This window comes from Ovis aries, chromosome 5, assembly GCF_016772045.2.
Source record: "Ovis aries strain OAR_USU_Benz2616 breed Rambouillet chromosome 5, ARS-UI_Ramb_v3.0, whole genome shotgun sequence".
In the NCBI taxonomy this organism is placed as follows: Eukaryota; Metazoa; Chordata; class Mammalia; order Artiodactyla; family Bovidae; genus Ovis; species Ovis aries.
In genome coordinates, this window is record NC_056058.1 from 60,699,512 (window position 1) to 60,987,869 (window position 288,358).

The 288,358-nt window shown below is 42.7% G+C and overlaps 4 protein-coding genes and 1 long non-coding RNA gene across 9 annotated transcripts; 2 read left to right on the forward strand and 3 right to left on the reverse strand.

Annotated features, from left to right (window-relative positions):
• Positions 1-10,398: 10,398 nt before the first annotated feature.
• ATOX1 (antioxidant 1 copper chaperone) lies at positions 10,399-34,590 on the reverse strand. 3 transcript variants are annotated; one of them, XM_027969197.3, is made up of 4 exons: positions 34,522-34,590; positions 24,301-24,376; positions 19,981-20,149; positions 10,399-11,633 (listed from the first exon to the last, which is right to left on the reverse strand). In XM_027969197.3, exons 1-3 carry the CDS (start codon positions 34,525-34,527, stop codon positions 20,025-20,027), a joined length of 207 nt encoding a protein of 68 aa, XP_027824998.1. In that variant the 5' UTR covers positions 34,528-34,590; the 3' UTR covers positions 10,399-11,633; positions 19,981-20,024.
• Positions 34,591-34,873: 283 nt separating this feature from the next.
• On the reverse strand, positions 34,874-51,779 carry LOC132659832 (uncharacterized). 2 transcript variants are annotated; one of them, XR_009600706.1, is made up of 2 exons: positions 51,539-51,779; positions 34,874-43,730 (listed from the first exon to the last, which is right to left on the reverse strand). It is a non-coding gene; the product is annotated as an uncharacterized LOC132659832 (long non-coding RNA). The 2 variants fall into 2 exon arrangements; XR_009600705.1 differs by lacking the exon at positions 34,874-43,730 and adding an exon at positions 44,401-50,256.
• Positions 51,504-85,673, forward strand: G3BP1 (G3BP stress granule assembly factor 1). Of its 2 annotated transcripts, none has more exons than XM_004008992.6 (12): positions 51,504-51,590; positions 64,004-64,116; positions 66,347-66,428; positions 66,880-67,053; positions 70,322-70,412; positions 71,193-71,286; positions 72,267-72,468; positions 73,690-73,791; positions 74,292-74,403; positions 74,619-74,747; positions 75,555-75,664; positions 78,724-85,673. In XM_004008992.6, the coding sequence occupies exons 2-12, from the start codon at positions 64,022-64,024 to the stop codon at positions 78,928-78,930; spliced, it is 1,398 nt and encodes a 465-aa protein (XP_004009041.1). In that variant the 5' UTR covers positions 51,504-51,590; positions 64,004-64,021; the 3' UTR covers positions 78,931-85,673. The 2 variants fall into 2 exon arrangements, with proteins under 2 accessions (XP_004009041.1, XP_012034216.1); XM_012178826.5 differs by lacking the exon at positions 51,504-51,590 and adding an exon at positions 51,832-52,252.
• Positions 80,043-186,772, reverse strand: GLRA1 (glycine receptor alpha 1). Its single transcript, XM_060415937.1, has 9 exons — positions 185,853-186,772; positions 147,175-147,302; positions 141,578-141,645; positions 119,544-119,767; positions 116,783-116,865; positions 115,327-115,464; positions 113,064-113,278; positions 105,394-105,540; positions 80,043-99,218 (listed from the first exon to the last, which is right to left on the reverse strand). The coding sequence occupies exons 1-9, from the start codon at positions 185,906-185,908 to the stop codon at positions 98,928-98,930; spliced, it is 1,350 nt and encodes a 449-aa protein (XP_060271920.1). The 5' UTR covers positions 185,909-186,772; the 3' UTR covers positions 80,043-98,927.
• Positions 186,773-272,520: 85,748 nt separating this feature from the next.
• On the forward strand, positions 272,521-273,264 carry LOC105615377 (profilin-1-like). The gene has a single exon (XM_042250655.2). The coding sequence runs from the start codon at positions 272,649-272,651 to the stop codon at positions 273,000-273,002; it is 354 nt and encodes a 117-aa protein (XP_042106589.1). The 5' UTR covers positions 272,521-272,648; the 3' UTR covers positions 273,003-273,264.
• Positions 273,265-288,358: the final 15,094 nt, after the last annotated feature.

Genomic DNA, 288,358 nt, shown 5'->3' on the forward strand with positions numbered 1-288,358 from the left:
GCGTGCTGCGATTCATGGGGTCACAAAGAGTCGGACTCGACTGAGCGACTGAACTGGACTGAATTGATCTAAAATATGAAATTTCAATCAAATATTTGGGGAAGCTGGACATACCTTCAGTGACTGAAGAATCTCAACTGGATGACGCCTAAGGTTCAGCAGTAGACAGTTGCTGGGGTCTGGGGGCTACCAGCACCCACTGTCCTTTCTTTGGCACCACGCCTTGATTTCCCTCTTGGGCAATGACACCCTCTCCTGCATTCTCAGTCCATTTTAGAGAAAGAGGGTGTGACTAGGCTAATTCCCAACAGTCGGACAGTAGGAATGAGGAGAGGAGAGAATCTGATGGGGACAGGAATGGTTTAGTTACTTAAGTTACTTAGCATTCCAGGCTCCGTGATAATAGTGACTGTTTCACGGAGGAACACGAGGTGGAAGGCAGGTCTGTAGCAAAGGATCTGGTGTTTTCCTCCTGGGCTGGACTAGCAGTGCATGTGAGATCCAGAGTAGAAACAGCCTCTCCAAGATCACCCTGGGAGGCCCATATGAACAGGAAGCCAACGTGAGAGAGACGGAGACCCATCCTGGGACACTGGTCTGAGTCCCTAAACCAGCCCAGGGCAGCCATTGCTATCTGTCTGCTCTTCTGCTTAATCTGAAGACCCTCTGTTTAGCTCGGGGAGCTCTCTGTCCATGTCCAGCCAACACACCAAGCTTCCTAGACCTCCTTACAATGAAGAGAGAGGGCATGTGACCCAGGGCTGGTCAATGACTTGTAGGCAGGTCTGTGCCCGGAAGCTTCTGGGGAAACTTGTGATAGGAAGGAGCCTTTGCTCTTTGTCCCTGTCTTCTCAGATTGCAGGCATGAGAGATTAGAAGGGGAGCAGCAGGGGAGCGAGAGGCACCAGGAAGGCTGCCAGATGGAACGGCTTGCTTTACAGAGTGAGGCAGACGTGTTTGGATGCAAACATCTGTGACACCCAGCCGCCTGCGATCCCTTCAGGGTAGACAGCCCTGCTCCTGGCCTTTTGTTTACAGGAGCCCATCGAGTCCCTTTGGGGCTTATGCTGCTTCAGCTTGGGGGCTCTGTCCCTTTCAGGAGAAAAAGTCAGATTTCTGGCTCTGAGGAGATCTTGTGTTTACTCAAGCGGGTGGCTAACCTCTTCTACAACGTGAGCCCCAGTCGTAGCTTTAAGACAAGAGGAGATGATATTTGTTACGTGGCAGAGGAGAATCACCCTGTGGTTTCAGAGGAACAGTGGAGCAGGGGGGTGAGAGAGGAAGAAAGTCCCGGGAGAGGGCAAAGAGCAACCTGAAGGAGAGCAGAAAACGTGTCCCAGCTTTGGAAAGGAACTGAAACAGTGTCTGGGGCCACTGTCTGGGTCATGCACATAATTCTGATGACTCTACAGCCAAGCTATGTAGGGGAGGCTCCTCCAACTTTTAGCAAACTGCAGTTGGCCCTCACACTCCTGAGACATGTGAAGAACTGCCTTCTTTGGGGGCTGGGCCTCTCTGTTCTGGACTTTTCCTCTTTCCTGGGGAGGGTCAGGGAGAAGTCGGAGGGAGAACAAGACTTCATGTGAGCACATGCCAACTTTACAGTCAGAAAATCTGAATCGAAGTCCTGATTATCTGCACCAAATTGCTGGGGATCTTGAGCATTGCATTTCATTTCTGGAGACTCAGTTTCTTCCTGTGTAAAATGATCATTGTAAGAGTCATCTCTTAGAGTTGTTGCAAGGGTTAGATGAGCTGGGAAGATGTAACATGGAAGTGCTACATAAGGAGTAACCACTGGGGGAACCTGATAGAGAGGATAGGGACCTCTGAGTATTCTTGCTACTACCTTTGCAGCTTTTTATGAATCTATGATTATTTCAAAGTTAAAAGTTCTACAAAAAGTTCTTCTTTTTTTCATTAATAGGAAAAAAGAGACAAAAACTTACAAGGCCAGGTGCAGGGTTTTGTATTTTCCTAGCAGTCGAGCAGTAGGAGTGAGAAGATGAGAGAATTTGAAGGGGACAGGAATGGATTGGTTAATTAGATTAATTAACTAGATCCTTTATAATGCTCTTAGAGATATAAAAGTAAAGATTATAGAGCTTTTAAATGACTGGTGATGGTGGGACTTTGTTTTCTTCGAACGTGGCTCTGTCCAGACTAGGCTGCTCGAAGCTTTGGAATTTTCCAGGGTTATGCTCTCACAGAGGCAGGTCAGCTATGTTGATCCCCTTTCATTGCTCCAGCCCCACCACCCTCGCAACAGGCTGCCCAGCCGTCCCAAACCCCACAACATTCCTCTCAGAAATGTGGTCAGAATCAGGAAATAATACCTTGGCCTCTGGGTCTTTCTAGAAGCTTCTCTAAGATACCAAGTCTTTCAGGCCCATGACCTCATCCCTTCCCTCCTGTGTCTCAGGAATGTATTAAAAGCCTCTGGTGCTGGAGGGCATTATATTAGCAAGTAATGTGCTTAGCTCAGAGCCTGGCACATAGAAAGTGTACATTAAATTCAAGCTATCACAGTTGATGGAAAGCATCAGGACAAGTCAGTATGTGACCCAGCCCTGCTATCAAGTTGCTGATGACTTTCAATAAATCTCTCAGCCTCTCTGGATCAGTTCTTCCTTCTCTGAAATAATAAAAGAGCTGAACCAAAAAATAGGTCCCTCTACTCTAAAGATCTCTGAAACTCTTGACGGAAAGTCTGAGCCATTCCCTGCTAAGAAACTGCCCTGGCTTTGAAACACTGAGTTATCAATGCCTCAGTAAACTCCACCTCCTCTAGGGAACTCCCAGCCCAAAAGGGAAGGCTACTGAATGACAGAGAGCTTTTCAAGATATTTGGCCGGGGCCATGCTGACTCAGAAGAAACAAGCAGTACAATTCTCAGTCCTGAAGGTAACAAGAAGTCCCCTGCCAGTCCCCAGAGAGAAAGCCCACTGTTAGCCCATGGAACGGGCAGGGCTTTCATAGAATTCTAGAATGTCAGTGCTGGAAAATCTCTTAGGGAGTTTCTAGTTCAGGGGTTTTTAAGCCACGTTCTGTGGGTGCTTCCACAGTTCCACAAACTGTTAATATTCATCTCCTTTTGTATACCTCAAGCTGTATTTAAAACTGTGACTGAAAAACAACGAAGACACCAATATTGGTCACCTGTAACTTTCAACACATCAGAAATGAAAATTCATTAGTATGTTGTGGCAGAGTCCACTGATACTGTCCCCTAAATCTACCCTTCCTTCTTCTGTCTGTTGTGGAAACTACAGTTGGTGTGGGGGGTGGGGTGGGGCGGGGGGTTGGTCCATGGCCCCCTAGGTTAAACACCACATTTCCCAGCCTCCCTTGTAGCTAGGTAAGGCCATGTAATGAAGTTTTGGTTACTGGGATATAAGTAATGGTTGTGAGCGCTACTTCTGGATGATTTTTTAAAGTGAGGGTCTATGCTCTTTTTCTTCCCTTTTCTCACTGGCTGTAATGTGGACATGATGCTGAAGCTCGGTCGGCTACCTTGGACTTAGAAGTCTCATGTTGAAGATAATGGGCAAAAACAGCGGAAGGATCTTGGGTCTTTGATGGTCATTTCATTTACCTGCCTGTTTGTGGCTCAGATGGTAAAGAATCTGCCTGCAATGCAGGAGATCTGGGTTCAGTCCCTGGGTCGGGAAGGTCCCCCGGAGAAGGGAATGACAACCCATTCCAATATTCTTGTCTGGAGAATTCCATGGACGGAGGAGCCTGGTGGGCTACAGTTCATGGGGTTGCAAAGAGTCATCCATGATGATCATTTAGTTCTAACTTGATTATATTGAGTTCCTGGACTGTCTATCTCCAGACTTCATTTATACGAAAGAGACATAAACCTCTGCCATATTTAAAGTGAAGTCACTCAGTCACGTCTGACTCTGCGACCCCATGGACTGCATCCTCCATCCATGGGATTCTCCAGGCAAGAGTACTGGAGTGGGGTGCCATTTCCTTCTCCAGGGGATCTTCCTGACCCAGGTATTGAACCTGGGTCTACCAGCATTATAGGCAGATGCTTTATCCTGTCATATTTAAGCCACTTTTATTTTCTTATTGTTGTCGTTGTTGACTTTTGACTTTTTGGTGCTTGGCTGGTGGGATCTTAGTTCCCCAACCAGGGATTGAACCCAGGTCCTTGGCAATGAAAGCACTGGACTGCCAGGAAATTCCCAAGCCACTTTTATTTTGGAGTTAGTGCTTGTTTAGTCTCTAAGTCATGTCCAACTCTTCTGTGACCCCATGGACTGTAGCTTGCAGGCTCCTCTGTCCATGGGATTTCCCAGGTAAGAATATTGGAGTGGGTTGCCATTTCCTTCTCCAAGGAAACCACCAGTTGTAACTACCACTCAGGTCAGGAAATAGAATTTTGCAGTCATACAGAAGAACTCCACATGCTCTGACTCAATCACAGCAACCTCTTTGCTCCTAAAAGCACAATATCCATAAGATGTTATGGAAAAATCCAAATGAACTTTCAGGCCAACCCAATATACAGGATAAAGTTTAAGACTTTGTTTGACCAAAGTCTTCCTCTGGTCAAAAGTTAGAAAATAATGGAAATAGTGTGACCACCTCGTTTTACAGAGGGAGAACGTGAGGTTCAGAGAGGGGAAAGGATTTTCTAATATCAATCAGCAAATTAGTGGCAGAGAAACAGACTTTCCCTGACACCTTAGCATTTCATTTGCTAATTCTTTCTAAGGGAAGGGACCCTCGATACAAGGTATCTGCCTTACCTAGTTACTCAAGGATAGGAAAGATTTGCAAATACAGCCTGTTTAGTACAGGGCATTTCATCCTTGACCAGCACCAAACCTGGCTCTTTCCACTCAGATCTCAGGGCAGAGAGGCCGCCAGTGGTTCTCCCCAGATGGCTTTGCATTTTAACCTTGGAGGAGGCATCAGCAAAGGTGGAGTCACAGACACAGAGCCATGCAGTGGGGATGCTAACTGGATGAAGTGATCTCAGCATTTCTCAGAATCCAGCATAGGGCCTCTCTCCTATGGTTCTGTGTGCTCCCACTCTGATACACAAAGGTCCTCAGAGAGCACTGTGGTATTGCTGAGTCTCTAGGACCAATAGGAGTGAGATGCAGGCTGGAGCAAACCAGAGCTCTTCTGCCATAATCAGTCAAATGTTGCGACCTGCATGGGGCTACTCCCAAGTCAGAATTCCAGGGAATCCCTTGCGCTCATGAAAGTCAATTATGTTACACTGTGAAAAGTGCCCCTCATGCTTTCTTGTAGGGCCTGACAGCATCCCATATTGCCCAGGCTCCACAGTTCTCTCTCTCCTAGATTTTTGGATGTTTAAGGCTAGGCTTATTGGCTTCTGCCTTATCCTACAGATTAAAATTAGCAATCAACGTTTAGCAAAGATGTTATTATATGTTCTGTGTTTGGGGGTAGAGTTGTGTTCTGAGGACTCCAAGTTTTGGAAACAACACAATCTCTCCTTTTGGAAAATCCATGAATTATGGCATTAGTATATTGAAGGCTCTGTGAATTCCCAGACTAGAGAATTTTGCTTGATTTTGACTGATCTAGCATTTCCCAGACTTTTTTGACTTCGGCTCTTGTGTTTCACTAACACCATGGCAAATGATGCTGAGCCCCTTTGAGGGATAAAGGATGCATTAATACACATGGATCTCACATACAACATGGCTAGAAATGCACCCTTCTGGCCCATGTTGCTCATCTTTCTGGAAAAGTACAGAAATATTCCATATTCTGTAAAAACTCATTTCTAACAGAGGCAGTTGTGGAACTGACCTCAACCTGCCTAGTCTGGGGTGGGTTCCCACTGCCTTGGCCTCAATGCCTGGCACCTGGCTTGTTGTGCCAAGATCCCTGGCCAGCCGGCAGCCACCCAGTGTGTGTCTGGGCTTGTTTTTCCTTCCTTTCCCTGCTCTTTTTAGAACACGGCTGAATGGCTCCAGTCTCCCGGCCCTTCTCCCAGCCAACACTGGACCCTCCAAGTCTGGCCAGCTCCTCTCCCACCCGCCTTGATAAACACCAGCTCCAAGCTGGGAACCACAGTGCTGGGCTGTTTTCCTCCTTCCTACCCCACCAGGAAGCCTTCCCTGTGCCTGGGCTTCCTTCCTGGGGTCTTGGCTGCCCACCCATTTTTAACTCATCGTGAGCACAGTCACCTGAAAAAAAAGAGACTCTCAGGAGACCCAAGATGAAAGAGTCTTTAATCCTGTGGCTTTTGTTTTCAGCAGGAAAACCTTATTTTCAAAACAAATTATTGTGAAGAATTTACCAGTTTATAGAACAGGTAAATAAGGACATTTATGGCAGGCTTGTTTATTCCGGCAAAGCACTGGAAAGAAGTGAAATGACCATTGGGAGGGAATGGGTTTAATAAAATTATGGTGAAGTCATTCAGTGGAATATTATGCAGCCCCCTAATGACATGAGGCAGTTCCCAACAATAATGACAAAAGTACTAGGAAAATCCTTCCTCCATATGGAAAACGTTTGGTTGATAATTTAATTTGGGGGCAAAAATGAAGATTACCGCTCACATTGCTATAATGGACCAATTCCTATTCAAACTTGTCTGATATTTTTATGGTACTTAAATATGATGATCAAACATCCCAGTTCACCCAGAACTGAGGGGTTTCCCAGGACACAGGATGTTAAGTAGTAAAACTAAAAAAATCTCAGGCAAGGAGATGAAGTCATTCTCCTATACTCAGCAAGTTAAGACTGTTTTAGAAAGAATAAGATCTTTACTAATTTTAGCCCCCAGTATATTAACAAATAAAATTGAACCAATATTTGTTTTATAAATAGAAGGGCAAAACTATGTGGATTAATATGAAATGTGGAATCAGTGTAAGATGCTGTGAAATGCAAAAAAAAGCCAAAGTACAGAACATTGTGCTAAGTATGTTCCCATTTTATATGTTTTCTCTCTTTTTCTCTTTTGTTTTTCCTAAAGTTCAGGGTCAGAGAGCAGTAAAGGATTTATCTGTATAATATAAAAATGAAGTTTATGACTTCTTGTCTATTTGTGTACCCCATTGTAAAATGGCTGGACTGATTCTTACCAAGTTTTGAGAATATATTTGGGAGGGTCTGACTTAAAATATAGGCTTCCCGGGTGACTTAAAATACAGGTTGCTTGGCATACAAAATTTTCATTCTAGGGGTCCTTGGTGGTTTGGTGGTTGTCACTAAGTTGTGTCCAACTCTTGTGACCCCATGGACTGTAGCCCACCAGGCTCCTCTGCCAATGGGATTCTCCAGGCAAAAATACTGGAGTGGGTTGCCATGCCCTCCTCCAGGGGATCTTCTGACCCAAGGATTGAACCTGCATCTCCTGCATTGCAGGTGGTCTCCTGCGCTGCAGGCAGATTCTTTACCAATAGCCACCAGCGAAGCCCCAGGGGTCCTTGGGGGGGATGTCACAGAGACAAGCAGTCTCCAGAGAAGCTGACTCTGGTTAACAAGAGAGGCCCACAAAGTCACTAATTGGAAAAGATGCACCAGATGGGTTCAGATCCACTGACAGAGAGAACGAAAAGTGGCTTCCAGTCAATGTCCAAAGTAAAGAGCCACAAGGTAGACTCTCCACGTGGAAGGCCGTGGTGTGCAGGCTGCTTCCCATATAAGGAATGGGATCAGATGTCCATGCATGTAAGGATGATTGTTCCCAGTGGAGTTACTCTTTTGGATCTTAAAGCCTGCATTTGCAGACTACTCCTGAAAGACGCTTATGAAATTGGTGGTGATCAGTGTCCCCAAGGAAGAGAACCACAGATTTAAGATGAACTGGATGCTCATTTTTCATTGTATATCCTGTTGAACTGTTGGCAGTGTTTTCCATGTTTATATATCATCTTTTTTCTTTTAATTTATGAGCTATTACAAGCACACAAAGAAAGTTTAGAGAATAGTAAATCAACATCTTTGTAGGTACCTGCTGGCTTTAACAAATTTAATGTTTTGCCATATATGGTTGTATAGAAAAGCTTATAGTTTTCTTCCTGTGTCTTTCTCCTTTACTGTCACACAGAACACTTTCTTTTTTTTTTGCCAATTTATGTTTGAAATATAATTGATTTACGATGTTGTGTTAGTTTCAAGTCCACAGCAAAGTGATTCAGTTATATAGATATATATATTCTTTTCCAGGCTCTTTCCCACTATAGGTTATTACAAGATATTATTGAGTATATTTCCCTGTGCTATACAGTCAGTCCTCGTTGTTTACCTATTTTTTTCTATGTATAGCGGTTTGCATCTGCTAATCCCAAACTCCCAATCCCTCATTCCCACACCTACCCTCACCCTTGGCAACCGCATATCTGTTGTATATGTCTGCGATTATGTTTCTACTTCATAGATATGTTCATTTGATATTCATTTTATTCGTATATATTGTTCATTTCAGATTCCACATGTAAGTGATAGCATATGGCGTTTGTCTTTCTCTTTCTGATTTTGCTCAGTATGATAATCTCTTGATTCCTTTATGCTGCTGCAAATGGCGTTATTTCATTTCTTTTTATGGCTGAGTAATTTTCTGTTGTGTATATATTCCTCATCTTCTTCATCCATTCATCTGTCTATGGACATTTAGATTGTTTGAATATGTCTTGGCTATGACTTGTGAATAATACTGCTATGAACATAAGGGAACATGTATCTTTTTGAATTATAGTTTTGTCTGGGTATATGCTCAGGCGTGGGATTGCTGAACCATATGGCAACTCTGATTTTTTGAAGAACCTCCATGCTTTCTCCAGAGCTACACGAATTTACATTTCCACCAACAGTGTAGGAGGGTTCCATTTTCTCCACACTCTCTCTAGCATTTGTATGCTTTTTAAAAATAATATTTATTTATTTATGGCTGCATTGGATCTTTGTTTCTGCACGTGGGCTGCTCTCTAGTTGCCATGTGCAGGCTTCTCATTGCAGTGGGTTCTCTTGTGGAGCATGGGCTCCAGGGCTTCAGTATTTGTGGTTTGCAGGCTCTGGGGCAGAGGCTCAATGGTGTGGTGCATGGACTCAGTTGCCCCATGGCATGTGAGTTCCTAGTCTGGGACCAAGGATTGAACCTGTGTCCCCCGCATTGGTAGGCAAACACTGGACCACCGGGGAAACCTCTGTACTGTAGACTTTTTAATGATGGCCAATCTGACTGGTGTGAGGTGGTTAATCTTAACAAATAAGAGGATCAGTCATTTTTTATTTTATTCTTTCGTTTCATTGTAGCATGTGGGAACTCAGTTCCCTAACTAGGGATTGAATCCATGCTTCCTGCAGTGTAAGCATGGAGTCTTAACCACTGGACTGCCAGGGAATTCCCGAGAGAATCAATCTTGATAGAAAAGTGCTGGGGGCCTGGACCCTCACCATCTATTTCTCTTTCCCCTGAAGCACCTGTAGGAACCTTGGGTTTCCATAGAGCACAGTGTGAAATTACTGATCTAGTCCATGGACTGATAAAATTTCTCTGCAAAGGGAAAGATAGTAAGCATTTTAGACTTTGTGACAATCTCTGTTGCAACTATCCAACTCAGCCATTGTAGTGAAGAAGCAGCCACAGATAATACATCCAAGATGAAAATGTGTCCATGGAAACTACTTAGTGAAAGAAGCAGGTTACAAAACATCAGCACCAATAAAGTTATTAAAATGATTATTGAGGGCTTCCCTGGTGGCTCAGTGGTAAAGAATCCCCTTGCCAGTGCAGGGGACATGGGCTTGATCCCTGATCCGGGAAGATCCCACATGCAGCAGGGCAACTAAGCCCGTGTGCTGAAATTACTGAGCCTGTGCTCTAGAGCCCAGGAGCTGCAACTACTGAGCCCACAGCGTCCCAGAGCCCACGCCCTGCAACAAGGGAAGCCACTGCAATGAGAAACCTGTGCACTGCAACTAGAGAGGGTTAAATAAATAAACTAGTGGGTTAAATAATTTGCCAGTAAGATATGGAGCTGGGATTTAAACGCACACAGTCTAATTCCAGAGCCTGAGTTTTGAAACACTACAGTATATTGCCTTTTATGTTTACATATATATGTATATGTTTATGGGGCTTCCCTGGTAGCTCAGTGGTAAAGAATCTGCCTGCAATGCAGGAGATGCATCAGATGTGGGTTCGATCCCTGTGTTGGAAGGATCCACTGGAGGAGGATTTGGAAACCCACTCCATTATTCTTGCTTGGAGAATCCTGTGGACTGAGGAGCTTGGTGGGCTACAGTTGCAAAGGGCTGGACATACTGAGCAATTGAGCATGCATGCACATAAATATTTACATAAGCACCAAGAAGATGTAGAAAGAAATACACCAAAACATTACACAGACTTTCTTCATCATGTAGAGATTATAATGCAGGGAGTGATTTATGAATAAGATGGTTTTATTTCTGTATCATCATCATAACTTAGATATTTCCATTATGAGGCAGTAGGAGTTTTTCTTTCTAAAGAGCTGTCCAGTTCTAACATTCTAGAATTCCTCAAGGCCTCTGCTACCTCTGGAGTTTGGTGTGTGGAGGAGGCAGAGGCAGGAGGTGGTGATGGAAGGGTCTGGGGAGCTTGTCTCACAGCGCTGGAGGGCATTTGAAGCTCTTAGAGGTTCTGGGCTGCTTCCCCAGCCTCTAACCTTCCACCTCTCCTTCTAGCCCTTCCTACCATCTCAGTGGCTTTTCTGGCCTCTCTAATTGCCAGGAACACAGAGGGAACCACAGCTTCTGTTTAGACCAGAAAAAAAAAAAAAAAAAGGAGTTAGATACCCACCAGTGGCTGCTTAAGGGAGGATGGTTTCCAAACTGGGCCCTGGGAGTGGCAGTGACTGAGCAGGGGAGGGGTCAGGTCTGAGATGGGCAGCGGCTTGACCAGGTAGCCTCAGGCCTGTTATGGAGCCATAGGATTCAGGAACCCACTCCCCAAAATGTCAAGTGGAGTGGGGTAGGGGATCCGCTTCCACATGTGCCGGGTGCCAGGAACCGTATGGGTGGGCCTAGGAGCAGTGGGGGCCCAGGGCTGCTTGGCCCTCTTGTGTTTTCTGTGCTTCCACTATCAAAAGGGCATCAACAAGGACTTCCCTGGAAGTTCAGTGGTTAAGACTCCATGCTTCCACTGTAGGGGGTGCAAGTTGGATCCCTTGTCAGGGAACTAAGATCCTACCTGCCCTGAGGTACAGCTAAAAAAAAAGGGGGGGGGCATTAACAAGGAGGCTGGTGACCAGGTGGTCTGATGACTCCAGCTGTGTTCCGGAGGAAGAGCTGAGGGGGTGGGCCAGGTGCCACCATGGGGGTGCTGGACTGACGCCTGAGTATCATGATAAACCTAGCCTCCATTGTGAGAAGTGCCAGGGAGGTGCATGTGGGCTCAACACCAGAATTTCCCCGCCGCCCAGAGCTGTCCAGAGTTGAGCCAGTTGCTTGTAGAGCTCTCTCTCAGGGCTGGTGTGCAGGCCAAGACTTGGGGGCCCACCACTGGGGGGAGGCAGGGTAGGGGGTTGTGTGGATATTGGACTGGACAACCAGCCATCTTCTTCCCCCAAACCCTGCAGTGATGATAACAGTAGCCAGGCTCAGCACCCACTGTGTGCGTGCATCACCTCATTTCACTGTGAAAAAAGGCATAGTTATTATTTTACAGATGAGAAAACTGAGATCCCGAGGACAGTTAAGCAACCTGCCCAAGCCCATGCCATCAGGAAACAGCCAGGCTGGCACTGAACCCATCTGTTTGTCTGCAGAGCCTGCATTCTCATCTAAGATCCAGCTGGCTTCTAGCTGTCTGGGGATTTTTAGTCCTAAAAGGACTAGGATGCTAGGAGCCCAGGATGAGCAGACCAGTGGGGGATAACATCCTTGTTTCCAGAGGCTTTGATATTCTCTTTCAAAGTTCTGACTGGCAGTCATGAGACCTGCAGACCTTTCCCTTCCTGGGGAGCAGATAAGCACTCTCTCATCCACGTAAACGAAGTGACCACAGCCCCGAAAGACATGGAAATCTAAAAGCAGCTCTGCGGGACACTCCCCAGAAATTATAGGCTTGTGTTTTTGAAGAGACCATCCCTAATTAAAGGAGAATGCCACGGAGAGGGCTGTGACCTGAACAACCACCGCTCTCCTCCTACTCAGCGCAATGCTTGAGGGTCCATTTTTCCTTCTCGTAGTCTGCAGGGTTGAAAGGACCCAGATCTGTAGGTCTGCAAATTCTAGTTTTCAAACTTCAAATTGTATAATGGTGAAACTTTTTGTTCAAAAGACTTGATTTGTGGAATGCCACCATCAAGTATTAGGCATTCTTATTTCAGTCTCAGAATCTTACGTAAGCCACCTTATATAATCTCACAATAGCCAGCTGAGGTAGATATATCATGATCCCCATTCTACAGATGAGGAAGTGAGTTGCACAAAAGAATCCGTTACTTTCCCCTCAAGGCCATGCAGTTAGTACGCAGTGGAGGTAGAATTTTAACCCAGATCTGCTCAAGTCCTGAGTGCGGCTCAATACCTTGGCTGTAGGAGGGAGCTGGGTAGGTAAAACTATGTCAAGCTGCCTTGGTTTGGCATCTGCCTTGGTTTGACATCTGCCTTGGTTTGCACACTCCTGCGTCCTGTGGAGCCGCTGTGGAACCTGGCCAGCACCAGAGAGTAGTTTAAAAAACTGGAAACAAGTCCAGTGTCCATCAGCGTTGAATGAATAATACTTTGTGGTATGGCCATACAACGGCATACTACTCAGTGATAGGAAGAAATAAACTATTGAGACCTCAATAACATGAGTGAATTTCAAAGTTACTGTGGTGAGCGGGAAAAGCCAGACAGAAATGAGTCTATTCTGTATGACTGTATTTATATAAAAGTCTAGGAACTGAAAACTGATTGATAGTGGCAGAAAGCTGATTGGTGGTTACTTGCGGGTGGAGGGAGGGGTGGAAGGATTACCAAGGAGTCTGATGAGTGTTTCCCAGGTGATAAACATCACTCTCTTGATTGTGGTGATAGGTTCATGAGTGTGTCTACATATCCTTCAACAGTACATATAGGCTTAAGTTGTGTGCCATTTATCAAATGAAGTTATACCTCATTAAAGTTGTTTTAAAAAAAAAGTCAAAAACTTGTATTTAACAGGAGACATGGATAGGAGATGACTTGTTCAAGCTCGCTCAGAGTCGAGGGGCTCCCTCTGTGGACTCTCTGCTGCCCTCTCCCAAGTCCAGCCACTGGACTCTGCTGGGGCTCTGCCTCCAGCACCATAGGGCCTGTGTGGCTTCTCTCCAGCCCTGGGGATGTCAGCACTGGAAAAGGTAAGGCTTTGGCCATGGAGGACATGGGGGGAAGGTGCACAGAGGCAAAGGTGATGGGAGCCTGGAATAGTGAGCCCCAAGAGGGGCTCCAGACTGCTGTATTCACACAGGGACCTTTTACAAAAATATAAACCTGCTAAAAGGATCAGATCAGGTAATTTCTGCCTCCGTAAGATTAACTCAAAGAATGCCTCCCACACATCTACCATGTCTGAGTCGAGTCTGTCCTGGTCCACTGTCTTACAGGGACCAGATAAAAATGAATGTCATATTATTAGAGACATGCAAATCAAAACTACAATGAAATATCACCTCACGCCAGTCAGAACGGCCATCATCAAAAAGTCAACAAGCAATAAATGCTGGAGAGGGTGTGGCGAAAAGGGGAATTTCTTGCACCATTGGTGCAAATGTGTATTGATACAGCCACTGTGGAAGACGGTATGGAGATTCCTTAAAAAACTAGGAATAAAACCACCATATGACCCAGCAATACCACTCCTAGGCATATACCCTGAGGAAACCAAAACTGAAAAAGACACATGTACCCCAAAGTTTATTGTAGTACTGTTTACAATAGCTGGAACATGGAAGCAACCTAGATGTCCACTGACAGATGAATGGATAAAGAAGCTGTGGGATATATTCACAATGGAAGATTACTCAGCCATAGAAAGGAATGCATTTGAGTCAGTTCTGATGAGGTGGATGAACCTAGAGACTATCATGCAGAGTGAAGTAAGTCGGAAAGAGGAAGATAAATATCATAAACGAACACATGTATATGGAATCTAGAAAGACGGTACAGATGAATCTATTTACAGGGCAGCAGTGGAGACACAGAGAACAGTCTTATGGACACGGGGAGAGGGGATGGGAGGGAGAGGTGTATGGAGAGAGTAACATGGAAACTTACATTACCGTATGCAAAATAGATAGCCAATGGGAATTTACTGTACCGCTCAGGAAACTCAAACAGGGGCTCTGTATTGACCTAGAGGGGTGGGATGGGATGGGAGATGGGTGGGAGGTTCAAAAGGGAGGGGACATAAGTACATCTATGACTGATTCAAGCTAATGTTTGACAGAAAGCAACAAAATTCTGTAAAGCAATTATCCTTCAATTAAAAGATAAATTTAAAAAAAAATGAATGACATAAACATAAGGGCAGGATGCACAATAAACGGCCCTCAAATAGCAGCCATTACACATCCAATCAAATATCCCCACTGTGCCTGCTTTCTGCACTGAGGGAACAGATGTGTGGCCTGATTGTTGAGGACAGGAAAGACACGTGGATGAAAAGCTTTGCCTCAGCCCTGAAGCTAGGAGGATAAATGCTGGGAGGGCCAAGAGGAGAGATAAATTACTTCCAGTTGTGGAGGTTTCCTGGAGGCTGTGGTATGCAAGGGAGGGAAAGGAATTTGTACGTGGAGACAGGCAGCAGGGGGAGGCGGGCGAGATCATTCCATCTGGAGGCAGTGTGAACAAAAGCAAGGCAGCTGGGAGATGCAGCTGGCTGCAGAGAGGGCTGGGAAGCCTGGGCAGGTGGGCTGGGGTCAGGCACTGGGGCAAGCACGGGGTGACATGTGGACACATTTGCTCCCCACCCCCCAACACACACACACACCCTGCTGTGAAATCTCATTGGCTCCCGCTGCTTGCGGTGTTTAAGAGCAAAACCTAGGGTCTCAGCTGGAAACCTGGATTCCAGCAGGGAGTGATAGGGTGGAGAAGAATCAAAGGAAAGGAACTCCTCCAAGGACCACTCGCCCCAAGAGGCACCAATGTCTCCATCCTTGGGCGTTCCCAGTGGGCCAGCCAGCATCAACCAGGTCTCCTGGGAAGCTGTGAAAATGGAAAAACTCAAGTTTGTACTCCCAGAGTCCACAGAAATGGTCTTCATCTCCATGGATGGTCAAAGCCAATGAAGAGCGCCATCTTGTGGCCAAGACACCTAGATACCTTGAAGGCTGGGAGAGGCCCTGTGCCCCTAAGGGACCACAGAGGCAGAAATGGATGAGACTTGTTTTAAAACTCTCATAATGGGGCCAGAATTACACCAGCACACAGTTTAGAGCTGGCAGAGTTTTACTTAAGGCCCCTGAGGTGCAGATATTGTGCACTGCACGGACGAGGAAACTGCTTCTGGGAGAGATGAGGTGACTGGTCCAAGGTCACAGGTGGCTGAAGGCAGAGCCAGGTCTCATCCCAGGTCACTGATCAAAGCAGTGATGTGGTTCCCAAGACTTTTCAGTAGGAATGCCAGGTCAAAACTGCTCCCACCAGATGCCTTTTTTTTCTTTCTCTTACAATCACGCAGTGAAGTTTCCAGGATCTAAAGGCTGTGCGATGACCTCATCTCGCCCCAATGGCTCATGGGAGATGTGCTTATGTATTCTTGCGTTTCAAACATTTGTTTTAATTTCTAACATGGCATAACCCACATAACCATAAACTCTTTGAGACACTCAGAAATGTTCAAGCATGTAAAAGGGTCCTGAGATCAAATAGTCTGAGAGCTGCCGCTTTAAAGTATTTTTAAAAAGTAAATAAAGCTATACAAATGAAAACATCCCCTTTGTTTTGATATAACTGAATCAACTCCGTGAGGCATTAACTTTTAGGTCGACTGGGATTCTAGTTGCCATCTCTATAGATATTTGATTAATTAAATACACACCAAAAAAATGTACGTGAATAGAGAATGTTTACTGAGTGATTTCTAACTGGCAAGCACTCTCTAAGTGATTTACATGAGTCATTTAATCCCCACAACCACCATTTGCAAGAGATGCTGTTACATTTTATGCCTGTGGACATCAAGAGATTACTGGGAGATGTGGAGCTTAGACTCTATCCCAGACAGTCTCTCTCTTCCCATTATTATGATACACAAGCACATCTTCCCATTATTATTCCCACTACCATACAATTTTACGTCCCTTAAATGCATTCACTTGACAGACAAAAGTTTTTCAACATATGGAGTCTAAGAAAGTAGTGAAAAGAAACAGGATCACCAACCTAACCCAACACCTTCACTTACAGATGAGGAAAAGTGAGGCCCAGAGAGGGTAAGTGATCTGCAAAAGCTCACACAGCCAAGATTCAGGATCCACTGGACCTGGGAGCTGTCAGAACGCCAACCCGAGGAAGCACTGTAGTTATTTCCTTCACAGCAACATGTGAGCGGCACAGCACAGCACGTAAGCAAGTGACAAGACCAGGCGAGAGACAGTATCGCCAGCAAAATCGGCTTGACTTTATTGCAGGGAAGCTACAGAGGAGCAGGGCAAGTGACGGTCTCCGCAGGAACTACCATTGCTGAGCGGGATTGCCAGGTCCTAGGTCTGTCTGGAAGGCAGGAGAGGATCAGCGTCCTGGAAGAAATGAGACGTGAGGTGGAACACTGGTGCCATCTGCTGTGCACATGGAGACACTACAGAAGCAGTAAAGATTCACTAAGAGGCAGTTGCAGGGCGGGAAGTGGGAAACCCATGTGCTGAGTAGGACTAAGAACCCCATGTCCAGGCCTGCACACCGCTCCTACAAGAATGCCTTGACCTTGCTAAGCCGATCACTGCTGAAGCCCTCTTCCAGGCTCTCCCAGGGCTGCTGGAGCTCTTCCTCTGTCTTGTTTCAACTTATACTGGGATGGCAACAGAAAAAAGCCATGAGCAAACAAATCTGCTAAGAGCCAGATGATCAAGGAGACCTCATAACCAATAAACATTCATCGTCTGGTTCCTGAACCTGGCTTCGAATCAGTCACTGGGGAGCCTCTTAAAACAGATTCAGGGACAGATGCTGCCTGGTGTGTGGGAGTAAAACTGGCTTGATCAGTGATCCTCACCCAGCACTGTGGCATGAACCTCCAGGAGCCCCTTCATACTACACATCGTTACTGACAGGTGTGCAGACCAAACTCTATGATGCCTGAATTTGCTGTGAATACAGGGGTGGTGAGAGTGGGCCATGGATGAAATGATGCCAATGACTCGATAACTGATCTGGGAGGTGGGCATGTGGAGATTCATTTTACGACTCTACTTGTATAGTTTTGACAGTTCCTATAATTTTAAAAAAAAAGCTAAAATAGATAAATTAGTGAAAACTACTATGAGAACTATCTAGTCATTGAAAGGAATGAAGTACTTATACATGCTAAGCTTGAGTGAATCCTGAAAACATTATGCTGAGTGAAAGAAGCCAGACACAAAAGGTCACGTAATGTTTCCTTTTATAGGAAACATCCAGAATAGGTGAGTCCAGAAGGGCAGAAAGCAGACTTGTGGTTGCCAGGGGACGGAGAGAGGAGGCAGTGGGGAATGAGTGTGAGCTTAAATGGGTACAGGGAGTCTTCCCAGTGGGATGAAAGTTTTGAAATTAGAGTGGCGGTACAACACTCTGGACACACTGTAAAGGCCCATGAGTGGCACATATGACAATGGTCAGCTGAACGTTATGAGAATTTAATCTCAATTTAAACAGAAGAGCCTACTATGAGAAAAAACACACATTAAGCTATACATGGTTTACAACTGGCAGGTATTTTTATTTATTCGTTTGGCTGTGTTGGGCTGTCTTGGTTGCAGCATGAGGGATCTAGTTCCCTGACCAGGGACTGAACTTGGGCCCCCTGCATTGGGCATGCAGACTGTTAGCCACTGAACCACTGGACCATCAGGGAAGTCTAGGTATTAATTTTTTAGTTAAAATTTACATGCTCAAGTCAGGAGTTTCCAATTCAGTGTGTCTACACTGGGGCTCCCCCATGTGTGGAGCCACTGAGTAACTTTTCCCTTCCTCCATCCATCCTTGTCATAGAGACTTTTATAAACACAATCTTATACCCAATATAAAATAGGGCTACTTAGGTTAGATGGAGGGGCCCAGGGTCCCACCCTCCCTCCCAAAACCGCAGGGACACAGGAACCCCCATGATGAACACTGGTATGGTGGAAACATTGCTCTCCCTTTAAAAAGCATCCTTCATATTCAGAGGGACGTCATAGCAACCCCCACAAGGCAGGAAAGCAAGGTAGAGGTTACAGCCCCATTTTACAGGAGGGAAGACTAGGTCTCAGGAATAAAAGAAAAATGTCCAAAGTCAGAGTGTGAACTGAGGGCAGAGCTAAAACCAGACTCCTGGAATACCGATTATTCACCCTGGGCTCATTCCTGAACATGGCTGTATCTGTGGGCAGAAAGGGGAAGAGGAGACAGGCACACCTGGCATCTTGTGATCTGCGTGTGATGTCACCAGACACACAGGACATCGCCACGGCGCAGATTCCAACACCTACCCTTAAGAAGGAGGCTGCGGCTGAAGGTCACTGCCCTGGCCCGCCAGGCAGTTGGACACCTGACTTGCAGCCTGCTCCTGGCACTCATCTGCGTGAAGCTTTGGTCAAGTCACTTCCCTTCTCCAGGCCTCGTGTTTCCTGATTACAGTGAGAGCCCTGGCCGACATTAGGGATGTCGTGATTGTTGTCATCCACGCGTTAGAGATACTCAGGGCCGGTGAGCCCTAGGAGGGCTGTGCTCTGAAGGGTTCTGAGGCTGGGACTGGGCACAGAGGGAAGGAACGCCGCACGGATGACTGAAGTCTGCCCTGGCTCCACAGTGAAGAGTGCTGGCACAGTGCCACCGGCCTTTCTGGATCGTGTAAAATCAAAGGGAACAGCCAGCTTAAACACGCTGCTGTGGTTTTTGTTTTCACCTTGACAGCTTTATTGGGGGTACACTGTCATGTTATACACATATTTTAGTGTACAATGTGATGACCTGTAACATATCAGATGAATACACCCACATGGAGAAGGAAATGGCAACCCACTCCGGTATTCTTGCCTGGAGAATCCCACGGACAAAGGAGCCTGGTGGGCTACAGTCCATGGGGTCGCAAAGAGTCGGACATGACTGAGCGACTAACACACACACACCCACATACCCTCACCAGACTAGTTTTCATTTTTCTAGAATTTCCATAAATGAAAGCATACAGTATGTTTCCTTTCCTTGGCTTCTTTCACTCACTCCTTTTATATGTGAGATTCACTGGAGTTGTTGCGTGGACAATAGTATTCAATTATATGGCTATACCACAGTTTGTTTACCCCCCTAGTGATGGACACTGGGTTGTTTCCAGCTCTGGGCTATTACAAGTCAAGCCACTACCAGTATTTACAAGTCTTTGTAAGGACAGTGCTTCCCATTTCTCTTATGTAAATAGTAGGCAAGGAATGGCTGGGTCATATGGTAGGCTTTAAGAAGCTACCAAACTGATAACACTGTTTTTGCACCAGTCTGGGCAAAGGGCATGTTTGGGAAGCCGACAACAGTTCCAAGTGGGGTTGGAAGCCAAGGTGAATTCACTTACCTGGTCAGTGAACAAAGCTTAGGGAGTATGTGAAGTATAACACCTCTGAAGGGACCATTATATGACCAAAGTAAAAGACACACTGCCCAGGCCCAGATGCTTACACTTAAACCCTGTTGATCACAAACTATGGCCCAAAGTCACAGTGGGGTCCCTGGGATACATCGAGCAGCGCTCGGTCTGCTCATGGGAGACTGGAAGGAGTCCCTGAGCTTGTGGTTTGCATTGGGTAATGACATATTTGGTGGCCATGTCGGGGCCTCACCCACCTGCCCATGCTGGTCCATCCTGCAGGCTGCTGGACGGGGCCTCTCTACTTGGGGCCAAGGTAGGAGACAGCCTTTCCTGTTTTCCCCAGGGTCTCCAGCAAAGTGTCCACGCTGTGCTCAGAGTTGATGCAGACCTTTTTGTTGGGCAGGTCAATGTCAAATTGAACTCCTGCAGGAAGTAGGGTGGGGAGGACAGACATGTACCCAGTCAGGCTCTTAAACTGTTCACCCCATTCTTTCCCTCTCCTCTAGACCAGGGATTGGCAAACTTCTGTAAAGGGCCAGAGAGCCCGTGGTTTAGGAACTGTGAGCTGCACAGACTCTGCCCCATCGTCTTCTGTAGATTGTTTGGTGGTGTTGTGGCTTCCCTGCTGGCTCAGGGGGCAGGGAATCTACCTGCAATGTGGAAGACCTGGGTCTGATTCCTGGGTTGGGAAGATCCTCTGGAGAAGGGAAAGGCTACCCGTATTCTGGCCTGGAGAATTCCATGAATTGTATAGTCCAGGGGCTCACAGAGTTGGACATGACTGAGCGACTTTCGCTTTTGTGTCTGACTCTTTTGCGAATGCATGTATTGCAGCCTGCCAGGCTCCTCTGCCCATGGGATTTCCCAGGCAAGAATCTAGAGTGGGTTGCCATTTCCTTCTCCAGGGGATCTTTCCGACCCAGGGATCAAACCCATTTCTCTTGTGGTTCCTGAATTGGTAGGCAGATCTTTACCACTTGAGCCACCTGGGAAGCCCCCCATATTGTTTTACAAGCCTGAAAAAGTGTAAAAACCATTCTCAGCTATGCAATAACAGACTGTGGGCCCAAAGGCTATAATTTGTCCATCTCTCCTCTAAATAAGGGCTGTAAAAATGTTTTTTCTTCTTAATTGCAAAAGTAATACAGACATACCTTTTTTTTTTTTTTTTTTTTTGCCACATTCTGTGGTTTGTGGGATCTTAGTTCCCTGACCAGGGATCGAATCTGTGCCCCTGCAGTGGAAGCATGAAGTCTTAACCACTGGACTGCCTGGGAAGTCCCTAGATACACCATTAAAAAAAAAAAAAGACAAGCATTTTTGAATATAATTTGAAATTGTAAGGGCTCCTACTATTTCCTGCCTCTAAGAATCACTGAACAATAGGACCCATCCAGTGTTTCTCCTAATGGACAAATGAAAAGTCATTTTCCAAAGTGGCATCATACTCTGTAAACAAGTTACTTATATGTCACTTTCCAGTGTCCAGGACACCTTGCCATATAGAGACGTACTTCATTCTTTTTGACAGCCACACCATAGCCCACAGTGTTACTGTATCACAGGGCTTCCCAGGTGGCCCAGTGGTAAAGAATCTGCCTGTCACTGCCGGAGATACAAGAGACTTGGGTTTGATCCCTGAATCAGGAAGGTCCCCTGGAGGAGAGAATGGCAACCCTCTCTGGTATTCTTCCCTTGAGAATCTTATGGACTGAGGAACCTGTAGGGCTACGGGCCATGGGATCACAAAGAGTTGGACACAGCTGAGCAACTGTGCACACACACCATCCGTCTACTCAGTCCCCCTCTAAGAGACACTGAGGTTGCTTCCAATTTTTCACTATGATCAAAACAATGTAGACATACTTGAACATATCTTATAAAACTTGCGAAAATATTTCTATAACATGAATTCATAAAATGGAAAGTGTGGGGCAAAATACTGGTGTACTTTAAATGTTCACAGATATTGCAGAACTGCCCTCCTAAAGAGCTGTGTCCATTTAAGGACCCTTGCTGGCATATGTGAGTAGGTACAAACGGGTCTTGTTGAAATAACAAAGGCAGAGTCCCAGGCTTGGCTTCACCACTGATCGGCTGGTCCTGCCCATCACAGGCCCCAGTCTCCCCATTGGAACATGAAGGAGTTGGGGCCCTTGTGGGCACTCCAGGTCAAGTATGCCACTGATCTGTGATTCCTCACGCCCAGCACTGCTCATCTGTGGCCTGACTGACTCAGAAAACCCTTCTGACTCTTAAGTGGCCACCCAAGTGGGAACAGTAGTGAAAGGTGGGAGACACCTGCCCAAGCTCAGAGGCAGGTCCTCAAGCACCAGTGAAGGGGCCTCAAAAAGCACATGGCACAGGATTCAGTCCTAACCTCTAACTCTGGACCTACTGGTCACCAGGGGCTGAGGGCAGTGCATCCTGGCTACACTCTGGGTTTTGTCTTTTGCTTCAAAAGGGCCTCCCTCCTCTTTAGAGAAAATATTCTGGTGGCATCATAGAGCTGGAAAACACTCGGATCATCCGACCCAGTGGATTTCAAAGCTGTGTTTCTGGCAGCCCAGGTCCCCAGGCAGGTGTTCTGGAGCTGGCAAGAGTGAAAGCAGGCCGGCCCTCACTTCATCCAGACCTGCAGCTTGTATACAGGGGCTTCCGAGCAGGGTTTCACTCTTTTAAAAAAGAAAAAAAAATATTTATTTTTGGCTGCGCTGGAACTCCGTTGCTGTGCACGCTTTTCTCCAGCTGTGGTGAGTGTGGGCCACTCTCCAGTCGCGGCGCCCAGGCTTCTCACTGCAGTGGCTTCTCTTGTTGCGGAGCACAGACTGTAGGGCACATGGGCCTCAGGAGTTGCGGCACATGGGCTCAGGCATTGCAGTTTTCGGGTTTTAGAACACAGGCTCAGCAGTGCACGAGCTTAGCTGCTCAGTGGCACGTAGGACCTTCCCAGCCCAGCCCAGGGATTAAACCCATGTCTCCTGCACTGGCAGGCAGAGTCTTTACCCCTGAGCCACCAGGGAAGCCGTGGAGTTTCACCTTAAAGCATCCAGAGCAAAGCTAAGAGACTGACATTGCCATACCACAGCTGGGGAAAGCCAGGCCCCAGAAGAGGAGGCCATGGTCCCACAGGAAGTTAGTGGTCAAGTTCTTTCCATTGTTTCAGATTTTTTCAAGTTCAGGTTCCAGTTTACAGTCCAGAAATTGCAGAAATTAGCCGTGGACTCACTATGAGACTCTGGGCAAGTCACTTCCCCCTCTGGGGCCTGGTGTCAACATCCCCATTCCACAGATGGAAAGTATAGCTAAGAGGACTGTTTTAAGTGCTAACAAGATGACAACCCCATGAGAGCCCTTGGAAAACTGGGTGTTATTGTTGTGGGAGGTCTGATTCAATGGACATGAACTTGGGCAGGCTCCCCGAGATGGTGAGTGACAGGAAGGCCTGGTGTGCTACAGTCCATTGGGTTGAGAAGAGTCAGACATGACTTGATGACTGAACAGCAATAGTGGGAGTTGGGAGGAAAGTTTAAGAAGGAGGAGCCATATGAATACCTGTGACCAGTTTATGTTGATGTATGGCAGAAACCAACAAAATATTATAAAGCAATTATCCTTCAATTAAAAATAAATTAAAAAAGAAAGAAAACTGGGTGTTTTATTATCCAGGGTTTTAGAAATGAAAATCTTAAAAGACAGATTGCCCCCAGGACCCTGATCACAACTCTGTCGTTATCTCATGGAACCCCAGGACCAGACCCTAGCCCACTCTGGGCCTCAGTTTCCGCAGATGAGAATTGAGGGGACTGGAGAATGGTTTTCTAAATAGACCCAAAAGGGGTGCTTTAGAAGTTCTGCCTGGAAAATCCCATGGACGGAGGAGCCTGGTAGGCTGCAGTCCATGGGGTCACTGAGGGTCATACACGACTGAGCGACTTCACTTTCACTTTTCACTTTCATGCATTGGAGAAGGAAATGGCAACCCACTCCAGTGTTCTTGCCTGGAGAATCCCAGGGACGGGGGAGCCTGATGGGCTGCCGTCTATGGGGTTGCACAGAGTCGGACACGACTGAAGCGACTTAGCAGCAGCAGCAGCAGCAGTTCTGCCAGCATGACTGATTGAAAGTTTGTTTCTTAGAATGTTACAACTTTTAAAATCTTAATAGAAGATGACACTCCAATGTATCACATAACAAAAATTACCACAGTGGAGATGAATGTAACATAGTAACTAGTCCTGCAAGGGCGCCTCCAGGCCAGATTTACTGGCTGAGTCATTTACTGGCTGTGTGATACCAACAGATCATTCAACCTCTTTGAACTTCAGTTCCCTCCTGCTGGCAACAGAGATGGTCAAAGAAACTACCTGAAGTTGTTGTGGTGAGGATTAAATGACATGATCCACAGAGGCCATGAGGCAGAGTACCTGGCACATGCTAAGTAACTCAGTATGTTTTGGTTTCACTGTTATTATCAGCTTAAACTCAAGATTCTCCTGCTCCATGCCTGCATTCATTTAATATAAGTGTACCAGTCTCCCCACCCCACCCCCAACCCAGGGCCACTCACTCACCTCCTAGCTTGTTGAGGACTCGAGTGACTGCGTTAGAGCAGCCTTCACAGGTCATATCCACGGAGAACTCGTGCTTCTGAAACAGACAAAGGGGACCATGAGCCAGGTCCTGCAGAGGGACCCCCACACCCACTAGCATGCAGGCCCATTCAGGGCCCCAAGACAGAGGGCAGAGAGAAAGGCAAGATCGGGCTGTCATCAGACTCATCAGGAGCCTGAGTCTCACTCTACTAAATTGTATAGTGGAGTAACTCAGGGTCTCTGTATCTCAGAGGTGGTTGTGTTAAAGGACAGAATCCCTAGAAAATTTTTAGCAGTATCTGGCACACAAGTATCAAATCACCTGGGAAGGAAGTTGAAAATGCTGGTTTCTAGTCTCACCTTCAACATCCTGATTTTTCAGTTATGCGGTTGCCTCAGGATCACTAGTAACTCTGGTCGGGGGCGAGGGGCATGCTCTGAGCAGTGCTGATTATCACTCTCTGCGTTAGAATCACCTGGGAGCTTATTAAAAACTAGAGGTTCTGGTCAGCAATCCAGAGGGCTGAGGTGTCTATTACCGCCAATAAGCTTCCATGGTGATTCTGAAGTACAGAGACCATTGTCACATTCCAAGTGCCTCAGAGGCAGCGCCTAAGCCCTAGAAAGGGAGAGAATCTGCCTGGGTTCCCAGTGAGCTAAAGCTGGGCCAGTAGAAGAACTCAGGTTTCTGGACTCTCCATGTGGGCTCAGTCATGGCTACAGTCACCATCTGCAGTGATTTTGAAGCCCTCCAAAATAAAGTCTGTCACTGTTTCCCCATCTATTTGGCATGAAGTGATGGCACCAGATGCCATGATCTTAGTTTTCTGAATGTTGAGTTTTAAGACAACTTTTTCACTCTCTTCTTTTGCTTTCATCAAGAGGTTCTTTAGTTCCTCTTCGCTTTCTGCCATAAGAGTGGTGTCATCTGCATATCTGAGGTTATTGATATTTCTCCTGGCAATCAGGATTCCAGCTTGTGCTTCTTCCAGCCCAGCATTTCTCATGATGTACTTTTCATATAAGTTAAATAAGCAGGGTGACAGTAAACAGCCTTGATGTACTCCTTTCTCTATTTGGAACCAGTCTGTGGTTCCATGTCCAGTTCTAACTGTTGCTTCCTGACCTGCATACAGATTTCTCAGGAGACAGGTCAGGTGATCTGGTATTCCCATCTCATTAAGAATTTTTCACAGTTTGTGGTGATCCACACAGTCAAAGGCTTTGGCATAGTCAATAAAGCAGTAGATGTCTTTTCTGGAACCCTCTTGCTTTTTTGATGATCCAATGGATGTTGACAATTTGTTCTCTGGTTCCTTTGCCTTTTCTAAATCCAGCTTAAACATCTGGAAGTTCACGGTTCACGTACTACTGAAGCCTGGCTTGGAGAATTTTGAGCATTACTTTACTAGCGTGTGAGATGAGTGCAGCTGTGCAGTAGTTTGAGCATTCTTTGGAACTGCCTTTCTTCAGGATTGGAATGAAAACTGAGCCTTTCCAGTCCTGAGGCCACTGCTAAGTTCTCCAAATTTGCTGGCATATAGAGTGCCACACGTTCACAGTGTTAGCTTTTAGGATTTGAAATAGCCCAACTGGAATTCCATCACCTCCACTAGCTTTGTTTGTAATGATGCTTCCTAAGACCCACTTGACTTTGCATTCCAGGATGTCTGGCTCTAGATGAGTGATCATATCATCATGATTATCTGGGTCATGAAGATCTTTTTTGTACAGTTCTTCTGTGTATTCTTGCCACCTCTTCTTAATATCTTCCGCTTCTGTTAGGTCCATACCATTTCTGTCCTTTATTATGCCCATCTTTGCATGAAATGTTCTCTGGGTATCTCCAATTTTCTTGAAGAGATCTCGTCTTTCCCATTCTATTGTTTTTCTCTATTTCTTGACACTGAGCACTGAAGAAGGCTTTCTTATCTCTCTTTGCTATTCTTTGGAACTCTGCATTCAAATGGGCATATGTTTCCTTTTCTCCTTTGCCTTTTGCTTCTCTTCTATGATCTCTGCCTCTTGGTATTTATGCCCTTGAGTAGTCTCATCCCACAATGTCTCAGGGTTAGCCTGTATGTCTTGTAGAACATGGCTGAAGTGATGTTAGGGAACCTTGGAGGCTAACTCATAAAAGACATGTGTTGTCTGCCTTACTCTCTCTAGGATCATTCACTCCAGAGGAAACTGAGCCCTTCAGCCAACAGCCATGTGAGGGAGCCCTCTTGGAAGCTGATCCTCCTTCAGAGGGCCACAGCCCTGGACAATACGGTTACTGCACCTCCCAAGAGACCTTGAGCCAGAAACACCAGTAAACTGCTTCCAGAGTCCTGACTCTCACAAACTGTAAGTTAATGAATATTTGTTGCCTTAAACCACTAAGTTTGGGGGGTAATTAATCAGGACTGATAGATAACTAGTATGTTAGGTAAAGAGATTGAAGCCTAGTAGTAGGTTCCACTGGGGTAAAAAGTTAGCTATCAGGGACTTTCTTGGTGACCCAGTGGCTAAGACTCTGCAGTTTCACTGCCAAAGGCTGGGGTTCAATCCCCAGTTGGGGAACTAAACTCTGTGGTGTGGCCAGAAAAAAAATAAAAAAAGAAAGTTAGCTATTCTGATTATTATTGTTATTACTTTATTCCACTTCCCTCTTTTCTATCCCTTAAAAAGAAGAAAAAAACAAAAAACTATGGCTACATTTTTCATGGAGTATTTCAAATCTGTTACCTTAATAGGAATTCTGGGCATAGCACTGTATCTTACTGGAAGACCTCAGGCAAAATCCTTGCCCTTAAGGGCCCCAGTTCCCTTATCTAAACCATTAACCAATTAAGTTTTCTCAGCCTCAGTGCACATAAGAATCACTTCGGGCCTTGGGGACCAGGCAGGTCTGCAGGCTGCCTCAGTGGGCACTGTGGCTCTGGGTGGGCCCTGGGACCCTCCATTTTTAACCCACTGAGGAGAGACAGACAGAATGTGGTCCACTGGAGAAGGGAATGGCAAACCACTTCAGTATTCTTGCCTTGAGAACCCCATGAACAGTATGAAAAGGCAAAATGATATGATACCGAAAGAGGAACTCCCCAGGTCAGTAGGTGCCCAATATGCTACTGGAGATCAGTGGAGAAATAACTCCAGAAAGAATGAAGGGATGAAACCAAAGCAAAACGAATACCCAGCTGTGGATGTGACTGGTGACAGAAGCAAGATCCGATGCTGTAAAGAGCAATATTGCATAGGAACCTGGAATGTCAGGTCCATGAATCAAGGCAAATTGGAAGTGGTCAAACAAGAGATGGCAAGGGTGAACGTTGACATTCTAGGAATCAGCGAACTAAAATGGACTGGAATGGGTGAATTTAACTCAGATGACCATTATATCTACTACTGTGGGCCAGGAATCCCTCAGAAGAAATGGAGTAGCCATCATGGTCAACAAAAGAGTCCAAAATGCAGTACTTGGATGCAATCTCAAAAACGACAGAATGATCTCTGTCTCCAAAGCAAACAATTCAATATCACAGTTATCCAAATCTATGCCCCAAACAGTAACACTGAAGAAGCTGAATGGTGCTATGAAGGCCTACAAGACCTTTTAGAACTAACACCCAAAAAAAGATGTCCTTTTCATTATAGGGGACTGGAATGCAAAAGTAGGAAGGCAAGAAACACCTGGAGTAATAGGCAAATTTGGCCTTGGAATGCATAATGAAGCAGCGCAAAAACTAATAGAGTTTTGCCAAGAAAATGCACTGGTCATAGCAAACACCCTCTTCCAACAACACAAGAGAAGACTCTACACATGGACATCACCAGATGGTCAACACCGAAATCAGATTGATCATATTCTTTGCAGCCAAAGATGGGGAAGCTCTATATAGTCAACAAAAACAAGACCAGGAGCTGACTGTGGCTCAGATCATGAACTCCTTATTGCCAAATTCAGACTCAAATTGAAGAAAGTAGGGAAAACCGCTAGACCATTAAGGTATGAACTAAATCAAATCCCTTATGATTATACAGCGGAAGTGAGAAATAGATTTAAGGGCCTAGATCTGATAGATAGAGTGCTTGATGAACTATGGAATGAGGTTCGTGACATTGTACAGGAGAGTGGGATCAAGACCATCCCCATGGACAAGAAATGCAAAAAAGCAAAATGGCTGTCTGAGGAGGACTTACAAATAGCTATGAAAAGAAGAGAGGCGAAAAGCAAAGGAGAAAAGGAAAGATATAAGCATCTGAATGCAGAGTTCCAGAGAATAGCAAGTAGAGATAAGAAAGCCTTCTTCAGCGATCAATGCAAAGAAACGGAGGAAAACAACAGACTGGGAAAGACTAGAGATCTCTTCAAGAAAATTAGAGATACCAGGGGAATATTTCATGCAAAGATGGGCTTGATAAAGGACAGAAATGGTATGGACCTAACAGAAGTGGAAGATATTAAGAAGAGGTGGCAAGAATACACGGAAGAACCATACAAAAAAGATCTTCAAGACCCAGATAATCACGATGGTGTGATCACTCATCTAGAGCCAGACATCCTGGAATGTGAAGTCAAGTGGGCTTTGGAAAGCATCACTACAAACAAAGCTAGTGGAGGTGATGGAATTCCAGTTGAACTGTTTCAAATCCTGAAAGATGATGTTGTGAAAGTGCTGCACTCCATATGCCACCAAATTTGGAAAACTCAGCAGTGGCCACAGGACTGGAAAAGGTCAGTTTTCATTCCAATCCCAAAGAAAGGCAATGCCAAAGAATGCTCAAACTACTGCACAATTGCACTCATCTCACACGCTAGTAAAGTAATGCTCAAAATTCTCCAAGCAAGGCTTCAGCAATACATGAACCGTGAACTTCCAGATGTTCAAGCTGGTTTTAGAAAAGGCACAGGAACCAGAGATCAAATTGTCAACATCCTCTGGATCATGGAAAAGGCAAAAGAGTTCCAGAAAAACATCTATTTCTGCTTTATTGACTATGCCAAAGCCTTTGACTGTGCGGATCACAATAAACTGTGGAAAATTCTGAGAGAGATGGGAATACCAGATCACCTGACCTGCCTCTTGAGAAATCTGTATGCAGGTCAGGAAGCAACAGTTAGAACTGGACATGGAACAACAGACTGGTTCCAAATAGAGAAAGGAGTGTTTCAAGGCTGTATATTGTCACCCTGCTTATTTAACTTATATGAAAAGTACATCATGAGAAATACTGGACTGGAAGAAACACAAGCTGGAATCCTGATTACCGGTAGAAATATCAATAACCTCAGATATGCAGATGACACCACCCTTATGGCAGAAAGTGAAGAGGAACTAAAAAGCTCCTTCATGAAAGTGAAAGCGGAGAGTGAAAAAGTTGGCCTAAAGCTCAACATTCAGAAAAAGAAGATCATGGCATCCAGTCCCATTACTTCATGGGAAATAGATGGGGAAACAGTGGAAACAGTGTCAGACTTTATTTTTTTGGGCTCCAAAATCACTGCAGATGGTGAATGCAGCCATGAAATGAAAAGACGCTTATTCCTTGGAAGGAAAGTTATGACCAACCTAGATAGTATATTCAAAAGCAGAGACATTACTTTGCCGACTAAGGTCCGTCTAGTCAAGGCTATGGTTTTTCCTGTGGTCATGTATGGATGTGAGAGTTGGACTGTGAAGGCTAAGCGCTGAAGAATTGATGCTTTTGAACTGTGGTGTTGGAGAAGACTCTTGAGAGTCCCTTGGACTGCAAGGAGATCCAACCAGTCCATTCTGAAAGAGATCAGCCCTGGGTGTTCTTTGGAAGGAATGATGCTAAAGCTGAAACTCCAGTACTTTGGCCACCTCATGCGAAGAGTTGACTCATTGGAAAAGACTCTGATGCTGGGAGGGATTGGGGGCAGGAGGAGAAGGGGACGACAGAGGATGAGACGGCTGGATGGCATCACTGACTTGATGGACGTGAGTCTGAGTGAACTCTGGGAGTTGGTGATGGACAGGGAGGCCTGGCATGCTGCAATTCATGGGGTCACAAAGAGTCGGACACGACTGAGCGACTGAACTGAACTGAGGAGAGACAGAAGGGTAAGGCCACACACCTGAGAAAAACTGGTCTAAGTGGCTTCTCAGGCTCTCTCCAAGTCTCAAACCATCTTGGGTCTGGATTATCATCATGCTGTACAAGGGAAACTGAGGCCAAGAGTGAAGTACTTCGGTTTTTCAGTGCTGAGTTATATAATCATCATTTGCACCATCATTACACAACCAGCAAACCACTATTTTACTGAGGCCAAATCTGCAAAACTTGCCTTAAAGAAATAGTCTTCCTTTTCTTCTAGTTAAACACATTTGATTCTTTCAGCTAATTTTGTGACCATTCAGCAACAACCACAACAAATTCTGGAAATAAGGATTTCTAGTGGGGACTCCAAAATCTTGCCTTTAACAGGTGGCTTTCAGTATCAGCATCATCTGGGAACATGCCAGAAATGCAGACTCTCAGGTCCTACCCTCAGGCCTCCTGAATCAGAATCCTCGGTTTTTAACAAGACACCCAGCTCATTCCTGCCCACATAATAGTTTAAGATGCTGCTCCAGCACACAAACTGGCAAACTACAGCCTGCCTGCAACCTGGCTTTGTAAAGTTTTACTGAAACACAGCTAAGCTCATTCATTTACTTTCACACTAGAATGGCCGAGTTGAGGACTTGTAACAGACCATATGGTTCATGAAGACTTAGGTATTTACTGTCTGGCCCTTTAAGAAAGTTTGCTGACTCCTGCTCTAGAGTACGGAGAAGGCAATGGCACCCCACTCCAGTGCTCTTGCCTGGAAAATCCCATGGACAGAGGAGCCCGGAAGGCTGCAGTCCATGGGGTCACTGAGGGTCAGACACGACTGAGCAACTTCACTTTCACTTTTCACTTTCCTGCATTGGAGAAGGAAATGGCACCCCACTCCAGTGCTCTTGCCTGGAAAATCCCATGGACAGAGGAGCCTGGTGGGCTGCAGTCCATGAGGTCACTGAGGGTCGGACACGACTGAGCAACTTCACTTTCACTTTTCACTTTCCTGCATTGGAGAAGGAAATGGCACCCCACTCCAGTGCTCTTGCCTGGAGGATCCCAGCGACAGGGGAGCCTGGTGGGCTGCCGTCTATGGGGTCGCACACAGTCGGAGACGACTGAAGTGACTTGGCAGCAGCAGCAGCAGCAGCTCTAGAGTAACTGGTAATCAAGATTAGTCGGTGGGGGTGGGGGTTTCCCTGGTAGTCCAGTGGTTAAGACTTAGCCTTCTAATGAAGAGGTTGCAGATTCGATCCCTGGTTGGGGAGCTAAGATCCCACATACCTTACAGCCAAAAAACCAAAACATAAAGCAGAAGCAATATTGTAACAAATTCAATAAAGAGTTTTAAAATGGTCCACGACAACAACAACAACAACAACAAAAGATTGGTCAATAGCTTGCATCTGTATACCAATCCAAAGCTTTAATGGGTTTGCAAGACCAACATAAAACCTAAATCTGTTGAGTACCCACTACGTGAAATGCTCTTTATATAGTATCTAAGTCAGTCCCCACCCAGCTTGGAAAGGGAGCTAGTCACCCTACTATACTTAGGAGAAAACTGAGGTTCCAGGGGTTAACTAAGCTACCCAGTCACGTGGTGGGTATATATGGAGGTTGGGACGTGAATCCAGGTTTTCCTGGCTCCAGGGACACCTTGCTGGTTCTGGACCAGCAAATGGGGCTGCAGAAACCCTCAGATGGGGACACTTTGGGAAGAAGCACAAGGTTTTTGCTGCCCGAGGACCTAAAGTCAATAGATCTCTAGAGCTTTCTTTTGTTGGCTATGAAGGACAGGTCTCTTTCCATCCTGCACAGTACAGAGGTCAGAAGCCAGCAGACAGGCAATCGTTATTCAGGGCTCTCTTCCAGTACCTCTGAGTTGCAAAAGTAAATATGGGGGTTGTGGAAAGACTCCTTAATGAGTAGAGTAATCCATTCTTTACAGAGAATCCCAGGACTGGCCCCACCACTGAATGCTTGACTTTGCAGAGTCAGCCCCTCAGCGCCTCTGCTCTGCCACCTATAAAACAGTTTCTGTAAAGAAGATGAAAAAGCCCAGTCATCTGTGCAATCCTTTAATAGAATCTCAGAACTGGAAGGGCGGGAATGGAATGGAGTAATACTATCCAGATGCCTCCCAGAGGCGAAATGCTTTCTCAAATATCCAGAACATTCAGTCTTTGAACACCTTGATGATTGGGAATTTACTAAGATAAGAGTGCCTACTATGTGCCAGGCATTGTCCATGCATGTCTTTGTTTAATCATCACAACAACCCCACAAGATAGGCCTTAGTATTATCACTTCTTGACAGCTGAGGTTAGGTCACTCACTCAGGGTGACAGAGAACAGCCACTGTGGTGGTCCTTGTTAACACAGGGTTGAAACTTGCCTGCTGTAGTTCTACCCAGTTTGTTCTAGGTCTACACAAGAGCTACCATTGCTTCAGGACTATGTCAGTGGCTGAGCTACGAATTTAACTGGCACTTTTCCTGTTACTACTAATGATAGTCCTGTGAGGTTGCAGTTTTTATCCCCATTGTATGCTGAGGAAATCAAGGGACAGAGAGGTAAAGCAGTGTGTCTAAAGTCACCAGCTGGCAAGGGTGGGGGTTGGGGCACAGCTTTTTCAAAGAAGTTTCGGAGATTCCAAGTGTTTGTGTGAGAAGCCTCTCAGGTGACTCATTGTTCCCTTTCCAGCTTTGGTGTGAGTCCCTTGATTAATACCCTTCTTCCTTCAGTTGTTCATCTCGTGATAATACTGCCAAGTGCCCTCTTCATTCTGATCATCCACTCTGGTCTTTCGTCAAAATCCCCAGAGGTATAAAAAATAAATTCCCAGAAGTGAACCTAGAATAGAGCCACCCTCGAACTGGCTTTTCCCTCATGCCACCCAGCCACCAAAACCTGGTAGCCTCCACTATCCCAGACCCAGAGTGATTAGTGCTGTTCTCTGACACTGTCACAGGCAGATTTGCTCAACCGGGAGGGCTGGTTCTGTCAGGTTCTTTGTTCATACTTAGAGTTGTCTGAGGATTTGTCTCAAGGTGCCTGGCAAGACCCAAGGGGAATGACACTTGAGATGTTTGTGACCTGGCCCGGAGGAGTCTCTAGCTCACCTGTCAGCTCCCCAAAGCTAGGCTGCTAAGACACAGGGCATCTGTGGGATACCTCTGGGTACCTACTTGGAGCAGAGCCATAAAACCAGGCAACCCTGGGGAAAAGTGTTAAGCACCACAAGACACCAGCCAGAAGCCCCGAGATCAGATCAGGAACAGAACTTCCTCCCAAGCCAGCATGACTACTTTTATTGAGCAATTATCATGTGAGACCAGGAGAGACTTGGACCCTGAAGATAAGGGGCTTAATCTGAGCGCACCCATTTCTCAACACCACCCTGAATAAACCAGTGGACCTTTTTTTGTAATTTGAAAAAGGCCTTAAATTTTTACCTACAAAATGAGACTATGAGACTGAGTCAGTTGCAAAGGTGCCCTAAGACCTGCTCTGCCCATCCCAAACTCTGCCACTGAGCAACTGGTGACTTTGGGCAGGACCCTGAACCTCTCTGGAGCCCATGGGTTCAGGTTCATAAAGTGACCGGTAGGAAAGGGTGAAAGCACTCTTTCCATTCATTATGGCTCAACCTGAAACTCAAAAGTGGCCAGGGGAAGCGAAGAAAAACACAGATCTCTGAACGCCTGTCCTATATGGGAGGCAAAAGCCACCGCAAACCCCTCTTTCAGGCCAGCTCTGCCAGAAGAGACATCCAGGTGGGACACGCAGAGACCAGCCATCCCCGTTCCTGATAGCCACCTGTGTGATCTCTGCGACTCCCTGCCCCTGTTGGGGTGGTCTCAGTTTCCCCGTCTATGCATGAAAGGTTCAGGCTTGTAATCGCATGAAGGTTAGGCGCTTCCATATGCTGAAGCCTGACTCCCAGATAAAATTCTTTTGGGGATCCGATTTTCTGGAGGGTCGCAGAAGCTGTGGGGAGCTAGGTGGGAGGGGCAAGAAGTGAGGCGACAGTTCCGGCCGCTGCCAGGCCCATTGAAGAGGGACGTCTGACCCAACGGCGGTGCAGCCGAGCAAGCCGGAGGCCGCGGGTCTGCGCGGGGCGGGGACGGCGCGACCACTTACCGGCATGATTGAGGAGGAGGTGGTGGCTGCGGCGGTGACTACGCCTCCACCGGCTCTGAGCGCTGACGCGGCCGCGCTTCCGGGTGTGCACGCCACAGGAGCCGCCCTCTGGTCCCGGCCCCGCCCCCTCCGGTCCTGGCCCCGCCCCCTCCGGCCTTGTGGGCTGGCAGCCACCTGAAGGCCATTGGCCTCTTCGCTGACTTCCGCCCAGGACGGGGTCCTTGGACGCCAGCCACGTCTGCGCTAGGCGGTGGGAGGGACAGCTCGGCTAGCTTGCCTTGCTGGTTGGTCATTTTTAGAACGCCTGCTCAGTGTCAGGCTGATATTAGGGGCTGGGAAGACTGGGCCTCCCGCTGTGAGCAGGCCAGACACAGCCTCCACCCCACCCCCGTCCCTCCCTAGAGGGACAATCTCAGTTACTTACTTAGTATTTGCTGATTGCCAACCGTGGGGCGGCACTAAGCTAGGCATCCAAGATGCAGTAATGGAAAAAGACAGCCTAGCAGGGAGCCAGGGAAGCAAGAGGATGATGCAGGACAATACAAGTGTTAAAGGAGCTTGTGCCTTTGGAGCCATGAAAGGATCTCTCGCTCAGACGGGAGGGGATGGGGACGGTTCATGAAGAGAGGAGGTTTGCAGAGGAGGAAGTCTTGCTTCATCTCAAGATGGAAGATGGACCCACTGGGGAGGAAGGAGACAGAACAGCATGTGAAAGTTGAAAGGGGGACGTCCCTGGTGGTCCAGTGGTTAAGAACCTGCTTTGCAAGGAGAGGATGTGTGCGCTCAGTCCTGTCTAACCTCTTTGCAACCCATGGACTGTAAGTCCACCAAGCGTAAGTGTCCACAGTCAAATAAGTATTAAAGTTGAAAGGTGTTAGAGGGCATGCTTTGGGAGGCCGAGATATTTAGACTGAGAGGCAGGCACAGAAAGAGATGGGGAAACAAGCTACAAAGACATGATACCCATATCCATGAGTGAAGACACACAGAGGCAAAGCAGTTCTAGTATCTTACAAAGAGGTGTGCCAAGACCCAGGACTTCACACACACACACACACAGTACCAGGCTGGTTCTATCCTTGTAATATCCAAGGGGCTCCACCGTCCAAGTTAGTAGTGTCAAAGTTCTCTCATCAGTCAAGCTGCTTGGAGAGCTTATTAAAAACTCAGATTTCTAGCCCTTCCCTTAGATATACTGTCCCTTAGTTTCCAGGTGTACTTATAGTCTCCTTCCTCCTTCTGGTTTTGGGGAACCACGCTGAACAAACTATAGACATTTTCTGTTTTTTCTGCTATGCTGCACAGCATTCAGGATCTTAGTTTTCTGACCAGGGATCGAATCTGTGCCCCCTGCAGTGGAACCACAGAGTCTTAGAAACTGGACTGCCAGAGAAGTACCAAACTATAGTTTCAGTACATACATGAAACCCTTTTGAGAAAGTGCTGGTTGTTGATTTATTGTCTCAGTTCCAATTCAACCTTTTTGCCTGCTTGTGAAAATCTGAACCATTTAAACATTGTTTTATTGCCTAATGGCATGATATTAAGCATTGCCAATAAAGACCCTGGAAAGACAGTGGAGGAGAAAAGGTTTTCCTTTCTGATTCTGGTGTGCTCCTTCTCCAGGCTCTTGCAGAATGAGACGGTAATTGGTCTCTGTTTAGCTTCTGAGGATGACTTCCCCAGCACCAGGCTCCTGCTGTGTAAGGGACCAACAGGACCTAGCAGCTAGCAGCTTCCCCCAGGACCTACCCTGCTTATGTGCTTTCATACAGTAACTGGGGTGAGATGATTTTCTATGAATAGCTTTCTCCAGCATCCTAGTGGATAGTTTTCCAGCCTATAGGGTGAATTTCTAACAAATTCCACCAGCATGGTACCATAGCCACTCCTCTGCCATTCACAAGGGCTGGATCTTAGCCTGGGTGTGTGGGGTGCAGGATTCTTCATTGGGCACAACCATTGTACTATTTTAGCCCTATGGCTAGTGGCTGTGCCCCAAATCTGCTACTCCTTTATTCTTTCAAGTTCTCTTTACTTCTCAGTGGCCAGTTCCTCTTTACTCATGTTAGTTGCTCAATCATGTCTGACTCTGAAATCCCAGGCTCCTGTCATGAAATTCTCCAGGCAAGAATGCTGGAATGGTCAGCCATTTCTCTGAAAATATTTTATCAATTGCAGAAAAAATAAGAATAGGAGCATCTTGGATGATGTCATTAATGATTTAAATAGATTTCTATTTACATTAATTTATATTGATCTTATATCCCACACAAATATATTCAAAATTTTGTTATCTCATACATTGTTATTAGATATCCATTGCCGGGGGCCAGTGTGAGGAACTCCGCCCACGGCAAAGGTCATGAGGAAGGAGGCTTGGCATACGCAAAGGCGTGATCAAGCCTCAGGAAACCCCCTGTTCCCGAGCATCTAACCCCAAAACCAGAGTCTGTTTTATGCTCTCACCTACACCTCTGACTTTACAGGGGGCTCTCCCCCATAACCGTTTCTCTTGGAGAAGGAGTAAACGTGCAGCTCCAAGGCAATAAAAATTCCTGGGCGTGACAAGAGTGTTTCAGCTTACGGACTCCTCTGAAGGTTATCTAGCCCACCTGTATAGGTTCGTCTGGCCACATGTGATTGTTTACAGCCTCCCAACCTGAGAGGCACGAGATGTTTTAGACTTACTAAAGGCAAAATCTTTTGGGGAGTTGGAAATTATTAGTATAATGGGTTGGTTAGGAATTATATTGGTGAAGGGTTCTTCATTTGTTGTGTCAATAATTGCTGCTAATTCCCTGCTCTGGGTGGGACAAGGGTGTCTCAGGTCAAACCTCTCTGCTGACAGACTAGCTTGTGTGACAGGATTATCCATACTCCTGCCACATGATTGTTTACTACCTCTTAACCATAAACAGCAGAGTTTTGGAGTATTTTGAGAGTCTTAATTAGCATAGGGCTTTTTCTTCTTGTTGAGTCAATGATTGCCCCCAGGCCTCCATATCCTTAGGCACCTGGGAATATATTAATCAATGTATTTGGAATATAGCAAAGGAAATACAGTAGTTTTTGATGTTAGCAATACTAGACTTTTTGTTAATGGATTTTTCTCTTTTGTAATAGATCACTGTACTTTGTTATAAATCACTGTGTCCTTGCTATGTAAAAATGTTACTTTATCATATCTTAAGACTAAATAGATCTTAAGGGGAACATTGGTGAAAGGATTTTCATTTGTTGGGCTGATGTTTGCTGCTAAATCTCCATGTTCCCTACCCTTATAATGAATATAACTAACATATAGGAGAAATAAGTATTAACCTTTAAGCATATAGGAGAAATAAGTATTAACCTTTAAGATTAATCATGTTAACCTTGGGTTAAATAAATTCCTTTCTTGATTGTAACTCACTACACCCTCACCCTATAGGAATGTAACTTTATTTGGAGGGTGGTGCCTGGTTTAAGAAAAAACACCCTTGGAAGAAATAAGTTTTTTGGTTATCAGAAAGAAAGGATCATAAAATGTCAGCAGGTCTCACTCATGGCCAGAAGATGATGTAATATCCCTAAGACCTTTTTTTATACATTTATGTGAAGCACCTGATTTTGATAAAGGTCAGGACTGCTGACCCCCGCGTGACTCTGTATTCATCCCTATGTGTAACAAAAGGTATATAAGCAAACCCCAAAATAAAGAAATTGGATCAGTTTCCGGAAAGACTGATTCCCCCATGTCGCTTCTTTCTTGCTCCCGTTTTTCTGGCTGAATTCCCATCTGGACCATGGATGCTATTCCACGTAATCCAAGTTATTCAGCCTCTTTTTCTCCACTAATCTTCCTACTACACTATCCATTTCTAATCTCTCTATATCTGTGATTAAATATGTATTTTTCCAAAGACGCCGACTCTGTCCCCACCTTCGAATCACCCTGGATCCACCGGGGCTAGACCCCGGCAATCTATCAGTTCAGTTCATTTCAGTTCAGTTACTCAGTCGTGTCCGACTTTTTGCGACCCCATGAATTGCAGCACGCCAGGCCTCCCTGTCCATCACCAACTCCCAGAGTTCACTCAAACTCACATCCATCGAGTCAGTGATGCCATCCAGCCATCTCATCCTCTGTTGTCCCCTTCTCCTCCTGCCCCCAATCACTTCCAGCATCAGAATGTTTTCCAGTGAGTCAACTCTTCGCATGACATGGCCAAAGTACTGGAGTTTCAGCTTCAGCATCATTCCTTCCAAAAAACACCCAGGACTGATCTCCTTTAGGATGGACTGGTTGGATCTCCTTGCAGTCCAAGGGACTCTCAAGAGTCTTCTCCAATACCATAGTTCAAAAGCATCAGTTCTTCAGTGCTCAGGTTTTTCACAGTCCAACTCTCACATCCATACACGACCACTGGAAAAACAATAGCCTTGACTAGACGGGGACCTTTGTTGGCAGAGTAATGTCTCTGCTTTTGAATATGCTGTCTAGGTTGGTCTTAACTTTCCTTCCAAGGAGTGAGCGCCTTTTAATTTCATGGCTGCAGTCACCATCTCCAGTGATTTTGGAGCCCAACAAAAATAAAGTCAGCCACTGTTTCCACTATTTCCCCATCTATTTCCCATGAAGTGATGGGACCAGATGCCGTGATCTTAGTTTTCTGAATGTTGAGCTTTAAGCCAACTTTTTCACTTTCCTCTTTTACTTTCATCAAGAGGCTTTTTAGTTCCTCTTCACTTTCTGCCATAAGGGTGGTGTCATCTGCATATCTGAGGTTATTGATATTTCTCCCGGCAATCTTTGATTCCAGCTTGTGCTTCTTCCAGCCCAGCGTTTCTCATGATGTACTCTGTATATAAGTTAAATAAGCAGGGTGACAATATACAGCCTTGACTTACTCCTTTTCCTATTTGTCTATAGGACATTAGAGAAACTGGTAAAAAGATATTACTAAATTTCAAAAAGTAGAATTCTTTTTTTGTGTGATTCAGTGATATTCTGTGTATCATTCTTATCCTTTCCAATATTATGGGCGATTTTAATTTCCTTTTTGAAACTTCCTTTTGTCACATTTTAATTTTTAAAATTTTTCTTGGTTTTGGCTGTGCTGGGTCTTTGCTGCCTGGGCTTTCTCTAGTTGCAGCAAGTGGAGGCTACTCTAGTGGTGTTATGCAGGCTTCTCACTGGGGTGGCTTAAGTTGGTGTGGCTCACAGGCTCTAGAGCTCGGGCTCAGTAGTTGTGTGTATAGACTTAGTTGCCCTGCAGCATGCGGAATCTTCCAGGACCAGGGATCAAACCTTGTCCCCTCCGTTGGCAGGCAAATTCTTAACCTGTGGACCACCAGGGAAGCCCTTGCTATATTTTCTACAAGGAAAATGTATTAAAAGATCACAGGGAAAAATATTTTTAAAAAGCAGACTTCAGGACTGCCCAGTAATCTCATTACTAGCCTTGTCACCTTGGGTAAGTCACTTCATCACAAGCCAGTGAGCCTGGGAAGTGGGCCCTTTCTGACTGTTGCGAGGATAGGAATGTATAGACTATAGTCACGTGTAGTGGTGAGTGGAATCAAGATTGCCAAGATTTCAAGGAGAAATATCAATAACCTCAGATATGCAGATGACACCACCCTTATGTCTTAAAGTGAAGAAGAACTAAAGAGCCTCTTAATGAAAGTGAAAGAGGAGAGTGAAATAGTTGGCTTAAAACTCAACATTCAGAAAACTAAGATCACGGCATCCGGTCCCATCACTTTATGGCAAATAGATGGGGAAATAGTGGAAACAGTGGCTGACTTTATTTTTCTGGGCTCCAAAATAACTGCAGGTGGTGACTGTAGCCATGAAATTAAAAGACGTTTATTCCTTGGAAGGAAAGTTATGACCAATCTAGACAGCATATTAAAAAGCAGAGACATTACTTTGTTAACAAAGGTCCGTCTAGTTAAGGCTATGATTTTTCCAGTGGTCGTGTACGGATGTGAGAGTTTGACTATAAAGAATGCTGAGCACCGAAGAATTGATGCTTTTGAACTGTGGTGTTGGAGAGACTCTTGAGAGTCCCTTGGACTGCTAGGAGATCCAACCAGTCCATCTTAAAGGAGATCAGTCCTGGGTGTTCATTGGAAGGACTGATGTTGAAGCTGAAACTCCAACACTTTAGCCACCTGATACGAACTGACTCACTAGAAAAGACTCTGATGCTCGGGAGGATTGAAGGTGGGAGGAGAAGGGGACGACAGAGGCTGGATGGCAGCATTGACTCAATGGACATAAGTTTGGGTGGACTCTGGGAGCTGGTGATGGACAGGGAAGCCTGGCATGCTATAGTTCATGGGGTCACAGAGTTGGACACAACTGAGCGACTGAACTGAACTGAGTGGAGGGTGGGTTCTCAGACATTAATTGGTGCTTTCTTCCAGGAATACCCTACCTCTAAACTCCACTTACTTGTAGTGACCCTATGGCAGATGCTGGGGTTTGTCTGTGTCTGTTAAAGTTGCTCAGTTGTATCCAACTCTTTGCCCACCAGTCTACAGGCCGGAATACTAGAGTGGGTAGCCTTTCCCTTTTCCAGGGGATCTTCCCAATCCAGGGATAGAACTGGGGTCTCCTGCATTGCAGGCAGATTCTTGACCAGCTGAGCTACCAGGGAAGCCCTATGCTGTGGGTTAAGCTTTGCAAAGAGAGACTTTTGTAGCTGCTGTTTACTCCCTCTATTAGACCAAGTGTCTATTTTCTGTGTTATAATAAAGGTATGCACTAGCTGCTTCATTGCTTTATCTACTGAGGAACACTTAGCCTAGATTCAAAGGTTCTGAGCTGAAAGGGCCTGCAGAGAAGCCCAGGCGTGAGAAGAGAGGGGGTACAAAGCCAAGGCAGCTTGGGCTGCAGGCTTGGGAGGGGGAGCCTAGCATCTGGCAAAGTTTCAAACTGACTCAATCTGGCCTGTAGACATATTTTATTCAGTTCCAAAAGTGTTCAAAACATTTTTGGAGTAGCTGACCACATTTAAGAACACTGAGTGTGATGGAACAACTTTGTGAATGTGCTTCATGCTACTGGATTACAACTTTTAAAATGGTCATATTGGTAAATTTTATGTTCTGTGTATTTTACCACAATTAAAAACAAATCTACTTAAAAAAAAATCTACTTGTAGAATGGCATGTAAAATTAGTTGCTTCTTTGTTACGAGCACTGAGAAGCATTTTTTCTTTTTTTTGGGGGGGGGTGGGGTGCTGTGCTAGGTCTTTGTTACTGTGTGTGGGCTTTCTTCAGTTGCAGTGAGCAGGGGCTACTCTCTGATTGTGGTGCGAGAGCTTCTCATGGCAGTTGCTCCTCTTGTTGCAGACAGGCTCTGGGTGCTTGGGCTCAGTAGTTGTGGCACATGAGCTTAGTTGCTCTGCCACATATGGGATCTTAGTTCCCAGGTCAGAGATGGAACCCATGTCCCCTACATTGGCAGGTGGATTCTTAACCACTGGACCACCAGGGAAGCCCAAGGGACACATTTTAAAACAACTAAAATTCCAAAAAAAGTTTTAAAAAAGAATAAATTAAGTTATAGTCCTAGAATATTTCACTGCATTTTTTAAAGTGAGAGCAAAACAGTTGTATACCATTAATAAAGCATTAAGAAAAAAAAAAAAGAACAGAGTGATGTCATATGATGACCCAGATTTGAGTATCTCCTGAAAAACTGGAAGATCTGGAAACCTATCTGTAATTGGCAGGATAGGCCAGGTAATGCTGTGGTATTAATAATAACAAACATTCCCCAAACCTCAAAGGCTTGAAGCACAGATTTCTTTCTTGCTCATGCATTTTGCCCATCAGAGATTGGGAACCTTGGAGGAATGGCTCTGTGCCAATTGTTGTTGCCCAGAGATCGAGGTCGATGGGGATTATCCATATGGGACAGCATTGAATACTGGGATGAGTGTGGGTAGGGAAGACCTTGGCAAACGATCACCAGCTCCAAAGACTTCATTCCAAACGGAATGGCTACCCACTCCAGTATTACCAAGTACCAAAGGGTACTTTGAATGAATGAAAACTAAGCCTTTCTCCCACCTGGCCCAATTTCATCACCCTGATGACTGCTAACTCCAAAATCACTGCAGATGGTGACTGCAGCCATGAAATTAAAAGACGCTTGCTCCTTGGAAGAAAAGTTATGACCAAACCTAGACAGCATATTCGAAAGCAGAGACATTACTTTGTCAACAAAGGTCCATCTAGTCAAAGCTATGGTTTATCCAGTAGTCATGTATGGATGTGAGAGCTGGACTATAAAGAAACCTGAGCACCGAAGAATTGATTGTTTTGAACTGTAGTGTTGGAGAAGACTCTTGAGAGTCCCTTGGACTGCAAGGAGATCCAACCAGTCCATCCTAAAGGAGATCAGTCCCGGGTATTCATTGGAAGGACTGATGTTAAAGCTGAAACTCCAATACTTTGGCCGCCTGATGGGAAGAACTGACTCATTTGAAAAGACCCTGATGCTGGGAAAGATTGAAGGTAGGAGGAGAAGGGGATTCCAGAGGATGAGATGGTTGGATGGCATCACCAACTCAATGGACATGAGTTTGAGTAAACTCTGGGAGTTGGCGATGGACAGGGAGGCCTGGTGTGCTGCAGTCCACAGGGTCACAAAGAGTCGGACACAATTGAGCAACTGAATTGAACTGAACTGATGACTGCTGGGGACTCTTTAGACAAGGAACAAACTCTTTGGGCCACCACAGTCCCCAGCATGCTTGAGTGGACTCCGAGCACTGTGGCCAAAAGTAAAGAGGATGTGTCAGACACCCTCCCTTTGTCCCTTTGTTGTTGTTGTTGTTCAGTCCCTCAGTCGTGTATGACTCTTTGTGACCCCATGGACTGCAGCACGCCAGGCTTCGCTGTCCTTCACCATCTTCCGGAGCTTGGTCAAACTCATGTCCATAAAGTCAGTGACGCCATCCAAGCATCTCATCCTCTGTCATGCTCTTCTCCTGCCTTCAATATTTCCCAGCATCAGGGTCTTTTCTAATGAGTTGGCTCTTCGCATCAGGTGGCCAAAGTATAGGAGCTTGTTCCTTTACTCTCTGCCAAACTACTGTAGGCTTCTAGGATTTAAAGCTGTGTTCCATGAGACAGTCCAGACAAACCTGTGTTCAATTCCTGGCTGTTTTGGACAATTAACCTCTCCAAATCTCAGTTTCTTTTCCTGTAAAATAAAGATAATATTAATAATTTGACCTGTATTCATAGTGCTGTTGTGAGAAAAAAGACAGGGCTCATAAAATGATCAGTTTAGTGCCTGGTACATAAAAGCACTCAAAACCTCCTCTTGGAGTTATGACAAGCTAATTTTAAAATTACATATTATAGGAAAAGTTTCTTAATGTAAAAAAAATTGAAAAATAATACAGATAAAGTGAAAGTCTCCTTCAAATTCTTAGGTCACTGTTCTCCATAGAGTTAGTAACTGATCAGATTGCTGCACATCTTTCCAGATAGTTTCCTATGCATTTACAAACACTGATAAACACATGCAAATAATAGTCATTGTTATTTTGTTTATTTATGGCTGCGCTGAGTCTTTGTGGCAGTGCGTGGGCTCTTTGTTGCTGTGCGTGGGCTTTCTCTAGTTGCAAAGAGTAGGGACTACTCATTGCTGTGGCTTCTCTTGTTGCAGACCACAGGTTCTAGAGTGCACAGGCTTCAGTAGTTGTGGTGCATGGGCTTAGCTGCCGTGCAGCATGTGGGATCTTAGTTCCCAGACCGGGGATCAAACCTATGTTCTGTGAGCTGGCAGATGGATTCTTAACCACTGGAACACCAGGGAAGCTGTAAGTTTTGGTATTTTTTAAGCATACACGACATACTATACATAATTTGTGAGACGCTCTTTTTTTATTAATATCCTCTTGAGATTTATGCTATATAGTATTGTAGCATATACTTAAAATATGAATATTATGAATACAAATGCACATATATACATAAACTAGCTCAATCTTTAAAATCACTGCATAAAATCCTTTAGTATGTATTTATTATTATAAATTTAGATATTCTCTTATTGAGAGATGTCTAGATTATTTTTCAGTATTACAAACAATACTGTAATGAACATCTTTGCTCACTGTATACATGTGGTAGTGTTTCTTCAGAGTAGGTGTAGAAGAGTAGAAGTTCTGAGTTATAGGGCTATGAATTAAAAAAAAATTTATTTTATGCAGTATAGCTAATTTACAATTAGTTTATGGTACAGCAAAGTGACTCAGTTGTACATACTTAATAGTTTGCATTTGCTAATCTCAGACTTCCAATCCATCCCTACCCCATCCCCGGTGGATTTTAACAGTTGCTTTGAAATAGCCCTCAGAATGGTTACGCTACCTTATATTTCTACTAATAGTATATGAAAGTAACTCTTTTCCCACACCCTGGTCAACATTTTTAGAAAGTATTTATTTATTTATGGCTGTGATGGGTCTTAGTTGTGGCATACGGGCGCTTTAGTGTTGGCTTGTGGCCTTAGTTGTTCTGCGGGATGTGGGATCTCAGTTTCCTAACCAAGGACTCAACACTTGTCCGCTGACTTGGAAGGTGATTTCTTAACACCTTTGTGAGGAGCAACTCAAACATGGTGCCTAGAGCACCATGCCTATCACACAGTAGGTGCTGGATACATGCTATGTTATTTGCATTTCCAAGATTTGGTCCCTCTTTGAAGCCACAGGAAGCAAGGACATGGAAGTCTATAGATGGTACCAGAGTGTGCTCTTTTTGCAAAAAGCTTTGGCTGTAGCTTACAGGGATTTGCTGTGGATTCAACTCTGTCTACACAGCAATACCTGGTGCCTTGCCTGAGAAAAGGAAAGAAAATCCCAGCCTCTCAGGGGTTTTTGAGGAGGTCCTGCCTCCTTTCTCTACCTGTGGCTGCTGTATTGTCCTTCCCTGGGCAGTACTCACAAGTGGGTAAAAGAACATGGACTTGAAGTCAGAGAGTCCTAGTTTCTAGACTTCGGTGTGACCTTGGGCCAGTTGCTTACTCTCACTGAGCCTGTTTCTGAGATAGGGTTGTTGTGACTACTAAATGAGATGATTTTTATAGAGAACATTAGCAGGATGCCTGGCTCATGGTCACAATCTGAAGATGTGATGTGTCTGCACACAGTCAGTAACAAAAGAGACAGGGATTCAGTTAGGCATGCATTTTTAAGCTAGTGAAGGGTCTTTGGGATCTTTGTATGATTTTTGTAAGGTAAGGGGGAAAAGGAAAAGAGGTTAGCAATCTGTGAGAGAGGCAGATTAAAACTTTAGTGTCTCATTTCCAAAACACCTTGTATACCTAAAGGGGTAGAGTATTCCATCCTGTTTGTTTTAAAGATCAAAGTTTTCATATGTGTAGTTCCTCATATCACTGTTATGAGGTTCCTCATATCAATGTTAAGTAAAATCCATACTTAACATTGAATTTTTGAAAAATACATGCACATGTTTTAAAAAAAATTAGGGCTTTCCTGGTGCCTCAGATGTAAAGAATCCACCTGGAATGCAGGCGACCTGGGTTCAATCCCTGAGACAGGAAGATCCTCTGGAGAAGAGAATGGCTACCCACTCCAGTATTATAAAGTACCAAAGGGTACTTTGAATGAATGAAAACTAAGCCTTTCTCCCACCCTGGCCCAATTTCATCTCCCTGTTAGCAACCATTAACAGTTTCTTATGACTCCACCTTCAAGATATTACCTGTGCATGTACAGCAAAACCATTCAGGATCGTGCATGGATAACTATAGCAATACAGAATATCTTAATAGAAATAATTGTCCCCTTAATAATGGTCCCCTGCCGCCCTTTTCCTGTCTTCACTTACATCTCTTGGAGATCTTTATAACCATATACATAGATCTGCTTCATTTTCTCTATGGCTGCTGGACAGTCCACTGTAAGAGTGCATCGTATGGTTGTATTTTATCCACCTAGTCTCATAAATTCCATATTTAGGTGTTTCCTATTTCTACTGCAAGTAGTTAATCACCGTTTCTGAGTAATTAGCTATGTTTGGGAAATGCTGATTCAGTTTTTTAAAAACATTGCACCAGGTCTTAGTTGCAATACACTTCAGTCTTTGTTGTGACATGCAGGATCTCTAGTGTGGCCTGCAGATTTTTAGCTGTGTCATGTGCCCAGGCCCCCTGCATTGGGAGCTCAGAGCCATAGCCACTGGACCACAAGTCTTGGACATACTCATTCTGATGATATTCTTAGGAGCATTCCTTACCTAATACACCACCCTTCCATTCTCTCCACAAAACTGTACTCTCTGGGGTCTTGACCATGCATCTTTCTGTTACTCTTAATAAATAGAAGTTCATGTGCCAGATGCACAGTGAGGCTAATCAATCTGAAATGTTGAAGTTTGGAGCAGTTCAGTTCAGTTCAATCGCTTAGTCGTGTCTGACTGACTCTTTGCGACCCCATGAATCGTAGCACGCCAGGCCTCCATGACCATCATCATCTCCCGGCGTTCACTCAGATTCAAGTCCATTGAGTCCGTGATGCCATCCAGCCATCTCATCCTCTATCGTCCCCTTCTCCTCCTGCCCTCAACCCCTCCCAGCATCAGAGTCTTTTCCAATGAGTCAACTCTTCGCATGAGGTGGCCAAAGTACTGGAGTTTCAGCTTCAGCATCATTCCTTCCAAAGAAATCCCAGGGCTGATCTCCTTCAGAATGGACTGGTTGGATCTCCTTGCAGTCCAAGGGACTCTCAAGAGTCTTCTCCAACACCACAGTTCAAAAGCATCAATTCTTCGGTGCTCAGCCTTCTTCACAGTCCAACTCTGACATCCTTACATGACCACAGGAAAAACCATAGCCTTGACTAGATGGACCTTAGTCGGCAAAATAATGTCTCTGCTTTTCAATATACTATCTAGGTTGGTCATAACTTTTCCTCTAAGGAGTAAGTGTCTTTTAATTTCATGGCTGCAATCACCATCTGCAGTGATTTTGGAGCCCCCCCCAAAATAAAGTCTGACACTGTTTCCACTGTTTCCCCATCTATTACCCATGAAGTGATGGGACTGGATGTCATGATCTTCGTTTTCTGAATGTTGAGCTTTAAGCCAACTTTTTCGCTCTCCTCTTTCACTTTCATCAGAGGGCCATGCATGGGGAATGGGTGAGTCAGGTTAAAAAAAAAACCCAAACTCCCTGACTGTTTTCAGTGTGAGGTTTTAACTGGTAAAATTTGGGGTGAGGGTGAAACTGTTTACCTCAGCTTGGGACTTGAATCCAGCCAAAACCCATGGTACCTGGTTTTAGGACCTAATGAAGCTCAGGTTCTTGAAGTCTCATTGCAGAAAGAATCCAGTGAGAGATAAAGTGATAGGTAACAAGTGGATTTATTCAGATTCAGAGAGAAGCACACTCCAGAGACAGTGTGGGCCATTGTAGTGGGTGAGTATTGGCTTGAAATGTGGCATGGATAGTTTTTATAGGCTGGGTAATTTCATATGCTAGTGAGTGGGAGGATTATTCCATCTATTTTGGAGAAGGATGGAGATTTTCAGGAGTTGGGCCATGCCTACTCCTTGGTCTTTTGAACTGTCATGGCGCCTCTGGGTGTGTCATTTCATTTGCTGATTGAGGATCAAGGTCTAGTCTTGTCTGCCATCTAGGTCTCATTTGGCCACCCTCCCCCAACCCCGTGACTTTCTTCTGACTGGTTGGTGGTGAGGTAATGGGATGGTTCTAGGGATTTTGACTCTCAGCCTTAAGTCACCATCCTCCTCCTGGGTGGGGCCCTTAGTTCCTGCAGAACTCAAAAGATATTGTTATGCATATTTCTTAAGGAGGAACCGGGACCCTACCCACAGGCTGCACTATCCTTTCTTGATTGCTCCTCCTTTGTCTCTGCATCTTCTCCCTTCCCTGACTAGCAACAATTTGAATCAGCCCTTTGGAACTCAAGGAGGGTCAAGGAGGCTGAAGTCTTTTTCCGCCCAAAAATATGAAATAGGCCATAGAACGGATATGTACCTGAAGAGTCCCACAGGATCTTGCTCTGTTTCCTTTCCACCCTGTTTCTCAGAGCTTTGGGGAGAACTGGCAGAAAAAACAGGGTGAAGTCATGTTCTGAGGGGTTTGCACAATTTGCTTACCAGTGGAAAGACTAGGAGGAGGGTGGGTACTCTCCCTTAGATGATTAGATCAGAGTTTCTCACCTGGGCACTATTAATTCGGCCGCCTTCATCAAAGGGCTCTCCTGGGCTTCCCTGCCTTGCACCCGTTAGATGCCAGTAGCCCCTCTATGTAGTTGTGAAAAGATCATGTCTCCTGAGGGCAAAATCTCCCGCATCTTGAGAACCAGCACTCCAGACACTTTCAGGGTGGTAAATTATTCGCTGAACATTTACTAAGTATCCAGCATCTGCCTCCTGAGGGTTTATGATTCCAGTACAGAAATGACCACAGGAAGATGCCAACTTGCTCTCTCCTGTGGAATATAGTCACAGCCACCTGAGGGGTCTTATCCACATTCTCTCTCTGGTAATCTATTTCCCCTTCCTTTCTTCCTATAGACATATTAGACAAAACCATAGGGCAAAACAGTAACACTTCCAAGTAACATTATCCTTGCCACTCCCAACCTAGGGGAATGACTTGTTTTAAATCCCCTCCCCCCTTCCTCCACACTTACATACCTATTTAAACACAGGGAAATCAAGAGTTCTGGTTTTTCATTTTTAACATAAATTGGAACTCATTGTATATTTTGCTCAACTTGGTTTTTGTCAGTTAATCCAATTAACAACTGCAGATCAGCTCATATCAGTATAGTTTGACCTCATTCTCTTCTAGTTTTTTCTCATTCTCTTTTAAACTGCTGTACAGTAGTCTATATTATGGGTGTATTACCGGTTAGTCCGTTTGCAAATTCATGAGTAGTTATGTTTTCAGTTTTTAAATATCATAACAAAGTGGACAGTGCTGTAATGAACACCAAGTACATGCCTCTTGGTAAAGCCACATGGCTTTCAAGCAAGAAGGGAAATAAACACAATTTTAACAGACTGCCAAAAGTCCTACAAAAAGAACAGTCTATATCACTTAAAATTCGCTCCAAATGTGATCAAGAATAGCCTGGACTCCCCATCTCAGGCCAACTGGGTTAAATTACCAATCTGTGAATTTTAAGGGTTGCCAACCAGCTCTCATTAGCTTTTCAATTTGGAAAGTTGTCTTGCAAAATGCAAAATTCTTAGTCCACCCTCTTAAGAAACCTTTCGGGGGCTCTCCACCGCTCTCAGAATAAAGCTCAAATTTCTTAGCAAGGTTAACACGATCCTGTAGGTTCCTTACTCCAGAAAACCTTTAGCAGCTTCTGCCTGAGCCGAGTTCCCTCAGGTGCCTCCAGAGCCCCACACACCGGTTCCCCAGTTTGGGGAGCTCTCGGCGCGGCGTCGGGGCTTGTTGAATGGATGACAGCCAGCAGGGACAGCGTCTCGATCGTCTCTGATCCCAGACGCTGAAGCCCAATAAATGCTGAATGAGCCAAGTCGATGCTAGATGGGGCTTAGGGAGCCAAAGGGATGCTCCCGCTTCGCTCCTGGGGCCGCACCTCCGACTTCACCGGCTGCTGTCCGCGCCCCCTTGTCTCCAGTAGAGAGGCTCCACGTGCTTCATTTCCAAATTTGCAAAACTTAACGCGAGCCCCTACTGCAGGGTCACATGCCTGGAAGGAGAACGGGACCGAGGCGTGACCCTGTGTTTCCATATAAAACCGCTCATGGTGACCAATAGAGGGCCCAACAAATCAGTAAGAGACGTGGACAGGACCAGTCTGGTGCACCACTTAGCGCCTGAAGTGTTTCGCGAAAGCTTCGGGGTGTTCACAAAGGAGTTTGACAAGCTACCTTGTCAAGACATAACGACCCGAAGAAATAAACCCCCACAGCCACAGCACTGGAAATCTGAATGACAATGGTGTTGCAGGAAGGCCCAAGCCGTTAGGAGAATTTACAGACTCCGGTTTCTGGATGGACGCGCACGAGTGACCTGCAGCAGCACTTGCAGAGAACCGCGGGGTGGAAATATGTCTTTAAACTCAATGCTCTTCACGTGAGACTTTTTTTTTTTAAAAAGAATAGGATCTTAGGTACACAATGTGAGTTACTTTCCCCTCTGGTTTCCCTGAATAGTTGTCCAATAGTGCTGACTAATGGTGGGAGCCACCAAGTGCCCTTAGGCGGCCACATGGAAATAAAGTTGGTATAAGAAAGAAACAAAACAACCAAACAACGGGAAACTTTATCACCTGGTTCCCCTGGTATCAAACTGTGCGGAAAAGGTGGGATCAGGGGTCTCAGGGATCGCACCCAATGAGTCAAAAAAGGAAAGGAAAAAGGAGACAGAAGCAGGGACCAGTAGAGCCTCAGAACCGCCCCAAAGGGCACGGCGACCCGGGGCTCGGTCTCCTCGGTGCTGTCCAACCCCCGCGTCAATCAGCTCCTTCCCGCGCTGCGATTGGCCAGGAGCTTCCTTGGCCATCCTGGCGCCCACCTCCTAGTTGCTTGGGGTTTACTTCCCCAAAGTACACGGGCCCCACCTTGTGGAGCAACCGCTCCTGCAGGGAGAACTGATCTCCGCCCAGGGGAAGACGTTTTAACGAATGGGAACGGCCCCACATATTTATTGGCTACAATGGACATCGATCAAGTAATTTCCCTCCCTCCTTCACACCGTACCCTTCACTTATTGGCCTCTCTCAGTGCCAATTCGTTACTAGGGAAACGAGCTCCTCACAGTCTCATAGGCATGAGTTAAAGCCAATCAAGAGCCACGCCTTCATCCTGAGTCAGTACCCAATTGCTGCTCGAAGAGCTCAGAGGACGCAGTCGGGATTGGCCACCAGCCTGGCCGACCTGGCCGCAACAAGTTAGGCTGAGTCACCGTTATATAGCCCGGCGACGGAGCACGCGTGTGTGCGGACGCAGTTGCGTGAGGGGTTTTTTTACCTTTTGCCGTGCCGTGGAGCAGAGCTTGTTCCTCTCCCGCTCAGCCGCGCAGGTAAGCTGGAGCGTGGGCGGGGCTGGGCGGCCCCAGGACGCGGACTAACTGGGGCTCTGATGGGAGGGAGGAGAAGTCCGAACGGCGACCGCGCCAGGCGCGCCCACCGTCCCCCCCCTTCCCCAACGGCCGCAGGCGCGCGCGGCGGGCGCCCGGGCGCGCGGCGACTCTCCGCCTCCCGCCCCCACTGGCCCGGCGCGCGTGGCCGTGTCCGCGTCCGCCGCGTGCGCGTGCCGCGCCCAACGGCCACGCGGGGCGAGAGCGAGCCGCGGCCGCCGCCCGGGCCCCAGGGTGATCTTGGGGGCCTGGGGCCCCGCGCGGCCGGATCGTCAGCTTTTCCCGCTCGCTTTCCCCGCGCGCTAGCGAGGCCTTCCTCCTTTGGTGGGGGCTCCTCCTAGACCAGAGGAGGCTTTTCTTTGATGGTGGTGGTGGTGCGGGAGGGGGAAGGTGAGGCACGAAAGTGCGGTGAGAATTTTTCGACACTGGAAGCCGAAATGCTGCTCCTAGGTTTTCGAATTTTTTTACAGGGAGTAAAGGGGCAGCGAGTTTATGGGTATTGAGTGATGATAATAACTAACATTTTTCTAAGCCCTCACTATGTGCCAGGCACTGTGCGGAGCAACTTGTGTGTTTCTTCTTTACTCCTGAAACGCCCTGATGAGGTAGGTACGGTGATTTTCCTATTTTTACAGCCAACTCGAAGGCCCAGAGGTGGAGTGACACGGTCAGAGGCACACAGGCCATGAGGGGCAGGTATTTGTTTGAACCCAGGCCTTCTGACTCCTAGTCCCCGAACCTGCCTCATTCTTTGTTCCAGCGCTCTGTGCGGCCACAGGGTATCTTTGCCCCCAGAGCTCTAGTCCCTGGGGACAACCGCAGCCTCGGAAGACCGACTGCAGAGGCATTTATTTGTACTTGAGCCACTTGCAGGGTTTCCAGGGAGAAGAGGGTTGGACGTGGGATTATGACAAAGGGTAAAGGGTTCCTTTCTGCACATCTTCCTACAGGTTTGCTGCCCTAAATGCTTTTGGGGAAAGTGTAGAATAAAATCAATACGTCCAGGTGATCCTGGACAGTGTTCCTCCTCGGATTTGATCCTTATAGCCTGAGGATGGGAAGTTATCACCAGCAGGAAGTTAGGCTCTGATATTAGATTTTTTTTTTTTTTTTGATATTAGATCTTGAATCTTTTTTTTCCCTCCATTTTTTAATTGGAGCAAGGTTTTGAGAAAGACCTTCCACAAGATTAACTTCCTCGTTTTATGTAGTTGAAAAAAATGAGGTTGCAGGGCGATGAGGTTCAGGTCTGGCCAGCATGTGTAAGTGAAATTTTGAAATTGGAGTGGAAAGCTTGGTGCCCACTTACAGTACAGGCTTGACCCTCTGTGGAGCCTAAGCTGGATGAATTAGGGGTGATTGCGGTAAACTTCTATGGGTGAAAAGCTTTTGTCTTAATACATTTATTTAGTATTCTGTAGACGCTCCCGTTATATGCAAAGAAGACACCTTCAAAAACTTGAGTGTAAATTTTTCTAGTAGAGTTACATTTGAGATTTTTCAAAGCTAGTTTATTCCTTGGCTTAATGAAATAATAAATATTCCTGTGTTGCAGGTCTGAATCATTACTTGGCATCACAAATGTCTCTACTTGAGCTAAAGCTGCAATGAGTTTTGGAGCTAACTGTTCTGATTTAATTTTCATTGAAATGACTGTCAACCTTTTCCTTTCTCTTTTTAAAATCTATTTTGTGTGTGCAGACACTTTTTAGAATTGACCTTTATATAAGAATTTTTTTGCTGCTAAGTGAAGTGAAAGTCGCTCAGTCATGTCCGACTCTTTGCGACCCCATGGTCTGCCAGGCTCTTCTGTCCATGGAATTCTGCAGGCCAGACAATTGGATTGGTAGCTGTTCCCTTTTCCAGGGGATCTTCCCAACCCAAACCCAGGTCTTGCACATTCAGACATTCTTTACTGTCTGAGCCACTAGGGAAGCTCTTATTTTGCCACTAAAGGGAGCACATGATTCACATCTTTAGAAGTAAATTAAAAAGCTTTGAAACACTTTTGTGTTTCCATTTACCCAGTAATTTCCATATTTCTTAACCGAAAGTAGCAGTAAATACAGGATCAAAATATCTTATGAATAGATTGTTAACCTTTGTTGGTGTATTTTCCTTGGAACTTGACTGTTTTTAAAATTTATATATTGAAATTTTTTTTTGCCTGTGCTGGCTTAGTTGAGGCATGTGGGATCTAGTTCCCTGAGGAGGGAGTGAACCTGGGCCCCCTACATTGGGATCTTGGAGTCCTAACCACTGGACCACCAGGAAAGTTCTGGAACCTGCTTTCTTGTAACAATTACAGTTACCTGCATTTAGACACCAGTTAATTAGTAACATTTTAAGTTATCGAATGTTGAGACACTAATGACCAACATTTAAACTGTTAGAGTCCACTAATTGTTACTTGAGGTAAATATCAGACTGAAAGTTTGTGCATTAAATGAGGGAAATTTTTGCTAGTTTCCCCTTTAGATATTTTTAAAAAATCTCTTGACTTCAGGCAAATGGGTTCCAGTGGGTAGGAATATGAAAATGTATTTCACAGATTGGTAGCCTCGTTGATGACTTGTGCTTTCATTTATCTGGAGCAAATTGCAAATTAATTGAAGCAAATTGTGATAATATAAGACTTGTCTGCCTTCCAGTCTCTCATCCAAACTAGAGATTACTCTTGTTGTTAAATCCTTTTAATATAAGCTTTTGTACCTCTTCTAACTGGTAGAAAAGTAGGTAGTTCTTTGTTCTTTTATTCAACTCAAGTTTGCTGTTCTCAGCTGACAGTGTTAAGGGAACGTTAGATTTGGTAATGTTTCTTGGTGACCTACTTCACAGCAGTTTTTGGTAATTTACATTTTAAATAATTTGTTTTAGTATTTTGCCTAGAAAGTAAAGGGCAGAAGTTAGTTTTAAGTTTTTATAGGTTTGTGAACTGTCTATACTTAAGATGGATGGGACAGTGTTAAAAGATGAAATTTGGTATAAAGCCTGCATGGGTGCCCTAAACCAGTTTTTCTTTTTGCCAGTTTATAACATTAGTCCCTTGATCACTCAACAGTTTGCAGTTAGATTTGTTTTTTAAAATATTTCAAAATTCAAGTATAAATTGTATATTCATTTAATTGTGCTTTAAGACTGCCTTGGCAAGGTTTATTGATTTTAAAAAGGAAGATGATTGTTAAAGTAGGTAGGTAAGAAAAGCTTTTTTTCCCACCTCTGGCTAGTCAGTTTTTAACAGCTATAGGACATTTAGTACAATACTGTCCTTCCAGCCATGGAGTTAAATTTCAGGTTCAGCAACTATAATCACTTGTAGTTGGTGAGCATTCTGTGGTGAACAACTACATTTATGTTTTTAAATCTCAAAAAATCAGCATTCTGTTTATTTTTTTAGTATCCTTAGTCAGGCCATCTGGCTTTGGTTGGGAAAACTTAATTGCAAACCTGATGATTAGATGAAGAGGGTGAGGAGTTAGGAAAAATTTGCACTTGAAGACTGGGAAGAGGAAGCTTTACAGAGCAGAAAGTAATTAAAAGTTCTCTTGAAGACTGTGGTCTTTGTAAATAAAATCAAGGCTTTAGATGACATGAAGTGATAGGTTTCCACGTCTGACCACTGGCCAGTCTTTTATGTCATATTGCTTAGCTGTTTAGCCTGTGTGATGTATTTCAGATAGTTAATAAAAAGCAAATACTAGAGATAGTTCATAGAAAAAACTGGCTTCTTGCATGGGACCCACTTTGACTTGGTAGGAATGTCATCCTTAAGTGGCTGTGTGGCAGCATCGTTGCTTGTTTGTATGACCCTTTATGTATTTTTGAAGTTGTTTCACACATTTTTAGGTGTTCTCATGTGTTTGCATGTAAGACCTAGAGCCCTGTAACCCAAGTAATTGTCTTAAACTATTTTGTAAAGCTTGTGGTATACCTAGTAGAGATATGTGCTAGATATATTTCCTTATTTAAAATTTCAAGGTTTTAGAATCTTGGAAGGCATCAGTGGCACCTGCCTTTTTTAGTTTTTTTTTTAACCTGCCTCAAGTATACCCCATGTTTATCAACTGTCTTAAGCTTACTCCTGGCTTACATCCACCTTTTATGAGATCTAAAGCATAGGAAATTCATGTTTAAGGAATTTGATAGACGAAGTATTATAAAGGTATTTTTTCATCTTAGGCCAGATTTTTGCTTAATTGTAAATCTAGTTGACTGGGTTTTACTGCTGGATTGTGGGAGGGATATTAAAAACCAAGAAAAGTTAGTGAATTAAATTTCCCAATTCTTAAGTTTTTTTCTCTTGGGGGTAACTTGTTTTTGAGGTAATTTTAGATTTACAGGAGAGTTGGAATACAGACGTGTCTTGTATACCCTTCACTCATCTTGCTTGTTAGCATCATACCTAATCATGATGCATTTATTGACAGTAAGGAATTGATGTTGCTAAAGTCCTGTTAACTAAAGGACTGACCTTACTTGCATTTCCTTAGTTTTTCCACTGGTGTCCTTTTTTCTGTTTCAGAACCCAGTCCAAGTTACCACATTGCAGTTAGTTCTCCAGTCTCCCTGGTTTCGCTCCTCTGATCTGTGCCAGTTTGTTGTATTTTCTTTGTGTTGAATGACTTTGACACTTGATCTCAATTTGAGTGTACTTGGTGTTGGGTAGACTAAGGTTATAGATTTTGGAGAAAATACCAGAGGTGATTTAGCCTTCTCACCACGTCCCAGGGCACATAATATCAATTCTGGTTGACTTTAACCTTGATCACTACCTGGTGGCTACCAGGTAGTATTTCTTTCCTTTGCATTATTTTCATTAGAAGCTAGTCACTAAGGAAGGAGAGCCTTAGAATTTGTGAACATGTATTAAAGCTGCCACTGTAGGTAACTGAACATTTTTTGGGGAAAACACTTAAGCAGATACTCTGTTTCTCTAGTTTCCCTGCTAAATTTTTTCATTTTTTAGTAGACGTTGCCTGCAGCTCTTGAGGTGTTCTCATGGTGATTCTATATTTCCCTTGTTTTTTCTACATTTAAAATTCTTTTGTAAGAAAAGTGTCTATTCTCATTTTAAAAAATTACTTATTTGGCTGTGCAGGGTCTTTACACAGGATCTTTAGTTGTGGCTCTGAACTCTTCATTACGGCATGTGGGATCTAATTCCCTGACTAGGGATTGAACCCACGTTCCCTGCATTGAGAGCACAGTTTTAACTGGTGGAGCACCAGAGAAGTCCTGCTGTATTTTTTAAGAATGTCATTTTCCCATTTTTTAAACACTTTACCCATTAATTTTTAGATTTTTAGTTATTTTAGGGGGTTGTAATCCAGTGTTCTTCTAACTTATTTTTGCTTCTTATTACTTTATTGCTTCAGTTGTTCTAGTTTTGACTTGTGTCCTTTTGATTGCCTTTTTTTTTTTTTTTTTTTAAGCGTTTCCTTTGTCAGGTACTTCAGACTCACCTTGTATTTTTGCCTGTCCCATTTCTCTAGTGAGTTGTCAGGAAGAGCTTAAGAAGGAGGGTAACAGGTGGTGAATGTGAGGAGTTTGGAAAGTAGATTGAACAGTAGTAAGTCCAGTGATGGTTATGCTGCTCTTGCTGTGAGCTAGAGTAGCTTGGTTTCTGCAGTAGTTTCTCTGGTTCCTGGAAAGCATTTTTATTTCTCATGGTTAAGCCAGATTTCATGTGTTTGAATACATAGCATAGCCTTGCAGCAAACTTCACAATAGTTTAGTACACTTACGTTAGTAGACAGAAACCCTCATTGTTTATTTCTTCTTAGTGTTTTTGATAGGTATTACAATAGAGTAAAAAAATTCCTTAAATGTCTCCATCTCAGAATTGACAGTTAATATTTTGCATCACTTTTTAAAATTTGCTGACTTTCCTATGTAGGTTCCCATTCTGCTCTCTTCTTGTGAGACAATCTTTGGTCTTTCCAAGCTGTTATATTAGTGGGTTAAAAAATAGCTTTATTGAGGTATGATTGACATACAGTAAACTGCACATACTTCAAGTGTAGAATCTGACAGCTTTTGGTGTTGTTTATACCCATGAAACCATCACCACAGCCAAGACCGCAGTGAAAATAGCACTTATCCCCCAGAGTGGCTCGTGTGCCTTTGCCTTCTCTCTCTCTCTCGTCCACTCCCCCTCCTCCTCTGCCCGCAGGGATCCCTTACCTGCTTTCTGTCACTGAAGATCAGTTTATACTTTCTAGAATTTTTATATAAATGGAATCATACAATATGTGCTTCTTTTTTTTTTTTTAATTGCTGACTAAGGCACAGAGGAGCCTGGTGGGCTGCCGTCTCTGGGGTTGCGGAGAGTCAGACACGACTGAAGCAACTTAGCAGCATTGACTGTTCTGGTCTGTAAATATACAACAATTTGTTTATCCATTCACCTGCTGGTAGAAATTGGTTTGTTTCCAGCTTTTGGCTATTACAAACAGAGCTTCTTAAGAAACTGCCTAACTTTTCCAAAGTGGTTGTACTGTTTTACATTCCTGCCAGTAGTATTTGAGTGTTCCTTTTCCTCAGTATCCTGGCCAACACTGTATGCTGCTGCTGCTGCCAAGTTGCTTCAGTGGTGTCCGACTCTGTGCGACCCCATAGACAGCAGCCCACCAGGCTGCTCTGTCCCTGGGATTCTCCAGGCAAGAACACTGGAGTGGGCTGCCTTTCCTACTCTGCAACACTGTATAGTCAGCCTTTGAAGTTGTCACCCTGACAGATATGTCAGTGGTACTTTACTGTGGTTTTATTTTGCATTTCTGTAATTACTGATAATATTGATGGTCAGCATTTTTCATAATTTCTTTGATGAATTGTCTTTAGGTCTTACACTAATTTTTTATCAGGTTATTCAGCTTTGAGAGTTCTTTATATATTCTGGATACAAGTTGCTTTCCAGATATTTACTGCAAGCCTTTGCCTTTTCATTCCCTTAATAGTCTCTCTTGCAAAGTGAAAACTTTTTTGGCCGCATCACCCAGTGTACAAAATTCCAGCTTCCTGACCAGGGATCAGACCTGCACCCCCTGCATTGGAAGCAGTGAGTCTTAACCACTGGACCTCTAGATAAGTCCCTGAAAGGTTTTAATTTTAATGGGAGTTCACATTATCAATCTGTCTTATTATAGAATACATTTTTGTTATATCCAAAAATGACCCGAGGTCATTAAGATTCTCTTTAGAATTTTTATAGTTTTTTAGGTTTCATCTAAAACTATTGAGTTAAATTTTAATATACTGTGAAGCTTGAATTGAGGTTGTCTCTGTATATATGGATATACAGTTATTCCAGCACGATTTGTTGTAAAGAATACCCTTTTTCTACTGAATTGTCTGCCCTTTTGGAAATCATTGTCTATTTATGTGTGAGTATATTTCTTTATTCTGTTTGGTGGGTCTATTTGTCTATTTTTATTTCCAGACTATTTAGAAAATATATTTACCTGTGTATCTGAACAATGTACTATTTTACATATACTGAATACACTTAAATGTTTCAGGGCTATCATATAAGTATGTATTTGGCAAGTGACTGTGTTTCTTAGATATAGTTCTTACTGACTTAATATGACTGCTGTAAATAGGGTGACTTTATATTGTAGTTTCCCAGAAATATCAATTGTGTCACTTTTTAATCTTTTAAGTGCCTATGTGACTATCTTGGGGCTTCCCAGAACCTGCCTTCCAGTGCAGGAGACACAGGTTGGATCCCTGGATTGGGAAGATCCCCTGGAGTAGGAAATGGCAACCGACTCCAGTAATTCATGCCAGGAAAATCCCGTGCATAGAGGAACCTGGCAGGCTATAGTCCATGGATACAGTCCATGGGGTGGCAAAGAGTTGGGCATGACTGAGCCACTGAGCAAAAATACACATGATGCTTTGTTTATATTTTTTAAAGAGTAGAAATTTTTACACTTAACATAGTGTGAACACACTAAAATCATTTTATCTTCACGATGTATGTTTTAAAAATTAAGATAACTAAGACGTGCACTTGATTTGGTTTTACAGTTTAATTGGACCAGTTACATTCTGTGGGCATACAGGCGAGTCTTCCTATGTGGCATTCATGAGTGGAACAGTGTTGTCATCAAGTCAACCTAGAAGTTCAGTAAAACATAGTTTTATATTAGGTGCTTGGGCTTTTTGTAGTCCAAGGGTATTCTACAAAATTATTCTTAAAGGAGATAATCCTGTTTTTATTTTGCTAGCAAAATGGTTAAGGAAATAGTCTTCCGGGTGACAGAAAATGGTGGAATGTAGAAATGTTTTCTTTTGTTACAGTTTATAGTTACAATATCAATATATTGTAACAGTTAATATTAAGTGCTTACTACCATACACTTAGTTCTTGCAGTTATGATTTTAATTTTATGTATTTATTTTTATTTTTTTTATGATTTTAATTTTAGAGATGAAAGAACTGAGGGGCACTAGAGAAATTGTTTCTAGCTCAGGGATACAGTAGTGGATATATTTCTAAGTGGCCACGTTTTCCTTTACTTCTTTAGAACAAGAACTGTTCTGTAATTCCTCTTTCTCTAACCTAGGACCTTTAATGTATTTCTTGAAAAAGTAAGAGAAAGTATAATTTTTAAAATACGTTTTTCTTATCGCCTATACCCCTTTTGGCTTATTATGACATATGACAGTCACAACATTACAAAGTTGGATATAAAATTAGTGGAATGTAAACTTGAATGGAAGTGAGTGATTTCTTCCCTTTCCCTTTATTTTTGCCAGGTCCTGTTTCTTTCATCACTGATCTTTCTAGACTACATTGATTTCCGAGTGATTTGTAATATATGCTCCCAAAAGTTTATCCTTTAGATCTGAAAGCAGTGTTAAAAGAGAGTGATCTCCAAATTAGATATGTTTGGGATGTTCAGCAGACTGACTTATTTAGTCTTGGGAGAGTGGCATGTTATATTTTAGGAAGTCTCCCAGTCTTCACATCAGCAGGAGGCAGGAGGATTTGCTGTTGATAATTAACAAGGATAAGACTGTCTAGTTTAACAATTTCTGATTGTGGTACATGCTTCATAGTCCAACCAGTAATGTATCCATTGGCTTGTGCTGTTATATAGGTAACAACCAGAATCCATAATCTTAATTTGCAAAAGCTCTTCTAAAAGGACATAGTGTTTCAGGAGTGTTTAATAAATAAGGGAGGATCTTGAGAAATTTTTAGCCTATATTTTCATTGGTATGCATAGTTTCTAATTATAATAGATCAGGAACTGATAAAACATTAATTTTTCTGAGAAAATGCAATTTGATTTTGTTTGCTTTCATTATTTTAGATAGAATTTCAAAGAACTGAGAGTTCTAATGAACCAGGGTGAGACTATTCTCAGAAGGTACGATGTTAACATATTCCTTATAGCTTCTGTTTTATGTTTGAACTATAAATGAAGATGGAGATTTCAGAGAGCTAATTTACCAAATAAAATTTTTCTGATGAGAATTGATTGAGTCTCATATAGACTAAATCTTTTGGGTTCAAATGCCAAAGTTTTCTTTTTTAAGTTTATTTTCAGCTGGGCTGGCTCTTCTTGCTGCATGTGAGCTTTCTCTAGTTGCAGTGGCTTCTCTTGTTGTGGAGCACAGGCCCTAGTGCATGCAGGCTCAGTAGTTGTTGGCTCGCAGTCTCTGGAGTGTGGGACCAGTACTTGGGCCCCACGGGCTTAGTTGCTCCTCAGGATGTGGAATCTTCCTGGATCAGGGATCGACCCCGCATCCCCAGCATTGGCAGGCAGATTCTTAACCTCTCTACCACCAGGGAAGTCCTACAGTTTGTTTTTTACTGGAAATGCTGACATTATTCACAAAACTTGCAGAGTATGGTCTTAGATTACTGAAGAACTTCCCCAAACATTTTGTAGTCATTGGTGCTGTTGGGTGTTCAGTATTCTTAATTACTCTACAACATTTTATCCTTTCAAGATTTTTTTTTTTAATGTGAAAACATTTTTATTTAAACTTTTGAGGCATAATTTCCAAACCACAAAATTATAGAATTTAAAAGTTCAATTTGAAAAGATTTTTAGTTTTGTACAATAAGCCATCACTCAAATGCGTCGAGTCCTCTCATCCCGGGCAGTTCCCCTCAGGTCCTTCCCAGTCTGTTCCCTCTCAGGCAGCTTAGATTTTTTTTTCCCTAAGCATCTTTGCTTAGTTTTCTCTTTGACTTTTTCTTAATCATTGAAAAAAAAATGTATCTGCTGTCATAATCTGAATTCTGGACAACCTTGACAGTTCAGCCTGACAAATGGATGATCAAAAATCTGCTTTGCTTGTATAAAATTCTAACTAAAAAGAAAAAAAGAAGATAAAACTCTTTTGTGATGAAAATGATGAATGAAAGAAAGCTTTTTATTCATGAGTGTGTCAGATACAGTTTTGGAGCTAGAAAGTTACCTAAGAAATAGTCTCTTAAGAAACTTAACTCTTAAAGGAAGCTTGCAGCCTTCTTGCAAATGTGTTTATCTGACCATGACTTATGTAGAATTCTTGAAGCCATTTGCTATTTTAAGAATCAGTCCCCCCTCTTTATTTTAAGCATTGAAGCAATATAGTTTCTTAGCACTAAAATAATGTGTATTGTTACTTTTTCTTTTTTCTCAATTATTGAGATACAATTGACAGAAGTATTATTTTTAAGTACTGCTACCTTTTCGCTTGAACGGATTGGTTAATATTTATTATAGATGAGCTTAAAGGAGAAACTTGAGCTGTAGTTTCCGATTTAATGGAACCATATAGTGCTTATAGTGTGAATATCATCTTTGGGAGTCTGCAAGACTATGTGAGGTAATCCTGAAATAAAGTATCATCTATTTGAAACATTTAAAAATGCTAATTGAGCCCTAGTTTGCCAGATACTCAATTCTATAAACTGTTAACTAATAAGAAACTTGGTGAATAATAGAGATTTTTCTGAGAAGCTTCAGAATTATAATAGTTGAAGGAAAAATAAGTCACAAATGAAGTTAAGATCAATTTGCTATATAAATATGAATATGTTTCCCTTTCTTGGTTTTATGGCAGTGACCTAAGATAAAACATTGATGATAATGGTGTAATCAAGCTGATGGAGTTATTATTATTTTTTTCAATTTGACTTATCTAGATAATCTCAAAGGGAAAGGAGAAGTTGTAGATGTGGTCTGTAAGTTTTTCTTTTTCTTAATCTTTAATTTTGTAACCTGGAGGATTTTCATCATTTTGCGTGAGAAGATTGAATGTGGTAAGCAGTATTTGATAAAGTATTATTTAGAAATTTATAATGAAACTACTTAGTATCAAAGGATACAGTTAGATTGATGTTATTAGTCTAGTTTCGTAGAGTTTGGTGAAACAAGTAATAAAGGGTACATGTAATTTAAGAATAATGCTGTCATAGACTAGTGAAGGATAGACATCTCCACATCCTGCTTGTGCAAGAACCAAATTCAATCCATTTTGCCCATTCTTTAAGAAAACTGTAATGCAATTTCTCTCATTTCTTCTTTATGCTGTAGTTAATTATACATACCTCTCGTTGCCTTTATGTTTATAAAGTTCGGGGTGATTTTATGTCCTCAAATGAAAAATTGGGTGATCTCATGCCAGATACTTTTTTGAAAGGGTTTTTAAAAGTAGTGAGCGACAGTATTTGAAAACTTACCATGCCAGGTGCCTTTTAAAGTATTCCAGTGCACTCACTTAAAGTCTTAATTTTGAGATGGCAGGGATTATTTTGTTGAATAAAAACGTCTTGCTTGTTACTTTTTGCCTGTTTTCATTTTTTGATCTTGTTATAAAATAAACTAAGCAAGTTAGAATTTTTTAAAGGTAGTAAAATCTCTGATTTAGACTAAAAATGTGATATTGTGTATCTGTATTGTCACACTTGAACTTAATACTGTCACAGTAGTATGTTGTAATGTTACAGGTGGAACACTTTTTTTCCGAAGTGGAACCCTCTTAACTGAGTTTACTAGCTTGGGAAAGTTGAAATGCATGTTGCAAATATGTACCTTTGACGTTGTTATGTTCAGTTTACAAAAACTGAATATTGGGAATAATGCTGAGTTAATTCTTCATAGGGATATTTTTTTTCCTCATAGCATTTATCTGATTACAGTAAATTTGAACCAATAAAATCTCACTGGTCTGTGTGGGTTTGCTTTGTTTCTTATAATGTTTATTCCTTTTAAAATCCAAGAATTGCTGAAGTGATCGTTTTGGTCTATTGAATCAGTCTCAGCTAAATGATTCAGTCTTCGCCCCTGCTCCTTTCTCCCTATAGTTGATCTATCAGGTAGAACATACTTGATTTTTTATTTTCCCAGGTTGAATTGACCAAAGCAATGGTTATGGAGAAGCCTAGTCCCCTGCTGGTCGGGCGGGAATTTGTGAGACAGTATTATACACTGTTGAACCAGGCCCCAGACATGCTACACAGGTAAAATTTTTTTTCCCTGAGTATCACCTAACTGTGTGTTTTAATGAGTATTTAAGATGCTCTTATTCCCTCAAGAGGGAGGAGACATATGTATACCTATGGCTGATTCATGTTGATATATTACAGAAACCAACACAATATTGTAATTAACCTTCAGTTGAAAATAAAAAGATTCTCTGATTTATTATGTGCTTTCTAGGGTTGTTGCATAAAAATGCTTTGTAAGTACCAAAAAGTGATGGGTATTCAAATTGTATAATAGTAGAATATGTAAATATTTGAAAATTAGACCAAGTTTCCTATATATTTTCAGAAGAATAATGCTTTAAATATAAATGTATTTGTACTTTTGATTTATTTATTTTTTGCTTATTTTCCTCTTGGTGAACCATGAATTATTTAGTTAAGAATGTATTGAAGGTATAAGACTTTGTTTTCTGACATATTTTTGTGTTAATATGCTTTAAAAAATTAGGATGTACTTTTTTTGTGGAAACGATTTGTTGTAAATTAAAACAAATGTATGAAATAAACATGGGAGTCTTTAGAAAAACAATGCTAATTTTTCTGTGTAGATGCAAATATTTTTATTATGCTGTGTGTTAGCTATAATGTTATCTTACAAGGATAGTATATGTATCATTAATTTTAATATCCATGAAATTTTTACTTTCTAAAAAAATTGTTGTGTTACTCCACTAATGATGAATATATAAGTTGCTTCCAGTATTTCTTCCTATAAACAATGCTGCAGTGTAGAAAACTCCTCAGTCTATTTCTGTGGAATTATTAGACTACTTTTTAGAACTTTCAAAATGTATGTGTAGTTGTTGGACCAGAACTAATTTTTCTCCTTTACCTTTCTTGATCTTTAAAAAAAAAGCAGCTCTTAGTGTAAGGTCTTGGGGAATAATTACCTTCATTTCACAGGTAAAGACACTAAGGGCTTAAAAACTTGCTGGTATTTACAGGACTATTGAGTGAAAGAGTAAGTCTTTAAACCATAAATATCCCCCTTTTTTGTTATTTTTTGGTCAATTGTATTCTTTGCTTTTAGTAGTTAGATACATTTAGAATTTAAAATGGAGTAGGAGTTGAAACTAACTAACCAAATATATTTCTTGTCACTGTTGTTACTTATTGATTCTAACACATGTATTTTTTCACATTTAATCTCTGAGGTACATTTTAGATACAACAAAAAGTGGATTAGCCAGCAGTGAACTAAGTGGCTGGCTGATGTGGAGCCTTTTAATAACTTAAAAAGTTGAGAGGTAGTTTGGGTATCCCTAAGGGCCCAGATCTGTCCCTTTTTTGGGGAGCAGGGGGGAAACAGTCAGGATAGAGAAAAATATGGGTTGGTTTGTGAAAGATTGTTTGTCTAGAATACAGGTGCCAAGAAATCCTAATAGTGGTTATCCCCGAGTTAAGGCATTGCGTGTGTGTGTGTGTTGGCAGGGCTGGGGCGGAAGTTGTTGGCACCTTCCTAATTCAGTATTGATGTAATGAAAACAAAACAGTTGAAGAAATAGGTGAATTAAAGGTATGGAGAATTAATTAAGTCTGAAGCTCCTAATGCATCAGCAAAAATAGAACTCCTTAAACCCTTCTGCCTGAGTTACTGGGTTTTAATGGGAATTCATCACATGCATTCTCATACAGAAAAGGATTCTCCAAGACTACGGAGAGAATAGCTGTTTAGTCTTGTCCAGATCTTGCGACCCTTTGGATTGTAGCCCACCAGGCTTCTCTGTCCATGGAATTCTCCAGCCAAGAATGCTATAGTGGGTTGCCATTTCCTTCTCCAGGGGACCTTCCCCACCCAGGGATGGAACCTGAGTCTCCTGCATTGGCAGGTGGATTCTTTACCACTGAGCCACCAGGGAAGTCCATAGATGTCCTTATCTATATCAAGACTACCTCTCTTCTCCATGAGTGAAAACAGGAACTTGAGTGTTATGTGGCCTTCCTGAGGTGCACTACAAGATCCCTTCCAACACAATCATTCTTTCTTGAGACCTGGAACTTGTGACTTGCAAAAATTCCTTGATCAAATTCATTCCCATTCAGCAAATGTTATGAATGTAGGGGGTGGATGCATACAAAGATGAGAAAGAAAACACATTCGTGCCTCCAAGAATGTACTAGTGAAGCAGATGGGTTCAAACATGAACAGTAAATAGCTGGTCTTAGGATGCTTACAGATGACAAGTATCTTTCTGTTTTACAGGTTTTATGGAAAGAACTCTTCTTATGTCCATGGGGGATTGGATTCAAATGGAAAGCCAGCAGATGCCGTCTATGGACAGAAAGTAAGCATAACAAGCTTTATGTAGGCTGTTGATCAGCTAGGAAATAACCCATAGAATTGAGGTGGATACATGCTTAATGTTTGTTGATATTTGAAAATTAAAATTGTCAACTTCTGTTTGGAAATTTAGATCTTCAGTAACTACTTGATTTATTAGTTATTGAAAATTTTTTTGTTCATTTGGTGTGATATATTCTGAAGTTTTTTTATGTTTGAAGATAATTGGTTTTAGCATGGAGATCACCTATTGTAAACATGTTTAGATATGTTAATTAAAGACAATAATTTTAAAAAGTCAGGGTGTCACTGGAAATGTAGTGTACGAAGACAAATTACAGTGGGGTCTCTGTAGTTTGTAATTCAGATGTGCACAGATAAATGCTCTTTGTTGTGTTAGAAAGTTTTTGGTTATTCTTGGAGATTCTGCATTATCTCTTGCCTTGATTCCTTAGGAAATCCATAGGAAAGTGATGTCACAAAACTTCACCAATTGCCACACTAAGATCCGCCACGTTGATGCTCATGCTACTCTGAATGACGGTGTGGTGGTCCAGGTGATGGGCTTGCTCTCTAATAACAACCAGGCTTTAAGGAGATTCATGCAGACCTTTGTCCTTGCTCCTGAGGTATGAAAAAAAAATTACAAAAATTTGTACATGTCTTTCTAAAGACTAATTTTTGAAATTTTAAATTTACAGAAATAGTACAGTAGTAACTCCTACATGTTATCTTACCCAGAGCCACATTTGTCCACATATTTATAGTTCTATTTTTTGATATAATTCTATTTACCTTGTGTTTTAATTCTAAACTGTTTGAAAAGTAAATTGGAGACATTATGGCTAGTCATCTTCAGATACTGAAGTGAACATTTCTTAAGAATGAGCACTTCATTTTTTAATCAAAGTCAGGAGGTATTTATGGGATTTCCTGGTGGTCCAGTAATTAAGACTTCCCTCCCTCCCAGTGTAGGGGGCCCAAGTTTGATTCTTGAAGGTCTCCTGGAGAAGGACGTGGCATCCCCCTCCAATATTCTTGCCTGGAGAATTCCATGGACAGAGGAGCCTGGCAGCTACAATCCATAGGGTTACAAAGAGTCAGACATGACTGAGCGACTAAGCAGCAGTAGGGAACTAGATCCCGTGTGCCACAACTAAGACCCGTGTGCCACAACTAAGACCTGGCACAGCCAAATAGATAAATAAATACAGTATTAAAGAAAATTGTGATACAGCTATTCATCTATAGTCCATATTTAGATTTTGATTACTGTTCCAGTGATACAAAGAATAGTATTTTTTTTTCCTTATCCAAGATTCAGCTCATTATGACACATTGTGTTTAGCTGTTATGTCTTTTTAGGCTCCTTTAATCTGCTGTAATTCGTTAATCTTTTGTTTATCAAGATGTAGACTTAGCAGCAGCAGCAGTAGACATTTTTAAAGAGGACAATCAAGTTACCCTGTAGAATGTGTCAGTTTAAATTGTCTGGTAGTTCCTTATTAGTTTTAGGTTATATGTGTCTTTCAGCATTTGTTATCATTTAGTCCTGTTATTACCAGAGAAGGCAGTGGCAACCCACTCCAGTACTCTTGCCTGGAAAATCCCATGGATGGAGGAGCCTGGTGGGCTGCAGTCCATGGGTTTGCAGAGTGGGCACAACTGAGAGACTAACATTTACACTCAGTCCTATTGTTAGTATTACTTAGCTAAGGTGATGGCCACCAGGTTGACATGTAAAGTTAATGTTCTGAATTTTATCATCAGAATGTAAATAGTGCCTGCTTCTTTTTTATTTATTCTATTTCTGGCTGCGCTGAGTCTTTGTTGCTGTCTACCTGTGGGCGAGCTGGAGCTACTCTATTACAGTGGCTTCTCTTGCTGTGGACTTAGGCTCTTGGTGCGTGGGCTTCAGTAGTTGTGGCTCACGGGCTCAGTTGCTCCAGGGCTTGTGGCCTCTTCCCAGACCTGCATTGGCTCGATGGGTTCTTACCCACTGCACCACCAGGGGATTCCTTGTGGGCTTCTTTGAGACTGTGCATGTACTTATGTTCTTCATCAAACTTGTTAGGTATTAGTTTTAAGCATTCATGAATTCTTGCTACTCTGATGGGTGCAAATGGTGATCATCTACATTTTTTTTTGTCTATTCGTTGGCATTCTACTGTAAGTAGCTTTACCTTTTCTCCTATCTATCATGGGATCTTTGTTTAATAGACTTAATTAATAACTTTTATCGATTTCTAAAATGTCCCAGATCTGCTAAGTGTGAACCCTTTTGAGTGGGTTTGGTTTTTTTGTTTTTTCTGGGGGTTTTTTGGGAACTGGGCACTCCATGGCACAGGAGGTTTCAGGATCACCTTGCATTTTCCCTGCTCTATCCTCCACTCCAGTTTTGGAATCAACTGTTTCTTCAAGGAGTCCTGTTTTTTTTTTTTTTTTGTAGTTATCATGAAAGGACCACAGGTTTATGTTAAGTAATTTGCATTTGAAGTTTCTTCTCGCCTGGTCCAAAATGAGCAAAGTTAGGAATCCTGTCTGTGATCTGTGTGAGCATGTGGAAGGGGCTCATGATGACTTGCTCGCTGAAAGTTTTCTCTAGCATTACCCTTAAGATAATTTTCTGTTGAAGGACAGTGAATCTAAAAATCCCCCTGTCATTTTACTGTTTAAATATAAAATAACTCAGTTTGTTTGAAAAATCATGTGAAATCAGTTTTGTCATGATTTCTTGAGAAGGCTTAGATTATCTGTAGTGTTAAAATTGTTGATTGACTTAAATATGCAAGAAATCATGGGATATTAATAAATTTACGTCTTATCTTTCAAGAGGAAGATTTCAATATTACCTTAGTATAATGGATTGTTTCATAAACTGTCTCATTTAATAATCAAAACTCTAGTATGAGTTCGTATCCCTCATTTTACAGGTGAAGAAACAGTCTTAAAAATCGAATGACTAGTAAATGACATAGATTTCAGCATAAGTGTGTCTTATACCTAGGGTAGGCAAACCTTTTTAGCTATACCACATTTGAGAGCTTGTGTTAGTATTCTTGGATACAGATTTAGGGGATTTTAAACTACATAGTTGGTAATAATGTATTTATTGTTCAAGAAATGATTTGAGATTTCGGCTTTGGCAGATTAAATAATTGGTCAATTTTTAGATATTCATCTGGTGGTATTTTAAGCACTCGGTATATATGAGTGCTTCTTAACAAACATGTTAAGTCTTAAAATCTTGGAGATTTTAACCTATTTGAGGGTAGAGCAAGGATCTTTTCCACCTTGACTTAAAATTTGAGCCTGGATAATTTTGTTGTCAGGGCTATCCAGTGTAATGTAGGATGTTTAGCGACATCCCTGCCCTCCACTCAGTAATTTTCAGTTCTGCTCCTTGGTGGGAGAGCTGAAATGTCTCCAGAAGTTGCCAAATGTCTGTTGGGATGGGCAATACTGCCATTAGTTGAGAACTTATAAGTCCCTTGGACTGCAAGGAGATCCAACCAGTCCATTCTGAAGGAGATCAGCCCTGGGATTTCTTTGGAAGAAATGATGCTAAAGCTGAAACTCCAGTACTTTGGCCACCTCATGCGAAGAGTTGACTCATTGGAATGGACTCTGATGCTGGGAGGGATTGGGGGCAGGAGGAGAAGGGGACGACAGAGGATGAGATGGCTTGATGGCATCACTGACTCGATGGATGTGAGTCTGAGTGAACTCTGGGAGTTGGTGATGGACAGGAAGGCCTGGCGTGCTGCAGTTCATGGGGTCGCAAAGAGTCGGACACGACTGAGCAACTGAACTGAATGGCCCAGGGTAATTTGGTGTAGGGTAATTTGGAGTTTGAAAAGCCTGCTGATAAGTGAAAACTTTTTGTTGGTATTACAGGGCTCTGTTGCAAATAAGTTCTATGTTCACAATGATATCTTCAGATACCAAGATGAAGTCTTTGGTGGCTTCATCACTGAACCTCAGGAGGGTAAGTTACTTGTCTAAATTTTTTTTTGGATGGCAACAGTTTGACTTGGAGAGAGTGTAAGTTTCTTGAATGTTTTCATAATTCTCTGTATTTTTCATTAGTAACTTTTAGTTGTTAAGATATAAGAAATCTCAGCAATTTTAATCTACTTGAGGCTAACCACGTAGTCTACGCCACCGGTATTGATGGGACGCATCGAACTCCTAAGTTAGTAGACAAGTTATGGCAGCAGTAGTAGCATCTTGGTCACAGTTTGTGTAGGACTCTGCAGAAGTTTAGATGGTACCTCCACCGCAGTGGGGTGTTACTAGAGTGGAACCCTAAGTTTTAGGAATTGAAACCTTGTAATGGTCAGCATATATAAGATGCTCTGGAGAGAGACTGTATTTTAGTGTTTTCTATATGACTGAGAATTCTAAGTACTTTGTATTTATTTAAGGCTGTAATACAACAACCTTACAGATAAGTACGTTACGTATTGTTGTTCCCTTTTAATAAACTAGGGCACAGGAGTCATTTGCCTGATGTCATATAACTAGTTAGGTGGTAGACCATTTGTTGGATTACCTCAGATTCCATGCTTGTAATCCAGACATTAAAATAGCCTTAATTCTGTCCTTAAATCCTGTCTCATGATTTTATCCAGTTGCCCTATTTTCTTTATCTTTTATGTGTATGTACTCGTATCATTGCCTTTTTTTGTCATGATGAACATTGTGAAAGTGAATATATTTGAATTAAGTGAACCACAAAGATGTTAAATTTTTTTTTCTCATTTAGAATCTGAAGAAGAAGTAGAGGAGCCTGAAGAAAGACAGCAGACACCTGAGGTGGTACCTGATGATTCTGGAACTTTTTATGATCAAACTGTCAGGTAAGGAAAACTTTGTTCATTTGTCCAGAGCTGCATGAAAACTTGGGTTGTGTAGTCTTGTTTGCTGGAGGGCAGCCATAATGCTCAGAGTTGTCTCAGTGATAATTTCCCAGAAGAAAGGTTTTGCTTTTGGTGTCTAACATAAATATATAAAGCATGTTTAATATAGATTGCACTCTGGGGCCTACTTATAGTATCCATAAGTAGCTTTTTGGTTCAGTTTTTTTTCTTCACCGTAAGTGGAAATAGATTTGGGATTTATCAAGTGTTAATACATAAAGGCATAGCATTAAGTGCTTTGAGAGAACTAGAAGGTGTGACGGGACTGACTTTACTCACCTGGGTTGCTGGTTGAAAATGAAGATTCATTATCCTGACACAAGCCTACCAAATTAGAAGTTCAGGAGGAAAGCATATGCAGTTTTAAAAAACTGTTCCTATGACTATGTGGAAGTTTAAGAACTATTTTGAATTACAGCTGATTTTTTTTTTCCTCCAAAATTTCCTTGTGTTTTTGGCGTGAGAAAATGTTTGCTTGTAAAAACCACATGACATTTTAACCATTTTCAAGTGTACTTTATAGTAGTGTGAAGTATATGCACACAGTTGTGCAACAGATATCTAGAACTTCTTATCTTACAAAACTGAAACCATACCTATTAAGCAGCTCCCTTTCCCCCCTGCCCACCGCCTGTTAAGAGTTTTGTGATATGTGATAGGTAAATTGTGATAATTTGAGATTTTGAGAAACAGTGGTCTAGTTCCTTTTGATATGGTTGATGCATTTACTTAATCAGAATCTAGCAAATCTGACTTGCTCATCGAGGGCTTTTCTGAAAAGTTCTCATGTTTAATACTCAAATACATAATTTGTAGATATCTGTGGGAGGAGGGAGCTATTTTTAGGTTCAGGTCTCTGTAGGAATTTCTTGCTAAATCAATGGAAGCAGAATGATATTTCTCAAATTTTACTGTGAAAGCAATGACTTAGAAGAACATTTAGAAGAAGCTGTTGCTGAACCAGAGCCTGAACCGGAACCAGAACCAGAGCAGGAACCTGTATCTGAAGTCCAGGAGGAAAAGTCTGAGCCAGTATTGGAAGAAACTGCTCCTGAGGATGTTCAGAAGAGTTCTTCTCCAGCACCAGCAGACATAGCCCAGACAGTGCAGGAGGACTTGAGAGTATGCAGCATGTCTTCAGTTTTATTCTGCTTCTTTCTGTTGTAAAAAATCTCTCTTCTCCTTTTTTGTTGCTAGGATGACTTTTGTAGGTGAATTTTTGTATTCATTTGGGGAAATTCTTCCATACTGAGCCATACCTTAGATAAGATGCATATTGCTTTATAAAGTCAAAAGTAGTTTTTTTCTTTCCTCTAAGGAAATTTGAACACTTTCAGACAAGAAGTTTTGGGTGCTATATTGTTGCCATATCAACAAACTCTTTTTAATACTACATTCAAATTGCATGTTACTCTGTGCTTGTTACACAAAAAAATGATAGTGTATCTTCAAAAAAATAACATGGCACAGCAGACTTTTCCTGCCCTTTTCTGTGAAATCTAATTGAGGACAACTTTACAGTAGAAGTAGAAACTAATTGTAATACGTTCTAATTAGAATAACTGATTTCAGCAGTTTGAAGCTTCTCAGTTACCTCTCATGAGTCACACCAGAATGACACTGGCTGAACTCACAGAGCCTTTACAGCTGATGCTCTGTGAGGAGTGTGTTAGTGCTGTATTTATGCGGCCAGGGTTCTTAAACTGTTATTTGTCTAATTAAGTGTCTTGAAATTTTCTGGGCATTATTCTATGGGAACTGTCAGTAACCTCCCTGGTTTGTAGTTTGCTGCTCTGTATAAAATAGGTGTGTAGGTGAGTAGTAAAGAGGAATGGTGACATGACTGTAGCTTGCAGGTGGAAAATGTTTATTGGAGTGAGAGTAGATGACAAGTTAGGTGATTTAACTGTAGTAGTCCTGGAAGAGGTAATGACATCTTGGATTAGGGTCATGGCAGTGAAGATGGAGAGATAAGAGGTAAATAAGATCTGGTGATTTTGGTACTGATTGAAATTTAATTCAAGAAAATTCTAAAGGTGGTATAATTGGATCACAGAGTGAGAAAATCAAAGGAGGAAGAGCTGGCTTTGGAGGGAGAATTTTCTTGGATTCACAAACTTGAAATTGAGTGGAAGTAGCTGCTCATATTTTGCTGATGCTTGATAAGTCCTAAGGAATTTTAGTACTAAATTTTAAGTGGTGGGGCAAGGAATCTCAAGTTACTTATAAACCATCTTGCCTCTTGAGAATGTGATGCACATATAATGTACAAGAAATCAAAAGCCGAGAACTTTTATATTGTTTTGCTAAGTATTATAACAATTCATGGTGGTGTTCCCTTAGACCTTTTCTTGGGCATCTGTGACCAGTAAGAACCTTCCACCCAGTGGAGCTGTTCCAGTTACTGGGATACCCCCACATGTTGTTAAAGTACCAGCTTCACAGGTGAGTTTATAATTAAATTTGCATGTTAGGCAAATTTACTTATATTTTCACGTAATGTGAATTTAGAGAGGTTTAACAGATAAGACAGGGTTCCCTGGTGGCTCAGTGATAAAGAATCCACCTGCCAGTGCAGGAGACACAGGTTCGATCCCTGGGTCGGGAAGATCCCCTGGAGAAGGAAATGGCCACCCACTCCAGTATGCTTGCCTGGAGAATTCCATGGACAGAGGAGCCTGGCAGGCTGCAGTCCTTGGGATCTTGAAAGAGTCGGACATGACTTGGCAACTAAAGAACAGCCACAGCAACAGATAAGGCAGAGGAGAATGGGTACAAGGTGATTTTTAATGTGTTTTTATTTTTGTTTGTTTGGGTTTTTTGGGGGGAATGGCGAGAGAACTCAAGAATTGTCGTTTTCTAGTTCTAAACCTTATTGTTCGTTAGAACACTTAAAAAGGAAAAAAAGATAAACTTGCTTTAATTTTGATGCATATATTTTTCAGCCTCGCCCGGAGTCTAAGCCTGAATCTCAGATTCCACTTCAGAGGCCTCAGAGGGATCAGAGGGTGCGAGAACAGCGAATAAATGTTCCTCCCCAGAGGGGACCCAGACCAGGTGAGAGCTCAGAAGGGCTTCTCTCCGCTGCACATGTTGAGGATGAGAGCTTGTTTTGTGAGGGCAGTTGATATTTGTGGGTACTTAGATTTAAAAATACACTGCAGAGTGAATTGAATTATCTGTGTTTAGGGGTAGAGAGAAAACTGCTGAATGGGACAGTTACTGCAGGGTGTCTTCTTTCTCATTCTTTGCTGGTTTTGTTTCCTCTTCAGTCCGTGAGGCTGGTGAGCAAGGCGATGTGGAACCCCGGAGAATTGTGAGACATCCTGACAGTCACCAGCTCTTCATTGGCAACCTGCCTCATGAGGTGGACAAGTCAGAGCTTAAAGACTTTTTTCAAAGTAGGTTATTAAGGGTTTTTTCCCATCTTTGTTTAAGACTTAGTTTTAACTGGAAGATAATTGCTTTACAATGTTGTGTTGGTTTCTGCCATGCAACAGTGTGAATCACCCCTCGTATACATAGGCAGCCTCCCTCTTGAGCCTCCCTCCCACTCCATGTTGAGTTTTCAACACTAGATTCATCTGCTCTCCAATAGAAATAGAAGATAGCCACACATGTAATTTTAAGTTTTCTAGTAACACTTTTTTTTTGGATCTATTGATCTATTTGACTGCGTTGGGTCTTTGTTGCTGCACTTGGGCTTTCTCTAGTCGTGGTGCACGAGCTTCTCTGCAGTGGCTTATTGCGGAGCACCAGCTCTAGGGTGCTCGGGCTGCAGTGGTTGTGGCACACAGGCTTAGCTGCTCTGCGGCACGTGGGATCGTCCCGGACCAGGGGTCAAACCCGTCACCTGCACTGGCAGGCAGATTCCCAACCACTAGATCACCCTGTAGTTACACTTTCAGTTCAGTTGCTCAGTCGTGCCTGGACTCTTAGAACTGGACAATTAAATTAGTATTTCACTTAACCCAGTGTGTCTAAGACATCATCTGAATATACATAAACATGAGATATTTTCCATGATCCTATTGTAAGTCTTTGAAATCCTGTGTGTGTGTTGGCAGACAGGGCATGTCTTCTTTTAGAGTAGCCACAGTTCACATTCCCCATAGCCACACGTGCCTAGTGGCTGTTGGTGGACAGTGTGCATGTAATATTTTTTAAAAGTGTTCTAACTTATTTGAGAATCTGTGTTTCACTTGCAGATTATGGGAATGTGGTAGAACTGCGTATTAACAGTGGTGGGAAATTACCCAATTTTGGGTTTGTTGTGTTTGATGATTCTGAGCCTGTTCAGAAGGTGCTTAGCAACAGGGTAAGCAATTTTTCATCTTGTATTTTTTTTTAATCTTAATGTATTCATCCATCATTAAAACTGTCTTACATGTAAAGTACAATTTATTCCAACCTGTCTGAGTAATATTTTTCATCATGTTTAACCATTAGTAAAAGAACTGCCCGGGAACTTAGCAAAACAAAACTATCATATAAATAGTTTTTGCCTAAGTTGTGTGATGGAGAGTGAAGTGATTGTGGTTACCAGTACACTGAGATTTATGCAGTTCCTTTATTCGTTGTAAGAGATGAAGCACTATGTTACTTTTAGCTAAGAACTTAGAATCAGTTTGTTTATCAGGTATACTTGCAATTTTCCTATATAACTGTTTGGGTATAACTATGAGGAGCATCTCCTTTTGTTCTTTAACTTTTCTGGATTTGGAGTCAGTCTCCCTTCTCCAATAGTAGAGGAATTTGTAGAATTGGAGTCTTGTTTCTGTGTCCTTACAGAGTCCTTCCCCCACATCTTTCATTAGCAAAAAAGCTCTGTAGTAGTAGTCGTTGTAGAGAAAAACAAAGATATAAATACTGTTAATTTACTGAGATGGGTGTGGGAATTTTAAGACCTCACTTTTTTTCTTCCTTTATTTATTTATTTATTTTTTAGTTTTTTTATTTTTTTAAATTTAAAATCTTTAATTCTTACATGTGTTCCCAAGCATGAACCCCCTCCCACCTCCCTCCCCTCACTTTTTTTCAATTGAAGTGAAATTCACATAACAAAATTAAACATTTTAAAGGGTACAATTCAGTGACATTTAATACACATTGTTGTGCAACCATCACCTGTCTAGTTGCAAACAGTTTCATCAAGAGTAAGTCCCTTACCCGTTAAGCAGTCTCTGCCCATATCCTCTCTCCCCAGCCCCTGGCAACCACTAGTCTGTTTTGAGTGTCTGCCAGTTAAAGGGTATACATTTTATTAACCATGTTAGTTAGAAATGGTGCAGATCTTTATTTTCCAGTGGTTCTCCAGAATGTCTGATATTCTCCAGAATGTTAGTGGATATATACTAAAAGTTGAATGCTGTGGTTATGTTAGCCTTCATTTGGAAATGTGCATTATCTATCAAACTGTTTGACCACTATTTTTGTGAAGCATCTCCTCCAAAACACTGAGAAATGTGGAGAAAATAATGGCTTATCTCACCCAGGACACAGGAATACTGAACCCAGAAATGTCCTGTTGGCCTTAATGGTTGTAAATTCACCATTAAGCATGTGATAGTTCAGTGGTCATACTTTTTGGTTCGGCCTTGAATTTGTATTTTCTTCAATGGTGTGATAATCCCAGTGGGGCCAAACAAGGTCAGACCTGATTGCTTCCTAGTTAATTATCCAAGAGGAGGGCTTTGGTGTTTTGTTGACGGCATGTGGGTGAGTCATGGTATCTTTAGGCATAAGAATTGTTAAAGTTCCTCAGAAAGGGGTGTATGTCTGGTACCTTTTTTCATTCAGATTGCTTCTGTCCTTTTGATACCTCCTTAGAGATGTCTTCTATAACTACCTTTTAAAATATCTGCAGTCATAACCTCTTATCTTTCAGGCTTCAAATACTTCTGTTCACTGTATGTAGAACATTGCCAGGAATAGCACTTCATATTAATGTGTATGATTTATATAGTGTATATATAAAATATTTGTAATATTGGATGTGTTGATATTTATATATGTACAAATATATGTTTAATCAGAGTATAAAATTGAGATTAGAATCAGAGCTCAAAGGGGCTTCCCTGCCCAACCCCTGTGCAGGTTTCCTCACATGCACTTTCAGATCATGTCTGTGTACTTTGGGAGCTTCAAATGTAGCTTGCTTTAGGTGGCTCAGAGAGTAAAGAAACTGCCTGCTAGGTGGAAGATCCAGGTTCGATCCCTGGGTCAGGAAGATCCCCTGGAGAAGGGAATGGCAACCCACTCCAGTGTTCTTGCCTGGAGAATTCCATGGACAGAGGAGTCTGGTGGGCTACAGTCTGTGGGGTTGCAAAGAGCTGGGCATGACTGAACGACTAACACTTACTTACCCTTACCTCACTGTCTGGGTAGAAGTTTACCTTATTCCCTTCAGCAGTTTTTTGTGTACAGAAATAGCTTGTAGAATATAACTGGTGTCTGTCCATGCTGTGTAGATTGAGTGCTTTACTTTCCTGTCAGTATGCCTGGGTTTACATTTCTCTTCTGTCACTCACTAGACTTGTGACCTGTGTAGTATGTGTTCTTTAACCTCCCTAGTACCAGTTTGCTGGTCTGTATAAAATAGTTGTGATAATAACCCTTCAAGGGTTATTGTGAAGATTAAAAGAGATAATAAAAGTGAAGTATATAGACCACTTCTGCATAGTAAGAACTGTTCGGTATTTATTTTGAAAAAATACTTCCGTTGGAAAGCCACAGAATGCCAGCAAGGAACATAAATTGAGTTCATTGAAGTCTTGAGTAACCCTTTGTTTACTATTGTTCTTTTGGCAAGAAAGACCTAAGACTCTTCCCCTGCACTAAGATCTGATATTGTTATTTTAGTATTTTCCTGAATTCTGTTAAGGCAAATTACATTTTCTTAAGGTTATATTGAAATGAAATTCATGATGTTTTTGAGATGTACGTGTACTTTGCATAAACATGTACAGCAAAATCTTTCCACATTAAGTGATGATGGGATTTTATTCTAAGTCTCCCAGTCCCTGGAGAAGGTGACAATTTTTTATTTATATCCCACTTATATAATTCTATGAGAAGGTAAGGTTTACTTGAAGAAGAGTCACTTGTACTGCTGTGTACAAGTGGACTTTTAAACTTTTGAACTAACTTGAATACCTAATCGCTTTTTCATGTGTCTGTTAATGGAAAAATTATGTGTTCTGAGTTTGAGACAAAAAGTGAACTGTGAGAAGGCAGCTCATTTGTAAGCTCCTGGTTCTTGTTTTTCTTTTTTTTAGCTTTCTTTTATCTTTGAATGCTAGCTCATAAGCTCTTTTGCTGCTCTTTTGAGAGTAGTTCATAAGCACTCTATAAATCTGTTCACGTTGATTCCTACAGCCCATCATGTTCAGAGGAGAGGTCCGTCTGAATGTGGAAGAAAAGAAGACTCGAGCCGCCCGTGAAGGGGACCGCCGGGATAACCGCCTGCGGGGACCTGGAGGCCCTCGAGGTGGGCTGGGCGGTGGCATGAGAGGCCCACCTCGTGGAGGCATGGTGCAGAAACCAGGATTTGGAGTGGGCAGGAGCATTGCTCCAAGGCAGTGAAATACTCTTCACCAGTCTTCAGGCAGCAGTACAAACTAGCTCCCACAGAATGATGAATTTCTTCAGCCAACCTTGGTATCTTGGAATATGATCCTAGTCTGTCACAAACTGCTTAAGTTTGTACAATTTTACTTTTTGTGTTAATGGTGTGTGCTCCTTCTCTCCCCTGCTCCCCACCTTTTAGTCCTTCACTTCCAATTTTGTGGAATGATATTTTAGGAAAAATGGATTTTTAAAGAAGAAAAAAAAGACTGAATTTCTTTGCTTTATTTGCATATACAGACTGAATTTTTTTTTTTAACAGTTTCCCCAAAGGAATGTGTCTTGCTTCTTACTGACATTTGGTATGTTTCATTCATTGGACTATTTCTTACTTACTTTCTATGTGTTTCAAAAGCCTGTGAGAATTACAGGATTTGATAAACATTTTGAAGACCGGAGAAACCCAAATTGTTTTCCTCTTTGAGAGTCATGACTATCTTCTGGTGTGGAGAAATTGCCATTGGAAAAATTGACAATTTTGATTCTCATTGATGTGGTTAAAAACTGAATAAAAGGTGTTCGAGTTTTCTTTTAAAACATGATCACAAAACAATTCTAAAATCTACTGTTTTTGACATTGGAATTTAAATTGTGAGATAGATTTAAATGTCTAGAATGCAACTGATAAGCTTTTCTTGAACTGTTAGTTTTTTTTTGAAGTAGAGTTTTTTTCATGTTTAATTTGTATTTGTAAAAAAAGAAAAAAAGAACAAAAAAAATTTCCAAATCTAAGTAACACAAAACCAGAGCAAAACTGTTGTGCCTTCTATTTATCTTTGATTCCAGTCTTGGCAATTGTTTAAAGAAAATAATAAAAAAAAAAGACCCCTAGATTTGTTCTATCAGGTTCAGAGTATGTTGGGAATTATGACTCCCTTTTTTACCCTGTATGTCTTGTGTTCATTTGTTATGCCTTATCCTGAAATTGAGTTTCGAACTGGAATGCCTTTGAGTACAGATGCTTTTGTAGAGTCCTTTGACCTGAATAGTTCAGCATTTGTATTAAGTTTTATTTCAGTGTCTATTCAGAATCATAGCCCATAAGAAAGAATGTGACATTAATGTTGGACTTTGATGGTGTGCTTGAGTGAGTGCTAGGTTTTTTTTTTTTTCTTTTAATCATAGCCATATGGTAAATTTTCTGTTTTGTTATGGTTCCCTTTTACTGGTGGGCATGCAGTGGGTATTTCTTGGAAATGGCCAATTTTTATTAAAACGTTTCTGGAAGATCTGGCGATATAGACTAATACTCGTTTTGCATAGTATGTGTTGAGTGCTGTGTGTGAGATGGGTGAAGGTTTTGTTTACACATTTGTGTAGCAAGCCTTTGTGTGATAACTTGTCACTACCAATTGAAGGACAATGAGGTTGTCAACTTAAACTTTTTTTTTTTTAACAGTGTTCATCTTTAAGACTATTGTTTGAGGCTAGTATATTAGTAGGAATAGGAATGTTTTGCTGTTGCTGGGAAACTAGGTTTACTGAAGGGTGTAATCTTAAATGAAGTTTTTGATGTTATCAGTTGGTCCTTAGTACCTCAAATATTTGAAAATTGGCAACATCTCCTTCATATATAACAACATAAAAAAACTTATATAACTGAATCCCGTGGCTGGTTTTTGGGTCAGTTTAAACAACTAGTTGGTAACCACTTCATTTGGCCCAGAATTAGAAGACATTCAGCTTGTACTTTTGTAGCTTATATTAAGCTTGTAGTTGAAAGAAGAAAATTTAGCCTGAGTTATTCTTGAGGAAAAAAATTAAGTTGTAGTAACTATTAGGTGATAAAATATAGATAACCTAGGAATCATTTTTCATAAGTGAATACTAAACCATACATTTCTAAATGTTTTTCCTCCTCAGAGCAGAGCTTTAAGGGCACTAACTAAATACAGTGTTCCTCAACTTGGGGCTATTGTTACATCCTAGAGGACATGCAGAAATTTGTGGGTTCTTTTGGTGGGGAGGCGGGTGGAGGGAGATGCATGCCCTGCATCTGGTGTTTGCTGAATGGGGGCCAGTGATGCCAAAATGCTCTTGGAAAATGAAGCAGCCCCGCTGAGAACACAGGGAGTCCTTACTCCTGTAATTCATGGTGGGTAGAATGGTGGGATAGGACAACTGGAGTGAAGACTCATTCCTTTGAAATAGAGTCTCAGAAAAATAGCAACTAGAAATCTCTCAGGAATTATAGTAACAACTACTGTAAGTAATCCCAACTTTATTTGTACCAATTGTGTGTGTGTGTGTGTTTTAATTTGGAGAGGTAGCAATATACTATATGCTGCTTGTAATTTATTGCAGGGAATTCCTGCATAATTTCACAAAAGTTTGCTTCAGTAATTTCAAGTTACCATAATTGGGATATTATGGTGATTTGACTTGCATTGGACTTTATAAGTAGGATTCAGCATCATGGTTAACACTCTTTATTGCTGATGTAATAAACATGTTACCCTAGGTACACATCTATTCACATATTTCACAGTTAGTGAAAAGAAAATAGGTGAGGGCAAGATTTTCTGTAGGCAGTATCACCTCATCACATTCAACATAATTTTTTGTCTGTTGGAATGGCCCAACAGGTAGTTCTTTTCTCCTGAGCTTAAAACCCTTCACACATGAACATTTTAGCTAAGTTACACTAGTTTGGTTCAGTAGATTTCAGTCTTTTAAGATCTGTTGAAAATAAATAGACCTTTGACTGTACAAAAATAATTTTGTTTGCTTTTATATTGAGGTTCGTTTTGTGTTTTCCTGTGTTCTCAACATTTTGAGTTATTGCTGCAAAGTGGTGAAATGGATAATGCAAGAATAATTGTTTGGTTTTGGATCAGTAGGTTACTACCACCATGTTAGCTGAATTGCACTTTAGGTTGGACAACTAAATATTTCACAGCTATACGCTGTGACTTAGGTGTTATTCCCCCCTCAAAGTAGTAGGTGAAGAAAGTACATCACGAGCCTCCATGTAGTAGGAGCAGATTGGCCTCCAAAACTTGATGCTTTTTTTCTAGAACCATAGTGCCTACCTATATTTACATTTGAATACCATTAAGGGAATAGGGCATGAGATAACTACAGTGTAGAGACTTGAGTCTGCAAAACATTCAGGTCAAGACTAGCATTACCATTTTTTATTTCCTTGAAGGTAAAGTAGTTAAATATTAATTTTGTAGGACTTCTTTTGATTTGTAGACTTTATTGTGGCACAGTGCTATTGAATTACTAGATTATTTTCTCATCTGGTTTGAGAATACATTTAGTACAATTTAATCTGGATGTGAAAGACAATATTTTTAGCATCATCCAGGTTAGTTTAGTTGTGTTTCATGCTTGTAAACTGCCATCCTCTGATACTTCTCTTCATCCCTTTATTTGAGAACCCTGGTAGAGTTAGTGATTTAGTGGAGAACGTGGCACTTTATAGATACTGTTTGTCAGAATAAATGGAATTTCTTTCTATGGAATTTAAATTTGTAGTCCATTGTTTGTCTCGTGGCTTATTTTAGGGAAGTTGTTTGCATTTGTCAAACCTACTGATCTCTAAAAATAATTTTTATATTAAAGCTTTATTTTTGTGCTACTTAAAAGAATCTCTGTAGGAGCTGTATACAAATTAGACAGTTGTTGAACTTTTAGTTTAACAATTTTGAACCTTGTAAAAGAAGCAACTTCAACATTTATTTGAATATGGAGTTCTAGCTAAGTGCCTAATGTACCATAGATTGGCAGTGGACAATTAGAGGTAGTCTTTTGCAGATGTTTTAGAAACCTTAAAGAATGTGTTAGAAACTTATCAATATTTTATGTGGGATGGGGTTGTAGGTTAAAGTCACTTGTCATGTTGTACTAGGTCATTAAACGAAGACTTCTGGTTTTAGGGTGGTAATACCTTTTGGAATTTGTGTTTACTGTAATATCAAGGTTCTGGGGACCATAGATGGGCTTGTGAACTTACTAGACTGAATTAAAGACATGGTGGCACATGTGAGATAAAACTTAGTTTTATTACTTTTAGTGGATGTGTATCTAACTCTGGATGATGCTGAAATTAGATTGCTTTGCTCATGCTTTCATGAAGCAGTCTTTAATAATGGCCTGAATGAGTGAAAGGTTGATTAAAGGTGGCCTACAACCCTTAACCAGTTTTACTTTTGATCATGCTTATGTATTGGCTTATAATCAAAGTTGCTGTCTTTTGATTGCATGACTTTTGAAGTCTCTCCTCTTCAGTTTCCACTCAAACCTGGTAGCCCTGGGTGAGAAGAATATAGTATTGGAAATCAGTTCTCTTGTTACTTCTATAAACCATGTGACCTGGTCAGTTAGAGAAATCTACTGTGTGGTTATTACTTTGAAATGTGTCCAATGTCACAGATTCCTAAGGGACTTTCTTTTTTTAAGTAAGTGATGCTTACCCAAAAATTCACTATTGAAGTACTTTAGCAAGTATTTATTCTTCAGAAACCCACTTGTGGGAAGTTTGCCTGTATTTTTGGTAGTAATTAGAGGGATGATTATATCATTTAATATGGATATAGTTTTAACTATTGCTGTAATTAACCACTTTGGTTACTGATACTCTCCCTAAGTTTTGTTGTCACCTGTTTGGGTTTGGTTTAGATTCTTAAATGTTTTTATGAGGAGTGTGTGTACAATGATTTGGCCCTTTTAAATGAAGACATAAGGAATTAGCAAAGAAGGGACTTCCTTTAAAGATTCAGTATACAATGTAAGTAGATTATGTAGAACATACATTGTGTTAAAAATAAATTTGCATAGGTATCTACATTGGTTTTCAAGAAGAGTGGGATAGGGGTGGAATTTAGCTGATGGAATATGAATAATTTATGGTTTACATAAAAGAAAATCATAATTTTAAGTGAGAAACTATTTCTATAAATTCCGTGCCCGGCCCCCCCCCCCCGCCGTACTGATGGTTATCACAAGAAACAGGAGGAGACTCCTAGATTCCTTAAAGTATCAGTGCTGGAAAGGACTAAGGTGATTTGTATTACCCCTGCAGTTTTCAAAAAGTCGATGACTCAGATGACTAGTCCAGCACATTGAGGAATTGCCAATCCTGCCCTATGTTTGCTTTAGTAAGCCAAAGCTGTCAAAAGGTAGGATGTGGGGAGAAAAGGGAAGGAGCCACATTGTGTATGCTTATCCAGTTGCTTCATTAGCTCAGTTTTCATACGTTTTCTGTTTTCTTCCAACTGTTTTAATGCCCGTTCCAGGGCCTTTTGTCAATAAGGACATTAACTTGTGTTCCCCTCAGGGATGTGTTTACTACTAGCTGTCAGAAAGCTATTGGGTATCCTAATGTGTTAATAGCTGAAACTCAGCTGTAATTCTCTCCTAAATCTGTCAGCATTTTGCATTCTGTACATTGTGGTGCTTTCCCCACCTTGTATTGTTACAACTGTAAGCTCCTAAGGGGCAGCAATTTGGTCTTAGGCATATCCCCTGTTCAGTGCCTGGCAGCACCGTGTTTGAATCAGGGTCCTAATCTGCCTTTCCAGTGGTTTTTCCTATTCTTCATGGAAGGATGGTTATGGTTTGCTGACAGGCTAGGTGTTGCTGATTCCATGGCTTCAAGTGCCTTTACTTCCCTGAGGATAGACTTGCATCTGCATTCTCCCTGCCACCCCTCCTCCCGCCACCTCCAATCTCTAAACATCAAAACCTTTTTTTCCCAAGACCTCTATCAAGAGCTTTTTCTTTTCTCCCTAAGAGAAAAGATGTCTTAAGAGAGGTTACTTCATTACCCTGTGGGGGTTGGTCTGTCCAGAATTTGAAGTAAGGAGCAAATTTACTTTCATCTACTTATCTTCCACATTGTCCCTTTGTCCCTCCTTTTGGAAATTCTGTCCCAATCTTCATTTTAAAATGTTCCTAGAATATTTAATACCTTTCTCTTAGCTTATAACTTACCCCTTCAACCTAGAACTAGAACATACCATAACCTCCTGGAGGACAAGGACTGGAGGATTAATCCATTCCTCCTGGAGGTACATGAAAACACCCTTAAATGACGATTCACTCAGTTGAATAATGTATTCCTGTTTTCATGCTTATGAGGGAGGCATGCCTAGGGATTAGGCATAATTCAATAAATTATAGGCATCACGCATTTCATATCGGAGGGGATTGGTGTGAAATTTTGAGGGGTGGGCAGAAGAGGGAGAAGTCACTGGTCATTTTGGAGTACTTCCATCCCTGGTCTGGGCAATTAGCTGTTTTCTTTCTGATTGCGCCCAGTATATCCCGGGCATTTTGTGTTGACGCGCAGGAGCTGTATATGCCAAGTTTCGTTTGTTACCGTACACCTACTCCGTTCTCAGTTTGCCATCACCCATGCTACAAGTCAGTCACGCTAGTCACCTGCTTCCTGTCGCCTTACATCCTGTCTCCAGCTAATTCCTGTCATTTCTACCTCAGCAGTCTTTCACATCCTTCCTCCCCACTTCCTTTCAGTGGCCTCTCAGCTTTCTTTACCTCTTCTTTTCTTCCAGTCTACTTTCTACACGATATTAGATTCATCTTACTGAAACCTAGCTCTGACCATGTATCCCATGTATGTGTTCTGTCTTCCCTGCTAGACTGTAAGCTCCTTACGGGCAGGATCTGTGTTTCAGTCATCTTTGTATCCCATAGCACCTATCAATAAATACATCTTGAACGAACAGCATAAAGCCTTGTCTTAAGTGAAATGATGTTTTCCAGATGATACGTAGGTTTCTCTCGGGTAATTGCGAGATTTCAGAAGTTCTAATATCAAGTTGGTTAAGTAGTAACAACTATGAATTAACCACAGGGAAAATTTCAGAAAACTTTTAATTTTTTTCCATTGGAATCAGCATGGATGTGTGTATATGGATGGTTCAATAAATATATTTTTATATATACATGTATCACAGAAAGTTTACATTCCATCTTCAAACTGCAGAAATAGAGTTTTTTTTTTTTACAAGCCAAAAAATAACTGCCATAACATTTATGACTTCATGCAAAAGACAGGGTTGAATAAGGGACAAAGGGGAATTGGTTGTTCAAGGTTAAGAGCCTAGGGAGAAGTAAAAATATACAATAAGGAGGCAATTGCTTAACACGCTGCTTAAGGTGGTAGCCAAACAAATCCTTAACTGCAGCATTAAGGCCATACCAAGTTTATACATATATACAAAGAAATTTCCATATAAAAGACATACTATCACATTTTCTTCCAGGAAAGGATGAGGAGCTTTGTGAGTAATCCTGACCCAGTTTTCCAGGCCCATTCATTGTTTAAGATGTCCCCAGGCTACTGAGAAATGTCTTCTACTTTGGCTAGTTGTCAGTTACTGCTGTGTGGGCTTGTGACTCTTGCAGTCTCTTACAGGGAACTATGAATTATTTTGAACCTCTTCCATCATGGATGATGAAGCACTTACCAGCTTAGCTAACACTGCCCAATCCAGCATAATTTTTACATCTCCCCAAAAGTATGGTAATTACAGTCAGAATTGTAATTTGCATTTATCTTACCTGTAACAGACTCTACAGTCAGTGTTGGCATTATGACCTAAAGAACTACACAGTGCCTTTCTATTCTTTGGAGTTAAAAGAGAACTTTTTGAATAAAGTGTAATGACCAGAGTGTGAGGTTTCAGGTAAGAACCCCTAGAGTCACTGAAAGTTAATAACTTGGTTTTTTTTTGGCGCCACGAGGCAGACAGAAACTCATTTCCCGACCAGGGATCAAGCCCATGGCACCTGCAATGGAAGCACAGAGTCGATCACTGGACACCCTCCAGGGAAGTTCCCTTAGTAATCAACTTTTATCTCCACTGTATCACACATGTAAGTTGGCAGTTAGCTTTTTGGAAAAAAGGAAATGTAAAATTACTTGCAGAAGTATCATACATGGGATTTGCTCTTCTGCCTAAACATCAAGTCAGGCAACTTTTAAGACAAAGGGCAGATCTTTTGTGCAAATATCTACATGAGTTAAATGGGGAAAGCTTGAAGGGCAAGTCTTTTGGAGCTGACTTCAGTGATGCAGAAGTCATTTACTTTGGCAAGGTTGAGGGGAAATCTTGAGATTGGCCCATCTCAGTGAATTAATCTTGTCCCCCCCCCCGCCCCCCGCAAAAGAAAGTCTAAGATGAATTATGTAAATAAGGTACAGCAACTGAGCATTTATTTGATAATGTTACCACTCATTTTGGAATGTTGTATATTAATCTAACTGCTTTTTCATTAATGTTGATTTAGCTATGAATTGGCTATCAAATAGTCCTGTTCATCCCCAGTTGTCTGTGGGCCAGTTTCCAAGTAGGGCCTTAGGGCATTCACAACTTTGGTTGCAAGGTAATTCATCGTGTCCCATGTTCCCTGGATCAGTCAAGTTTGAGAATGAGGTCTCTGGAAATGGCTTGTCCTGGGAGAGGACAGATAATGTGTAGTTTGGAAGCACTTTAGTATGTCTGAACACTCAGAAAGTGAGCAGTCACTGTACTTTCCAAGTGCACTTCACTCAGAATGACACTGTTATTTACATTGCTTGCAGTGATTTGAATCATTCTAGATAAACGGAGTTTGGACTGATCCAGACAATGAGACAGGGATACACTTTGGCAACCTTACCTCCAGGCATAAAATCATTAAGGGTTTTGTCTTAGACACTTTGTGGTTCATGTTGTACATGTCAAGTCTAATTACAACAGTGAAGATGTGTATTGCATTGTTTTTCAAACTTATTTGCAGACTGCTGAAGTTGGTATGTTTGTCTTGAAAGTAGAACTTGGCTATTTAACTTGCTTGGAAAAAAAAAATTTTTTTTTTAAGAACATTGTACTTTTGTTTAATGTGTGCAGAAATCACATTGGGTAGGTATTTTATCTGTGTCCAATATACTAAGTAGCAAAGATGAACAATTTAGGATTTAATTTACTCATCTCATTTTAACTGTTGTTAGTGCTGAAAATATAATGGACCAAGTATGGGAAGATTGAACCATCAAAATATGAAATAGTCTGGATTTTAAAAATGCTCTGAAATGCATTGTGGTAATGTCCAATTTTTTTTTTTTCCTGTCTCTTACTAGTCTGGCTAAATGACATGTTGAGCATGGTACACCTTTCAATGACATAGAAATATATCTAATGTGGGAAAAACTGAGTTTAGCAAAGTGATTATTTGATATGTAAGCACCACTTCTAAAAAAGACTTGGGCCAGTCTTTCATTTACTAGGATAGGTAATACTAACCTTCTCTTTCCCCAAAATATTCTTTCTGAAGAAAGGTAAATCATTCGGAAAGAAACTTCTTTTTATATACTTCCATAGGCAATGACTTACTAAAAACCAGTACTTTTGTCTTTTTTTTTTTCCTATTCATATTTGATTTTTTCCCCGTCCATACACTTCTTCCTTTATAGTTGTGATTTTGTGCTTTGAATGGAGAGATGTTCTCTGGGTTGGGAGAATTATTTTAGTTAAAGCTGAAGGAAAAAAAAGGGTGTGCTAAACTGTACTTGTCTTCTAGGTCATCTCTGTTTAATATTTCAGATCAACAAAATGTAATAATATTAGGAGCACAGTCTCTCCTATACAAATACCTGCCTTGTACTAAGATTGGCTTGGCTTGATATTCGACAAAACTCTAAAAGTAACTTTCTCAGAATCACTGTAGAATAGCTAGCTGAATGTACCTTTATTGTCCTTTCTAGTGCCTACCTATCACAAACTAAATGCTTAATACTTGGCTTGAATTGATGTCCTTGATGTGAATTTCTAGTGGGTACTTAACTATATCTGCTGCTAAGATAAAGTTGAGTTTGCTGCAAGAAAGTACAGGTAAGTTTGAATTAGGTTGGAAGTATTAATATCAGCTAATGGCGAGGGGATAGAATGAACTGCTTTACAAACCATGAGGGGATACCCTTTTTTTTCTACTTGTAAGGTAGTCCTGATGTACTCCAAATCTGTCTTTCCAAACATGCCTACCATTCGTTAGACTTCAGCCAAATGGATAATCACAGTGCCTTATATTGTGCCCCTTGTTATTTACCTCCTTATTTTAACTCATATTCCTTGTGCCAGAATACTCTTCTCCCATCTGTCAAAATCTCGAATGTTCTTTAAGGGTACTACTTCTCAAATGGCCTGTCAGCCATGAAACATCCATGATTTATTTTCTGCACAGTCCCTGGCACCCTCCTTTCTCTCACATATTTCCGGCGTGCCACACTAGTAATTACTTCCGTACTTCTATTATCCCTTCCTATGTTGTAAGAAAGAAGCTCTGTTATACTCTGATACCCTGCTTTCATGGTAAACTGCCTTGATACAGTAGACTTAATAAATAGCCGGTAGATGAAGACAGGTGTAGGGAGTTGATAGGAAAACTGGAAACAATATGTAAACTCTAGTCCTGACTAGAACACTTTTTTTGAAACCTCCCCCTTGAGCTTCCAGCTCAAACCTTGAAGGGCTAAGCTGCTTTCTCTAGGCTGAGACATTTTGAAAAACCACCCAAAGGCAAGCACTCAACAGTTGCCCGGAGACCTGCTGAACCTGACTTGTGGTCACTAGATAGGGTCCATTCAGAGTGCCATTTTTGCTCACCAGCATCCAGACGGAGCTACACAGAAGTACGGCTCTGGCCTTCAGAGCAGTAGCCAAGATTTGCCTGGCATTGCTGCTTATAGCTCATGGTCCTGTTATGCCAAAGGCCAGACTTGTGGTTGCAACTGTAGAGTCATGGATGAGGCCAGAGGGGCCCTCAGAAATGTAAGAAGCCTACTCCCATGAACTGGTCTGGCTAGTTTGTACACATCAAGTTACCTAGGTGATTGTTTAGTCAGAAACATAAGGAGACAAGTAGTAGCTTGGAGACAAGTATTAGCTTATTAAAAATTTTTGGGAGTGGCGGTGGGTTACGTTCATATAGAGTTGCTCCCTCTTTACCTCCACAGCTACTTAAAGGAAGTGGTGATCTTGGGTTTAACACTTTGAAAGGTGATTTTAAAAGTAAACTGTTATGCAAATAGCAGTTTCTTGAGTCTGAGCCTAGATAGCCATCCTCCAAGAGACCTCTCCTGATTTCTCTGCCTCATCTGTTACCATATCTTTTGGGTTATTCATATCCATATCACATTTCACTTCATAAATTAAGTTCTGTAATTACTTTTGGTTCCTGTGCCTTGTTTGTAGTAGGTTCTTGGTTGAGTGTTTTAGAGGGACCTAGGAAAGACTTCCAGAAAAGGTCTAGTTCTTACCCATGAGTCCAGCCAAATCCAAGCCATTCCAGGTCACAGTGACCCCTCCTACAGGACTACAAACAAGGTGTTCTCATTGTCCTCCAAATGCTGTTTATTCCCACTCTGCCCTGCTGTCAACTGATTTTGCTCGCTTCCACAGTTCTATAGCCAGAAAATGGACCCATATCACTTCCAAATCCTTCATGTACCAAACACTGGATCAGTAGGCTCAGTCTTTAAAGGTGGGCTGGTTTATATTGTTTATTACCAAGAGGGAGGCCAAGGATTATTTTGGTTGGTTCTTATTTACACGATGCTTGATTTCCAGTCTAGTACAAAATGGTATGCCTTGGCATGTAATGTTACAGGAGGTTAAATTTATGTATATTGGGATGTACCTAGGCTAAAGGAACTGTGTGTGTTATCAGAAGATAACATTTTGAGTTAAACTATTGTCTCTTAGATATACTGTTTTTTAATGACAAACTACCACATCAATTGCTTGACTTTATACTCAACAATTTGGGAAGATAAGAGGTTTTTACAAGCAGGTAACTAAGATCACAGTGAAATAATTTGTTGAAGTCAAAAACAGGTGAGTGGAAGAGGTAAACATGTCATGCCTGTTTCAAAACTTGGCCTCCCATTGTCTGCAAAGATGTCAAGCTTGGGAAGGCTGGGACTTGGGCTCGTAATAGTAACATAAGTTTTCTGAGCCTCAGTTTCCTCATCTATAAAAGGAGAAATAAGATGAGGGCCATTGTGAGAATTAAGTTATAGACTGACATACAGTACTCTTTTAATAGTCTACATGTGACTGAGCGCTATTCACAGAGTTTACTAAATACGGTGCTTCTATTATATTTAGGTAGTACTCAAATGGTGCCTATGGAAAAAGGGATGCAGTGCTTGTTAAGTGGAATCAGAATTTAGGTTTCTTGGAATGTGTGTAGCCTCTGAAGTGAGCTCAGAGTAATTAACCAGTGAGAGAATGCCTGGGGCTAGGCATGAAATTTCCCAGCATGAATCAGCTGCTCTGGAGAGTGGGTGGGTTTGGCTGTTTGGGTACCAGCCTCAGTTGTGAAAGAAAGCTTTTTGGTGACCTCTTCTGGCAAACAGGAAGAAATAAGGAGTTTCAGAGAGGCTGAAATGATGAAAATGCTCTACAGTTTACAACAAGGGGGTGAAGTTAACATTATGTCATTTTATTGAGACAGTGGGTCTGTGATGTGGGTATTATCCCCAGATACAGAAAGAAGTTGAGAGTCAGAGGGGTGATGGTCTTGCTCAAGATCACTCACCTCCTTGCTTGTCAGCCTTCTAACTCGGAGCTTGTTTCTTTTCCTCTGTACTAGGAAAATCACGAGTGGGTTTAGAGAGGAAAGTTGAGAGAAGAGGAAGAGTAAGACCATCACAGAGTCTGGGGAAGTCCTTATTTTTTCTCTGCAACTAAAAGACAACTGGAGAAGTGGCCTTAAAAAAAATCAACAAGCTTTACAGCTAGGCAAACTTCATGCTCAACTAATTCAATACTCCTGTTTTAGAGACAGGGAAACTGAGGGGAAAATAGAACTTTACAGTGACTGTATGACTACTGTTTCACTATATATGTTTCGTCACGCATCTATCCATTCTAGAGGTCTTTTAAAATATGCCTGGGGGACAAAGGAGGAAGTGGTTATATGCTGATGGGGAGCTGGGATAGGAAGCAGTTGGTTTCCTAATGGAAGCATTATCATTTAAAAGTCTATTAATTTTTAAAAATTTGGAACCAGAAAAAAGTTCAGTCTGCAATATTCCCGTTAATTTTAGGGCCAGATGAAGGGAGGGAAGATTATTTGTCATGTCATCCTATAAGCATTTTGAAGAGATTCTATTGCTATAAAGCATAAATACATCCCTGGTGGGAAAGGCAGGAGCAGTGTTTTCTGATTATAAGCAGTGTTTTCTGATTATAAACAGTGTTTGGTGGAGCTACAGAAATGATTTCAGGAACATTGTTGCAAGGATGAGATTTGTTTGGGGGAGGGGAGGGCTTGCAGACAGCTGGCTCTAGTGCACCAAACTTGCTATAATAGTTCTTCTCTTTATTAGTATAACCTAGCCAGTGGTATGAATTTAGATGAACCTTCCCAATGGTATGAAGCATCTCCCCTCCCCTTTTATTTTCTGCCTGCAACTGCAGCTAGAGAGAGAGGGACAGAGGAAAATATTTCTAAGTCTTGCCCATTAAACGATGTGTGGTGACAAGCTAGGGGGAACTTGGAATTGCTGCAGTTATTTCCGCAGGGGTATTTCAAAAGTTCAGCTCTGACGCATTTCTCTGTGATTCTTCCAGAGTCTCTGGCATAGAGAATTCAAACAACTGCCCTGGGAAGTGGGGTACAGCCTTCACAGGACATACACGCTGAACTACAAGAGCGGAATGTTGTCCTTATGTTGGATGGCATTCTCAGGTGAGAAGTTAATTTTATCCGTACTGTGAAATATCTAAGACTTTCATGGCCATAAAATTAAGATGGTAATCTCCTTGAGGACCAAGACGCTCCACTTTCTTAATTTCTCCCTACCTGCCCACTGAAGGGCTGGGGTGGGGTCCCAAGCCTGACACTGAAATGGGGAAGCAACGGAACCATTTTAGAACACAGAGTATACTCTTGGTCAGCCCATCAAAGTATCCAGAATTTGGCTTTGATAAATCTCCTTCAACGCCCTGTTTACAGGGGGTGTTTGGGCAAAGAAAGGTGGAGTAGCTAGCTTACCTATATTTCCCTGGTGAGCCTGAGGTAGTGCCAGAATGAGGACCCACTTCCCATTGACCTCTGTCCACTTCACGAGACAGGTGTGTTTACACAGAACACTGAGTTTCTGGAGTTGCACGAGAAAACAGTTGAATCTGAAGAAAGGCAGGCCTAAAACAAGGCAACGCGAGGCAGTGGGAAGCAGAGCACTCGACCCATCGTGCTTGGAATCCTGTCACCAGTCGGTGTCTTTCACCCCCCAGGTCAGTGACCTGCTTCTGCCCTTTTGCTGGTTAATAGCCTTATGTAGAATATAATTTTTGTCATTGGGCTCTCTGAAGGGTATATTTTTGGCTTGCCATTCTCTATAGTCTGACTTACTGACTCAGTGTTCCAATGAACATTTTCCAGAGCATTGAATTCTCTAAAACTCAAGAGCTAGAGGAAGAATAGAAATCACAGCCTTAAAGCAAATGAGACAGGAGCTACTAATCCCTTCTAGTCCCCATGCCAGTACCCCATTCCCCACCCCTCAGGAATACATCCACATCTTCTGGCAGAGTTGGGTTTCAAAAACAAGGTGAGCAAACTGATGAAAAGAGGAGGTGGAGGGAGACAGTGGAATGAGGCAGACGTGGGATGGAGAGAGAAGAGGGAGAAGTAATGGTCTGGATCCTAGCTAAAGAAGCTTTAATGATCCCAGAAATTATTGGGCAATAATGTCTACTTCGGAACTCATTTCATTGTTTCAAAGAATGATAAAGCACCTTAATTATTGCTTTAAAGAACCACACGGCTCCATCAAAACAGCATGACATAGCACCCATATATGAGCAAACTTATCTCCTGCCATTGCTGTTTACAGCCTAAGAAATCCTTAAGGAAGCAACAGGGTAATAACTTGGTAGAGGTATCATCTAGTGTGGGCCCTCAAGATTCTAGATGCCTCAAGGATGGGGGAGATGTTGGCAGCTTGCCCTCATCCTCCTGGACATCCCGAGATCTTTAACTGGGACAGCCAGAAAGTAGTTGTTGCTTTCATTCTCTTACCCCATGGACTAGGATGGGAAGGGCAGCATTTGGCCTTTTTTTTTTCTTTTTTTTAATTCCTAATTATTATAGGGATTTCAACCTGTCCACAGAAGTTCCTCCTTTCCATTGGGATTTCATGATACTCTGAGACTGAAGCCTTTGCAACATATGCTTTTCCTTATAGTGTTACAAGTAGTTAAGAACAGCCCAGCTCAATCAAAACAAAGTATGTCTTTTACTCCTTCCTCTGGTCAGGATAAGCTTCTGGTTCCTAGAGCTGTAGGGAAATAGGAGGGTTCTTCATTCAAATTTCAGGAATTGGTTTCTGAGAGAAAGGTCTTAGTGGAAGAAGAACAATTCTATTTTAAGAATATCCTGCTTCTAGAATTTTTGGTCTGGTCGGTTTTATTAATCAGGGGGTAGTGATCCACTCATCCTTTCTCAACAGACCCTCAAAGTGCAAGCCTTGCAGTCAATCTGAGAATCATAACTCACAGAGGAAACCTGATTCTTGCCTGGTTCGTCAGAGCTGGCGTGGAGGGCAGCCTTTTAAGTGTGTAGAAGGTGCTCATTGAATAAGTCTGGTAGCTTTCAGAGTGGTGTTGATTGTCCCTGGGCTGGGCTTCCAGCCAGATGGGGGGATATCTGCACAGCTCAGATCTCCAGCCCAGTCCCAAAGCTGATACAAAGATTGTACCCGTGGCTCGCCAACTTCTCCTAAGGAGGCAGTTACTGCAGACATGATGATAACTCAGCGCCCTTCAATTTCAGTGTTGCAATTAACTAAGAAATCTAATTTTCATGGCTCTTACCACTGATGGTACTGGCTTAGCTGGGCCACTGATCTATTTTGCAATCTAATATGAAGCCTCACAAAACACCATCTCATCTCTTTTTAATGATGCTCATAAAAGTGCATATTTCTAATGAAAAGAACTGTCTCCTGTCATATTTATTTTCTCCCCAGTTTGAAAAAATAGCCTATGAAAGATACTGGTGAACTTCCTAGAGGAGTCCCTTTTTTAAAAATTTAATGACAGTTTAGAAGAAGAAGTAATTTGGATCAAATTACCTTTTTTGTTTTTGAAGACAAAATAAAAATAGAGTTAAGTTCAAGGTATCTCTCTCATACACACTTTTTCCTTTCAATTTGTGTCTATCCTTGGTCACTCCCTATAGCATTTGTCAAGAATGGGCTCCTGAATACTTGAAAGGACCAGAGGAGGGCAGAGCTGAGCTATTTATTTTGGCTGCTCTTGAAACAAATGAGGTCTATTGTAAACAAATAGGTGAGAAGTTGTCAGTATTATCTGCTTAATTGATATCTCCTAAATTTGACTCCTAGGAATAGCTGCAGTTTTGGAGGTGGGTGAAATCACCCACTATGCCAGTATCCATTCTCCTCCACGCATCAGTTCTGGTCTATACATGTAAAGGGTTTGAAAACCAGTAAACCACTTGTTTACTAAATCAGTTTCCTCCCCGACGTTAGCACTTGGCATGCATAGTCCCAAGGCATGATGTCCTTTGTGAGCAAATTGAAAGGAAATTAAGAAAATATTGCCCTGTTTATTGGAGCCATCTTAAAAAAATGGCCTAAATATTACCTACTTTGATTTTCTATAATGATGAGATCCATATAATTAATTGCCAAATCTTTACTACATTATACATTAATGATAATATCTTCTCCTTGAGCATGCTCCATTCCTAATTCATGATGGGATTTTTGACATTATAATGATTGCTGCCTTGTCCGTCACCACTGTTTACCTTTGATAACGTAGAGCAAAAGGAAAAAACAAATCTGCCAATTGTCCAAAGATGAAAGGCAACAAAATTGTGTGTCTATATACATGTGCATATGTATGCTCATGGCCACCTGGAGAGTTCAGAAATCAAAATGATATTAAACTTTCTGATGCGTGAAATTCCTACAGACCAGTTCAAACACATAGAACAGTCAGTGCTAGGAGGGAGTTAGATCACCTGTGACACTCTCCCCATTGTATAGTTTAAGAAACCAAAGCTTAGTGATTTACCCAAGGTCACCCAAGCATATTAGTGGCAAGACTAAAATTCGCATTCTTCTTTTCATTGCTATCATGCATCACCTCACATTTATTTTCTGTGAAGGGATACCATGTTTAGAATAGCCTGAGAAAAGATTTCGTCTCCTCTGTGTTTGAAATGATTCTGTTGTCTGGTGGATACTGTCAGCTAGGCCTGGCAGCACCCAGTGGGCACACAGATTCAATATTGTGTGAAGTTCAAGGATCCAGCAGAGGTTGGGCAGAATGCCCAGTGATTTCCACGTCTCAAAGAGATTCTGGACACCTCATCATGTAAGGAGACCAGTGTGATTTTGCTATTTGAGCAGAAACAGAATGTCTTAGAATAATTGGTACTGTCTTAGTTGCCCGATTCACCTAGATTTCAGACATGTTGAATTTAGTCTAACAATGAGTAAAATAGAGAGAAGGGGTTCTTTAGTTTTTTTTTAAAATTTAAAAATGATTTCTCCTTAAATAAAGTGAATGAAGTGCTAGTGAAAGGGACTGATAGCCTCTCCAGAGACCCATGTGCCACTTGGAAATCAAGTTTTTCCCCACCACCTCCCTTAAATAAAGTGAGTGTAGTGCTCATGAAAGGTGCTAATAGCAGTCCAAAGTCCGATATTCTAGTCTTGAATTGGTAGTGATTGTTCACATCCCTCTATTTAACTTTTCCCCCTTCAGACACCTGTTGCTACTGCTGCTGCTGCTAAGTCGCTTCAGTTGTGTCTGACTCCTAGCGACTCCATGGACTGCGGCCCACCAGGCTCCTCCATCCATGGGATTTTCTAGGCAAGAGTACTGGAGTGGGGTGCCACTGCCTTCTCCCAGACACCTGTTAATGGTGGGGAAATGAGCAGTCTTACATGAGAGACTCCTACTCACTCGGCTGCCATCCCTCAGTGCTTCTTAGAAAAAATGATTTCGGGATCCATCCCACACCCTCCAAAGCTAGAATACAGCTTTGTTTTCTGCTCTACACAGGCCAAGAGAAAGGAAGGCAATGATTTATTGACCTTGGAACTTGGTTGCAAACAACTTTTTCATTAAAGCCACAAAGCCAAATCCTTTTTTGGCTGCATAGTGCATTTTCTTGACCTGAATCACTTCTGGGTCCTTGTCTCGACCCACTTCTTTGGGCCTCTGTGGGAATTAGCTATTGCACCATGGGTAATGGGAGACATTTCCCCTGGGGAAGGTGCTTTAGGGTGGGGTTAGGTTCCAGTGTCTCACTTCTGTCCTGCCCTAAGTTAGGGATGCTCCAAAGACACAAGTGACCCCAAAGTCACAGTACAGACTGATTGTCAACTGCCTACCACTCTGATCCACAAAAGTGCAAAGAAAGAAATGTAATCCCAGTATTCTGGTTATAGGCCACAGCAGGAAGGATGCCACAAATAGTAGTGCCATTGTCCCCGGTGCAGTGGTGTGACAGCTGCCAGACACAGCTCCTTTCTAATCCCACGGCCCACCTTGCAGACTTCCTACCTGTCAACATCCGTGTCCTGGAGCAGGCTCTCCCGCTCCTGCGGTCCACTGCCCTCTCCCTCTTCTTTTCCCCCAGAGTACCTTAGCTATCTTGGGATAGTTCTGGCACTTCAGAGTTAGAAGGAAAGAGAATTTGTCTAACTTTCCTAAATGTTTAAGCTAAACAAAGCACCAAAAAGAAAAACAAAGATTTACAAAAATATAATGGGATCTTCCCCCCACCCCCCCGCCAAGCTCCCCACGTTTTTTGTGGCATATGAAATGTCAGAATACAACGAACAGACTTTATAAACATCACTGTTTCTTTCCACCCGTATCCATGTATTTAAGCGGCAGCAGCCTTACTACTGCCCTTTTACCTTGTACAACTCCACTCTGTAGAGCCACAATATAATACATCTGTTTCATCCTACAACCCCACCTTCCCAAACATACCCCCGCTTGCAATTCCAAAGACACTCTCCAAAAAAATAGACATCTGAAAAAGTGCGTCTGTTTATACTCAGTCTATCTGCATATTGTTTCTTGAGATTATTACTTTTTTTTTAAACTGTAAAAAGATTGCATATTAGCAATATGATGAGAAAAAACATGGGGGCCATTTCTGGGTGGTGGAGGGTAAGTGGGGTGGGTGGAGAAGCACAGAAATGAGAGGGCTGAGAGAGAGGTCCCCAGCCTGGAGGCGTGAAGATGACTCTCCATCCTTGGACCTCTGAATCGTCCCATCTCTTTAGTCACTCCCCTTCTTCTCTCCACCTTCCCCCATTTCCACCACCCATGCCTGGGCCGCACGACCCCTTTGAAGCAGGGGCAAAATGGCTTTTCAGCATGAGTCCACCTGGGCCAGTTTGAAGACAGGCATGGCGTTGGGAGGGGGTGTGATATGGGACAGACCAGAGCAAGCTTATTTGTGACTGTTTTCCACTCTGGGAAAAATTGTCCATCACTTCTGTGACTTTTAAAAATTTAAGCAGTTACTAGGCTGATAGGTTAAGAAACAAGTCTTTTTTCTTGTGGTTTGGCATTAATATTAAGCATGAATATATATCATATATATTACATGGCTTCGCTGCTGCTCTGGGGCAGACTGTATTCTCTTTCCAAACAGGAAAACTGCACAGCCCACAGACTCAAATTTTTGAAAGTGGTTTTTACCACTCCCCCGCCACTGCCCCCACCCCGAACCCTCCCCTTCCTCCCCGCCCCTCAGTTCCCATATTAGAAAAAGCCCTCCCTCCCCCTGCCGCCCCCACCCGAGGTTGAATAGATAGTGCCACGTTCTGAGCCATGCATCGCCGCAGTTGAGAGATGGCGCACGCGCACCTGGCTTCCCCTCCTCCTCCGGCCCTCCCACTCTGCCCACTCGCAGCGACCCCCAGCCCAGACCCGTCACTGGTTGTGGACGTCCTCCCTGCGGACGATCTTGTAGATGATCCAGTAGAACATGTTGAAGATGAGGAAGGCCATGGGGAAGCCGATGCGGGAGATCTTGTCGATCTTCTTGGCCCGCTGGATGAAGAGTTTTCGCATCTCCTCCGGGGACTTGGATGGCGCCGGAGCGGGGTTGGTCGTGTTGCTGTTGTTGGCGCCCTTGACTGAGATGCCGTCCTTGGCCTGAAGGCAGGCTGGGCCCATGCCGTAGGCCGAGAAGTTGAAGCGGCCCTCTCCAGCCTCATCCTCCTGGAACAGATTCAACATGGGGCTCTACTTAAAATAAGACAGGGGCTGGGCACCCTCCCTGCAGGCACTCCCCTGGGGGCCAGGCCGTGCCCATCTGGCACCACTCTAGGCCCCTGAAGGCTCTGTGGCTGGCTGGGGAGTTATGCCTTATAGAGGGGCGCCATCAAGTGCCGAAACAGATGCAAACCAGGGGATAGGTGTGTGGTGTGGAGTCTGAGACCTGCGCGACGACCTTGGCTCAAGTCACCTGTGGCTGTATGACCCTGGGCAGGTCACTTCCTCAGAAGACATCCTTCTGTGACTCTCAGGGTTTTAAATTTCATTTTCTCCCCTTAAGTGGTGATAAGATTCACTCCACTCCTTTAAGATGCTTTTCGATCATCAGAAGTTGTAGCTGAGCAGATGCTCTGAATGCCGTTTTGTTAGAAACCCAGAGGACAATTTGGAAAGATCCCCTGCTTTGCCTCTGTTGCCTCCTTGCCCTCTCCCCCACCCCATCCCCCAGGCTTCTGTGTGTGGGTTTGGGGAGGGAGTGAATGGATCAGGAGCGAGCAAGGGCTGCAAGCCCGGGGACCACAGCTGCCTCTTACCTCCGTGTTCCTGTATCCCTAGCAGGTGTGACCCCAGACAGGCTCTGGATTTTTATCAAGATTTTCATCTGGAGTTTCTCAAGCCCTTCATCATTTGGCTCCAACTTACCTTTCCAGACTCCCCGCCTCCCCTGCCTGTGCTCCGCACACCTGCCTGTTGTGTTGCACATTCTCAGCCATCCCTCGTGCGTCCCCACCTCCTGGCTGCATGCTCACTACCCAAGCGCCTGCTGCCTGACCTGCTCCACTTTCCCCTTTCCTCATCTGGATCGAGGAGACATTCTTGCCTGCTCTCATCACACCTGGCTTTGTGGTCCTTCTTTGTGAGCTCTGACGTGGTCCTCAGAGTCTCGCTGAGCTGCTGATTCCGTGTGTGGCTCTGGGGGGCTTTATCGGCTCACACTGCCAACTCGAGAGTGAGCACTTTGTGGGCAGCTGCTCTGTGTTCTGCTTGTTCCTGTGCAGGGCAGTCTGGGGGCCCTGGTGTCTGTCCAGCTCTGCCTGTGCCACCCCAGCCTGGGCCTTCATCTGGGCTTGTGATGACCTCCAGCCTTGTTTCCCTTTGGCCTTCCATCTCCCCCAGCCCTGCCACCCCTCTGGGTTGTTATGACATGGATCTTATCCATCATCCTTTGCTTAGAACTTTCTTAACAGGCTGCCACTGACTTGAGGATAATTAAAAGCTTTACATGATGACCTGGATTGCCCGTCTGTGGATGCTCCGTTTGACTTTCTGTGCCCTGTGGTGTTTCCATCTATTGGGAAGTGCCACACTCCTCTTGCACTCTGCTCAGGTCATTCTCTCTGCTGAGTCTGTCTCTCCCAACCCCACCCCTGCTTCCAGCTCCTTCTTTTCCCAAACTAATTCCTACTCAGATGCCTTCCCTGAACCTGAGTTTAGGCTCAGTGTCCCTGATGTGTGATCCATACATCAGGATTCTCGGCTTTTCCTTTTTTATTTTAAATCTCTTATCGTCTTGTTTTCCTTGATTAACGTCTGTCTGTCTCTCTCATTAGAGTGTAAGCTCTATGAAGGCAAAGGCAAAGCGCATCATGCTCACTGCACCCTCAACACTAGACATATGAATATATTTCCTGAGAAGGAGCTCAAAACTCTGCAAATGTTTGTTGACCAAATGGTTTACTTACATATCCAGTCTGTCCCAGCTTCCCTTTTTTTTTTTTAAAAATTAAATTAAAATGGTTGTATTCCTAGCACCTGGAGGATTTGACATATGAATGCTCAAGACATCTTTCACAAACGAGTGAATATGCTCCAACACCCTCATTGCAGGAAGTGAGGGTAAGAAGGTGGGCTCCAGTACCTGGCAGATGGGTGCTCAACCAGTATTTTTCTGTGGGAAGGACAACAATAGAGGGTTTGTGCCAGCACTGAGGAGAGGACTGGGGGAAGCTGGCCAAGTGACTGGACCCTGTGCCTGGGAGTGGGGCTGGGTCTGACAATCTCACTTATCGCTCACTGTAGCAATACGGTGGGGCGGGTGGAAGGTGGGTGTGCTTGAAAATGTTTTTTCGCTGGGCTCTAGTTATGCAGGCGGAGACTCAAAATTAACTCTCTGTGTTGCTTTGGGCAAATTATTTTCTGCCTTCTTCATCAGTTAAACATGAGGGGAGGGGATGGATGTGTGGAGACCTCATCTGGTTAAAAGGTGATCAATTTTACACTGTATCCAGGAGAAAGGAAATTCCCTAGAGATAACTGGACAAAGCCTGCTATTCCTATTCAAGCCAGCAGATGGCAGCCAATGAATGCCCAATTGCATCTGGAGCTGCGCGGGACTGGAACAGGGGAAATCCGATCGAAGCCAGGGAGGTTGGTAGTGTGCCTGCCCAATCGGGCTCACAGAGGTTTCCTAATAATCTGACTAATGAGGCTGGCTGGGGAATTTGAGGACCAGATGGTTTCTGCCCAGCAAATGAGGTAACATGGGAGGGTGGTGGGAGTCCAGGAGCCCGGCCAAGATCATGGGCTCAGAGAAACTCAGGCATGTGGCTAGTTCCTCTTCACTCACCCTCTGGGGCTTAAAACCCTCTCTGCAAACTGTCTGCTAAAAGGAGGTTTCTGCAGCCCAAGCTAATATATGGCCAGCCTGCAAGCCACATCCACAGGGCCTTATTCCAAAGGAAGCTGTTTTTTATGGTAAGCCTAATTCTGCGCCTTCAGTTTCTGACATCTGTGCCAAGTTCAGAGCCTGTGGGCACAAGGTCACACTAATTCAGATGCACACCAGGGGCCAGGCAGGAGAGACAGTGATGAAGTGAACTGGGGCCGTGGACTGCGTTCCTTACCTAAAGGCATTTGCAGTGAGCCTGTACCATGTGGGATGTGAATCCAGAGGGACCAGAGGCTGTGATGTTTTGAGTGAAGCTGGAAGTGTAATCACGGACACTTCATTGAATGTTGGCACTTCATTCCAGATTTTTAAGATACTGCTGGTGAATTTAAAGATATTTGCATGGCAAATCTGACCTTCTAGCTACTAGTTTTTGGCCTCTACCTTGGGGGTAAATCTTAGTTCCTATTTAAGATCTAATAAATGCAGGACTATTTTTATCTGCTTCAGGATGGAGGCACTGATAAACAGATAAGCACCTGGTGGTGTGTGGTCAGTGTTTTTTGAGATCAGCCGTGGGTCTCGGAAGGCCTCTGTGTCTTTCCCATCAGTGCCTCCAAGATCCTGGTCACTTTCCCCTCCTCTTTGTCATCATGTGTACAGGAGGAGTGGATGGGACCCTCTCTGAGAGCTCTTCCAGAACCAACATGCTGTGAGAGAATGAGGAAGGGACCCAGCAGAGGAATCTGATCAAATCTGCACGGTGGCCTTATTCACATTTTACCTGCCCAGAGACAAAGCTTTTGTTTCCTCTAATACGTAAAACTGGTGGGCATTTGGTAAGGATGGAGGCAGCCTTTGCAAACACTAGGTCCCCCAATGTTACATATCTGCAAGGGGCTCCATTCACATTTTAGTCCATGCACAGAATGCCTGTTGGAGCTATGCAGGGCACAGTCTAGTGACCTGGTACCAGTCAAGTATTTTGGACATAGTCTTCCCATGTAAGCATCTCTGTGATAAATTATTGACATTCTTTTTGCAGAGGGAAATGCAGAAAGCTGCTAGCCTCTGGTCGGGGAAAAGGGAAAATAGAAGTAAATCCCGGAGAAAGTTGTGTTTGGTCAGTTCCTTGCTTAGATTGTGTTAAGAATCAGAGGCTAGGTATCTGATGGACAGTAATGGAAAGACTAAAACCAGGATCTTTCAAGAAGTCCTGTCGGGCCAGCTGCACCCAAGAGGTTTGCTTCCCTCTTCCAGTGCAGCTTTTATCCTAACTCTCGTGGACAGCCTCTGTCTCGGAACGTCTGCCTGCCGCCTGCGGTAAACTGCTAGAAGTTAATTGAATCAGATTGCTGATGTTTAAGAAACATACTGAGGGAAATGTGTGCCTTTGGAATCGTTTTAATTCCTGGTACTTGTGTGGCAGGAACATAACTTAAAGCTATGTTGGGATCTGATTTCATCTTTCACCAGTCCCCCACTGTGCCCATTTTACAGATGCGGATGCTGGTCCCTAGAAGAGGCTAGCTGAAAATCACATAGCAAAGAAAACTCAAGGGCAGAGTCCTTTGTCCCAGCACTTGCGGCTGGGTAGACAGCTGCTCTCAGTAGGTCAGTGTAAAGCAGGTGGGGCCTAGGTGTGTGATGTGGCCAGTGTTTGAGTTCTTGGCTGCCCTCATCTATAGCTGGAAAAGCTCCCAGGCAGCCTCTCAGTCTGCAGCGTCTCCTTTTTTTATTCCATTAGTTTTTTTTTTTTTTTTTATCCCTTTGTCCATTTGTTCAGCAAATTTCTATTCCACGTTCACTATCTATCAGGCCTTGTGGTAAACACCAGGGCTGTATCAGTAGTACTGAGCAAGAGTAGATGTGGTCTCTGACCTGATGGAACTTACCATTCAATGGATGGTGTGCATGAAACAAACTCCTGATTGAATGTGCAATTATAACTCGTGTCTAGAAGGAAAGAAACTGAGTACTGTCTTGGCTGACATAAAGTGTCTTTGTGCATATCAGACGAGTGGTACCCCCCTGCTCTGGGTGTCTGAATTGGGATCACTTCCTCTCTCTGATACAGTCCACGCCAGGGCAGGACCTAAGAGAAGAGAGCTTCCTTGGCTGGGGGCCCTTGGATACAACCTGCATGATCACACTTAACAGCCTGGCATCAGCACCTCAGTACAGGGGCTGCACCTTGACTAGGGTATCAGGGAAAGATGCCATAGCTGAGAACTAGAAAATGAGCAGGTTCATACCAAGCAATGTGCACTGAAAGAGCAACCAGTCCACTGGAAGAGCAACCTGGGTGGAGAGATCAAGACACTTGAAGTCCTGTGTGTGTGTTTGAGGAACTATGAGAGAAGCCAGTGTGGATGGTGCTCAGAGAGCAAGGGGAAAAGTGACGTGGAGATGAGACTGGAGAGAAAAGCACGTCCTCCGATCCCTAGGAGAAAGGTCTCCTGGGGGAGTGGTCACAGACTTGGGTATGGAGCCACTTGGCTCCCACAGAGTTAACAGAGGCTGGTGACTTTTCAGACGCGGTCTGCCAGGTATGTGTGTTTTGTTTTGTTTTTTGCTTCACCACATGGCTTGCAGAATCGTAAGCATATGGGATTTTAGTTCCCTGACTGGGTATTGAACCCCAGCCCCCTGCAATAGAAGTATGGAGTCTTAGCCACTGGACTGCCAAGGAAGTCCCTGCCAAGTATTTTGTTTCCTTTTTTTTTTTTTTAACTGCCTTTCTTCATTAGGACTCAAACTTTTCAAGTATAGTAATGTACTATTTTCTTTTCATAACCCTAATGACAAGATACGGAGAAGGAAATGGCAACCCAGTCCAGTATTCTTGCCTGGAGAATCCCAGGGACAGAGAAGCCTGGTGGGCTGCCGTCTACGGGGTTGCACAGAGTCGGATGTGACTGAAGTGACTTAGAAGCAGCAGCAGCAATGACAAGATAAACTTGGTATTATTTGCATATTTTAAATGCCTACTTTAATATTTAATTTCAAAGTATTTTTTTATTCTGTCTCTCATAAGGGAAGAGAATTCACTCCAGGGGAAGACCTTGCAGCTTGCCTCTTCTTGAAAGTAGGAAACAAAGGCCCAGAAACTGGACATTCTACTCTAAGATCTCATGTTCTGTGATACCAATCGCTTCTGGAATCAGGCCCATTGAAACAGTGCAGCCCACTCTGTTAGAAAACACCAGCAAACATCCTGCAGCCTTCCATGCTTTGAGTTTATAGCTAGTTTCTATCTTGGCTCCATCAGTGTTTGCTCCATCAATTCTGTCTTCAAGTGTAACCTGATAATTAGTGTTAGAAGAATGAGTGCCCAGAAACCCAATCAGGGCTTTATTTATGGGAGGAGAAACTAGGACTTGTAGGACTTTGATCCGTATTTTGTGCATGCTTTATCCACTGAGAAGAATGATACAGGAAAACAAGTATCATAAGACAAGGTTGCCCAGAACTCTTCTGTTTACCATCAGCATTGAGCCAAAGCCCTACCTTGTGATGTCTTCGCTTCCTCCTGAATCGGAGCAGCTCTTTGTGCTGCCGAGACACAAAGTTGACGGCGGCGTACTCAAGCAGGGCTGAGAACACGAAGAGCAGGCACACGGCCATCCAGATGTCGATGGCTTTCACATATGATACCTGGGGTGGAGGTGGGGGGAAGAACACAGATGAGGAGAGAACAGGGTGACATGTTGAGTATGGCGGAATGTTTTCTGCTCTTTAGAAACCCCCTTCCCCATCATCTTTTGTTGTTTCCTCTCAGCTGGAATATTAGGATGGAGGGTACAGAAGGAAACAGATGAGAAATTCATCAAGAAGACTGGACAGAATATTGAGAAAAAAAGAGCATGGTGCCTAGAAGAGCCCTAAAGAGAAGGGGGACGGTGTGTCCATCATTCTGTCATTGATGGAATAGAATGTGGTGTTCAGACTGAAGGTGATCGGAGAATTTTTACCTAATGGTAAAAGTAAGTGGAGGATGTCAGTGAGAATGGCAGAGCAGGATCTTCAAAAACTCTCCCCCTGCAAAAAAGCAGTGAGGACTCTACAAAAAACGGTCAGAACCAACTTTTCTCCAAACTCTGTTAATGAATCAAAGTCTAACAGCAATCCTGTAAACATTTATTTGGGAAAATCAGTTGAATCCCAGTAAGAACAGCAGGCTTCATGGCATTAAAAATAACCCAGCTTTACTGAGATACAATTCATGTATCATACACATTTAAAGTATAGAAATCAATGATTTTATATCTTCACAATTATATACGATCATCATCATAGTCAATTTTAGAACATTTTCATTGCCTCAAAAAGGAACCTACTACCTTTTATCTGTTATTTCCTTATGCCCCCAATTCTCTTCCTCCAGTCATGGACATTTTATGTGAAAGGAATCATATAATATGTGGTCTTTTACTTAGCATAATGTTTTCAATATTCATCTATATCATAGTATATGTCAGTAGTTTATTTTTTATGGCCAAATAATAGTACTCTGTGTGGATATAACACATATCATTGATCCATTCATCAGTTAAGGACATCTGGATTGCTTCTACCTTTTGGCTCTTATTAGGAATAATGCTGCTATGAACTTCAGTTTTTCTGTGGATGTATGTTTTTATTTCCTTTGTGATGTTTTAAGTTGCCCTATTCCCATCATCTCATGTGTGGCTCTGTGCTAGTCTTGTAAAGCAACAGCCTGCAGGCGCAGTGAACACCAGTATCCTGATAGCCACTGGATGGGGCAGAAGAGAGTAGGAGCTTCTTTAAAGCTATGTTCTCAGGGAATTGTTAGGTGACCTGTTTTATGATTCTCTGAAAGAGACCACTCACAAGGCTGTCTTTATTTGACCTGACTTGGAGCTGTCACAATGTGAGCAGCTTTATCCTTGAGGGCATTTGTTGAAAACAATCATTGGCAAGTGCTGAACATTACATCAGCCTCAGGCAGTTGGTAACAGTTGAGGCAAACAATTGGTTGATCAGAAAGAATAAAAGGAAAATTTGGGGAATGAGCTGTCCGTAAAGCTATGATATATTCCTGGGAACCAATGTGCATTTTTAGGCCAAGTGCATGTCCAGAGTGACTTGAGAAGGCTCTTAGCTGTCAACTCTGAATAAGCAGAAAGTAAAGGCTACAGCAAAGTTTTAAACTCCTTGGCTCAGTGATATGCCACATTATATTATGTAAATATATGCTGCTGCTGCTGCTGCTAAGTCACTTCAGTCATGTCCGACTCTGTACGACCCCATAGACGGCAGCCCACCAGGTTCCACCTGGGATTCTCCAGGCAGGAACACTGGAGTGGGTTGCCATTTTCCTCTCCAATGCATGAAAGTGAAAAGTGAAAGTGAAGTCGCTCAGTTGTGTCTGACTCTTTGTGACCCCACGGACTGCAGCCTACTAGGCTTCTCTGTCCGTGGGATTATCCAGGCAAGAGTACTGGAGTGGGTTGCCATTGCCTTCTCCATGTAAATGTATCAGTTCAGTTCAGTCACTCAGTGTAAATGTATAATTTTTATCAAAAAGATTTAAGATATACAGAGAAATAATAAAGTATGGTGAATGCAATGTACTGAATGTTTATGTCCTCCCAAAAGTCATATGTTGAAATCTCATCCCAATATGATGGTATTTGGAGATGAGATCACTGGGAAGTAATTAGGTCATGAGAGTGGAGCCTTCATGAATGGAAGCAGTGCCTTTATAGAAAGCGTCCAGAGAGCTAGCTTACTCTCTTTCTGCCATGTGAGGATACAACAGTAAGCCAGCAGTTTGTAACTGGAAGGGGATCCTCACCAGAACCAGACTGCCCTGGCACCCTGGTCTCAGATTTCCAGCCTCCAGAACTGTGAGGCAAACTTACGCTGTTTGTAGGCCACCCAGTTTATGGTACTTTGTTATAGAAGCCTGGATTGATTAAGTCAGGCCCATACAAAGGAGAAAACTCAGTCAAAAAGAGTTGTGCCCAGATATTGGGCTTAATACACAAAGACTAAATCAGTTATATTTTTAATATGTTCAATGAACCAAAAAAACCTTGGCTACCCAGCTAAAGAAAAGTATGGGAACAAAGTCTCACTAAGTAGAGCATGAAAAGCTACGAAAAAAGAACCAAATAGAAATTCTAGAGTTAAGAAGTAAAATAATTAAACTGGAGCTTTCACTGGAGAGAATAAGGACAGAAGAAAGAATCAGTGAACTTGAGGTTATCCTGTCTCTGGAACAGAATGAAGAACAATGAACAGAGCCTCAGGAGCGTGTGGGGAGTCATCAAGGGCACTAACCTGTGTCTGATGGGTATTTCTGAAGAAGAGAGAGACAGAAAAAGGCAGAAAGGATATCTGAACAAATAATGGCCAATATTTCCCCAAATGTGATGAAAAACACTAATGTACACATCAAAGAAGCTAAATGTACCCCAAGCAAGATAAACGCAAACAGAGCTATACCTAGACACACCATAATCAAACTGTCTGAAGCCAAAAAACAAAACAAAACAAAACAAAAAACCACCAAGAATCTTAAGAGCAGAAAGAGGAATAATTCATCATGTACAAGGTATACTCAGTAAGATTAACAGCTGATTTCTCATTAGAAACCATGGGGTCTAGAAAGCAGTGGGATGAAATTAAAGATGATCTAAATGAATGGGAAGATATTCTGTGTTCATGGATTGGAAGACCTAATGTTGTTAAGATGTCAATACTCCCCAAGTTCCTATACAGACTCAATGCATTTAAAACTAAAATTTGTTTTTATTGTTGCTGTAGAAATTGACAAGCTGATCTTAAAATTTATATTCATGTTCATATGGAAATGCTTAGGAGCCAGAATGGGCAAAACTATCTTTAAAAAGAACAAAGGTGGAGGACTCACACTCCTCAACTTCCAAACTTACTATAAAGCTATGACACTCAAGAGTGTGATGCTGACATAAAGATAAATGTGTGTGTGTGTGTGTGTGTGTGTGTGTGTGTGTGTGTGTGTGTGTGTATCAATCGGATAGAATTGAGAGTCCAGAAGTAAACCCATATTTTGGGGTTTACTTAGTCAAAGCCTATGGCCAATTGACTTTTGAGAAGGATATGAATTCAATGGATGGAAAGAATAATCTTTTTAACAAACAGTGCTGGGATAACTGGATATCCACATACAAAAGAATGATATCCCTCCCTCATTTCATATGCAAAGCTAAACAAAATAGATTGAAACCCTATATTTAGAGGTAAACTATGTAACTCTCAGATGGTAAAGAACCTGCCTGCAATTTGGGAGACCTGGGTTCGATCCCTGGGTTGGGAAGAAATCCCTGGAGGAGGGCATGGCATCCCACTCCAGTATTCTCGCCTGGAGAAGTCCATGGACAGAGGAGCTTCCTGGCAGGCTGCAGTCCATGGGGTTGCAAAGAGCTGGACATGACTGAGCAACTAAGCACAGTGCATGAAATTCTTAGAAAAAATGTCCATGTAAATCTTTATGATTTTGGATTAGGCACTGGTTTCTTAAGTATGATACCAAAAGTACAAACTACAATAGAAAATTTAAATTAATTTCCTCAAAGTTAGAAACGTTTGTGCATAAGGAACATTTTCAATCAAGGGAAAACCTGTAGAATGGGAGAAAATATATGCAAATATTTCAATCTATTTTATTCTTGTTCATGTTCTTAAGAGTTTAAAATCGATAATACACAAAGATCTATTACAACAATAAAAAGAGAAATGCCCCAATTAAAAAATGGGTAAAAGATTTGAATAGATTCTCCATAGAAGATATAAAAATGGTCAATAAGCACATGAAAAGATGCTAAATATTATTAGTTATTAGGAAAATTCAAATCAAAACTATGATGAGATAGCACTTCACATCTATTGAGATATTTATAATCAAAGAGGCAAAATAACAAACATTAATGAGGATGTGGAGAAATTGGAATCTTGGCAGTATTGTAAAGTGGTATAGCCACTTTGGAAAATAATTTGGCATTCCTCAAAAAGTTGAGTATATAATATACCTATAACTTATATATAATATATAGTATATATTGATATAAGGACTATAATGTACCATATAATAATATATCTTTAAGAGTTAAAAATATATGTCCACACAAAAACTTATACACAGGAAATGCTTGTTCACAGCAGCATTATTTAAAACAGGCAGACATGGAAATAACCCAAATGTCCATCAACTGAGAAGCAGATAAACGAATTGTGATCTATACATGCAACAGAATATTACACAGCCATAAAAAGAAATGAAGTAGGGATACATTCTACAACATATGTAAGCCTTGAAAATATTATGCTAAGTGAAAGAAGCCAGTCATAGGAGTGCACATATTGTGTGATTCCTCTTAGGTGAAACATCCAGGATAGGCAAATTCATAGAGGTGGAAAGTATATGAGTGGTCGCCAGAGGCTGGGAGGAGGGGAGAACACGGAGTGACTGTTGGTGAATATGGGGATTTTCTGTGGGGTGATGAAAATGTTCTGGAATTAGACACTGCCGAGGGTATACAACTTTGTAAATATACTAAATGCCACTGAATTTTATGCTTTGAAAGAGGCAAGAATGTCAGGTTGAGTGTTATTAGCAATGGAGCCCACTCTCAAGGCCAGTGTTAACAATGGGTAGAACAGACTGTTGAGTCTAGAGTCAGTTATAAGTGAAGGGGACTGTGGCGTAGACTATTCATAGAGAGAGGAGCAGCATGTTGAGCCTAACATAAGGAGCAGGAAGCAAGATATTCCTCCTGCTGTTGCAAATGAACAGAGCAGAATGTGCTGTCAGCTGGTAACAGTAAACAGAGAGTTCGGTTTCAAGCTTTTATAGTAAACATAGCAGAATGCAAAGTCTAGTTTTAATGGTACAAAGGGCACATTGTTGAGTTTTCTTGTGAGGATGGATAGAGGAGAGAGTAGTGTCTAGCATAGATGACGACTGAAGTAGAATGTCATGTCTCACATTAAAAACGGAATAGTCAGTGTCATGAAAAACAAAAATACAGTGGGGAGACTCTTCCAGATTAAAAGAGTAAACTGTGTGCAATGTGGGATCCCTCACCATGTCTACTGATGACAGTTTTTGGACCATTGGGCAAATGTAAAGGTTCTTTAAATTTTGATGAAATTATGGAATTATTTCTAATTCAGTGATATTATTGTATTAATGTTAATTTTTTAGTTGTGGTAATATGTAATCACTAGTCCTTATTTAGAGGTGAATTGTCATGCTGTCTGTAACCTTCAAATGATTCAGTAAAAATTGCATCTATCTACCTGCTTACCTAGAGAGAGATAGACAATGTGGAAAATGATAACTGGAGTTGAGGTGAAGGCTACTAGGTATTCGTTGCTTATTCTTTCAACTTTTCTGCATCAGAACAGAATGTGAAGTGCCGTATTCCTTGCACATGGTGCAGAATGTTGCATTTAGCATAAGGCTGATGGGGGCAGAGTATGGCTGGTGTCTGGCATTAATAGCAGAGCACCATGTTGGGTCTTCCCTATAGCTCAAATAGTAAAGAATCTGCCTTCAACGCAGGAGACCAGAGTTCAGTCCCTGGTTCAGGAAGATCCTCTGGAAAAGGAAACAGCAATCCACTCCCGTATTCTTCCCTGGAGAATCCCATGGACAGTGAAGCCTGGGAGGCTACAGTCCACGGGGTCACAAAGAGTTGGACACGACTGAGCAACTTAACATGCACATATTGGGTCTGGTGTTGAGGAATGTGGAAAGTGGCTCCAACGACTGTGGCGAACGTAGTGGAAAACAGCACCTAGCGCTTGATACAGGAGAGTAAAGCAGATTGAGGCATCGGGCGCTCATAGTGAATGGAGCCGAGTGTTGTTACCTCAAGTGTGGGTGAGTGGAGGAGTGTGTGGCGTCTGGCATTAATAGTAAATGAAGCAGAACATTCTGTCTAGTGTTAAATGTGAATTGAACCGAATGTGAGGTCTAGTGTTAACAGTGAAAGGAACAGTGCTGCATTCATCGTCAAGTTGACTGGAGGAGGATTAGGGTCTGGCGTCGGTATGAATGCAGTGGGATGCTGTGTCTGGTGTGAGAAGAATGGAACAGAAAGCTGGGTCTAGCACGGAGTGCGTGGAGCAGAATGTGTATCTGGCATTAGCAGTGTGTGGAGTGAAATGTGCTGAGTGTTAATAGTGAACAGAGCAGAACATGGTTCAAGAGTTAATCGTGAATGTGGCAGAAGGTGGTGTTTAACAATAGAAATGTCAGAATCAGACTGAGGTACTGCAGAAAAGAGTATCACAGAGCAGGCACCGGACAGCTGTCTTATGAAGGACCTGCTGGCAAGGTTGGCCCTTGGTTGACATCTAGAACTTGGATTTTGGGCATATTCCCACTTTCCCTAACTGATAAACGTGCCCCACCATGTTTTGACCACTGGTATAAACAGTGTGGTTTAAGCTGAACACCTGCTTTCCTCTTTGGAGTCTGGGATTTGGGGATGTGATGGGCAGAGGGTACTTGTGTAACCAGCACCTAATAAAAACCTTTGATATTGAATCTTAAATGAATCTCAGAACAATTTCTCTCTTTCTCTGGGCAGAAACTTGTCACACATATAGCTGTATTTTTGTTGCTGGGGTGAGAGTGAGCTCTGTGTGGTCCCTCACAGGATGGAGAGAGTGAGGATGCTTGCACACGGATCCCTCTAGACTCTGCCTGTGTCTTTTTCTCTTATCATCTAGCTATGCATCCTTAATCTATGGATTAAGGATAATGTGTATCCTAATCACTCTAAGGAATCTTAGCTTTGAGTTCAACACTTTGTTGAGTCTCTGAGTCCTATGAATCTTTGTATATGGTGTGGTCTTGAAGACCCCAGATGCACAGTGCCATTGATGGTGAAAGGGGTGGAATATTGCCCTTAGCACTGCTGTGAAGCGGCTGGACTGAGTGGAGTTGAGTGTTAATAGCATTCCTCAACACCATGATGTTCTATATAGGAAATGTTCTGGAGGAAAGGTTTATGTAGATCTGAATGCTGGATCCTGCTGAGTTTAGAGGATCAAGAAATAGTGCCTAATTCCTTGTGCATGCCTGATCTCGGGCAGGGAAGGGAGACACGTGTCCTCCATGTCCATCCGGGTGTTCTGTGCTCTTGGGTGGTGGGACTTACCTTGGGCAGGGATGCTCGAGAGCCGGAGCTCTGGGTGGTCATGGTGAGCACAGTGGTGATGCCCAGGCCCACGCGGGCAGGGGCAGCATCCATGTTGATCCAGAAGGAGATCCACGAGAGGATGACAATGAGCAGGCTGGGGATGTACATCTGGATCAGGTAGTAGCCCATCTGTCGCTCCAGGTGGAACCGGGCCTCGATGCAGGTGAACTTGCCTGTGGGAAATTAGCATGGGAAGGCAAAGTGGCCTAGCGGATAGGAACAAGGCTCTGAGGCCAGAACAGCCTCGGCTGGAATCCTGGTCCAGCCCCACACTAGCCGTGACCTTGGATGAGCGTTCGAATCTTTCTGTGTCTCAGTTTCCTCATCTATGGCAAATCGGGGATGATGATGATGATAGTAAGTAATAATAGCACCAACCTCACATGGCTACTCGTGTTTACTGCAATGGTAAATGAGATGGTAAAGTGAGTAACGAACTTAGCATAGCCCTCACAAACCATTAGGGCTCAGAATATCATTCATCATCAGCCTCATCATGTGACTATGTGATACCTACAGGGGGAAGTTCAGCCTCTGTAGTCTGCCCTTCACAGTGCAGCCTGTCTCCACCCCATTTCCCTTCTTTCTTCACCTCACCCATGACCCCTACACTCCAGCCCTTGCCTTGAATATCCTCTGTACTTTCACACTTCTGAGTTTTTCAGCCTGATAATCCCTCTGCCTGGAATGCCCTTCTTCCACCCCACAACCTGCCAAGGAATTCTGCCTCTCCTGTATGGCAGTTTAATGGTGACGTCTCCCCCAGGCAGAGCGCTTCTTTTTTCCCCATGTCCCTTCAGCTCTGTTCACGTGAGCATCGGATCCTTTAAGGTGTAGTACACTGACTAGGCAAGTCAACCTTTCTCTCTCTTTCTCTGTCCTCTGCACCAGGCTGTGGACAGCTCATCTCCCAGTCTGTGTCCCTTGAATTGTGCTGGGCCGTCCCCTGGTGGGGTCTTGGCTCCAGTCCACTGACACACAGTTGCCAGGGGGATTTTGTACAGTTCCCTGGACTGCAGCTTCCATGTGGTCAGGGCCTTGCCAGTCTTTTCTCATTGAATCCACAGAACTAGCCTGGAACTCAGCTCTTACTTAAATGTGGGCAATGAAGGGCCACTGAGATGATGAATGAGAAAAATGCTGTGGTGTATGAGAGTCCGCTGTGATTATTTGATACCTTGGGACCCATTGGCTCTCCAGACCCATGGGGCTTGCATCCTCCGGTGAGGAGGGCTGACTGTGGCCTTGAGCATCCCCTGATATTGGTAATTTGAGGGGCCTGGAGCCCAGTTCCTTTGGGGACTGAGGGATGACTGGCCTGTTCTCTCTCTCTGTCTCAGCTTCCCAGGGATGAAGAGAGTATTTTTGAAGTTTCTAGGATGTCTATCTCCAAGGTCACTGGAAAGGGACACCTGTCCTAAACAGAGCAGAACCCAGGCTGCCTGCTCTTTTTCTGGGCCCTCCACTTGCATCAGGACGCACCCTCACCTCCCCGTCTCCTTGGCTCCTGTCACAGCCTGTCGTGTGCCTCCACTTCACTGGGCCGCGTTTGCACAGCCGGCCCCCCGCCCCCCACACACAGCTGGCGTACTGACTGGCTGCCTTTTGTCTGCAGTGTTCCATAAGCTCCTTCCCTGCCTGAAACAGGGCAGGCAAAGCCAGTCTTGGTCCTGCCCCAGTTCATTCCTGTGTTCATTCTTCCAGCAAAGCCCGGGCTAAGCATGGGAGGTTGTAGCTCACACTCTAGGGGACCTTTTCCAACTTTACTGATCCTCAGTGCTTACTAATCCTCAGTGCTGGCTTGCAGCTCCCTCCCGAGGCCTAGTGGGAACATCGCCTGCTCTTGCCCTCTGAGTGATGCCAGCCGCTCTGTGACACTGCTAGATGTCCTCCCTATGCTAGCTCTCCCTTCTGCCTTAGGTTCTACCCTGAGCTGAGCACGCTGCTACCTGGAAGAAAGACTGGACCTCCTAGTTCCCCTTGTTGTGAGCCGTGGTCCAAGCTCAAAGTTACTTGCCCCAGGACTTCAGGAGGAAACTGTGGGAGCCACTTTTGGTTTCAAGGGACATTCCCTTAACCCCTTGGTAATAAATGCAGAACTAGACCCACCATGGGTGCCTCATAAGACCCACTGAAACAGTGATGGCATGAAGGTTTGCAGTGACCTCTGGCCCTGGCTGCAGTAGGATGGGGCCCGAGGAGGGGGGCCCCTTGCGCCTACCTGTGTTGTAATGCTTGGTGCAATATCTCAAGTCCTTCTCCTCTTTCAGGATAAACTGGGGTAGAGTTAGTCCGTCTGCCACCTGCACAGCCCCCTGCTCCTGCCACTCAAAGATGAGGTCATTCATGGTGTATCCAACTGGGATGGGATCAGAAGAAGGAGAAGTCACCACCTGGAAGCCCTTATCTGAAGCATGTCAGGGGTGATTAGGGTTAGAGGTGAAGAGGCATCAGACGCTCAGTGGAACTCATGAGACTACATTGCTTTATTTCTCCTCCTCCCATGGGTGGTTAAAGCAGGTTTAATTGCTTGTGTTTACTTCACAACCCTGTTACCTTTGTTGCTTGTCCCAGCATCCCACCTTAGCATCCCAGCTCTCAGTTCTGTTGTCAAGTTCAGCTGACCTCTGCTATTTTTTGCCTGTGTACCATCCTTGCAAGCACATCCCCCTCCCCCCTCAACCCCTGAGGAATACCTGTATGGATTGCTGTCATGGTGGGGCTGTCAGTTGGGGGACAACGTCTGAGATGGTGACTCATTTAGGCCAATCAGACTTTCTGCCCCAGAACCTTGACTCTTGAGTAAAGTGACAGCTGGTTGGGAGCTAGCTGGTGCTGACTCTCCTCGGAGGTGGCGCTCCAGGGAATGGTCTGTTAGTTCCTGTTGCCTAAATGCTCTGCCCTGGGTCTTGTACATTAGCTTCTCCTCCAAATCTGTGAGGAGTTTGAACCCCTATGCCCTTCCACTTAATTCCAGTCTTTAAATCCATCAGATTGGTTTCTCTGTTTCCAATCAAGTAAGTGAGCTACCCAATTGGTTAAAATCTTGGTTCACCTGTGAACTCCTCCATAAAGCCTTCTCTGTATCCTGTCTCCTTCCCAATCAGAAGGAAGTGCCCTTTCTGCCTTGAGGCCACAGCGTTTTATACATCTAACCATACACTTACCACTTGCTGCTCTGTGCTAGAATATTTGTGTGGACAGACATCTCTCTCCCCTGCTGGAGTGAGCAACTCTGGGGGTTTAAGGACTCTGACTTATTTAAGCTATGACTTCTCTATTCCTGGTGAGCATGTTCACAGAGAACATGGAATAGTGCCTCTTTGGAGAATGCTCTAGAGCGGGACCCGAGTCAGACAGTGTAAGGGAAGTTACATTTCTAATGCACTTTCTAAGAGCAAAGGCCCTCATCTGGTATTTTGGACTGTTATAGTATGGCAACCCACTCCGGTATTCTTGCCTGGAGAGTCTCCATGGACAGAGGGGCCTGGTGGGCTACAGTCCATGGGGTTGCAAAGAGCTGGACACGACTGAGCAACTAAACACAGCACACAGCACAGTAATCTCTTGGGGTCCAGGGGTTAGGAGCAGATGTGTGGGAATTTCTGCTGGTCCCATGGGTAAAGGAGGATCTGATTTTTTTTTTTTTAAATAGAGGCCTCATGCAAGGGACTCACAGCTTTCCAGTTGCATAATGCACGTCTGGACATCCATGGGGAAGTTCTTCAAGTCCATGGGGCAGGCCAATGTCAGGGTGATTCTGGGAAGATAAAGAGTTGAATGATGCTGGATCCACAGACCAGGGAAGTTGTGCCTCCATGCTAGCTACTACCAGCAAATTAGTTATCTAGGAGAGGGCAAGGAGGTCAGGGAATTAGGCATTTACTAATATATGCACGTTTCCATATCAGAGAGAGAAAGGAGGTTGCCTCCAGTTACACAGAGTCTCTGGAACTTCTGGGCTTCTTTGGTGTCTGTCTGGCTTCTAGAAACCTGCCTTTAGCAAGATGCCTGAGGCCTGGAGGCCCGCATCCTTACTCTTTTGCAGAGCTCTTGGGCACGGACAGAGCCTGACTTTTAAACTGAGCACTACCAGGCCTTAGGCATCCCCAGGTGCATCTGGAGCAGGTGTGTAGGTGGTTCTTGTCTCCTCCCTTCACATACTCATCAAAGGTGGTTTCCAAGAGGCCCCCTGCCTTCTCAGTGTCCAAACACAGCTGATTCCCATCTGCGGGCTCCTGTTGGGCTCAGCTGGGAAGCAGTGGTTGCCCCAGGCTTTTGGGCTAGCTGTTGATTTTGGGTTGTTCAACCCTGGCAGAAGCTGCAGTCTCAAGCAGAGGGAGTCCCCTTAGCTGAATCCTAGGTCTGCAGCTCAGCTGAGATGCAAGGCTTCAGCTTGAAGGGCTCTGCCAACTCCCAAGCCCCTGCTTCAGGGAATGGAGAAGAAAGACCAGTGGAGGCCAAAGAGATTTCCGTTGACAGGCCAACTCCCGCATTTGACAGGTGAGAAAACCGGGGTGCAGAGGAGGCTAGGGAGGGGCGCATGTCAGTTCACAGCAAGCTGATGGCTCAGCCAGGACTCAAAACTGTCGCTCCTGGCCTCTGGATTTTGAACTCATGTATTTGCTGACGGGCTTTCTAGCATTGCTGTCCTGAAAAGCCAACCTCAATGCACAAAGACCCCTAACTGATGGTCATGTGGGGCTTAGCTGCCAGCACCTTGGCCCCACATGGTGAGGAACACAGCCCTGGGTGAATGCCCTCCTCCAGCTTTTACCCATGGCTGTGGATGTGGGCCCTTTAAGTACAAGGCAGAAGCAAGGGAGGGAAAGAAGAGGAAAAAGAGGGAGTGGGAGGAGGAGGGGGAAGGGAAAGGGCACGCCGTTGAATTTCTGCAGATAAAAGCTCTAAAGTGGGGCAACTGTCACACTGGGTTAATTTCCTGAAGTTGAATGACCTTGGAACATCACTTTCTGCTGATTTGTCCTTCTGTCATGCTGCACTGGGGCTTAGCTTCCTGGAGATGTGAAACTAGCCTGGCTGCAGCAAATCCCCAGCCAGCAGGGCCTTGGTGGCCATCCTGAGCCTGTCACTCTTCCAGTCTGGATGTGCATGGGGTGGGGTGGGCAGCAAGTGAGCAAGGCCATGTGGGCCCCTGATTTCTCCCAGTTTGCCCTCCTGCGGTGCCTCCTCTCCCTCCTGAGGTCCTTGAGTCCCCCTCCTACCCTGTCTGAGTCAAGTCACACTTGGGGATTAGGGCCGTTACGGCCTCTCCTATGGGCCTGGACACTTAAAGCTCATCTCCTAATAGAATTAAAAAGATACATTCCCCTGAGGAACTGGTGGAGACAGGGAGGCATTTAGGACCAGTGCCCCTTAAGCTCTTTGAAATAGAAATATGTTCATCCAATATTTGAGTGCCTGTTGAATGTTCTTCTAGGCTCAGAGTGGGCATTAGATCCATACTAACATAGTAGAATCTAGATTCTACTACTAAATAGCTGTGGGAACTCGGGCAAGTTGCTTAAACTTTCAGATCCTCACTTGTCTAATCTGCAAAATAGGCATAACAAAACCTGCTTCATAGAGTTGTTGGGAGGATTAGAAATCATACGTCTTAAGTCCCAGCCTAGTGGGTAAATTCTCAGGGAATAATGCATAGTAAGAATATTACATGGACATTGGTTCTTCACTCCATGCCTTGCAGGAGGAGACTGGGAATTAGGTGGGATGGGGGTTGCAGAGTGTGGCAGAAAATTCTGAAGGTTTGACCCCAAGTAGTGTCTGCAGGATCCCTCCTAGGAAAGAGGGTCCCAGGTTCTTAAAGTCAATACAAGGAATAGAGGGTAGAAAGGTTTTCTAATCAGGACGGAGCATCCCTGGTTTATACCTGTGAGCAGCACTGTCCACCCAGCAGGCCATTTGTGTTGAAGTTGCTGTGATTTTCCGGACTTCATGCCTTTGGTCCTACTATTTTTTTAAAAAATTATGGTAAAAAAGTGTAACATGAGATCTACCCTCTTAATACATGTTTTAGTGTACAGTCCAGTATTTCTGTCTACAGGCACACTGATATACAGCAGCTCTCTGGAACTTATTTATCTTGAGTAACCAAACATTCCTGGGGTGGGCATTGACTTCGAATACTCTTTTCCCATCTTGTTTTATTGAAATGCTGGGGAAGTGTGGGGGCCTAGTTTTAACCCTCTGTCTCTAGGCTGCTTCCTTATTCTCCCTGATTATAATGAGCCATGGACTTCCAGAAGCTCCCATGGTGTTTGATTCTTTCTTGCTGATTGTAAGTGGCAGAGCAGGCTCTGCCTGTTCTGCAAAGGCACTGGGTTGTCAGGTTCACCTCTGCTTGGCCCTCCTCTTAGGGTCTCCTCCCAGAAGGCGTGTTCTGAGGATTCAGGGGGTGATGAGCCTGACAGGACTCACCTGATGCTGTAGAGGACATTCCCGTTCCGGGAGATCCTCAGCAGTTTGTTGTCTGTGGTGATCTCGTGGAAGTGGGCCCCCTTCTCATTGGCAAAGAACAGGTCAGGTTTCCAGATGGAGTCTAACATGGATGGGTCCAAGTCCAACGAGTCATCAGGGTATTCGTTGTAGGCCAGCCGGGGGTCGTTCCACTGCTGCCGCAGGAAGATGTTGACCCTGTAGTCCTACAGCCAGGAGACAAAGAGGTGAACTCAGAGTTAGGCCCTGGATTGTCACGTGGAGGGCCTGGGTGCTTCCGGTCAGTGTTCCCCAAAGCCCATTCTGGAGGATGTTATCAGAGTGAGGGGTGAGGTGTCAAGTCTATGCATCAGGCAAAAATCAGGGGAGTCATAATTATCCCTGAAAATTCTCTGGATGCCCTATTAACTACATTCAACTCTGAACTGATATAATTTAGGTGTTTTGATAAGAGAAATAATACATCACAATACAGTCCTCCTTTGATTATTAACCCCATCAGTGCAGTAATTCTCTTGACCACTAAGCTTTGAGAGTCACTATTCTAGACAGATTGAAAGAACAAAAAGACTAAAAGCTAACGCCAGAGCAGTCACACTATTTCGCCCAGTTCCCAAGAAGTGAAGGAAGGTTGGGTGGAGGAATTTTATAGTGTTCTGCTGGTCTTAGAATTCATACCACTCTGTTTTAGTAGCCACCTTCTAGTACCTTTTGTAACATGTGTTGATTTGTTTGTTTGGGGCGGATTAATAGATGACACTCCTTACTGAGTTTTAAACCCAGTGCTAAGTAAAATGCTCTCTGATGGGACTGTAGTGTAGTTACTCCACTGAAAAAGATTACGATCAAACCAAGTAGGGAAATGTTTGATTAAACCAAATATATCAGATTTCTTTATTGGAGGACTTCTCAGAGACCTTAATATACTAAGGAGTTGTGTGTATCCCCAAGAAGGGACTAGACTATTCACTATTTCCCTGGTTCGTTTTGGCCACAGAACTCTTATTTTGTACACGCTACTTGTCTTCTACAGAATGTAGGTTAGAAACTGCTGTCCTAGTTAAAAACTACCTGCTTCTCCATCTTTATTTTTCTCTGGATGGGGAAACTGAAATCAAAAAATAATTGAGACTGGCCAGTGTCTCTCTGAAAAGGCAAAGCAGAGCCCATTTTGGAACCTGGGTGCCTTGACTACTATCTGAGGATTTGTTCGTTGGATCCTAGAGGAACTTAAAGAATCCGTTTAGTTTGTATTCACATCCTGAGAAGCAATTCATGGCATGGGCAGGTCTCCATGGTGGGAAATTGGGTAATGAAGTTAAGAAATATTTCCATTAAGAAAAGTTTTAAATTTTGTTAGAGAATCATTGTTGACTTGCAGCCCATGAATATTTCACCGCAAGTAGAAATTGGGGTGTATTTGTGTTGTCCTATGAAGAAGAGTCTAGCTCTCTCTGTTGGATTCCCAAGAGGGTTTATAGTTTCCTAGAATATTATAACCTCAGTTCAAGTCCAACGTTAAATGTTCTCCTTCAAGTAATAATCTCTACTCGTAAGCACCTGCTATTGCTTTTTCTCTGAAGGTGCAGGATAAGGGAGGCTGTGCTCTGCCTTCCTTTGGGGGGCTGCCTGTAAATCCTCATCACTCTTGGTCTGTCATTAGCACGAACGAACTGAAACAAACAGCCCTTCTTCCCGCCCTCACCTTCACCCCGCCACTTCCCCCCTCAGCTCATGCCTTATTCTGTTCTCCTATAGAAATATCAACAGCTTCATAAAATGTTCCAAGGTATTTTATAGGATTGTTCTATAATTTAATTGCAGCCTCTCCCTCCAGGCCCATAGAAAATGGCATTTGGTCTCATAACTTCATATCTTATAAGTCCCAGGGTGCAGGGAAAACTTCAGACCAGACTGGAAGTTGATGCTTTGTTTTTCCTACTGACGGTAATAGATAGCTCCCAATCTGGTTCCGTCTGATCAGGGATTAGAAATGGCCTCTTTTTGTCCTGTGGATTTTACATGAAGAGTGTGTGTGTGTGTGTGTGTGTGTGTGTGTGTGTGTGTGTGTGTGTGTCAGAGAGAGAGAGAGAGATGAAGCACGGGGCAATTCATGTCAGAGTAAACAGACTATGAATGGTTGGACAGAAAAAGCCTTCAGGTCCCCAAACCCCAGCTGCACTTCTGATGTTCTTGCCAGTGACATGTCAAATGGTTTATGTGTCGGGAAGAAGGAAAATAAAGTGGCATTTAAAATGGCCTGTTAGGCACCAGGCACTGTTCTAGATACCGTCACATACATTTAATCCTTACAAAACCCCTGCAAGCTAGACGTTCATATTCTCACAGTGAACTTAAGGAAACCGAGGTTTGGAAAGGTTGAGAGGCTTGTTCAAGGCCCAGAGCTAGCAAGCAGCAGAAAGTGTGAAAGTGAAAGCGTTAGTTGCTCAGTCATGTCCGACTCTTTGCAACCCCATGGACTATAGCACTCCAGGCTCCAACGTCCACGGGATTCTCCAGGCAAGAATACTGGAGTGGATAGCTATGCCCTTCTCCAGGGGATCTTCCCAACCCAGGGATAAAACCCACATCTCCTGCATTGCAGGCAGATTTCTTTTTACTGCCTCAGTCACCGGGGAAGCCCAGTAAGTGGCAGAGCTGGAGTCTGAATCCACATCAGCCCAGCCTCCTAGTGAGAACTTGTTGATTATGTCCCCTGGCAGTGGATGGCCAGTTCTTTGCTGGGGACCATTTTCTCTCATCCCTACAGCCTGCTCAGCCTAAGCCTTATCTCCGGTAGGGGCCTTAATGCCCACAGTCTTTCCTGACTGCTTCCTTTTCTGATCTTCTGATAAAACCAAATCACCAGGAATGTTTAATTTAGCACTTCCTCCCTGTGTCTTATCTCCTTAACTTGATGGGAAACAATTAGAGACAATGGACCTGACCTTGGAGTTCTCTTGTACCCTCCTGCCTACCCACCCAGTCTGTGTGCCTGGCGGGGGATGAGGAGGAACACAGCCAGAAAAAGTTGGAGTATGAAGAGCTTTCCCCATTTTATGGCTGGAGAGACTGAGACTCTTTTCTAAGTTCACACAACAGTTCACAGAAGACCTGGGATTAGAATCTGGATTTACTTCTCTGGGCCCCACTGTTAAAAGAAGGAGTTAGGAGGGGATTTCCTGGAAGTCCAGTGGTTTTGATTCCACACACTCACTACCGTGGCCTGGGTTCAATCCCTGGTTGAGAAACAGATCTCTCAAGCTGGGTGATGCAGCCACTCACAAAAGAAGTTAGGCTAGATGGTCTCTGAGTGAGTGAAGGTCACTCAGTCGTGTCTGAGTCTTTGTGACCCATGGACTGTAGCCCGCCAGGCTCCTCTGTCTATGGAATTCTTCAGGCAAGAATACAGGACTGGGTTGCTATTTCCTCCTCCAGGGGATCTTCCTGATCCAAGGAACGAACCCAGGTCTCCTGCATTGTAGGCAGATTCTTTACACTCTGAGCCACCAGGGGAGCTCCTAGATGGTCTCTAAGAACCCTTCCAAATCTCATAGGTAATGATTATTAATTTTATTTTTTCTGGTGATATTTAACTGAGAGTCTAAGTGCCAGGCACTGTTCTAGGAACTGGAAAATCCATTGAGAACAAGAAAGACATTTATGGTGTCCCAGAGCCTACTGTGTGGTGCTTACACCACATGGAGACAGGGCTCTGCTGAGGCTTAAAACAGGTCACTGGGAGATACAGAGTTCAGGCTCTCCATCTAGATTTGGATGTGGGGGTCGGGGAAGGTGCCAGGAAGATGTGATATTTAAAGTGGGACCAAATATGGCAGAGTTGAAAAGGAAAAGCATTTAGGGCAGTTGGAACTGCCCCTGTGATGGCCTGGAAGCAAAGCAAGAGCACGTGCCTTTGAAAGAATAGCAAGTGAATGTATCAGGGCAGGAGTGGGAGGAGGCACGCAGTGAGTGGAGTCTTCAGAGAATTCTAAGTAGGGAAGGACATTATTATAGTTGCATTTTATTACTGATATTTAAAATACTTTAGTTTTCTTATTACAGAAGTAATGCATGTTGACTATAAAAAATAGAAACATACATTACCTAAAAGAAGAAAAACAAAATAAAAACTGTAGGGTTTTATTATGAAATGCTTCATAAATAGTGAGGGTAAGAGATGCGGAGGCTGTGTCTGACACCCACAGGCAACTTGTCTCCTCCTCCCAGTGGCCTGGCTCCTCCCCTCTGCATCGATTGATTTTCTTGTCCCTGGTTGGTAAACAGCAGTGGGAAATGCCATTCAGAAGGAATCAATGTAATTGTAATCGACTGAGAGCTAAATGCTATCTCACTTACTTGGCCGTACACTCACGTTGGTTGGTATTCAACCCGCTGGGCATCCACGTTCAGGTTCATGGGCAGGAGGGGCAGCACTGGGGTTCTCTACCCGAGAATCTCAGGTCCTACCTCCTGTAGTTGGCTTCTAGTCCTCAGACCCTCAAGGTGGCCCATCTTCTAAGTCCCAGGGGGCGGGCCTGCCAGAGCTCTGGCTCAGCAGGCTCTAGCATCCACCCTCCAGTCTTGCCTCTGAGAGTCCCTGATGGCCTTATTTCTGAGACCGAGGTAGAGCATTCGTTCATCTGTTCTTTCATTCAACAAACATTTATTGAAGGCTTCCTGTGTGCCGCCCCTCTCCCCACCGCTGTTATGTCTAGTTTCGCACTCTAACCTCTCCCAGTTGCTGCTGCTGCTGCTAAGTTGCTTCAGTCGTGTCCGACTCTGTGCGACCCCAGAGATAGCAGCCCACCAGGCTCCCCTGTCCCTGGGATTCTCCAGGCAAGAACACTGGAGTGGGTTGCCATTTCCTTCTCTGATGCATGAAAGGGAAAAGTGAAAGTGAAGTTGCTCAGTGGTGTCTTACTCTAACCTCCTCTAAAACTGTAAATTGTGGTGAAATAGGAAGCATGAGTTGCTTTAGTGGGAAAGTGCTAAAAGCCTGGTGAGAGTGTTGGTGGGAAGGGGACATGGAGGGCAAGGTACGTGCCCACTGCAATCAGAACCCAGAGACATTACCCATGAGGAGAATGGAGAACCAGATTCTTATGTCTTCCTGCTCTCAAAGGAATGTCTCTTCTCTAAATGAGATGCAACCCAGTAAACACTTATGAGGCCCAGTAGGAAAACAATGAGTGTAGAGGCTCAGGCTTGTACCCTCATGGAGCTCAGATTACCTAGCCAGCCAGGAAAGGAATGGACACAAATCTAATGTACAAAACTGAATGTGATAACGGTCAGAAAAGGTTCTATTAGATATTGCTGCTATTAGATAAGCAGCTGTTAGTTATTGCTTTTAGGTTGTTAAGATTACTTCCGGGTGAATCTGGAAGTGATTTTTGGGGAGAAGGTAGCATTTGAAATGGCCCCTATCAGGTTGTTCCATCCTCCTGAAGTTAGCATCTCTAGATCTGATATTGTTCTGAAATAAGAGCAATACTTGATTTCTGCTGGAAAGGAGGCCAGTAATGTGTGAGGAAGAAGGACAGGGGTGAGGAGTACAGACACGAAGCATGGCTGGATGTGAGGGACTGAGGGCTGCGGTCTTGGTGTATATAGGATTATGGTTTGTAGAGTCGGAGCGTCAGAGGAATTTCACGTGGAAGGAATAGCATGAGCAAAGGTGTGTAGGCAGGGGCATTCACACAGTTCAGTTTAGCTCAACCATCAGCTGCAGAAGTAATGAAACGTCTCCCTTATTGAGGACCTACTATGTACCAGGTATTTTGCTAAGCATGCCACAAATTGCACCTCATTTTTATCTTTAAAACAATCCTATGATTATATGTATTTTCACCTTAATTTTATAGATGAAGGCTCAGGAAGATTAAGTATTTAGTCCAAATTCATGTAGCAAATAGTGAGGGTGAAATCTGGTCTGTCTGATTATATAAAGCACATTCTCTCAATCACTCTGCGGTGTTGAGGCTGTAGAACGGATTGATTTGAGACTGTAGGTATCCTTAACTACCAGACCAAAGTATTTGGATCTTATTTTGTAGCCGGTTGGGTGCTACTGAAGTTTTAAGCAGCGGAGCAATAGCACAGTGTGACTTCAGAAAGATCAGTGCGGCAGGCATGACCGTGCAGTGTTGAAGTGAGAGGAAACGGGTCCAGGGAGACCTGCTCTGAGGCCGCTGTGACAGTGCCGTGAAAGAGGGGGAGGAGCCAAACTAAGATAGCAGGGGTCGAGAGTGGGACACAGGAGAGAATCACTGCCGTCTGTTATTGTTCCCATCTCCTTCCTCAAATATTACAGGTAGACTTCTGTCTCAACTCCTTCACTTTACAGACTGCCCAGAGAGGCAAAGAGACTTTTCCTGGGCCACACAGCAATCCAGTGTGGGGCTTTAATACAGAAATTTTGCCCTACTCCGTTGCTTTTCCTAACCACTTGTAGAACTTTGAGGGCAGGAGGAGGAGAACCAAGGTGAATCGGCCATCAGGCAGGCTCTGCTCTCTTAGAAAAACTCTGAGACAGCTCTGACCGGGTTTGGGATAAGGTGCCTGAGAGCTGGACCTGTCTGTTAAGAGCTGGGGAACAGGGGCATTGAGAGAAAAGGGTCCAGGCCTCATTCATGAGCTGCTGCTGCTATTCAAGCTTTCCAGACCTCCGAGATGCACTGTGGAACTGGAGTTATAGACGTTGCCCCCAAACGTGAGGAGGGTCAGCCCCAGTCTCTTCCCAGTGCTGTGAGAGTGTGGAGCTGACTCACCAGCACGTGCAGAGTTTACTGAGTCCCGACTGAGTGCCAGGCACAGTGCCAAGTGCTTGAATGAACCCTCTCCCCAGATTCTCACAGGGACACTGTTTTATGGATAAATTGAGCCTGAGAATTCTTAATGCTTTGTCTAAAGTTAGTGACAGGCTTCTCTGGAGGCTCAGTGGTAAAGAATCTGCCTGCCAATGCAGGAGATGTGAGTTCGGTCTCTGGTTGGGAAGATTCCCTGGAGAAGAAAATGGCAACCCGCTCCAGTATTCTTGCCTGGGAAATCTCATGGACAAAGGAGCCTGGCAAGCTATAGTCCTTGGGGTCGCAAAAGAGTCGGACAAGACTGAGGGACTAAACAGCAAATGAAGGCACATAGAGGTTAAAGTGCTTTTCCTGACGTCACACAGCTAGTAAGTGGCAAAGCTGAAATTTGAACCCACGATGTTAATGCCAGAGCCCAAGCATTTAGCCACTAGATTATACCACCCAGGATCTCCCAGTTTTGTACTGAGCCACAGTTTTGTGATACCTCAGTGCCATCAGCAACTGCCTCTGGCTGTTGTTGTATACCTGTGGGTTTGTAGAGACCCCCAGGTAGCAGAAAGTATTGAAAAAGGGCAAAAGTCTAAACGCTTCTGCCCCAGGTCCAGCAGGCGGGCACTCCTGCCTTGTTCCTGGTTTGCCCCTTGGATTTGACCCTTGGTCTTGCTCTAAACTCAGGTTCACAGCTGGCAGAGTCCCTGTACCTGACACTGCCTCTTGGACTCCACGTGCCTACTCCTCCCTCTCCTAAGTCACTACCCTGCCTGGAAAATTCTCATTTGGATAACACACAATCAGGACTGCATTTGTTGTGAGGAGCTGTAGGTGGTTTGGACCAGTGGAGCGGAGCCTCTTTGTCTGTCTTTAGGGGATCACTAAAGCCCAGCATGAGTTTAATAATTACATAAAAATGCTAATAGCAGCTACTTGTATTGGGTGTCTAACATTTGCTAGAACTTTATATGCATTGTGTTTCTAAACTTTTTATCAGCCTAGAACACTGGATATTATTATACTCATTTCACAGGGGAGGACACTGAAATTCAGAGAGGTTAAACAGAGGTTAAGTCCAGAGTCCCATGGCTCGTAGGTGCTAGAGCAGGAATATGAATCCAGGAATGTCTGGCTCCCAATTCCATATTCTCTTGACAATTACATGGTGTCTCTCTATTTTCTTTCTTTTGGAAACCGAGTTCCTAGATAGGGAGGTGAAAGAAGCGTAGTAGACAGTGTACTGGGACCCCCTGAGCCCCTGTGACAGGTTCACTCATACGTATCCTCACGGTCAGTATCAGGTGGAGAACTTTGGATTGTAATACAGGCTGAGGTGGATTCGTAACTGGTTGCCAGAGGATGCAGACTGAAGGGTGACTATTCACTTGAAAAGAGGAAGGAGGACAATATTGCAGTTGTTGTTTTGTCGCTAAGTCGTGTCAGACTCTTTGTGACCCCATGGACTCCAGCACGCCAGGCTCCTTTGTTCATGGCATTGCCCAGGCAAGAATACTGTAGTGGGTTGCCATTTCCTTCTGCAGGGAATTTTCCTGACCCAGAGATCGAACCTGTGTCTCCTGCATTGACAGGCAGAGTCTTTACCACTGCGCCACCAGGGAAGCCCAATTTTGGCAGTACAGGGCATGAAAGTGAGCTGAACCACTAGAAAACTTGGAAATAGAGGAAATAAGGTTGACCTCTGAGAGTTAAACCGCAGAGATGAACATGCAGCAGAGAACTTCGGCTAGGCTCAGCACCATCACAAGGACCCGTGTGTAATCTCGGTGATTTATAAGAGGCCCCTGCTTGTAATTTAATCAATGGAACCCTAATTTATTGTATTATGTCTTGTTTAGAGAACTATTATATAAACATATTGAAGACATTCATTCAGTGGTACAAGTAAGGACAGTTTGAGGATCAGGGATTTGGTGATTAATAAATTAGCATCATCTGGAGGGTGGGGTCACCCTGCTTGGGGGAGCTCCAATTTTTTCATCACTAAAAATTTTTTTTTTTTAAGAAATACTTATTTATTTATTTGGTTGTGTCAGGTGTTAGTCGCAGAATGCGGAGTCTTTTGTCATAGTGCACGGCTTCTCTCTAGCTGTGGCATGTGGACTTAGTAGCTGTGGCGTGCAGACTCAGTAGCTGTGGCGTGCGGACTCAGTAGCTGTGGCGTGCGGACTCAGTAGCTGTGGTGTGCAGGCTTAGTTGCCCTAAGGCATGTGGGATCTCAGTTCCCTAACCAGGGATCAAACCCATGTCCCCTGCATTGAAAGGCAGGTTCTTAACCACTGGACCACCAGGGAAGTCCCTGAAAAGAGGGTTTCTATGCAGTGAGACAAGGATGGCATCTTAGACCTGTCTCTGGCCCAGATGAAATTTCCTCAAAACCTTCTTTTCCTCCAGTTCGGTATGTCAAAAGCAACTTTTCATATGCTCTCTTGGTACTGGGAGAGGGGTAAGAGAGTGCTTTCATGGAGGACACGTGCATGCTGTTTTGCAATGGGAAGTCCCATCATAAATTAAAATCACTTGGTGGTCTTATTTACCCACTTCAGTCTTTCATGGGTTTGGTTGTCATTAACCAGCCTTCCTGAATCTGACCTGATGGAGCACCAAACCTGTGCTGCTGTAAATTCAAGACTGTGATGCCTCCCTTGGTGGAGTCTTGGAGAGAGCCATCCAGCAGACCGTACCAAGGCTAGCCATAATCTGTTTTCTGCCTTGAACAGACTCTAAGACAAATGTGAGGCCTCTCTTCTTGGCTTCCTCTCAGTCATCAGTTTACCAAGGTTTTGTGGAGTGTTGAGCTATGTCTAACTGGATGACATTTACTAGACTTTTTCTTGGATTTCCTCAACTCCAGAGTGTAAGTGACCTAGCCTTAGCTGTGTAGACAGACTGAAAGTATGATGGAAAAAGCAACAAACGAGGATCTTATCCACAATGCTAACCAACCTCACACAATATTCAGAACTAACCTGACAAACGTGTGACTTGTGTGTATATATATAGAAGTTATACATATATATATGTGACAAAATGATTCTAAAACCTTACTGAGAGGCATAACGGAATATCTCTATAAATGGAGAGACATACCACATTCATACAGTATTGTTAAGACATCAGCTCTCTGCAAATGAATCTATACATTCATTGCAATCCCAATTAAACTCTGAGGCTATTTTCCTAGGATCAACAAACTGAATCTACAGTTCATAGAAAAAGAGAATAGACTAGAAATGACAATAAAACCTTATAAAGGAGGAACAACACAGGATTTTTTTCTCCTGGACACAGAATGCAGAGCGACGGGACAATAAACTGAGGCTATTTATACACTCAGCTGTTTCTGTAGCCCACCATGTATCTAGGCTTCCCAGTTGGCTCAGTGGGTAAAGAATCCACCTGCAGCTCAGGAGACACAGGAGGTGAGGGTTTGATCCCTGGGTCAGGAAGATCCCCTGGAGGAGGAAATGGCATTTAATGACAGCATTTCTAACCAGTGGAGAAATAATGGCTACTAAGAATAATGCCGGAAAATTATCTAATCAGAGAAAAATAGAGTTAAACCATCATCAGCTACTTTACAGCAGACTAAGCTCCAAATGGGTTATGGAGGGACGTATAAAAGAGGGAACTTATGATATTATTCAAATTGTGCATACGTGCTCAGTTGCTCAGTCATGTCCAACTCTTTGTGACCCAGTGGACTGTAGCCCACTAGGCTCCTCTGTCCATGGGATCCTTCAGGCAAGAATACTGGAATGGTTGCCATTCACTTCTCCAGGGGCTGATCTTCCCAACCCAGGGATCAAACCTGTGTCTCCTATGTCTCCTGCATTGGCAGGTGGATTCTTTACCACTGAGCCAACTGGGAAGCCCTTCCTTATTCAAATTGCCTGCTATGTAAAAACAGGCAAACAAACAAGCAAAGATACTCAAATTCACTAAGAATCTAGAGTGAAAATTAAAAATGACAATGAAATACCATTAAATCTCATTTGGTAAAATTTAAAAGCTTGGTAATATCTTGAGTTGGCAAGGATAAAAACACTGTTGTGGGGACAGTCAATTATTGAAGCTTCTTTGGAAGTGATCTGGGCAATAATATTTGTCACAATAGTGCAGGTCCTTTGATAAAGTAATTCCACTTCAGTGATATATCCTAAGGAAACATGCAGCAAGTCATGTCCAGGATTATTCACAGTGACACTTGTTTGTAGCAGTGAAAGCGTCATAAGCTTAGAGAAGAGTGGTTAAATAGCATGGAAAGATGTTATGTCCAGACAGTGGAATTTTATAGGTAGGCTGCAAGTCTGGAAATATTGATTGAAATCATTTTGTAATGTGTTGAATGTAAAAATAATAAACCATTGTAATGTTTCTAAATTTGAGGGTGGGTAGAGCGTTAAGAATGAGGTAGGCTATAGGTGGGCTTCCCAGGTGGCGCTAGTGGTAAAGAACTCTCCTGTCAATGCAGGAGACAAAGAGAGGCGAGCTCACTCAATCATGGCTGACTCTTTGCGACCCCATGAACTGTGGCCCGCAAGGCTCCTCTGTCCACGGGATTCTCCAGGCAAGAATACTGGAGTAAGTTGCCATTTCCTCCTCCAGGGGATCTTTCCGACCCAGGGATAGAACCCAGGTCTCCTGCATTGTAGGTGGATTCTTTACCACTGCACCGTATGGTTCTCTTCAATGTTCATCACAGCACTATTTACAATAGGCAGAACATGGAAGAAAGCTAAATGTCCACTGACAGACGAATGGATAAAGATGTGTTACACATACACAGGGGACTACTACTCAGCCATAAAAAGGAATGGAATTTGGTCATTTGTAGTGATCTGGATGAACCTAGAGTCTGTCACACAGAGTGAAGTCAGTCGGAAAGAGAAAAACTCATATTGCTTATTAACACATATATATGGAATTTAGAAAGATAGTACTAATGAACATATTTGCAGGGCAGGAACAGAGACTCAGATGTACAGAACGGACTTGCAAACATGGCAGGGAAAGGAGAGCGTGGGACAAATCGAGAGAGTAGCATTGACATATATACACTGCCATGTGTGAAACGGACAGCGAATGGGAGGCTGCTGTGTACTCAGCCGTGTTTCGTGATGACCTGCAGGGGTGGAATGGGTGGCGGGTGAGAGGGAGACTCAAGAGGGAGGGAATACATGTATGCATGGTATACAGAAGAAACTAACACAACATTGTAAACTATTATATACTTAAAAAAATAGATGTGGGGAAAAAAAGATTCAGCTTAAAAATGAACTGTGGTATGTAGCTGCTGTTAAAAACAATGCTTTGAGGCCCACTAAGCCAGAGTATGGAGGGGCATCGTCCCAGTGCACTCCACTCTGAGCACTCCTCGGGGCCTGGGTTCATTTCTTGGCCTTTTGGCTCAAGATAGAAATTGACCTGCTGGCTGTACTGGGAGAGCACCCTGGAGGCAGAGAGACCGAGAACTGGGGAGAATGGCCGAGGGAGCCGGGTGTGGGGAGGGAGTGGGCGGACTGACCTCAGGTTTTCAAAGTGCTGCAGGTGCATAGATTGGCTCTCTGTGGCCCCAGCATCAGAATGAAAGCCCTGGGCAAATGAAGATGTAAGAGGTGTCCCAAGATGAAACAGGCTGCCTTGGGAGGCGCAGGGGTTCCCATCACTGGACGTGTGCAAGCCGAAACCACAATGTTTGTGGCAGAGATTCTGACAACAGATGGGGGTTCAACTGGAGAAACTTCAAGGTTAATTCTCTCCGCAAATATTGACTGAGCTCCTCTGGTTCAGGCAACGTGTTGGGTACTGGAAATATAGGGATGATTGAGAGGGACAGGGTCCCCACTCTTACTAAGAAAGCAAACAAAATCACAAACTAGCAAGCAAACTGTTACTTTTTAGATATAACTGAAGATAATAGAACATGAAGTGACAGTGACTGGAATGGGGGACATTTTTAGATAGGGAGTTGGGAAGGACCTCTGAAAAGAAAGCTGAGATCTGAAAGAATGAGAGTCATTCATGCAAATATTTTTCTGGACAGAAGGAGCATAACGTAGTAAGAGGATTAAGAAGCTGTTGTAGAATTTGAAGCAGAGTGCTGTGATCTGATTTAGGGTTTAAAAGGCTCCCTCTTGGCGCTATGGGAAGTGGTGAGGATGGGAGGAAAGGAGGCAGGGAGGCCAGTTAAGAGGCCATTTTAGTCAAGCAGGAGAGGGATGGTGCCAAGTTGAACTAGAGTTGACAGCAGCAGAGTTGGAAAGAAGTAGATGGACTTAAGTTTCATCTTGTATGATTCAAAATCAATTCATTTAGTCAGCTGATCCCAATTCAATCCAATCAGTTGATTCAATTTAGTCAATCGATCCCAGAAGTAGGCTGGCATTGAGAAGTGACTGCTTCCTAAACAATGTGTTAACTTTTATGGTTAGACATAAGGACATTTAATCTCCTTACATGGAAGCTGTTTCCATACATCTTGAGCTCTCATTTCCAAGTATCCACAAGGATGGATGGCCAAGACCTTTTGAGATACCCATTCTGTTAGAATTGCACAAATCCTACTTGTTATCCAAATCTGAGTGAAGAAGACCAGGGCAAGGTCGTCTTCCCATGACCCTGCCTCCCTTTGGCACTGTAGCCTCTCCTCTTACCCCATAACTAGTGAGGATGTTTATTGGCTGGAAAAGCTTGGGTGAATTAAGCCTCTCTGAGCTTCAGTTTTGTCATCTATAAAATGGAATTGTTAGGTTATATGAAATAATCTCCATAATTTGCTAACCACTGATGCCTGAGTTTTAGAAAAATGCTCAATAAATGACCACCACCACCACCGCCTCACCTTTTTCCACAGCAAGCTTTGTGAAAGAATTATCTTCCCAGTGTCTTCTCATATTTCTGTCTTTTGCTTTCTTCATGTCCCTGAATTGCATTCCCTACCTTCATACATGCTTCTCTCCTCCCACATCCCATTGCCAAATCCACTGAATACAGTTCTCTTTTCTTAGTTGACATGTCTCCTCTTTTAACTCTGTTGAACACACACACCGGTTTTTAAGCCCCTTCTCTTTGGGTTATTCCACTAAGCCATTCTCTCCTGGAAGGTTTTAACATGGAGAGAACCATGATCAGACTTCTATTCAAAAAAAAAAAAAAGCTGCTCAAAACCACACCACAGCATTTGCATAGCACCTGGCATATCGTGCATGTTCAGTGAGCACGCCCTAACTTTGCTGCTGGTTGCGGCCATTCTCTGTGTTCCAGCATTGTCCTGTGCACACCTCTGTAATCTCACGCATCACACTGTGGTCTTGTCTCTGGTTTCCTTTCTCTAGGAGACTCCTTAAAAGCAAGGCCCTACTAGTCACAAATGTCTGGTGTCTCTTTCCGTATGGGAGGATTACAGTCTTTTTCAGATAGGGCCACGAGGCTTTCCTTGGTTAGTGGAGTGTGAGCAAAGGTGGTAGATGTCACTGCTGGGTGGAAAGCATTAACTTGCCAGTGTGCTACCATTTAATGCCTTCTTTGCACAGCAAGTATGAAACCATGTGTCAATGTGGAAATGCAAGGCTCAGCCATGACGTGGGGGACAGTAGTCCTGGAGGGTCCCCCAGATCTGTGGCAGACTTTAGAAGAGGGATATATCAGTCTTTGTGGTTTTAAGACTCTAGGGTTTGGGGTGGTGTTTGTTGGTACAGGAAAGCCTAGCCTATATCCCTTGAGCCTATGTAATGCTGCCTTCAGTACATTCAGTATAGGACCTTAAAAATGGGGGTGGAAACAATTAATGAATAAATAGGGAACAGAATGGAGAAAAAAACCCTTAGGCTTATGTATTGGTGACTGTGGCTGATTATTTTAGTAGTTAATAATCTGTTACATTTCTGCAGCATTCATAAAGGACTCTCATACCCATTTCTTGTGTATTCCTACACTGCATTCCTAGAGCCAGGTGCCAAGGGAGAAGTGAGTCTCAGTGGTATTAGACAGTGGCACAGCTAGAGCTCAAACCCTGGTCTCTTGTTTCCTGGTTCAGGGCTCTGTCCAATTCTCCCCTAATATCTACAAATAAGGCCAGGCATGTGGGCTCTAGTTGGCCAGGTTGTCACCTGTTGCCAGGGGTCCTGGCCGCAGTGTGCCGGTCTCTATGCCAGGCTAGCCCAACCCTTGGCAAGAGAGGCTGGAGCACACGTGCTTATCATGGAAATGCCAGGATTCGTGCCCAAAGGACGTCAGTAGCCACACACGCACATTTCGTCTCTCTCTCACATCTGCTGACATTGAGTTCCTCATGAGTTCCGGCTGTCTGTGTGTCCCCATGCGTGCACACTCACATGTACACCCGCACACTGTATGGTCATACTCATACCCACATGCTGATATACATTTAAATACTCTTTCATTTATTCACATCTTTTTGTATGTACATACATTCACACATGCATGCACACAGAATTCATATTTGAGTGATGGCCCAAATGCTGATACATCCTTAAATGTATGCACCAATATTCACAAATATCCACACACAGTTACATAACTGAAAATAATACCCTTCATGTGTTTTCACTCTTAACCACTTTCACATATTCTTACATGTACATGCACATCCCCATTACACACATTCACATGTGTGATTATAACCATAAAAGTATACCTACTTATGTTCATATCCATATGTGATCAGATACTTTTCTCTCTGAGGTTACCTGTGTATATGGGCTTTCTTGGTGGCTCAGACAGTAAAGAATCTGCCTGTAATGCAGGAGCCCTGGGTTCGATCCCTGGGTCAGGAAGATCCCCTGGAGAAAGAAATGGCAACCCACTCCAGTATTGTTGCCTGGAGAATTCTATTGACAGAGGAACCTGGCGGTCTACAGTTCACGGTGTTGAAAAGAGTCAGACATGACTGACGGACTAACACTACCTATCTAAATATATTCAAACTAGTGTGCACAGGTACACAGGCCTATGTGTGCATTTGCACAAACATATGGTCCCACAATATACACATGCATGCAGATCCTCCAATAATATATAGATGCCACAGAGCACACACTGATGCGCCCCCATAAGCATGTGTGGTCAGATAAGCTGGCTGGTCCTGTTGAGGTCCTAGGTCCACATTTTTGTCTTATAGAGTGCTGGAGGTACTGCTGTAGACCAGCACCTCCCCTCCCCTTCCCTTTCCTACTTTCCTGTCCCAACTTCTACTTTCGTCTTTTTGTACAGACTCAGAATCACTCCAAATGTCGAATGAAGGTCAGCCAGCCTCTGCGCTCTGCCCGTCAGGAATGGATGGAGACCCCTGTTGCTTTGTTGGCTGCCTGCCTACTCTCAGCTCTGGTGAACAAAGCTGGGCCCTGGGAAGCAGACAGTCAGGCCTGGGGACTCCAGCTGGTTATAGAGCTGCTCTGCACTCCTGCTGCTCTTAGAGAACAGGCACAGCCTGGAAAGTTTCTGACATTGGGACTGTGACCATATTACCATGGACCCAGGGTACACAACCAGCTCATTACGTGGTTGGTGAGGCTGAGCCCTGGGCTAGAAGTATGGGGGCCTAGGCATGTCTGTTCAGTGAAGTTCCCTTTCAGCTCTGACTTCCTTATGATAAAAACACACACACACACACACACACACACACAAAACAAGCAAGGGCTGGATAATCCCAACAAGAGTTTATATTTGGCTCAGGAGAACATGGGGTTTAGGGTGATACCTGATTTCAATTTCTACTTCTATCCCCGATTAGCTGTGTATCCTTATGCAAGGGACCTAACCTTTGTGAGCCTAAGTTTTCTTATCTGTAAAACTCAGCAGTGGCTACAGGACTGGAAAAGGTCAATTTTCATTCTAATCCCAAAGAAAGGCAATGTCAAAGAATGTTCAAACTACTGCACAATTGCACTCATTTCACATGCTAGCAAGGTTATGCTCAAAATCCTTCCAGCTAGTCTTCAGCAATACATGAACTGAGAACTTCCAGATGTACAAGTGGATTTAGAAAAGGCAGAGGAACCAAAGATCAAATTTCCAACATTTGTCGGATCATAGAGAAAACAAGGGAATTCCAGAAAAACATCTACTTCTGCTTTATTGATTACACTAAAGCCTTTGATTGTGTGGATCACAACAAACTGTGAAAAATTCTTAGAAAGATGGGAATACCAGACAACCTTATCTGCCCCCTGAGAAATCTGTAGAACCAGACATGGAACAACAGACTGGTTCAAAATTGGGAAAGGCTGTATATTGTCACCTTGCTTATTTAACTTCTGTGCCGAGTACATCGTGTGAAATGCCAGGCTGGATGAATCCCAAGCTGGAATCAAGACTGGTGGGAGAAATATCAACAACCTCAGATATGCAGATATGGGCTTCCCTAGTGGCTCAAATGGTGAAGAATCTACCTGCAATGCAGGAGACCTGGGTTTGATCCCTGGGTTGGGAAGATCCCCTGGAGAAGGAAATGGCTACCCACTCCAGTATTCTTCCCTGGCAGGCTACAGTCCGTGGGGTCGCAAAGAGTCAGGCACAACTGAGCGACTAACATTTTCAGATATGCAGATGATACCGCTCTAATGGCATGAAGTGAAGAGGAACTAAAGAGCATCTTGATGAAGGTGAAAGAGGAGAGTTAAAAAGCTGGCTTAAAACTCAAAATTAAAAAAACTAGGATCATAGCATCTGGTGCCATCACTTCATGGCAAATAGAAGGGGAAAAAGTAGAAGCAGTGACAGATTTTATTTTGTTGGGCTCCAGAGTCACTGCAGATGGTTGACTGCAGTCATTAAATTAAAAGATACCTGCTCCTTGGAAAGAAAACTATGGCAAACCTAGACAGCGTGATACAAAGCAGAGACATCACTTTGTCAACAAGGGTCCATATAGTCAAAGCTATAATTTTTCCAGTACTGATATATGGATGTGACAGTTGAATCATAAAGAAGGCTGAGTGCCAAAGAATTGATGCTTTTGAGTTGTGGTGCTGGAGAAGACTCTGGAGAGTCCCTTGGACTGCAAGAAGATCAAACCAGTCAATCCTAAGGAAATCAACCCTGAATATTGAAAGGATTGATGCTGAAGCGCCAATACTTTGGCCACCTGATGTGAAGAGCTGACCCATTGGAAAAGACCGTAATGCTGGGAAAGATTGAGGGTGGGAGGAAAAGGGAGCAGCAGAATATCAGATGGTTAGATAGCATCGCCAACTCAGTGGACATGAATTTGTGCAAACTCCAGGAGATAGTGGAGGACAGAGTAGCCTGGTGTGCTACAGACTATGAGATCACAGAGTTGGACATGACTTAGCGACTAAACAACAAAAATGGAGATAACACGTCCTGCCATGTGGGGGTTGTTGGGAGGCGCAAATAAGATGATACACATGGAAGTGCTCTGCATAATGCCTGACACACAGTAGCATTTAATGTGTGGTTGTTGCCCTTTTAATACAAGTCTGCATAGTCTTGCTTTTGGATGCAATGTTGTTTGCTAAGTGTATTCTGAGTGACAAGGAAATAGGCTTGAATGGGAAAGTGATCCAGAGGGTTTGGTTGGTGGGATCTAGGGGAGAAAGAAGCTGCAGGGGAGAGGAGCTCTTGGCCGTTGCAAGGAGGCCTGGACTGGGTTTCTGTCTCACCCAGTGTATGCTGTGTGACCTTGCTCAGTCGATGTCACCACTCTAGACACTGGACTCCCTTTCGGTAAAATAAAGACTGGCTTAGTTTCTTAGCAGTTTTTCTACCTCTGAGATTTTAGGTTTTCTCCTGAATTATCTGCAATGTAAATTAAACACATATTGATAATTAAGAACCCCGTAGGAAAAAAAAAAATCACAGTATTACTAAATGTGGAAGCCAGAAAATTACAACTCTACTTTGGATTAACTTTAGTTAATAAAGAGAAAATTGTGTCAGCTGTGGCCCATTCCCAGAGAAGTACCTCATTGCCAGTCCTTCATGTGCTGCTAAACATTATTTATCTCTGCCCCAGGCAGCCATCTCTCTGGGCTCTTCCCCTCGTTGGTTACCTCCATTTTCAGTACTATTGTCTCCTGAGCCATGCTGAGCCTGGCATGATTTGAGGTTGGGTTTCCACTTTGGATAACACTTAGGTTGTTGCTTAAGTGTGTTTGTGGTCCTGGGGTCCCTCAATTTCCCATGTCTGTGCTCTTCAGCCATTTTGCCTTTTTACATGTCTTTTTCTTGGGGATGGTTTCCTGGCAGTTATGAGAATTGGACCCTAATTCCTGCTCGGTCACTAAATAGTTCTGGGATGGGGGTGTCTCCAAATCCCCGTTTCCTCAGCCGTACCCGGGGGAGCATTGTGTCTGCCAAGTCTGCTTTATAGAGTGGTTTCCAGAGCAAGTATTTGGTGAAGGAATGAAGTGAGAGAACAAATGTGAAAGCTGTTCAAAATTACAAGTGGCATCTGAAAATAATAACTACCATCCATTGTGTGTGTACTGTTTCCAACCCTGTGCTCAGCACTTCCATGCCTTATCTCCCAGTCCTCACAACAGCCCCAGGTGGATGCTCTTGGTCCCCTGCTCTGCAAAGGAGGAGGCTGGCTTAGGCTACCTTGTGCATATCCACAGAGCTGAGTCTCAGATTTCATCTGGGCACGAAAGACTATGTCCTGATTGCTATACTGTTTCTGTAGAAAGCATATGTAGCAGGAATAAAGTCTGAGGAGGTAGACAGCATATACTGGAGAAGGGAAAACTAAGGCTCGGAGAACTCAAGGAATTGCTCAGGATCACACAACTAATCTGGGGTGACTTTGGGGCTTCAGTGTTCAGAGCCCCCATCATTGCCCCCATCATTCTCATCATCATCATTGGAAACAGTAAGAGCACTTACAAAGCATTTACTCTGAGAAACGCTTTCCTGCCTATAATTTCCATCCATAATAACTTCAGAAGGCAAAAGAAATTAACTTGGTGAAGTAGTATGATATTAATCACCCCTGGGATTTTACAGACAACGAAGTTGAGGCTTAAAGGTAACAAAGCAAATCAGCCTCTTACATAAAGTGAGTGAATCCAGGTTTCCTTCAGAGCCTCAGCTTTTAACCATCATGCAAAACAAGGGCAAACCACTACTCCATTAGTAATCTGTCATAAAGAAATAGATTTCTGTGCTACTGTTATAGCAAAGCAGGGATGGGGTTGGAGTGCAGATACGTACACCTGTCTCAATCAAGTTGCTTATGTAACGGGGTCATATGTAAACCATTACTTGGTTTGATAGCTCTTTACCATTTTGGAAGAAGAGTGGAAGTTTCAACATTTGCCACACGCACTATGAATGATGCAGATGTCTGTGCATGTCTGGTCTGGAGGGAGAAGAACAGCAGAGGGGTTCACTAGGAGCTCTGAGAAAGCATCCATTCACAGGGTGGAACGACTTGGCTTTTGGACCTGGAGGTCCAGTGAAAAGCAGCCATGCTTGTTTTAGTCGATAGACAGGACAATCTCCACATTGAGATTAAAGGCTTGTTAGTTTTAGGGACTTTGATTGCTTGATTTGACCATATTAATACAGACCTCTCTGCAAAAGGATAGATTTTGGACCATTTGACCCATGACATATGGAACTCAGCAATTTTTGCCAATCTGGGACTAAAAAGTTAGATCTAATTGGCATAAATATTTTAGACCAAATAATGGTTTGAATCAACAGACAATATATCAGATTTGGCTTACTTATTTAAAAAAAATTACTGAGTGCCTGTTATTAAATCACTGTGCCAGGTGCTGAGGTTACCACAGGAAATGAGACAAGATTCTGGCCCCTAGAGAACTGAACTACATTACAGTGAGAGGAGGGACACGTGGGCAGACTGTGAGAGTGTGAGAATGCACAGCCAGGGCATTCAATGGGGATTGTAGCACATGTCGTGAGAATGGGTAGAAGGAACCCATCCTAGCGTTAGGTCAAGCGCACATATGAACTTACACACGTGAACATGCGTGGTAGAGTGTGATGGCTTCTTGTGGAGGTCATCCTAAGCAGAAAGTTAAGGGAATCTGAGGGTTGGCAATGGCAAGGAAGCTGGAGTGGGGGCCCTGGGCGGAGGCCTCTGCAGCATCAAGAGAAGGCTGGAAACCAGAAAGCAAGCACCTCCCAGGTGGAGAAGGCTGAGCAATTCCACTCATCCAGAATGGGAAGTGAGAGGGAAGAGATGCAGCCAACCAGAATCAGAGGGGCCTTGCAAGCATGATGCTGAAGGTGAGGGGGCTCTGGGGGAGGTGTTAAAGCAGGGGACTGGTGTGGTTAGGTACGTATCTTAGAAAGACCACAGTGTGAGGAGGAATAGATTGGAGGGGACAAGATGCAAGCTGGGGACACTTTGCAATAATGTGAGCAAGGCACTGTGGCAGCCTGAGCTAGACTAGGGGCAGGTGGGCATCCAGGGATGGATGGTTTAGAGGATTTGAAGGCAGTAACATCTATAGGACTTGGTGATTGACTGACTGCTTCTCACTCTACTCATAAAGAGTTGATTTGAGGCCACTTTAATTATTTTCTCACAAGCTTTATTGAGCCCTTCAAAACAAGTACAATTGATTTTTTGTTTTCAAGAATTGAGAAAAATATTTTAAAGTAGCATTACATTTATTTATAATTACTAACATAAGATTTACTCCTTACAGAAATTAGATAAATATAAAAATACTGAAGAATATGAAATCCTCCGTAAGACTATGATTCAGGGATAATTGCTATTAACATTTTGGTTATTTTTCCTCCTAGAATTTTTCTACTATAACAGATTTATTTTAAAATTTTCACTGTGGCAATTTTTAAATATATACAAACATAGAATCAACCAAGTATACCCATCTCAACTTGTATAACCCATCTTTTGCTATTCTGAAGCTGAATTTTAAACTTATAAGCAGGTCTTTATATTTTCTTTTAATCTAAAACTTTCACCTCTTGGTAGAACTTTGCTTTTGTAATCCTGAGTGTTTAGCATGTGCTAGCCCCCTAGCTCCTTGGCTATTTTCAGATATATGTCTTCACTCAAAACATTGAACAGGAAGTAAAAAATGTCCAAATCCCATGAAGCCCAACACCAGATTTCCCACCTCCTTGAGCAAGACCAGTACAGAGGGTAAATATTTCAGAGGGAGATATCTTCCAGGCAGCAAGTAGCAGCCTGTGTTTTGACTCACTCACCATAGTTGTCTCAGCAATGGAACCGAAGCTGTTGATGAAAATGTTGCAGCTGACATTCACTGGGGGACCTGCCAATTAAAAGAGATTCCTGCTTAGCTCCAAGCCCATGAAAAAAATCCCCCGGACGAGACTCATTCATGAAATGCTGAATTTAGGGATAGATCCCCTCTGGTGGAGGAGACCCTTACTTGTCCTCCACCCTACTCTTAGGCAGCAGGGACTGGTAGCCACATCATTATACCAGATTCGCAGGCCCCCAGGTGAGCACCAGGTACAGAACACCAGCGGCTGAGATGTACTTTCATTAACACGGGATGATTCATCATCCTGCCATATGGTTGAAATGCCTTCCCCAAACCCCACCGGCTGCCTTCTAATTTGTGGCCGAAATGTATTTACAGCTACAACATTTGGAGGCCATCTTGGGAATTGCAAGAAACAGCAAGTTCCTTGCCTTGAACTTCTGAACCAAGAATGATTGTCTGAAAGGGCGTTGATGGGAATTACCAGTTGAGGAATCCAGAGGGAACCTCAAGGGAAGTCCATAAGTCTTTGGTAAATACTTTCCAAGCAAGCTTTTTGAATCCTACTGCAACGGTAGGAAAGAAAAGGAGGATTATTTGCCCTTTGGAATCTCTTTGCTAGCAGGACCTCTGTCCAACTGAAGCCCAGTCTCTTCATTTTGTACAGTTAGTTACCATTAACTGAGCAGGGTTTTCTGTTGCACTGAGAGTGTTTCTAATGTTATCTCATTCTATCCTCTTAGTAGCTCCATGAGAAGACACGGTTATTCCCATTATTTTACAGACGTGGAAGCAGTCTCAGAGAGACTGTTTGTCCACAGCCACACAGCTAGTAAATGGTCAAGCCTGAGTTCAGATTGGTCTAATTCTGAAGCTAGTGGTTTTAATGATTATACTTTTGGAGAGAGGTTCAGAGAAAGGAAGGGGCATGCTCAAGATCATAATGTGGCAAGATCCAGGATTTTAAGCACCAGGTTTCCACTCATGCTGGCAAGAGGGCCAGCATAAAATAACCAGGAAAGAATGTGAGGCCGTGGGTAAAAGTTATATAAACAGTAAGAGTCCAGGAGTGAGAAAGGTTATGAAGAGCGGGGCATTAGGGAAGCCCTTGTGAAGGTAATGATGACCTTGAGCTGATTTTGCAGGGGGTTCAGACTTGGATAATAGGTTATAATCCTTCACTTGAAAATGGCAACATGCCATTTGTGAATTTTTTCCAGGTCCACTTTCTAGTTGATCCCCATGAGGTCCTGAGGTAGGCAGGGCAAAATTATCGTTGCTAGGTCCCTCTAGCGATGAGATTCCCAGCTTCATCGTAGAGCACAGAGAACTTTAGTAGCTTACCTGGGTTTCTGTACCCAGCAAGTGGTGGAGCCAGGACTTGAATCCAAGTTTTCTTATACCCACTCCTCTCTGTTCATCTTGAAAAATTAGCCCAAGCATTTCACCCAAACTCAGCCAAGATTCTTTTCTTTTCAGAAATCCTGGGGGTATAGAAAGGGACTCAATCCTGCTGTGAGGATCCAGGCTTTCCTTCCAAGGGCTTGCCAGGATCCCTGTGTTTGAGACACAGCCCCAAACTCTCACTGGCTCTTTTCTCCAAGGCATGCCCCTTCCCTTTTCTGGGATGTGATTTCCCCATCAACTTGGGAGAGTAGATCTTGATCTGGGCAGTCATTCTCAGCTCCATGGGTTTGGAATTCCCTTAAGGAAGCTCCTCAGTTGAATTACAAGGTTACTGTATAGGATTGCAGGGCTGGAGTGTTTCTGAAAGATCACTTAACCAACTGTTTCTCAAACTGAGGTACAGATGTAGAATCACCTGGGGAACTTGTTAAACTACAGATTCCTCAGCCCAACCCCAGACCCAGTGAACCGAAATCTGTAGGGATTGGCCCAGAGTTTATTGTTTAATGAGTGGCCTGAATGATCTTCATGCAGAGCTGGGTTTAGGAACCACTGCTACTCATTCACGGAGAAGGCGATGGCACCCCACTCCGGTACTCTTGCCTGGAAAATCCCATGGACGAAGGAGCCTGGTGGCCTGCAGTCGGTGGGGTCGCGAAGAGTCGGACACAACTGAGCGACTTCACTTTCATTTTCACTTTCATGCATTGGAGAAGAAAATGGCAACCCACTCCAGTATTCTTGCCTGGAGAATCCCAGGGATGGGGGAGCCTGGTGGGCTGCCATCTATGGGGCTGCACAGAGTCGGACACGACTGAAATGACTTAGCAGCAGCAGCAGCTACTCATTCAGGGCTGAGCGCTTGATCACCTCTAGCAGTGGGGAACTCATTTCGTCTCGAGCAGCACTTTCCATAGTTGAATAGCTCTGTCTGCTGAAAATTTTTTCCTTATGCTGAGCAGAAATCTGCCTTCTTGGTCACTTTCACCAGAACAAAGGCCCATTAGGGTTTTTTTTTTCCTCCCCCCTCATTTAGACTCAGATCCAGGTTTCTCTTTTCATCTAGCCTCATACCATTAAGATGCCCCAAAGAGTTACTGCCTGTGCCTTGAAATGACGTGCGCAGAGTTCCCACCCAGGCCCTGCCAGTGTCTGGTGCTGTGACTCCCATTTAAATTAGATCCTGATTTATGTGTGCGAGAGGGCGCCAGCCGAAAGGACCTCATGGGGAGGTGTGGTTCATTGAAATAAATCTGAAATTAAATTATCCTCAAGAAAATTACAATCTGGCTGCCTTTGGCAGCAGTGTAATGTATATATTTCATTAAATATTAAAGTTTAATTTTGGTCTTGTGTGTATGTTTGCATTGGGCCATGCCCTCGATCCTGGGAGCCATTGTGATACAGAGTCTTAGTGAAGATACAGAATATCAAAGCTGGCAGGGCCTGGTTCTCCTGGATCATGTCACAGATGCAGGAACAGAGGCCCAGAAGTGTCAAGTGATTTACTCTGGGTCACAGACATCAGGTAAGTAGCAGGAGGGTTAGAATCCAGTTTTCGAGCTCTCTACTTCAGTGTTAGGATTTTCACTGTCACTGAATTCTGCAGAGCCCTCTCTCCCCACCACCCATATCTTCAGGCAAACCTGTTGAGTGATTCATCACTCTGTGGGGTCCTGAAACAAGGCAGGCCCCTTCCTGTCGTCTTGGGGATCATAGGGACCTACTCTGCCTGGACTTTACAGGAGCTCTGTAGTTTGTGGGGGGGCTTTGGGGACATGTGAAAGGGGTCATGGGGCTCAGAAGCAGGAGGTACCCTGCAATCAGTGTTTCAGCCCTCACCACAAGGGAGAGTAGAGATCTTGCTCCTCTTCACCTGGGGTGGGTTTCCAAGAAGATGCGCTTTGCTCAGAGCCCAAGTCAGAGGAGATTATAGCGGGTAGAGATAGTGCAGGGTTGGGAAAGGCCCAAGGGATTGTCTTGTCCTATATGTTTTGGGTCCGAGTGTTTGGAATAATATTTTCAGGGTGGGGAGGGGAAGGGCCCTGAATCAGTGGTTACGTTCACTGTTATGTAAGTAAGTAAATAAATAAATCAGGGAGTAAGCAACTAAATAAATCACTAGCATTAGACAGAATTGAGTCAGAGCAGCTAGCTGGGTTAAAGTCCCTAGTCTTGGCAGCAGGACTTGGGTAAGTCACTTAATTGTTCTAGCATATTTTTAGGGTCATTTGCTCATGTGTTCATTTATGATGGGTTTACTGTGGGCCTTCTATGTGCCAAGTACAGTGATATGCAGAAAGGATAACTAACGCATGAAACTTGGATGCCCCCATGTTCAGCAGATGGACAAGACCAAGGCACTTCTACTCAGCCTGGAGTTCTAAAGGAGCCCACGAGGGGGCGCCGGGGACGGAATTCCTGAAAACTGTGAAGCTGCAGATGCAAACTGGTGGTCAGTTTTCTCTGACTGTGTTTGATTTGGCCAATGGTGTTTCCCAATGATATGGTTTAGCTGCCAACTTGGAAGATTTCACATAACCCTGCCGATTTAAGTCTCACCTGGGAAGGCACGCCACCCAGAGCCTGCATTCCTACCTGGTGGGAAGGGAGACCTGGCTGCCTTTCGCGGAGCCTGTGCTTTCTGGTTCTGCTTACCCTCATCCTATTTCAGTTGTGCGTCGTACCTGCTGGGCTCCTCTGGGTGTTTGACACTGTGAATCTGGTGAAGGGCTTGTGTGCTGACTCACTGTCTTTGAGGGAAGAAAGGTGGTGCTAACAATCCTGGAAGAAAATGGCCTCAGGAGAGAGGTGCTGGGGAGCAAGAGCACCTTGAAATCAACAGGTGTGGGAACTGGGCCCCCAAACAAGCCTCAGTGCACCTCCCAGCCTGTTTTCCATTTGCAAAGCACTCTGAGAAGTAGACTTGGAGGGTGGGGGGTTGAGGGAGCCGATAGTAGGAAGCTGTTAGCAGCTGTCACATCTCTTGTTTGGTCTTGGAGTTGAGCCAATGGAACAGCAAGGAAGGGCATCCGGCATCAAGGATTGATCAGGGGATTGGCTGCGGGTCTTTGAAATAAGATTTTTGCAGGGGTGCTGGGAGGAAGGTCAGGGTGCACAGGCTCCCAAGGAGGTCCTCAAGTCTGCGCATGCAGAAACCTGCCCAGAAGTTCGAGATGGTTACAGTTTCCTGAGGCATCAGTGGATGACAGGAACTGGCCCCTCTTGTGAGACATAAGAGCTCAGAGGACTGTGAGCCAGAAGAAGCTTCTCAGATCACTTCATTTGTGGTTAATAAATGGGCTACCCATAGGGCATATCTGGCTCCCAAACATGTTTTGTTTGTATTTACATGTGTTAGGTTTCAGGAAGTTTCTCATAAATCTTGATTTGTGGCTTTCCTTGGACTTTTGGACGGTCTGGCAGCACAAGACCCGCAGTCCTGTTGGGTGACCAGGAACTGGGGGGACGGAAAGGCTGCCTGCTTTCCAGGGGCCTGCACCGCTATTTTTCCATATCTCTAGCACTCCCTATTATCTTACTAGGCATTCGAAATTGTGGCCCTTATTAGGCGAGAGAGTTCCAAAATTATTTGTTATTCCAGGGGAAGCTTTCAGTGGGTGAACTGTAGTTAGAAGCTTCTCATCTAAGACAAATAAAAGTACAGCTGCTTGGGGGAGAAGCAAGGTGGGGGACTCGCTCATCTTGTCCTCTGTTTCTCTTTTTTGGGACACAGGGAAGAAGTCCCAGGACTCCATGAGGCACAGTATAAAAACCACAGAGATAGCCCGCTCCATCCCTGCCCAGGCCAGGAGACTGAAACCCAGAGAAAGGAAGAGGCTTATCTAAGCTCAGAGGGTAAGTTTGTACCCGAAGCAAAACCTGAACCCATTTCTCTACATTCTTCGTTCATTGCTTGTCCATTAGTAAAGCTAGCAAGTGGGTTTAGTTCCCATACTGACACAGGCAACCAGAGATCCTGTTGAGTTGTACTTTCCGAGGCTTTGTTTGGCCTTGGGGAATTGACTAATAGTATCTGTCTTGAGGGTAGAGGAAAGAGTCATGGAATTCATACCGGTTATTTACCATCTGCATACAATTCAGTGGGCTTGCTGCCACAATCTGGGAAAGCAGATACCTGGGGCTCTGAAAGGCAAGTTTATCTACCTTTGAAATTGGGCCTGATCCTGGCGTCATATCCAGAGGTCCTCCCCATGAGTTTATCCAGGAAATCAGACGGCGACATGGGCTTGGAAGCAGACCGAGCAGCTTCAGCCTCCTTGGAAGCAGCAAGACTAAGAAAGGAGAGAGGAGGCAGATGGTTAATGAGGGCTTTTCTCACACTGAGATCAGATCCCAGCCTTGCTCAGCCCAGCTCTAAGAACCACTGGAGAAGTAGATAATATGGGTCCTTAATGAGGTAAGGCTCAGGCTACCTTGTTTACCCAGCCCAGGTATCAGCCTGTGTAGGATCCTGGCAGGCAGCAGAGAGTGTCTGATTGATGCTAAGAAACTGCTGATTCTTTTGAGGCTGCATCTCTAAGATTTTGGGCAATCACCCTTGACTGCTGGTTTCCCTGGGAGAGGAGACTGAAGGGTTAACTTCCCAATGAGGCCTGGCCCTGTGTTTTGGGTGCCTGTACTTCCAGAGGTTCAGTGCAGCCAGAAAAAAATCTTAGAGATCAAGTAGTCCAGCCTTTTTGGGCTTCCCTAGCTGCTCGGTGGTAGAGAATCCTCCTGCCAATGCAGGAGACATGGGTTTGGTCCCTGGGTTAGGAATATCCCCTGGAGGAGGAAATGGCCACCCACTCCAGTATTCTTGCCTGGGAAATCCCATGGACAGAGGAGCCTGGCAGGTTACAGTCCACGGGGCTGTAAAAGAGGCAGGCACGACTGGAGTGATTAAATGATGACAGTCCAGTCTTTCCCCAGAGTTTTTCTTCAGAATGAGCTACTAATTTTTTTTTAAAGAACATGCCCAAGTCAAATGCATTTGGGAACACAAATGGAACCAGGCGTCTTTACCTTGGGTCTTCTCAGAACCTTTGACAAACTTAGATGCTTATACTTATGGGACTCTCTCAAACACTTTCAAAAATGCTTTCTCAAAAACACTCTCAAAAAAGTTTCAAAATACTTTCAAAAAACAGACACAGCTAGTGAAGGAGATGTAGGTTCCATGTAAATCAGTGGTCATTTGCCTGGATGTAGCCAGAATTGGGGGATTTGAAATCAAATTGGGGATGCTTCACATGGTTTCTGTCACCCTGCCCCCGCAACAAAGTTGTTTTAGGTGTTGCTTTGTACCATAGTACATAGTACAAATGACCGAGGTCTAAGAACAGGGGCTCTTCCCCTGCCATACACTCTGAGGCATGCACATTTCTAGAACAGTCAGGATTGGAAGCTGAAGGGTTGACTATCAATTATTTCTGTTGCTTTGGGTGACTGAGCTTCCCTGACCTGAAATGATTATATCCAGGAGATAGCTGGAAGCTGGTGCTGCCCCACTGTGTGTGCTCTGGGGCTTGTATGCTGGAGGAGGTGCATGTGTAGAGATGCAAGTGTGTGTCGCAAAAAAATGAGAGCTTCTGTTACCTGGCCAAGTAGGACGTGGTGTTCCCCAAGGACTTGCGCTGCCTCTTGTGTCCTTTTCTGGTGTCAGAGTTGTCGCTGTCTAAGTGACCCCCTCTAATGGACGGCCCCCATAGCTCTGTCTCCACCCTGTCTTTTCCCACAGGCCCCCTTTCTTCATTTGCAGACACCTGGGCGCATGTCCATCTGGATGGCCTGCCAAGCCATGCCTCAAGTTCATTCCAAACCAGATGCTGCAGCTTCCTTCCCAAAGTTGCCCTGGTGGCACCAACGTCTTCCCGTTCTCTAGGACCAGATGCTTCAGGACTGTCTTGTCTCTGTGTCCCTTCTCCTGCCACGTCCCCTCACTCACTGGGGCCTTTCCAGTCATGCAGGTGTCATGATGGTGCTGTCTTGTTGGGAGTTACTCGTGTTTGTGTTCTGAGACCAGCAATTGTGGTGGGTTGCCTTGATTGTTTGATTATTTAATCTTCTACTGTGTCTACCATGGTGTGTCTCACACATACTTGGTGCTCAATAATTTCTGAATGCATGAAATAACATTTTAATTAATTAGTCAAATATCTTGGTTAGTAGGAAGTATTCAGAAATATTCATGTATGGATTAGCAATTTTAAAATAAGCAGACTATTATACTCACTAATGAAAACTAGTGAAAATAATCAGTTATTCCTTTGAAGTTTCAGAAAATTTTCTAGGATGGTTGCACTCATGCTTAGTAATCTGATGATTCCTTATTCATATCCTAAAGGGCTCTTTTTAAAAAATTTCTTAATTGAAGAAATAATTGTTTTACAGAATTTTGTGGTTTTCTGTCATACATCAGCAAGAATCAGCCATAGGTACACCCATGTGCCCTCCCTCCCAGACTTCCCTCCCATCTCCCTCCCCATCCCACTATTCAGCCTGTCACAGAGCCCCTGTTTGAGTTCCCTGAATTACACAGCAAATTCCCATCGTCTATCTATTTTATATATAGTTTTGTAAATTTCCATGTTACTCTCTCCATACATCTCCCCTTCTCCTTCCTCTCCCCCTGCCATGTACATAAGTCTGTTCTCTATGTCTGATTCTCCATTGCTGCCCTGAAAATAAATTCATCAGTGCCATCTCTTTAGATTCCATATATATGGGTCAGTATACGATATTTACATTTCTCTTTCTGACTTACTTCTTTCCATTTAATAGGCTCTAGCTTCTTCTACCTCATTAGAACAGATTCAGATGCTTTCCTTTTTATGGCTGAGTAGGAGATGCAAGATGGCAGGAGATGGCATGAGTGAATGTCGACATTCTAGGAATCAGCCAACTAAAATGGACTGGAATGGGTCAATTTAACTCAGATGACCATTATATTTACTACTGCGGGCAGGAATCCCTTAGAAGCAATGGAGTAGCCATCATGGTCAACAAAAGAGTTCGAAATGCAGTACTTGGATGCAGTCTCAAAAATGACAGAATGATCCCTGTTCGTTTCCAAGACAAACCATTCAATGTCACAGTAATCCAAGTCTATGCCCCAACCAGTAACACTGAAGAAGCTGAACTTGAACATTTCTATGAAGATGTACAAGACCTTTTAGAACTAACACCCCCAAAAGATGTCCTGTTCATTATAGGGGACTGGAATGCAAAAGTAGGAAGTTGAGAAACACCTGGAGTAACAGGCAAATTTGGCCTTGGAATATGGAATGAAGCAGGGCAAAGACTAATAGAGTTTTGGCAAAAAAATGCACTGGTCATAACAAACACCCTCTTCCAACAACACAAGAGAAGACTCTACACATGGACATCACCAGATGGTCAACACTGAAATCAGATTGATTATATTCTTTGCAGCCAAAGATGGAGAAGCTCTATACAATTGGCAAAAACAAGACCAGGAGCTGACTGTGGCTCAGATCATGAACTCCTTATTACCAAATTCAGATTTAAATTGAAGAAAGTAGGGAAAACCACTAGACCATTCAAGTATGTTCTAAGTCAAATCCCTTATGATTATACAGTGGAAGTGAGAAATAGATTTAAGGGACTAGATCTGATAGACAGAGTGCCTGATGAACTATGGACAGAGGTTCGTGACACTGTACAGGAGACAGGGATCAACCATCCCCACGGAAAAGAAATGCAAAAAAGTAAAATGGCTGTCTGGGGAGGACTTACAAATAGCTGTGAAAAGAAGAGAGGTGAAAAGCAAAGGAGAAAAGGAAAGATATATCCATTTGAATGCAGAGTTCCAAAGAATAGCAAGGAGAGATGAGAAAGCCTTCCTCAGTGATCAATGCAAAGAAATAGAGGAAAACAATAGAACGGGAAAGACTGGAGATCTCTTCAAGAAAATTAGAGATACCAAGGGAAATTTTCATGCATAGATGGGCTCAATAAAGGATAGAAATGGTATGGACCTAACAGAAGAAAAAATATTAAGAAGAGGTGGCAAGAATACACAGAAGAACTATACAAAAAAGATCTTCATGACCCAGATGACCACAATGGTGTGATCACTCACCTAGAGACAGACAGCCTGTAATGTGAAATTAAGTGGGCCTTAGAAAGCATCGCTATGAACAAAGCTAACAGAGGTGATGGAATTCCAGTTGAACTATTTCAAATCCTGAAAGATGATGCTGTGAAAGTGCTGTACTCAATATGCCAGCAAATTTGGAAAACCCAGCAGTGGCCACAGGACTGGAAAAGGTCAGTTTTCATTCCAATCCCAAAGAAAGGCAATGCCAAAGAATGCTCAAACTACCGCACAATTGCACTCATCTCACACGCTAGTAAAGTAATGCTCAAAATTCTCCAAGCCAGGCTTCAGCAATACGTGAACCATGAACTCCCTGATGTTCAAGCTGGTTTTAGAAAAGGCAGAGGAACCAGAGATCAAATTGCCAACATCCGCTGGATCATGGAAAAAGCAAGAGAGTTCCAGAAAAACATCTATTTCTGCTTTATTGACTATGCCAAAGCCTTTGACTATGTGGATCACAATAAACTGTGGAAAAGTCTTCAAGAGATGGGAATACCAGACCACTTGACCTGCCTCTTGAGAAACCTATATGCAGGTCAGGAAGCAACAGTTAGAACTGGACAAGGAACAACAGACTGGTTCCAAATAGGAAAAGGAGTATGTCAAAGCTGTATATTGTCACCCTGCTTATTGAACTGCTATGCAGAGTACATCATGAGAAACGCTGGGCTGGAAGACGCACAAGATGGGATCGAGATTGCCAGGAGAAATATCAATAACCTCAGATATGCAGATGACACCACCCTTATGGCAGAAAGTGAAGAGGAACTAAAAAGCCTCTTGATGAAAGTGAAAGAGGAGAGTGAAAAAGTTGGCTTAAAGCTCAACTTTTAGAAAACGAAGATCATGGCATCTGGTCCCATCACCTCATGGGAAATAGATGGGGAAACAGTGGAAACAGTGTCAGACTTTATCTTTTCGGGCTCCAAAATCACTGCAGATAGTGACCGTAGCCATGAAATTAAAAGATGCTTACTCCTTGAAAGGAAAGTTATGATCAACCTAGATAGCATATTGAAAAGCAGAGACATTACTTTGCCAACAAAGTCCATCTAGTCAAGGCTATGGTTTTCCAATGGTCATGTATGGATGTGAGAGTTGGACTGTGAAGAAAGCTGAGTATTGAAGAATTGATGCTTTTGAACTGGAGTGTTGGAGAAGACTCTTGAGAGTCCCTTGGACTGCAAGGAGATCAAACCAGTCCACCCTAAAGGAGATCAGTCTTGTATATTCATTGGAAGGACTGAGGTTGAAGCTGAAACTCCAATACTTTGGCCACCTGGTGTGAAGAACTGACTCACTGGAAAAGACCCTGATGCTGGGAAAGATTGAAGGAGGGAGGAGAAGGGAACGACAGAGGGTGAGATGGTTGGATGGCATCACTGACTCAATGGACACAAGTTTGAGTAAATTCTGGGAGTTGGTGATGGACAGGGTGGCCTGGCATGCTGCAGTCTATGGAGTCGCAAAGAGTCGGACACGACTGAGCAACTGAACTGAACTGTGTTACATAGATTTGGATATGCAAAAACATGAAGACCTATGTTCCTGTCAAAATGTGTTGTTAAGAGTGATATTTAGTATGGGCGTTTTTGTGTGTACATATAGCAACCCACTCCAGTATTCTTGCCTGGAGAATCCCATGGATAGAGGAGCCTGGTGGGCTATAGTCCACGGGGTCGCAAAGAGTCGGACACGACTGAGTGACTTAACTTTCACTTTCATGGCATGTATGTAGACATGGGGTACAGGGTGTGAAAATGTCAAATGCCTTTGTGGCTATACGTGTGTGGTATATATATTATATGTGTGTGTTACTGAAATGTACTGTCACATGTAATAGAGAATGGTTCATAAAGAGTGAAAAGAACAGATGATTTGGAATCAATCCTGTCTCAGTCATTTACTGGCTGTGTGACCGTGGGCACATGACCTAACTTCTCTGAACTGCAGTTGCCTGATACATCAAAAGAAGTGCTGCACAAGGAGTCACTGAGGTAGCCCAGGTAAGAAATGTCAAAGGTGGTTCTTGGTTCATAGCCGGCACTCCATCTACGGTCTTGCTTTTCCATTACCGTGTGTCTGTGTGTGTGTGTCTGTGTGTGTGTGTCTGTGTGTGTGTGTGTGTGTGTCTGTGTCTGTGTATGTCTCTGTGTCTGTGTCTGTGTCTGTGTCTGTGTGTCTGTGTTTCTGTGTGTCTGTGCATGTGGAAGCTGAGAGTCAGTCTGGAGTTTCTCCTGGTCTCTCTGCTGCCTTCAGCTGTACTGTAGCCCCTGCATGACTTGGAAGTCCTGCCAAACACCTTCCGTGGCCATACTTTACCACAGTCCCAGCCTTTTCTCCATTCAGCACCAGACCCATGGCTTCTGTGTGACTCTGGTGTGGCAAAGGGGACCACGGGCATGTAACCAGTGATTTATGACTTCATCGCTGCTATGATTCACTTCTGGAACCGCTCCAGGAGTGGCAGTTATGAAGCTTTCATAAGCTCCTATTCTCTCTCAGCCCCCGCCCCCCCTCAGATAATAAGGTTTGGGAACGTGGTCCTCTCTCCTAGCAGTTACTATAGCATAAGACTTCTCTTCCTATTAGGCAGTACAGTGAGAAAATGAATTTGCCCCCAAATATTCCCTACCATTCGCTGTTAGCAAAATATGCCATTTAATATCTGAATCCTCCCCAAGCTGAAGCATCTTCTGATTATCCTAGCTCACACGTCTGCAGCAAGGCGCCTAGTCTGGTCACCTGGCCATTGACTTACCAACAATCCTTGTATGGTGAACTGAACTGGTGGGAATCGAGACTCTGAGAAATTAACTGGCCTCACAACACACAGTACTTGAATAAGGGAAAAGATTAGAACTCACATTTTCAAGCCCTGCTTCTTCCAAATGCTACGATGTATAGGAAAAACTTTTGTAAACTACGAAGAATGTAAATCATGATAGTAGGTAGTTTTACTACTTGTTTTGAAGCTCTGTTGTATTGTTACAGCCAAGAAAATCCAAAGCTGTGTCTGACCCCTGGCAATCCCTGTACATACTCTGAATTTACCACACTTGAAACTGGGGAAGAAGTAGTGTGACTTAGCAAATGATTCTCTGTTTTGTCAGGTGACTCACAGTAGAATTCTTGGAAATTTTGAGATTCTTTAGTCCCTCCCATGTATCATGGTTTCTTGGAACATCGCCAATTTTTTCCGAGTTTTTTTTTTTTTTAATCATTTCTACTATTAGTCACTTTAAAGTTTTCATTGCATTGACATGTACGTTTTAAAGGTCTTATCTTATTTTCTGTGTATATTATTAATCATCTTGAAAATTCATAGTTTCGTCACAGTAATGTCAGATGTTGAAATATTTCTACTTATTTAAAAATGTTTTAAATATTTGTTATTTAGGGAAAAAAGTTCTCCTTGAATTATCTCACTTCTTTAAAAAGAAAAGTAACTTTATATTTCACTCTTCACAAATGAAAAACCAGTATTACTTGCCGTAACAGAGGACAACCATAGCAGTGAATACAATGGAAACAGAAAGAGAAGAGTTTAAACTCCTAGTTAAATTCTGTTGCTGGCTGACATCCCAAACCCGAGGCCTGACTTCAGTTCCAAAAGAAGATCAGCAAGTGCTGGAAAGCTGTTAGAGGCATGGTAACACCCAATGGAGACTTTCTTCCTGGGATAATGCAAATGACTGAAATGATGACTGTACATTATTATTATGTTTTGAACCGCCTAAAATCGTCTCCCATTCCTTACTGCCCTCGTCCAAAATTTCTCTAATTCTTTTTCTGATAAACCTTCCATTTGAATGTCAAATAGCCATGACTTTCCACTTGATGATCATTGTACATTTCTGGCTACATTTAGACAGCATATTTTGCGCAGAATTATTTCTAGGGCCCCCTTAAGTAAATCTGTGCTTTGCGCCTCTGTGCGGAGAAAATAGGTATCCAGGGGCCCTTCATGCACGTTTGCAGCCACTGCCTCTGGTGAGCTTAAGCCTTTGCTTATAGACAGTGAGGGACTGGACGCAGAGGCTGAGAGTGAGTCCGAGAAATGAAATACTTGATTGTTAGGATTTGCTGACCCTATGAAAGTATTTGGAAATGATGCAAATTGTTTCAGGGATTATTGAGATGTAATGTGGTGAATCAGGCTTGATTTAGACAGATTTGATTAATAGTCATTTTCAGAATGTCCGTAAGGTCTCCTGGGACCAAGGGTTCTGTCCCTTTTTGTGAAGGCTTATGGCGATGGCTGCACTAACTGGACCGAGCCTTGAACTGTCGAGTGCCTCTCAGGGCATTTGTTGCATTAGGAGGCTTTGGTACTTAAAGAACCTCAGTTATGACTCCTAATGACAGAGATTAAGCAAAAGTCCAGGAGTCTGTTCTACAGTGGCATTGGAGGGAGGGTGACGGAGTAAAGAGGGGGCTTTCTGACCTTTGACGAATCTCTTCCCTTGTGAGCTTTCAGTTTCCCAAGCTATAAAATGAGGGGATTAGAATAATCTCTAAGAGTCCTTCTGGTTCTAAACCATCATTTTAGTAATCTATAATATTCCCTCTTTTTAAACTTTTCTTCTTTACACATCTGGTCTTGGGACCTGAATTTATCTGGACCCCTCAGGGGAGTATGAGTGTGTTTGTCTTGCTGCCTTCCCATTCAGTCCCCTCATTTTTCTTCAGTGGAACAGCTCATTTCTCAGGGATTTGTTGGAAGCCTGGCCAGATCAATGCTCAGATTCTCATTCCCTAGTTGCAGCATCAATTGGAAATAGGGAATCAATGTGCAGTTGTCAGTCTGAATTTCAAATGAGTTGGGCTTGGCAGTTAGCCTGGGGAGAAACTGTTTCAATTAGACCCTTCAGGGTACCACATGCGCAAGGACCACGGTGGGTGGGGGTAGCAGTGGGAGGGTCCCTCCATCTTGACGCCAACAGAGTCCATGTCCTGAGTTCACCATGGGCAGGAAAATCAGGAGGTCAGGGATTGGGGGAAAAGGGAGGAAGGGCAAATTGAGGGGAAGAAGAATGATTCAGAGGCTGAGGACAGCCAAGGGAGGGATGCAGGGAGCCGGAGGAGGAAGCTGGAGACGCAGAGTGAGAAGAGAAGTGGGGGTGGGAGAGAGAGGAAGAGGAAAGTGGAGGTATCTGAGGTGTGGCCAGTGCTATAAACAAGGAAGTCAGTGAGCACAGAGGATGTGTACCCAACTGCACCTGGTGGGAGGAGGTGGCTTCCAAGAGGCTTTGTGGAGATAGTGTTTTTTACAGTAAAACATGAAGGTTGAGTATGGAATTGACCTGGAAGAAACAGAGAAGGAGAGTGTTTTGGGTCGAAGGAACAGTATGTGTAAAGTATAGAGGTGAGAGAGCACTTGGAGAATTAAAGAGAAGTTTAGTGAGCACGTGCGGGAGTGAAGGAGGGAAATGAAGCGGGGAGAGAGAGAGAGTGGGAGAAAAAGAGAAAGGATGAAGAATTGAGAATGGAGCACTGAGTCTTCAAGGTTGGAAGTAGCCAGGATTGTACCCCCTGTTCTGTGTCCTTGTGGTGGGTCTGGAAGTTAAGGAAGATTGTCCCTCCTCAGTGCCTTATTAGTACAAATAATCTATCTGGATTTCTCTTAAGTTGAATTGTAGCCTGGCCAAGCTTGGGAAATGCACTCTCCAAAAGACCCCTCCAAATGGTGGGTGTCCAACTTGGTTTCCAGGCAGATGTGTCCTCTGACTTGGGCCAGGACATCCCCTTTGCCTTGGCAGGGAGGTAATCTAATGAACTGGTGTTTATTCCTTGTAGAAAGTACCAAGTCAACTAGTCAGGTGTTGACAGAAGGTCTGTCCATGTTTCCACGAGCATTTAATTCATGTTGTTGCTTTTGTTCAGTCACTAAGTCATGTCTGACTTTTCGCAACCCCATGAATTGCAGCACGCCAGGCTTCCTGTTTTTCACTGTCTCCCAGAGTTTGCTCAAACTCATGTCCATTGAGTCAGTGATACCATCCAACCATCTCATTCTCTGTCACCCCCTTCTCCTCTTGCCCTCTCAATCTTTCCCAGCATCAGGGTCTTTTCCAATGAGTCAACTCTTCACATCAGGTGTCCAAAGTATTGGAGCGTCAGCTTCATCCTTCCAGTGAATATTCAGGGTTGATTTCCTTTAGGATTGACTAGTTTGATCTCCTTGCTGTCCAAGGGACTCTCAAGAGTCTTCTCCATCTCCACAGTTCAAAAGCATCAATTCTTCGGCACTCAACCTTCTTTATGGTCCAACTCTCACATCCATACATGACTACTGGAAAAACTGTAGTTTTGACTATATGGACCTTTGTCAACAAAGTGATGTCTCCACTTTTCAATACACTGTCTAGGTTTGTCATAGCTGTTCTTCCAAGGAGTAAGCATCTTTTTATTTTGTGGCTGCAGTCACCACCTGCATTGATTTTAGAGCCCAAGAAAATGAAATCTGACACTGTTTCTACTTTTTCCCTTTCCTTCATACACAATTATAAAAATCATTGTGGAATAGAGGGAGAAATATGAAGGTGGGGCTGGGAAACTGAGATATAGTTTTGGCTCTGTGTCTAAATTTCTCTTGGTCTAATTCTTTTTCTTAGATGGTCCCCAGTTTCTTCATCTGGGAAATGGAAGTTTTGGATTAGATCAGGCATGGTAAACACTTTACTTGGAGTAGCTGCTTGGAAGATGGGTCTGGATCCTGACCCAGCAGGAAAGGGGAACAGGGTGGATTATCAGTCTCTGTCAAGGGACTAGATTGCTGAGTGGGGGCTTGTCCTCTTGCCCTACAGTCCTCTGATCCTTCTAATTTATTAAGCACCTACTACATGAATAAGGTACTGTGGAGGAGAGGAGGATAAATATATTGCTGTCTACAGAAGAAGCCTTTTGTGTGGACTGAGTTTGTGTTTGTCTACAGTGTCTGACAGGTAGTAGCAATCAATGATCTTTTCTTTTTTTCTCTTGTCCACACCGCACAGCTTGTGGGATTTTAGTTCCCTGACCAGGGATTGAACCCAGCCCTCAGCCATGAAAGCACAGAGTCCTAACTACTGGACTGCCAGGGAATTTCCAATGATCATTCGTCGATGAATAGCTTTTACCCTCTTATTGTTTATAGTTCAGCAGATAGACTAGAGTAGGTACATATAAGCAACTATAAGAGGTTGCCCTCAGCCTAAGGAGCATAATTGGAGTGCTCTGGTGGTTCAGAGGAGGAAGGCAGTATTTGGAGGCAGATGGGAACAGAAATCAGAATTTTTCTGAGTTTTGTGAACTTTTGCCTCTGTACACCTTTGGGAAGACCTGACATTTGTCGATGTCCGTGTTGTATAGTTTTGGGGAGAAAGCTTTCTTCTGCCTGTGGGGCTGTCCTTAGAAAGGAATGGAGGGATGGTGTGAGGGGTAGGTATCCTAGGTCCTAGGAAGGGATGAGGCTGAGTAAGGCTGGCACTCTCTGACCTTGCGGGCCGAGCCGGTTTCCTGTCTGTGACTCTGACACCAGGGGCTGTGGGTTGTTGCACAGTATGAGCCTTGCGGGTCACTGTCAGCTTTGCCTGGGTTGCACCCTCAGGTCAACAGCTGGCTTGCTTTGGCCAGCTGTGCAATTCCAATTTTATTTGATTGCAGTAAGGGGCTTAGGTTGGCCTGGAGTGCCTGACATTTTATTAGTTTCACTTCATGATCTGCTAAGCACCCCTTAGGGAGCAGAATGGCGCAGTTGGCATGCCCTGAGCCCGCTTCTCCAGGTCTTATGGAGCAAGAATCCCTTCCCTTTCCTGTCTTACCCTCTACAGTTAGATCTGCCTCTTATAAGGAACCATTATCTGGATAAGAAGTGCAAGTGTTTGAACAGGGTTCTTGTCTGCAGTGAGATGAAATCTTGGGGGCGTGCCCAGTGGTCCAGTGGTTGAGACTCTGCCTTCCAATGCAAGGGATGGGGGTTCTATCACTGGTCAGGAAACTAAGGTCTCATGTGCTTCAGGGGTGCAGCCAAAGATTTAAAAAAAAGAAAAAGAGAAAAACCTTGGATCCTTGGAGCTGAACAGAACCTTGAGATTCCATCTGGTTCTTCCCCTGCCCTTAGGGAAGTCTGATTCTCTCGAGATGTCTCACATTCCTTATCATTGTTTCCAGTCTGTTCTTCGAGATAGCTTTCCCTCCACTAATTCTTCTGTTGCTTTTATTTAAGTATCCTCATGACGTAGGGTGAGAAGAATGAGGCGCCTGGCAAAATTCAAAGAGGCGCTTACTCTGAGGGCTGTGTAGGTACCAACCCTGCACGTGCAGAGCCCTGAAAGTGAGCGCCTCCTTAAAGTTTGTGCCCTCACTTGCTTTACCCCAGTCCTCGTCCTCCTAGAGCATCCTAGGTCCTCAAACCCAGTTGATCAAAGGTAGCGTTTCCTGTAGATAATCAAGCGTGGTCACCTAAAGACGGATGTCTGCTTCTCACAGCATCTCATTTCATTTTCAGAAAGCTTCATTTTAGTTTTTCTTGTTTGGTGGCAAAAAATCCCCTAACATTAAATATTTTGTCACAATTTATCCTTTAAACAACCTGAGAGGCAGGGATGTCTGCCCCCATTTTAAAGTAAGAAAATTAAGGCTTAAGGAGCTTGTGGCTTGATTGTCTAACTCTGGCATACCACACTGCATTTGCTTAAACCGTGCCAATGTTTTCTTTCTTCTCACCCCCCTTCTTCTTACCTCATGTGCTTGTTTCAGGACCAGAATCATGGCAGTCCTTGGTGTTTTCTGGCTCAAGCTCAACACCATGTCTCCAACCTTCCTTTTCCCCAAATTGGGACAGTTGTTATGTAGACAAGACCCCAAAAACATGACTTTGACAAACTTCTTCCATATGGTTTTCATGAAGTACAAAGCCTGGCACCTGGTCAGGGCTCAAGAGGTATTTGTTAAATGGCTTGTATACACCTGGTACTTCAGAGGAAGCAGAATGTAGCTGTGCAGGTACTTAGCATCAATGATGTGATTTGACTGGAGTCAAAAAGCCCTGAATTCTGGCCCTGATATCTTTAGTCGGTCTCTGGGGGAAAATATCTGATGTCCTCTGGGAAAATCCAAGGCAGGAAAATAAAAGGAGAAGCCATCCCTTTTTCTTTCAGGAGTATATATAGCCATCCTATAGAATGACTGAGATCAATGTCCTAGGTCAAACCTATGCCTTTCATTTCCCCCTCCTAGGTCATTGACTATAATTCCACAACCACTGTCTCACTTTACCGTGACTGTCCCTGTGTATCTCACTTAAGGAAGTTTTCCTGTGCCTCTGATCTTCAGTGTCATTCAGTGGTCTGGTTCCACAGAGAATTCTTGGCTTAAGCCTGTTAGCTTCAAGTAACCCCCTAGATGAGTCACAATGTTAGGAATTCGGGTGAGGGGCTATTCTTCAGAGGCTTGATTGCTGAACAGGCCTATGGGGGTTACTCTCCTTGAGTCAAAGCTCTTAGCAGGCCCTGTGTAATTAGCATGCATCCCACGAGTTGGACAGGAGAGCAAATGGCTCTCATTACCTTCAATGCAGTTTTCTTTTTAATCAGATAAATCCCACTGGAAAAGTATGTCTTTGTAGAGAATGCAGCTCAGGGATTCTAGACAAAAAGTTTCGGGAAAAAAAGACTGCATTGATCAGCAGGGAATGGTCATTTGATGTGGCAAAGTTCTGGGAGTATGAATATTGAGAAATAGTAATATGATGAAAACAGAAAGATGTGTTATTAGCTAATGATAGTAATAGCTACCATTCACTGAGTACTTACTATGTGCTGGGTACTTTCAATCCTATGATGATGACAGCATTACCTCCATTTTTTAGATGGGGAAACTGATGCTGGAACTTTCTGAAATTTAGCAGAGGTCATATAGCTTATAAGTGGCAGAACCCCACTTACAGTCAGTAGTCAGTTGGTCTCTGAAGCCCACACTATTTTCCTGACTATCCCAAGGGATAGAGATTTCCAGAGTCCCTCTGAGGTGCTGCTCTGGTTTATAACAGAAATGTTTGTATGACTCTTTGGAACTGTGAGTGAGAATTCATGGAGCTCTGAGAATTGGAAATTATGGGTTGAGAAGAATATGATGATCACTTTCACACAAATAACACTTTCGGTAGACTTGGCACTTCCAGTTCATTTGATCTTCCTGCCACCTGCATGACAGCATCTCCATGTACAGCTGATGACACTGAGGATCAACTGAAAGGTTAAGATCTCCTCTCAGCATCTCAGATGGCAGAGCCCTAACGTGACCAGGGTCTGGGGCATCTTCTGCTTGACTATTTGGCCAGACCCAACAGACAGGAAGGGAGTGAATAAATCCTTCTTAACTATTTATTAAATTGTTACTCAGAATTTCTCTGTAGTCAACTTGTCTTTCATTTTATTTTTCTCTGTCTCAGCTCACCCATCTTTGAAATACCACCTTCCTTTATCAACTTTAGGTTTGAGTGGTAAAAGGTCATGATGCTTAAAGATGCTGTAGGAATAAATTCCTTTCTTAGTCAACTTTTTGCATTCTCTAAGTACTTTGAGATCATTATCATCTCATTTGAGATGGCATTAGTTTATTACTTCACTTATTTTCTTATTTATCTAAAATAATTATGAAGTGCCTACTGTATGTCCAAGGTTGTACTGGGTGACTGAGCAGAATATAAATAATAAAAATATAACAGCCCTTATTGAGTGGTTATAAAGGACCAGGCCTTACACAAAGAGCTTTATTTATAGTAGTGAATCCTGAATCTAATCCTTTCAGTCAGTCAGTTCAGTAATAATCCTTTGGGTTGGATTAATTACCCCCACTTTACCTATGAGGAAACTGAGATTTATAGAGGTTAAATAAGTTATTTGTGCTAAGTCATTGCAGTCGGGTTTGATTCTTTGCCATGCTTTGGACCACAGCCTGCCAGGCTCTTCTGTCCATGGGATTCTCCAGGCAAGAATACTGGCGGGGGTTGACATGCCCTCCTCCAAAGGATCTTTCCAACCTAGGGATCTAATCCTTATCTCTTGTCTCCTGCATTGGCAGACAGGTTTTTTTTTTTTTTTTTTTTTTTTTTTAACCACTAGCAGCACCTGGGAAGCCCTATTTAGGTACACCTAACCCCAGAGTTTGTTGTGTCTTAAAGAGATGGGAATACCAGACCACCGGACCTTCCTCCTGAGAAACCTCTATGCAGGTCAAGAAGCAACAGTTAGAGCCAAACATGAAACAGACTGGTTCCAAATTGGGAAAGGAGTACGTCAAGGCTGTATGTTGTCACCCTGTTTATTTAACTTATATGCAGAGTATATCATGAGAAATGCTGAGCTAGATGAATCACAAGCTGGAATCAAGATTACTGGAAGAAATACCAATAACCTCAGATATGCAGATAACACCACCCTTATTGGCAGAAAGTGAAGAGGAACTAAAGAGCCTCTTGAAGAAAGTGAAAGAGGAGAGTGAAAAAGTTGGCTTAAAACTCAGCTTTCAAAAAACTAAGATCATGGCATCCAGTCCCATTACTTCATGGCATATGGATGGGGAAACAGTGGAAATCGTGACAAACTTTATTTTCTTGGGCTCCAAAATCACTGCGGTTAGCAACTTCAGTCATGAAATTAAAAGACACTTGCTCCTTGGAAGAAAAGCTATGACAAATCTAGACAGTATATTAAAAAGCAGAGACATTACTTTGCCAACAAAGATCTGTCCAGTCAAATCTATGGTTTTTCCAGTAGTCATGTATGGATGTGAGAGTTGGACCATAAAGAAGGCTGAGCACTGAAGAATTGGTGCTTTTGAATTATAGTGTTGGAGAAAGCTAGTGTGAGTCCCTTGGACAGCAAGGAGATCCAACCAGTCCATCCTAAAGGAAATCAGTCCTGAATATTCATTGGAAGGACTGATGCTGAAGATCCAATACTTTGGCCACCTGATGCAAAGAGCTAACTCATTGACAAAGACCCTGATGCTGGGAAAGATAGAAGGCAGGAGGAGAGGGGAATGACAGAGGCTGAGATGATTGGATGGCATCACTGACTCAATGGACATGAATTTGAGCAATCTCTGGGAGTTGGTGAAGGACAGGGAGGCCTGGCATGCTGCAGTCCATGGGATCCCAAATAGTTGGACATGACTGAGCTACTGAACAACAAAATCCAGAGACTTCTCTTTTAAATATCTTAATAATAGATATGCCATAGCTCTTGTATTCAAAGAACTCCCAAATTAATCGAGGGAAACCTGTGTGAAGACAAATTAGCGCTTGGATGTCTGACCCTATTAGAAAACCACATTACTTTCCCCTCCAAGATCTGTGCTGGTTCAGACCGAGTGTGGAAAATAAGCCAAGTTGCAATGAACCCCTAGGAAATGTATTGGCAAAATGGATCTGTTTGTTCCAGAGAAAACAGAGGTTTACCTAAGAGTGAATCTTAGATGTGTGTGGTCTTCAGGCATCCAAGAGACTATGATTCAAAGGAGGGTGTTGAGAAAATAATAAACAGTCTTCAGTGGGCACTGGGGAAGAAATGACCTTAAACTGTAGAAAAAGCAACTTGGATTCAAATCTGCATCTGCCAGTAATAAACTGAGTGAATGGTCTTCAGAAAGAGCATGCTTAACTGAGTTGAGAGGATTTAGTTGAAGTGGGTATTTGTATGTAAATACGGAGTTTTATTGATGCTCCCAATCTCTAATAAGGCTCTAAATAGCCCTCCTTGATTCCCCTGAATCCTCTAAGACAGAGAGCTGCAGCTATGCTTAGTGGAGTGGAACTTCTTTGTCTTACTTAACAGGTTCTAACGTCTTGGGGAAGAAGTGGGTAGAAGAGTCATAGAATTACGGAACTGGGACATCTTGTGTGTTAAAAAAAAAAAGACATTTTTTGAGCACCTTATATAAATGAATGATTGTATATTGTGACTGCAATGTCAGAAGGAATGTCATCTCCATTTATAGACAAGGAAATTGACTAAGAGATTAACTAACAAGAATTGCAATGGCTACCAATGATCAAACATTTTCTAATTGCTACCCACCTTGTTAAGAAGTTTCCCATACATGCTTTCTAATCCACTCAACCACTCAGTGAAGTGGGTACCATTTTCTTCTCTAGTTTTCACTTGAGGAAATGGAGACTTGGAAAGGTTAAATGACGTAATCAAGGTAATTTGGTGGCTGAGTTGATATGTGACTCTAATTGAGGTGGAATTTTGCCATATGTTTTGGAGCAGCTGTTCAAATGTGCTAATATAGCTCACTCAACTTGAATATGCATTGTTTTAAGTTCCTGCTCCTCTGCAGATTAGTACCAGCTTCTGCAAGTAATATTTACTGAGGAGTATTCAGAAGACGTGTCAGTGAAGCCTAAGGGACTCAATGAGCTGAAAGCAAGGTCGATGGACAATGATGCTAGATGGCTAGTGTCCCTTCCTGGTTTTAGGAGGAAGGAGGGCTAGTGGGGAAAGGGTGGCAAGGGTCATTGCTGAGACTGTCTTTTCCTTTTGAGGGTTTCCTCCCTTTTCACCCTATACCTTCAGGGTCCTCTGGCAGGGTCACCTCCCTCTGCTCCATAGGAGGACCAAATAGGGATCCAAATTCCACTGTCCTCTGCTTCTTGTTGCATGGCTCTGAGGCAAATGGAACAAACTGGGTGTAGGGTCAGAAGTCCTAAGTTTGACTACTACTCACTTCTGTTCTTTCTTCCGTGATCATGAATGCATCCTTTGTTATACTGAAGCATCACTTTCCTCATCCATAGAGTATAGATCCTTCCTGTCATAACTTATAAATCACTGCTAGTGGTCCAGTAGCTAAGAATCCAGGCTTCCACTGCAGGGGGCTTGGGTTTGATCCCTGGGCAGAGAACTGAGATCCCTCATGCTGCACAGTGTGGCCAAAAAAAAAAAAAAAAAAGAAAAGAAATCTTTCTGGGTGAAGTAAGATACTGCACTAACAAGAGCTCATTCATTTCTGGATTGAAACAGAAGCTGGTCCAGGATTAAGCACACAAATTCTGCTGTCAAATTCATGCTCTTCTGTTTACCAGCTGTGCGGCCTCGGACAAGTTACTTATCATTTTTGTTTCTGCATCTGTAAAATGGGTATCGTTGCCACTCACAGAGTTGTGACAAAGAGCAAATAGTTCTTCTTCAGTGCTTACTTTGGTACCCGGAACATCGTAAATGTTCAAGACAGTTTTTATTGATTTCAATTTTCATTGGTTGCTCTAGGCTGTACGATAAGGAATGAATATATGAACTTCTAGAGGCTTCTGTGCATTTTACACTTGAATCTGCAAGGACCACCTACATTCACACCTAGAGGAATACTGCAGCAGTCTCTGGTAATTCTTCTGCTCTGTTCTTAGTAATTTATCTCTTAAGTAGTAAATTAATAGAATTACTTTGGCATTTCAATCAATAGGATTAAGATGATCTGATGGTAACGGAGTAGTAATTGCTGCTGCACAGATGGAAACTGTCCAGTGGCAAAAACTGTTCTTCGCAAGCTGGCTGGCAGCCCTCAGACCAGATTCTTTCCATCCTTTAAAAAATGACATTCTCCTCTGATGATAAAAGCAATGCATGCATATTAGAAAAATACAACAGGGTTTAAAGGAAAAAAAAAAAAAACGACCTGGAAATCCTATTATCTAGATACGTACTGTTAACATATTAGTAAATTTCCTCTAGGTTTTTTTTTTTTCTCTATAGATTATAATCAGTTTTGTTTCCTGCTTTTTTACTGAAGGTTCTAAATGAGAATTTAATTTCTTCTTGTTATTAAACCTTTAGAAAGATAATTGTGAGTGACTGCATGAGCCAGTGTGTGACTATATCAGCATTCATTTAGCTGTCCCTCTCTGATGGCCATTTATATTATTTCCAATTTTGAACTATTATAATTTATGCTGTGAAAAGCCCGCCTACTCACAAACCTGTGTTCATGGCCTGGAAACAAAATTGCTGAGTCAAAGGGTATGAATGTTTCTAAGGCAGAAAGGCTCTAGCAGTGTCAAGGGACCCCTCCCTCCTTCAGGATCAGCAGCTTGGCTCCTCACTGAAGATGAATTCCTCATAAGGGGAAGTCTGCTAGTGGCCAGCGCTGAAGGCAATGGTGAGTAAGTGGAAGCTGAAGAAGAGAGGTGACCACTTCTTTTTCCTTTTTCTGTTTTAATGCATATTACCCAAGAAGCCCTAGGCACTGGGATGTGCTGGAGGGGAGAAGGAGAGATCTCTGTGACAGTGTGGTTTGGCAGTTCAGCATAGTTTGGTGCAATACATTTCATTTGCTATTAAACTGCCCTGCTTATGTCTTTTGCCTATGTCACATTCCATTTTTATCCCTGAAAATATTTGTATATAATCAGTTCAGTTGTTCAGTTGTGTCCGACTCTTTGCGACTCCATGAATCGCAGCACGCCAGGCCTCCCTGTCCATCACCAGCTCCCAGAGTTCACTCAGACTCACGTCCATCGAGTCAGTGATGCCATCCAGCCATCTCATCCTCTGTTGTCTCCTTCTCCTCCTGCCCCCAATCCCTCCCAGCATCAGAGTCTTTTCCAATGAGTCAACTCTGCGCATGAGGTGGCCAAAGTATTGGAGTTTCAGCTTCAGCATCATTCCTTCCAAAGAAATCCCAGGGCTGATCTCCTTCAGAGTGGACTGGTTGGATCTCCTTGCAGTCCAAGGGACTCTCAAGAGTCTTCTCCAACACCACAGTTCAAAAGCATCAATTCTTTGGCGCTCAGTCTTCTTCACAGTCCAGCTCTCACATCCATACATGACCAGTGGAAAAACCATAGCCTTGACTAGATGGACCTTTGTTGGCAAAGTAATGTCCCTGCTTTTGAATGTGCTATCTAGGTTGGTCATAACTTTTCTTCCAAGGAGTAAGCGTTTTTTAATTTCATGGTTACAGTCACCATCTGCAGTGATTTTGGAGCCCCCCCAAAATGAAGTCTGACACTATTTCCACTGTTTCCCCATCTATATGCCATGACGTGATGGGACCAGATGCCATGATCTTCGTTTTCTGAGTATACCATAAACACTTGCAATGGGAAGTAGGATATCATGGCGAACTCAAATCTGGTTCTACCATGTAGCTGTGTGATCTTGGGCAAGTTACTTAACCTCTTCAAATCTGTTTTTTAAATTTTTTGCCAGTACAATAGCGTTAATAATAGTGCTCCTAGGGTGGTTGTAATTAAAGGAGAAAATCAGGTGTTGATGTCGTGCTAGATAAAAACTGCTTAGTATCTTAGCCATTATTACAAATAAAAATAAAAATCTTCGTTGGTAAGACTCAAATATTCTTCATTAAAATCTTATGCTAGTCTAGATTACACCTGACAATTCTGAAGAACTTCAGAAAAACCTAAAGGCTAAAAGAAGCTGATATGGCAAGAAATACTGGATGTGGACCGTACTTCACATCTTGGCTAATTTATTATTTTCCATCACAGGTCCTGCATCTTAAGAGGGACATTAACAGGTTGGAGCAGGTCCAGAAAGGAACAACTGGGCTGGTAAACAAACTTGGAATTGACCTGTAAGGAATAATTAAAGACCTGTGGGTGTTTGGCTCAGAGAAAACTTAGACAGAGAGATCATTTTTTAACAAATCTCTGAAGGGCTGTCATGGGAAAGAGAGACTCAACTTAGTAAAATAATATTCTTGGATATTTACTGTTTGCCAGGCACTGAACCAAGCCCTCTGCAGACATTGTTTATGCCTTCTTCTCTAAAGCACTACATGAGGTTATATTTGTGTTCCTGTCACCCAGATAAAGCAACCAAGGCACAGATGGCAGAAGTGACTTGGTTGAAAGTTACATGGCTAGTAGGTGGTAGGGTAGGAATAGAACCTGATCCTTCTGGTTCCACAGTTTAGGTACCTTCTGTAGGCTACTGACTTGTTCCAAGTGACTAGGGAAGGCAGATGGGACTTTCAGAGTGGGAAGTGGCTGCCCAATGTGAGGAAAGAATATTTTAACCATTTGAGCTATCAGGTAATGGAAGAGACTACCCAAGGAGATGGTGAGTTTCTTGCCTCTGGAAGTGTTCACACACAGGCTGAACTCAGTTTCATACTGTAAGGATAAATCAGTCAGGGAATAGGCCAGAGTCATGAGTTTACTACTTATTGTGTGGCCTTGAAAGTTGCTTATCTTCTCTGACCCTCAGTTTCTTCATCTGGAAACTAGGAATACTTAATTCTAATTTAAGGTTTGTTGGAAGAGTAAAACATTCAGATAAATTGCTTAGCCAGGAATCTGTTCATTATATGTGAATGTGAACAATTATCTATGGTTTTTAAAAAATTTATCTGCACCTGTGCTTCTCTTTTTATAGAGTGAGCCTATCTGTTCGTTTCTTCCTGGAGGTCATTTCCAGATTTGGAGATGTCACCTGCAGAGTAGGTACTCTAGCTCACTTCTGCAGAGGCAGGTACCTAGGTGTCCCCTCAAGCAAATGACAGATTGGACTTTGGAACAGGGGTAGATAGTGGACTGAATGAAACGAAGTATGTTTAGATTGTAATCTTAAGCAACAATATAGATGTTATTGAGAGAGAGACTAGAACCATTTACCCTATTGATCAATTATCAGATGGGTGTGAAGGGCCCACTGTGTGCCCAGCATGTGCCATGTAGATTAAGCATATATCCAATCAGTTGGAGGCACTCTCTTTGTCTTCAAGGACCTCAGTGCGTGGGTTGGCTCAGACAGCTATGAAAAGATGAAAGAATAGGACTGAATGTCATTCGGTGCTGAGTCCTTTGGCACAGGGCAGTTAGGGAAGAGATGCTTAGAGGCAGGAGATTGGAAAAAATGATCTAAGAAGATTTCTTTCTGGCCTGGGATTTTCTCTGTTCAGTGGTTCTCAGGATTGCATCCTCATAGGCACTGTGTGGTAATGTTGCAGCTGTGGCTCCCTTGGACGTATTCTCTAGTCATTTCCCTAAGACTTCTAGAACCTGGGAGTATACTGATCATTGTTGCTCATTCCCAAGGAAGGGCTGTCCTTCTTAGACACAGAGAGCAAGCCAATCCTCCCTCCTTTCAGGGCTCCTTTTAGGCCCCTGTTTTTCAGACATCAGTGATGCCCTTCACCAGCCTTGTCCATGCCTCTCACCAACATCAGCCATGCCCCCTACCCACATCAGCCATGGTCCCCAACACCAACCATGCCCCTCACCAACACTGGCCATGCCCCTCACCAACACCGGCCATGCCCCTCACTAACACCAGCCATACCTCTCACCAACATCAACCATACATTTCACCAACATCAGCTGTGCCTCTCACCCACATCAGCTATGGCCCCCAACAACATCAGCCATGGCCCTCACCAGTATCAGCCATGCCCCTCATCAACACCAGCCATGCCCCTCACTAACACCAGCCATGCCTCTCACCAACATCAGCTATGGCTCCCAACAACATCAGCCATGACTCACTGGTGGGAGACATGACTTGGCTGCCTGAGAATAAAGCTTTTATTGTAATTCTTGATGTGAAAGTTCTTCCTTCTCCTTTTTCAGTGAAATAAGCAGATGTCACCTGCTTTGGGAAATGCCTTCCTTTCTCCTCCTCTTGTTTCCTCCTCCTTTCATTATTCCTCCTTAGCATTTGCTTCTTCCCACCAACATTCCTCTCCCCTCCTGGGCTTCTAGGTTTTCCTCTCCCTTCATTTGTTTCTAAATCCTAGAATGATAGAGCTGAGAGAGACATTAAAAGTCATCTAGTACAGTCCCTCCATCCATTTTACAGTTTAGAATACTGTGGTCCAGGGAGGGAAAGAGACTCCCATGTGAGTTCTTGGCCAAACCCACCCAGAGTGGACCCAAGATAAGTGCTCTTTCTTCTTTCTTCTTTTCTCTCTCTTTTTCTCTCCCTTCTTGTCCCCCCCTTTTATTCCTTGCCCAGTACTATTCCTTACTTTTTTTTTTTTTCCATCTCTTCATAAACCCCATGGTGATAGATGGAAGGGAAATCAGAGCAGCAGATCTGAGGGGAAGGGTGTTGTCAGCTCCTCCTCACCTCCTTTCCTCACTGGCAAAGGCAGTGTTTGGAGAAGGCCTCTCAGTTTTCTGCCTCAGAGGCTCTGTTTCTTCCCCCCTGCCCCACCACATTTTTGGAGAGGTTTGTAAGATGTCTTATGAAGACTTTGTATTGGATTGGCAAGGTGGCTGGCCTACAGGCATCCAGATTGGGAAGATTCCCTGTCTCAGTTTCCTCATCCACAAAAGGGGTATGAAACTAGTACTTACTTCAGAGGACTGCTGTAAATATTAGTTAATGTATGTGGAACGTTTAGAGCAGTTCCTGGCATATTGTAGGTTCTTAATGCATGCTTTGTATAAAATTATTAACTATAGGTATTATTTAGAGGAATTCCTGTCTGTCAGGCACAGGGTTGGGAGTCACAGATGTCATTCTTACATAAGAAGGGGATGGAAACCTATGAAAGTAGCTTCAATAGACACTCGTTGGTGATCTCATCCCCGCTGTGTTCTGCCAGGCCAAATTGCCTGCTTTTTACCCAAATGTGCCATCTTTCCCCAACCATTTGAATTCAGATAGCAGCTCATGTCTATGATTCACTCTGAGAAGCTGTTTGGGACTTCAAGTTAAGCCTTGCTCAGAACCTACCCAATCTCACAAGTCTTACTGGCAATTTCCAGTTAAAACAATAGCACTGTCCAAGATAGAATGATAGGGTACAGTACTCCCCAAGCCCAAATCAGTTGCATATCATCTGACAGGTTTTGTCCAATTCATATACTGTGATTTAATTGCTTTTTAATTTGACTTTTTTTGTTGTTTAAAATAAACTCTCAGTATTATAATGCGAAGAATTGACTCATTGGAAAAGATTCTTATGCTGAGAGGGATTGGGGGCAGGAGGAGAAGGGGCGACAGAGGATGAGATGGCTGGATGGCATCACTGACTCGATGGCAGTGAGTTTGAGTGAACTCTGGGAGATGTGATGGACAGGGAGGCCTGGTGTGCTGTGATTCGTGGGGTCGCAAAGAGTCGGACACGACTGAGCGACTGAACTGACTGACTGATGATAATGAAATTGATAATTCTAGTACCTAGGAAAATAAAATTCATGATAAGTATAACAAAATTATCCTGAACCACTGAAATCTATGTTACATACTATCAGTGGGACAATCATGAAATTTTAGGGAAAATCATCCCAATGTGAAGAGAGTTAGAGGTCTTGGTCTTTGTCAGGGCTGGACATTGATTCAGGGTTGACTTTTCCCTCTGGCCTCAGTTTCCCCCTGGGAATTGAAGGAATGGGGTCAGAAAATTCTTTCCCTACGTGGTGTTTTTTTTTTTTTTTTTAATGACCTAGAGGATGCTATGATATTACATACAGAATTGTGCAGGGCTCTAGTCACTCTGATGAAAATATATTCCAACCATCACTTGTTGTAAAAACCCAAATCTCTAATGTAACTCTGGCTTCCATTTTCCAATGACATTTTGCTTCCAGCACAATGACTTCAGTAGGAAAATCTTCCATTTGCTTGAAAAAATTCCTTCAGAAACCCCAAACTGTCTCAGCCCCTAGGCTCGATTTTACTTGGAAGATACCAAGCAACTGGGCCCATGTTCACCTTTCTCCAAATGTCTTTTTCCCCCACCTGGTAGAGGCTGTCTGTTTATTAAGGTGAGCTCCAGGTTTATTTTTCTGTCCATGCTTTCTGATATCCTCTTTCTTTCTTTCTTTCTTTTTTTTAATACTTTCCAGCTTTCAAAAGTAATAAATATTGTTGTAAAACATCCAAGCATTACTAAAATATTTAATGTAAGAAATAAAAGCACCCAATAGTCTCATTCTCAATAGATAATAACAACTATAAACAGTTTTGGGTCCATTTCTCTAGACTTTTTTCCCATGTGAGAACAATGAAACATTAAAAAAAAAATAAAAATGGGATCCTACTATACATACTGTTTTGCTTCTTGCTTTCCCCCCGATTTAATTATTTTTTCTCAGTATTTTTGACTTTTTTGCATGAAGTGAGGTCATCTGCCTTTGGCATTTACTGACTGAGACTGTAGATGAATCACTCCTCCTCTCAGGGTTTCAGTTTCCTCATCGGTAAAAGGAAACAGCCCTTTCCCACTTCCCTGTGATGTAAGCTTTAAGGGAGAGAGCATGTGAAAGTGTAGGTGCCCTCTGGTGGACTCCAGTGAACCCTCCTCTGTCCCATTCTCCTGTTTGACTGGGTTTGGAGCACTGATCATGACCTGAAATTCTTTGATTTCCTGGGTTGTTTCTTTGTCTCACCTCTAGAAGTTAAGCTGTGTGAGAGCAAAGACCACATCTCTTCTGCTCATCACCGTATCTGTCCCCCAAATGTAGAAAGATTACTGGTTTATGGTAGGAAGTCAATAAATATTTTTTAGACGATGAAGAAATCCCTGCTCAGCCTTGCTTCTGAATGATGGAAGACCCATAGGGAGAGAACAGGGCAGAGCAGGGCTGGGCTGAGTCTTAGGTCGTGGGAGATAGCTGGCCCATCCAGTGTTCCTGAACTCCCCATCTTCCAGTTTCCCCTTTCTATAAGCCCTTCTCCTCTGCCTGTATCATCCTCTCTTGGCCCTCTTTGTCACCTGGTGAATTAGTCATTCTTTATGGCCCAGTTTAAGTGCCTTGATTCCTATTTAAATTGTCTTCAACTTTGTACGGCACCACGCCTGCCCCCCTCCCAACCCTAGCCAGAGTTGTGTGTGTATTAGTTGCTCAGTCATGTCCAGCTCTTTGTGATCCCATGGACCATAGCCTGCCAGGCTCCTTGTCCACGGGATTTTCCAGGCAAGAATACTGGAGTGGGTTGCCATTTCCTTCTCCAGGGGAGCTTCAATCCCTGACCCAGGGATTGAACCTGGGTCTCCTGCATTGCAGGCAGATTCTTTACCAAGTAAGCCACCAAGGAAGCCCCCAGGCAGTTAGTCAGATTCTTCTTTATGATCCCACAATGCTTTGCACCTGCATTGCTGCCACTCTACATGTCTTTTCCTGTTGAATTCTTAGGGTGATTTGGCAGGGAAGGATAATTATCATTGCCATTTTACAGATGAGGAAAACTGAGGCTTAGACATCTTAAAAACAATCTTGCTCCAAGTCATAGAGTGGTATACCCTCACATTTGGACTTCCCTGGTGGCTCAGATAGTAAAGCGTCTGCCTACAATGCGGGAGACCTGGGTTCAATCCCTGTGTCGGGAAGATCCCCTGGAGGAGGAAATGGCAACCCACCCCAGTATTCTTGCCTGGAAAATCCCATGGATGGAGGAGCCTGGTAGGCTACAGTCCATTGGGTTGCAAAGAGTCAGTCATGACTGAGCGACTTCACTTTCTTTTTTTTCATACCATCATAAGTGGTTTAACAAGGATTCCAAAACATGTTTGACTGATGCCAAGCCAGAGTTTTTAATGGCGGGAGTCAACTTAACTTAAGAATTATGCAATGACAGATGGAAAGACCTGGGATGTTTATGAAGTCCAATCTTATTTTAGGGATAGAGAAACTGAGACTCAGTTACAAAGTCACAGCAGGGCTTTCAGAGGGAGGAAAATTTTGCTCTAATCTCTAGGCTGTCCAATCGAGGTGGTGTGGAGGTTGACTCTTTTACTGAACCTTGTCACCCTCTTTGTCAGGAGGTGTAGCTTTTCATATTCCAGGGCATTTTCAGTGAACTCCTCCAAGACCCTTCTCTTTGGGCATGATGCAATCTTTTCTTGGCTTCTGTCAAGAGTTTTCCTCTTCTACTAGATGTTTTAGGTCACATCACAAAAACTGGCTCCAGTGAGGTCTGTGTTTCCTGCACAACTGAAGGCCATTTTCAAAAGTTTGCCTTGTCTTATGGAAAGGGGTCTCTCTGCGGACCCAGGCCACTGTGGGAAGCAGCCATATGTGCAATGGTACAGATGTGTTGAGAGGCCCAGAGTTTGGACATCCTAGACAGCAAGGATAAGGCTAAACAACTCTCTGCAACAGCTCTCGAGCCAGGGTTGAGCTGTATGTCTAGCTCACTCTCACTGTGACTCATTTCTTGGAGCAAAAAATGTGTCACTGTGAGACATAGCAGTGCATTGCATTGACTGGTTGGAAGCCTCCTGGTCCTGGGCTTCAGCAGAGCCAATAAGAGAAGGAAGGGAGCAGGTATATGGGGACAAAACAATTCAATTCAACAAGACCTGAATATCTGACATACATGAGTCACTGGGTTAATACTATCGATGAGGGGAATGGAGCAAGCTGAAAACTCTGGTGAGCACCTTTTCTTCATGTTGGCCTTTCACATGAACCAAGAAACCCATTAAGTCCCTAGTCTTTGAAGGGCTTATAGTCCAACTGAACAAGTAGAAGGGCACCCAAATGTTTGTAAGGCTACAGTGTGCAAACTGAATGCTGAAGATAATGCCTACATTTCTGAGGAGATTTAGGAAGGAGAATCCATGCCCAGTTCTGGGTAGGGATGGTGGCAGTCTGGGGTTGCTTCATGGAGGAGGTGTTGTTAGTGGTGGCTCGTGAGGTGTGGATAGGATCTGAGACAAGTGGAGAGGGGATTCACTAAGGGCTTGTGCTCTGCTCAGAAAAAGTGCTTAAAGGTGACTGCATTTGTCTATTGGCAAAGTTTTCTCCATTTTTTATGATGAGGAACTTGAGGCTCAGAAGGGTTGAGCAAACTGCCAAGATAATACAGCTAGGAAGTGACAGAGACAGGTTTCAAAAATCAAATGAACTTGAATCCAGAATTGGTGGGTGTGCCTTTCAGGGCAAAAATGAGGGAGGGATCTTTCTAGATTTAAGGTACATTAGGGACCAATGGGAGAAAACTACAGAGATGAGAACAATGGCCATGTAACAGACCGAGAAATTCGGTTGAAGTAGAATTTGGTTCATGTGAAGTGAAGGAGCTGGAAATGGAAGTGGTGGCTGTTTTGTGGCAAGCTGAGAGTGGGGTCCTACTAGAGCCTGGTGTTCTCAGCGAAGGGCAGCATAAACGCACAGATGAATGAGATCCATCTGTATGTGTACTGACAAGGTATTGCTGGGTGAGAAAAGGGAAGCTGCAGCGCATAGCGTTTAGTATAACCCTATTTTTGTAAAACAGAAACAGCTCAGGATTGTAGCACAGCAGTTAAAGACTCTGAAGTCGCAGTGCTTGGATTTCAGTCTGGCACTGCCATTTCTAAGCTGGGCAGCCCTAGGAAAATTACTAAACTTCTCTGTTTCCTCATCTGTAACTTCATCTATACAATGGGATGAATAATAGTATATCCTTACAGGATTGTTCTGAAGATTGCATGAGTTAATACATATTCAAATTTTAGAAAGGCTTCTTGTCATTATCATGTTATTAAGATTATCTGGAAAGATGAATATTGAATTGTTAAGTGATTTACCTTAGGGAGTAGGACTTCTGTGTCTTTTAGCTTTAAACATATCTCCCTTTGTGGTTTAAATATTTTATGGCAAACATGTATAATGTTTAGAATGTAAACAGATGAAACAGCAAGTTTATTTCAAAAGTTAACATTAGGAGGTTGACATGAGAAGACTTTATTTCTATTGTGTTTTTTTCTCCTGCTGGCAACATGCCTGCTAGTGACACATTCAGAATTGTCTCTGGCGTCACTCAGATGGCTGCTGGGAATAGGTGTCTGAGACACAATGTTTGGGTTTCCCACGGGCCTTGTCTAGAGTGATGCTCCTGCTTGTAAAGGAGAGCTGGCCCGGCCCTTGCTGCCTCTCCCCGTTCTGCTCCCTGCCCTCATCTGGGTATGTTTTCCTGGCCTAGAGGTGTTGTGAGAAGCCCTTGGGGTCTGCTTTGGGAGCAGCAGGTCCCGAGTTTGTGGTGAGGTCTCCGATGCTGGAGACTGGGCTGCCTCTCCAACCTTTTATACAGAAGGTGAGGGGAAACTGGGTATCCTCAATCCTGTGTATTTGGAGGTTAGAGCATGAGGCTTGAAAAGGTCTTTGGTCTGAATTCCAGGGACCGGCAATTAAAAAAGAAAAAGATGAGCCTGAGATTATGCTGCCTTTTTTCCTTGCCTCCCTGCTCAGTCGTTCTCTCCTATCATCCCTGATAGCTCTTTCAGTGGAGTGATTAGGGGACAAAGAATGGCTGTACTGCAGGGATCCATCTCTACCCTAAGACAGAGCTCTAACCACATGCTTTCTGCCCAGGGTGGAAGGTAGTGTAATATTCCTCCCCTGTGAAGGGTGGAGATTAAGCACTCACATCCATTTATGGATGTATGTTAACTTTATATCTAGAACCACCTGCAGGAGATGAGCTTTTGATTATTTGAAGAAGCAAACTCATCTCTGTTTTGCCTCCATCTTCCTCTTCCAGTTCAGTCTCCTCCCCACTTTTCCTCCCAGGTTCATTCTTGGAATAACAGTAGCAGTATAATGGTTAAGAGAGTGTTTTCTGCAGTCAGACTTATCTTTGAATCCTAGCTCTGCTTCTTATGAGTTGCCTTACCTTGGGTAAACTATATAACCTATTTATGCCTCAGTTTTGTCACCTGTAATACGGGAATATAATAATACTTGTGTCTAAGGATTTGTGACATGAGGCTCATGATGTTGTTAGCACAGCATCTAGTATTCAATAAACACTTGATAAATAGTAACGATTGGTATTGAGTGGTTGCAGTCAAGGCTGAGATGGAGCATCGTAAGGGAAGGAAGGAAGGGATGCCCGCCTGCAGTATCTGTTAACGTAAACGATGTGCTAGCTCTGTGCCTCAGCAATTCCGTTTCTGTTCTTGTTATCTGCCTGGAAAAATGGCCTGTGTTCATTCACAAAGATGTAGGTTCACTGTGATTATTGCAGCACTGATTTCAGTGGAAAAACTGGAAAAAAGTAGAAATGTACATCAACACGGAAGTGGCTGGAAAACAGTGGGATATCCATAACATATGTCCTGCAGTAGCTAAAAGAATGAGGTGGAGATGTTTGCCTCAACAGATAAAGCTTTCCAAGACATGCTGATATGTGAACAGAGTAAGTTGCAGAATCATATGGGCAATTTGATTCCATGAAATGATAGCATATATATTTCAATGAATGGTATATACAGTTCAATAGATAGTATATATAGTTCAATAGATTTCAATATATATTTAAACATGTATGTATAACTATTGAACTATATATACTATCCCTTTGTGTGTGTATATTTATATATATGTGTGTATATATATACATATATGAATAAAAGTTATCAAGTAGGTTACCTCTTGAAGAAATAAAAGCTGGGAGGGACCTGGAGATCATCATCAAAGGGGATTTTAGGTTTAAGTCTAGTATTAGCATTTTTAAAAAAGAGAACATATATATATCATACAATTTAAAAAGGTTAAGAAGAGAGAAAGAAATACCTATCTGGCTGAGAATCTGAAGACAATAACTCTGTCAAATCAAAACCCTGATGGGAAATTCCCAGCTCATAACCCCTATGGCCCTCTGGTAGAGGGTGGAGGCTATTAGTCTGATAGCCGTATCAGTTCACGGGGGCTGCAACCTTGAGAGGAATATATAAAGAGGGGTACCTATTAGGGAGGGCAGCGTACCTACATGTTAAGGATGCAGATATTCCAGCTGTAGGTTAGGGATATATATATATATATATACACCAACTTTAAGAAGAAAGAGGCAGTGTGGTGAGCTAGGAGGAAGGAAGTTTGTATTTGAATCTGACGTAGCCCTGAGATTAACTGTGTGTCTTAGGGAAGTCACTTTTCCAAGTCTCGGTTTTCTTGACTCTAAAATGGGGATACTAGCCACTGCCTTATATCTATTTTTTTAAGGTGGTTGGAAAGCTCATATGGGAATGCAGGTGTGAAACACTCTATAGGCTGTGAAGTGCTCTTGTAAGAGAACCCCGCAAGTCTTCTGGCAGCCAGGGTTGCAGCAGCCTTGCCGCATTCCTCTGGAGCTGGGGAGTGTAGCAGAACTGAGCGCAGAGCAGTAAACACGCAGCTCTCAAAGGCTGAAGATCTTGACAGTCACTCTATTAGATGTGTAAGATACTAATATGCTTTTTGGAAAGGATGACAGGTTAAAGGGCTAGATGGGAAGAAAGGAAGGACATTGCTCTGAGATCAGACAGATGACAGAAGGGACTGCAGTCTCTGAACATCTGGGGAGTCCTAAAGAAGCCTCCAGTTATGCAGAGTTAATAGTACAATGTCCACAGGAAGACTTGTCAGTGCGATCATCCTTGGAGAAAGAAAGCACAGATTCCCTCCTTCTGATCACCTTTGATCTGCCTCTCCCATCAATCCCTATAGACTCACTGCTGTGGTCCAGGGCCCCTTGGTGCCAGCATTCAAAGCCAGTTCCTCAGGTGCCCCTTCTCTTCATCCACCCATCACACAATTGTACTTCCCAGCTGTGTGAATGAGAATTTTTGGTGTACTAGGATTATCCCCCTAGTTTGGAGATGCAAATAGTTTCTTGAGGAACCCTTCTTAAGGGGCATGTTTATGTTTATGAGGGATCACAGCATGTGAAAGGGTCAAAGGAAGGAAAGCACAGGAGCAGAGTCCAGGGCACAACGGGTAGTTGAGGAATAAGTTTGGGGGATGAGCACATTTGTGTAGGGCCTTGGGTGGGCTGACATTCACTCTTGAGGAAGTCATTTGTTCTCTCCCGATCTGCAAGATAAACGGATTGGTCTATGTCGAGTCCCTGGTCAGAATGGTTTAGAGCCTTGTTATTCAAACCTGTGGTCCACAGAAGCAGAAGCATCATCTGGGGGCTGCTAGAAATGCAGACTCTCAGGCTTCACCCCAGATCTCCTGAGTCTGAATCAGCATCTTAATGAGATCCTCAGGGGATCCACACACATTGAAGTTTGAGAAGCTCTGACTTAGTGACTCCTGTTACCTTTAGAGGTTTCTGGGTCCCCATCCTCAGAGATGCTGTTTTAGTGAGTCTAGTATGATGGTGGGAAGCTGTAAGCCTGACAAGCCCCTCATAGCTAGATGTGAGAGCTGTTGAATTACAGAACTGCCCCAAGTCCCCATGATTCTAGCAAAATATGATTCTCTGGGCGTGAATGGGTGGGAGATGGAGACTGGACCTCGAGAGCCAGGGAGCAGAGGCTTATTCTCTAGGGGCCTGGGGTTGCCCAGTATACGCGGCAAGAGAGAACGCTGCCCATTTCATGGCTGGGATAATGACTGTCAGCAGCTCCTCGTTAAGACGGTAAACTCATTTAGCAACAGACACTGAAAAACAGCCGAATTCAAAAGCAGAGAGTGGTAATCTAATTGCACTGAATTAGCCTCGGGGGATTCGGACAATATCAACTTCAGAAAACCACACAGGGATCCTTTATACGGAGTTTCAAAAGCATCAGGGCCTTAGCACCCCTCATAAGGGCTTGCACTACAAAGCATAGGCACTGTGCATATCAGCCCCTCTCCCCAGCATCTCAGGGCATTGTTCCCCTCTAATGTGCTTTCTGAATGAATTTCCTGGCTGGCCTGATGGTGTTTTCAGTTGTGTGAGGCTGAACAGGGAGTTGGTTCAGGAGAGACAGCTGGAGTTCAGGGCTGCGAGGCCTTCATCCATTCAGTCCTGTGAACACCATCTGTGCCCGAGGACTGGTCCGTGAACCAGTGAATTTTCTGGTGGTCTTTCTGGCTCTGACACTGTCTTATTTCTGAGGTCCTTCTCGTTTCTTAAAGCCAGAGTCTTACATAATCAAGGTGATTTCCTTGGTCGCATATGAGTTTGTGTGTATATGTGTGTATTCATCGCTCAATTTATTATCCAAGCCATTTCAGAGAAGGAAAAGGCATGAGTGGATGTGTATTCATGGCATGACTCGGAAAATTTACAGAGATCAGATCATAATTTGGAGATCAGGAGCGGGGGAAAGATTTGTCTCTGACCTGTATTTCATTTACTTTTCTGCAGCAAATTACAAATCCCAATTCACAAAAGTAGCTCGAATTCCTTCCGCATCCCTCCTGGGAGGTGGATTTCCAGTCTCTGCTTGCATACCTCCACTGACAGGGACCCTCACTACAACTGAGGCAGCCGGTACACAGTTGAATGATCTGTCAGAAGGTTCTGAATTACGTTAAAACAGAATTTGTGTGTGTGCATTAAAAATATATTTATCTATTAATTCCAGTTCTTTTCTTGGAGCCATATAGAATAATTCAAATCTAATATTTCCCAAATGGAGTCCTTGAGTACCTAGAGGGTTTATGAAATAGTAATGAGGACTCAGAATCCATTTTAAACATTTCAGAGATTATCAAATTGCATATTTACTTCTGACAAGGCTCTATAGACTAACAAGAAAGCATCACACCTTTTCTTTTGTATTTTCTTAGGTTAACTCATTGTGGTGGCATTGCTTATCACATGATGTTCAGTATTTCTGGCAGTTTATCTTTGGTTAATAAAGATGGGGGAAACAAATTAATAATGGATGGGGTTTGGTAAACAAATTTTTAAAAACTTAGCTTTATAGGGGAGAGAAAAACCTAAACAGAATCACTGATGAAAGTATAGACACCTTTGGTCTCTTTCTCAGGCCTCTCTGCAGATCTCTGAGGATAGTGATCAGACATCGTATTTTCTCATCATCCAAAGCATTTTCTGGGGAAACTGACATATTTATGGAATCTGTCAATGATCATGTCCAGATTGGGATAATTTCCAGGGAGTGAGATTATTTATTATGGTCCTTAATTCTTTTAGATCTTTGAATGTGAATATAATTCTTATAATAATTGAAATACCCTGCTACCAAAACTGTTCTATTGTGAAGGAGATTGGGAGGTGATAATCCTTGACTGGCACAGGGAAAATTAATTTTAGAGACAGTGATTTGTCAATTCTCTTTATTTTATAGCTGGGGAAAGTGAGGCTGGAAAGGTGAGGAAACCCTCTCAAGGGCATGCCACTAGCTAAATTCTGGGTCCTGGGTCTTCTACCCTTGAGGCCAAGGCCACTTTGCCTAAAGGAGCAGAGAACCTGCAGAATAGTGTCAAGATGGCCAGGCAGGAGACAGTGCCATCCATCTTAAAAATCATTCTGGCTTCTGCCAGCTGATGAAGGAAATAAAGTTAATGACGCCCACATAAATGTGATGCTGTCGCAGGCCGCGTGCACAGACTGTCTGGAGGGGAGCTCTGCGGGCCCTCTGACGAAGGAAAAAGGTATTTAATGGAGCTTTAAAAGGAGCAGTGTCTCCCCTTTCTGCAAGGACAGGGACTGTGGCATCTATTAGCTCTGTCTCCCCTGCAGAGTGCCTAGTTTTGGACTGGGCACATCAACACAAGATAAATAAATGCCTGGTGTAGGAAAGAAGGCAGTATTGTCACTGAGGTAAATTCAGCTCGAGCCTTTGTGGGAATGGACCTCTGTCTTTTATGAAGACCTTATGTGAGTTGGGAGGGATATTAGAGGTGTCGGAGTTAATTGTTTGAGTGGATTGGTAAGAGAACTGAGTCCCTATGAAGGAAAGAGATTCATCAGGATAAGAGAAGAGCCAAACTCTCCAAGGAAGGCTCTCAAATCGTAGCCTAACTGCTCTTTCCACGGCACTGCATGGTTGCAGCCTCTTTCACAAGTTGGTCTCAAAAATAAATTCCCTCCATGTCCCCTGATAGGTCATTCCCAGTAAGTATGCAGAAGTTATGTGCTGATTCATGACTCCATGTACCAGGTTGGCGTTCTTGTCCAAAACGTCCCTCAGGAAGGAAAAACATGACATTTTCTCTTTCTCAAGCTTCCTGAGCCCCCAAAGAAGGTAGACTGACATTTTGATTGGCCCTAATGCAAAGTGGCCCAAGGGGCATCTTTCCTTGGGAAAAAGTCCTTGGCCCACTCCAGAAGCTCCTCGACACTTTCCGCAGTGCCCAAAATGCAGCAGGTAAGATTTGAGGAGGAATACAGCTATGCTCTTAGGAGGAAAAGATCCAGGTTGTCATTTGCTCCTCTTGGCAAGCTTGGAGAATGGGAAGCCTGAAGAACTACCTCAGAAGAAAGCTCATTTACCTTTCAGCTGGGTGGTTTTTCAGGACTGAGATATGAAGCAATCTGTTTACTATGCTCCTTTTGACCCTAGTGAGGTAGAGACAGCTTTCCTTCAAGGTTTCAATGACCTTTCTTAGCCAGTGAGTACCATATTCAGTACCAAACCCTGTGCAAGGAAACACCTAGGGGTTGGCAGACAGAAGTGATAATAAAGGAAAGCTGATCATCTTTTGGGAAAACCACCCGTGGGTTAGACTTGGTTTATCTCCTCTGCCTTTATTCCGGTCTCAAGCACAAACTAGGTCTTTGTTTGCTTCACTCTTGTGCCTTTTGTGTTCCAGGGGGCATTTTCTTAAAGAAAATACTTTCCTCCTCATTACAATTGGTTCATCAGAGTCTTAGGTTAAATATTTGGTCATTCTATACCAGTGGTTCCCAACTGTGGGCAATTTTGTGCCCTCCTCCCATCCCAGACTTCTGGAGACATTTTTGATTGTCATGACTAAGGGAGAGAAGGTTATTGATGCCAAAGATACTTTTAAATATCTTATAATGCATAGTTCAGCCCTCACATCACAGAATTTTCCAAAATGTTCAAAATGTCAGTAGTGCCAAGATCGAGAAACATGATTATATACGATGGATCTATTTGAGTTACTCAGAAGGTGAGAAAATATGGGGCTCACTCTGGGCCCTTTCCCAGCCATAAGCCAGTGTAAGGGCTCTGGGAATCAAATCAAGCTTCCTTCTACTTAAAAAGAGGTTTGAAAGGAATATGCTCCCATTAAAAACAAAAACAAAAACATATCTTTGCTTATTGCTTTTGACCAGTTTGGATATAAAGCCCCATCCCCAACTAAAAACAAAGAGACAGCATTTAGTTTATTGAATACTTGAATATCACTCATAGAATTTTAGAACTGCAGGGTTTTTTGAAATATCAGGACAAGAACTTCAGGCAACTCCCTTTATTTTACTTACAGGGACACAGTTGGTAAGGACTGCAGTGCTGTGTGTCCCCCTGTACCCTCTTATCTCTTTCCGCTCAGTTTTTCCTAAGGCCTCCATTCATTCCCTGTGTCGGCACTGTGAGACTTCTCCCTCACTCACTCTGAGTGTTGCTTTGTTTATTTTGCTGTCACTGTTGTCATTTTGCTGGTTATGTGTGGTTGCAGCAGCACTTCTGTCATCAAGAGTCTTTCCTTTCCTAGACCCCAGATTTCCCCACCAAGGTGAGCAGCTGGCCTTCATTTAATCTAAGGACTACCTGGGTGCCTGAGATGATTGGATTGGCTCATTGCAACATGGTACCTGTCCCCTGGGGCAGAAAGGGTTATTCACATGGAATCTGCTAGGGAACAAGTCTCCAATTACCTCTACATACATTCTCTTGAGCCCCTAGATTTTAGTGCTTCTGTATTTTCACCTAAACTTTAAACAATGAGAGAGTTAGTAATGAAAATGCCAATTAGACATGGCCAGTACTTTCTCTCCTTGTGACCCTTTTATTTTTCTCATCTCTCTGAAAAATTGCTGAGGGTATTTCCCTAGTTCAATTCTTATATTTCCTATTTTATGTTTCATGTTCTAAAACAACCTTTATTCCTCAAATAATGTAGCCATTTCTGTATTTTGAAAGTGCAACAGCACTGTTCCCTTCCCAGCTCTCCATAGTCATGACTCTTCTTTCCTTATAAACACATGGCATTATATCCCATATTCATTGTAGCTCATGTCTGCCTTGTCGCAGGTAGGGGATGGAGATGTGGAGTTATGCGTCCTAATAAGCCACCACCCATAATTTTAAAAATTAACACAGTGGATTCCTAACCTTATCTAAATGATTACAGTGCCAACCTTTCAGACTGTCTCCCTATTGTGAAAGACAATGTCTGGGAGAAGAAAAATCAAGCATTACATACTGTTCAGCAAGAAAAAAAGGAGTTGGAAGGGAGGATGTGCTTGGTCCTATTAATTTGCTCTTTAATCTCTCTGGTTCAGTTCAGTCTCAGAAAGCCAAACAGAATCAATTTGCATACAAATGTTACCAAGTATTCCACCTCCACAGCATTTTCCACTTCTACTATGTATGTAGAAGAGAAAGAATTTGGTATTGTTCAGAGCATACTTCCTGCCCTTTAGCCCATAAAGTAGCTACATTTCGCAAGGCCCTGGATTGTTGCACTTTTAAAATTTGATTCCTTGAGTATTTGTATTCTGAGCTATGGGCAGGACCATGGCCTATCAAGTAATTATTTGAACTGGAGATTAGAAGCTTTAGCGTTGGTTATCTCAGAGAAAGAGAGAGGTCTTTTCTTCATCCCAAGAGAAATACATGGAGAGAGGCTCACGTGTAGACCCTTACAATCTGGAGAGAGGTGTCATTCATTTAATAAACCAAACACTTGATTAATCAAACCAACAATTCATATGCAGAGTTCACTATAATGTAAAAATGAAAAAAATCCAACAAGAAATATTTGCTGCAGATTTATGATGGGAGAGACTAATATGTGTTGGTTTACTTATTTTTAAAAATAACCTAGAGTGGATTTTTCAAGTGACTGTTAATCCAATGTGATGGTAAAACATGAGAGGCAGACGTCTAAAATGAAGAAGATTAATGATCCCTGCAGGTCATGGGAGAAGACTAATTTTTTTCAATTCATGTAAATGGAATTTATCATAACCATCTCTGAAGATGGCATGATTCACCCACTTACGAAAAGACTGTACATTTCAATGCTTCCTGAAGAGGTGATTTTTCACTTTTCACTTGTGCTAATATAAGAATGCTAAGCCTATGGGCAGAAAATTTTAACCTAGGAGATGGTGGCTGGGAGAACTCATTTCTGAGTTGGAGATAGACAGAAATTAAAAAAACAAAACAAATGAGACTTGTCCATCAGTTCAGGATCTGCAGCTAGCAAGCAGAGTTTGGAAAGATGAATGGGAGATAGGAGGGAGTCAAAGTTTCAAAAGAGAAATGTGTTCCGGAGTCTGTTCCTGAGTAGATTCCCCTCTGCACCCATGTTCAGCGCTTTACAACCTGAGGTCATAACGCTATTGTTTCCAATCACTGAGCCTCAGCAACAACCCCCACCCCCACACCGCAGAAAAAGAAAACAACAACAAAAAAGGAGAGAAAATAATATGTTCTGTGTCCAGTGGGTTCGAGTGCAACCTTCCCCGTCACCGCTAGTTGTCACTTGGCTCCCAGACGGGAGAGCTGAGGTTTTCGGCACTGCGGTTAGAGAGAATGCAGTCCTAATTAAACTGAGAAACTCCTAAAGCTTCCCCTTAAAGTCCTCAGCCGAGTGAGAGTCAATATGCAGGGGGTTTGGGGGAGAGTGATGGGGCAGGGAGTGTAGAAGGCAGAAGGACAAACAAATCGCAAGAAACAGGCAAACAGCTGCCAGGGCGGACACTGTCTCAGACCTCCACGCACAAGCCAGACACCCTGCGGGCGGTGGGGGGGGGGGGGCGGGTGGGGGTGAGGGAGCGGGGGATGGAAGGACCCGATTGCCGCGGTATACAGCACCCTCCTCCCCCCGAATGAGGGGATCACGGACAGAGAGCCTCCATGCTCCTTTCCCCCATTTCCATCAGAGCGATGTGGTCAGTAAAAAATTGCATACCTGAAGAATACAATGGTCTCCCAAAGGTAGAGTCGAAGAGTATTGAAGCTGTACATTTTTCAGGTCCTTGTGCTTTGTAGTCCACGAGTTATGGGGGCAAAAATGTTTCAAATTGGCACTTACAAAACCTGCGAGCGCTGCTGAAAAAAATAATCCAAATCCTAAGGGGAGGTGGGGAACAGGGGCGCGGAGGGAGAGCCCCAGGGGAAATCGGAGCAACGGGGATCTAGGTACCACGGACAGAGGCAGCCTTTAAGCGTTTCAGCACCACGGAGAGCGTCCAGCCCTGCTTTTCAGGAGTGCGAAGAGTATTGCTGTTTGTTAAACTCCAGCGTGTCTGTTGGCTCCCTGCGGCGCTGGGGAGGCACGTTTGGGGTGGGTATATTTTCTTTTTTACCCCTGTTTTTCTGTTTAAACGGCCAGCCCGTGAAAGGAAAAAAAAAATCTGTGGAGATCAGAGCGCTGGCCTCGGACCGTTAGATTGGGTTAGCATCCTGGGTAGGGAGGTCAGGGCTTTATGCCCCTGGGCTGTCCTGAGGGGGTTAGGGGCGAGGGGAAGCGATTGACGGTGTTGCCTTCAGTTAAATCCCGGAGAATGTGCCAGGCTGGTGCATCACCACCGAGTCCCAGAATCTCGTTACCCTGCCTGCGTACCCGTCCGCTGTCGCCTTGCGATCCCTGTTCTCTCGTCCCCGCCGAATAAGTTATGATCGCTGCAGAAGAGGTGTCCCATTGCTTGGGGCTGCAGACGTGAGAGAGCTCAGGGCAAGTTTCAGGGGCTGCCGGGGTCCATGGCGACCCCGCGGGGCTCAGGAGCCCAAGGCTTCAGATGCATCTCGGCTTTCTGAGCTCGCCCATCTTCCTCAGGCCAGGACTCCTTCAGGTCTTCAGACTTTCTTACTGCATTAATTTAACAAACTGGCGGCGTGGGGGATTGGTGGTAGGGGGGTGGCGGGCGATGGCTGACGGGAGGGGGTGGAGAGAAAAAAAGGGGGGAAAAACTCCTTAGTATCTTCAAACCCTCCCACTCGAAGCGCTCATTGGACCGTGGCTGCGAAAACCAGATCCTTTCCCAGTGTTTGGCCAATCGTGTGTTAGACTCCGGGTTGAGTTTAACGCTTAGAGTGCTGAATGAGATCCGTGTCTCCCCTCTCCATTGCAGGTTGGTGGTGGAGAGGGGGAGGTTATGGAGTTAATCTCTCGAGGTCTTTCAAAATATTGCCTTTATTTTTAAAGAATGTAGTTGTACGTTAGTGAAGCAAACACCACGGGTCCCAGTTCAGACGTGCCTTTGGGCTCAGTTTATCATCTTGAAAGGGAAGAATTGAACTTGATCTCTGAGTTTCTTTAGAGCTCTGAAGTAGTATGGTTTGGCTCTAGAAAAAAAAAAAAAAAAGAAGGGAGGAGAGGTTTCAGAAAGAAGTCTGATCCATAAAGGAAGATTCCCCACCCCCTCTCTCCCCAGGACCACTGCAGCAGGAAAAGACAGAAGAAATTCCTTGAGCGGTTTACACAGTCTAGAGGGAGAGCAGTCCTGGCCTCACTGCAAGATATGTCCTCTTTCTACTGGGCAGGAGACTGTTTTATTTACATTCATAAGCTTGGGAAACAGAGCCTCAGGGGGCTGTGGCTTGCTACAAAATAGCAGCAGTGCCAAGTTGTACATACAGGTATCCAGTACTTACTGCTCCCATTCTCTGTTTTTTTCTTCCTCCTGCTTCTCTGTTTTCCCAGCTTATTTGAATCTCAGAAACCAGCTATACATTTCACTCTAGAGCCCAGCTGGGGAGGTGGAGTTAATCAGATTTTCTCCAAGCTATCGGACTTTAGTGGATTAATAGCCTCTGCAGGATTTTCTGGCTGATTTGAACTGGTTGGGACACTGGGGTCTCTCTCTCTCCCAGCCTACTGAAAGGAGGTAACCCCTCCCTCTTACCTAGTAGCTTTAGGAATTCCTTCTTTTGAGTTTTTGGAGGCTGCCTCCAAAATTCTCCCAGGAATAGTTCTTAACAGCTTATTTCTCTCCAAGCTCAGGCTTTCTCTGAGCAAAGAAGTCTGGAAAACTTTGTCCACTGGTCTCCTATCAGCAGGAATATGCCCCCTACTTTTCATGCTGTTACACACACCCCTCATTACTTCCTTTTCTTTTGGCTCCCCCACACCAGAACAGTGATGAGTTGTTTAGAACTTCCATGAAATTCTGACTAGTGACTGAGTAGGAAATTTTGCTTTGAAGATGAATATTCACATGAGTCTGATACAAATTTATATTGTCAGTCTGTTGTCTATCTACTCCTATCTATCTATCTATCAGTAACCTTGATTAGTATGCCTTCAATGCACCAGGCACTGTTGTGCACTTCACATAATCTCATTTACTTCTTACAGTCATACCTTGAAATAAATATTATCTTTGTGAATGTGTTTCTATACTTCTTTATGTGCCCACCTTGAGTTTGCTTGGAAAAGACAAGCACACATATTTCTGTGGATATAAACTGGTCTATCACACCTGCCTAATTCTGAAGTGAATGTGAAATGTATATGTGTATTTGTACATTTGGGTTTGTGAATAGGTTTCTGTCCACATAGGCATATATGTTTGTATCTATCTGTGTCATTGCTGTGCCTGTGGAGGTACTGAAGTAAACTGTGAGCTGGCAACTTTGTTTTTGCTCCTGACCTGGCTAGGAAGCTATAGGCAGGTAGGGATGCTGTGTGTACAGCTAGTTTTTCTTTTCCTTTAAGAGATGCTCTGTGTATGTGTGTGTGTGTGTGTGTGTGTGTGTGTGTGTGTGTGTGTGTGTGTGTGTATGTGGTGTTGCTGTTTATGGGTGTGAATGGCTCTAAGACTGTGGCCTCTGCAGGAGATGAGAGTAATTATTGCCCATTTTCTAGTAGGCTTCTGTTTAATGTGAGGCTTCTACTTTGATTTAACTAGCACACATAACCTGAGTATGTGCCAAGCATTGGGGATGTAATAATACATAAGATAACTAGTACTTTGTACCTCTGGGACATATGGTCATTTCAGATTTACAGTGGTAAAAGTTTCTCATTTTTACTTCATACCTCACATATTTCTTATGCCTTAAAGAGTATAGCCAGATCTTCCTGTCTTGTGTATGTCACTTTTGAAAATAAAAACCGTGACCTCCATGGTCAGGGATTTTTGTTCTTATTTTCTCTCAGCTTTAAAAAGCCTGGATGACATTGGATAAATGACCAAACCTCTCTGGCCTAAGTCAAACAAAGACAGTCATGCCCACTCTTCTCCCCACAAGAAGCTGCATAGAAGCAATGGCATTCAAGTCTAATCTTAGGGTGATTAGACTCCATACTCTGAAACAGAACCCTTAATGGAATGATGGATTGGCTTCAGTTGATGGTCTTTTGCTATTGGTGAACATCCTTTGTAGCCTAAGTCCAGTACTTGATTGACCCCTTATAGGCCCCAGTAGCCAGATTTGAACCCTTCTAAATATGACTAAATTATGACATGCGCTGAGACCTTATTTTATTACTAGAGGAGACACATTCTTTCATTAACTCAACAAACACTTATTGAACATTTACTTCAAGTCAGGCACTGCTCTAGGCACTGGGTGTGCGGCAGAGAATAAAACAGGTAGATATCCCTCTTCCATTGGAGAATATCTTCTAGCAGATGGAGACGGCAGATAAATAAGTAAATATGATGTATTAGGCAATAATAAGGATTAAAAAGAAAAAAGCAGGGTAAAGGGTCAGAGACCGATGCTGAGATGGTCTTTTACATAGGGTGGGTAGATCAGGTTTCCCAGGTGGCAATAGAGGTAAAGAATCTGCCTGCAATGTAGGAGACGTGGATTCGATCCCTGGATCACCAAGATCCTCTGGAGAAGGAAATGGCAACCCACTCCAATATTCTTGCCTGGGAAATTCCATGGACAGAGGAGCCTGGTGGGCTACAGTAAACGTGGCTGCAGAAAGCTGAACACAACTTGAGCGACTAAGCAGCAGCATTGGAGGACGGCAACTGTGGCATGGCAGACCAGGGAATGCCTTCTGAAAAGGAGAGCTTTGAAAAACTGACTGAAGAACGTGAGGAAATGAGCGCTGTGAACTCCAGGGAGGGGAGAAAGAGCTTTCCAGGCATCAGAAAGGCAAATTCAAAGGCCCGGAGTGGGGAGTATGCTTAGAGTGTGCAAGAAACACCAAGGAGGCCAGTGTGCCTGGGTGGAGTGAGTGAAGGAGAGGGTGCCTGAAAAGAGTTTAGAAAGTAGTTAGGGACTAGATTGTGTTCTACCTCCAAGGCATAGTAAGAACTTTGAGTTGTATTTTGAGTGAGACCCACTGGAAGGTTTTGAGCAAAGCAGTAACAATATCTGACAACATTTTAACAAGGTTAGTTTGGCTGCTGTGTTTAGAATAAATGCGCAGGGAGGAGAGAGGCAAAATGAAAGCTGCACCCTAGTTAGGAGCTACTGAAAAAAAATCTATATGAGATTCTTAGAAACTGTTCCTATTCCACTCTTTTATATATTGAAGAGGAAAATTAGCAGAGTTGGGATAAGAATACAAGTACCCTAATTTTGGCTAAAGGATCTTTCCACTGTTTTTTTTTTTTTTTTTTTTAAATTCCAACTAAGATGAAGATTAAGGAAATCTATAAGGGAAGAGCTTTACCAGGCTTGTTACTGATATATACCTAGCACTTGGCACAGTGCCTGGCATATAGGAAATGCTCAGTAACTATTTCTTCCAAGGATAAATGAGGGAGTGAATGAAAGAAGAACAAAAAGGTTCAGGCAGAGGACCCGAAGGGAGGAAAAGAAGAGGAAGGAACAGTGTTAATCAGGTGAGATTATGTTGTCCTGAGCCAGCTAATGTAATTAACACAATGGCAATCCTCTGTCCAGAATGACATTCACAGAGGAGAGTGCTGGAGACTTCAGTGCTGCTTTGACAGGCTCTGGTGATACTTTGTAAAGAGAGATGGATATTTGGAGCAACTAAACAGCTTGCCTAATTGTGGTGAAGTGTTATGATGAATTTGGGTCTGAAAATGGGACTATGGGAGAGTCTTTCCTCCAAGGAGCTTCCAGCTTGCTGCCAGCCTTTCCTAACCCAACCTAGAGAATACACTTGCTACTTTTAAACATTTTTAGTAACAAAGCAATAGTCTGTTCTTTGTGGTTTAAAAGATCTTTTATTTATTTGGCTGTGCCTGGTCTTAGCTGCAGCAGATAGGATCTAGTTCCCTGACCAGGGATCAAACCTGGACCCCCTGAATTGGGAGTGTGGAGTCTTAGCAACTGGACCACCAGGAAAGTCCTATGTTCTTTGTGCTTTAAAGAAGGGAACTCAGAGCTACTTAGGAAGTCTCAGTGGTTGTGGCTGCTCAGTTGTGTCCAAATCTTTGTGACCCCATGCCAGGCTTCCCTGTCCTTCACCACCTCCCAGAGCTTGCTCAAACTCATGTCCATTGAGTCAACGATGCCATCCAACCATCTCATGCTCTGTTGTTCCTTTCTCATCCTGCCTTCAATCTTTCCCAGCATCAGGGTCTTTTCTAATGAGTTGGCTCTTCACATCAGGTGGCCAAAGTGTTGGAGCTTCAGCTTCAGCCATCAGTTCTTCCAATGAATATTCAGGGTTGATTTCCTATAGGATTAACTGGTTTGATCTCCTTGCTGTCCAAGGGACTCTCAAGAGTCTTCTCCAATACCACAGTTCAAAAGCATCAATTCTTTGACGCTCAGCCTTCTTTGTGGTTCAATTCTCACATCCATACATGACTAATGGAAAAACTATATCTTTGACTATACAGACCTTTGTCAGCAAAGTAATGTCTCTGCTTTTTAATATGCTGTCTAGGTCAGTCATAGCTTTTCTTCTAAGAAGCAAGTGTCTTTTAATTTCATGGCTTCAGTCACCATTGACAGTGATTTTGGAGCCTAAGAAAATAAAGTCTTGTTACTTTCCATTGTTTTCCTGTCTATTGGTACGAATTGATGGGACCAGATGCCATGATCTTAGTTTTTTGAATGTTGAGTTTTAAGTCAGCTTTTTCACTCTCCTCTTTCACCTTCATAAGAGGCTCTTTAGCTCCTCTTTACTTTTTGCCATAAGGGTGGTGTCATCTGCATATCTGAGGTTATTGATATTTCTCCCGGCAATCTTGATTCCAGTTTGCGCTTCATCCAGCCCAGCATTTTGCAAGATGTATTCTTCATACAAGTTAAATGAGCAAGGTGACAACATACAACCTTGACATACTCCTTTCCTAACTTTGGAACCAGTCCATTGTTCCATGTCTGGTTCTAACTATTGCTTCTTGACCTGCATACAGGTCTCACAGGAGGCAGATGCATAAAATACTGAGCGAGCTTTCCTTCCACTTTATAGCCTGGTCACCCAGGGTCAGGAAAGTGGTGTGACTGGCTTAACGTTCCACCACAAAGTTGAATCTAGACCTCAAAACTCCTGCCTCTCAAGTCATGGCTCCCAATGCCTTCACTCAGAGAAGGTTGGGTGAGAGAGGACAAAAGCTTCATATCATGTTGATCAGACCTGACTTTCTGCCTGGAGACTCTTGGATTGTCTTTCACGGCCAGGTCTGTACTTCCACCCTGGGCTGTAGCAGCTTGACACCCATGTGAGACTTTTTTATTACCCCTCGTGCTTCATTTTCTTCTGTCCCTCAAGCCATCTCTGTCTCTTTTCCCTCTACGTTCTTCTCAGTCTGCCCTTAACTCTGATTTCATGTTTATTCAGGCTGTTCCTCTTACTGGGTCTCTCATTTTCCACTGCCTCCACAAGGACTTTTGGCGTCCACAAGGTTCAGCAGAGGAGACCCCCTTTTTTCTGAGTTGTTGCCCAGTGATTCATTCATTCATTTTAAAAGGACACACAGTTTGAACACTGGCTGCGCATGTGACACAGTGCTGTGGTTTTACGTGTTTCACCAAAGGTTTGTGCTTTCAGTTTTTAACAAGTATTTAAGTACCTTCTCAGTGCTAGAAGCTATGGCAAACAGTAAAACAAGAAGAGCCTACACAGTGTTGCCTGAAGGGAGGAGGAGATGAAAAGAGACTAGTGTACTGCATCTTTAAAAACTGTTTAAAATGGGGAAAACAGATATATATATATATATGTGTGTGTGTGGTGCACAAACAATTAACAAAATGGAAGCTATCAAGAGAAAAGCAAATATCCTATATTAATGCATATATATGGAATCTAGAAAAATGGTACAGTTGAGCCTATGTGCAGGGCAGCAGCAGAGACACAGACATAGAGAACAGACTTGTGGACTCAGTGGGGGAGGGAGAGGGTGGGACGAGTTGAGAGAGCAGCCTGGGATTGTCCAGGCAAGAACACTGGAGTGGGTTGCCATTTCCTTCTCCAATGCATGAAAGTGAAAAGTGAAAGTGAAGCCACTCAGTCGTGTCCGACTCTTAGCGACCCCATGGACTGCAGCCTACTAGGCTCCTCTGTCCATGGGATTTTCCAGGCAAGAGTAATGGGGTGGGGTGCCATTGCCTTCTCTGGGATATATGGATACCTATGGCTAATTTATGCTGATGTAATGCAGAAACCAACACAAAATTGTAAAGCAGTTATCCTCCAAATTAAAAATAAATTAGAAAAAAAAAGATATTGAGGAAAAAAAGTAAGCTATCCATATCATGACAGAGAACATAACCTGCCTGCCTAATATCCCCTCCCAGGCATTATCTATCAAAGGGAATATATTAATATTATTCTAATTTCTATTGCTTCTAATTTGCTTGTTTTTGTCTAATTAAAATCATCTTTGTTCACAAGTGAAACTGACCTGAAACTTTCCTTTTTAAAAATGTCTTCTTCATGTTTTGGTATAGATTGTGGTGGCTTCATCAACAAGTTGTGAATGTTTCCTCTTTTCTTTAGAATGTCTGCGTAAGATTGGTGTTATTTCTTTTTTGAATGTTTAGAAGTGTTCATTGGTGAAGCCATTTAGGCCTTGTGGTTTCTTAGTAGAAAGTTTTAATTTACGGATTCAATTTATTTGATAGGTGTAGGACTGTTAAGGCTGTATATTTATCCTTGTATCTGTTTTAATAAGTTGTGTTTTTCCCTGGGTATTTGTCCATTTTAGGTAAAATTTCACATTTAATTGAATAAAATTCTGTCATCTTCTTATCTTTTTAGTCTATAGAGTTTGTAGTGATGTCTTTGTTATATTGGTAGTTTGTACTTTCTTTTTTCTTGATTCCTCTTTCTAGGGTATTAGCAATTTTATTAGCCCCTTCAAATAGCCAACTTTAATTTTTTTCTATATTATAAATTTGTTTTCTGTTCTTTTTTTCTCCCTCTCAACTTATTCATTTTTTTGGTAGGGGGTTAATTTGCTTGTTTTTCTGGCTTCTTGAAATGGACGCTTATATAATTGAGTTTTAACTTATTTTCTAATAATATATGTATGCAATGTATTTAATATACATACATACACATAACTTTGCACTCTCTCCTGATTTCTACTTTAGATGCTTCCCACAAATTGTTATATTTTCAATATTATTCAGTTCAAAATATTTTCTAGTTAAAATATTCAATCCTTAAGGTATTTGGAAGTGTGTTGTTCAATGGTATCATTTCATTCTTTCTGCCTTGCCTCGCAGTGGCTCCCTACAATTGGTTTCTTTCTTTCTTTTTTAAATTTAAGTGTAGTTGATTTAGAATATTGGGTTAGTTTTTGGTGTACAGCAAAGTGATTTAGACATATTATATCTATTCTTTTCCATTACAGTTTATTATGAGCTAGTGACTATAGTTCCCTGAGCTATACCATAGGACCTTGTTATCTGTTTTATATATAGCAGTTTGTGTCTGTTAATTCCAAACTCCTAATTTATTCCTTTCTCCTCTTACCCCCTTGATGACCATAAGCTTGTTTTCTGTGTCTGTAAGTCTGTTTCTGACTCATAAATAAGTTCATATATGTCATATTTTAAGGTCCACATATTAGTGATATCGTATGGGTTTGTCTTTCTTTTTCTGACTTTCTTCACTTAGGATGATAATCTCTAGGTCCATCCATGTTGCTATAAATAGCATTATTGCATTCCTTTTTTATGGCTGAGTTATATTCCATTGTATGTGTGTACCACATCTTTATCCATTCATCGGTCAGCGGATGTCTAGGCTGCTTCCATGTCCTGGCTATTGTAAACAGTGCTGCAGTGAACACTGCGGTGCATGGATCTTTTCGAATTACAGTTTTCTCTGGATATATGCCCTGGATTGCAATTGTGGAATCATATGGAAACTCTATTTTTAGTTTTTTAAAGAATATCCTTACTATTCTCCACAGTGGCTGTACCAATTTACATTCCCACCAAGAGTGTAGGAGGCTTCCCTTTCCTCCCCCATCTCTTTAGATTTTCTTTTTGAGTATACTGCTTGAAGCTCAAAGTCTTTTATATTTGTGTCTTGATGTATTTCATCAATAGTCAGTATTTCTTTAATTATTGCTTCTTTACTTTCTCTTGTCCATCTAGAATCCCAGTTTCACATGTTAGATCTTTTCATTATATGCCTTATGTTGCTCATGCTTATTTCCACATTTTTATATTCTTCTTTCTCCTCTCTCTACATCAGTCTGGATGTTTTCTACTCTCTTGATTAATCTTCTCATTGCTGTGTTTAATCTTGTTTTGCACTTATTTATTGAATTTATTTCAATTGTTTTAATATTTAGGTTGGCATTTACACTTACTTCTTTTTTCTTTTTAAAAAATAGATTCCACTTCTCTGAAGAAATTCTCCATCTTTTCACCTATTTTCTGGAAGATATTAATCATAATTATTTTACAGTTCCTGTCTGATAATTCTGAAATCTGGGTTATCTATTACTTTATTTCTGTTGCCTGGTATTTTTAAAATTGAATTTAGGTCATTTGTGCCTGTATACTGCCATGCCTGGTATTTTTGAAGTGAACACCTTAAATTGTCTATGAAAAATTATAGTGGCTTTGAATCATGTTATCTTCTAGAAAGGATTGAATTTCCTTGTGGCTGACAGAGTTTGGACAGCTCACCTTGATCCAGCTGTGGGTTGAGGTGATCTGAAGCTGTGTTTCAGGCTTTGTGAGGGGCATCTGTTCTGATTCCCTTTATCCTTGGGTATAGCCTACAGGGTCTCAGCTGAAAACCAGTACCTTCCCTTTGATGGGCCCTAAATTCCAACTTTTGCTTCCCCAGATCTATGGGACTGCTAAAATCATTGCTTCACTTTTCTTAAACCTCTTTGCAGGTGCTTCTTCAAAACCAGTCTTTTAATTTTATTTTGTAATGAAGCTTTCCCTGACCATCTTCCCTATGGTATCTCCCATCACTATCATTCTTTTTATGTTTCGATTTATGGAAAATTCCCATATGCCCTTCACTCAGTTTTCCCTAATGTTAATACTTTACATATCACGGTACATTTGTCAGGACTAAGGAATAAATATTGGTACATTATTAATAACTAAACTATAGCATTTATTCAGATTTTTCCAGTTCATTTTTTCCCTGATCGTCTGTTTACTGTCTCAGGGTCCAGAGCAGGATACCACATCATATTTAGTCATCACATCTCTTTAATCTCTTCAGAATTGTGACAGATTCTCAGCCTTTGTTTTTCATGACCTTAGCAGTTTTGAAGAGTCCTGGTCAGGTATTTTGGAGAATGTCACTCAATTTGAGTTTGAATGATTTTAGTTTATTCTCATGATTAGACTGAAGTAATGAGTTTTTGGAAGAATATCAGAGTGGTGAAGTGCCCTTCTTGTCATGTGATATCGCCAGGTACATGATATCACCATGATTTATCACTGTGGATATCAACCTTGATCATTTGGGTAAGGTAGTGTCTAGCAGGTTCCTGCACTGCAGTCACTATTTGTCTGTTCTTATCTTCTGTTCTTTGGAAGTAACTCTGTCCTTAAGTCCAGCTCTTACTCAAGGACTGGAAAATGAGCTTCACCTCCTAGAGGAGGTTATCAGTTAGATTTGCTTGGTTCCTCAGACTCTCAACATATACATGTGCATCTGAGAATTTGGCAAATGTATGGAGAAACCCAATCCTAAAGGAAATCAACCCTATATACTCATTGGAAGGACTGAGGCTGAAACTGAAGCTCCAGTACTTTGGCTACCTGATGCAAAGAGGCAACTCATCGGAAAAGACCCTGATGCAGGGAAAGATTGATGTTAGGAGGAGAAGAGGGTGACAGAGGATGAGATAGTTGGATGGCATCACCGACCCAATGGACATGAGCCTGAGTGAACTCCGGGAGATGGTGAAGGACAGGGGAGCCTGGCCTGCTGCAGTCCGGGGGGTTGATAGGATTGGACGTGACTCAGCGACTGGAAAACCACAACAGAAACTGCTTGCAAAACATGCAGCTCCCTTTTCTGGGGTTCCTTTTTCTAGGATATTGGCTCTTCTGTAACTGTAATTTCTGGCTGCCTGTAACTAATTTTTTTGTTTGTCCCTTCAGCCCCGTGGAACTGCTAGGCCCCTGTTTTGTTTTGCCTCTTTTGTCCTGCAGCGAGTATCAGAAAATACAATGAGTGGAGAAAGCACTAATTTAGGACCCACTTCAATATGTTTCCTTTCCTCTGGCCCTTCAAGGCACAGTTGCCTGGTTTCCCAATGCCTTCCAACTCCTGATTTTATTTTTGATCCAGTTTTCATAGTTGTTCTCAGTAGGAGGGTTTGTCAGATACAAATTACTTCTTCATAGCCAGGAGGCAATAGGGAGCCCCTGACAGTGTCCCACAGCCACTCTGCATTACGTGTCTGGCTTCTTTAACACGCTCACTTTTGGGCCCATCTTTCTGTCTGTCTCACCTGATGCTTTCCTCAGGGATTAGCCTTTGTTACTTTTCTGCCTCTTCTCTTCCCTCAAGCAGTTTTTCTTTTCTAGCTCCTATTTCTACTTTTACATCCAACTCATAGTTCATTCTTTACACAGCAGTGGAGTAATCTTTAAAATATTAAATCTTCACACTGAATTCCATTTGCTTTTAGAATAAAATACAATTCTTCACCACGGACTTACCATGGTCAGCCCGATCTCCCTCTCTGACCACGTTTCCCTGCACTCTCCCATTATCTCACCAAGCTATGGATGTTTTTCCACTAGTCTTTGAACTCAGATCTTCCTATGCTTTGTTTTCCCCTCATTCATATCTTAGTTAAAATGTTACCTTCTCACTAAAGCCTTCCTTGACCATCCTTTCTGAAGTCCCTCTCCCCCATCATTATCACTCTTTTGTTTCTTCCTAGTACTTAGCCTCATCTAAATTTTTTTTTGCTTATTTACATATTTACCTTTTCATGTTAGAATGTAAGCACCGCAATAATAGGAACTTTCTTCTCTCCTATATTGCCAGTGCCTATAGGTAGCTATTGGCACATCGTAAGCATTAAATGAATGAATGAAATCCTACAAGATTTCTTTGCTATATAACATGCGCTCTGCTCGTCCTCCTGATAAACTCTCTCATACAGTTATCACAATAACATTGTGGAGGATACTCTATTATTGCCCCCATGTTACAGAGGGATAGTGTTTAAGGCACAGAGAGATCAAGTGTTCAGTTACAGCAGGTAATTGGTCGTACTGGGGTTTGGTTCCAAGCCTGCACTTTAAACTCCCACCATCACTTTTTAGACTGATGCTCTGTATTGTACACTTCAGGTTATTTGTTATAATCAATTAGGTTTTCTATTAATTTTACATGTGACAACTTCCTCTCAACTAGGTAATAGTTTCCTTGATAACAAAAACGTGGCTGTGTTGTGTGGATTTGTGCCAGGAGGAGTTTTGATAATAGGTGTCTGTTGTTTTTGCCCCGCTGGTATCTATTCACTTTTCTGGTATCAGTCCCTGAATTTTGCTTGAGGAATACCCCGTCACTTCACCCACTGTCACTCCAGGTGGTTTGGGTGGAGTTATCCCAAGATCCAAGAGTGGGAGAGCCTGATACAGGATTGTATAATCAATCTACTCCAGTCCCTGAACAGTGACTTGCTCAGGAATAAACATATGATTCAAATCTATCCAATCATAATGCGTTAGACCTAATGCCTTGAGGATGTAAATTGGAGAGCCCACTCCCCTTCCCACCCCCGCCACTCCTATTCAAAGGAAACAAAAAAGGTGAAGCCAATACTGAGGAAATCAGAACAGAGAGTTGGAGAGAAGCTGGATTCCTGATAATACTGTTTGAGCACCTGCATTGAGCTAGCCTCAAACCTTGATCTCCTCTGTCCCCTTTAGTTAAATGGACCAATCCATTTATTTTGTGTTTAAGCCAGTTTCAGCTGCATTTCTCTTCTCTCTACACTGGAAAGAGCCCTGATTCATGTAGTTCTCCATAAATGCCTGTTGATGGTTGATTGGCCATGTGGACATGCAACTTGCACCTAACCCAAGGGTGCATCCTTGCAGCCTGACTAGAGGCAGAAGCATGTCTTGTGTGCCTTGAAGAAAATCTCATGTCCCTCCCTCTGCTCTCTGCTTTCGGACCATGACTCTGCGTGAGGGCGGGCGCTTCTTCCTCATGTGGTGGTAATAATGCGTCAGACGGAATGGCTGCTGATGCTTGGATGTCAATTAGTGAAACTCTAACTGCAGGGAAACCTCTCAGACAGGTCCTAAGTGTCTTAATCTCTCCGTAGGCCTTCTCCTCTGAAGGCTTAGGTGGCTGATAATATGTTTGAGCTGCTGATCCTTTCTTTGATCGCGCCTTATAGGATTACTCTGTAATGAGATGGTGCCGAGGAAGTGAGGCCGTGATTTGGTTGTCATGTCATGCTTAGGCCAACTCCATCCTTTCAGTTTTCTTCCTTCTTCTTTTGCTCCCTTCAGTGGCATAGAAACCCTTCAGTGGCATTCTCACCAAAGCACGTAACTTCCGATTCCTCCAGCTCTCACCAAACTGTAGAAGAGTCAGAGGAATCCTCAAACAGGAAAATAGGGTTTATCAGTTCCTTGCACACCCAGGGCACTTTACCCTTGTTATCATCTTATTTCAAAACCCTGACACCTGATCCTTATGGCAATGTGGGGATAGTCAGGGTTAAGTGTTACAACTTCCAATTTACAGAAGAGGAAAATAAGGATGAGAGAGAGAGAGAGAGAGAGCGAGAGAGAGCGAGAGCGAGAGAGAGCGAGAGAGAGAGCGCGCGCGCGCTTCAGGACAGCAGATCCATTCCAAGACCAGTACTCTCCTTTCCTTACCACACCAGGACCCTCTGACCACCCAGGTCTTTGGAACAGCAGATGGTCAGTAATATTTCTTATTCTTCCACACCAGGCTCTGATGGTTTTCTTCTAGGCTGTCTTCACACACGACCTAGCTGGAAAAGATCTCTTGTCGGAACCTGTGTGGCACCCCTCCAGGTATTCCTATGCTTTCATCATTTTCTACCTTGTACATAATGATCTATGTATAGTTTTATCTTCTTTCTGAGAATTTAAGCTCCCTTGTTCCCTCAGCACATAGATAGCAGAGTGTTTGATCTATGCTGGGTATTCAGGGAATGTTTACTAAGAGTGTGAACAAGTAAATAAATGCTTAATTTTTTAAAGGCGTGGCAGGAGGCGACCACTCCTTTAAGGTGTATTCCAAGGGACCAGAATTGTTTCCTCAGTACCTAGAGGACTGTTAGGTGGAAGAAGTGTTGAACTTGTTCTTGCCACCCTAAAAGGCAGAAATTAGCCCAGTGGGTAGACATTTCAGGGGAACATGTTTCAACTCAATGTAGGATTTGCTGTAACCAAAGCTCTTAAAAGGTGGTGGATCTGCCTTGAAGGTAGTTAATATGTGTAATTAAAGGCATGACAGCAGATTTGGGGTGATGATGAGTGCAGAGGACATTCTAGCATCTTAGGAGGGGTTAGGCTTCTAGGTTCAAGAGATTTTCAGTGTGGCTGGTCGTGGAATGCTCTAGGGAGAAAAACTCGTACTCAAAAGGTAAATCTTACTCAGTTGATACCCACATAGATGGTGGTCACAATGACTAAGAAAGTGGGCTTCAGCGTCTAAATCCTGGCTTTGCTACTTGCTAATGTGTGACCTTGGCAAAGCTACTTAATATCTCGGAACCTTGGTTTCCTGATCTGTAAAATGGTGATGGTAACAATACCCACCGCATTGGGAGATTGTGTAGTCATGCACAGAAAAAAGAAACATATCCTGGCACAGAGAATGCGCTGGATTATTATTATAATTGCTATTACCACCACTCTTCCCCTTCCACCATGATGCCTAGCCTGTGAGTGTGATCTGCGCTTCCTGGGGGCTGTGTCCATCCTTCCTCTTGGTAACATCTCAGAGGCCCAGGCAGGGCTCTCAGAGACCCTGGAGTGTTTGCCTTTGAGCAGTTAGCTGACAGCTGACTTTGAGATTGGAGATATGAGCCTTTGAGGCCTCCAGCCATTTTCCAAAGCCAACAGTGCCAGATAAAAACACAATATCATTTCTCTACTCTCCTGGGATCCTGGTTGCTGCCGCTCATTAAAGGCAGTTTTCTTCTGATTTTCAGAAGCAAGGGGTCGTTTTTTTTGTTTTAAAAGCTTCATGTCTAACATTGGATTCCCAAAAGGCTGTTGGCAGTTTCTTCAGTTTTCCCCAAATCCCTGACCTGAATTTCCAGTGCTTGGGTTATTAGCGCATCAACAAAACATGTACTCTGGGATCAGAAAATCCGTTCTTGTCCTTTGGCCATTTAGAACAGGGCAAGAGGAGGTCTCCAGTTTCCAGCCAATCCTTTGGTTGAGAGCAAGGTTGCTCCCAGACTCATTCTCTGTCCTGAGAGATTTGAGATTTAATAATTTAGTTGCTAAGTCATGTCCAACTCTTTTCAATCCCATGGACTGTAGCCTGCCAGGTTCCTCTGTCCATGGGATTCTCCAGGCAAGAATACTGAAATCGGTTGCCATTTCCTTCTCTAGGGCATCTTCCCGACTCAGGGCTCGAACCTGGATCTCCTGCATTATAGGCAGATTCTTTACTGTCTAAGCCACCAGGGAAGCCCTCTTGAGATTTAACAAATGTGGAAAAAATTGACTCAAAGACTCTCTTATATAATTTTTTTAATATAAGCTCTTTGATAAGAAATGATTACATACATAGGTGCTTAGTAAATGTTTTATCTACATGATATCTCCATTTTAAAGGAGAGGAATGAAGTAGAGCTTTGGTTTCTGTTTTAAATATACAGGAAAAAGGTCACAGTAGCTCAGCCCCTGCAGCTAGTACCCCCAAAACTTGGATCATTTAAGGTGAATCATGCTGTCTTCAATTAGGAGGGCTATAAGGGAGGATTTATTATTTATATACTGAATTTAACAAATGAACAGAACACAGTTGTAGAAACCCCAGACTCATATGATGACCCATCCGTACAATGGGCTAATGTGTACATCTTCATGTTTATCACTCAGGCCAACCCAAGACATCGAAGTTCTTATCCTTGGTTTATAAGCAGGAACAAATAGACTCCAGGAAGTGAAGGAGTTTACTCAAACTAGTAAAACAGCCCCAAGAAGCAAAACAGGATGCAAACACCGCTTCCTAAACCATTTGAAAGTGAAAGTCGCTCAGTTGTGTCTGACTCTTTGCAACCCCATGGACTATACAGTCCATGGAATTCTCCAGGCCAGAATACTGGAGTGGGTAGCCTTTCCCTTCTCCAGGGGATCTTCCCAACCTAGGGATTGAACCCAGGTCTCCCACATTGCAGGTGGATTATTTACCCACTGAGCCACAAGGGAAGCCCAAGAATACTGGAGTGGGTAGCCTAATCCTTCTCTAGGCGGATCTTCCCAACCCAGGAATTGAACTGGGGTCTCCTGCAATGCAGTCAGACTCTTTACCAACAGAGCTATCAAAATGTACCACCTAAACCATCTAGGTGGTGCATTTTTCATCATAACACATCACATCACAGTTATAGCCCTCCAAAAAAGAAAATTTTAAAAATCACCCTGAAAATATACCTTCTTTAACTTTTTTCAAAGCACTTTGAGGAATCTTCGTGGGGTCTCCCTATGATCCACCAAGCCTGGCAGGGTGGACTCTCGATACCCTGTTTTAGTAATGACAGACCTGAGGCCAGGAGGTTTGCCTCTTGTAAAACAAGAGGGTGATTGGGCAAGAAAGGTTCAAAGCAGCTGTTCTCACTTATGTGAGGCTCTGCTCTGGTTCTCCTCTGCTCCATTTTTTGTTTCGCCCACTTTCCCCATCCCTTGAGTTGTTAGGTTTCTTTTAACCACTCAGGGTCTCCAGTCCAGTGCTTCCTTGGGCTTCCTCTTTCTAGTCACTCATTCGGTCCACACATTGAATGCCAGATGGTTGGTGAAGAAGAGTTGACCTGAAAACAAGTTCTCCTGCCTACCCCTCACTCCCCCACTCCTTTTATCTCTCTGAAACCTATTTACTGGTACCTGATGCTTTTGAACTGTGATGTTGGAGAAGACTCTTGAGAGTCCCTTGGACTGCAAGGAGATCCAACCAGTCCACTCTGAAGGAGATCAGCCCTGGGATTTCTTTGGAAGGAATGATGCTGAAGCTGAAACTCCAATACTTTGGCCACCTCATGCGCAGAGTTGACTCATTGGAAAAGACTCTGATGCTGGGAGGGATTGGGGGCAGGAGGAGAAGGAGACGACAGAGGATGAGATGGCTGGATGGCATCACTGACTCGATGGACGTGAGTCTGAGTGAACTCCAGGAGCTGGTGATGGACAGGGAGGCCTGGTGTGCTGCGATTCATGGGGTCGCAAAGAGTCAGACACGACTGAGCGACTGATCTGATCTGATCTGTCCTACCCCTAAGGGTTTTATAGATACACATTTAAGTTGATGGTAACCTAAAGTGTTAACCCCTGTGTAACAGAGGTCACTGTGAGAATGGGAAAAAGTCAACAACAAGTTCTTACAGATGAGGAGAGAGCTTGATGTTGAGGTTATAAGATCAGTCCTTAGAGTCAGATAATGTGTGATCATGTGTGGTCCCTTACTAGCTGTGTGACCTTAGGCAAGTTAGTTAAATCTTTCTAGCCTTGTTTCCCAGTCTAGTAAATGTGTCCAGTTTATAGGGTAACCTTGTGAAGATTATAGGAGATAACTAATATAAACTGTTCAGCACAAGGCATGTGTTATTTTATTGCTATAGTAAATGGTAAATAAATGGTAGCACCATTAACTGGGTAGATAAGACTTACATAAAATAATTCAGATATGAAGCAGACACTATTTGAACAACTGCAGAATCTCCCGTGCCTGTTTCAGGACCTGGCATAAAGTTGAGGTTCTAGGTCTACGTCTGTGGGTTCATTCATGTGTGTTCAATTGCTCAGTTGTGTCTGACTCTGTAATTCCATGGACTGTTGCCTGCCAGGCTCCTTTTTCCATTGGATTTCCCAGTGAGAATACTGGGGTAGGTTGCCATTTCCTTCTCCAGGGGATCTTCCTGAACCAGCTCCTAAATCGAACTCCTGTCTCCTGCATTGGTAGGTATGTTCTTTACCACTGAGCCACCAGGGAAGCCCATGATATCAATGGGTATCACCTACTAAATGCTTTTCTTGCTCCAGGAATATGCTAAGAGTTTGGTGTGCCTTATGTCAATTAATCCTCCAACAACCCCTGAGGAGTGTATTCTGGGCCTCTTACAGCTAAAGTTTGGAGAGTTCATCATTCATGGTCAAGTGTAATCTAAAGATGACATCTAAAGATGACACACTACTAGAGTCAAGGTGGTCTGTGCCTCCCAAACCTGTGTTCACCCTCTAATCTGAGGAGCGAATTCTTCAGTCACACAACATTTCTCCTGGGAGAGGTGCTGGAGCTTGTCCTGAGAATGTAGTGGCTAAGATGGCACAGTCCCTCCCCCAAAGGATTCATCAGTTGGGAGGTGGACTCCAGGAACATGGAAGGGAGGATGAGGTCCATGAAGAGGGCAGCACCACAGCTGTGAGCACACTCCAGAGGGACTTGTTGGCTTCTGGAAAGTGAAAGTGATAGCCACTGATAGTTGTGTCCGACTCTTTGCAACCCTGTGGACTGTAGCCTGTCAGGCTTCTCTGTCCGTGGAATTCTCCAGGCAAGAATACTGGAGTGGGTTGCTATTTCCTTCTCCAGGGAAATCGTCCCAATCCAGGGATCAAACCTGAGTCTCCCTCAGTGCAGGCAGATTCTTTCCTGTCTGAGCTCCTGGAGGAGGTGGAATTCAGACTTTGGAGATAGGTGAATGGTAGACCAACGAGAAGAGGGTGTGCGAGAGAGTAAGCTTACCTGGGGCCAGGAGTAGGGGCAGAACTCCCTTGGGAGATGGCCTGTGGGTCTCCGCAGAGGAAATGGAGGAGAGCAGTGAGGAGTAAAGGGTAAGAGTAAAGTGAAGGCCAAACTGCACAAATGTTCAAGAGCAGCTTAATGAGGGCTAAGGCAAGCTGGGCCGAGTTGAGTTAGAAATTAACACAGACTTGAAAATGCGGGCGCTTGCACACAGAAAGTATCTGCTAGAGCGTGGGAAGGCCACAATGAATTTGAACCATTTTTTATTTTTTGGAGACCATCTTCCATGCTGGAAAGGAAGCTGTGAATGTCAGGTAGGTGGGCTGGGTCAGGAGAGGTCATTTTAGGGAGTAGAAGTTTGGAGTCATCTCATGTAAGACACAGGGTCTCAGCTGTCTTGTCCCCCTTCTCGCGCTGGGGAATGTGTGCATGCAGTGAGATAAAGTGAACTGTCTGCAAGCCTCAAAGCCCCATATGCACTGCATGGTGATGATAACTAAGGGGGCAAAGGATGGGCCAGGTCTTTCTGATGATTCTGCTGAGGGCCAGTCCTGCTGCTTCCATGGAGCTCCCAGGAGAGGCCCCGCTGGGTGTTTTCTGCAGCTGCATTGCAGCCACACCACCTTACAGTGTTATTCCACCAACCAATTGTGAGGTTATCGAGTTATCGAACACTCTGGGAGCACTGCAGGTGGGAGACAGCTCCCACAAACTGCATTTGCTTCTCTGTGATTACATTGCAGTCTGTAAAGGAGAACAGTTCCCATATTTATGTGTGGGTTTCCAAATGGAAGTGAGAGCAAGCAATTGAGCATATGATACCCTCTTCTTTCTTCCTCTTTAAAAATTACCATCAGTGCTATTCCAGTCCTGGGCCAGTTCTGTGCAGTATAATACATTTGGTGGCCTTGGAGAACTGGCCCTCCATTGGTATGCGTGGTCTCAGTACAGGGCAGCAGGATTGAGCATTGAGAGCACTTAATTTGAAGCCAGACAGAGTTACCCAAATGAGACCACCCCAGTTACTTCCCTTCACTTTGGCTGGAACTAGAGCAACTCAGTATGGTCAATACTGATCTGTCACGGTAACTAGCAAGAATGTATGTCATTGGTTAAGCAAACAGAAGGACAATCACTGAGACTTAAATCATTCAGGACTTAAGTCATTGAAACATTTTGAAGCCAGGAATGCACAAAGGTAAATGAGAAATGGGTCTTCAGTGGTACAAAAGTCAAGAGCCATCAGTCCTCATTTTCTCTCTGATCCTATGGGTCTTCTCTAGAAACCCTGGTCCAATCTCCTTATCTCCCTCTCAGAGAAGAGCCTAAACATACAGCCTCGAGTATCCATTGATTTGGGGAACACTGAGATAACAAGAAGGCTGGTATCCACAGCCTGAGGCATGCTATTCCAGGCCCTTCATAGCTTAGAAGTCATATCTCTTTTGTTCCATCTTTCTTTACTCTTTTTTTTTCAGTGGGTCAAAAGTATTCTTTCTGAATTTGATGGCTAATGAAATGTTAGACATCATTCAAAGTCCTGCTGAAAAAGACCACGTCCTCGCTATAGTTTCTCCTGCACTCCGTCTGCGTGGTTCTCTCTTGCTTGTATGAACCTAGGGCACTTAGCTTGTGTTAGAGCAGTTTCCAGACTTTGGACTTCGTGGGCCTGGTGTCTGGGAATATGGTTTTACATGGACAAAGATGTGGAAATGAAGTATGTGGTAAGGCAATTGTTTCCACCTCAGTATTTCTGAGAAGGTCTCCTGTTGGTGCTGCTACGACTTTATACTTTTTTGCCACTCACCAGTTTCTCATTTTGAAATAACAGCAGGGGACAGAGCAGGCCTCAGGCCCAGAGTGGTTGTAGGTAGCTAGAATTTAATAGCACTCATTTAATTACATGGTTTTTATTTCGGTTCATCTTCTGATTTTGGCTAGTAATATGGGTTTTCTGTTTATAAAAATGTTATAATATTAAAAAATAAGCTTATGGAAGTAAGGAAAATGAGTTGATGAACAAAAAGGATTAAATAATAGAAATTTTCTGCAGCTGAGGCAAGTGTTGTGGAAGTTATACACAGTGACCAAAATTTAACTGAAATGAATTCTGTAGGAGGATAATTGATTATGCATCCTCTTCTCTCAGGTCTGGAGGGCAGAGGTTATGTCTCATTCATCTCTGAGGTCTCCTAGGTAGGAGCTGGCAAGATGCCTTCTGTAGGTCAGATCTGCTCCACTGCCTGGTTTTGTGTGGCCTGCCAGCTGGAACAACTCTTACATTTTTTAACAAGGTTGAAAACAGTTGAAAGAATAATATTTTGTGACACATGAAAATTATATGAAATTCAAATATAAGTTCTTTTGTAAATACAGCTACTTCCATTTATTTATGTAGGTCTATGGCTGCTTAGATCCAACCAGTCCATCCTAAAGGAGATCAGCCCTGGGTGTTCATTGGAAGGACTGATGCTGAAGCTGAAACTCTAATACTCTGAGTTTCATGTGAATAGTTGACTCATTGGAAAAGACCCTGATGCTGGGAGGGATTGAGGGCAGGAGGAGAAGGGGATGACAGAGGCTGGATGGCATCACTGACTTGATGGACATGAGTTTGAGTGAACTCCGGGAGTTGGTGATGGACAGGGAGGCCTGGCGTGCTGCGATGCATGGGGTCGCATAGAGTGGGACACGACTGAGCAACTGAACTGAACTGAACTGATGGCTGCTTTCATGCCACAAGGGCAGAGTTGAGCATTTGTGACAAAGATGGCACAGCCCACATGCCTGAAGTGTTTACTGTCTGGCCCTTTGTAGAAAAAGTTCACAAACCCCTAGACTCAGGAGGCCTGGCGTGGGCCCCTGGCACTTTTACTTAGCCCCCAGGTGACCTTGGGCACACCAAGCCCATTCTCCTCCCTTCAGGTCTCCATTTATTACGAATGGAGCTAATGATACTACCTACCTCTTAGGACCATTGTGAGGACTGGAAGCATGTGAATCTGCTTCATAAGCATGAAAGCACTATAAAAATGAGATATTTTGATTTCCCTCAATAGTTCTAGCTTTCATCACAGACATTGTGCTTTCATAAATACCCATTCCAGTTCCTCATGCTTTCGAATGGAATCTGGAAGTCTTTCTAAGCTAAGGAGGGAGTATTCGATCTTATTTTTCTGCTTCTAACATTTATTATCTGGTTATTTACCATGATTTCAGGTGCTTTTTTTTCCACCCCTCTCTCACTGGTAACTGAGAAGTACTCTCTTTCCTCTTTCTTTTGAATTTCTTCATCTTGACCTTGGTAATCAACTCTACTACAAACTCAGGATTCTTCCTCCAGACCAAATTGTGCCTAAGGAAATATTATCAGATCTGAAGCAAGAAAATATTTTTCCTTAGTATTGTCCTAGATCTGCCGTGTGCTCTAAGAACACTTTCTTTTTTTCCCCAACTATGCCATGTAGTAGGCAGGATCTTAGTTCTCCAACCAGGGGTCAGATCCACGCCACTGCCAGGGAAGTCATTGAGAACATTCTTTTTTTTTTTTCCTTCTTCATTATTTATTTATTTATTTTTATTTTACTTTATAATACTGTATTGGTTTTGCCATACATTGACATAAATCTGCCACGGGTGTACATGAGTTTCCAATCCTGAACCCCCCTCCCACCTCTCTTCCCATATCATCTCTCTGGGTCATCCCAGTGCACCAGCCCCAAGCATCCTGTATCCTGTATTGAACCTAGACTGGCGATTCGTTTCTTACATGATAGCATACATGTTTAAATGCCATTCTCCCAAATCTTCCCACCCTCTCCTTCTCCCACAGAGTCCAAAAGACTGTTCTATACACCTGTGTCTCTTTTGCTGTCTTGCATACAGGGTTATCATTACCATCTTTCTAAATTCCATATATATGTGTTAGTATACTATATTGGTGTTTTTCTTTCTGGCTTACTTCACTCTGTATAATTGGCTCCAGTTTCATCCACCTCATTAGAACTGGATTCAAATGTATTCTTTTTAATGGCTGAGTAATACTCCATTGTGTATATGTACCACAGCTTTCTTATCCATTCATCTGCTGATGTACATCTAGGTTGTTTCCATGTCCTGGCTATTATAAACAGTGCTGCGATGAACATTGGGGTACATGTGTCTCTTTCCATTCTGGTTTCCTCGGTGTGTATGCTCAGCACTGGGATTGTTGGGTCATAAGGCAGTTCTATTTGCAATTTTTTTAAAGAATCTCCACATTGTTCATTGAGAACATTCTTAACTTCTCTTTGCCTTTTCACATAAAATTTGCTCAGGCAGGGATATTTGCATGAAATTGTGTGTGTGTGTGTGTGTGTGTGTGTGTGTATGTGTGTATGTAAGAGATAGTATTTGGATGAAAGATGCTGTAAGAAATTATTTGGCCTTTATTGAGCATTTACTATGTGCTGGGTGCATGCTAAAGGATTTTATAGTCATTGTCTCATTTAATACTCTCCATATTATTAAGAAAAGATAACATGATTATCCCTACTTAATAGACTGGGACTGAGGTTGAAGTTACTTGCCCACTGTCTCTTAGCAAGAGAGAGATGGTACTGGGAGCTGTGTCTGATTACTCTAGAGCTGATAGGCTTAACAGTAACAATATACATTTAACAGTTTGAAAATCTGTGTAAATTATATACAGCTCATCATCTACCAGTTTCCTCTGTTCCATACTTTTCCATACTGGTGGATTCAACCAGTCCTGGATTGTGTAGTGTTGTAGTCCTTGGAGAACAAAGTCTAATCCACTATCTTCCAGTGTGCCTGGAAGTCACATAATAAAATCTCTATCAGTATTTCTTTACTGAATGAATTAAAAGGATATGGAAATATTCCCCCTCTACTTTGCTCCCTGGGCTTCTCAGTGGTAAAGAATCTGCCTGCAGTGCAGGAGACATGGGTTTGATCTCTGGGTCTAGAAGATCCCCAGGAGAAGGAAATGGCAACCCATCCTAGTATTCTTGCCTAGAGAAATCCATGGACAGAGGAGCCTGGAGGTCAGTCTGTGGGGTCTTGAAAGAGTCAGACATGACTGAGCACACAAACAGACAGGTAGTATTTACTATTTAAAAAATCTGCATATTAATGGACCCATGCAATTCAAGGTCAACTGTGCAGCTACCCTTGCCCAGCAAGCTCCCTCTGAGCCCCTCTTGGTGCTCCAAGCATCATGCGCTTTGCCCACTCCAGTCCTTGTAACATTGCATCGCAATTGCCTGTGTTGTTAGAGTCAACATCCCCAGCAAGCCTAGAAGCCTGAGGAAGGCAGGGACCTGGCTTTCTTCTTTGCTGTATCAGGCGAAGGACTCAAAGGAGTGGGCATCTGCAAATGTTAATCAAATAGATGAATAAGTAAATGAGTATAGTGAGCATTTATGTTGCTCAAAGCATTCACCTAGAATCTAAGGGAAAGGAAGATGATGCAGTCATATTTCTTTTCAGCTGCAGATTCCTCTGTTGCTAGGGAAGCCTTGGGAAAACAAAGGAAAAAGGAAGTTAAAGAGCCTCAGTTTTCATTTCAGCTGGAAATAACAAGGCAACAAGATATATTATTTAATTTAAGAAATGAGGAAAAAAGTTGCATATCATGTATTTCTTTCCCACCAATCCAGTATTTCTTCAGTTTTAGTGTTTTGTACCCTAGCTTTATGATTGCTGCCATATCGGGGAACCAGCTATATTATTTACTTAATGTTTGAAAAAAATCAGTTCCCTTTGAAAAGCATACGTTTATTTATTTTAAAAGGATCTTTATATACTACGATAAATGGGAAGCCATTACCACTCGCTTTAAGAAATAGGCGATGTGAAAGTAAATATAACAAAAATAGAAAAAGTAATTACATTCTTGCAGATATTGTTGCCTAAGGGACCTCGGCCAGGGCCTGCTTTTTTGCTGAAAAGGATGATTAAGAAGTGGCAATAGAGTGTTAGAAAGACACACTGGTACCAAACGGAGACTTTTCTTCTCTGTAATGAGAAGGTTTTAAGGAGAGTTGGAAAGGAAATAACTTTCTCATGAAGTGACTCAATGTGATTTAATGTTGTGTCCGCGTCTTACCCAAAATCATCTCCTGTACCGCACGAAGCGGGTGTTGCACTGATTGGAAAATGCTGAGTCAGTGAAAGGAAACCTTCTCTCTCCTCGGGTGTGATATCTCAGACAATCCTGCTAAAAGCTGTTGCTCTTCTGAGAAGAAACAGGATGGTTTATTCCTTCCTATCTCCATTTATAGCTTTGTCCCCAAGAGAAGGGAGAGGAGAAAGGCAAGCTTAGCAATGGCTGGGACCCTTCCACCCAGGGCCATCTGTGCTCCACATCTTCTGGCACCGACCCCACCCCCCGCCCCCCGCCCCGGCCCCACACTGGATGGCCTGGAAGTGAGTGGCAACCCTAGGGCATCAAGGGGCCTGGAAACCTCTGCAAACAAAGCAGATCCACTTCAAGTCACCTCTTCAGCCAGAACATTTTATTCTAGTGAAATCTCTCTCCTGCCCCAATTCACTCACTGCAAAAACCAACATAATTTATCTTCTGGAAGGAAGGGTGCAGACTTCAGCCTGTTTTTTTTTTTTTTTTTGGCTAATGTAACAGCTCAGCCTGTCACTTGAAGGAAAAGGGGGAAAAAAGAGCTTAGAGAAGGGTGCCAAATTGCAAGTTTGGAAATAAAAATCAACATGGGCATCATCTCAAAGGTTGAGGAGATCGCCTTTGTGCTCTTGAGAGAGAGGAAAGGTTTCCATATCAGTGTTTTGCTTGTCCTATTTTGTTTGTAATCAGACTTTAAGAAATGTTATGAGTCTTAGGATCAGGGGATCTTGGAATTCCTTGCCCTCCCTTAGAGGGAAGGAGGGAATTAATATTTGCTGAGGACCTGTGTACTCGCAGGGTACAGCCCCCCACTCCCTGCCATTGTCAACCCCACTGATAACCCAAAGAGGTAGAGGAAGGTCAGCCATGATTCACAGGTCAGGAACACTTGCCCCAAGTTCATACAGCCTCTAAATAACAGAGCGAGTACTGAACTGCGTTCTCCTGATTCTGAAATCTATGCGATTTGAACTGATGCCCTCCAAGAATCATGGGAATGGAACCCAAGATTTGGAAGGGCCTTGAAGGCCTCTACTTAATTCTACCCCAAAGGATCTGCTACAGGGTCCCCAACAGATTCATTCCGCCTCCCCTTTGACTCCTTGTCCTGTGGAGCTCACCCATTTCATTGACAAAGGACATTAATTGTTAGTGGGCTTTAACTGACTTAAGAATTGTCTTTCTCCTCTGCTTTCCTCAGTGACTTCCTTATTGCCCATGGACATCTCAACCCAGACCCTTGCAGTCGGGTTACCATCCCTGGCTTCTACAGCAAGGAGACCCCAGGAGATTGAGCATTAAGAAATCTTGTTTTATATGGAGACAGACCAAAACAGGATTGTTTTCCTTTCAAACCCATAAACCCTACAGGATTTATTCCATTCTTTTCCTGCTGCCAGGATTTAAAAAAAATATTTCCCTGGCCAAGGAAGCTGTTTGTTACAGAGCAGATGAGAGGAGTTCAGGGTGATTTCTTTAGTCTGTGTGGGGGCTAAAGGCCTGTATTAAATTAGGCTAAAGGTGCTCACTTGCTGGAACCAGCTAACAGCTCAATCAAGACACCCCAGACCTCTCATTAAGGCTCTGTGCAGATGGTAGCACCCTACCCTTCTTGCATGTGGTGTGGTTGTCTACAGAGGCTGAAGACATGCCCAGGCAGAAGCCAGATAGCTGGGTTTTCCCTGCCACCTCTCCAGTGAGTGATGGTCCCGTTTCTGGGCCTGCTGGGTGCTGCTGGGGTCATATCTGGTCGAGAGAGAATAAAGGGAGAAAAACCCTGGGTTTCATTCTTTGTGCTGATTGATTCTGCTGTCTTGGTCCAGACCTTCCTCTCTCTGAGCCTTAGTTTCATTTTCTCTAAGAAGGGGATGACACTACTGACTTTCACAAATCATAGAGTTCCTGAAAAAGAGAAACTCACACATACTGAATCTCCATCCTCCATTGGATACATGGAGTATGCAGGCTTGGGTTAAGCACAGCAGCCTCACGCCTTCTACCAGAGGGCACAGAATTTCAGCATTTGCTGCCCAGGATCTGTGGCCTCCTCTTCCCAGGATCTTGAAAATTGTCCATGATTTCATGGTCACACAACCCTGGTCCCTGATAGTGTCTCATAACTCTGGATCTTTGGTCCCAGCCATGCCACCTCTGGGAGGCATTTCAGTGTTGGTTGGAAGACTTAATTACAAGTCCAGTCATGGGGGTGGGGTCCCAATCCATGGGACCTGGATTCTCAGAATGATCATGTACCCAGTATGTTCCTTTGGCAAGTTTCCTAGCTGAACAGGTTTTTTGCTTTCTTTTAAGATTCCTCTCTTTTTATAATTGAAGTTTGCTATGAGCCTGACATGAGATGAAAAAATGAGGAGGCTGTTTGTAAAAAAGCTTGGGACCATGAGGCAGTGCAAGGGGATGGTAAAGGATGACCCACGGCTGGACTTGCCTGGGTCTGAATCCTGTCCATGCGGTCCATGTGGCTTCTGAACTTGTGACCTGTGACAAATTACCTAACTTTACGGCTGGAGGAAGAGGGTGAAAGTACTCACCTCACAGGGTTGTTGTAAGGATTAAACTGTACGTCTATTACTCACTGAGAACAGAGCTTGACATAGAGTTAGAATTCAATAAAAACTACTACTGCTGTGCCTTATATTCATATTTTTATTACCAGTAATGTGGCTGTCAACTGTGTAGAGGGAAAACTTCAAGGGCTGGCAGAGAGGGATGAATCAGCAAGACTTCCTGGAGGAGGAAATCTTTAACTGGTCCTTAGAGCCTGGTCAGAGGTGGGGAATTTCTAGGCAAAGGGAAGAATGCAGGCAAGTGCTAGAAACCAACGGTACTGGAGAGAGTAAGGTACATTAGAAAGACATCTACCTCTGAAATGCTTAGTTGCTGAATTTATTTTATTTTCTCTCCCCTGAATCCCACATGTGTGTGTGGTGGGTGCTTTTTTGCTTGGCTCAGTCAGAACCAGGCTCTCACTGACCCCATTTTGGGGGTAAGGGGGAGAAAGAAGAGCGCAGGGTCTTCTCATTTAGTCAGGCCCGGGTTTAAATCCTGTCTCTGCTCTGCACAGAGATCCTTAAGGCTAAATTATGTAACCCCTTGAGTTTCAGTTTTCTCACTTGTGGGGATATTGAGAAATGATTGAAAGGAGGAGGTTCCTTTTTCTCCCTCTCCATCCCCCCACGCCTCTCCCTCCTGTCCCCACCCCTCCTTCTCACCTCTCTCCACTCACTCTTTGGGAGAAGGAAGCTCTTGTGGGTAGATACCATTGAAAGAAAGTGAAGGAGAATGCCACAGAAGTGAAGTAGTCCTCAGTAGCTCCTTAATTAATGTGCTTGTGATAGTTTTGTTTTGTTGCATTATTTTGTTATACCTTTCCAGGGTTTTAGTCAAGTGGCAATGTAAACAGCTTCGTACCATTGCCATCTGCCCACTCATTAAATAAATACATTTGTGTGTGTGTGTGTGTGTGTGTGTGTGTGTGTGCGTGTAGGCTTCTCTGGTGGCTCAGCAGTAAAGAATCTGCCTGTTAATGTAGTAGATGCAGGTTTGATCCCTGGGTCAGGAAGATCCCCTGGAGAAGGAAATGACAGCCCACTCCAGTATTCTTGCCCGGAGAATTCCATGGACAGAGGGCCTTGGTGGGCCACAGTCCATGAGGTCACAAAGATTTGGACAGGACTAAGCAACTAAACAACAGTACAGACACAGGTATAGATATAGACACAGATATAGATGTAAACTGCTTCCGCTTAATCATTTAACTTTGTAAACCCTGATCTGGCTTGTCCCTTTCTTCTGAGAGACGAGGAAGCTGAGGTCAAGAGGGCAGAAGTGATTTGCTCAAGGTCACACAGTTGCTGGGCTAGACCTCCTGGGTCTCGAAACTGAGCTCTCTTTTTGGCACAGAAAATGGTGTCTAAAGCAGAAGGACAGGAAGAAATTCTTTAGAGGAAAAAGGGAGTTTGTCTCATGGGTGAGGTCGAGTTTTCATACACTGTTTTGATTGTTTAGTCCGCAATGAGCGCTCCTCCCAGGATCCTGCAGATTGGATGCTTCTCACCACCCTTTTAGGCTTGGTGAAAAAGAGAAAAACAAAAAACCAAAAAATGATCCCAGCCCTGAATTTCCCTGAGAACCTTCGGCTTCAACTCCCCAGCCTCTGTGCAGGGCCCCTCCTGTGGGCAGGTTTTTAAGCATGATGAATTGCTGTGGTCAGCGCGGCAGCACACCCTGCCTGGGGGAAGCTTGTGCTCGGCTCTGTGGCCAGGCTGCATCTCTCCAGCAGGACAGCCTGCTGCATGCGTCCCCGCTAGGCACTGTCACCGCTGCTGCATTCCCTCCATCCCAGCAGAGGCATCGCAAATCACCGGAAGGGACGTGTCCACCCCCTGACCTGGCAGAGCGGAGAGAGGAGGTGGGTGCTGCAGAGTCGGGAGAAATTGCTTCTGGTCACCTGGGGCTTGAACCACCCCCACTGGACTGGTTAGGTTTTGCAGTATTTCTTGTAGGAATGGACTCGACTGGAGGTTGTGCTATAGAAGTGCCCGGGGCCCTGGTGACTCTGTCCTATAGACACAGCCAACCCTTTGCTGTTCATTTAGGTTTTTCAGGAAGCATTTGTTGAATCCCTAAAGCTCTGCTGCATGCAATGGGGGATACAGAATTGAAAGACCAGTCTGACCTTCCGTACTTGTGTGCTGGTTGAGGAGCATGTTCACAAGTCAATAATGTTATAAGTCTGTGGGAGAGACATGAATGTTTATTGACTGCCTGCTGTATGCCAGGTGTTGGTGTCTTATGGTTTTAGTTCACTGGCCAGTGAGCTCAAGAGGTCTGGAAGAAGGAAAAATGTCAGTGGAATCTGAAATTTCATCATCCCAACTGATACTCATTCATCACCTGCATGGAGTCAAACATATAATGTGAAAACCTTGTTATCACCCTGTGAGTGAGGGACAATTGTCATCCCACTTCACTCATGGACCTAGAAAGAACCATACTCCCTCCTGGGTCACAGCTGCTAAGTGAGGGGGCTAAGGTCAAGCCCCATGTCTCTTTGATTCCAAGGTCTCAATCCCCAAAGTCATGACTCTTCTGGTGGGAAATGATTTTGAGGGGCAGACAAATCACAGAGGAAACAGTCTCAGGGGTTGAGCCTCTGCAGAAGTTGCCACTTTCCTAAATGTGTCAGGCTTCCTTCCTCTTCCAGAGAAGAAAGAAAACTGGTAGTACTAATAAAACCCTCTATTTGCCCCTTGGGCCTTCAGGCTGCCCCATTGTTCAGAGCAAGAACCTTGACTTCTCCATCATTAAACTTGTTTTTGTGAGGAACAGGCAAGAATTGATTCCATCTTCCCAAGCATGTTTTCTCCCTTTGCCCTGTGATGGCCCAGCTTCCCCCCACCACAACCCCATATCCTGCATGACTTCAGGTGAATTACCTGACTTTATTGAGACTCCATTTCTTTATAAATTGGGGTGATGATAGCTACCTTTAAAGGTGTTTTGAGATTTAATAAGATAATACTAAGTTCCTAGAGTAACAGCTCAATCTAGCTAACTATTTTTTTAAAGATTTATTTATTTTGACCATGCTGGATCTTCGTTGCTGTGTGTGGTCTTTCTCTAGTTGTGCAGGGGCTGCTCTCTGGTTGCGGTGTATGGGGTTTCTCATTGTAGTAGCTTCTCTTGTTGCAGAGCAATAAAGGACTCTAGGGCTTGTGAACTTCAGTAGTTGTGGTGCACAGGCTTAGTTGTTCTGGGGCTTGTGGGATCTTCCTGGACCATGGATCAAACCCGTGTCCCTGCATTGGCAGACAGGTTCTTATCCACTAGATCATGAAGGAAACCCGTAGTTAACTTTTCTTAATTATTATTCTGTACTTTATATTTTGCCTTAATTTCGGAATTTGGTCGCTATACTAGATGCTAACTTCACCCCTTCTCTGCCCCCGCCCCAACTCCAAGTTACTTTTCACCTTACAGAATCTAAATATCAGGCCTGAAATAAGGTTCGAAGCAAAAATGAATGAGTGTCTAAAGAGTTGTTTTCATTATTTATATGAGGCAATAGTGAGCAGCCCCTCATGCTTTATTAAATTATATTTTTATTTGCCTGTTTATTTTTTCATTCCTATCTACCCACTTACCTTTTCCTACTAGGACTCATTTCCTACTAGAGATGAGTAACTGTGCCTAGAATTAATATATATATATTTTTTTAATTGGAGATGTTTAAAAGTACATGTAGTAAAGAATGATAGACAAACTTAACACCCAGTTTTAGCAGTTATTGACATTTTGCTAATCTTGTTCGGACTATCACTCTACTTTTTTGAAAAGCTGGAGCATTTTAAAGTAAATGCCAAAAATAAATAAATAAATAAATAAAGTAAATGCCAGAATCATGTCATTTTAGTTATAAATTCTTCCAACTAGCTTAACTGATAATGACTTAAAATGTTATGGTTAGTAATAATTATAATAACCCCTTAATATCACCTATAGCCAGTCACATTTAAATTTCCCAGATTGTTTCATAGCTGCCCTTGAATAGTTGATTGTTGATATCACCTTGGCCTGTTTGAGAAACTGGGTTCTTTTGTTGATGATCATGTATAAAAAACTTAGTTGATTGCTTCTTCCAAGTGTTATTTAAGTTGTTCTTTTAGCCCTAGTATTTCCTATAAAGTGGTATTAGGTCTAGAATGTGATTATATTCAGACTCAATATTTTAGGCTAGATGACCTTATAGGCAGGTATGGTGAATGGGTTCTTTCTTTTCTACCACATCCCAGGCATGTAATGTCAAGTTGTCCTAAGCTCCATGATGTCAGCTTGGTTCCCACCATGACAACTTTTCACCTAGTAGGTTTCATATACTGATGATCTTGTCTAGATCATCTTCTCATTAGTAGTTAAAAGATGGCAACTTTCTAATTCTTTCATCCTTTCAGACCCTGTATTTTAATACATTTTCTACCCTATTTTTTTAAATAGTATCCAGCAGCTTTCAAATGTGGACCTGTATGGGGGTTCCCAGTAGTTTGGAGTTGGGCTGGCTACATAAAAATCACTGGGGATCTTTATAAAAACACAGATCTTAGGGTCCATCTAGTCCAAGCTATGGTTTTTCTAGTAGTCATGTATGGATGTGAGAGTTGGACTATAAAGAAAGCTGAGCACCAAAGAACTGATGCTTTTGAACTGTGGTGTTAGAGAAGACTCTTGAGAGTCTCTTGGACTGCAAGGAGATCCAACCAGTCCATCCTAAAGGAAATCAGTCCTGAATATTCATTGGAAGAACTGATGTTGAAGCTGAAACTCCAATACTTTGGCCACCTGATAAAAAGAACTGATTCACTGGAAAAGACCCCGATGCTGGGAAAGATTGAAGGGAGGAGGAGAAGGGGATGACAGAGAATGAAATAGTTGGATGGCATCACTGACGCAATGGACATGAGTTTGAGTAAGCTCCGGGAGTTGGTGATGGACAGGGAAGCCTGGTGTGCTGCAGTCTGTGGGGTCACAAAGAGTCAGTCATGACTGAGTGACTGAACTGAACTGAGGGTTCCACTCTGGGGTTTCTGAGTTAATAGATCTGGAGAAGGAAGAAGTGTTCTTAGTTCTTATTAGAAACCAGGTTGCTGAAATGTAGCCAGTTGAGGAGAGGGGAGCTCTTAAATCCATCACTGCTTAACATTGTGAAGGACCATGTTTGCCACCATGTATGCATGTCCTTGTTTGATGGGACACCAGACTGGGGACAGACAGCAAGGGTGACAGAGGCTGAAATGAGCTTGGAATATTCCAGGTTTACTGTGGCTCCCTCATGCTGCCCTTCACTTGGGATTTATGGCTGTGCTTTCCTTTGCTGATCCTGGTCTCCCTCATTGCATGAGCCTCAGAAACTTCCAATTGCATTAATATACTATTCCTTTCTGCCTCTCCCCTGTCTAGATCTAATTACTCTGAGCTGTTGGGACTTGAACATGATGACAGAGGATTTTCTAGGATTATTCTCAACACGTGATCTTCAATTACCACTCCCCAGGAGGCGGGGGTTAGCCAGGCAGGGAACTGGTAGGGATGGATAGGATTTCCAGAGAAGATTGGCAGGAGCCTCCATTTCTGGATGGACTCTAGAGTTGTGCTACCTGAACTTAGTGCATGCTTGTTAAAAACCCCATCCTGGAACCCCGCACCTGACCGTACATTTAAGTAGTCAGCCTTTAGGGTTTTTAATAAACTCTGAGATGATTTTGGGGACTTCCTAGGTGGCACAGTAGTAAAGAATCCACCTGCAAAGAATGCAGGAGACATGGGTTTGATCCCTGGGTTGGAAGAATCGCCTGAAGTAGGAAATGACAACCCACTCCAGTATTCTTGCCTGGAAAATTCCACAGAAGGAGGAGCCTGGTGGGCAAAAGTCCATGGGGTTCAAAGAGTTGGACATGACTGAGCGACTGGGTGTGTGTGCACATGTGTGTACACACACAGAGGTGATTTTGGTGTATGAGGGTCATGGACCTTGGAGAGTCCCTGTCATGGGCTCTCAAAAGCCTTGGGTGATGGGAGACTCAAAGGGATCTGGAGAAGCAGACAGCAGTGTGGAGCACATACTGACCTGGATATTGGGAGACCAAGTTCTAACCCAGTTCTGTCAGTGACCCCCGAGGGATCCTGGGCAAGCTCTTCTCCTCCCTTGCCCTTGTGTAGAATAAGAGCATCGACTGGATCTGCAATCTAATTGTTTTTAAAGGACAAGAGTGTTTTTACACTCTCAGTTTTTAAATAGATTAAATGGGGGTTTTTCTAGTAGAAACAGGGATGTGGGGTTAGCACATTCAACCTAACTACCTGCTTCTCTCATCAGACTTTGAAACTCCTGCCCGTTTACATCCATACGCAGTCCTAGGCCTTTGTAGAGGTGGTTTGAAAACCTCTGATGGCTAAAGTTTCTTTGCATTCTAACATTCAGTGATTCTGGGTTTGATTCTTCTATGTTAATATACGACCATGGACTTAAATCCCATGCAGGGCTCTTATGAACATAAGAAGAATGAGAAGGCTGTAAGGCAGTTTATCCCCCAAGTTGAAATCTAAACTTAATGCATGTCTACAGCTGCTGATGGAGAGTAGCAAGGCAGAGTTTTCTGAGTTCCTACTCTGAAAAATGTTTGGGGTACTAGGCATCATGGGGTCAGGAAGACATAGCTCTTTTTTTCAAGGAAGTTCACCTTCTATTTGGGAAGCTTTTAAAAATTGAAACACATTAGACATATAAAATTGTGAAAATGTAAGGTGTACAAGACTTTGACTTGGGACATTTATATGTTGTAATATGATTGCCATTGCAGTGATACTTTGTACCTTTATCTCATCACTTAATGATCATTTGCTTTTAGCGGCTGGAATAATTAGGATCTAGTCTTTTAGCAAGTTTGATTATAATATAGTATTGCTGGATATGTTTACTATACTGTGCATTAAATCTCTAGAACTTTTAAATGACTATTTGCAAGTTTATACCCTTAAACAGCATCTCCCCAGCTCCCCCACCCTCCAGCCAATGGTATTCACCATTTCACTCTCTGTTTTTATGAGTTTGGCTTTAAAAAATTTCACATGTATATGATATCATACAGTATTTGTCTTTTTGTCTGACTTACCTCAATGAACATAACGTCTGCAAGGCTCATCCATGTTGTTGCAAATGACAGACGTCTGCCTTTCTTCTGACTGAATAATATCCCAGTGTGTGTGGGTGTGTGTATATACATATAAATATGTGTGTGGTTCCAGCAGAGCCCTGGCCCAGTCTGAGCCTCTAAGCCTTAATATCTGAATGTTGTCAGAGAGAGAGAACCTTGCCCTTCCTCTGAAACTTCAAGCTAAAAATATCATAATAAGCCGCATATTGACATGTGCATACCCCACATCTTCGTTACTCATGCAACCTTTGACAGACACATAGCTTGTTTCCATGTCTTGGCTGTTGTAATAAAGCTGCAGTAGATGTGGGAAAGCTTAAGATCTCTTAATATTCTGTTGTCATTTCCTTTGGGTATGTATCCAGAAGTGGAATTGCTAGATTACATGGTAGATTTATTTTTAATATTTTGAGGCACCTCCATACTGCTTTCCATAGTGCTGCACCAAATTATATTCCCTGTAACAACTCACAAGAATTCACTTTTTTCCACATCCTTGCCCAAACTTATCTTTTATCTTCTTGATGATAGCCACTGTAACAGATCTGAGGTGCTATCTCATTGTGGTTTTAATTTGTATTTCTCTGATGATTAGTGATGTTGAAAAACTTTTCATGTACTTGTTGGACATTTGGATGTCTTCTTTGGAGATACGTTTATTTAGTTCTCTATTTTTAAATTGAATTGACATATGAAAAATGAACTGATTAAAAATATGTGGGAATATGGAGTAGAAAATTGGTGCTATAAAGTGAGAGAAATGAGCTTTGAGGAACACACTGGTAGCTTCAAGAATGAGTGAGGTTGTTTACCATTGTTCACAAAAAGTAATACGCACATGCATGAAGTTGTTTAGAAAACACATGTGTTAGGTCTGTTGTAGAAATCCAATTCAATGAGTTTAAAGGGGCGATCTGTTGGATCGCATGAAAATTTCAGAATCACTTCAGCTTCAGGTGTGACTGGATCCAGAATCTCAATCATTTGGGCTTTTTCTCCATTTTTTTTTTTTTTTGGCTCTGTTTTCCACACTGTCTTGCCTTCATTCTAAGGCATGATTTCCTCTATGTAATGGAAGCAGCATAATAAATTTCCCAACAATTCTCAGCTTATTATGATATTTTAAGCTCAAAATTCCAGCAAAAGAGCAAGGCTCTCTCTCTGACAACATTCAGATATTAAGTCTTAGAGGCTCAGACTGGGCCAGGGCACTCCTGGAACCATCCACTCTGTGCAGAGGGATAGACAACTTTGTTTGGTAGCCTGAGTCATGTGCCAGTCTCTGGGGTGAGTGGCAGTGATGGAGGCAGGAATGGGAATACTATGATTGTTCTGCCACAATAGGATGGGCGGGATAGATGTTCCCCAAAGGAGAAGTCAAATATGACTGCAAAATCAATAACTGTTTGCCAAAAGTATGGACATAAGAAAAAACAAAATCGCTAGTACTCTAATGCTGTTTATGCACACATATGTACAGAAAGACGTTTATTCTACTTTAAGTAAAAAATAAAAGACCATGATAGAAAACAGTTCATACAATAACATTTTATTTTAATTTTAAGTGTATATTCTATCTGTACACGAACAAATATATATGTTTTGAAAGCATAAAAATAAAATGTTCTATTTTCTCGGAAGAGGATTTTCCATTTGACAGTCATGAACATTTTCCCCTGCCATTTAGTATCACCCTGTACTATCCTTCTCAGAACTGTATTTTGTTATGTGGTTGTAGAATGATTCAGCTGACATCTGGGTTCCTTTGGGGTTGGGGAAGTACTGACTGAGCTGGCAGTGGGCTCTGCCATCCCAGTTATTCCTCCTAACTTGTGTTTCAGGGAAGAGGGTATCTAACTCTCATTTCCTTTTTGGCCCTTTCTAGTCAGAGCCAGTCACTCAGGTCCCCAGCCAGCTTAAGGAGTTGAGGGAGACCTTTAAGCAGGAGTGTATCGACTGCTTCTGAAATAGGAACGCCAAGGCCCTGGCATTTATATATAGCCTTTGTCTCAGCAGCCTTGTACAGAGCTGGCATTTTGGGGGTCAAGGCAGAAAAGATCAGGGACAAATGAAAGTTGCAGAAATTGGTTGGTGGAAAGTAGTTTCTTTCAAAGCTGAGGTTGGGGTTTGGGCTTGATGATGACCTAGGGAGACTCCAGAGATGTTGGGTGCACTCCAAGGGTGCAGCTGTCTCATCTACCTTGTCCGAACTGCAGACGAGAGCACCACAGGTGGAACGGGGGAGGGGAGGGAAGCTGCGGTAACCACTGTGGCCTTTGGCTCTGAGGAGCCCTGACTGAACTTGCTGGTGGCCTCAGGGATCGTGGGAGACCCGTCAGGTCAGCGGAGGACACGAGTTTGCTGAGAGCCTCACCTGGTGGCCACGCAAAAGGCTGTCCACTTCATTTCTGGGTGAAGGTGGGCCCTTTCACTGGCTCACCCATCTCAGACACAAGGTGAGGAGCCTGGGGAGAAAAGAAGCCAAGGGGCTGATTTTCCATTTTAGAGCAGGGGCCTTTCAAACTGCAAAGAAAGAAACAGAAAAACAAAAAAAAAACAACCAAAAAAAAACCAAACAGGTGGCTGAGGGTCCCTTTCTTCAAAAAGAATTGCACTGAGGTGGGAAGGCCAAGGCTATCTATAAATGCCAAGACATTGGGGTTCTAGTTCAGAAGCAGTCTAGTCAGTACACTCCAGCTTAAAGGTCTTCCTCAACTCAAGCTTGCTGAGGACCCCAGTGACTGCGTATATGCCCCTAGGTATAGGCCCTGGGGGTCTGACTCTGGCTCGCCTCCTTGCTGGCTGTATGGCTTTGAGTAAGTTACTCAACCAACTGCCAGTTTCCTCATGTCTAAAATGGGAATAAAATAATAGTTGCCTTACAGGCTCATTGGGAGTATTAAATGAGATCATGATGCGCAGGAAAACGCTTAGCATCGTGCCTGATAGAGAGTAAGTGCTCAGTAAATGTTAGCTGCTGCTATTAACAGGTGTGAAGACTGGCTTTGGTAGAAACCAAGGTAAGAGATGCTACTTTCTAGGGCACTGTCTATTTTATGTCAGGCATGAATAGTTACACAGAGGCACAGACTGAGCATTCTACTGTATAGTAATAGATGCCCTCAACTAGAACCTATGAGTCCTGAACTCTAGTCTGGATTCTGCCCTAAACTCACTTTGAGTTTCTTCACTCCTCTGGGCTTCAGTTTCCTTATTCGTAAAATGGGCTCCTAAATGGGTGGTCTTTGGACTGTTCCTTGGTGCACTCAGGTTTCAAAGAGGTGCTGGTGATTGTTCTGTGCCCCTCAATGCTGTGACGACCAGAGCAGAAGTAGGGATTTGATCAGTTTTGTGTTTTGGAGTTCCACACAAGAGTCCTTTTGAGAGTGGGGTCCACCAGTAACCCTCTCTCCTAGTTGCTTTCTAAGGGTTCTTGACATTCTAACATGTATACTATCATGTGAATTGAATCGCCAGTCTATGTCTGACGCAGGATGCAGCATGCTTGGGGCTGGTGCATGTGTTCTTGTCATAGTATTATTATGATGATAGCTCAAACAGTGAACTCATTTTAAAGATGAGTAAGGTGAGGGGAAGGGGGGAAGGATAAATTGGGAGTTTGGGATTAACATGCACAAACTACTCTATAAAAAACAGTGAGCCAACAAGGACCTACTGTACAGCACAGGGAACTGTACTCAAAACTTTATAATAACCTATAAGGGAAAATAATCTGAAAAACAATATATATGAATATATATAGGAGAATAAATATATATACATATATATGTAAATGACAGTTTGCTGTACACCTGAAACTAGCACAACATTGTAAATCAACTAGACTTCAATAAAAAAAGGGAAATGACCAAGAAAAAATAGACGAGCAAATTGAGATTCAAAGAGCCCAAGCAACAAGGTCCAAAGACCAGCAGCTGATGCCAGGATTTTGTGTCCTGGGTTTCCCCTGCCCTCTGGGGCTCCACTGCTTTCATTTCATTGCTCTGGCTTTTGAAACCCCTGGACACTGCATTTGATAAAATGGAACTGCCATGGCCTGGGTGAATTCAGTGTTCCTGATAAGCTACTCATCTTAAAATATCACCATCTCTCTGTACTCATGTCTCAGACACATTTGTCATGAAAGAAGGCAGACAGACATCCAGCCTTCATTTGACCTTTAAATTACCTCCTTCTTATCAGCTGTGGCTGATCAGCTGCTCTTGTGGAGAACAGGTGGGTCGACATGAGATTGATCGGTTTTCTCTGCAGGGGATGTGACTTGGCCCACTCCAACCTTCTGACTTGCAGAGGTCCTCTGAGCTCCGGGAGCCTCAGCCAGAAACAAGAGCGTGGATTAATAAGGCAGGACAGGGGTCCTCTGTGCCTGGATCCAGGATCAGGAGAGGAGATACTAGCTGCTAAAGATTTAGAAGGATGGCCAGGGTTTGGGACCTTGTACAAGTCCCTTGGTCTCTCCCTCCTTAGGATACTCGAATGTTTTTGATAATCAATGAATGGTACTCGGCACTTGCTAATGTTCAACACCCCCTGAAAGGAGTTCAGGGAGGAGGTCAGGAATGAGGTGCTCTGTGCTCTGGGAAAACTGGCAGAACAGACCTTCAGATAGATACTTTCTAGCAGAAGTTTTTTTTTTTTTTTCCTTTTCTTTAATAAATTTATTTATTTTAACTGGAGGCTAATTATTTTACACTATTGTAGTGGTTTTTGTCACAAATTGACATGAATAAGCCACAGGTATACATGTGTCCCCCATCCTGAACCCCTCTTCCGCCCCCTGCCCCCTCCCATCCCTCAGGGTCATCCCAGTGCACAAGCCCTAAGCACCCTGTCTCATGCATCAAACCTGGACTGGTGATCTGTTTCACTTTTGGTAATATACATGTTTCAATGCTGTTCTCTCAAATCATCCCACCCTCACCTTCTCTCACAGAGTCCAAAAGTCAGTTCTTTATATCTGTGTCTCTTTTGCTTTCTCACATGTAGGGTCATCATTACCATCTTTCTAAATTCCATATATATGTGTTAATATATTGTATTAGTGTTTTTCTTTCTGACTTACTTCACTCTGTATAATAGGCTCCAGTTTAATCCACCTCATTAGAACTGATTCAAATGTGTTCTTTTTAATAGCTGAGTAATATTCCATTGTGTATATGTACCACCACTTTCTTATCCATTTGTCTGCTTATGGACATCTAGGTAGCTTCCATGTCCTAGCTATTGTAAGCAGTGCTGTGATGAACATTGGGGTACACGTGTCTCTTTCAATTCTGGTTTCCTGGGAGTGTATGCCCAGCAGTGGCATTGCTGGGTCGTGTGGCAGTTCTATTTCCAGTTTTTAAAGGAATCTCCACACTGTTCTCTATAGTGGCTGTACTAGTTTGCATTCCCACAAACACTGCAAGAGGGTTCCCTTCTCTCTGCACTCTCTCCAGCATTTCTTGTTTGTTGACTTTTTAATAGCAGCCGATCTGACCAGTGTAAGATGGTACCTCATTGTGGTTTTGATTTGCATTTCTCTGATAATGAGTGATGTTGAGCATCTTTTCATGTGTTTGTTAGCCAACTGTATATCTTCTTTGGAGAAATGTCTATTTAGTTCTTTGGCCCATTTTTTGATTGGGTCATTTATTTTTCTGGTATTGAGCTGCATGAGCTTCTTGTATATTTTTTTTAGATTAATTCTTTGTCAGTTGCTTTGTTTTCTATTGTTTTCTCCCATTCTAAAGGCTGTCTTTTCACCTTGCTTATAGTTTCCTTCATTGTGCAAAAGCTTTTAAGTTTAATTAGGTCCCATTTGTTTTATTTCCATTGATCTGGGAGGTGGGTCATAGAGGATCATGCTGTGGTTTATGTCAGAGAGTATTTTTCCTAAGTTTTCCTCTAGGGGTTTTATTGTTTCTGGTCTTACGTTTAGAGGTTTAATACATTTTGAGTTTATTTTTGTGTATGGTGTTAGAAAGTGTTCTGCTGCTGCTGCTAAGTCACTTCAGTCGTGTCCGACTCTGTGTGACCCCATTGTTCTAGCTTCATTCTTTTACAAGTGGTTGACCAGTTTTCTCAGCACCACTTATTAAAGAGACTGTCTTTTCTCCATTGTATATTCTTGCCTCCTTTGTCAAAGATAAGGTGTCCATAGGTGTGTGAATTTATCTCTAGGCTTTCTATTTTGTTCCATTGATCTATATTTCTGTCTTTGTGCCAGTACCATACTGACTTGATGACTGTAGCTTTGTAACATAGTCTGAAGTCAGGCAGGTTGATTCCTCCAGTTCCATTCTTCTTTCTCAAGATCACTTTGGTTATTTGAGATTTTTTGTATTTCCATACAAATTATGAAATTATTAGATCTAGTTCTGTTAAAAAATACCATTGGTAGCTTGATGAGGATTGTATTGAATCTATAGATTGTTTTGGGTAGCATAGTCATTTTCACTATACTGATTCTTCCAATCCATGAACGTGATATATTTCTCCATTTGTGTCACCTTTGATTTCTTTCATCAGTGTTTTATAGTTTTCTATGTATAGGTTTTTTGTTTCTTTAGGTAGATTTGTTCCTAAGTATTTTATCCTTTTCATTGCAATGGTGAATGGAATTGTTTCCTTAATTTCTCTGTTTTCTCATTGTTCGTGTATAGGAATACAAGGGATTTCTGCATGTTAATTTTATATCCTGCAACTTTACTATATTCATTGATAAGCTCTAGTAATTTTCTGGTGGTGTCTTTAGGGTTTTCTATGTAGAGGATCATGTCATTTGCAAACAGTGAGAGTTTTACTTCTTCTTTTCCAATCTGGATTCCTTTTATTTCTTTTTCTTCTCTGATTGCTGTGGCAATAAGTGATGGTGATTGTTTTGTTGGTTAATGGGATGTCTATTCCTATTAGACCAACTGATAACAATTAGCTACATTCAAAGAAAGAGTTTTGAATGGGACAGAGCACATAAGTTTCCTTGGTGTTTTTTTCTGATGGATTCTGCCTGGTTGCTTTCAGCTATGAACCAACTAATTGTTAACAGTAGAGCTGAATTACACACTGGCTAGAGAAGCCACTTGGAAAAATACTTAAAGAGGTCTTAGTTTTCTGACAGCAAGCACATCAGAAGTCATTGTGTGACTTGGCTACCAAGATAGATACTGGACTCTTAGAGTGTATTAACAGAAGTAGCAAGCCTACAGTGAAGGAGAGATGTCTTTGGATACACTTAGAGATCTGGGTTCAGTTCTCTGGGAGTCTCACTGTTAAACCTGAGCATGTCCTGAAGAAGGTAATAGGGATAGGAAGGGTCTGGAGGACTTTCCAAGTGAGGGGCAAGGGCAGAGATGAGAGATTGTTTTTATCCTGGAGAAGACAAGTGTCAGGGTAATCAGTTTAATTCCTGAAGGGCTGCCTTGGGGAAGAGGGAGCTGCTTGGTTCTGTGGGACACCAGAGTCATGGGGTTGGGAGTGGGGAAGGAGACGGAATCAGTGCTCTTTTGCACAAAGTTTCAAGAAGGCATATTCAGTTCAACTTAAAAAGACACTTTGTAGTGGAGAGATATCTGCTATGAAACTGGGCCACCTTGTGAGGTAGTGTGTACCCTGGCAATAGACGTTCTAGCAGAGGCCAGCCAGAATGATGCAGGATGATGTGGAGGTTGCGAGAAGGAGATCTGATGTTAGATCTGGGTTCAGATCCTGACATTGTTGTTTACTATGTGGGCAAGGAAACAAACCTCTCCGGATGCAGCATCTTTAACAATAAAATGGAGATGGAGCCTATATTCCTGGACTGTGAGGATTGAATGACCTAATATATGGAAAACCCTTAGGAATCGTTGTTCCTATTATTTTGGTTGCTTACAGGGATGTTGTGCTTGCTGGGTTTCCTTTCCGCTCCCATTTCATGGTATTCTATGAACAAACAGGCTGCTGCTTTTCCTCCTTCATTGTTCTCCTTTGTTCTCCACTTGCAACCAATTGCTGTTTCACTGTGTTATGTTAATAACATAATTCTAGAGAAAGCTGGCCTGACATGATTGTTTTTTAGCGTTTCTTCCTCACTAATTTGTATCTTCTTCCCTGGCTGATGAGCATTTTTTTGCCTAGCAGAAGTTTGTTACTTCTCCCCTCCCCCGCTCATTCCAGCAATGCAATTTAAACCACATTAATCCGATATTTAGCGAGAAAATGGGGTTTTATAATGGGAAACACTCAGTTTGAGAGGTAATCTTCTTTTTCTCTTCTGAAACAAGATTTTTTTTAAAAAAAAAAATCTTAGTTTAATGACGAATCACCACCACTTGTCTTGGAGAACGGTTGCAGAGGAGATAATGGATGAGGGTTCTGGAATTTTAGAGCCAGACCTACTCTTCTCCAGTCCCTTCATCTTGCACGAGAAACTCAGGCCTCAAGGAGGTTGAGTTATGGGCTCTGGGTCACCAGTCAATGGCAGAGATTCTGGGGCATCAGTCTCTTCTCACTGTACTGAGATGTGCTTCCTTTGTGGTGGTGTCTGCAGGATTGAATCCTATCCCTCTGCTGTATAGCCAGCTCTCAGCAAGTATTTTAACACCACTGAAGTTCAGTCTTTTAAGTTTATAAACTGACCATATGGTAATATAATTTCTTGTAAGTACTAGGGGTTGGATGATCTAAGTGAAGCCATTGTGTCATCACTGGTAACTAGAAGGTATGGAAAGAGTGTTGAATGGAGGAATACTAAATTCAGGTTATTACTGTTGATGGTTACTCTTTACCTGAGTGCTTCCTGGATGCCAGGCCTTTGCTGAGTCTTCCAAATAACCCTGGGAAGCAGGTATTATATGTCACTACTGTTAAGAAAACTCTGCAACTCATGTTATTACCCTATCCCTGTCTTGTTCCAGTACTCTTGCCTAGAAAATCCCATGGACGGAGGAGCCTGGCAGGCTGCAGTCCATGGGGTCACTGAGAGTTAGACACGACTCAGTGACTTCACTTTCACTTTTCATTTTCATGCATTGGAGAAGGAAATGGCAACCCACTCCAGTGTTCTTGCCTGGAGAATCCCAGGGACAGGGGAGCCTGGGTGGCTACCGTCTATGGGGTCGCACAGAGTCGGACATGACTGAAGCGACTTAGCAGCAGCAGCAGCAGCAGCAGCAGCAGCAGCAGCAGCAGCTGTCTTGTTAGTTGCTCGCCCCTACAACCTGTTCCTACTAGACTCAACAGCGATACCTTTACAAAGGAAAGTTCTTGGGGATGTGTTTGAAAACAGCAGGGGTGGATCCTGGAGAGTCACCTCTCACTCCCCAGTCAGGGTGGAGACACCTCACAGTACAGGGTGGGGCTTGGCAGCTTTTCAGAGGAAAGTGGGGTGAGTCAACACTGTGGGTCCAGGAAGAGGACTCTGGCTAATCATACCTTACACTATGGGTCTCAGCCGGGGACAGTTTTGCCCCACAGGGACATTTGGCAATGGTCAGAGACTCTTGGTTGTCATAGCCTGGCAATGGGGGCTGGTATGAGTGTGCTACTAGCATCCAGTGGGGAGAGACAAGGATGCAGCTAAATACTGGGACGTGCCCAGGACAGCTCCCACCGCTAAGAATGATGGGACTCCAAATGCCAGCCATGCTAAGGTTGAGCTCCCCTGCCTACACCCATCCTGTGATTTGATTTTCACAACACACTGTGATGCTGGACGGAGGCAGCTGGTATTTAATAAGAGTAATGGGCCCTCTTTTGTGCCAGGCATTGATTTAGAGTTGGGAATATAGACTTTAATCCAAGTGCCAACTTGATCATTTTGTGCGGGCTTCTGGGATTGCTCTGTTCAGTTCAGTTCAGTCGCTCATTCGTGTCCGACTCTATGCGACCCCATGAATCGCAGGATGTCAGGCCTCCCTGTCTATCACCAACTCCCGGAGTTCACTCAGACTCACGTCCATCGAGTCCATGATGCCATCCAGCCATCTCATCCTCTGTCGTCCCCTTCTCCTCCTGCCCCCAATCCTTCTCAGCATCAGAGTCTTTTCCAATGAGTCAACTCTTTTGCATGAGGAGGCTAAAGTACTGGAGTTTCAGCTTTAGCATCATTCCTTCCAAAGAAATCCCAGGGCTGATCATCAGAATGAACTGGTTGGATCTCCTTGCAGTCCAAGGGACTCTCAAGAGTCTTCTCCAACACCACAGTTCAAAAGCATCAATTCTTCAGCTCTCAGCCTTCATTACAGTCCAACTCTCACATCCATACATGACCACAGGAAAAAGCATAGCCTTGACTACATGGACCTTAGTTGGCAAAGGGATGTCTCTGCTTTTCAATATGCTATCTAGGTTGGTCATAACTTTTCTTCCAAGGAGTAAGTGTCTTTTAATTTCATGGCTACAGTCACCATCTGCAGTGATTTTGGAGCCCCCCCCCCCAAAAAAAAGTCTGACACTGTTTCCACTGTTTCCCCATCTATTTCCCATGAAGTGATGGGATCAGATGCCATGATCTTCGTTTTCTGAATGTTGAGCTTTAAGCCAACTTTTTCACTCTCCTCTTTCACTTTCATCAGGAGGCTTTTTAGTTCCTCTTCACTTTCTGCCATAAGGGTGGTGTCATCTGCATATCTGAGGTTATTCATATTTCTCCTGGCAATCTTGATTCCAGCTTGTGCTTCCTCCAGCCCAGTGTTTCTCATGATGTACTCTGCATATAAGTTAAATAAGCAGGGTGACAATATACAGCCTTGACATACTCCTTTTCCTATTTGGAACCAGTCTGTTGTTCCATGTCCAGTTCTAACCGTTGCTTCCTGACCTGCATACAGATTTCTCAAGAGGCAGATCAGGTGATCTGGTATTCCCATCTCTTTCAGAATTTTCCACAGTTTATTGTGATCCACACAGTCAAAGGCTTTGGCATAGTCAATAAAGCAGAAATAGATTTTTTTTGGAACTCTCTTGCTTTTTCCATGATCCAGAGGATGTTGGCAATTTGATCTCTAGTTCCTCTGCCTTTTCTAAAACCAGCTTGAACATCTGGAAGTTCATGGTTCATGTATTGCTGAAGCCTGACTTGGAGAATTTTGAGCATCACTTTACTAGTGTGTGAGATGAGTGCAATTGTGCTGTAGTTTGAGCATTCTTTGGCATTGCCTTTCTTTGGGATTGGAGTGAAAACTGACCTTTTCCAGTCCTGTGGCCACTGGTGAGTTTTCCAAATGTGCTGGCATATTGAGTGCAGCACTTTCACAGCATCATGTTTCAGGATTTGAAACAGCTCAACTGGAATTCCCTCACCTCCACTAGCTTTGTTTGTAGAGATGCTTTCTAAGGCCCACTTGACTTCACATTCCAGGATGTCTGGCTCTAGATGAGTGATCACACCATCGTGATTACCTTGGTCATGAAGATCTTTTTTGTACAGTTCTTCTGTGTGTTCTTGCCACCTCTTCTTAATATCTTCTGCTTCTGTTAGGCGCATACCATTTCTGTCTTTTATTGAGCCCATCTTTGCATGAAATGTTCCCTTGGTATCTCTAATTTTCTTCAAGAGATCTCTAGTCTTTCCCATTCTGTTGTTTTCCTCTATTTCTTTGCACTGATTTCTGAAGAAGGCTTTCTTATCTCTTCTTGCTATTCTTTGGAACTCTGCATTCAGATGCTTATATCTTCCCTTTTCTCCTTTGCTTTTCGCCTCTCTTCTTTTCATAGCTATCTGTAAGGCCTCCCCAGACAGCCATTTTGCTTTTTTGCATTTCTTTTCCATGGGGATGGTCTTGATCCTGTCTCCTGCACAATGTCAGGAACCTCATTCCATAGTTCATCAGGCACTCTATCTATCAGATCTAGGCCTTTAAATCTATTTCTCAGTATAAGGGATTTGATTTAGGTCATACCTGAATTGTCTAGTGGTTTTCCCTACTTTCTTCAATTTAAGTCTGAATTTGGTAATAAGGAGTTCATGATCTGAGCCACAGTCAGCTCCTGGTCTTGTTTTTGTTGACTGTACAGAGCTTCTCCATCTTTGGCTGCAAAGAATATTCTGAGGCTCAGCAGGAAGGGAGGCTGCAGTCGGTTGTCTCCCTCTGTGCCACTTGTCCATGGTGAAGCACTGGGCAGTTACCTAACCCTTCTGTGCCTTAGTTTTCATATTTATAAAATGCTAATGATAACAGTATCTACCTCACTGAGTTGTCAGAGGATTAAATGTTTATTCCCAGTATACAACAGTGCCTGGCACCCTGTTGTCATCATCACTACCTTCAATATCAGGGACATAACAGTCTTGCCATGTATTTGTCATGCTTCTTCTACTCAAATTATATATACTATCTTATTTAAGTAGGCAATAATAGCTTGTATAATTGGTCCCATTTTTAGGTTGAGAAAATTGTATTTCAAGCTGGTTAGCGAGTTCAGAGAGATGGTTCCAAGTGTTAAAATACAGAGCAGAGCCTTTAGAGAGAGTGTCATCCTAATTCATGAAGTGTTTTGTCAACCAGCTTTATCCCTTAAGCAACTCTGAAATGTCTGTACAGATCCTCAGGGGCTGATCTTTACTGCACATTTGTACTGTTCAGGTTGGCCTGAGCTGTGTTCTTGTCGTTAGGCGATAAAGGGCACTTTGGCGCTTACTGATCTGACCTGCCCGTGGGGCTTCCAGAACAAGAACAAAGTGGAATCACTGAGTCCAGAGGTGATATGGGCAGCCCATGTATGGCATTCTTTTGCTTGTCTCTCTCAGTCTTTTTTTTAATATTTAAAATTTTGAATTCTCTTTGTTTTCAAAAACTGAGAATGGAAATTTCTTTTTTTTAAAAAAATTTTATGTTGGAGTATAGCTGATTAACAGTGTTGTGATAGTTTCAGATGTACAGCAAAGTGAATCAGTTATACATGTACCTGTATCTGTTCTTTTTCCAAAATTCTTTTCCCATTTAGGTTATTACAGAATATTAAGCAGAGTTTCCTGTGCTGTACAGTAGGTCCTTATTGGTTATCCATTTAAAATATTAAGTAGTATGTACATGTCACTCCTGAAGTAGGAGATAGATGTTTAGACATTTACAACTGGCCTCCTGTTTGCATTTCCTGAGACAAGAGATAGGTGGGCTCCAGTTGGGGAATTTATAATCAACTTCCTGTTTGCCCTCCAAAATGGAAGTAATAACAGAAATGGTAAATAACCAGTCCTTGTCTCTTGAAAACACCTTAAGGTAATAGTTATGGCAGTAGTCAAGGTAAAAATCATGGCAAGGACAAAGAGGGGCAAAACCCTGTTGGGTAAATAATTGAGGGGAGTCCACTCTCCCCCTTTTTGGGACAAGGGAGACACTACAAATGCGAAGAAAGACTCCTTGGGGGCAAAAGTCAGGGGATAATTTCAGACCATAATGAGTCTTGCTCCTCCCAGAAACTCTCACTTGGAGATCCATCTTGACTGAGGGATGTGTGTGCACCTCAGGGGAGGGTCCTGAGACAAAGTAAGCAAGGGAGGACAGGATAAGATGATTGGCCTAAGGGGAGGCAAAGACCCAGGAAACTGCCCAAAGGCAAGATTCTCTCTGAATTCACCTGTGCATCTTTCTGCATGTACTTTTCAATAAATTTTTACTTTTTACCTCTTAACCTCTTAACCTCTTAACCTCTTAACCTGAATTCATTCTTGACTAGGTAGGCAAGGACATAGGACTCTGGCGTTGATTGCTGGCCCTTTTGGGGCCTTTGTGACTCCCACTCCAGGAAACTAAGACCTTGTTTCCGGCTACCACTCACTGCTACTTGCTGCAAGCTGCCACTTGCTGCTGTGAGCATCTGAAATCAATCCGGAACTTCCTATTTATCCCTCCCCTCTACCTTTCCCCTTTGGTAACCACAAATTTGTTTTCAATGTCTGTGAGTCTGCTGGTATTTTGTAAATAAGTTCATTTGTATCATTTTGTTGGATTCTGCATATAAGTGTCGTATATTTTTGTCTTTGTCTGACTTCACTCAGTATGACAATCTCTAGGTCCATCCATGTTTGCGGCAAATGGCATTATTTCATTCTTTTTAGTGGCTGAGTAATATTCCATTGTACACAGGTACCATATTGTTTTTACGCAGTCAACTGTTGATGGACATTTAGGTTGATTCCATGTCTTGGCTATTGTAAACAGCACTGAAGTGAACGCTGGAGTCCATGCATACTTTCAAACCATGATTTCCCCCAGACATATATCCAGGAGTGGGATTGTTGGCTTATGTGGTAGCTCTATTTTCAGTTTTTTAAGGAACCTCCTCCATACTGTTCTCCATAGTGGCTACATCAATTTACATTCCCACTAACAATGTAGAGGGGGTCCCTTTTCTCCACACCCTGTCTGGCATTTATTATTTGTAGATTTTTTTGGGTGATGGCCATTCTGTTGTGAGGTGATATCTCATTGTATCGCAATAGCTTTGATTTGTTTTTCTCTAATAATTTGTGATGTTGAGCAGTGATGTTGAGCATCTTTTCATGTGTGCCATCTGTATGTCTTCTTTAGAGAAATGTCTATTTCAGTCTTCCACCCATTTTGTAAAAGATGTGTTTATTTTACTTTTTGGCTGTAGTGGGTCTTAACTGCTGCAGGCAGGCTTTTCCTAGTTGCAGGGAGTGGGCGCTACTCTTCAGTGCAGTGTTTGAGGTTCTCGTTGCAATGGCTTTTTTCGTTGTGGAGTATGGGCTCTTGGTGAGTGGGCTTCAGTAGTTGCAACACATGGGCTCAGTAGTTGTGGCTTGTAGGCTCTCAAGCACTGATTCAGCCGTTGGGGTGCACAGGCTTAGTTGGTCTGCGGCATGATCTCTTCCCAGACCAGGGGTCAAACTGGGTGTCCCTTGCATTGCAAGGCAGATTCTTAACCTATGGGCCATCAGAAAAGCCCATTCTGCCAATTTTTTGATTGAGTTATCTGTTGTCTCTATCAATCTTTAAAATCTGAATTGTAGTCAATATTTAAAAATCAAAAGATAGCTAAAAAATGTAAAGTTCCAGTGTCTTTGAAAATGAAAATGTCGAGTTATACTCAGCCCACTTTACTGCGTGGTAAAAATTCACTGGGGTAGCCTCTCTTTTCCCTTCAGTTGTCAGACTTGCTAGTTTTCCCTACTCCCTATCATGCCTCAGTGTGTTCTCAGCACCAGGGCTAAGTGGTGGCTGCCATCTGTTCAGTCAAAGTTGGTCTGCTTTACTTATTTCCATTGCTTGTCTGATCCTGCAGGCACTGGAGTTTGTAGCTGTTTGTACAGAGTTGATTATAGTTATATTCCTTACATTCAAAGATGTATTGACCTTTGCTGTCTATAAGGATGTCAGGGCAGGAATCATTGTGTCCATTTTTCAGATTGGAAAACAGAGGCCCAAAGTTAAAAAGTTGCCCAGGATCACACAGCAGCTTTAGTACTGAGGTGAGAGTAGTTTTACAAATGTTCAAGATTTGCATTTGGTTTGTTCAGTTGATTTCAGTTCAGTTGTTCAGTTGTGTCTGATGCTTTGTGACCCCATTAATTTGTAATTGACTATTAATACATGGAGACATTTAGTTTTTTGCCACTATCCTCTTATTCCAAAACTATAAAAAGACAATACTGGTTTAGATCTGTAGTTTTCAGACTTCATGTATTTCTGAAATTTCCAAAAAATTGAGGTACCCAAGCACAAGGTTGTTGACATTGGTACCAACTTTCATCTCGCTGGTTAAGAATATTAAAAAAGACACAAAACCTCAAACTAAGCACCATTTCCTGCCACTGCTATTTAATAACTGTAAAGAAGGAAGAAAATAGTCTCAGAATAAAGGAGGCCTTTTTAAGGAAAGGTATCTATGCATATAGATAAATATTATTAAACATTTCCTTAGCTCTTTATTTCACCATGGCAGATACAGACACAGGAGGAGTCGCTGGATTGGGAGATCTTTAAGCTTATGTCTATCTTACTCATTTTGGGTCTTTCGTTTTCCCAATGCTTTAGTGAGAGCCAGTTCACCAAGCTAGCCCCCAAACGTACATCAGAATACCTGATGGTGTCTGGGTAGTTATGTGGGCATATGCCCTTCTGTTCTACTCCCGTTTCCAGAGTCTCTGATCTTCATAATAGAAAGAAATCACCTAGTCCTTATGAAAAGATTATTCAAGAACTGGGAGTGAATTTTGGTCACAAATGGAGCTTTCGCCAAATAGTATGATGCTAAGCACTCTCCGTGGGTGTGACACAAAAGCTGGACACACAGAGCCTGCCTGATCTCAGAAAACACTGATTTGAGAAAAGAATCTTGGAGAGCTAGACAAAAACAAGCTTTACAGAAGAGGTTGAGAGATAAATGGTTGAGTTCCAGTTTTGCTACCAGTTTACTGTGCAACCTTGGACAGTCCACCTCCCCATTCTGTGCCCGAGTTTTCTTCTCTATAAAGCAGAGGGATCAGATTGAATGCTTCAAGTTTTCTTTTGGTTTTGATATATTCAATATAAATCAGTTCATAAAATCCAAATATGAATGGGGAAGGCCCTTAAAGGCCATCTAGAAGAAGTACCCTGCTGCCAGTTTAACTAAATGTAAATGAAACCTCTCAGCCACAGCTTCAAGGGACCCCAGACATCCCTTCCCTCCCTCAGAACAATGCTTTGTTCTGGACAGGCAGGGCGGTAGTGTGGTGGAATTACCCAGTGTGCCTTCGGTGGGTAGGAAAAGGCCTTCTTGTTTCATTAAGAGCCCGACTTTCCCATCCCTGGGCTATAAGACTCATGGGGAGGAGTCCTCCTTCTCTGCTGTATTTGTTGACTTTAGTTCATCTTTTCAGCTGGGAGCAGATGATGACTACCACTGTGGATTTACTTCCGTGCTGAAATTTTTTCTTTGGAATCTCAGGGAAAGAGGGATAGAGGGGTGGGGGAGACTCACAGGTCCTTGGAATATAAGGGTTGGAGGGACACATCAAGAGGATCCAGTTTTAGACCCCCAGCTGAAGTGCGAATTATTCGTTTCCTTCCTATCACTTGCTTATCCAGCCTTTACTTGACTATCTAAGAGAAGTACTCTGCATTTTGGCATAACACTGACTGTTGCTCCTTTTGTTGTTGTTGTTGAGTTGCTAAGTTGTGTCCAACTCTTTTGGGACCACATGGACTATGGCCCTCCAGGCTCTTCTGCCCATGGGATTTCCCAGGCAAGAATACTGGAGTTTGTTGCCACTTCCTTCTGCAGGGGATCTTCCTGACCCAGGGATTAAGCCCATGTTTCCTGCCAATGTCTCTTGCATTGGCAGGCAGATATGGTTTTCCCTGGTGGCTCAGATGGTAAAGAATCTGCCTGCAATGCAATAAGACCTGGGTTTGATCCCTGGGTTGGTAAGATCCCCTGGAGAAAGGAATGGTAACCCACTCCAATATTCTTGACTGGAGAGTTCCATGGACAGAGGAGTCTGGCGGGCTACAGTGCTTGGGGGTCGCAAGAGTTGCACACAATTGAGTGACTAACACTTTCACTTTTACTTTTTTTTTTGACCACTGAGCCACTAGGGAAGCCCGATGGTCCTTTTACAGAGCTGGAGTCTCCTTCCTGTGATTTCTTTTTTTTTTTTTTTTTTTTAACCAGTTGTTTCTGGCTCTGTCCTCTGTAGTCACTCAGAAGAAATGTATTTTCTTCTTAATTCTGAGGTCAGCTTTGTAGCTTTTCTCTCAACTGAGCATTCCTTATATCCTCAGCCATCTCTTTGGATGTAATTTGTAGACTTCTCGTCACCCTGATTTGCTCATTCAGTTACTTTCAACAAGTAAGTAGTTTTTATCATAAAACAAATGAGTAATGTTTACTAAGTGCCTACCATATGGCAGGGATTGTGCAGGTGACAGAGTGAAGATTAAGGCTTGCCGCCTGGCTTCTGGGGTGTGGTGGGAAGAATGTGCACGAAGGGAGGAATTCTGAAGTTAGAGTGGGTGGGTTTGAACTCCAATTCTACCGCTTACCATTTCATGCCATTGGGTGAGTTTTTCAACCTTTTGTGTCCATCATTTCTGCATCTGTTGAATGAGGGGAAATGATAACTATTACTTCATTAGAATTGTTATTAGTAGTTAATAAATAAAAAGTGCTTATCTATTTCAATTATGTGTCCCCCTGTCTCTAAATATTGAAGGATAAAAGAATTCTCAATTTGCAAAATAAAAAAAATAAGAAAAGTGCTTAGAGTCAAGCTTGGCATGCTCTAAACACTGAGAGAATGGAAGCTCTGGTTATTGCTGTGATGGGGCAGAAGAACTGAGGTGCACAGAATGAAGAGCTGTGGACTCATGGGAAGTGTCGTCCTCTAGCTTTTGAGCTCAGACTTGCCGGGTAAGCAAGAACTGGCCAGGTGATGAGGGAGAGAAGAGCAGTCCAAACAGCGGAAACAGTGTGTACCAAGGTCCTAAGGAGGCGATCGCAGCATGTGACCAGAGCTAAACGCATGTCAACGTGGATGGCTTTTCCTTAGCGAGAGAGGGAGGGCAGTGTGGGACGTGGGGCTGGAGTGGTGGTCAGGGCCGTGTCATGCAGGCCTTCATAGGTCATTTGAAGGACTTAGGTCTCCTGAGAGCGCTGGCCATTCGGAGGGCTTTAAGTGGTGGATAGCATGGCGAAGATTTGCCTTTTTAGATCACTCTGACCGCTTCAGGGGTTCTGAATATAGGGAATTCTTTGGAGTCATCTTCTGTTTCATTTTGTACCCTCTGACCAGCACAACGATGGATCATACTTGTTCTTTAGGCAGTCTTAAAAAAACACAGTGGCTCTATCCAGGATCTCATTCAAGAAGGCCTCGCTTTCACTTATTAGTTTTCAAACTCTCCAAAGAATTACATGATAAAAGCTTAAAGTATGGTCCCATATAGAAGACTGAAAATCCTTTAGGTTGGAAACCTTTGGATTACGGGAGCACAAACTCAAATCTTGTGGGTTTAGGCATTATAACTGGTGGTGAGGCATTATAACAGCTTTGGGCTAGAGGATCTTCAGATAGCACCAAAATCCCAAGGCGGTCTGAGCCCTCTACTCTCCAGGCACAGTGCCTTTGACAGTGCACCATTTTGGGATGCCTGCAGAGTGGAGTGAGGCCTTTGAACCAAGTCTTGGGTGGAGAGACAATTCTTTTATGAAGCACCGTGTCCCCACTGCTTTCCTGTCAGTGGAACTGAAATAACAGGGCAAGAGTCGGGTGGATTGTTAAGTGACCCGTTGACATCAGAATGACAGATCAAATAATTTATTTTCTTCTAAATCCGGATTATGTTGCTATAACTCCCAGAAACTATTTTTAGCGCCCATCAGTCTTGTTCTGCTTGTGAGCATTTGTTGAGGTGTGCACACAGGCACACATACACACTGCTTAAAGAGACATACACACACAAACGGAAGCAGGTATAAACACGTATATACGAATGACCTTGACAATAAGAGCACATCCAGCCACCAACTCACAAGGTTTCTTCCTGAGCTACGGATCTGCACATCCCTGACACCCCACACAGGCCTGCCTTTAGGTCTGGAGAGGTCTTTAGGCCCTCCCCTGCTTCATCTTGGGTCCTGGTTGACTGCCTGGTAGGTGGTTAGGATCTTGCTGCTCTAAGTGCTGTTGGTGGACAGGCAGCATTGGCCACCATCACCTGGGGCTCTTAAAAAAGCGGACTCTCAGGCCCCACCCCAGGCCTCCTGAGTGAGGCTCTGTTTTTGAACAAAATCCCCAGGTGACCTGTATGCAGGCTGAAGTTTGAGAAGCCCTGTGCTGAAATATTTGCCTACTATGGCAAAAGCTGTGGCTCCAACCCTCTCCTAGGCTCCCAGGTCACAATGAGTGTCTGTTTCCTAACGTTGAGCACACTTGAAATTATGTGCTCAAATAAAGCTTCTCCTGGTGGCTCAGGTGGTAAAGAATCCACCTGCCAATGCAGGAAATGTGGGTTTGATCCCTGGGTTGGGAAAATGCCCTGGAGAAGGAAATGGCAACCCACTCCAGTATTCTTATCCAGAAAATCCCATGGACCGAGGAGCCCGGTGGGTTACCATCCATGAGGTTGCAAAGAGTTGGACATGACTGAGCGACTAACACCACATAAATCTTCAGGAGATTGCAAACTCCATCAGGTGGGAAATCATGTCTGTCTTGTTACCTGTATAGGTGCACAATAAATAAGCATTGAAAGAATGAATGATACAGGTAGCTTATTCAAAGAGGAATATGAGTAAAGGTCATGCATTCATTTATTCAAGCAGAAAACATTTCTTGAGCATCTGCTATGTGCCAAGCAGTGTGTGAAGTCTTGGGGACATATGTAGCTCAGGCTTAGGTCCTGACTTCGTTGCTCATAGTCTGGCAGGTAGAGAGGGACATGTGAGCCACTAGGTGCAGGTGGAAGCCCATATCAGTTACCGTGAGATGCTAAGGAAGAAGAGGCTGGTTGTGCCTTGTCCTTGAGATGGTTTGTTAACATTTCAGCCAGGCTTTGCGCTGCTCTGTGTCTCAGTGAGGAAGTGACTATTCCAAGGAACTTTCTCAGAAGGAACTCTTGGCTTAGAGGACATTCTGAGTCTTGAATTTTTCTTCATTTCCATGGCTAAATTTCTCAGGCACAGGTACTAATTTTTAAAGAAAAAAAATCTCTGACTTCTCTTGATTTTTTCTTCTTCTCTTTCAGTGTGTTGGGGGGTGGTTCTCAATCCTTCATTTCTCCGCAGAGGTCAGATGAAGAATCACCCCAAACAGAAAGACATAGGCCTGAATAAGGAAAATCTCAGAGAGCTTAGGCAATTTCTTCTTCCTCTTCTGCTGTCTCTCTTTCCACCACCCTGTCCTTCCTTCTTTCTTAGGATTCAGTATCATTCATTTCCTACACATGGCTTATCATCTTAGTGGAGCGAAGAGATAAATAAGCAATTGCAGCCGAGTGCGACATACTCTCTTACGGGAAGGGCAAGATGCTCTGAGGGCACACCGCAGAGTACCTGTCCTTGTCTGGGGTCAGGCGAGGCTCCTGGAGGAAGTGACCCTTCAGTTGAGAACGGGGGAATGAATAAGTGTGAGGGCAAGTGTCTGAGGCTGAGGGCAGTGTCGGGGGCTGGGGGTTGGGGGTGGCTTAGCCAGAGTGGTGTGAGTACTGCAGGGAACACTCAGCATGGGTAAAGGCCCAGAAGCAAGAGGGAGCACAGAATGTTGGGGGAGCTGAGAGAGGAGCAGCTGGGACACAGGAGCTTGGAAAGAAGGGGTTTCGGGGGTGACGGGGAGGCAGTGGTTTCATGGTGCAGGACTCAGGCGGCCATTTGCAGTTGTTTGGACTTGGTCTTGGGCAAAAGGGCAGCATTGGAGGATTTTAGCTGAAGGAGTGACATGACCAGATTTGAGTACTGTAAGATTGCTAATGTGGAGAACATATTCATGGGATAAGTCTGAAAGTGAGGCAACTCTTTACGGGGCTGCTGTAGTTGCTTTGGACTGAGCAAAGTAACGTGTGTAGAGATGTGACTTAATGGTGCTTAAGGCCACATTAACCCTGACCACCACTCAGGGAGACCTTGTGCCATGCTTGTGCTAAGTGCTTCATAATTTGACTTCATTCAAATCTTACATAATACTGTCCAGCATTTTTACCTCCATCTATGATAGGGACAAAGATCTATGCTTTGTTTTCTTGATGGGAACTGGGGGAGGTTTGCAACTGCCTAAATAAGATGTCATTTAGAAAAGGGCTTTAAAAAGAAAATGCAAGCTGCACTGATAAGGATGATTGTATCTGGAAGAGAATGAATGATTTCCTATGATTTCCAGGCCACCCTGGAGGAGGTCCCCAAATGGATATATTGGGCGTGAGTTGTATGGAAGCATTTCAAAGACTTCAGAAGCCCTCTGCCCTGCATGACTTCCTCTCACATCCTGCAGATATCTAAAATTCTGATACCTTGGCTAACACACAAATCCAAATGGAACTGTACTATTATTAATAAGTTAAGGTGTAATGAATCAATTTATGTTGCAGAGAAACACTGTTCATGCACGCATGGATTTGGTCCTAATTTCATTCCCTGGCCTAGAATTCTCTATCCAAGAATAATCGATTTTCATACATTTTCTTGCATTGATCTACAGTCCTCATACAGTTCACCTCTGTAAGAGGTCAGTGGAGAGGTCTGGGATTATTATTTCCATTTAACAGATGAGGAAGTGAAGGAGGGCTCTGGAAAGAAACTGAATTGCTCCAGGTTAACGGCAGAGCCAAGACTAGAGCCTGGGGCCTTCCTCCTGCAAAGGCCTCCCTCCCTACTCTACACACACAAGTCCAAGGGCAGTGTTAGCTGACCCAACCGGAAACTGGAGGTGGGGGTGAGGGGAGGGCTGGGGAGAGGAGAAGATAAAGGCACCGGCACCCATCTGGTGGGAGCCCACCTGCCCGAGACTTTCTGGCAGTTCCTTTCCCTGTAATCTTCTCTTTGGGTCGATAGACTGTCCCTCTGCCAACCCAGGGGCCTTCCTGTGGGCTCATTCATCCTGTTTGCTTTCAGCTCTACCAGTGGGATGGGAAAATGAAAAAGTATTTATTACAGGTTTTTATTTCACTTATGTACTTTTTAGATGAGTAAGGAATGGAAATGGAGCAAGAGGGAAATATCAGGCCAGAAGAGAGGAAATAGGGAACATGGCTGATAAGATATTAGCAGATCCTCTGCCTGTTACTTAATAATGCCATTAAATATCATTTGTGTCAGGAGTTCTTCATGGCTCAGAAAATGCTTTCATCTCTGTCTTCTCACTCAACTGCTTTCTAGTGCTTTCCTGGTAGGTTTGTTGAGGGAAAGAAATGAGATAGTGTCATAAATTATGTAGTAGAAGTTCCCAACCATCACCAGTACTTCACCTTTTTCCTTCGTCCCTCCGTAGCACTGGGTACAATTTCAATGATAACATTCAAAATTGCCTGCATTTATCGAGCGCTTACTATAAGCCAGACACTGTGCTAAGCCAGGCACTTTTTGCAGGCCTCAATTCCATTTAATCTTCATAACAGTCCTCTAAGGAAGGGAATATGACTCTTCTTACAGAGATGAGAATGTGGAGGCCAGAGAAGTAAGCCTTCTAGTCAAGTAAGCACAGTTATATTGTAGACAGCTAGATTTTGCTGTCCCAAATTCCTTGCTGCCTCTCAGCCTCCCCTAAGTATCATCTCCTTCAGTTTAGTTCAGTTGCTCAGTCATGTCCGACTCTTCGTGACCCCATAGACTGCAGCATGCCAGGCTTCCCTGTCCATCACCAACTCCCAGACCTTGCTCAAACTCATGTCCATTGAGTCATTGATGCCATCCAACCATCTCATCCTTTGTCATCCCCTTCTCCTCCTACATTCAATCTTTCCCAGCATCAGGGTCTTTTCCAGTGAGTCGGTTCTTTGCATCAGGTGGCCAAAGTATTGGAGTTTCAGCTTTAGCATCAGTCCTTCCAATGAATATTCAGGACTGATTTCTTTGAGGATTGACTGGTTGAATCTCCCTGTGGTCCAAGGGACTCTCAAGAGTCTTCTCCAACACCACAGTTGAAAAGCATCAATTCTTTGGCACGTGGCTTTCTTTATAGTCCAACTCTCACATCCATACATGTCTACTGGAAAAACCATAGCCTTGACTAAATGGACCTTTTTCAGCAAAGTAGTATCTCTGCTTTTTAATGTGTTGTTTAGATTTGTCATAGCTTTTCTTCCAAGGAGCAGGCATCTTTTAATTTCATGGCTGCAGTCACCATCTTCTGTGATTTTGGAGCCCCCCCAAAATAAAGTCTCTCACTGTTTCTATTGTTTCCCCATCCATGTGCTATGAAGAGATGGGACCAGATGCCATAATCTTAGTTTTCTGAATGTCGAGTTTTAAGCCAACTTTTTCACTCTCCTCGTTCACTTTCATCAAGAGGCTCTTTAGTTCTTCTTCACTTTCTGCCATATGGGTGGTGTCATCTGCATATCTGAGGTTATTGATATTTCTCCTGCCAATCTTGATTTTAGCTTGTGCTTCATCCAGCCTGGCATTTCGCATGATGTACTCTGCATATACGTTAAATAAGCAGGGTGACAATATACAGCCTTGACGTACATTTCCCAATTTGGGACCAGTCTGTTTTTCCATGTCCAGTTCTAACTGTTACTTCTTGACCTGGATACAGCTTTCTCAGGAGGCAAGTAAAATGGTCTGGTATTCCCATCTCTTGAAGAATTTTCCAGTTTGTTGTGATCCACACAGTCAAAGGCTTTGGTGGAGTCAATAAAGCATAAGTAGATGTTTTTTTGGAACTCTCTTGCTTTTTTGATGACCTAGCAGATGTTGGCAATTTGATCTCTGGTTCCTCTGCCTTTTCTAAGTCCAGCTTGAACATCTGGAATTTCACGGTTCACATACTGTTGAAGCCTGGCTTGGAGAATTTTGAGCATTACTTTGCTAGTGTGTGAGATGAGTGTAATTGTGCAATAATTTGAACATTCTTTGGCATTGTCTTTCTTTGGGATTGGCATGAAAACTGAACTTTTCCAGTCCTGTGGCCCCTGTTGAGTTTTCCAAGTTTGCTGGCATATTGAGTGCAACATGTTAGCATCATCTCCTTTCTCCCCCTTAAATCTGAGTTCCCCCTACTAGCATCTTCACCCTTATAGCAGTGGCTCTCAACTTTGGCTGCACGCTGGAATCCCTAGGAGAGATTAAAAACATTGATGCCTGGGCCCCATCCCAGCTGCTCTTGAGGTAAGTGGTCTGGGGTGTGGCCTGGGCTTTTGGATTTTTAAAAGCTCTCTGGGTGGGTCCGTTGTGTACAGTCTGGGTTGAGACTCAGCTGTAAAGTGTTAGTAATGGCATCTGTCTCCCCACTTTCCACAGGTTGACCAGGGTTTTGCTAACTTATGGAATCATAGACTTAGACACCTACAGGGATCAGACAGGTAAAAGCAGTTTAGTTGGTAGGTTTGTTTTGTTTTTTAGAAAATCAGCACAGTGAGAGTATGACAATAAAGGCAATTGGGAAGATATTAGGGAGCAGTGGGGATGGTGGTAAACTTAAGAGCCCTTGCCCACCTAAGGAGGAACCACTCTACTCCAATAACTTGCTGCCATCTGGGCCCAGAATAGTGAAGTCTTATTTTTCTAAAGAGAAGATGAAGGTATTTATTATAGGAAATCTCCCAGTTTTTAAATGTTGATGATCACTTTTAAAATATTAAAACACCATCTGGATTAAAGATATTGAGTTTTCAGATGTACCTTATGGGATGCCGGTTCATGTCTTCTCTCTTATTTTTTTCACTGAGCAAACTATTCAGAACCCTGGTCCTTAGGGTTTATTTATTTGACCACAAGTCACCTTGGGTTGTTAATTCATACCAAGTAGCTTATGACGTTTAAGTGGATAAATGTAATACATGTATTCATTATGGAAAATGAGGAGTATGCACATAAAGGGCAAGTAAAAATTACCTGTATTCTTTCCACCCATAAATAAACATGTTGTATTTACACTCAGTCTTTTTCTCTTATCATGTAGAGATGACTGCATGTGGAGCATGGTAAAAATATAGATTTCGGGTTCTGCTCTCAGACCATTCAGGAATCCTGGGCGAGACCTGGGAATCTGAATGTATAATGTGCTTTGAGTTGACTCTGATGTACAGTTGGCACTGTGATGCTCTTTTCTTAAAATATCAGCTTTTAAAAAAGCTTTTTCTTATGACATTTAGTATTCTGTATAATTAATGCTATATAATATCCTATTATTTGTACATATCCAAACTATTCTTTATCATTGGATATTTACAGTGTAAACAATGTTTTATATAATGAATAATAACAAGATGAACATCTCTCTAAATAAATTGTCTTATATAGTTGTATCACTAGGATAAATTCCTATGCTAGAATCATTGCATCAACGGATATATATATATATATTCAGGCTTCTGATATAAATGGCCAAAATGCCTTCTACAAGGATTAAAAAGAGTTAAACATCTTACATATTTGTCTTCTATAGAGAACAGAGAATCAATCAGTTTCTCCATATCTCTGTTAAAGTTGGGAATTATCATTTAAAAGATCAATTAAGTAGAAGCACATGGAGCTCATTTTTATTTGAATTTGCTTATTACATTCTAGAGAGGTTGAACATTTTTTTCTTTTTTTGGTCATTTATACCCCTGTTATTGACTGTCCATTTCCTACTTTTTCTTGTTTATATTAAAGGTTTCATATCTTTTTCTGTCATGCATGTGAAATCACTTTTTCCAAATTTTAAATTTGTCTTTTAATAGTAAAAGATGTTTTCATTCTGAAATTCTAATTCAGTATAGTCAAATCTGTATATATTTCACTTTTAAAATGTTTTTTTAATTTTATTTTAAAATTGTTGTTATTAGTTTGGCTGTGCTGGACCTTTGTTGCTGCGTGGCTTTTCTCTAGTTGTGGCGAGTGGTTGGTCTGTTCTCGTTGTGGTGTGGGGCTTCTCATTGTGGCGGCTTCTGTTGTTGGGAGCATAGGCGCTAGGGCACGCAGGCTTCAGTAGGTGCGGCATGTGGGCTCTGGGGTGGTGGCTCGATAGTTACTGTGCATGGACCTGTTATCATGTGGGATCTTCCTAGATCAGGGATTGAATCCATTTCTCCTGCATTTTTAACCCCTGAGCTACCAGGGAAGTCCTGTATATATATTTTATCTTTATATGCTTGAGGATTTTTATAATCTCAAGTTTAAAAAATCACATACATTTTCTTCCATGTAAGAACTACACTTTACATTTTATTCATAAGCCCATTGCAAATTATTTTTGGCATATAATGCATGATGGCGTTCAAATTTTTATTTCAGTTCCTTCCTTTGCTATCAAAATACTCATTTTTTAAGTGTCTTTTTGAGTGAATTTCATTAATTTATCTTTTCCTAGAAAATGATCTATTTCAATGAGATTTAAAAAATTTATTAGTGTTCTTCATACTAAAGAAGAAAGTCTCATTTCTAATATTTTGCATTTGCTTTAGCTTTTTATCAGATTTTCTGAAAGTATTTATTAAAATTGAATAGTCCCTTGGATAAGTATTCAACTTATCAATTAGTTAAATTCATTATTTTTTGCTGTTGGATTTATTACTTTTGCTTACTTCAGTTTATTATTTTTCTAATATCTTGTCTTTAATGCTTAATCAATTTATTTCCATTTTTTCTCTTTAAGATACTCATAAATTTTAATACATGTACAGCTTTAATTATATCTCATATATTTCAATATGTAAAAGTCTTAAATTTTATTCTTGAAATAATTGGTAATAATAATTTTCATTTTCACTTTCACTTAGCAGTTAGTATTTGGGATGGTGCTAATAGTTTCTAAGTTGTTAAGAACTCGCAACTCTAATTTCTTATTTTATTCCATTATGATCTGAAATGTGGTCTATACGTTTATTTTTGCAGCTCACTGAGGTATTCATTGTGGCTTGATAAACAATCATTTTTTTATGACTCTTTCATCACTGCTAGAAGGAAGCTCCATCCCATTATTATAGGGAATCCCAGTTTGTTAAATCACAATTTACATTATTTGTATCCTTCTTATTTTAACTTTTGTTCACTTTTCCAGTCAAAGATTTAGGTATATTTAATTATCTCAGTACTACTTTTTCTCCTTAGTATCTATATAATGTAATTTATTTCAAAGAAATTTCTTGTGCATAAAAATCTGATATTTTTCACTATGCTTTTATTCTTTATAACATATGTGTTTTATGTTCTTTAAGCATTCTTTTTTTGAAGTTTGAGTCAGTTCTAGTAACAATACTGTGAGCCCAGTTTTTTGTTGTTGTTGTTGTCATGTCTTTCTCCATTTTTTTTAGTTTTAAAATGTTTTCTGCATGTATATTATTAGATTTTAGAGATGTTTTTCAATAGCATGGAATTTAGTTGTGTGTGTTACAAGGGCTTACTCACTTTGAAAGTTGTCATTTAAGAGAGTTGTTAGAACATATATATTACCATATGTGAAATAGATCACCAGTCCAAGTTCGATGCATGAGACAGGGTGCTCAGGGCCGGTGCACTGGGATGACCTGGAGGGATGGGATGGGGAGGGAGGCTGGAGGGGGGTTCAGGATGGGGAACACTTGTACAACTATGGCTGATTCATGTTAATGTATGGCAAAAATCACTACAATATTGTAAAGTAATTAGCTTCCAATTAAAATAAATAAATTAATTTAAAAAAGAGGGTTGTTAAACTCATTTGTATTTATTTTTAATGTCTACTGTATAGTCTTTTATTTTACATTATTTTATACATCCTGGTTTTATTAGTCTTTGTTTTATGGAGTTTATGTTGCTATGTTCCCTAGTGTTTTTGAATAGTTACATTCTATTTGTGATTACTTAAAATGTTTGTGAGAGCAATATATAATCCATATTTATCTAACTTTATCAGGAGTAAAATTATATTTAAAACATTTAGTACATGGTTATTAAACTTCTGATCTACTGTATGCACATTTCACTCTTTGTTAATATAATCTTTGGATTTATATCTACAATATTCATGCTGCTGCTGCTGCTGCTGCTAAGTCGCATCAGTCATGTCCAACTCTATGCGACCCCATAGATGGCAGCCCACCAGGCTCCCCCATCCCTGGGATTCTCCAGGCAAGAATATTTTTATATTCTATTTCAGTAATAATTTTCACATTGTTTTGTCTAGATTTAGAGTTATGGTGATTCATCTCATTACCTGATTTTAGTGTTTCAATCAGTCAGGTCAGTGCAATTGCTCAGTCATGTTCAATTGGTTGTGACCCCATGGACTGCAGCACGCCAGGCTTTCCTGTCCATCACCAACTCCCAAAGCTTGCTCAAACTCATGGCCATTGAGTTGATGATGCCATCCAACCATCTCATCCTCTGTCATCCCTTTCTCTTCCTGCCTTCAATCTTTCATCTTTTCCAGTGAGTCAGTTCTTCATATCAGGTGGCCAAAGTATTGGTCCTTCAGCATCTGTCCTTCCAATGAATATTCAGGACTGATTTCCTTTCGGATGGACTGGTTGGATCTCCTTGCAGTCCAAGGGACTCTCAAGAATCTTCTCCAAGACCACAGTTCAAAAGCATCAATTCTTCAAGCCTCAGTTTTCTTTATAGTCCAGCTCTCACATCCATACATGACAACTGGAAAAACCATAGCTTTGACTAGATGGACCTTTGTTGGCAAAGCAATGTCTCTGCTTTTTAATATGTTGTCTATGTTGGTCATAACTTTTCTTCTAAGGAACAAGTGTCTTTTAGTGTCCATCTTTTAATACTGTCAATCCTCTGTTTCTGAGGTCTTCCTTTTTCCCCCTCTCCTCATTTCTTTGCTGTTTGGAGGTATGCCTTTAAGTAATTTTTAAAAAAGAAGTGAACAGGAACAAGATGTTTTTCTAACCCTTGCCTATGTAGTACAAACTGGCTGAGTGTGATTCTTATGTTATAATTCATTTCAGAGTAGAAATACGAGAGCTACCTGATTTATTTCCTTCATAGAAATCCCATGTTTTTCTTTATTTTTTTTGAAACATGTATATTACCTTATGTGACATAGATGATCAATGCAAGTTCAAAGCATCAAGCAGGGCACTCAAAGCTGGTGCTCTGAGACCATCCAGAGGGATAGTGTGAGGAGGGAGGTGGGAATGGGGTTCAGGATGGGGGACACATGTGCACCCATGGCTGATTCATGTTGATGTATGGCAAAACCCACCACAATATTGTAAAGTAATTATCCTCCAACTAAATTAATTAAAAATCACTGAATACATATAGTATTATTCTCTTTATTCAAATAATTTCTAAAAAGGTGATAGCACTTTTTTTCTATGAGAATGGCATTTAATTGATAGGAAACTAGCAGACCTTTTCGATCTGTAGAGTTATGAGTCCTTTCCATCTGAGCACATTTAATTTTTGTCTTATCTTTGGTTATGGCTGCTATTTCTTTTCTTCTAATGCAGTTTTCAGAAATGTTAACCATCTACATATTAGCTTTTTATTTTCTTCCAGTTTTCTCATGGTTTTTATCTTTTTCTCTTTGCAGTCTGGTAGTGCACCTCACATTACTGCTGTGATTTTCTGCTTTATCAATTATGCGTATTTACTGCTTCTCCTGTGCTGTTGGATCCTGTGATTATAGTTTTAGTCTCTGTTAAAACTTTCCAAAAAACCTCATCCGTTTTCATTTCATTCTGTCCTTCTCCCTCATTGGGTCATATCATGTTTATTACCTTTTCCTACAGCCATCTGTCCTCATGGCTTTCTGCTTATTTCATGGGTGCCAGGTCTTTGGGCTCTCTGTTGAGAATAAAAAACAGTTTTCTCAGCTTTTCTCCTGTATCTCACAGTAGATTATTTCTGGGGTCTTTAGGATAATTTTTCTTTTTCTTTGTTTTGCATTTTGTCCCCCTATGAAGCCTGTAACTTTTTTTTCACACTAGTTATCCTTCTAAGTTTCTCAGAACCTTCAGTTTGTCGATATTCAAGGATATTGCCTTCCTCTGGCTTTCTTCCAAGTGTATTTATGTGGTGATGGGTCAGCTTTACAGCTAGAGGGCAAAGTGATGTGAATAGCTCACCATATGATTTCTAGCTTCTTAAACATTCATCTATGACAGTGGTCCTAAACTGAGGGTGATTGTGTCTGCCAGGGGACATTTGATAACATCTGGAGACATTTTTGATTGTTACACATTGGGGAGGAGTGTATTTCTAGTGACGGGAGGCCAGGGATGCTACTGAACACCCTATAATGTGTAAGATACTACCCACAAAAACGAATTATGTGGCCCTAAGTGTTAATAGTACCAAAATTGAGAAACTCTGATCTATGACAGCTCTATGACCTATTCTGCTAAGGTGGCATTTAACCTAGTCCCTGGACCTTTCTGATACTCTGAGTCAGTGGAACGTATGCAAAATGCAGTTTTCAGGGTCTATTGCTTCCCCCAAATCCCTTTTTTTTCTTTTCCTAATTGAGCCACTTTATGTATACAAATGTCATGTTCCAGGATGTGGTTCACCATTTCCAGCTCTCCCTGCTTCATGCCCACAGAGGTGCTGTCTCTCAAAGGATGTAGTGTCAGGGTATTAGGAGTGGCAGTGTGAGAATGGGTTGATCAGGGAACGGCTGCTTCATTCATTTAGCCATTTAGCAGATGCTTAATTAGTGTGCACATGTACCAAACATTGTGCTACAGCCTCCTCAAAGGGTAGCATCCATATATTGTTGACATGGCTGTTTAGTGGTCTGCTTGAGTCTCTGAATTAGGCAGACAGTGAGGAGATATGTTTTAGGGCTTTAAGAGATGAAGCCTGGCATCTTGAGGCAAGACTTTGCCAAGTTTTTCTCTAGCAATATCAGCTGCCTCATGATTAGTAAACATTCCTACCACATTCTGTTTTTTTTTATTATGAATTTTTATGTGTTTTCTTCTGTCATCTGGATATTTTAGTGGGAAGTTGACAAAGACTGCATCAGGGGTAATAAAAAGACACATTTTAGAGCTCTGTCTGGTTTTTAATAAGTACATAATATGCTTCCCCCACCAAGCTCTTCACTCTTTGAAAGAACAAACTACATTTCATTTTGTCTCTGTAACCCTCATGGAATCCTGTGTAATGATGTTTGGCAACTGCTTGTTCAAAGATGGGATTTTATCTGCATTCATAACACAAGGACCAGAGAGGATTTACCACATTCCTCTTTGGAATATATAGTGTAGCTTAAGGATGACTTAGTGATTCAACTCTAGAGATGGAGTTGGTAGAGACTCTGGGCAGTGTCACCTGTCGATCTAACGTGGATGTTTTGACTCTCATCTCTGCAGAACATTTTAGGCTGCTTTCCCCAACATCCTCTGCAGAAAAGCCCGTAAGAGGCCCAGCAGCAGCAGCAGTTATAGCTACTTCCTTTTTGCATTTTACTGGCTAGAAATATGTAAACTCCAGGACCATCTGGCCAGTAAGAAGAAGTTAAGGCAGTCATCATAAATATGGGGATAGATCATGTAAGATTGCCATGGAGTAACCTTTCTCTTTTGCTTTCAACTGTGTCTGAAACTTCCTCCCTTTCTGAGTGAGCCCTGCAGCAATTATACCAATGGCATGAACATCTGGAGCCCCTCAGGGAAGCATGGCAAGGAGACACTGTATAATTCAATGGGCTGAACAAGCTTTAGGGTGTGTCTGCAAAGCACTTGGGCATGGAAGCTGAAGCAGGACAGCAGAGAGGATAAGGGGCAGGTAAACATATCTCACCCAGATGAAGGCAAGAGTGCACCCCTGAGTATTCCCAACACCATTTTCCTGTGCATTTCCCAGGAAGAGGACTTGTTTTAAGGCTGAGGGTCACTTCCCTGTGCCACAATTACCATCAATAAGTACGTGGCCTGGTGGGATATGACCTTGGACTTGGGTTTGGAAATCCTGTTTATAGTTCTGACTGCCCCTCATCAGCTGTGTGACCTTGGGTAAGTTCCTTTCCCTCTCTGGGCCTCAACTGCCTCATGTGTAAGTAAGGAAATTGGATGGAATCCACGAAATTCTGATTCTGTGACATGGAGAGGCATTTTCCATCATTGTATAGAAATGCATTTTTGGTCAGCAAGTTTGGCAAGGCTGTTGAGAGCTTTGTCACACTGGTAAGTCGATGCAGGCAGAGGGTCACACCAGCTGCAGAATCTACATGTGAGAGCAAAGCTGCTTCTCTTACTCTCTTTTCTTTTCTTTTTTTTTCTTACTCTCTTTTCAAACCACTCCCTTCCTTCTACCTAGAGCACATTGGGCAAGTGACTGATTCCACCCACTTGCCTCTTTCAATGACAAGCATTGCCTTGCAAGTCATTGAAAATCCTGTCTGTCTCAGTACCAACCCTGTCACTTGGTTTTTAAGGGCCAGAGTCATCCTCACATGGTGGGGTGTCAAAGGGAGTCACCATTATAAAGGTAACACTATAGGGATGACACTATTATATATTTGAGTACTTATATATATCCGGAATGGTACCAAGGGCTTTACTTAAATAATAGTAATAGTAGCCAATGCTTTTTATAACCACACTAATAGTAGCTAATACTTATTAAGGCTTATTCTGTGCCAGTGCCAGCAAGATACTCTTGTAAATACCTTTTATGCATGTGTGTTAGTCGCTCAGTCATGTCTGATTCTTTGCGACCCCTTGGACTGTAGCCCGCCAGCTCCTCTGTCCATGGGATTTTCCAGGAAGGAATACTGGAATGGTTTGCCATCTCTTCTCCAGGGGATCTTCCTGACCCAGAGGTTGAACCTGGGTCTCCTGCATTGCCAGCAGATTTTTTACTGTTTAACAGGGAAGTGCCCCCCCCGCCCCCGCCCCTGGCAAAACTTAACAGTTATGAGGATTCAGTGATTATATTTAATATTTATATTAAATCACTTATAAATATATATTTATATTAAATATATAATTATATTATGTAAATATAGTTTTATTTAATCACTGAATCCTCATAACTATCAACTGCAGTAGGTACTGTTATTCTTAGCATTTTGCTGATGATAAAACTGAAGCACAGAGAGGTTAAGTGACTTTGCCAATGTCACACAGCTTGTGAAGAGCATAGCTGGGCCTGAACTCACGTAATCTGACGCCAGAGTCCATGCTTTTAACCAGTACATTATATAGGTTCCATTGTTTGTTTGTTTGTTTTTTTTTCATTCTTGCAACGCTGTATAGTATTTAAAATGTAATTGCCCTGGTTTTACAGGTGGACAAGCTGGGCCTCAGAAAGAGTAGGTAACTTGCTGCAGGTCACACAGCTAGAGCTAGGATTTAAATTCAGGGACTAGTGGCTTTAAGCCCAGGTTTCTAATCACTGACTCCTGTCAACAAACTCTGATGAAAGAGCCCTAGGAGATAGCTATATCTGATCTTATCCTGGCCACCCATGAGATGATAGTGTGGAGACTCAGAGAAGTGAAGTATCTCACTTGAGGTCGCACCCGACTCTGTACGTCCTTCTCCAGCCCCTGATCACTCATCCATACCTTATTCTACGCCCCAAAGAATGTACACCTTCCATTCCTCACCAAGAGATGAAGCTGGACATGAAAATATTTATAGCGGAGAAGATACAGTGACTGATATCCTCACTTTGCTGGAAAGGACAGATAGGAGACGCCTTTTCTGAAAGCAGTCTTTGACAGGGGGAGAGGAAGACAACATGAAGACAGCAAGTCCCTGGGTGGGAGGAGAAGACATGATGGATTGCGGAGAGCTTGCGCAGAAGGCGGAGGCTGAGGTGGTTGACGTCAAACCTGCCGCCGCACAAATTTAACTGGGAACAGGTTTCGTTTAATGCTGCACACTTCTGCATTGAATCAATTTTCTCTCCGTAAATTTGGGTTTCCCGCAGCACAGATGCTTTTCCAGTGCAGCCTCACTGCCAAGAGTCCAGTTTCCATCCAGAGAAGGGGGAGGGGGTTGGATCTCCATCCATCTCGCCAAGAGCTATTGAGCAGCCCCAGCTCCAATCCGAGTCAGCGCAAATGTGCGTGCTGGAGAGGACGCGTGGGTTGCGTGGCTGTGGGAATGTCACAGATGGAGACTGCTGGGCTGCAGATGGGGTTGAGCCGAGAGTTGAGTCCCCTCACCCTGATCTGCAACCCTTAGCCTTGTCTGGCAGCCCTGTAGCCCTTGGTTGAACACAGAAGAGACTGTTCGGCTCTTCTTCCCCCAGTCATGCGTGGTTTGGGAGACAGCGAGAGGACCGTCGCAATGCAGAGGCTGCTAAGGCGGTCCTCTGGATTCTCATGCTGGGCGTAGAGCGAGGCAGAATAGAGAGGGTGGGTGAACTTTCAGGAGCCGGACAACCGGTCAGCAAGTGTGATCATTCAGCCCATTTTCTTTTATGGAGTGGGAGGCAGGTGGGGGCTGGACAGGGCTTTATTCGAGTAGACTTGGTATGATTCAAAATGAGGCAGAGGCCAGGGATCAGGCCAGAGCTGAGGATGTCAGTGATGGGTGACCTCCATGACTTGGGTTATTAAGGCATTTTTTAGTCACCATAGAGACCCTGAAGTATTTTGGACTGAAAGGTGGTGGCAGGAAGAGGGCAAGAACCCTTTATGTTTGGTGGCTGGGAAAATAAAATAAGCGCCTAAGAACTAAATTTGGAGTGAAGAGAATGCGGTTTGCCTTCTTTTGGTTGCACTAATTTGCTCTGTGACCTGTGTGAATCATGTCACATCCCTGGGCCCCCTGTGATGGGGATATTAGCTGCTCCGCCTCCCCCACAGGGTTGACACAAGGATCAAACAAAGTGCATCTCAAACAGAGATCTGGCATAACATCATGAACATGGCAAATTCCACACCTTGTTCTTTGTGGAGAGCTGTAAAGCGGCTAATAGAGAAGGCTGGGATCAGAGAAATGTCACACCTCCCCAACCTGGGATTCACCTGTGCCCCTACGAGGCCTTCCGGGGAGGAGGGAGTCCTTTCTGGTAATGGCAAGGCTAGAATGAATTATCCAGGTCCCACTTTGTGATGGAAAATGGCCAGAATCCAAACCTTCAGTTCTTGGTGAATGGGCTGTTCCTGCTAGATAATATTTTCATCTTAAACTCTTGAATAAATTTTTCTGCACCAAGGCAAACATTTCTTTGCTTCCTCTGTCACAGGCAGTTGCTTGCCCTGGACAGCAGTCTGAGGAATGACTGATTCTCAGTGAAGTGATGCTGATCCATGACTGCCCAGAAAACGAGTGATAGACCTGGGGAAGGGTGGGGTTGAAGGAGACTCGTGGGTCAGCTAGCCTAGCTCTCTCATTTCATTGTAATACTGGCTTCAGTGTATTCATCACTAAGGGCATGTGATGCTTGTGTTCTTTCTTTGCATTATCTCATATAGTTCTGTGAGGTCAGGTCCTTTACTCTGTCCTCTACAGATGAGGGACTTGAGTCATAAAGAGGTTAAGTAAGGGCGGAGGTCACACAGCTAGAAGTGGAAGAGACAAAATTTGAGCCAGGTAGGGTATGCTTTTGGCTAAGGATATCCAGCTGGTGGCAAAACTGGGTCAGAGGCACAGAATTTCAGAGCTAGCAAGAAATTTAGGGTTTCTCAGCATTCATCGCCTCCTTGCCTAAGTGAAGATCCTGGGAGGGAGAAAGGGGAAGGCTGTTCTGAGGCCTCCCAGTGAGTCACTAGCAGAGCAAGGATGTGAACTCACATCTCCTAACTATCCACCAATGCCCATTCTTTCACTTAGACTCCTCAAGTCCAGATGTATCCAGACTCAATGTCTTCCTTACTCATGTTCCTCCCTAAGAAATGAGAGAGCAGAAGAGAACTGACAAATTCTCTCTTCTAAGATGACATATGAGACAGCTAATAAAAGGGGACTTTTCAAAACGAGTGAGTCTCTGAGCCAGTGATTATACGGGCAGAAACCTACAATTCACTCTCTCCATGCGAAGTTGCATGAGAGAGGCATCTTGCAAACCCAGAAACACGCTTGGCCAAAACAAAAGAATATAGCCAAAACAGTAGTCACAACAACAACAAAAAAGCAGTTTCGATTGTCTGTCATTCCCTCCTGTGATGGCATGCTCCGGAGCACACACGAGAAGGGGGATGTGAAAGACACGCGTTCAGTCGGTCTTGATTCCTACAGTATCTCTTAAACATTTTGCCACAGCAAGTGATGTGCCAGTGACTAAAGGTTTGAACTTTTACATATAGCACAATTGCTGTCTATACATATTCCTGTATAGTGTTGATATAAATGGTACCATTTACTATGTTATTCTTAATGAGAGATTTAAGGGTTTTTCAAAGATAGTTTTGATTGATCACTGTTTTCACTCTTTTCTCTGACTTCAGAAATTATCTCCATCTGGGAGCATCCCCAAAAGGGTTTTTTTTTTTTTTGCTGCCCAAATGGCTCCTAAGCCAGACCACTCCAGTGATATTCCATCACTATTTCCTTGTTTAAGGCAGCAAAGACTCATGTGAAGAAAAACCTTAGTACATTATTAATATACTAATATGGACTTATTTGCAAAAGAACTTGAAGCCTGAGGGCATGAGATATGACACAGATATATATTTGATTATGGAGGATAAATGAAGAAAAGGTTGGAGAATAATGGAAGACCAGATTAGGGATAGCAAGCTAAAAGGCGAGATGGGAGAATGCAGAATCTATATTCCCCATCTCATAGGTTATTTTAGGGCAGCCCTACCAATGTCCTCTCCCCTAAATACTGTGCTTTATTTGTTTTTCCTTCTGTCCTGGAAATTGGCACCTGGTATTTGAGTCCAACTTCTTTCTGCCATTCCTTTTGCTTTTGAACTGAATTGTTCCCTGGCAATGATTCTTTTTTTTTTTTTTTAAATTCTGTTTTGGTTTATTTTGATGTGGACATTTAAAAAATCTTTATTGAATTTGTTATAATATTGCTCCTGTTTTATGTTTTGTTTTTTTTTTTGGCTGTGAGGCATGTGGGATCCTAGCTCCCAGACCAGGGATGGAACCCAGACTTTGAAAAGTGAAGTCTTAACCACTGGACTGCCAGGGAAGTCTCAGCAGTCAATGATGCTTAATTGTCATTATCTAGTCCCTTGAATTTGTAATGAATACAAACTCATTCATCTCTTCTGAGAAGTATGCACATATCACTGAAGTTTACCTAGATGTATAGAAGGTCTTTTGGCCCTCAAGTTAGAAGCCTTTAGTTCATCCAATGGAATGTGGAGTAGGGGGTTAGGTCCTAGCCCTGGTTTTTACCAATTACCCATTATGTATATTTGAGTGAAATCTCTTCTCTGAGCATGAATTTTTCAATTTATAGAGTTAGGGGGTGACTCGAGATGGTGTGGACAGTGCAGAGAGGCCCTGGGAAAATGAATTGGGGCAGGAGAAGGCTACCTGTAAGGTTCCTCACTCTCCATTCTTCAATCTCAGCAATCTCTGACTATTGGAGTTCAGTCTGGTTACTGCTGGGAATCAGAAGGGCTCAGAGTTTTCTGGCTGGTTCCCTTTATGCAGTGGGAGGGAGCAGTCAGGTTTCCTTTTGGGGTGAGTGACTCAGTGCCCCGGCCATGCTTGAATATTCATGTTCTTTCTTCTGCCCACTGCATTGTTCAGTCTTCCCAGCTGGCTTGTCTCCTGGGGCTGAGACCCTGGCTACTTTAGGAGAAGGTCAGGCTCTATTACTGCTGGGTGGAACAGCTTGATTTTGCTTAATTGCTCCAAAAGAATGGTGCCCAGGTTGAAGAAGCAGGAGGCGGGGAGAGACTGGGAGATGGATGCTCAAGCTCAGCTGTGGCCCTTTTGAGAAGTGAAAGGAAGATTTATGATGCTATTTGTCAACTGGAAAATGGATGGAGGTACCCAGATGCGTGAACTCCATGTTTGAAGTAGGAGGTTATGGTAATAAATGGGGCACCCCGGAGATGTCACTGTTGGAGGTGGGGATCACCTCTCTTAACAGGGGTGATTCCCAAGCCCCCTCCTTTCTCTCTGTCCTCTAATGGGCATTCTTTGTCCCTCTGCTGAGTCTCTCACTCTGTTTTGAGCACAGCCAACTGCTGATTGATTATCTGTATTTATAAAGGGGAGTGTCATCATGGTGAGAAGAAATCTTTCATGTGAGTGTCCTGGAAAAATGAAAGAATGAAAAATGCAAAAGCAATTTATTTTGGGGTTCAGTTTTCTCATGCTTTGAACTATTGGGAACAGCCTATACGCATATGATTGCCCCACATTTTATGTCCACTTTAGATTTCTCCTCAGTTAAAACTATCCAGTCAGTCAAAGTGAAAGTGTCAGACATTTGTTCGTGGTTGTGTCCAACTCTTTGTGACCCCATGATTGTAGACTGCCAGGCTCCTCTGTCCACGGAATTATCCAGGCAAGAATACTGGAGTGGGTAGACATTCCCTTCTCCAGGAGATCTTCCCAACCCAGGGATAGAACCTGGGTCTCCTGTACTGCAGGCAGATTCTTTACTGCCTGAGCTACCAGGATTTGCAGGATAAGGAGGAACTAGATATGCTCTCAGAGAATGTACCTATGATATTCAATGGGATACTACTCCTGGAAAAAGGTCTCTGAAAACAAGGATACCAGGATTAAATACTCTCCAAACCACTGTATACACATCATGGCCTCACGGCTTTACAGCCTCACAGTTAAAACACACACTGTTTAAAGGTGGGGAAAGTCCTGAAGTAGAAAATGCAGTTTGAAAGTTTCCCATCCTTTTATTACAGATCCTTATTCCTTCCTTCCTTCCTTCTTTTATTTATTTATAGCTGTACTGGATCTTTATTGCTTCACATGGGCTTTCTCTAGTTGTGGTGAGCAGAGACCACTCTTTATTGCAGTGCCCAAGCTTCTTATTGCTGTGGCTTCTCTTGTCGTGGAGCTCCAGCTCTAGAGACTGGGCTCAGTAGTTGTGGTGCATGGGCTTAGTTGCTCCACATCATGTGGGATCTTCCTGGACCAGGGATCAGATCTGGGTCCCCTGCATTGCAAGGTAAATTCTTAACCACTGGACCACCAGGGAAGTCCTGGCCTGTGGTTATAAGTGGATTTGTTGTGGTAACACTTTTGTTTAAAACCTGAAGTGTAATTAACATAAAGTAAGCTGCATTTAAAATTAACTACATAAAATACACTACATTTATACATTTAAAGTGTATAACTTCATATACTTTTCCATATGTATGCATCTGGAAACCATCACCTCAGTCAAGATAATGAACATACGTATCACTCAAAAAGTTTCTTCATGCCCCTTTTTATTTATTTCTGAAAATTTTATTGAAGTATAGTTGACTTACAATGTTGTATTAATTTCTACTGTATAGCAAAGTGATTCAGTTATATATCTATATATAGTTTTTGGGCTCCAAAATCACTGCAGATGGTGATTGCAGCCATGAAATTAAAAGACGCTTACTCCTTGGAAGGAAAGTTATGACCAACCTAGATAACGTATTCAAAATCAGAGACATTACTTTGCCAACAAAGGTCTGTCTAGTCAAGGCTATGGTTTTCCAGTAGTCATGTATGGATGTGAGAGTTGGACTGTGAAGAAAGCTGAGCACTGAAGAATTGATGCTTTTGAACTGTGGTGTTGGAGAAGACTCTTGAGAGTCCCTTGGACTGCAAGGAGATCCAACCAGTCCATTCTAAAGGAGGTCAGTCCTGGGTGTTCATTGGAAGGACTGATGCTAAAGCTGAAACTCCAGTACTTTGGCCACCTCATGTGAAGAGCTGATTCATTGGAAAAGACCTTGATGTTGGGAGGGATTGGATTGGGGGCAGGAGGAGAAGGGGACGACAGAGGATGAGATGGCTGGATGGCATCAACGACTCGATGGACATGAGTTTGAGTGAACTCTGGGAGTTGGTGATGGATAGGGAGGTCTGGCGTGCTGCGATTCATGGAGTCGCGAAGAGTCGGACACGACTGAGCGACTGAACTGAACTGATACATTCTTTTCCATTATGGTTTATCAAAAGATATTGAATATAGTTCCCTGTGCTACATACCTGTTGTTTATTCATCCTATATATACTGGTTTGCAGATGCTAATAGCAAACTCCCAATCCCTCTGTTACAGCCCTCCCCTTTGGCAATCACAAGTCTTTTCTCTATGTCTGAGTTTTTCTGTTTTGAATACAGTTCATTTTTGTTATTTTAGCTTTCACATATGTGTGGAACCGTGACTTATTACAGTCTGCTTGAAGTGAGATTGTTTTGCTTTACAAGGTATAAGAACTTTATAATAGTGTTGCATCCATTTCTCTCCTCTCAGTTTGTGCTAATATTGTCAGGCATGTTACTTTTTTCTTGTTATAAGCTCCATTATTATTTTTGTTTGAAAGTCAATTGTATTTTAAAGAGATTGAAATAATAAAAAAATCTTGTATGTTGACCCACATTGTCACCATTTCCAGTGATTTTGTTCTTTTGTGTGGATCTGTATTTCTATTCACTCCTGTTTCCTTCTCTTTGAAGGATTTTTTAAACGTGTCTTTTAAGGCAGGTCTATTGATGATAAATTTTTCTCGGGTTTTGTATGTCTGGAAGTCTTCATTTTTAGTTTTAAAAGGTATTTTTGGTGAGCATAACATTCTACATTGACCATTTTTTTCCCTATTACTTTAAATTTGTTGATCCACTATAGCCTTACTTGCTTCACATCTATTTTATTTTATTGTAGTTTATGGTGCCACTCAGTTTATGGTGCTTTATTATAGCAGCCTTTGTAAACTAATAAGATGGATTTATAGTTTTCATAAGATATAGATACCTTTTGGCTATTAAAAAATTATTTGTCTCCCCCTCTCCTGCCTGACCCCTCTTTCAGGAACACCTCAGTGCATGGATGCTAGACTACTTGAACTTTTCTTTTGTTTTAAATCTTTTCTCTTTGTTTCACTTTGTATAGTTTCTATTGATGTACAAGTTTAGTAATGCTTTCTTCTGTAAAGCCTAATCTGCTCTTAATCCCATTCAGTGTCTGGTTCATCTCAGACATTACAGTTTTCACTTCTAGAAGTTTGATCTTGGTCTTTAAAATTTTTCTTTCACATCACTAATTTTAACATCTTTAATTCTTTGTCTAGTTTGGTGCACATATGTAACACAGTTACAGTGTTTCAGCACTCTGGGCTACTGATTCTAACATTCATGTCAGTATTGAGTTCGTTTTGATTGGTTGATTTTCCTTCTTGTTATGGGTCATGTTTTCCTGTTTATTGACCTTCCTGGTAATTTTTGATTGGATATCGGAGGCTATAAGTTTTATTTCATAGGTGCTGAATACTTTTCTATTCCTATAAATATCTTTGAGCTTTATTTTGGAAGGCAATTAAGTTACTTAGAAACAATTGATTCTTTCAAGTCATACTTTTAAGGTTTGTTTAATGAGACCTGAGTAATTTTTATTCTAGGGTTTTTTATTCTCTCTACTGAGACAAGACTCTTCTGAATTATCTGCTCAATGCCCCATAAATTATGAGATTTTCCAATCTGGCTGGGGAGAAGTAGCTCTCTTCACATGTCTCTGTGAACACTGAGACCGCTAGGGTTTATGTTGCCATTAAAAATTGGAAGCTTAAGTGCATTCTATTTGCATAATAAAATTCAAAGGCACAATCTGCTGAGAAGGGTGCAAACCACACAGATCACTTTGGAATCCCACTATTACATTCTATGCATACAGCACATTTCCACAGCGAAGGATCAGATAAGGTCATGTCTACAGTGCAGCACTGAGCAGGAAGAGAAGTTTCAGTACCACTGATAGCAGAATTAACCCTGCATAGAGCTTACTCTCCAACCCTACCTTGAGTAGAGCAATTCATTATGTGTTAATAGTTGAAGAAATTTTAGACTTTCAGTCTGTGGTCCACATATTTATAGACAGTTTTGTTTCATTTAAATCAATTGCTAATATTTCTTAATTGGGAGAGTCTACACAAAAATACAGATTTCTAGCCTCTCTTGCAAGAACAAAACAAAACAAATAGAACAGGAAGTATTTCACTGGAAGTAAGAAGCAGCTACTCCTTTTGGGTTGGGTTAGATGGGGCCTCAGTCTTCAGTTTGGACTGAGGTTGATTGGCAGTGGCATTCATCATTTTGCATGTACTTTTTTGTAGCAGAGTTAGAACAATATTGATTATATACATTTCTTTACGCTAGTGGGAAAATGAATGATGGATTGAGAGGGACTTTAGTTTCAAGAAAAATATGAGAACATAGATTATTCATGTAAATAAAGAGCAAATTTTTGTGTTGTAAAAGATAATTAAGATGTTACTGTAATAAAACTCAGGTTTTTCATCCATGTATATACTGCCTAGGAACCTAAGTTTTCACCATCTCTTTAGAGATTATCTATAGTCCTATTTCCTTACTCTATAAGCAAAGAAACTGAGTATGAAGTCCACAGAGATATGGGCCTAGGGTTAAAACTTCTAAATGTATTTCATATTTGTAGAATATCAAATATATACCAACGTTCATTGCTGGTCTATGTCTCTACTCTGGCAGTGTCTCTGTGACTTTGAGATGTACTTCACTGGAAATGCCGGACAATATGCTCAGTGCTGTGTGAATATAAAGCTTAAGATCTGGTCTCTTCTTTGGGGAACTTTTAGCTAGTTGAGAAGATGAAAGTGAAAGTGAAAGTGAAGTCGCTCAGTCGTGTCCGACTCTTTGCGACCCCATGGACTGTAACCTATCAGGCTCCTCTGTCCATGGGATTTTCCAGGCAATAGCACTGGAGTGGATTACCATTTCCTTCTCCAGCGGATCTTCCCGACCCAGGGATCGAACCCAGGTCTCCCACATTGTAGACAGACGCTTTACGTTCTGAGCCACCAGGGAAGTCCAAGATGAAGGACATGATAAGTGTACAATAAGTCGTACTGACATCATAGATTGTACTGAGTGGAGAATATCGGTGAGCTTAAGTGGTTTGCCAAGCCTTATTGAGAAAGAGGTAGAATTAGACCAGGATAGGATTTGTATGGGCAGAAGATAGTCACGTGAATAAATTATGGGAGGAAATTTGGGGAATAGTGAAATAATCCCAGATATAACCTAGTTTAATATGTTCAATTTAGAGATAAACTAAGGCCCAGAGAAAGATGTATTTCTCATGGATGAATAGTAAGTTTATCCCAGGTCTCTAGATCCTGTTTCATGACATAGCCATATATGACCCCTATGGTAGGCCTTGCCAGTCTATGCTTTCTTTTTTATTTCGTCCTTTTCCTTTTCTAATTCATCATGCATGCTCTTTGAGAGAAGGGACCTTGTCTGTCTTGGTTGTATTGCATTTTGCAGAACCTAAAATACAGTCCCCTCCCTGGACCCAACACAGAGACACTTCTCAAGCCTTGAAGGAAAAATCCAGAGAATTAAGTTCTCACTTGATAAATTCTGAAATTCATATGCGAAAAGGTTTAAATGTGGACAAAGTTTTTAGGGAACAAAGAGCAAGTCTTAGACTTTAGATCACAGTGTTGCAGCTCAAATAAAGCCAATTATTCTATCAAGTTGTCCTTTGGTATACATGCAAACAAATCTCATTATCTCAAGTATGTAAAATGGAAAGGAATCAAGATTTGTAAATGCTTGTTGGAGGGAAAAAATCTAGCCCATGAAATGATGAATCAAAAGAAGAGAATAGGCTATAGAAAAGCCCTGCTTAAAGGACAGGTAAGCATACGTACAGAATGAAGACTGAGTAACTACAAGTTGTAATTATGAATTACAATAGAAATGCTACACGTCTTGACAATGCGAAATAATGAAAATACAAAAAACTTGAATGTGGAAAAGGACAATAAAACATAAAAGTTGTGACAGTTTTATAAAGAATTGTGGCATTTTTATCATAGAGACTGAGATGACATTATCCAAAACTGAAATGTGGCTGAAAAATAGGATCAGAGCTTCTAAATGATTTTTCATACCTTCTCTATTAAGAAAGATATTTTAAGAGATACCATTTCTTGGAGTAAAAAAAACCATTTTCTATGGTCTAATTTCTGCTAATTGATTATTTTTTTCTATTCAAGTATAATTATACTTATTACCCTTCATTTAAAGATAGGTCTATATTATAGTCATTCTTATTTAGGAATGCACATTATATATACACATACAAAAAGAGAAAGTCATATACATATGAATATATCTGAAATTGTGTTCATCTAATGTTAATGATAATATATAGAAATAATGGAGTTTTGGTCACTATTTTTTCTCTAATTCATTTTTACTGTACACCTTGAGTTTTTCATCATAATAATTATTAAAAATAAAATTAGTTTTTAAAACCACAACCCAGGGGAAATTAGAGTGTTTCCTTCCATTATCTTTTATCTTCATAAATATTTTTTAACACATTTTGAACCTTACCATATATATATGTATATATACACCCTCATTGGTTGTATCCTCATTTTTCCAGGTATTATTCTATTATATTCATATTCTGCTAACACAGCCAATTTTCAAAATATCGACACTCCTTTTATATACAATAATTTAATCATTTCTCTGGGGACATTTATATTGCTTGTAAAATTTTGCAAATATAGTTATAAATACTATAATAAGCATACATCTGCCCATATCTCAAATGATTTTTGAACACTCATTTCTGGGGAAGAATTTATTGGATCAAAATATATGAAGATATTTGAAGTCCTTGAAATATAGTACTGGATTGTTTATAATGGTAATCTATAGGAAAAGTTTGTAAATATAGATTAGAGCCATTTGGGGGAGAGATGAGTTAGATAAGTTATATCATGGGAGTGGAAAAGAATAGAGCTTACAGGGGAATCAATTCTGTGTGCCTTTTGGGAAATAAAATTTTGACAGCAGAATGGAGCCATGTGTTCCTAAGGGACAAGTCAAATATTTTGCCAGCTACAAAGGCAAGTCAAATGATAACATCTAAGGTTGCTCATTTGTTCTTAACCTGAGTGAAGTCAGTCAGTCAGTTGCAGGTGGGTATTAAATTCAGTTGTCTCACAACTCTGTGGACTTTTCTGAAGTGTTCGCTGACTTTGGTTGGTGCACGAGTCTCATTGGCCTGGATTCTCCATTCATGTCTTATTGGCTGGATTTAACTTTACATTAATTTTTTTTTTAAACAAGGACATACAGGTTTCGTACTCCCTGAATTCTTCCATGTTAAAAAATTGCTTTTATTCTTGAGAAATGAGTTGGTGGGATATAGTATTCTCTGGTCATGATTTTTTTTTAGAACTTTGTACACACCCCTGTATTAACTTCTGGGAATGGATGCTTGTAAGTGAGCTTAACGTTTTGCCTTATAGAAGAAAAAAATATAGAGCGTACACTGTATTACATAACATTGCATGTTATATAATATATATTTTATATAATATTATGCACATATGCATATATACATATATATTAATACCTGAGTTTTTAAAATTTAGATTGGAATTGACATATATATATATAAAATAGATAACTATTAAGGACTTACTGTTAATGCAGGAAACTCTACTCAGTACTCTTTAATGGTCTATATGGGAAAAGAATATAAAAAAGAGTTGATATATGTATTTGTTTAACAGATACACTTTGCTATACACCTGAAACTATTAATAACACAATATTGTAAATTAATTATACTCAAAATTTTTAAAAAACCTGGGTTTTAATATGTATGCATCAATTTTATTTTACTTTTTTGTTTCAGTGTACAGATTTACTTCTTTTATTTAAGGAATAATTTTTTTGTTTTATGGTGTTTTAAATGGTTAAATGTCTTTTCAGGGATACTAGTTATCCCCAAGTTAGAGCACCTTTGTCCCCCACGTTGACTGACTTGTAATTTTTGTATCTTGTTTTGATTTTGTTCGTTTTTCATTCATTGTGGTTACATTAAGCCTTTGTTTCATTTCAGTAATTAATTTTATAGTGATGTCTAGCCTCTCTTTTTGTTTCTAATTTATTATACTTAACAGTTTTATAATAATAGCATCTTGACTCTTGTTTCCATAGCTATACAATGACCTTTAATCTAATTCTGTACTTTCATCATTTGGCATTTAAGGTCTTATTTTATTAAGTCTTATTAAAATTTTAAGTCACATGAAGTCCTTGGGGGAATTTTCCTGTTTTACAGAGCATGTTTTCTTCCAGATGGGGTTCTTTCAACTGTCTTTTGTATACTATCTTCCACTCTAATATTTTGCTATAGCATATTTGTACACTTGACATGCTCTTTTAAAATTTAAGAAAAAATTTTGCTTATACTTAGTATGAGAAGTTTTAACTTTCCAGTTGCTTGATAGAGAATCAATGAATTTTTCATGACTCTTACAATCTGTTTGTCTTTTTAGAGTGGTGGCAGGTCCAGTAGTTTTAAATTGAATTGATTCAGGTGTGGCAGAGGTTGGAAGCAGGGGCTAAGGAAGTTGTTCATGTTTAGATTTTTATGTTACAAATCAATAAAACTAGGGTATTCAAAGATGGAAGTATCAAATAGATAATTGCCATATTGCTGGATAGTGCAAATGTTTGCTTAATATGCATAATATAATCAATGACTGCTACTAATTACCAGAGCGTGAAACTGGATCCTAATCTCTTTCCTGAGATTTTGTTAATCTCATGGTGAGGTGGAGACGACAGAATATACGCTTTCATTTTTTACTTAAAATTTTTTTCTTGGACTATAGTTGATTTAAAATACTGTGTTAATTTCTGCTATAGAGCAAAATGACTCAGATATTTTCATATTCTTTTCCATTTTGGTTTAGCACAGGGTATTGAATATATTATAATTCCCTGTGCTATATAGTAGGTCCTTGTTATTTATCCATCCTACATATAACAGTTTGCATCTGCTATACCAAACTCATTGGAAAAGACCGTGATGCTAGGAAAGATTGAAGGCAGGAAGAGAAGGGGACGACAGAGGCAGAGATGGTTGGATGGCATCACCGACTCAATGGACATCAGTTTGAGCAAGCTCCAGGAGTTGGTGATGGACAGGGTAGTCTGCTGTGCTGCAGTCCATGGGGTCACAGAGAGTCAGACATGACTGAGAGACTGGACTGAACTGAACTGATACCAAACTCCCAAGCTCTCTTCCCCAAACCCGCCCTCCTGCTTGGCAACCATAAGTCTGTTTTCTATGTCTGTAAGTCTGTTTCTATTTCATAGATAAGTTTATTTGTATATTTTAGATCCCACATAAAAGTGTTTTTAGTTTTTTGCAGAACATCCATACTATTTTCTGAATGTTGATCTTTAAGCCAACTTTTCCACTCTCCTCTTTCACTTTCATCAAGAGGCTTTTGAGTTCCTCTTCACTTTCTGCCATGAGGTTCACTTTCTGCATATCTGAGATTATTGATATTTCTCCTGGCAATCTTGATTCCAGCTTGTGCTTCTTCCAGCCCAGCGTTTCTCATGATGTACTCTGCATAAAAGTTAAATAAGCAGGGTGACAATATACAGCCTTGACACACTCCTTTCCCAATTTGGAACCAGTCTGTTGTTCCATGTCCAGTTCTAACTGTTGCTTCCTGACCTGCATATAGGGTTCTCAAGAGGCAGGTCAGGTGGTCTGTATTCCCATCTCTTTCAGAATTTTCCACAGCTTATTGTGATCCACGCAGTCAAAGGCTTTGGCATAGTCAATAAAGCAGAAATAGATGATTTTCTGGAACTCTCTTGCTTTTTCAGTGATCCAGAGGATGTTGGCAATTTGATCTCTGGTTCCTCTGCCTTTTCTAAAACCAGCCTGAGTATCTGGAAGTTCACAGTTCATGTATTGTTGAAGCCTGGCTTGGAGAATTTTGAGCATTACTTTACTAGCATGTGAGATGAGTGCAACTGTGTGGTAGTTTCAGCATTCTTTGGCATTGCCTTTCTTTGGGATTGGAATGAAAACTGACCTTTTCCAGTCCTGTGGCCACTGCTGAGTTTTCCAAATTTGCTTGCATATTGGGTGCAGCACTTTCACAGCATCATGTTTCAGGATTTGAAAGAGCTCCACTGGAATTCCATCACCTCCACTAGCTTTGTTCGTAATGATGCTTCCTAAGGCCCACTTGACTTCACATTCCAGGATGTCTGGATGTAGGTGAGTGATCATACCATCATGATTATCTTGGTCGTGAAGATCTTTTTTGTACAGTTGAAAGCGAAACAGGAGAGTGAAAAAGTTGGCTTAAACCTCAACATTCAGAAAATGAAGATCATGGCATCTGGTCCTATCACTTCATGACAAATAGATGGGGAAACAGTGGAAACAGTGTCAGACTTTATTTTTTGGGGCTCCAAAATCACTGCAGATGGTGACTGCAGCCATGAAATTAAAAGACGCTTACTCCTTGGAAGGAAAGTTATGACCAACCTAGATAGTATATTCAAAAGCAGAGACATTACTTTGTCAACAAAGGTCTGTCTAGTCAAGGCTGTGGTTTTTCCAGTGGTCATGTATGGATGTGAGAGTTGGACTGTGAAGAAAGCTGAGTGCCGAAGAATTGATGCCTTTGAACTGTGGTATTGGAAAAGACTTTTGAGGGTCCCTGGGACTGCAAGGAGATCCAACCAGTCCATTCTCAAGGAGATCAGTCCTGGGTGTTCTTTGGCAGGAATGATGCTGAAGCTGAAACTCCAATAGTTTGGCCACCTCTTGTGAAGAGTTGACTCATTGGAAAAGACTGATGCTGGGAGGGATTGGGGGCAGGAGAAGAAGGGGACGACAGAGGATGAGATGGCTGGATGGCATCACCAGCTGGATGGATGTGAGTTTGAGTGAACTCTGGGCGAAGGTTATGGATAGGGAGGCCTGGTGTGCTGCAACTCATGGGGTCACAAAGAGTCGGACACGACTGAGCGATTGAACTGACTGATACTATTTTCAACAGAGGCTGCATCAATCTACATTCTCACCAACAGTGTAGGAAGATTCCCTCTTCTCCATACCCTCTCTGAAATTTATCATTTGTAGAGTTTTTTTTTTTTTTTTAATGATGGCCAGATAGCAGAACATAGTCTTCAAACTGGAATTGTTTCTCAATTTCCTCATGGTAATTTGTGTCTTTTCTTCTGAAAGAGGAAGACAGTTCAGGTTTCAACTTCACTTTTCGTCATTTACATCAGTTCCTTCCATATTATTTAAGAAAGAGGAAAATAAAAATAACCCTTCTGCAGGATGACAGGCAGGTTATAGAACTTTTCCCTCTTACTACCACGTCACAGGCCTAGATGCTGCAGTACCTTTTACATTTTTATTGATTTTTACAATTTGGGGGCACTTAGTAAGCCTTAGAGGAATATTTTTTCTGCCATATGCACTTGGACTTGGCTGTTTTATTTATGAATAAACATTAAAAAAGATTTGTATGTGTTCAATTATTTAAAGTTTGTATTACTTTAACAAATTTATTTTAATTGAAATACAGTTGATACACAATATTAGTTTCAGGTATACTGCACAATCATTCAATATTTGTATACATTATAAGTATTACCTTAACAAATTTTAATTGAAATATAATTGGAAATTTATAAGTGACAAATAAATTCAAGGGATTAGATCTGACAGAGTGACTGAAGAACTATGGATGGAAGTTGGAGACATTGTACAGGAGGCAGTGATCAAGACCATCCTCAAGAAAAAGAAATGCAAAAAGGCAAAATGGTCACCTGAGGAGGCCTTACAAATAGCTGAGAAAAGAAGAGAAGCTAAAGGCAAAGGAGAAAAGGAAAGATATACCCATTTGAATGCAGAGTTCCAAAGAATAGCAAGGAGAGATAAGAAAGCCTTCCTCAGTGATCAATGCAAAGAAATAGAGGAAAACAATAGAATGGGAAAGACTAGAGATCTCTTCAAGAAAATTAGAGATACAAAGGGAACATCTGATGCAAAGATGAGCAGAATAAAGGACAGAAATGGTATGGACCTAACAGAAGCAGAAGATATTAAGAAGAGGTGGCAAGAATACACAGAAGAACTATACGAAAGAGATCTTCAGGATCCAGATAACCACGGTGGTGTGATCACTCACCTGTAGCCAGACATCCTGGAATGTGAAGTCAAATTGGCCTTAGGAAGCATCACTACAAACAAAGCTAGTGGAGGTGATGGAATTCCAGTTGAGCTATTTCAAATCCTAAAAGATGATGCTGTGAAAATGCTGCACTCAATATGCCAGCAAGTCTGGAAAACTCAGCAGTGGTCACAGGACTGGAAAAGATCAGTTTTCATTCCAATCCAAAAGAAAGGCAATGCCAAAGAATGTTCAAACTACCACACAATTGTACTCATCTCACACACTAGCATAGTAATGCTCAAAATTCTCCAAGCCAGGCTTCAACAGCATGTGAACTGTGAACTTCCAGTTGTCCAAACTGGTTTTAGAAAAGGCAGAGGAACCAGAGATCAAATTGCCAACATCTGCTGGGTCACCAAGAAAACAAGAGAGTTCTAGAAAAATATCTACTTCTGCTTTATTGACTATGCCAAAGCCTTTTGACTGTGTGGATCACAACAAACTGGAAAATTCTTAAAGAGATGGGAATAACAGACCAGCTGACCTTCCTCCTGAGAAATCTGTATGCAGGTCAAGAGGCAACAGTTAGAACTGGACATGGAACAACAGACTGGTTCCAAATAGGAAAAGGAGTACATCAAGGCTGTATATTGTCACCTTGCTTATTTAACTTTTATGCAGAGTACCTCATGCGAAATCCGGGCTGGATGACGTACAAGCTGGAGTCAAGATTGGTGGGAGAAATATCAGTAACCTCAGATATGCAGATGACACCACTCTTATGGCAGAAAATGAAGAACTAAACAGCCTCTTGATGAAAGTGAAAGAGGAGAGTAAAAAAGTTGGCTTAAGACAGCTAGCAGAGCCGCGGTCCGGACGGCAGCGCGTGCCCCAAGCTCGCCGTCTTCCCCCGCCCGCCAGCCCGCGCCCAGCCCGCGGCCCCAGCAGCGGCCGGGAGAGCAGCCCCAATAGCAGCGCCATGGCCGGGTGGAACGCCTACATCGACAATCTCATGGCGGACGGGACCTGTCAGGACGCAGCCATCGTAGGCATAGACTCGCCCTCCGTCTGGGCCGCCGTCCCCGGCAAGACCTTTGTCAACATCACGCCTGCTGAGGTCTGTATCCTAGTTGGCAAAGACCGGTCAAGTTTTTTCGTGAATGGGCTAACGCTTGGGGGCCAGAAATGTTCTGTGATCCGGGACTCAGTGCTGCAGGATGGAGAATTTACCATGGATTTTCGTACCAAGAGCACCGGTGGAGCCCCAACTTTCAACATCACTGTCACCATGACTGCCAAGACGCTAGTCCTGCTGGTGTCCACCGTGGTATGATCAACAAGAAATGTTATGAAATGGCTTTTCACCTGCCGCGTTCCCAGTACTGACCTCGTCTGGCCCTCCCCTCACCACTCCCCACTGCTTTTGCACCCCTCTCCTTCCCCCACACATACATACACCATTTTTTTGGGGGGGCCATTACCCCACACCCCTTATTGCTGCCAGAACCACATGGGCTGGGGGCCTGGGCTGGATGGACAGACACCCTCTGCCCCCAACCCATACCCCTCCTGTGTGTGGTTGGAAAACTTGTTTTTTTTTGTTTTTTGTTTTTTTTTTTTTTTTTCTGAATAAAAAGGATTCTACTAACAACAACAAAAAAAGTTGGCTTAAAACTCAACATTCAAAAAACTAAGACCGTGGCATCTGGTCCCATCACTTCATGGCAAATAGATGGGGAAACAGTGGAAACAGTGAGAGACTATTTTTTTCAGCTCCAAAATTACTGCAAATGGTGACTGCAGTCATGAAATTAAAATTGCTTGCTCCTTGGAAGAAATGCTATGACCAACCTAGACAGCATATTAAAAAGCAGAGACATTACTTTTGACCAACAAAGGTTTATCTAGTCAAAGCTTTGGTTTTTTCAGTAGTCATATATGGATGTGAGAGTTGGAGTACAAAGAAAATTGAGTAGTGAAGATGCTTTTGAACTGTGGTGCTGGAGAAGACTCTTGAGAGTCCCTTGGACTGCAAGGAGATCCATCCAGTCCATCCTAAAGGAAATCAGTCGTGAATATTCATTGGAAGGACTAATGCTGAAGCTGAAACTCCAATTCTTTGGCCACTTGATGCGAAGAACTGACTCATTTGAAAAGACCTTGATGCTGGGAAAGGTTGAAGGTGGGAGCAGAAGGGGATGACATAGGATGAGATGGTTGGATGGCATCACCAATGTAATGGATATGAGTTTGAGTAGGCTCTGGGAGTTGGTGATGGGCAGGGAAGCTTGGCATGCTGCAGTCCATGGGATCACAAAGAGTTGGACACGAGTGATTGACTGAACTGAATTGAACTGAATTAACATATAACATTAGTTTTAGGTGTACAACACAATAATTCAGTATTTGTGTATATTTTGAAATAATCACCACTGTAAGTCTAGTTGATACCTGTCATCATACCTCAATACAAAAAATTTTTTTGTGTGTGCGATTAAGACTTTCAAGATCTACTCTCTTAGCAACTGTCAAATATGCAACAGAGTATTATTAACTATAATCACCACGCTGTGAATTACTTCTCCATGACTTATTTATTTTATACCTGGGAGTTTGTACCTTTTGACCCCATTACTCATTTCATTCACTGTCTAACCTCTTGCCTCTGGCAACTAACCATCTGCTCTCTGTATCTAAGATCTTGTTTTTTTTCCCTTTTTTAGATTACACATAAAAGTAAGGTTCTATAGTATTTGTCTTTTTCTGTCTGACTTGCTTCACTTAACATTGTGCCCTAAGGGTCCATCCATGTTGCAAATGGCAAGATTTTCTTCTTTTTTTATGGCTGAACAGTATTTAATTTTGTGTGTGTGTGTACCACATTTTCTTTTTCTATTGCTAGACACTTAGATTGTTTCTGTATCTTGACTATTGTAAGTAACACTTACAAAGAACATGGGGATGCCAATATCTTTTCCACTGATGTCAACTTGTGTTTTTATTTCTTTGGATAAATACCTAGGAGTTATATTTATAACTTTTCCAGGCACCTCCACACTGTTTTCTAATTAGCGCAGCATTAATTTATATTCCCACCAAAAGTACACAAGGGTTTTCTTTTTCCCTATCTTTACCGAAACTTACTACTTCTTGTCTTTTTGATAACAGCCGTTCTAGCAGGTGTGAGATGATATCTCATTGTGGTTTTGTTTTCTGTTTCTGAAATGATGATTTCTGTTTCTGAAATGATGATTTCTGAAAACATTTTGATTCCTGTTTCTGAATTGATGAATGCCATTGAGCATATTTTTATGTATCTGCTGGCCATATGTGGCATTGAAACATGTATAATATCATACATGAAACAAATCGCCAGTCCAGGTTCGATGCATGATACTGGATGCTTGGGGCTGGTGCACTGAGATGACCCAGAGGGATGGTATGGGGAGGGAGGAGGGAGGGGGGTTCAGGATGGGGAACATGTGTTACCTGAGGCAGATTCATGTTGATATATGGCAAAACCAATACAATATTGTAAAGTAATTAACCTCCAATTAAAGTAAATTAATTTATATTTAAAAAAATGTATGTCTTCTTTGGAAAAATATTTTTTAGATCTTCTTCCCATTTTTATTTATTTTTTAAAATTTAAAATCAGGGATCACTTTATTTACTCTAGGTGATATAAGTCTAGAGGTGTCAGCCTTCCTAATATCCCATGTTAAGATCCAGGATGAGGGAATGAGGCCAACACAGAGATGAGTAGAGCCCCAGAGACATTGTTGGTGTTTCTCGATCCAGTTGTCCCTAAAGTCCTTTCTAGTCTGTTCATATCAGTTACATGAACTAATCTAAGCCCACTTTTTTTCTTGGGCTACTTAGACTTGGACTTCTGGAGGGTATCTTGGCTTGTTCAAGGCCCAGCTTTCTGTTTGCCTTCCCGCCCCTGTGGGCAGCTTCCATTTAGCTGTCAGGCTTCATGCTGGGAGGAGACATGTGACTGATTAGTGCTTTTGTGGATGATAGGGATTTAGAGCTGAACTTCTCCAGCTCCACTGGGCACACCAGTCACTCAAGGAAATCCTGTTAAAATGCAGATTCTCACTCAGCAGGTTTGGGTGAGGCCCAGCTGGTGCTGATGCTGTTGGTTCCAGGACCACACTTTGAGTTGCAAGAGGTTGGAGAGGTGGATGTCACCCAGGTGGATGTCACCACTCACCCAGACCAAGGAACCCAGGAGCCCCAGACCTCCACAATGACCCCATATCCAAACGTGCATGTCAGCAAGCTTTGGCCTCTCCTCCCACCCTGAAACGTACTCTGCCCCCATTTAAAAATCTGATTATTTGGAGTTTTTTGCTATTGAGTTGTATGAATTCTTTGTATATTTTGGATATTAATTCCTTATCATATATATCATTTACAAATATTTTGTCCCATTCAGTAGGTTGCCTTTTCATTTTGTTGATGATTTTCTTTGCTATGTATATTACTTTTATAAGTAAAGAGATATTTCACAAATTTTATTCTCTATCTCTCCTTCAAGTTTACTTCAATTTCTATTCCTTTCAAGAAACCACCTCTGATATCCCTAGCCAAAATGACTTCTTTTGAGTGAATTACCACAGCATTTTTCTATTCATTCAAAATATATTTTATTAACTGCTATCATAGCTGGGCACCTTTTTAGGTGCTTGGAATGTATAATATGTGAAACACAATTTCTGTCTTGATGATTCTAGCATTTCAGTGCTTGGAGGCTGTGGAGGGAGCTTGGCCTATGGTCTATTTAAACTATCTGGTTCTACCTTTTAGCTTATGAAAGTTAGATATTCACTGATATATCCCCTCCCCCGCTGTAGTCTCATATAATGTACAGAACACAACAGGAGCTGATTGTGTCTCTTGAATTAACAGACTCAAAATGAATAATCTTATTAGCTGCGATGTGGGAAGACAGTGCTTCAGAGAGAGAGAGGTAGGTAAGATTTCAGGCCTGTTTGGCCGAGGATACCCTTATGTAGGCAATTTTAATAGCCTCTAAGTGGTATAGGCATGTAAGAATAACAACGTGAAGCTCAGGTGGGTGGTCAAGGCTAAGAAATAATGGGCACAGGGACTGTTACTGATTCATGGAGCAGAAGGAGCCAGGCCATGCAGCCCTGAGAGAGGCCCTGGAGTGGGACGTTTAAGCCATGTCTCAATGTTCTACCCCTTCTCCAGGTTGTAAATTTTTGCCCACATTACTCAGCACAGAAAGTGCAAAATCATTTATGACTGTCTCTCAGGGAGAAAGGCATGAGCACCCAGAGAATTAGAAAGAGTTGAATTCTCACAATTAATTTCATTCTGGAAAGGCTAAACTCAGGACTTTTTTCTTTTTTATTATAAGGCTACCACGTGGCTAGCTTTTGGCATCACGGGTTGATATTTTTCCAAAATAAGGATCCCCACAGCCATCTCATTTAGAACATTAAGTAATGAAACATCATTCTTTGTAATTATGTGACCAAGAGTAAGAAGGAACCAGATGTGGGAATTTAAGAAACCCACGAGGCTGAGCTAAAATAAATGTTCCCTTTATATTTTGCTTTTTAAAAATAACATCTAGGTTTTATACAAAATACTCAGTATAAGGTATAGTTAGTGTTCAATAAAGGTTATTATTTTTTATTCTAAAGGGAACTAAGTATTTTACCCTTGGGAATTTGTCCATACAGAGAATAAGAGAAAGTTTTAGGGAGGAAGAAAAGGACATGAGCAAGACCTTGAAATAAATGGGAAAAATAGACTCAGACCTCTGGAATGAATGCAGTTTTGAATAAGCTAATATATTTTGAAGGCTATTCGAGCTTAGAGTTGAAAGGGTCATGCAGGCCAGTGTTTTGAGGAATGTGGTGATTTTACTTAGTCTGACTTGAATAACACTTTAATGATTGTACACATACTTTGGAGTGTATTAGGGGGAAATCAACTCCAAGTTCATTTATATGAAAAAGTAGTCTTATTTAAAGGAAATTGAGTAAATACAGTGCTGGCAAAACTTGCAAGTGGAGGTTATAGCTTGCAGAATAAAAGTAAAAGTTATGGCTTCCAGTAGCTTAGTGCTTTACTGAAAGGATATTAAATTAGTCAGCCAAGGATTACTGTGTATTTTCCCGAACATCTTTGAGCCTTTCTTTAGGGTGTTTGGATGGAGTGTCTATGATGAAATTGTGGCAGGGAAAGTACTGTTGTTTTCATACAGATGGCACATGGAGAGAAACTCCATATGGGCAATAAGGACTGAGTTTTCAGAAGCCCAGTGGATGCTCCAGAGATACAAGCACACGGTGGCCTGAGGAATGGGGGCTATGCTCTGTGCCCTGTTTAGAGAAGGCTTAAGTAGGTAGGAATGAAAAATCTGTTTTTTCTATTATGCACTTTCAGAATCAAAGGACAGCCAAAAATAGCAGAAGAAAAATAATGAGGCCTCTCTTTAGAAGGATAACTGAGCAGTTGTGGGGCAGACCAAAGATATATGATAGTCGCATTATAGATAGTTATCAAGAAAGTGAGGGATTCCTCCCAAGTTGAAGTTCATGCTGGATGACAGATCACACACACACACACACACACATACAAAGTGGGTCTTCAGTTAAGTGAGAGAAATGTAATCTGGACCAAAATCTTGTTCAGTGTAGGAAGATAGTGAGCAAAGGATGAGGTGGAGTGGATGGATGAGAGCTGTCTCCTCAAAACACAGATCTCTTCAGTATTAGACAACTTCAGTCCAGAGTATCTGAGTTGTGTTGATTGTCGCTTTAGATCAGACATTCCTAATTCTCATTATTATTTCTGATTTGACATTGTCTTATCTGCTTTTACTCTGGATGATATTTTATCTAGTAATATCATCATAGAAAGATAATGACTTGTGGAAACCTGAATATCATCTGATCTGGTGTCTGTTAATAGCACTAGAACCTCCTTCCTTATCTTTCTCCACTTCTTTTTTTTCAAAAGAAATTCTTTGTAGGGCTGCAATTGTAAGAGATAAGACAGGACCTTCCCTGGCTGAAGTGGGTGATGAGGAAAACATATGGAGCCTGTCAGACCTGTCTATTCCCCAGCAAGGTTTTTGTTTGTTTGTTTTTCCTTTTTTTGGTTGTTTATGAATTCCACTGTTCTACTAAACAGTCTGAAAAACTTGAGTTTCCTTTACATATTGCTTGTTGTTTCTGATTGATACATAAGCAGTCTAGATTTTAGTGGCTTCAAACAATTTATTATCATTTATCATGATTTGTATGTTGACTCAGGTTAGCTGAGTATTTCTTTTTTGAGAGAGAAAGAATACAGTTGCATACAGTTGCATTCAAGTGACACTTCCCTGATAGCTCAGATGGTAAAGAATCCACCTGCAATGCGGGAGACCTGGGTTTGATCCCTGGATTGGGAAGATTCCCTGGAGGAGGGCATGGCAAGCCAGTCTAACGTTCTGCCTGGAGAATCCCCATGGACGGAGGAACTGGGAAGGCTGCAGTCCATGGGGTTGCAAAGAGTCATACATGACTGAGTGACTAAGCACAGCACAGTTGCATTCAGATGGCACCTGGAGCTGGAGTCATTGGGAGACTTCTTCATTTTCATATCTCTGGCTTAAGCTCGGATGATCAGAGGAGCTAAGGGTTACTGGGTATCTCTCTTTTAACCAGTCTCTCCATATGACTAAACTGGGCTTCCTCTCAACATGGTGGTCTCATTTTGCAAGATGGCAAAAGAGTGAGCATTTAAAGAGGCCCAGACAGAGGCTGCAAGGTTTCTAGTGACCGGTCTTTGGAAATTACACAATTTCACCATTTCTATTTGCCTAAGAAATGATAGACAAGTCCAAATACAAAGGGGTGAGGGAATAAATTCTACCTTTCAATGGGGAAATGATTTGTTTATAGGGAGGGAAGATACTAATGGTAAAGCTACCATACGTAATATGAAGCCCAGAGAATGCAAAGATTTATCACAAGACCAAAGAACCAACAATGGCAGAGCTGGGATTAGAGCCAAAATCATAAAAAGATGAAATCCACCTTCTAAAACAATCTCATTTCCAAATCCTTTCACCCAATCTGTTCAGTTCAGTTCAGTTGCTCAGTCTTGTCTGATTCTTTGTGACCCCGTGAACACAGCACACCAGGCCTGCCTGTCCATCACCAACTCCTGGAGTTCACGCAAACTCATGTCCATAGAGTTGGTGCTGCCATCTAGCCATCTCATCCTCTGTCATCCCCTTCTCCTCCTCCCCTCAATCCCTCCCAGCATCAGGATCTTTTCCAATGAGTCAACTCTTCGCATGAGGTGGCCAAAGTATTGGAGTTTCAGCTTCAACATCAGTCCTTCCAATGGACACCCGGGACTGATCTTTAGGATGGACTGGTTGGATCTCCTTGCAGTCCAAGGGATTCTCAAGAGTCTTCTCCAACATCACAGTTCAAAAGCATCAATTCTTCGGCGCTCAGCTTTCTTCACAGTCCATCTCTCACATCCATACATGACCACTGGAAAAATCATAGCCTTGACTATACGGACCTTTGTTGGCAAAGTAATGTCTCTGCTTTTCAATATGCTATCTAGGTTGGTCATAACTTTCCTTCCAAGGAGTAAGTGTCTTTTAATTTCATGGCTGCAATCACCATTTGCAGTGATTTTGGAGCCCCCCCAAATAAAGTCTGACACTGTGTCCACTGTTTCCCCATCTATTTGCCATGAAGTGATGGGACCAGATGCCATGATCTTCATTTTCTGAATGCTGAGCTTTAAGCCAACTTTTCCACTCTCCTCTTTCACTTTCATCAACAGGCTTTTTAGTTCCTCTTCACTTTCTGCCATAAGGGTGGTGTCATCTGCATATCTGAGGTTATTGATATTTCTCCCGGAAATCTTGATTCCAGCTTGTGCTTCTTCCAGCCCAGAGTTTCTCAGGATGTACTCTGCATAGAAGTTAAATAAGCAGGGTGACAATATACAGCCTTGACATACTCCTTTTCCTATTTGGAACCAGTCTGTTGTTCCATGTCCAGTTCTAACCGTTGCTTCCTGACCTGCATATAGGTTTCTCAAGAGGCATACAGGTGGTCTGGTATTCCCATCTCTTTCAGAATTTTCCACAGTTTATTGTGATCCACACAGTCAAAGGCTTTGGCATAGTCAATAAAGCAGAAATAGAAGTTTTTCTGGAACTCTCTTGCTTTTTCGATGATCCAGCAGATGTTGGCAATTTGACCTCTAGTTCCTCTGCCTTTTCTAAAACCAGCTTGAATATCTGGAAGTACACGGTTCACGTGTTGCTGAGGCCTGGCTTGGAGAATTTTGAGCATTACTTTACTAGTGTGTGAAATGAGTGTAATTGTGCAGTAGTGTGAGCATTCTTTGGCATTGCCTTTCTTTGGGATTGGAATGAAAACTGACCTTTTCCAGTCCTGTGGCCACTGCCGAGTTTTCCAAATTTGCTGGCATATTGGGTGCAGCACTTTCACAGCATCATGTTTCAGGATTTGAAAGAGCTCAACTGGAATTCCATCACCTCCACTAGTTTTGTTTGTAGTGATGCTTACTAAGGCCCACTTGACTTCACATTCCAGGATGTCTGGCTCTAGTATTGAAGGTTAAAAATCTTATCCTGCTGATGATAGATGAGGGAAGCTTTGTATTAAACATGTCATTATAATTTGCATGAATTTGGGTTTTTAAAAGTTACAGGATACAAAAACTGATAGGTAAAGAGAAGAAATCATTTAGAAGTGTATTAGAGAATATCAAGGTCTTAGAAACAAATCTAACAAAATATGTGAAAAGCTTAATAAAGAGAAAATATAAAACTTTATTAGAGACACATATTAAAGAATACCTAAATAATGAGATGCTTGACTGGGAGCCATATACCACATTCATGGATAGGAATTTTTAATATCATAGAATCAGTTATAAACTTGTCTATAGCTTTAATGGATTTCCAATGAACATTACAGCAGGATTTTTTCTCCCCTCACAGAACTTGATAAAGATAATTCTAAAATTTATATGAGACAGTAAAGGGCTGACAATAGCCAGGACATTTCTGTAGAAGAAGAGCAGAAAAATATGTAAAACAATGTTCATAGCAGTAATACTAATAATGACAAAATCCTGGACATGGCCCAATGCCCATTTGAAAGTGTGTGTGAAATAATGGTGTCACATTCACAGAATTGAATCTTATACAATAGTCAAAACAATAAAGTACAGGGAAATGCACAGGAAGGATAAATCTTAGCAATTTAATATAAAAAGTTTTGAAAAGCAAGAATTCACATTTTCATCCAAATTGATAATCATTTTATAAAATGAAAATGCCTATAACAAAATACTTCTAATGAATTAATATAGATATTTAAAAGCTGTATAAAAAGGAAAACAAGCTGCTTAGAACACAAGGTTTAGAGTCATGCTTATCTCAGATAGCGGAAGAGAAACAGGATGAGATGGGACTCATGTGGCTAGAGTAAATTATTAGTAAAAGTGCATTTTTGGTTTTGAGTGGTGGATTGGAGATACTAAACAGTATAGATTAAAATATATTAAAAATAACCAAATACAGGCCCTTTGGTCATTTTTAAATTGGATTATTATTATTTTTTGCTATTGAGTTTGTGAGTTCCTTATATATTTTGGATATTAACCCCTTATCAGGTATATGGTTTGCAAATATCTCCACCCATTACTAAATAAACATTTTCCTGAAGAAGACATGCAAGTGGCCAGTATGTATATGAAAAGGCACTCAAATCACTAACCAGTAGGGAAACACAAAGTCAAAACCACAATGAACTATCACTTCACACATTAGAAGGGCTATCATGAAAAAATAAAAGAGACAACAGGTGTCGGTGAGGATGTGGAGAAAAGGCAACCTTTGTACACTGTTGGAGGGAATGTAAATTGGTACAGCTACTATGAAAAACAGTATGGAGGTCCTTCAAAAATTTAATAGAACTACCATATGATTCAGCATTTCTACTTCTGAGTAGGTATCCAAAGGAAGCAAAATCAGTATATCAAAGACTTACCTGTACTTTTGTGTTCATTACAGTGTTATTCAGAATAGCCAAGATACGGAAATAACCTAAGTGTCTGTTGATAGATAAATGGATAAAGAAAATGTGGTATGTACATACAATGGAATGTTCAGTTAAGTGGCTCAGTCCTGTCCAAATCTTTGTGACCACGTGGACTATAGCATGCCAGGCTTCCCTGTCCATCACCAACTCCCAGAGCTTGCTCAAAATCATGTACATTGAGTTGGTGATGCCATCCAAACATTTCATCCTCTGTTGTCCCCTTCACCTCCTGCCTTCAATTTTTCCCAGCATCAGGGTCTTTTCCAGTGAGTCAGTTCTTTGCATCAGTTGGCCAAAGTAGAGTTTCAGCTTCAGCATCAGTCCTTCCAATGAATATTCAGGACTGATTTCCTTTAGGATTGACTGATTTGACCTCCTTGCAGTCCAAGGGACTCTCAAGAGTCTTCTCCAACAGCACAGTTCAAAAGCATCAGTTCTTCAATACGCAGCTCTCTTTGGAGACCAACTCTCACATCCATACATGACTACTGGTAAAACCATAGCTTTGACTAGATGGACCTTTGTTGGCAAAGTAATGTCTCTGCTTTTTAATATGCTGTCTAGATTTGTCATAGCTTTTCTTCCAAGGAGCAAGCATCTTTTAATTTCATGACTGCAGTCACCATCTGCAGTGATTTTGGAGCCCCCCTTCCCCAATAAAGTCTGTAACTGTTTCAATAGTTTCCCCATTTATTTGCCATGAAGTGATGGGACCAGATGCCATGGACTTAGTTTTTTGAATGTTGAGTTTTAAGCCAACTTTTTCACTCTCCTCTTTCACTTTCATCAAGAGGCTCTTTAGTTCTCCGCTTTCTGCCATAAGAGTGGTGTCATCTGCATATCTGAGGTTATTGGTCCTTTTCCTGGCAATCTTGATCGCAGCTTGTGCTTCATCCAGCCCAGTATTTCTCATGATGTACTCTGCATAAAGTTAAATAAGCAAGATGACAATATACAGCCTTGATGTATTCCTTTCCCAATTTGGAACCAGTCTGTTGTTCCATGTCCAGTTCTAACTGTTGCTTCAATAATAACAATAGTAAATGGAATGTTACTCAGTTATAAAAAAGATTTTGCCATTTGCAACAACCTAGATGAACCTGGAAGATAAGCCTGATGGCAAAAGATAATAATGCATTTGTTGTTGTCTTTCAGTCATATTTGACCCTTTGCCACCACATGGACTGCAGCATGCCAGGCTTCCCTGTCCTTCACCATCTTGGAGCTTGCTCAAACTCATGTCCATTAATTTGGTGATGCCATCCAACCATCTCATCCTCTGTTGCCCCCTTCTCCTCTTGCCTCAGTCTTTCCTAGCATCAGGGTCTTTTCCAGTGAGTCAGTTCTTCCCATCAGGTGGCCAGAGTATTGGAGCTTCAGCTTCAGCATCAGTCCTTTCAGTGAATACTGTCAATGACAAATTGGCACTTACCAAGATCATTGCCAATGACTGAACAACAAGGGCATTTGCCATCTGCCTCTGTGGAGAATGAACCCTGAACCCTGCACTGTTATAGCTGTTGACCTTCAACACTCCCTTAGAGAGTTCAGGGTGGAGAGAGACACTCTACTCCAGGGAATCTTGTGGGTCAGGTCTTTAGATAGATGTTTTAGGAACAGATTTTATAATCTCAATCTTTGCATCTCCTCATATCTAGAAAAGCACTGAATCCCTTCTTGATGATATCAGATCCTGTGACTAGCAGAAAACCTTTTGTAAAATGAATGCTTAATGGTATTGAACTCCCCCCTGTCACCAAAATCTTATATATTGACCTTCCCCTATTGCCTCTTTGGAGCAGTCTCTGAGCTATCTGAGGTGCTGCTTCATATTGCCCCCAAATAAAACATAACTTGCCGCTCTCAAGCTATGCATCTTTTTAGTCGACAATACTTAGGGTTGATTTCCTTTAGGACTGACTGATTTGAACTCCTTGCAGTCCAAGGGACTCTCAAGAGTCTTCTAGATTGCCACAGTTCAAAAGCATCAATTCTTGACACTCAGCCTTCTTTATGGTCCAGTTTTCACATCCATACCTGACTACTGGAAAAACCATAGCTTTAACTAAATGGATCTTTGTTGGCAAAGTAATGTCTCTGCTTTTGAATACACTGTCTAGGTTTGTCATAACTTTCCTTCCAAGGAGCAATACTGCCTGATGTTTCTTATACATGGAGTCTGAAAAAAAAAAAAAAAAGCCAATTTCATAGAAATTGCAGAATAGTGGTGGCCAGGCAGTGGGGGTGGAGGGACAAGGGAAAATGGGAAGATGTAGGTCAAGGATATAAAATTTCAGTTATAGCAGAATAAATTCTGAGGATCTACTGTACAGCATGGTGAACATAGTTAATGAGGCAGTATTCTACATTTGAAATTTGCTGAGAGGATCATGCACATACACACTGAGTTAAGTATTGTCAACTAAAAGGTGCACAACGTGAGGGCTGCAGGTTAAGTTTTATTTGGGGGAAAATGAGGACTGAAGCCAGGGAGGCAGCACCTCCTAGGAGCTGGGAGCGATTGGCTCTGAGAGATTGCTCCAAAGATGTAATCGGGGAAGGTCAATATATAAGATTTCTGTGAAGGGGGAGTTCAATGCAATCAAGTGCCTGCTTTACAAGAGGTTTTCTGCTGCTCACGAGGAGCTGATGTCATCATGAGGGATTTAGTACGTTTTTAGATATGAGGAGATGCAAGGATTGGGATCACAAAATCTGTTCCTGAAAATATCCAACTATCTAAAGACCTGTCCTGAAGATATTAAAATGAGATGGCAACAGTACACAGAAGAACTAGGCAAAAAAGGGCTTCATGACCCAGATAATCACGGTGGTGTGATCACTCACCCAGAGCCAGACATCCTGGAATGTGAAGTTAAGTGGGCCTTAGGGAGCATCACTATGAACAAAGCTAGTGAAGGTGATAGAATTCCAGTTGAGCTATTTCAAATCCTAAAAGATGATGTTGTTAAAGTGCTGTACTCAGTATGCCAGCAAATTTGGAAAACTCAGCAGTGGCCACAGGACTGGAAAAGGTCAGTTTTCATAGAATGTTCAAACTACCACACAGTTGTACTCATCTCACATGCTAGTAAAGTAATGCTCAAAATTTTCCAAGCCAGGATTCAATACTACATGAACTATGAAATTCCAGATGTACAAGCTGGATTTAGAAAAGACAGAGGAACCAGCGATCAAATTGCCAACATCTGCTGGATCATTGAAAAAGCAAGAGAGTTCCATAAAAACATCTACTTCTGATTTATTGACTACACCAAGGCCTTTGACTCTGTGGATCATGACAAGCTATGGAAAATTCAAGAGACGGGAATACTAGACCACCTGACCTCCCTCCTGAGAAATCTGTATCCAGGTCAGGAAGCAACAGTTAGAACAGGAAATGGAACAACAGACTGGTTCCAAATTGGGAAAGGAATATATCAAGGCTGTATATTGTCACCCTGCTTATTAAACTTATAGGCAGAGTACATCATGCAAAATGCCAGGCTGGATGAAGCACAAGCTAACATCAAGATTGGTGGGAGGAATATCAATAACCTCAGACATGCAGATGACACCACCCTTATGGCAGAAAGTGAAGAACTAAAGAGCCTCTTGATGAAAGTGAAAGAGAAGAGTTAAAAAGTTGGCTTAAAACTCAACATTCAGAAAACGAAGATCATGGCATCTGGTCCCATAACTTCATGCCAAATAGATGGGGAAAGAGATGAAACAGTGAGAGGCTTTATGTTTTTGGGCTCCAAAATCACTGCAGATGGTGACTGCAGCCATGAAATTAAAAGACAATTACTCCTTGGAAAGAAAGTTATGACCATCCTAGACAGCATATTAAAAAGCAGAGGCATTATTTTACCAACAAAGGTCTGTCTAGTCAAAGCTATGGTTTTTTCAGTAGTCATATATGGATGTAAGAGTTGAACTATAAGGAATGTTGAGCATTGAAGAATTTATGCTTTTGAAGTGGTGTTGGAGAAGACTCTTGAGAATCTCTTGGACTGCAAGGAGATCCAATCAGTCTCTCCTAAAGGACATTAGTCCTGATTGTTCATTGGAAGGACTGATGCTGAAGCTGAAACTCCCAATACTTTGGCCACCTGATGCAAAGAACTGACTCATTGGAAATGACACTGATGCTGGGAAAGACTGAAGGTGGAAGGAGAAGGGGATGACATAGGATGAGATGGCATCACCGGATGGCATCACCAACTTGATGGACATGAGTTTGTGTAAGCTCTGGGAGTTGGTGATGGACAGGGAAGCCTGGCATGCTGCAGTCCATGTGGTCGCAAAGTCAGACAGGACTGAACGGCTGGACTGAACTGAAGGACCTGTCCCACCTGCTTCCCTGGAGCACAGAGTACCTCACTCCACCTTGAACTCCCTCAGGGGTTGTGAGGGTCCTCAGCTGCAGCAGCACAGGGTTCAGTCTCCAGGGAGGCAGATGGGAATGCAGTTGTTGTTCAGTCACTGATAATGCTCTTGGCAAGTGCCAGTTTGTAGTTGACAGTATACAAGATGATGATGAGTGTATTAATTATCTTGATTGAGATAATCATTTCATAATACAATGAACGTGTATATAAAATCATCTTGTTTTTATTTAAGCTATACATGTAGTTGCATTTCTCAATTATTCTTCAACCAAGGTTGAAAAAATGATCAAACACATAGAAGCAAGCCAATGATGAATTCAAGATTTATGATTAATGTCAGCCTGTGCACTTAAGGTCCAACTAGCCAACCAAGCCAACCTTAATAAGTATTGTTCAGCTTAGGTAATCTGCCCTTCCACTGAGGAAGATATGCTGGCCTTTGGCAAAGTTATGAGATTCGGTAGGTTTATCTTTGTTGCCTGTCCACTGGCAGAGCTTGTGCCTCTTTTTAGCTATTTCATAGGGTATGGAATGATTGACATCAGTAGTTGCACAGATTTTAATCTTCCAAATAAATTCTTTGTTTTTAAGAGGAAAAAACCAAGGGTAAGAGAGGTTATATGGCAATAAGATACAATCAAGAATTTAAATAACAATATATATTGGGATAAGAATATAAATTACATGACCCTTTGAATGACTTTATTTATCTATTTTTCAACCAATCAAGTTTTAAATCATTGATGGACCAGCAGTAGGTTTGTACAAGGAACTGAGTGCTAGAAAAGGGTAGGTCACTCATGTACCCATCAAATGCTTGGTGAGCAGCCCTGTGTGCCAGGTACTACACAAGCACCAGGGAAATGTCAACAAGAGACATGCAGTATTTGTATGTGGGGGGAGGTTGTTGTTGTTGTTTGGTTGCTCAGTGGTGTCCGACTCTGTGACCCTATGGACTGTAGCTCGGCAGGCGTCCCTGTCCTTCAGCATCTCCTGGAGCTTGCTCAAACTCATGTCCATTGAGTCAGTGATGCCATCCAAGCATCTCATCCTCTGTCATCTCATTCTCCTCCTGCCTTCAATCTTTCCCAGCATCAGGGTCTTTTTCGATGAGTCACTTCTTTGCATCAGGTGACCAAAATATTGGACCTTCCTCTTCA

What these genes read in the sequence shown, in the direction of transcription:
- ATOX1 (XM_027969197.3), bottom strand. An exon ending in AGTCCTCAACAAGCTAGGAG is followed by an intron (nt 20,150 to 24,300) that starts GTGAGTGAGTGG and finishes TACTTCCTGCAG; the next exon opens with GAGTTCAATTTGACATTGAC.
- G3BP1 (XM_012178826.5), top strand. Translation starts at nt 52,154, where the DNA reads ATGATAATAACTAACATTTTTCTAAGCCCTCACTATGTGCCAGGCACT. An exon ending in TTTTATGATCAAACTGTCAG is followed by an intron (nt 71,287 to 72,266) that starts GTAAGGAAAACT and finishes TTACTGTGAAAG; the next exon opens with CAATGACTTAGAAGAACATT. An exon ending in AGAAGGTGCTTAGCAACAGG is followed by an intron (nt 75,665 to 78,723) that starts GTAAGCAATTTT and finishes TGATTCCTACAG; the next exon opens with CCCATCATGTTCAGAGGAGA.
- GLRA1 (XM_060415937.1), bottom strand. Translation starts at nt 185,908, where the DNA reads ATGTACAGCTTCAATACTCTTCGACTCTACCTTTGGGAGACCATTGTA. An exon ending in CACCAAGCATTACAACACAG is followed by an intron (nt 113,279 to 115,326) that starts GTAGGCGCAAGG and finishes AATTTCCCACAG; the next exon opens with GCAAGTTCACCTGCATCGAG. An exon ending in CTCGAGCATCCCTGCCCAAG is followed by an intron (nt 105,541 to 113,063) that starts GTAAGTCCCACC and finishes CCTCCACCCCAG; the next exon opens with GTATCATATGTGAAAGCCAT.
- LOC105615377 (XM_042250655.2), top strand. Translation starts at nt 272,649, where the DNA reads ATGGCCGGGTGGAACGCCTACATCGACAATCTCATGGCGGACGGGACC.